The sequence below is a fragment of the Anser cygnoides genome, chromosome 12, assembly GCF_040182565.1.
Source record: "Anser cygnoides isolate HZ-2024a breed goose chromosome 12, Taihu_goose_T2T_genome, whole genome shotgun sequence".
In the NCBI taxonomy this organism is placed as follows: Eukaryota; Metazoa; Chordata; class Aves; order Anseriformes; family Anatidae; genus Anser; species Anser cygnoides.
Window position 1 is genome coordinate 17,885,745 of NC_089884.1, and position 261,756 is coordinate 18,147,500.

Consider the following 261,756-nt stretch of genomic DNA (forward strand, 5'->3'; position numbering starts at 1 on the left):
ACAAATGTTCTGCTGCTGGTCTGGAAATGAAAATAAGATGCATCTAAATGAGGAGTAAGGCCTGGATATGAAACACACTGTGAAGGTATGAAAGGAAAACAAGCAGTAATAGATTTAAGACTCATCTTAAATATTTGTTCTGCAAAGATTATCCTTGCTTTTGTTTAAATTCATTCCCCCTGAAAGGCATCCATGGCATTCATCTGGAGCAGCAATGCTAGACCTTATTTCAAGGTATCAAGGCCTGGCACTTTCCCCAGAAAATCTCTTGCCATGATTTATTACTGAGAGTCTGTAGGAGCCAGTGACCAAGATTGTGCAAGGATTTGGAACATGGGAGAAAAAATCTAGGACTGAGATCATGAGGGGTCCATGGCTTGCTCAGACTGAAGTGCAGGAAAGAACAACCTTGTCCAGCTGCCAGTTGAAGCCATACTTAAGCAAAGTCTCAGCAACAGGACACGAGAGCTGCCCCTTCTGGTTGTCTAGGTGTTCAGCATCAAGGTGAGCGTTAGCACCCTATATACCCAGATCTACTGTGGTTACATCTCAGAAACACAAAGCTGGCTTTATGGGCTGACGTTGACAAGAGAGGAAGGGAATGCACCTCTGAAGTATATGCAATAAATGAAATTCTTCAAAATCCCTTTGCTTGTGTCATTTCTTAGCGTTGCACTTTCAAGTGGGACATGCAAATCTCCCAACTGGAGTGCAGCCAGCACCCCCAGGTCCAGCATTAACCCTCCAGTTCAGAGAGCAGCTAATTTTTCTCAGCAGCTAAGAAGCTACACGTTCATCTACACCCTACTTCCAAAATATACCACATAAATAGCCTCCAACCCCTGCCCCCCTCCCCCCCCCCCCCATTTCTGTCTCTTGTAATAATTTTTTTCATATCCTAGAAATTCCTGCTTTACTACCTTGACAGTGATGGTAACGTCAGGTGCTGCATATCATGCCACACTCATGAGTCTTACATTCCTATGACATGGCAGACTTTGATACAATTACAGCTCAGCTACATATCTTAATTTATGTTACAATATTGCTGTAGTGATATCAGAGACAAATGTTTAATTCACAGAACCTCGGTTTCAAATTGCAGTCCCTGAATGCAAACAGCAGACTTCAATATTTTTTCATCAATTTCTTAGTTCATAAAAATCAATTTTTGTAGAGTTTTTACACTGCACATAAAAGACTGTGGCATCAATTAGCCTTAATACTTTTTTTTTTTTTTTTTTTTCTGTTTTGGAAACCTCTTTGTAGGAAAATCTCATATTTCAGCAATTTGCATTATCCACACAATCTGCTTTGAAGTTCTAAGTTATGGTAAGAAAAGGATCCACTTATCTGCACATAAAAAATGTTCAAAGCTTATAAATTCCCTGAAACAGATGTACATTATCATTGGATTTGCCTTTCTCTCTTTGCTGTTGCATGGCTAATAGAGTTTCATGTGCCCCCTCACATCCTCCCCATTTAGCATCTTTTCTCTACAGAAGCATGCACCCTACTGTGCCAATCCACACTTCAAAGATTTCTGTCTATCTATTAGAAACAAAGCACAAAGTGAGAACATATGGCCCCTTTTAAATTTCCCACATTTAAGTCAATATCGTTTCTTTTCTCCTTTGGCAAGAAACATAATAAGGTTTATCTTCTCCCTTCCTAAATCTGCTGGCTCTCTCAAACTGCTTGTGCCAATTCAGCAGTTACTTTGCAGCATCAGACTTGGCAGCACATATGAAAACAAAATCTCTAATTTTTTTTAATTGCTTTTATTTCTCCAGATCAAGAAGATGCATTTAAATGATGAAAAAGGACAAAATGTAACTGCACACTTTCAGATAAGTGGATTTTAAACCCATGAAAGGGCACAGCAGAGAGTCAACAGCAAAAAAGAAATTGTCATATTCAAGTTCTTTTCACAGTGACATCTTTCCAAACATTTCCTATTACTAACTAAAGGTATGGAAGAGCATTTGGGAATCTGAGGCCTTACTGCGCATGAGCATTCACTGCTCTCATGTCCCAGAGCATCCGTAGAAACCCAACATAATGGCATTTCGGGGAGTGGTTAGGCAATAACAAGACATTGCTGTCTCTTTTGAGGTAAAGGAACAATTACGTGCCTCAGAATCATATTGGGTCTTCACTTTTCTCTGCTCTGGTTACAGGCATAGTGAGTGTACCTCTTGTGTGCCTGGAAGCAGAAATTTCTGACCATTTCTTTGGAGTGACTCCATCCCGGATAACAGGAAAAGCAGGATGCAGGCTTAGCTCAAAGTGAATTCTGCTGCGTAGAGGATTTCCTCTGTTTGTGGGCATTGAAATCAGCATCTATGTGAGAAAAGGCTCTAAGTAAAATAAACATAATTAGATAGCATTAGCCACACAGGTAGTATCCTGTGAATACTACCTAATTTATGATTCAGTTATAAAGAAACAGGTTGCAGGGATAATGCTTTTGGCAGGACAAGGAACGAAAGCCTTGCCACGCTTCTGGAAACACCATGATTTACTCCTTTAATTCAACATCTCTAGCTAAGATGACTCGATGCTTCAGACTCCTAAGCTGTCAAGTTTGTGATCTTTAAATTAATTGGTTTTAGCATCCATTTATTGGACCAGGAAAATTCTTATAAAAACCTGTCCCTGATCAGTGCAAGCTGTGAGTGCCCCAGGGCCCTGATTCCAAGAAAGTGTAAATTGAAGTACCTCTGTTTACATCTGCTGATCCAGTTAAGCCGCACAAAGTTTCCATTGAAACTCATAGAAGTCACATGTGCAGAGCCATTGAGGGATATGGCCTTAACAGATGGCATAGCCAAACAGCAAGAAGTTGTGATTAAAGACATCAAAAGTAAAAAATATTCCCCGAGAAGGCTGTAAAGAGACAGGAGGAATGTGAGGCCCACAGTGCTGCCTTTTGCTTCCCTTCGTACTTCTGCACTTACTGGAAACTCCAAGTCTCTTTAATTGAGCTTTTCCTCCCCTCCACTCCTTGCAGGGTGAGGGGGTTAATTGCTGCAGACTGAAACATTACAGTTTTCGTACTCCTGCTTCCTACTGGCACACTGAGTGCACTGGAATGCCCTGGGCATGCACTGCACAGGAGTCCATACAGCACTCAGAGTAAGGATGGAATAAATAGCTCCAGCCCCCATGGCCACGGGTATCCATAAAGCACCGTATCTGCGGCTTTAAAAATCAGCACTGGCCAAGTGAGACCTTAATGCTAATTGCCATGGCATTTCACTGTTTATCTTAGCTGAACTAGCATTACCAGTCCTGGCTGTTAACAACCTCAAGTGGCACTTTATTCATCTATCAACAGTCTTATCCTGTGAACAAGCAAGGAAGAACTATAAACACCCACTCCAAAGTCACTTCGCAGGTTTAAGCCCACAGAAAAAGGCCTTTCATAGAACTCCAGTGAGAACAGACAAAACGCAAGCTCCAAAACAACATTTTAATCTACAAAGTTTTATTTGTCTTTTTAAACTTGTAAACCATAAAAAGAGCTTATCAAATATCTGAAATTAGTACAAGAAAAGATGACGACTCATATAGCAAACTGCATTTGACGGTCCAAATTCAAAGACAGGCATGGGGTTCTCCTGGCTTCCATTTGTGAATCTAGAGACAAATTTGGCCCAGTTGATGAGGTGTTTTCTTAGAAAATTCACAAAGCCTCAATGTGCTGCACTTCATGAGCAGAACAGAATGGGAACGATTAAGTGCAAGAATAAGCACTCAGCACCAGAAGGATCTGAACCCCTCATCTTCATCCACAAAGTACAGGCTCATCATGGACTAGGCACTCAAAGGAAGACACAAACCCCATTTTGTGTGTTGGAAAAAACAAACAAATAAACAACAACAACAAAACAGAACAAAACCAACCAAACAAACAAAAAGAACAGAAAGCACAGTGCACATAATTAACAGTATGCCTGACATTGTTAGGTTAATGTTTGCCCATTGCCAATTTTATAAAGCCCCTTAACATTGTCTTCAACATTCATATGAAACTTCTAGAACTTCCTACTCTCAGACCCTGAAATACCAAGCTAACGAGACAATCAGTATGGTCCAATCTGCCATTTCATGTGATATCAGAATTAGACTTTTTGTCAGTAGATTTCCAAGGTATAGTTAGCGCTTAGCATTTAGAAAACAGATAGACTTGGTCAAGTGTTGCACAAAGCTTCCAACTTATGTGTGTTTGTAATCAAAAAGAAAAGGAACTGGTGCTATTATTCAAAGCATATTCTGAATAATATTGAAAACATCTGTAGAAACACCCCAGCTTCTGAAAAAAATTCCCTTAGCTTGGGCAGAGACTCAGGAACGCAAGACATTGTTTCTTATTCTGCCACAGCCCCGGTGGTGATTATCCGCAACTTCCCTTCCTGGTGCTTCTTGCTGCACGCTGGAGATAGACCTCTTCTAGACAGTCTTTCAAGCTTTCCCCATGAAAAATGTTCTATGAACTATTGTCGCTGTTTTGTGAGTGATAAACGTACCATAAGAGATTCAAAAAAAGTAGTATGAACATAGTTTCTTCTCCATATAACATCTTCCTACCTCTTTGCTGTTTTTCCCCCTACTGGTAGACGGTTCTTCACTATCCCCACACTTCCCAACTCTTTCCATCTTTCTCTTGCCAGTCTTTTTTCACAGCTCTAAACCTCACAGTAATCCATCTGTACAGTTCTTAAATCCTGATATTTTAAAAGAAAGAAATTAGAAGATACCATCCACAGAATTTCTATCATTTTAGCTCAGTAGGATTGAATTATCTATAATTATATAGGAATACAAAAGTAAATTAAAGCATCATTGAAAACATCACTATTTAATAACTGTGATCCAAACTGCAAATAAGATGCAGTTCAATGCCTACTGAATAATTTGTATATAAAGTTATTTGCTTTTCTACATCTTTTCCTTTTAGCCCATTTTTAGCACATTTCAAATGTGTACAAGCAAAAAAAAATACCCAAAACACCCCCCTTCCAAATTAAATCAACTGAACAGCTGTCAAATATTGAAGAAAATAAGTCATTATGTGATAAATTGAAGCTGGTTTTGCTGCTAAGTACACTAGAGAAGAAATCTTCCAGAAGCTGTGTAGAAAACATATTAAGTTCCATTTTTATTTCATAGATTTTCTAACATGTTTCTGCTTGGTATATTAAAAAAAAAAAAAGTCCGACAACATGATGCTGAATATGACTTGGTTCCCACTGAAAGCATGAATAAGTCATGTTTGAAAGAGTATTTTCAGATTTTGATGAATTACATCAAGGTAGTTAAAGGTGAGACTTGATTAGCTGACACATTTCCAAACATGAACATTCTTGCCTACACTCCAGGCGAAAATTATGTTGAATGTTTTTGCAAATTTTCTAGCATGATGAATTCTCTCAAGTGTAACCTAGGCCCCAAGGGGCCTAACTTTCCTGTTAATTGGAATACAAATGAAATTTGTCACTCAATAATTGAGGTACACAATGACATGTGGAGAACAGTAAGCATTCATCATACCTATACATTTGTGTGGCAACCTGTCGACTGTTGAGCATACACAGTAGTTACCCACTAATAAGAGATCGCCTCTGTCAGAATCCATCTTGTGGCAGTCACTAACTGCCAGCAGAGGACACATTTTAGTACAAACACACACACACACACACACACATATAAATTTTCCATTAAGTTATTTCTCCAGCTATACAGTATACTCCAGCTGTTCTGTACTCATGATGACTAGGGTAGGAAGGCAGCTCTAGAGGTCAAAGATAACGTGGCTTTTAAAGCTGGTTTTGCCTTAAGGGGCTGGTCTGCCAATATGCCAGGAGAGGCTGTACTTCACCATCCATGGGCAGAACTGGGTCTTAATCCCTAGTGGTGTCTAAATGATGTGTGGATGTTTGAAAAATGTGTGGAAGTGCCTTCAGATCCTCCAATGACATGAGTATTAATTAATTCACCAGCTTGATCTCTTACAAACTTTCATTTACTATCAGCTACTACAGAACTATCACCAGTAAGATGCATTAAAATAAACACTGAAATCACTGCCTGCACGTTACATAGACTTCAAACCCATTCTCCTGGAATGAAATTATAGGCACCCAGAAGCCAGTGATAATCTGGAAGTCTTGCTAGAGATTTCACTGGGATAGAGATTTTACTTTGCTATCCTTAGCTTTGTTGACTTGGTATTAGGTGGACATGAAGCTGTGAGAAGAGCTTAGCAATCTGTATTTTCAAAAACCTGGCTTTCCCAAAATTGTAGCTGGTAGAGCTGAGCAAAATTTTTCAGTTGAAATTTTCTTCAGCAAATAGTGCAAATTTTGGGATTGGCTTCATTTTGTTGAATTGTTTTGTGTAAAAACAGAAAAAGTAGGTGAAAAGGCTGGAGTTTTTATTTGAAATGACTTTGTGCCATTCCATTTTACTTTTAAATAGCGACAATATTTATATATTTTTTCCCCTTGGAAACGAAATGTTTTGTTTGACCAGAAACTAATTTATTTTAAATTTAGATTTGGCCACAGTTTTGAGTAACCCAAAATAAATTATAATTTTTAAGGTTTTCAGAATTAATAAACTGAAAAAATCAGTTACTCAATGCAGCTCTAATAATAAGGGACAAGAAATTTAACTTTTAAACTTGACAGTTTAATTATAAAGCCAAAGCATACCCAGTCCATAACTTACAGCCTGATCCTATTCCCAAAAACGTTAATACAAGTTCTTTCATCAGTGAGATCTACAAGCACTGACAGCAATTGCAATAAGCCCCTGAAATCCACAAGAAGAAGAAGGAAATATACTTTCTGAACTAGTAAAACTTTAATTAACAGGGGGTTCTCTTGGCACAGTTTTTGCTGTTAAATAAATAAAGCATTTAGTCAAAACCATCTATATTTACTATACAAAATACTGAAAAGCAAACATTTTTAAAAGATACGGAAACTTAGGGTTCTGTGAAAAGAAACTGTGCTATATGTTATTCACACTTAATGCACATAACACAACTGCAACACAGTATTTAGATACTGTATGTTCATACACAGCTGGTGTAAAGTTTTAGTATAGGGATGCCACATTATTAGAATTTGTATGTATTTCACAGGATCTAAATAAGTTTGAATTTGCCTTTTGAATCTCCAAATATAATAAAACCAAACAAATCAACTTAAGGTTATATCCAATGGTCAGTTGTGTTGCATTTCAAAGCTCACTTGCATGGCTAGTACTGCACACTTTTCATTCAGATGGGATTTTGTTATTAGTGCTGTTATCTTTTCTAGCAAATATATCTTTGGGTGAGAGAGCATTTATGCCCCTTTGCAGCCATTTTGTAGAAAACACCACAGGTCTGAAAGCACTCTAGTTTTCCAGAACATTTTCTTGTTTTGAGCAGTGTTCTGCATTAGAAAAATGGACTAGGAAATAATTCCCACCTCCCAGTCTTTCTGGCATATGCTCTACTGAAAAGAGAACAGCTTTAATTATGTTTTCAAAACAAATAGCATGGCATCCCTTCTTAGATGGAATGTACACTTGTGTCTGCATGCGGTATAACGTAAGTCACTTGAATACATCAGACTTCGTTAACATTATAATATAAATAAGCTTATTCCTTCTACTAGACATATAAATGCCTTTTTTTTTTTTGCAGTCCATAATTATATATACATTGAAAAAGAATGATACACAAGCAGCAAAAAAGGCTTAGACTAGAACAACTCAGTGGTAACTAACCAAATTTGTGGCCTTTTCATATTTTCAATACAGAGAGTTCTGCATATAAATATTTTTGGACTTTAGGAATTTAAAAAATAAACAGAACAGTATAGTTGTCACACAGATCAAACACATTTTAAAAACATTTTGTTAGATTTAACAGAACACACTGTTGACAGCTTTAAAAAAATAAAATAAACCAGATTTTTTAGAGAGGACAATAAGCCTAAACAACTGCTGATTCAGAGAGACAAGAGATGGACCTAATTACCAAGAAGCAGTGATTCTATTCCAATTTCACAAGAAAGCAAGGCTTTCAACTTTTTCTTTAAAAGTTGATGTCTCCATGTTCTTAGAAAGGGCAACATCCCTCTAAAATTGGTCAGCAGTAAGGTAAAACTCCATTTTGGACTGATGAAAACTCTAGTCAGAAAAAATAATAATTATAAAGGTCTTAAAACAATGTGGGATAGTTACATTTTACAATATATACTATAGGCAAAATACCACAACATTTAAAATAATTAGAACGAAACGCAAATATGTTTGATAGAACAGTTATATTTTTATGATGAGTTCTCTACTTCAAAGTTCCAAAAGCAACGTAGGCATTTTTCAGTCACTTTCTACTTGCAAAGTAGTGATCTGTACAAAACCCAACTGAATGGATTATAGATCTGGGCCCCATAGAAAGTAAAACTTGAATGTACTGACCCTTTTTTCACTTTTCCAATTTGCTTTTGACCTTCAAATTTCTCAACAGCCAGTAAGGTCTTGTAAGTATGGTCTCAATCTCCTTCACGGAATGGAAGCCCTTTGATACGAAAAAAGTAGAAGAGGCCAGAATGACTGTGAACGTTATTTTTTCACATGTTGAATTGTCTCTGAAATGGCAGAAGCACAAACTGGTAGGCGCTGGGGAAATTTAAATCAGAGGCAACTAAGAAAATGCCATGGCATGTGTTTCAAAATGTCACTGTTATGGGAAAAAAAAATTATAATGTTAATAGTCAAACCACAGATTTCTAAAACACAACAAAATGTACCTGAGAGTGTGCATATTTATATATATATATTTATATTTATATTTTATATATATTTGCCAACATTTAAAGTGAGAAAGTATATTTTCCTCAATTCTTTCTCAAAAAAAAGAACTGTGGATTTAAACAAAACAAACCCCCCAAACAACCCCTCTCCTTTCCAACCCCCCATGAATTATACTTATGGCCCAAGCACTAAGTCTACTGATGGTTTTGAAAACACCATTTCACATCCTCCTCTTTTCAAATAGTTACCCCAAACAGAATGGAGAGTAAACGAGAAAAAAAAAAAAAGAAAAAAAACACTAAAATAAAGGAAGTGTATTTAAATATAACCTAGTATATAACAGGCTGTACTTGTGTCAGTGAAGAGTCTCAAAGAAAATAAAGTGTAAGTCATACAAATGTAGCTCTGTTGACAAGTATAGCTAATGTTTCTTTGCAATTAAGATAATTTGAAAGGATGTGAACACAAACAGGCTACATGAATGCAGTATATTAAAATTTCCCCTGTAGCACATTACAATCAATAAAAAGAAAATAAAATCTGAATAATACTAGAGGTAGCAGCTGTTTGTATTTTCTGTTATTCTGAGCATCTCTGGAGTCCAAACCTTCGAACATTGCTCCCCTGATAAAAGGCTTGTGTGCGATCAGCCGGCATACAGCAGACTGGTAAGCTAGATGTCTGCAAGAGTGTTTGAAGTATCTTTCCTTCTACAATGGAAGTAGTACTTGTAAAGAAGTGCGTTGACGACCTGCATTAAATCACAGCTCAAAATCTATGGCTGTTTGCTGTTTTACAAGCCACTTAAAAAAAAAATCCACAAGTTGTTTAAGTAAGCTATGCAGTTCCACAACATATAAATAGGGTAAGTTTCAAGAGTTCCGTATAACCTCTAAAAGAAATGCTAGCTGAATATTAATGGAGTAACAATAATATTAATCATAGTAATGCCTTAGTTCTGGTGTCACAAGAACGTGCTTCCTTCATATGGGATGATTCCCGGAGGTTGTTGTGGGATCTGTTTTATGTCTGGTAGAAATGATGGTAGTGGTGGTGATGCTCGTGGTGGTGGTGGTGTTCATGCCTCTGTATCATTTGTCCGACTTGGCCTTCATACAAAATGACTGTGGGCAGGTCTCTCACATGTTCCTTTTCCACAACTGTCCCTGGAGACTGGAAGGTTTTGCACATCTGGTGATTCTCTTTTGCCCTCTGCTTATGCTTCTTGTGAACCTGTTGAGACTGCAAGGGGAGGTAAGGAAGATTCTGTCCCACCCGTGCACTTGGGGAAGCCATTGGCATGGGCCCCCCTTGAAAAGGTTTGTTTCTTACTGCCCTTCCAGGATGCACAGGAGCAACATTTTTGCCCTGGGCCTTGGGAGACCTCACAAAGTGCTTGTTTGATTCCTGGTTCCGGAGCCTCTGTTGAATTTCTGCAATCTTGGCATATGAACTCTCAGCTAGATTGATGTGGCTCGGATCCACCACTTGAGATTTCCTATGGTGAGCATGGAAGGTTTCAGGTTCATGAGAACGGGATCTAGTCTGACTCACAACTCTGCTTGGTGGGTCATGTTTTTGAGCTGCTGGAGGAGATCCTAGAAAATAACAAGCTGAGTTAGTCATCTAGTATTTCAAAGTTTTAATTAGTAGCACGCAGTTGGCAGGGATAGCATTATCAGCAGAGTGAATTTTTCCTAAGGAAGTGAATGCAATTATAGCTGTCTAGTTTAATTACATTTAATCATTCTGATTAGTAAATAATACACACACATACCTACATATATAAAAATATATTTAAGTATATATCTTTAAAAGTCTTTACGTTTCGTTCTCTTACTCACCATCTATTTGAATTTCAACAAAATAACTGTGAGTGGAATAGTAAGAAGTTGACAGAGGACAGAGAAAGGGAGGAAAATCCAAATCCCCTTAATTTGGGGGACAGAAGGCAAAATTCCAGGTATAAACCCACATTCTCTGATTTTTTAGTCTGTAATGAGTACAAAAAACATGTGACAATAGATGCTGGTATCATCTCGGGAATGACCTCCGCTATCCAAAATTCAGTCCTCACCTCACCCATAGACTAAACTTACTAATTCAGATGTAAAGATTGTTCTCCTAGGCTCTCCTCCAAGTTTAGCTACACAAACAAGTACTTCAAAGCACACTTGCAGTACATTAGCCACTCCATTGTGATTCCACCATCACCAGTAATTACCTTGCAGCATACACACAATCCTATTTCTTTCAGTAAGTTACTACAAACAAATCACACAGTTTCAAAATTCGTGGAACATTCAACTGAAGAAAGAAAAGACCAAAAGCTTGCAACATAAATTACCAAATTACCTGGCCCAAACTTTGATGTGTAGTTTTCTATTCCTGCAAGATCCAAATAGTGGTTTCTCCTTTCAATGTTCTCATCAACACAATGACGGTAGCACCCACTTTGCTCTGGATTGTTCTCACTCTGGTGATATCTGTCAGCAGGAAGCAAAATTACAATTCAGCAGAACTTCTTTAAAGTTGTTATCACCATCTGCAAACCAACAACTAATAGGCCCTTTGAAGTGACAGGAGTTGCTCACAAAGAAACAACAAATGCCTGAAATTCTGGATGACCGAATTTGCTAAGTCGATAGGCCTGAACTGACTGTTCTTTCCCCTCCTATAAATTCACCCCGATGTTGCAAAGCAAAGGAGGCTTTCAAATTGCATCACACAAGCAAAAACAAATAAAAATGCTTCAAGGGTTTATTATAGTCTGTCTTAGGGCCAAATCATTCTACTGATTCCTTAATCTGGATATGCCAAAGAAAACCTGCTGTTTGAATCACGACTGTTCCCACTGCTGTCGGGAAGTGCTGGGGTGAGCCTTGTGTCAGATAAACATTCATGTGTATCTACTTCGGAAAGACAGACAACAGCACAGGTGTACTAACTAGAGAGAAGCTGAGAAGAGAAGGTGTTGGTAGGATACCTGGAGGTAACTGTTGCTTTCTGAAATACAATTAATAAGGTCAAATCAGCTGCTGGCTTCAGAATCTCAGCTCCTTTTCCTGCTCAGCTTTGCAATTTTATTTATAGCAGAACTATTTCCTGTGAATGAATATCTGAAATACCATTCATTTATGAGGCAGAAAAAAATCTGCTAGAGGTTTACAGTATTGTGACTTATAATGCCCAACAATTCAGCAATTTAAATGAATCTCTGCAGATATGAGTAATATATCTTCAATATAACAAATAGGATAAGAACCACCAGATACTTCAGCCTCTAAGACCAAACTGCTAAGCGCAAACTGCTTTCCAGGTCTAGGTTCAGACTGTTCAGGACATTACAGAACTGAGTTTCCAGTGTCTCTGTAAGATACAGGTCTACAGTTTCTTTGATAGATGTCATAAGACTTGGCCTACCTGGAAGATCATTTTTACTCTACTTTGATAGAGGTCGAGCCTCCTGAATGAAGGAGAGTCTGAAGGAAAGCAGCTAAGCTTTAAAGACTGAGTCAGCTTCGAATTCTGGAAGTGACATACGGTAATGTCAAAAAAGAGGGAATGTCCACATTTCTTTATTTTTTTTTGGATACACAGTCAACTTGGTATATTACCTGCTCAGACACACCTTTATAGATTGTTCCACTTTAGAAAGTAAACTTACAGATCTCTAGGGATAGAACCTAGCTAACTGATATTGCCAGGCATGAGTTGCCTACAGAAACCATCGGGACTTGCACATATGTGCTAAAGACAGTGCAGTTAACCCAGAAAAAATATTATTGGGTTTGATCCACCACAATTAAACAACACTGTATACTGCACTCTCTGTTGAAAACGAAGTTAACAGGGAACCTTTTTCTTTTTTGTAATAAATTCCATCTCTCATCAAGACACTGAAGAGAAGCTATGCCAATACTGCCACAGCCCTGCATTCTAATAGCTTTCTTACACGCAAGATGATGTTCAGCAATGCAAATATACATCACAAAGCAATTATACACTGATGAGTGATGTGCTCCACTGTCAGAGAACTTAAAGTACTGCTGAGAACGGAGGCATCTGGCATCCAACCCTACAATGCTCTTCTGCACGTATATAAGAATACCCAGGCATACATCAAGTATGCATCACGCGCAGGGTGTAAGAATACACATAGTTGTTACTGGTTTTTGTTTTGTTTAGTTTTAGTTTTATTTTTAAATATGAAAGGCATCTGCTTAAGTGCTTGTGGAGTGTATGAAAGCCCTTTCTAAAATTCCTGTGCTGGAGTGTCATTCTGATGGCAAGTACGCAGCAAGACAGGGGTAAAGGGAATAGAGCGATGGCAGAGTGCTGAGCACAAAAATGCAAGGACATGTCCTGAAAGCTACACTCACAGATAACCTAGAGCTTAAGGCAGCCAGGGAGAACTCACTGAAGTAGGAAAGAAAGTGAGACAGAATGTGCATCGGTGGTAAAATGAAGATGTTGTGGAGTCTGGTGTGCATCATATTTTCCCTGTTGCACTAAACTGAGCAAACTAGAATTGCAGTAGGATATCTAATCCACAAAGTTGCCTGCCAGTCCTCTTATACCACCATTTTCTACCACTCATGTCAGGCAAGATAGCTATGAATCTAGTTGCTTGATCTTGATACTTGTATTAGCCCTACAGGTGAAAACTCCTGCCTGTAGCTTCCAGCACATGAAAAATCTAACCCATTTATCTCCCACCTTCAGGATAAAAACATTCCTATCCATTTTATCTTGAATATTAATCACATCTTGGGTAGAATTCCTAAGTGACTGAATTTGTGAAATGTGTGCACTTCTCACAAGTTCTCATTGCTGCTCTCCAGGGTAAGTTTCTCTGCTAGTATCATGAGACAGTGATGCGGTTCAGGAACCTTTCCTGTTGGTTAGCAATTTGGCCAGAGTGCATGAACGTCTCTGCAACATAGACAGTGGCTCAATTGTTTGTCCTGTCCACATTTAATGAGATGCAACAAAAACTGTCAGGTGTTGATGCTGATTTGCTCAGCAAAAGATACAGTTACGTCCTGTCTAGGAAGCCTCTGAAAAAAATGATGAGAAGGACAAATGCAGCAGAGTCAAGATTCTACCCCAATATTTGATGTCTTTGTGCCTGCGGATATAAATGGAAATGGCTGCCATCCCTAAAACCACTACATTTGCAAAAACAGGATTTTAAGGTGGATGAGCGAGGGACTTCAATCCAAGAGATGATTTTTGCAATAGATTATCAAACAGAAACAGTCATTGAATTCACACAGGGCATGCCCTTGTTTTTGGGAAAGGAAATCAGAGCACCACATCTAGGCCAGCAGGCAAAAACGTGGAGTATTCTTTAGTTTACATTGAACGCTCTTTACTTTGAAAGAGATTTTGTACAGAGTTGCTAACAGATTATAAGCCATTTTCTAATCTGAAATTTGATCTTACTGGCATTCACTCAATGGGATAACTTACTAATATTTTTACTCTGTCCAGAAAAGGGAGGCATATTTTTGTTGTAATTTCTAATAAAACTGAACGCTCCTCCTCCTGATAAATTTATTAAACTCAATACCCTTATTTTGGACAAATATACCTAAATCCATGGAAAGCCAAAACTGGATTATTATTTTTTTAATTTGCAGCTGAATAAACAAATGCAATTAATAACTCAGTATCTTTACTATTGCATTGCAGTAAACATTTCCCTCTGCCTTAGCATGAAATAGAAAATCCTAAAACAAATGGAACCTATACACTGATATGACCTGTTTGGAGCAACAGATCTACATTAAAATATTGATACATTTTAATGTATCAAAATTACCTGGTTTTGTCTTGTTTTTCTATCCATTAAAATACCAAATTCGGAAAAGGAATAATACACCTACACTTAACTAAGAGAGGAACATTTTTCTTAGCTGTAACAAATTTTAATACTTGAAAAATACATTGCAAATAACTATCACATACTCTGAAGTTCAGTTCAGGTAATATCTATCAGCTAGAAAGAAGTCATGATAACAGGGTAAATATGTATTGTTGCTAGCCTTGCAAAAGGCAAGATTATACATTTTCAGAGGAAAAAGGCCTGTTCAGGACTGGCATCCAAAATAATATTGTATATTCTGTTAGGGAAGAACTAAAAACCCTTTTTTATCTAATCTATAGGTGGCTTCAAGTGTACCTGCAGCTGAAAAGAAACTACTGTGCTTGTGCTTCACTGGAAATAGGTGCATTCTGAGTTACGCGGGCAGGATTCCATTGAAAGACAACAGACATATTTTTTCAAGTGGTAAAATGTATACTGAATCTTATGAAAAAAATAAAAGATCCTAATTTTTCTTCAAGGTTGCAATAAATGCACTGTTTCTAAGCAAGCAGGCTAATTCCTACATAGGTGCTACTTAATACCTAATACTGTCAGGGAGAAGCTGTCCTAAAGCTGATGTGGAAGTGGGGAAGCAGGGTTTATGGCAAATGGGAGTCAGCAGAGTCAGCCACACTGCTAAGTCACTGTGAGATAGCATGTGAATTTACTTCCACCAACTGCACAAACACATTCTGTAAGTGGGATTGAGTCACCCTACAGCTGCTGTAACCAGAACCACCTCAGCAGAAAGGAACTTGTAGCCAGCAGTGTACTGGAAGTTCTTGCTGCTGCTTCCTCTGCAGGACATGCCCTCCGAAGACTGTTTTCTGCAAAGCTGATTTTGTCTGCCCCTCATTACAAGCCCCCTTTCTCCCTCCTTCTGCTCAGTACTGTACCCAGTGCCAGCTCAAAGGTGCTTCCTTTAGGAGGAAAGGCAGTAGGAGAAGCAGTTATGGCCTGGTGAACAGCACTGAGTTAATAAAGGTTGGAGCTAACTGAGTTGACCCATGAAAAAGATGGGTTGGAAGGAGCACAGAGACAGACAGGAGATGGCACCTATGAAGATGAAAGGATTTTAGGGCACTTTTAGCCAAAAGGCTATGCTACATTGCTTAAACTCCATTAATAAATATTGCATTTGCAGACTGCATCTAAACAGACGCTGTACCCCGAAGAGCCAACAGAATAAAACATAACATGGACCACAGTTTTCTTAAAAAATAAATTAAAAAAAAATCCTAAAATGCAATTAAAAGGTTGTTGCTGCTTTTTTTATATGAAGTATCCAACTATGGAATCTGCTGCCTGTTCCATGGAGAAAAATCTTCTAATGTCCGCTTTTTTAACATAATTTTAAATAAATAAAAATTAATCAATAGTTGAGGATTCCTCAAAGCTACACTGTGATTCTCAGGAGACAGGGCTCTTTTACCTTACCTGAGAGAAGCCCGCTGCTGCTTCTTTTCAGAGCTTCTTAATTCTTCATTGGCTTTGCTTTCGGCTCTATGCCTGGCACTCTGCAAATCTGCCAACAAGAAGTACATATTCTCACATCACTGTCCTTGCCAATCAGTATAACTAACGTGCTACATGGCAAATACGTTTTTTCTTGTCCATAGATCAAGATGTAATGTATCCTTTCATGTAACCTTCTTAAAAGTGCTTTTGTCCACAGGGCAGATTTTAGGCAGACATAACCTTGGCTCTGGAACATTAATCAGGGTTGGGCTCAAAGCCATGTGGTAGGTTAAATGGAGCCACATTCACACTGATATAGTCGTCCCTCAGGAGGGCTCGGTAGTGTGGAGCTCAGTGCGGTACTAAGGCATGACATAGCTTTCCAGCAGTGAAAATTTGCTTATGTCTGCACTTGACTGAGTGGATGTATATATTAAAAATGAGATGCCAGGGCTCTCCTTCTGGATAAGGTGCCCATATTTTCTATTGAAGTACTACATTAAATACTGTAAATATTTAATTTAGTACTACTTAACCTACTGAAAGAATTATGCTGATATAGCTATTATTAGCGTGAAAATAAAGTGAATAAGCCATCACAGTATAAGCCATTTCATAATGGCAACCTCTTCCAGTATAGAAAAATATTCAATTTGCATGCGCAGACTCATACAGTTCAGTTATGCTTAATTGTTTATTCTTATCCGCAATAGTGATAGCTATGCGCTTGCAAGAAGCATTTTTTTTACCGCTATACCTGTTTTGACACAAGCTGAGCATTGTAATATCAAAGTTAAAGTAGTACAAATAGAAAAGGCCTTAAATCTGCCTCACGATATGCAAATGCAATTGCACAACACATGGGTTCTTGCTGCTGCCAAGAGGAAAAAGTCAATCAGGAGAGGGAGCCCTAATTTGCTTAACATACATAGAAGAAAGTGTAAGTAGCTTTGCACCTGAGATCTTAAAACAGATTCATGAGGTTTACAATACCCACAAGAGTATTTGCCTTAAGTATATATTTATTTGTTTTGACAAAATACAAAGATGGATTTTTAAGAGCCCCTGAAAATTTTTCATATTTTTTTCCAACGGTTGAGTGCACATCCTTACCAGTATGATTTAACAAGATACTTTTTTTCTTCTGGCTGCCATCTGGTGCCACAGTAAGTTTCACTCGCAGGGTTTTACTGGAACTAGGAGAATGGTTTACTGATGCATCAACTACCTCATAGATGGTATGAAGCAAGCTGGTAATATCCTACAGTTGGATTGAAACACAAAAACATACAATAATGTGAAAATGAACCCAGGGATAATTATTCACACTGCGATTCACTTGGCCAAGTCAAATATGGAAAGTGAGGAAAATATTGGACTTTACATCTCCAGTAAACCTTACTACTACTATTTTCTTTTTTTTTCCTTGCATAACTAACTAGTTGATTAAATAGAAGAAAACTAGTAAGTGATGTGACAGAACTGTAAGCCTCAGGTTTGGAAATAGTCTAAATGTCACTCTACCAAATCTTTACCCTGGTCTAGCTTACTTCGCAAAATTCATACTAATTCTACACTTACATTTTTGAACAGCAGAAAGTACTCATTCCGGTCTATTTCAGAACATTCTTCACACGTCTTTGAAGTCAATGGGGCATGAACAAATGCTTACACAACTAACTGTATCAGAAAGAACACTAGCCAGTTTTTATAAGCTGATTATTTCAAACAGAAGAAACACTGCAGCTCTCCCTGTTTAGCAGCTGGTGATGCTCAGAGGTCTCTCATGTTTATCTATTCCAGCCAGGCTCAAATAGGGTACTACCTTAAATTGCCCTGATGGACAGAAGATCTCTCAGCTCAGTACCCCTCCCCAAACAAATTCCACCTAAATTTATTCTGGGCACCAGCTTAAGGACAAGGCATTCTGGTTACTGAAAGCTATAAGGATCCCATTCAATGTATAACCAAGAAGTTCTCAAGGCTGGTCTTCCTATTCCTTGATCTATCATAGTAGTGAAGCATTTTCCAGATGTCTGAAAGCACAGAAGAAATATCGAAATCATCCTTTGTTAAATATGAGGTTCTGAGGATTAAGAGTCAGGTCTATAAAAACACAAAATCTCTATGATCTTCCTTTGCTAGGGATCATTCCCAGAACATTGGCAGTTCAAAGTTCAGTTTGCCCTAATGGGTCCCAGCAGAAACGCCACTTCAGTAGCCAATATATCACACATTTCTCATTATCTAACTAGCTTTCTGCTCACACAGAATTTAGGGAAATACTGATGTTATGGCCAGGACAAATGATTTTACAGTAAATGATCTTCCAGGTCAATAGGCAGAATGAATAACTAAATCTTAGAGGGTCCAGACTTTGTCTTAACGTGTACCCTTTTCTAACTCCCCTGCACTCAGTGAAATTTCTCCAGATATGTGAATGAAGATAACATTCATAAAAAGCACAATCTGCAGTACTTTTTCTACCACTGCCACAAGAGTCTCTATAAATGTGCTGTTACTACCACACCAATAGCCACTTCCCATCCCCTTCACAAGGACCACTGTCTAAAGGCTGAATGAGGAAAAGACTGCTCAGTGACAATCTGGTAGTCACGTCACAGCTCTTTAACACATCTCACTTTTCACACTTCCACCCTAATTTGAAACTTAGCCAGACCTCTAAATAGACACAGCCATATCTGACAGTCAGCTTGAAGGGCTGTATTTTTATTTCATCTGTAAGAAAAAAAACAACCAAGCAAGAACACAAACAAACACGTGTTGTTCTATATACCCTCCATAAATTATGTTCTAGAAGCCTTGTGCTATCCTCCTACACCTCCACAAAACAAGCCTTCCCTTTTGGCAGAATACTTAGGCACCGCATTTATTCTTAACAGGGCTTCACACACTCACCACTTTAGTGAAAGGAGCCTTTCCCATACATTCCTTAACAGCTGTTGGTTACCCAACAGGGCATCTTCTTTCTGACTACTATCAACAGGTTATTATCAACTCCTTCATTCACAGTAACCTCTCCCCCTCCCCTTTTTTCAGCTAGGCCAGATGTTTGCAGAAGCTGATCATCTACTTATTTGTTTACTTCAGTAGGCAAAGACATGCAGTCATAAATCCCACTGTCCTTTTAAGTTAGGTTTTTCTAGTGATGAGGTTTAACTTGCTAACTGTCATACAATTTGTCCCTTTTGCTCTGTGAGGGTCTTTCAAGCCACTTGACTCAGCAATTTTAGAAGTACTCCAAATGCTGTCAGGGAAGGCCAGAAGCAGCACTTGTGACACATACTTGGCAAGTCAGAAATATGCGTACACACACATCATGTCAGGACAACTTGCACTCCTCAGCCAGATGGGCCTGAATTAACCCAAATTTATGTCCAGGCACCAAGAAGTTTCAGAGCTGCAAAAGGTATTCAGACACCTTATGTCCTTACGCTCTGCTGCCTCTCCATTTCATTACATGTTTAATACCCAGCTTCTTCCATGACAATCTGAGCTGCTTTGCATTTTGGCACTGAATAACCGTGGTCGTCAGACTGGATATATACCAAGATCGAGGTTAGGGATATCCTTAAGTAACCACTTAATGCTTATGTTGATCTTTTAAATACCAACAATAACATTGTTATTATAGGATTCATTTACTTGTGGTCCTAATTTGGGGTTGGAAATCCTAGTGAACTGACGGTTCTGATTTGGTCAAACAAGTCTGCTTGGGCCATTCACTTCTCTATCATCTATCAAAGTCCTGGTGGAGTAGGCACTGGCTACAAGGCAGCTTGAACCTCATGTTGCTGTCCAGTTATTGCTTCACATCCAAATTCCTTAAGGCACTGATCTGGTAGGAATGAAACTGTCTTTTCCAATGAGTTTCAAACTGTGACTAAAACTACCTTCTCGCAGCTCTTTTTGGCAGGTAACAATGGGAATGGCTTCTGGCCAAATTAGTAGCACTAGACCATTACAATATGTTACAAAAACTGTATTTTACAGCTCTGCCTATATTTACCCCCTAAAGAATTTTCATCTTCCAGTAGCCTGACAGGAGACTGGGGTGATTTATGCTCCCCTTGAAAGCTGTCCCATTGAACATTATCTGTATTTAAATTCCTTAAAGAACTGGTTGAACCCACTGACAGAGCTTTGCCTTGCACCCACCAGCTTGAGCATTTCACCATCCTCAAGAAATTCATTGTCAAGAATCAAGAACAAAAACCAGTTCAATTTTCATCTCCTGTGGTACACCAACCAGCACGTCTCAGAGATCACCTATGAAAGAATCCAACCTTTCTACACAATGTATTTCTAGTCATGTGATTCTGCAATGACTTTGCTTAAGACTGCTCGGCACTTCCCGTACAAAGTTCCATCCCACACTTCTCAAATGTCCCTCCTTTTTACATGAAAAATAAAGAAGGGATTTTTCTTAGTGCTTCCCACTTTCCTAAATATATGAGTTTTACCCTTAAATGAACTTTTAAACCATTTCTACTTAAAAATCATTGTGGATTTTTAAACTTCTATTCTGAATGGGTAAAGAGAAAAAATAGTAAGAAAATAAAGGTTTCTCTCCGTTATAGCAAGTTGATTATATTTAGTGAGGAATTCAGCTATATGAATCCAAACGAGTTCTGAAAGGTTTCTAGTGCACAGAATTTCTGCTGGGATAGCTATTTTAATCAAGTAAGAAAACTGAAACTATGATATTTTTCCACAAAGGGAAAAACAAAGGCTTTTGTTCTGTAGTGTCCAAACAGCCAGCAAATGCCATACCCAGATTTAGTTGTGTCTTGCTTATTGAATGCTACAGTTGTTTTTTCCAGGGCTGAAGTATTTAACAGGGTTAATCTTTATGTTTTTCACATCCTATTTTATCAAGCAGCCAATACAAAAAAAGCATATTACAAAGAGCAACTTTAACAGATTGCCAGAAATTCTTGCATTAGAAATATTAAAAAACGTACAGTATAAGCTACACGTGTATGTTGCACTCATGCGTTTCTTTGCAGAATTCTTTACAGATCTCGAGAGATCAGCAGGAATTTAGAACCTTCAGAGAAAGTAGCGGGTCCACAAAAAAGAACAAAAGCAAGTTACATTTAAGTAGATATCATTCCTTACATTTAGGTATTCATAATTCCTTACAGAACTCATGTTGCTGAGATAGTCCTTATTCCAGGTAGTAATTTTTTGTTTCTAATGAATATTATCCCAGTGTTAGTGTAGCTTATCATCATAGGACTAGTTAGCAAACTAGAGATTCTGGAGAGGAAACTAAGAGGCTTTTACAGCTGAATTTACAGCGCAATTTAACAGAATGGGATATTTGCACAAGGAAAAAAAAAACACTGAGAGGAACAAATCAGTTTGCTTCTTTATAACATGTCTGGGAAAGATGCCTTTGACTCAACTCAAAACCAAAAAATTAAGTAATGTCTTAACATTTCTTTCTTGTGCAAACCCACCACATCTAACGGCTTATATGACAGTCCCTCTAATACAGATAGCCATGGCTCTGTTGGTTCTGTTGGTGCTTCTTTATCATGAGTTAATGTAATAGTGACAAATGAAAAACAGCAACTTTCAAGTCAAGGGTCAGGCTGATAAATGCTAGCCCCAGAAAAGTTAGTATCCTTCTCCAAATCAAAGATTTGGTGCTGAGTTCTGAATGCAGAAATAACTTCATGCCTTTTCACTCATAAGAAGATACAAGCAAAACTAACTAAAAAAAAAAAAAAAAGATAGGAAACACAAAAGAAAAAAATGGGTATTTAATGTAAGATACAAAGAACATTTTTAGCATTAAAAATGCATGAAGAGAAACATCAATATCAGTTCATTACCTTTCCCTCAGAAAAAGAAAAGTACAAATGTCTTATCTGTACTTTCTTTGTAGTCTGATTTTTACATACAGCAGGATGTTTCTACTGCAACATCAGCTTTGTTTGATCATGTAAATTTTTGAATCATTCTTATTTGGAAACTGAAAGCAGCTTCACTCGCTATCTATTCAACAACCAGAATAGAAGAAATCCCCTCACACCATTTTTTTTATACTCCTGACAACTTTTTGTGTGCTTATTTCTATTCAGCCACTCACCGAAGAAACTAAATTTTCCAAGAAAGAACTGATTGCACAAAAATGGCTGGTGTTTATGAAGTATAATTACATTCAGAGAGCTCAATATAAAACCTCATGGATCAAAACACATTAGTTAAATTATCCAAGTTTCAAGTCTGATTACAAATATCCGTATGAAGATAATTACAGTGCAGCTGTCAGTTCTAAAAAGGCCTGCAGTACATAATGAATTGTCCTCTTATGGCCTATGAAACAAAGGGAAACATTATTAGCCAAATTTTGTAATATACATAGTAGAGCAGGAAAAGTTATCTCCTACTACACCAAAAGGAATGAAAAACAGTCATTTTATATGACAGAAAAAGCAGTATTTTAAGAAAAGACACTAATGCTAATTTTCTAATTTGCTATCCCAATACTTACGCTTTCATAATGGGTGTATCCCTTCAAGAAGCATGACTAGATCTGAATTTCTAATTATAAGAACTAGGGAATAAGTCATACAGACTCTAGGAGAAAATCAAAGCAGTATTAAGTTCTGAAGATGTTGTTAAGATCCAGAAGAAATTTCACTAAGATGGAATTTGAATGCTCTTGCAGTGATTTGTCATTGTGTAAAACCCACAGGAATTTTTATCCAGTAACTAAATCCATATCTTATTTACAATTTTCAAACATTTTAATGAATAAAGCACTTAGTCCACTTGCAAAATTGCACCCCACCTACATGCCTCTTACAAACTTGATTTTATACTGTGCATTCATTTAGAAACTCTCTAAACACGAAGTCTAACAATGAGTTTCAATCAAATGAAATGGATGTGGATGGACAAGTCACTTCCTTTTCCAGTCTCTCACTTTTCCAACATGAAAAACAAGGATGATAACGCTGACTTCTCTTTTTAAAGCACTACAAAATCTACAGATAGAAAACTGACTTAAGAAATTTCATCTCACTCATTTCATCCAGCTGTAAATCCACAACAGTCAAGTGAAATTTTCAAAGGAGGAGGAAAAGGTCCACACTAAGCTTTTCTCAACAGAATACTGGACCTTTGTTTAGACAAGCTGACCAGTTCTGAAAGCATTTCAGTTTACTGAATGCTTTTAGTAAACTTCAGTTTACTAAATGGCACTAGTACAATTCACCCCTCTTCCTTAGACTGTCCGTTCTGTCGCTGATCCAGCAATGTGCCTCACCCTTAACTCAAAGCATGTGTCCCATTCATTTTAATTGAAACTATTCACATTTTTAACATCCGCCATTGTTAAGCCCTTTGCTGGATCAGGAGCAGAACTGTTTAACAGACTACAGGACCAAGCCCACTATGTTGACTGCCAGTGTCTCAGAGCCTAATAGAATGAGAAATTCTACATCATATGAAGAGACAGAAAATCCTCTTTTGTGGCCAACATCATCTATGAGCTATCATTCATTATTCTTGCACAAACAACTCTTAAATTGCATCTGGATTCAACAAAGGAAAACCAAAAAGATGTTTTATACAAATGACATTGGAACAGCTTGCAAAAGAAGTAATGCAACTGGAAAACTCTGCAATGGTGTACACTATTATTACTATCTTTGGTCACATGTAAAGAGCTGAAAATTATCAACCTATTTGGTTCCTTGGTTAAAAGGATTTTTTTTGGCACAGGTTCAAGCCTGAATATAGCAACCTCCAGACCTCAGGGTAGTATAATTTTCAATCCCCCCACATATTTGGTTTCAGTTAAGCTGCAGTCTGCTCTTGTACCAGGGAGAAGTAGAATTTGGCTGTAACATGTTTTCTAAGTACAGTCAAATTAAGCCCTTTGGTGTACCACATAATCACAAATAATTATTGTATACACACTTAAAAGCATATTCTTGTTACGTTCACCACACAGAACTCCCGCTAATATTATTGGGAACTCCATGCCTGCATGTAAAGGACATCCATGTGTGTGGGTTTGGGTTCTGTTGTGTTTTGTTGTCTGTCCATTTCTCCCTCCCCCCATTCTTGAAAGTCAACATAATCTTGTAATGAAGACTTGGCCTTGGGTCTCAAAAGATCTGGGTTCAGTCTGCCACTGGGTTCTTGTGAGACTTCAGGCAAGTTACTTAATTTTTCTGGTGTCAGTTCCTCATATGTTAAGACTTTTTTTCTCCTCCTCCTTGCCCTCTCTCTCCAGCTTCTGTTCCCATTGGAAACTCTGGGGTTGGCCTGTAACTTTTCATCTGCCTATTGCCTTGTATGAGGGGCACAGATTTCATTTGACTATTCAAAGTCTACCAGAACAGAAACAAAAAGAAAAAGCTTAGAAATGATGCTCAAACACATGTTAAAAACATTGAACCACCATTTGGCAATTTGTTCAGAAATGTTGAAAGATATTTGCTTCAGTCTTCTAGGAGAAATGTCTGCCCTCATTTAGTGGTCTAATGTCACTACACTTTCGGTATGTACCCTACACCTTCCCATCAGTTCTTAGTAATTTCCATAGATATGAGTGTAATAGCCTACAGAGGCAGAAACTGTCAATCTTCAGCTGATTATCTGAAGGCATGGAAGCCAGTAAACATGCTTCACCAAAAATCAATGACAGCGCATTGTGGTAAATCTCAATAAGAGACACTCTTCTAGAACTTGCATTCTATCCAGATAGAAATAGTTCTGAAAATGGACTGTACACTAATGTATACATCCTGTTATTTGGCTTCTTATTTGTGCAGCAAATACAACTTGAAGACATCCCGATTAAAATAAAAATACACACAGGTGTGCTTTGACAGGCATTCACTGTGGTCCTGCAGCAAGTATCATCAAAACCATTTATACTTAGAGAGTAAAGACTAAAGAAAGCAGAGATCAGCCTAATATTCATGAAAACAACAGAACAGTATAGTTAGTCCTACATGGAAAGAATTTCAGAAAGCAACTTTGCTATTTGGTTAGCTTAACTCTGAAAAGCAGGATAGAAGCCAGAACAATATACATTTGCAGGGGTTTATTTTGACAATGTGTTTAGTTGTTCAGTTGTTTCAGATATTTTCCCCCTCAAATGCCAGTACTATTTTTTAAAAGGCTAATCCCAGATATTAACAACAACCATCTTAAAAGTGGTACAGTTCATCTGAAAACAGTAAACTACCGGTGGGATTTTTTCTAGGAGGGAAGGGTCCATGGAAACTGCTGTTTAAGTTGGCAGGACACCTCTGTTTCATAGAAGAAAAAACGTTCCTGTTATAAAACACTTCTCTAGTTAGCAAACGCTGCACACAAAAGGGCAGCTGCACTTCGCTTACCTCGCGTGTGACTCTTCCGTTGTTATCAAAGTCATACAGTGTGAAGGTCCATTCTTGCCTGTTATCTTCCTCTACAGACACATCACATTGCAATTCCTAAGAAACATGCAAAGAGCAGCTGATTACCTAAAGCAAAAGGCCTGTTTGCAGAGAAGACTCTGTAGAAGAAGGCTGCTTGCTTTCTTCCTTCCTTCCTTCCTCCCTCCCTCATGGGAGGAAGCTTCAGGATATGTCCTGGGGGGCGTCCACCCCACTGAAGATGTCTCATCACAATAACATGATAATCCTAACTCCTTTGGGCCAGGCTGCTGGGAATCTGTGAGATGTTTTCTACTTCATTGTAGAAAACACAAAAAGGTACAAGAAAACTACTCCCTGAAGCTGTTGGAATATAATAAGATTTCTCCCTTAAAAAGAGAGAAAGAAAACTCAGCTTAACTCAGGAAGAGAAAGATAACAGAAACAGGCTCACAGCGTGAGGCAGCAGACCACAGAGCCAGTAGTCACGAACACGAAATGGGCACACAGCACAAATCCCCCCTTGAGACCCGTCCTGGCTGCAGATGCTGGCTGCCCACACCACAGGTTGCTGCTTAGCGTGGCCCGACACCACGGAGCTGGCAGGGAGCAGCGACCTGGGAGCGGAGCCCTGTCCTGATTCTAACTGTGTTTCTGCTGGGGAGTGTGAGCTGGGGAAAGCCTGGAAGAAGCAATTTGTTACAGGAAAAAATCCCCAAACCAAAACCGAGCCTTCAGTCGAGAACAAAGGATGCACTTTGACTGACTCCAGTCACCTGGGTGCAAATCGTTTGCTTCTTCTCAAGACCTGTGCAGTCAGAATAATCCTGAGCCACAACAAGGTGAAACAGAAAAGTTACAGTGCAATTAAAATTAAAGCCACTGTATGTAAGTAAAATAAACAACTCCAAATAGCTTCAGCATGACAGAGATCAAAATACCTGGTTGATCTTCTGACTTGAAACCAATTCCCAACAGCAGTTCCCGGTCCCCCATGTCCCCTGCTGAGTTCAAAGGCAGTCTTCCCTCACTTGTAACAAGCCCGGCTGAAAGCTGCCAAGTGCCCCACACTCTGCTGTGGAAACACCGCTTCGGATTACACAAACATTCCCAGCACCTTTAAAAGCCGGATGGCGTTCACCTCACATTTAGACTCCTGTCTCAACACTTGCCTTTCTAATTCTTTTATACCTTTTAAACATTTACTGATCTCTTAGCCCCTACCTGCCATAGTTGGAAAACTTTCAGTTGTAGAACAAGGGGAAAAAATATCAATACTTGGTTCCTTGCCACACATTAATCCTTCCCTGTCCCACACTGCCTAACATAACATCTTTATGTGAGGATGTGCTCTGCTTAGTTAAGAGCCATGGCAATCTTCCCTGCATTAGTCATAGAGCCTGGTACCAAGTGCTAACCTTTATGGCATGCCAAGAACTACTTGGGAACAAACACAGACTCTGCCGCTGCGGTGCAGTTCCAGCTACACTGGGCACCAAACATGTTGACAGGTGTCCTCCAACATTCTAATATCAAGGCACTGTTAATTGCAATTTATCATGCCTTTCCTGTCTGCAAATCTCTGCTATTCAAGGGAGAATATAAAATGTGCCTAGAAAAAGAGTTACTGCTGTGCAAAAAAAAGGCAGGGAAAGTCACCTCCCTCCAGAAGGCACACAAGCATCTAGTGACGCCTGAACTGCCTATGGGAACAGTACCTCCTTTTAATCAGCCTTAAAACAGTAAAAAATAAATTGCACCAGACCGCTAAGCCTGCTCTAGAGAAGGAAATGAACACGCAAGCCATGCTGCAAGGTGGCTGTGTGGTCTTTTAAATAACAATTGAGGAATGCAAAGCTCATTACTGTGACAGGCTGACAGTGCTGAAAGGTAGAAGCCTGCTACATCTGCTGGAGTGCAGAGATGAAAATTCGTGCTGTTTCTTGCCAGTGCCAGAGTATCTTTCTGTTCACCAAGACAGACAACGCTCTACCTGGATGACAGCATGTTTCAGTACTCGTATTTATTAAATCACTCTCTATACAAACAAAACCTGCCAACTGTGCACAATGTTTGGCAGTTTTATGACTATTATTATTATTTTTTATTTATTTTTTAAGTATGCAAGGAAACAGACCATCCAACTTATTACCCCCCAGGATCCTTTTTCTCCTGCCATCTGATGGATTTCCACTGCAGTATATGAGGGATGTTTCACTTTGCAGGCCCAGGCACAGAAATCTGATGGCTAAGGAAGCTTTCACAAATATCTTCTACACAACCATATGAAACAGTCCACAAAAGCCAATTTAAAGATTTGATAACATAGTAGATAGCATAATAAATTATTTCTGAAAGGATAGAGGGTTACAATGAACACCTCTTCTTACTATACATTTCAGAGCCTATCAAGGAGTCATCATAATCTGATCTGCTCCAAACCTGGAAATAAAACGTACTAGTCTAAAGGAACAACACCACCAACAGTAAGACACTGACTTGTGCCACTTATACTTTACCTGTTACAATTGGAAGAAGATATAAACATGCATCAGAGGGCACTATTTGATCCACAAGTTATTCTTCTACCTTAATTATGTCAATACAGTGTAACTTCAGAATACAGAGGACTTACTTCAAATTTTAGTTGCTTCTTGGAACCTGTGCGCGTGTCATTTTCTTTTTCTGCTCTCTTTTCATCTCCACTGCAAACTCCATCTGTCTTCTCTGGAGGCAAAGCCACTGCAAAAATATATTTAAGAATAAACACTTATAAGGAAACGTCAAAGCAGTCTTATATTTGCAAATTTCTCTTCATAGATAGGGTGAAACTGATTTCAGCAAACTTGTATGAGAGGATCATTATACTTGATTTGCTTTTGTGTTCACTTCACATCTGGGATAATTTCAGCAGACAATCTACCAACAGCTTTTAGTACACAGCCTCTTCTACAAATATCACTAGAGTCACAGGAGGTTCAAACAAACTGTTATGAATATATAAGTCAGCAGTACTGTTACTGTAAATAAGTTGAATAATTTTGCAAAATATTGAAAGCATGTGACATATTGCAAAAGCATATTGCATTCACCAGCAGTGAATAGAGTAATGAAGCTGAAATGAAGTCCCCATTCTGTTCCAGCTACCCTCTTCAAATACACACAAACCTTATGAACTTCCTAAAAGGTAACACTAACCTGCCAAAATGATTAAAACTGTGTTGCTTTTTTTTTTTTTAATATGCATGAAAAAGTGTATTTCACCTAAATTTCAAGTTAAAACATTTGCACTTCCATAATTCAGTAGTACTCATAAAGGACATCAAAATACTAACATCGGACATATATCACAGCATATCATATAATAACATATCAGAAAGATATATATACTTCTTATGCAGATTAACAGAAAAATGCCCAGGAACTTAATAGCTTAGGCTCCGACAGAGGCACTCAGTACCACATTTGATGAAATCGTAACTATGAATATAGAATTATTTTCATCAGATGTATGAAAATGTACACAGATTTTTAACCCTACTCTCAGACTTTTCAGATATGTTTTTTTTTGCATCCGTATGATTCTCCCAACAATGCTATGCCCATACTTCATTAGCCATAGCAGCAATCCTGCCTTCTTCCCCCAAAATAAAAGGCATTACAAGAATTTAGGCCTAAACGTCAGCATTTTCCTCTTGTGCTGCAACATCTGCATTTACCCAAATGCTTTATTCTAATGCTATGTTTCTTGGGGATGCCTTTGTAAGTAAAATTTCATGTAAGTGCCAGTTCAGTAAACTGAAATTCCTTAAAAAAAAAAAAGAGACATGATTCCCTCCAGGTCAGAATAAGCCATTTCAAACTCAGTTTACTCTGTGGTTCAGCTGGTGTTTGGCAGTACTGAGGTACCTCCCAAGCACCCTCCCAGGAAAGCAAAGCACTAACATGCTAAAAAATAAGACATTTACATTAGATATTTTTCAATATTTTTTCACAGATAAAAATAGAACAATTAGCTACAAACAAAAAAAAAAACTCTTCACCTTCCCATAATTTTATACTCTCAGAAATTCCAAAAGCTAAGGTTTCTGCCACAGCAGTCACACTGCCACATTGCAACGTGTCACATTTTCTGGGCTCATTTCTTTGCTTAAATTTAACGCTATTGCATTACTGGTTTTGGTCTTCAAAACTGTAGCATCCTATAAAAGAACCAGTAAGGAAAGGGGGCAATGAGGTAGAAACATGAACCTTTGGAATTTCCTAACTTCAATATTTACCTGCAGCTGTGGAGTTTATACTAAATCCAGCTTCCAGACACGGACATGTAATTTGCCTTGTACAAATGCAAGTAGACATGGACTCTATCATACCCATACTCACACAGTAATAGACTTTGATCTCTACTCCAGGCTATGTTAGAATTCCCTATACCAAACCTGAGCTAAGCAGGAAGGCCAGCTGAAGAAAAAGAAAGCTCACTTCATGGCAGTTTCTTTCCTTGCCCATTTAGTGTAGTAGTACTGGATGAGCAGAGATTGTTTGGTTTTGTACAGTGCTTACCATAATGAAGACACATATTATAACAAATATTACTTATAATACAGAACTCTGAAGTATATCTGAAGAAGGCCATATGTTTTATATTCACTTTGACCATAAATACCACTCTATATTTCTGGAAATTCAAAGCCAAGGCCACACACACCCACAACCCACCATAACACAATCAATAAAAGACAACATTTGGATATCCACCTTAGGTCAGCCCTGTTGCTTCGTTCCAAAACCAAAAAGAAATGAAAAGTCCTTCATAACAACTAGTCACATTAACAACGGTTCTTCATAACTATTAAACGTGCCCTAGATTTTGAGTGGCTCCTTTGTACCAGTGACCAGTTCCTCACATTGACAAATCTAAGTAAGCTGACAGAAATATTTGTGTGAGGGACTTTTGCAATCCCTCATAGTCTGGCTCCAATGAATGTGAAATAAATGAAAGTTGGGCTGGTATGACCCTTAGCTTTGTTGGAACAGTAGACAACTATTTGAAAAAAAAATACACCTACCTTATCGCAAATGCTTTTAAAAGTATAAAGGTATATAATGTTCAAAAGACTTTTACAGTGGTCTTTTATCCATTAAGGGACAGCATCCCAAACATTGGTCTCAGGGCACTGAGGAGCAGATCTTGCACAAGGTGACTATTCCCTGCACCAAAGCTCTCTCTTTTTTCTTTTTTCTTTTCTCCTCTGTCAAAATGAAGCATCTTTTGCAGGACATACACCACTTGCTTTTGCACTGCACTGAAAGCTACTGGTGTGTGCAAGGAGCACCAGAGCTCTCCAGGCCATGAGGTGCTTCAGAGAAGAACAATGCCAATGGCACAGACCTACCTTCTGGTTTCAGGAACAGCCCTTCCACTGGCATGTTTAATAACCTTTCTGGATGTACAGTATGTGTGTTCAGATAGGAAGCTTTCACTTTAATGTATAATTTATGTAACAGAGGAAAAATGTGCTCTGACAAATTAGTCCTCTCAAAAAACAAGAGTTCAGCTATTGGGGAAGGAGGGGATACATCTTGCAGTACACTCCTTGAGAGAGTTTAAGTACTGTATGCCAGAAATTATCCTCTTTGAGCTTCGCTGACCTTTGATCTGAAGAACTCATTGGCCTCGCTGCTCCAGGGAATTACCCTTTGAAATCAGTTATTCATTTTGGAGCTCAGATGAAATGGGGAAATCTGGTGATCTCATCCTGATGTCAAGCTTCATTCAGCAAAGAAAAATGAAGTCTAAATGAGGAAAGTTTAAAGGCAAATATGGAGGTATTAAAGTAATATTTATGAGTGATCAAATAATGTGTCTGTGCATATATCCTTATGTGCCTTATCCAAAACCCAATGAGCATATATGTAGAGTGGAGTACAACTGTTTTGTCCAAGAAGCAGAAGTGTTTGGTGTCTTGTTTCTATACTTAGTTTTGACTATTAACATGCTCTCAATTTCATGAAGGATACAAACACATGCTGAACCTACTTATAAATAAAATTAGAATGTCTGCTTGGGACAGTTAAAACTGGCAGCCTGTAAACAGAGATCCACCAGTGAGCTGCATGCCAAGGTTCAGCTATATTCACGATGTGAACTTCCTTTCAGCTCTGCCAATGATACTAAACGAGACCAGACAAGATTGCTATCTCAAAGGAGTGTGGAGAATTAATAGACTGGTGTTTCCAAAGTCTAGGCCATCAAAAATAGGTCCATGTACAAAATATCATCCGTGCAAAAATACTTACTTACCTCCCCACTCAGATAACAAGTCCTGACAGAGAGAAGGCTCTACATAGATTAATACACTGAGAAACCTACCCTGTTGTTGTGGGAATCCACAACTGGAGAAAAAAAATGTATATTTATTGCTTCCCGTGGGAATAACCATATGCTCTCAAAAACAATGTTCCCTAACAGAATGTTTCATGAATTGAAATGCTGCATATGTTTTCTTTATGATGTTCTCTTTTCTTGTTCATTATTAATGGTCTTGTATTCACTTCTATAACCTTAAGACACTATAAAAATGCGTCTGGACAATATTTGAAATTGGAAAGACAATAAAGGAAAAATATTAACTTGGAAAAATTGTGAAATACCATTCTTTCATGAAAAACAAACTGACTGGCTTAAGTGTACTAGCAGATGTTTCTCTCTAAGATTGTTAATTACTACCACCCAATTGCTCATAATTGGAGGGGGGAGAAAGGCAGAATGAACACCAGTTTAAAGATAATAAGGCTCATCCCTGAAGAATCAACATTTTTCCCTCAAAGGTTGATTCATTCTTCTGAAAAGGAGTGGGTAATAATTCCAACTGTTCCTTAGGAATCTCAAAAAAAAATTTAATAAAAATAATAAAAATCCCAGAAATGAGGTAAAAGTAATTGCTGTGCTGTGCATACTGAGTACAGAATACTAGGTTTCTGACAGTGAAAGTATTCTTCACTGACCTGCACCTTACATCTGAGAATAAGGAATTAAAAAAAAAACGGAAAGCACAAACAGAGCTGCAGTCAGGTCAAAAAGTGACTGTTTAAAGTTCCACCCTCACTCAGGTGGCTTGTCATTTCAGATTTCTCAAACCCTTGTTCAAGCAAAGTACTATGATTTTTAGCAAATTATCTTCTTTGTCAAAGGACAGCTTCACTGTTTTTCAACTGTACCAAGCATTTTAGCCAAAAGGATTAAGAGGATCTCACGGCCAGATGCAAAAAAAAGATGCAACTCTGATGAGCGCTCACGTCTAAGCTAACAGCTACCGAGTCAGAATTTACACAGCAATTATGAGAACTCAGGCTAAAGATGAACTACTTCAGAGTTTATATGGGATGACAGCCATTTAGAAAGGTATTTGATAGATCACAGTGCCTTAACTCAGAACGAAGAACTATGGGAGAAGCTATGCAACTCCACAGTGACAAATTATGACTGGATGTTACCAGTGACTATTATCTTAACGTCAGGGTCATTACTATGTAATTTTTGCGAGAAAACAGAGCCAAAGGTAAAATTGGAGAATTGACAAAAATGCCACCTATGAAAGTCAGCATCTGGCATACATGAAACAAAATGCTTTGAAGTGAAATATTATTAGCCTTCCCCTCAAGTCGGATAGACTGGATTCCCAGCAATTCTTTAAAACTACTACCAGAAACAAAGGGACAGAATTATCTGTACACAGGGAAAAATAATAAACTACACACTAGAATCCGAGACTTGTGGGGGAGTAGGGTAAAAAGGAAAAAGTAAAAGTGAATAGACATATCAAGACAAGGAGATGAAGTCATAAGCGCTTCTGTAAGAGCTCAAATGGAACTTCAGTAGCAATATTTGACTGGTGGAATTGAACGTCAAAAAGCTGGTCCGAGAGAACTCAGTAGTAAAATTCCTATTGACGTCAACAGGACAAGGGTCTCACTTCCAATTTATAGATCCAGCAGACACAGCAGAACTTCAGGTCAGATACTATGAGGACCAAAGGGACAAGAAAAGAATTAATTGTGTTGTTTTTTCCTGAAGTCTCTGATGTCTAACTTATCTGGTTCTGTCAACATTTTTTTCATTGCAAATCAGGTTTGACAAACATAACTGACATTCTTTGCTGACTGCACAACCACCCGAGCAATAACAACTGCCTGATAGTTATTGAGAAGTCCTGTAATTAACAATTACATTCACATTCAAATTTCACTTTAAAGTTCTCCTGGAGGCCATGAATTAAGAAACACCACCCCCATTAAGCACACATTTTGGTTTTATTCCACAGGAGTTGACTGAAATGCATTCCTGATGGAGATAGCTTTGCTTGAGCGAAGGTCCTCTTCTCCTGTGGCTCATGCCCACATGCAGAATAGGACCAGGAAGCGAGTAACATTCCTGATCCACAGCCACCAGAACAGCAAGCACATAGAAAAACAGACTCGTGCTGGGTCAGTGCCAAAAGCATGTATTCAACTTTCTCTGGCTGAAAGCTAAAGCTGATGAATTAGACACACCCTTCAAAACAACAAAGATCAAGCTGCCTTCTCTGAAACTTACTGTAGGGAAATTAATTGTCCATTTTATGTCCAGTGGGACAAATCAAAACCAATTTAGCAAAAGCTGTATACCAGTAGTGAGGAATAGATATTTTAACCTGAAAATATGGAGAGAAGTCATTTTCTTCTATTTCCGTTTCTTGGTCACAGCACAAATTAAGGGTTCAATTACACACCACAGAGAGGGGGAAAAAAAAAAGTGTCATAAGACCTGCTGCCAGTGCCCAACCATGGGGATAGTTAAGCATAGAACATACGGGTTGTGACTCAGAACATGCGATGTCTTAAAAAAAAAAAAAAATTAAAAAAAAAAAAGAGCCCAAAATGTTTCAATCATTCAGGCATCAGATAATGATTCTAACTGACAAGTCACCACCAGGACCTTTGGGAATTGCTACACTGAAGTTCACTTGGATGTTATCATGCAGCATTTTCTCTCCTGAATAAATAACACTCAGACTCACAGGTCTGTGCGCTACCACCTCTCCCTAAAGTGTCAATTCTCATTCTCAACCCCAATAATTTCATATTTATAAATGGAAGTATTTCCAAATGCTGATGTAGAATCACAGCATGGTTCTGGTTAGGTCTGGTGTCTTGTTTTGGTTGTCAGGCTGCAGGATTTTTTTTTATTTTATTTTTTAGTTTTTATTTTGTTCTTAAAGGACATGTACTAAGGATGCACGCACAAAGGACAACACAGTCTCTCTCTGCTAACTAGCGTATAACTCATACATGCTTAAACAGTAAACCTAAATTTCTTGCACTCTCTCTGGAATGAGTTTGCTGAAGGGAGGGAGTTTGCTGAATTTTGCCAGATTATGATTCCCTTTTCCAATTAGTTCCCCAACTGGCTGTATTTCATCAACAACAACTGCCAGATTAAATGCCTTACTTGACCATCTTCACCCAATACACTTTGATGTTCAGTTCTCAAGCTTCAAAATACCTTTTGGATGAAGATCAGACAACACTAAACAGAATTACTAATTAATTAAGCAAAGTTAAATTTTAAACACTGTTTGTTGTGTTAGCCAAAAGCCCGAACAGAACAGTCTTTTTTCCCTTCCTCATCGAAGATCAAAGAAGATCATTTCTCCCTCCCCTCCCCTACTTAAAAAAGGGGAGGCTGGGGGGGAAATCGCCATAAGCTTTGGTCAGAACAGTTCAGGATGATACCTGTAGCAGCAAGACTTGTGTTTGATCGCTGGGCATATCAAAAGCCACATTAACATAACGCAATCTGCTATAACGATCTGTGTCATTTAATGTGGGTAAGTGCTTCTTAAATGAGAACTGTCACTGTCATATGGACCACTTACCACTTTCTAACGGTGTTGTGTGTCCCTGGAGCTCTGAATGGGCCCGCAAAGTGCTGGATTCTGTTGCAGAGCAGTGACAGATGGACACCAAGCGATCATTTCTAACTTAAAGCAAAGGAAGACAGACCTCTCCCCTCTAAAAATGGCTATACACTGACTTTGGTAACAATTTTGCTTTTGAAAATCCCTTCTCAGTGTAAGCTGCAGATATGTGTGTTCACATAGGATGTTGTGTCTTAAATTTTTTTTTTGTCTCCTCAGATTTTCTCCCCCGAGATACACAGGGCAAAAAAAAGAAGAAAAAAGTAACACTCTGAGACCTTTTATTCAGATGAAGACAGAATAGGTAATGCTATTAATAACGTAGGCTTTGATATCAACTCCTTCCCATCTAACTTAGATATTCAATGGGAAAATCTCGTTTCCACCACCTTGCTATGTAACAGGGCCTATAAAGGTATTTGAGCTATAAAATTCATTCCATCCGAAAAGCTTCCCGTGAGGAAGAACACCACTCTGACCCTCACAAAAATAGCTTTGGGAGCAAAAAATAGTCTTATACTGCAAAAAGTCCTATACTGCAAAAAGTCCTATACTGCAGTATTATTTTGGCTGTGCTGAATCAGTTGCACCTCTGACAACTCTCTCATAGCTAATGTTCACAGCAGGTTCAGTGTTCCCATCTGCAGAGACCGACATCTCACTGTGAGAGATGGGGGAAAATGAAGATTTATCCACAGCACATCGTACAACTAGAAAGTGACATAGCGACCAGCAGGCCAGCAAATACACGTGTATGCACAAGCACGGGTCTCTTGTACTTATCATATCCATATGTGGGTGAGGAATAGTACTGAGGTGATACATCACATACTGCAAAACATCTAGAGAAATAAAATTCCGCACTTGGATGGCGCCATCCTCTGTAAAGGCTCACAGAAATGACCAAAGGGCCCACAGTACCACACTCCAGTTCCACACACTCAAATCCTTTGGAGGGACTATAACTTTCCCCTAAATAAATCTTTTGCACACACAGCTCAGGGCTGCCTGGGCTCCCCTTGGTGCAGAGCCCCATGCCCAGCCCTGGCTGCAAGGCACAGCAAAGCTCCCCAGCTCCTCCAGAGCCCTATGAAAATTCCACGGCTAGGAGCTCTTCTACTTCTGGATACTTTCTTTTACAACTTCTATTCTTTCTCTCTCTTTTTGTTACCCGTACAGTTTTAAATCCCTTTCAGTACAAACTCGAGCACTTTATATGACATGTTTTACTGGTGAAAGGACCGGGATGGCTGGATCGGATTTCTAAAGCAAGAAAATTCTGATTATTGGTATTTTTATTTTCTTGATAGGCTGGGGGGTTGGGACTTTCCATCTAACAAGAGCAGCTGGACTCTGAGCTCTTTCAAGAGCAGAAATGTTGCTTCAGGTTCATTTCCACAGCCCCATAGTGCTGCACTTATTATTTGCTTTTACTCACAAACTAGTTGTGGTTAAAAAAAAAAAAAAAAACAACTCTTCCAAACAAATGACATTTTATCTTTTTCTCCACAGGAGAATAAGGTTGACTGCTACTTGTGCTTTGAGGTTTGGGTATGATTGAGATGAAACATCTGTTGAGAAAAAAGGTGTGGGGGGGACTTTTTTCTGCTAAAAATATCGTGTCTTTTTTTTTTCCACCAAACTTGAAACATGTGATGAAATTCAACTTTTAAAATATAACCCTGGAGCTACTTGAAACTATAAAAGTCTCCTCAGTATCTGAGGCAAGTCAGAATTTCCACTGTTCAAGCTGGGCTTTTATAAAGAGCAGACTTTAGAAAAAGCTGTAATCTGTCTAGGTAACAAAGGGCACTTGTTCTGCCTGGTGAGGTAAAACTTTGGGTTTCTGTAGCTACTGCAGCAGAAGTGGAGTATGAAGCACACAAAAGCACCCTGACTGATACACACTTTGAATTTGGAACAGCAACTGGCAAAAGCAATATGCTTTTCACTGAAATTGCCTCTATACGTCTGCATGTACACGCTTGTGTGTTTGTAAGGTTCGGCAGGATGACAGGTTGCTGTGTCTCAACTACCCAGCCCGAAGGTTCAGGCAGCTATCAAGCTTTGCAGCTACATAGCCAGCTATAAAAAAATGACGGCTCCTGACTTTGACGCCGGCTAGATGGTTTCTGCTCCTTTCTGCTTCTGAATGCATGACAGAAGTTCAAGAAATATTTAGTCCTGTCATAATCTGTGTGCTCACACGAGACACAGAGACACACTGAGATATGAAGCCCCTCCAGTTAGGAGGGCCTTACAGGAGCATGCGCATGGGAACCAAACAAAAGCCTATTGCAGAAAGGCACCAAAACCCCAGCAAAGGGAGCACTCTGAAACTGGGTTGCCTGGCCGTGTCAAGGTCAAGGCAAACACAAGAGAACGAGAAACCTCAGTAATATTTGGGAGTTGAAGCAGGACTTATTGCCTACTGAATACAGTATTGTGAATGAATTTAATGTTTTATGTAAAGGCAATGGATTTGAAACGAATATATTGTCTTCTGAAATAGCAAAGGCCAAAACGTATTTCAATTACAAGCGCAAAAACTGGAATAATTCCATGAACACCAGCATAAGAGTATTATCTGGCCCCATATCTTTGCCTAGAAATATGCTCTAGTTTCACATGGGTAAAAAAAGAGAGAGTCACGAGAGAGTCAGAGAAGAATGGCATTTTGACTCACTTTTCAAAAACATGTTTAATAAAACCTCCACAAACCGTGGTCAAAGCTACAAGAAAAATAACTGGTAATAATCATTGCTGGGAAATTAAAAGTAAAAAAGGACCTTTGTTCTTCAAGTAGAATAAATGAAACCACTGGTATTCATCATGTTTCCAGAGAGATTGTTTTCGAACTCCTAACTGACGTGTTCCCATATTTCATTCTTTGTTCTTGGTGGTGGATGTCCCGGGGCAAAGTTCAAGAACATTTTTGTACTGCTGCACACGTACAGTATCGTAGCGTTACCTCTGCCCCATGCACACCAGATCAGCTGTCTCCCACAGTCGCTGTGGAGCCCATCGGATTGCCAAGGTGTATCTGATGGCAACCTTGGCACCTGAGCCCTGCCTCCCGGATAAGTCACTGCAGCAGAGGCAGGGGAGCAGGACATGCAGACACAGCTAGCTGTAACCCCCACCTGGGGTGGCAAGATGGGTTTGCCAGACCAACCCAGGCAGGGGGCAGCCAGCGCAGAGCTGTGCACCAGCCCCCATTGCTATGTGCTCAGGACCATCACTACCCAACCTGAACGAGACGAACAGCTCACTTGGATATGCCTACACAGTGCTCCTCCTCTGAATCACGAGGCTGACAGCCTGAGCGAAACGTCAATGGCCCAGACTGATTTGGCAAGTTCTGATTGCTCAGGCCCAGAACTTTCAAGTCTCATGCAAAGAGCATGAGCCTCACATCACTGGCACCCATCTCTTGCCCCTGCCTCAGTCCTTCTACAGGGTAACTTCCCTCAGGCTTCACACACTGGTGCGAGCAACCAGCCTGCTGCCAAAGCTCTGCCTCGACAGGGATGCTGTGCTCACCTTTGGGCTGTGGAAGGCATACTCTTCCCTTTGATGAGATCTCCTAAGCTGTTTCCTTTGCCTTTTGATTCTCCTGCTTCTCACATGCACCATGCAGAGAAGCAACCCGAGAGACATCTAGACCTAGGTTTTCAACAGCTACTCCCCCAGGAGACATTTTGCCTCCTAGCAAAATAGTTCATGATTGCCCTGGAGCTGAGAAGGAATGAATACTCTTATTGTTAATTGATCCTTTTTTTAATGACAACTCAAAAACAGCATTAGCTTCTCTATGAAAGCAGAAAAAAATGCTAGTCTTAGGTACAAGGAAAAACTATGGAAAACTCTAACATGCATATAATATTATTCTAAAAGCTTTCCATGTGTAAGGTGTTCACTAAATGTCAACTTTTTGCTTCTGAGATACTTGTTTACTTCTCTTTTCATTTTCTTGGTTTTCTACTGAAATATTTGCTATACTTTACACAAAATTAATATTAACATTTGGCTTTCTTCAGCCACCATAAAGAACAGAGACCACTTGTAAGCTAGGAGTTTTGTTATGTACTATACTATGAAACCCTCTCTCCATAACGTTGTAAGGGACAGAAGAACAGGCACAGATGCAGGAAATGCAGGCTCTGTTCTCAGCTCTTCCATTGTGTCCTTGAACTTGCATGCATTCAGGAACAACAACTTTCCAGCACTTGGGAATCATCTGAATATAGAGATCAATGTGCAACTATTACTTAGAGCAGGTGGGATCTTCCCACTCTGACACAGGGGTTTAATAACCAGAACAAAATCCTCAGACTGTAGACAAAGTGCACCATCTACCAAAAGCTATTAGGCAACACCAGTAGGAGCTGGTGGGCTGCCACCTAAAGAGAGCGATTCCCTATGCACAAGGAACAAGCCCAGCACGGGCAGCAGAGCACATCCCCTCCACATGGCAGCAGCTGGCTACAAGGGGGAGGGCTGGCCCTCCGAGGTGGCAGAAGAGCCCACCTTTCACTGCTGATCTGTGGTCTGCTTGCCAGCATGGACGGGAGCTGTGACACACCGTAAAGGTCCGTTTGGGAACACCTGGAGACCACTGACTCATTGTGCACAGGCTACAGACAGCCATTGGATGGCAACAGCCTTTCATCACTACTGACCTGGCTGCACTTGAAACAGCAGCTCTAGAAGTAAAAGCTTCTGATCCAAATACCAACCCCCCTCAACTGGAACAGCTAATGTTAAGAAACACTTGCACAATTTAAAAAAAAAAATAAAAAATTAAGTGCCTTATGCCATAAGATTTTCCTCCCACTCATGGCAAACAGCCTACCTGCTTTTATAATTTCCTGGATCTGTGTATGACCACAGGAAAACTTCTGCTAATCCTACCAGTCTCATGTTCTTTGGTGACTTTTGTTCTAACTGCCAAACTAAGCAGTTTTCTTTTGGCACTTTCCACTGCTCCTTCCCCCCCCCATGTTCCTTGGTACTCCTTCCAACTCACGGTAAGCAGCTTATCAGCTTCCAGCCTAGGCAGGGACGAGCTGCGTGTCAGACACTGGTGGCTGATGCCAGTGGGGCATCCTCAAGCTGAGGGTATTTATTAGAGTTGTTTCACTTTGCTTTGAGGAAAGGGTACAGCAGAAACCTCTTGGCAGCTGAAAAAAGTACAGCCAGCAAGCAGATGATCACCAGTCTGAGGTGATCACGTAGCATATACTTATGTACAGCAAAGCTATGGTAAGTGCGAAGGATTAGCAACAAGTCATTAAAATGCAGAATTCACATAGAGCCACCACAGGCTGACCACAAAAGCACTTTTAATGTAGAATTATTTGCCCTGTTTGCAGTATCAGTGATGAATAGGTGTTTGGTTTAAGAAACGACAGAAAAGGGAAAGCCTATATCAATAGTACTAGGCGAGTAATAACAACAGTGCTCAGAGAAAGCAACTTTGCCTGTTTGCAAGATGCGATCTATGCGCTTTCTATAAATATGCTGATGTTTCATGCAAATAATATATAGGAAATTATTTCATTTATTTTCCAAAGCATAAATAACCATTATAACTGAAGACATTAACTAGAAAGGTACGTGAAGTTTGACGAAACTGCTTTTTGTTACACATTCAGACCCCAGCCTAGCAGACCACATGAAGGTGTTGCTAACACAGACTATTTCAATAGTTAGCAATATGAAGATATTACTAACAACAGACTAACAAAGCGCGGTAAAAAGTGTCTTGCACGCACATAGCATTTTCACGATACACATTTCAGAAAGTTAGCTAAGACTAGTTAAATTGTTTAAGTTTTCCTTTGCTGATGAACAATTTGGGCCCAAGTACCATACCTTGCCGCCCTTCCTCTGAGTTGATAACCCAACAGGCAGTCTTCCAATTACCAGTTTTAGAAACAGTCAGTCATATCTGCTCGGCCACAGATTCCCCGGGTGCCGGTCAGAGGGAGAAGAGACAGATGAAAGACTGACTGGACATACTAGTGACATATTTTGAGAAACACTTAGTAATACTAAGAATATAATTAATTATTATTCTGCTTTGCTAAATACAGCATGCCTCACTTGAGGGTTTAGAAATTCTATAATGTCTTGTAAATGTGTGAAAAGTGCTCCAAGTAGCTCTTTTACAGATATCCAAGACAGATTTTTTTCAGCAACAACATGTGCTTTGAACTCTGCTGGAGGGCTCTCTAATATTTATGGGCAAAAAGATGACCTGAATAATTTTGTCCTTTCTGGTACCAGAAGGGGGAATGTTTTTTATCTACAGCATGGAAGGCTGACAGCAGTTTGGATGTCTGTTTTAGGAAAAATATCAAAAAATGGGTTTATTGATTCAAGTCAAGTTCTGCCACTGCTTTCAGCAGGACCCTTGGATATCATGTTCACATAACGCACCAGGAAGGCTTGGATCATCTCCAGTCTTCTGTCAAGAGAATAATAATCAAGACATCACACGCTAGACTGACAAACGAAACAGGGCACAGATTGCTATCAGCAGAAGAGGCAGCTTGTCTGACAGGTAAAGGACTAGATTGATCTCACAGAGGTGCAAGATTTCTAGTTAGTAGAAACACTTAAGTCATCCTTTTCAGAACAGTGACATGAGAAATCATATTATCACATAACTAATTGGGGTGATGAGTTAGGTGTCTCGTGAGCTTAAGGACTTTACCTTCAACTCCAAAAGGCAGCTGACGTGGACTGATAGCTATCTCCCATCGGACTCCAGAGAACTTGTATTGCCAGAAGTAGGAAATTGCCTCTTTACTGCAACCAGTCTGTGTCAGAGCAGGATTTTCCTGCTACAGGTTTAGATGTCACAGGCAGGTAAAATCAGTCTGCCTTGAAAAGTTTCTAAATGTTCAAGTAAAAAGACTGAGGAAATCCCAGTTCACTTCATAAAGACATGGAATGGTCAAATAATAAAACTCTCCTGGTCTACACGCTTTAGCTGTGACAATTTCCCCCAAATTAAGAGGAAAACAGGTGAAAATCATTCTAGAAAACAACAACAACAACAACAAAAAACACACAAAAAAAAACAAGAACAGGTCTCTTGAATGATTCATTAAAAACCTTGTTTGTACCTTGAAGAGAAGAGAGACAACTTGGATGGCATGGCTGAACACACCAGTAGCATGTAACTTTCTGAGCCACCTGTGCAATTCCATGACGGAAGAGCGACTTGCTATTTGATGCCACATTCAATTCCTGCCTGCCATTTTGGCTTCCCTGCTGAGATAAAATGGAAAAATATCTTCCAATGTCCGTGCTAGTTTTTTGACTACTTCCAGAATCATCTCCAGTCAATTCAGTTCTGCCAAACTACTACTATTCTAACTAGTTACAAGGAAGGGAAAGTTCACACTCTTTTATCCTAGATATGAAGAGTGATGAAGTTCATGCTTCCTGTGCAGACACTGCTGGACAAGAAAATTTGTATGTTTGAGCATAAGAAGTATGTACACAGCCATGGCAGACTACACATCACATGTACTCCAAGTTTGGCAAGTGGAAGTCTCTGAAACAAAGAGGGAAAGCACTGCTGAACTTGGAAGAAAAGCTGCAAATGAATCCTCTATTAAAATTTTATCCGATTGAATTAGTTTTGAATTACTAGTGATAGAGAAAGAAGGGCAACAAAGACTGTAAAATAAGAAGAGACTAAGGTTTCCCTTGGTTTCTTTTCTGTCAAGGAGAATCACCAGCCATGTAAGAAAAATCTAAAAATTGCCAATTACAGTGACTTGCCCAAGAGCAAAATCAAAGGCAGGTGCTGAGTATAATAGACAATACCGGTCAAACTGTTTCTTTCTGCGCAGCACTCAGTAAACAGAGTCGCCGCTATTGAGTTCTAACCTCTTGTCATGCAGCAACATTGAGTCAACAATCCGCTCTCATGGCTTAATGCTTTTGATGTTTACTTTGTTCTTTCTATAGTTCAAAAGAATGCACTAATGCACCAGTCCTCTTACCAAATACAATCTTAATCCCAGAATCCCGAGCCTTTTGCTGTTGGCCAGTTAAGTCTGTTAAAACGAAAGGATTTGATCAAGCTTTACATAACAACACAGAAGTTAAATCCAGCAAAGAGAGTTCTTTTTATCTGTACTGCTCAGACGGCTAAGAGATGAAAAAAAGAGAAAAAAAAAAGGTAATGAACTTGGCTATGTAAAACAAAATAAGGAATTCAATTATTTCTCTTATTGCCACTTTGTCTTTTCAGTGAGAGCCTTCTAAAGAGCTCAGATTTATTCTCCAATAAGGTCTCTGAGTGTGAAGGCTATAACTCTTCCCTAACCCAAAAGAACTGTGACACCTGCTGTGCTTTTTTCTTTTTCTTTTCCTTTTTTTTTTCCAAATCTTAGTAATGTTTCTTTTTTTTCCATCAAGCATTTTCCTGATTAAAAAAAAAAAAAAGAAAGAAAGAAAGAAAGAAAGAAAGAAAGAAAAAGAAAAAAACCACAAAAACAAAACATTAAGCATTGTAGGTCAAAGTACCATGAGAGAAGAGGAGAACAATTTTGTACTTGGGAAACAGATGGGCAGCTCTGAGGAAAAGTAAGACCTAAATCATTTCAAGTAATTAATGCTATATATAATACTTCTAAGTCAAGATATTTTTTTTCCCCTAGTTTTTTCCATCCGTACTGTGTATTCATAAAGGTAGAACATAGGCCAGTAATTAGATGCTTGCCTGGTACTCGGTAGAGGTGTGTTCAAGTCTTTATCGTCACTCATGTCCTATGTCAGCTCAGCCCAATTAACCATTTCTCATTGTGTCATAGCTCCTGGTCTCTGAAACCGGTAACCAAAGCTTCTGGCTGATACATAAGTGTATACACATGAAACAAATGTGTTACACCCATACCTATGTAAAGACTGCAAGGTAAAAAAAATAAGGACAAAGTTATTTTAGATGGAAAGATTAATATCCTTTCTAGAATATTAATTGCATTTTCACACTAAGCATTTCTATCCAGAAAAGAGTTATGAGAGTGGTCATCTTGCATTTTAGCCGCACAGAATTAAAATTGTACACTAACAAAAGTCTCAAATCAAGTTGCAGATTCACTAGGATGCAACTTTTTGCCAATATCACAATTTTATACTAACACTATCATTCAAGAATATTACACCAGTACTAAGTACAAAGTTACACAAAAAGGGCGAAAGCATCCTACTTCAACACAAGCTTCCAGTATCATCTGCTAATCAGAAGCAGCTTTTCAATTCAAGAGGTCATTCTGGGAAGTGGCTACGGCTGCCTGGCATGGAAAGCGCAGCCTGGAGATAGGAGAGCAGCAGGGATGAGGACCAAGCAGCGTTTGCCTGAGTGCAGGGTGGGAACAGTTACCTGCCTCCCAGCTGGGCAGATGCTACAAAATAGTTCTTCCCCAGTGGCAGCACGCAAAGAAAGGACCACCTGCTGATATCTAACTTGTCTTCACTACCCAGCTACTTCATAAGAAACAAGACAGATCAGGAGTAATAATGTAAAACTGTCCTTGCCATTTAGCTGGAAAGCCTAAAAGTAAGTCTAATAAAAACAACACAGCTGCTGAATAGTTAGAAAATATTAGGTATTGTAGATTCTGTTTTCTATGCAAGACAATTCTTCACAACAAAGTAAAAAATAATTAGAGGCAAGTAAAAGGAAGAAATGAGACAGAAAAATGAAATTATTTACCATACTGGCATTTAATATCCTGTGCTAAGTATAATATTGGAAATTTAAAACCACGCTTTACTACAGTTATACCCTATTATGAGGGGAGGGGAAAACTGTGAAGTTAATACTGAAACACTTATAACAAACAGACTCCACTGTGGCAATTATTTCATGTTGTTGTTTTTAACACTAGCCTACAAGAACCTGCTCAAATTGAACTCCTATGTTACTGGCACGTACTGGGGAACCTTCTTTGTAAAGCAGATGTGATAGAAACACGGGCTCCAAGAAACATAGTCTGTTAACATACTTTACAGGTAAGGAATTGGAAGAGAGACGTTCTTAACATGAAGAGTCCTTCACAGTCTATTCCAGCATCCTGCCTGCACCTCAAAATTCACATTCTGAAGTCACATATGGGTTTCATCTGGTGTGCACAACATACTCTAAGCACATGCATACAAACACTTACTGATGCTAAGTACTGCAGCTGCAATGCAGGTGATGCAGGCACAATTCACTCACTTCACTGAAACCCATTTTTCTGTTCAATGTGAAAAGTCATTTTTGCAATGGCTCATGCTTAAAATGAGTTTTCTTCCAGCAGCTCTTTGGGCTTTTCCAGCTCAGTCTCAGCAGGTCCCAGAGAATGAGATTACACCACTATTACATCAAAAGTGCTGCTATTCTGCAGCCTTTTTTGATCACTGATAACAGATTCAGCAGTGGTAGAACAATTGTTTGAGATTTCTGTGCTACAAATCAATTGGCAGTCCTTGAATGGAATTTGATAGCAGAATCCATTATATTATGGATAAAGATGTTCCAAGAAATACTCATTTACACTTACTAGAAGAAAGCAAGAAGCAACTAATGACGCAGGCTGACCTCTCAAAGAAGAAAAGATGGAGAAGGTGTTATTAGCTTAGCTAGTATATAATAAAAATAGTAAAATAACAAAAATAAAGTCAGAGTTACAGACATCATATTTTTAGGCATTAGAAAAGCATTTGTGGTAACCACGTTCCCACCAACACAATTTCACTCATATATAAGCAACAAATGAGTACAAGGTTATCAATGAAAAAAGCTACATCACTGCCATGATTTGAACTTAAATTCACAATTGGATTTTGCCAATACACAAAAGGAGAGAACCCTACCCAACACTCAAACTTTGTAAGCATACTCAGCACAGCAAACTCTTCCCTCAAGCACTGAACAATCTGCTGCTGGTAAAAATTATGCACACAGAGTCTTCCTGACCTCTCCAAGCACTACCTCTATCCCCCTCTACTTGAAGCATTTATGGTCTAAAAAATTTAAAAAGAAAACCAATATAAAGTTGGTGTGAATTTTGTTACAACCCTTGTCATCTTTTAGTCTCTACCACCAGGAACAAACAACTGGATTATAAAAAAGACAGCACTTTCCAAGTAATGCTTGACATGGTTTGATGCTCTAAATGAGTTAAGCATATTGTTTCCACTAGCCTGTAACATAAATCTAGCACGCAGCCTCTACAACTACTTGTTATGCTAGAGAGTTTCCCAAAGAGTTTCTGAAGACTCATTTCCTCATTTGTTGAAAAGAATGACCAACAATGTACCCAAATTAGTTTTATCCATTCATCAATCCCCACTTGCGCAGCTGAAGCTCAAGGGGCCTTGGCTATGTCCTCTGGCACGCGTAACACGGGGTCCTTATTGAAGGTCCCAGAAGGCCCTGCCCACAACAGTGATCCCATCTCCATTGCAAGAGAGGCCTTAGCACAGAGGAAGATATTAGATGAACCTTGGAAACAAAAAATTACATGAAGCAATGATGATTCCATTCATATTCAAGCGAAAGATACTGTGTAGAAGTCTCCCATCTTTTAGAAATTAATGCAGGACTTTCCAAGTCTGGCTTGTGTATCACAGAAGGGTGTGTGACATAGCACAAAACCCAGTGCTAACATTTCCAATGATTATATTTACTGCTTCTACTGGAGACAGCACTATTTACCACTGCTTCCACTGCCAATGGAAGTAGCTGGACAAAAGGTTTGAGCCTATTAATGAATACATTTGGGTTCTGTAATACAACGCGATGACTTTTTGATTCTAGGAGCACGGTCATAGGAGATACAGAAATAATACCCTAATCCCATTTTATCAGTTCTGCCAGGCAAATGACACATCAGTATAGCAAGAGCTGCACTGTCATGTATACATTCCTACATTGATTTGCTCACTGACTTATTCCAATATCCCTTAACATTAACCAAGAAATTTTGTTCCTTAAATACCTTCTAGATGAAAGTGCTCATCACCAATAGCGTCTCTGTAGCCTTCCCCAGATAAATCCTGTTAAAAAGAGAGAGAGAGAGAGAGAGAGAGAGAGAGAGAGAATAAAAGTTAATGACAAATATACTATATACGAAGTATTAAGGCATTAAGAAGATATATATATATATATATATCATCAGGATTAAATAAAAACATTAACAGGAGCACAAAAGCTGTTTTCCAGGAAAGAAGTTAATCACTTTATTAGTGGTAGTTAATGCATCTGACGCTATTTTAGAATGGTCTGGACATACTTTAGAACAAAAATTTAATGGAGATTAACAGATTGTACTGGGCAATAGAAAAAAGTGTTCATATTCAAATCCTTTTTACAAAATAGATTATAATATTTAGCATTTCAACATTCTGTCAATCAAGCTAGATAAAAAAAAAAACTGTGAACGGAAACGATAAAGGAGAAATAAGCCCTTCACTACCCACAGAGGAATGTTATCACTTGGTTCCACCAACAAACAGAAAACTTTCATATGCCAGAGGTCACCCAAGAAAAGCAGATACCAGACTCTGAAGAGCTGCCTGATCCTTCAGTCCTGAAATTAATGAAATTTTGTCAGCCCCAGTATGTCTGGAGCAACACAGAAGCAGAGGCCATAGATATGCAGATGATCTTATCTCAGCCCCCCAAAAAAGTTCTCTAATGGTGCTGAAGTAGTAATAAAGGGCATCAGTACAATTTGGAGCTAATCCCACTTATAAAGAGCCTGAAGAGCATTTTTAGTCTCCTATTAGCAACAGATCTTTCCAGCTCCATCCCTCTGCCCCAGCTAAGCCATAAGCAACCACAGCTAACCTCGCATTTTGCCTTCTTCCATTAATTCCGAGCACTCCAAGCATTACCGTAACATCACCAATCTTACATTATAGTCACGCTCCTTAGATTTCCACAGACACACACTGATAAATATTTATGGTAATAAAAAAGAATATGGTCCTAAGAAGTTGACGCGCTACATTCATCGCCATTTTAACTTCACCTACAAAAATATATCATGAATACAAGGCAGAATTCTCAGCATTAACCTGGGGCTGCGAGTAGACAATAGGAAGCTTTTTGCTTGAGGTAAAAATAAGAGAAAAACCTGTGAAAATGAATATCTGGTTGTACTCATTTGCTTTATTTTTAAGCAATTTTATCATGATGAATACAGTTCATCTCTTTTTCCTGAAGAAGCTGACAGAGGTTCTTTTCTAACTTCCACATGCCTAAATGTTATTCTTTGAGATTAGTTATCAGAAAGTAACTAAGCCACAAAAGCATATCTCAGGAATTCTTCGGTATCAATTTCTGCAGCGGCATTTTAAAAATCAGATTCCACAAATACTACTGGTTAGCTAGCCCAGAGACCCTGAGAACATTGTTCTCTTCATGAGCAGATACCCTGATATAAAGTTGGAACTCTTGGGCCAAAAGGCACTGAGAAATGCTGTCAACCTGCTCCAAAATGCTGGGATTTTGCACAGCACAATGCTGCTATAAAAGCTGTCAGTCTGGATTTAGCTTTACAAATCACAAAAACTTTGTTTCTTTGAGTTCTTGTTCCAGCAGAAAAGCTCCCTTTTGAACAACTGCTGATTAATATCAAACACTGACTTTAATATACGGAAGAAACGGACATAGTGAACGAAAAGAAGCCATGAATTGTTGGCGTAACTTATATTTCTGCAGGAAGATGGCCTTTCCAGGGCCTTGCAAAAGTTGGTATACTTTCATTTGATAAAATTCCCCCATGTCATCATTTTCCAGGAAGCTGAGAGCACACCTGGCTGCTCTCACAGATAATGAGGTACCTAGAAGTGACTACCTGGCATATACAGCCCTTCAGCTCTGTCCCACAATGCCATGTATTTAATAGCTGCTTTTTACTGAAATCAGAATTCTTGCTCCTTCCCCTTTCTGCCCTCTTGGAAAAGCATTTCTGATTTTCTGACCAGTGACTATGCAATGAGTAGGTATGAGCTTAATTGTGATGTTCCTGTGAGGAGAATACTATCTAGTTGGTAGCCTTCATCTCTTAATATTTTAAGAAAGCAAGCAGTGTGTCCAGGTAGCAAATGTTGCCCCTTGAAATAGTCATTAATCTCAGCCTCTCCAAAACCACAAGTCATTATTTTTTTATGATTTTTCAAAAGATGTCACTTAAAATTTAGCATACATTTCTTGATGTAAAATGCACCATCATGTAACTCAATGGAAAGGAGAGAAGCATAGACCAGCAGAGCGAAGCATTGATATTCTATAAACCAGCTTCTTTAGTTTCTCATTGTTAATCATTACATGGTTCTTAAGTAAATATATTTTATATTCTAGTCTAGTTTCACTCCTTTTCTAGCTCCTAGTTATTTAAGTTGAAGTACTAACTTAATGCAAGGAAATTTCTAATAAGTATTTTCCCCTTAAACCATATTATTATAAATCACCACGTTCTAGAAAGTGTTTTTATGATGTTGTACCATAATATTACTGTTAAATGGCACAAATTGACAACCCATCCTGACACTGATGAGGGTATCATTTGAACATTTTGGTGACATATTTAAGCAGAATTCCTCAGCTCCCATTCAAATGTGTTCAGTGAGAGTAAGACTGTGACATGTGCTGTCTTTGAGAGACAGATGTGTATCTGAGAAAGGGGTGAGCAACTCTTAAGATTTTACAGGAAGGAAAAAAAAGAGAGAGAAACTGTATCATGGATCATATTATCAATCATTCTTCTTTTATAGTGGAAAAAAGAAAAAAAAGTAACCCAGGAGAGTTTCTAAGACACATCACAATCTAGATAACTACCAAAATGCACCTGCTTGAGAAAAGGGTTCAGGGTAGTTTATGCAAGCTCATGCTCAACAATAAAGTACAGAAGCTAAGCCAGTATCAGGGAAAACAATTTTGACTGCAGCTGGTACTGCAGCAGGATTATTCTCCCAGTCACCTGTAAAAACTGCCTTAATGCGAACAAACAGCGCACCTACGCCCAGCTAGTCCAACTCAGAAAACAGACTGGAGCAAGAACACAGGACAAGTGCATAAAGCATAACCTGAAGCTCAAGAAATTCTAGTGGGAAGAGAGGGCTACAGCCAGGTAGGAGTAGCTGACCCTAGGGAGAAATGTCTGAGCACAAAGGAAACATAGGCTCGAGGGGACAAAAACATTGGTGGTGGCTCTGCAGCAAGGGCCTCCCCCCACGCCGCCCAGCTGCAGGAGCCTGTCCCGCGGCAGGAGTGGTGCCGGGGAGAGCAAACGCAACAACATTTAGGTCATAGGTAGTTGTACATCACTGTCCTGACACGATGTTTTAAATCACAACACTGCCTTTTCAAACTGGAACACTGAGTCATGAAACAACCAAAACCAGATGTACCCTGTGAAATACTATATAAGTGAGGTCAGCAAGCACTTGAAAGAAGAAAGAGAAGAAACATTTATGTAGAAGGATTATTCCAGCATGCCACTTCTGTAGGCTTCTAAACTGGAACCCATCGAGAGTAGGTGTCTGTACCTCACCAGGAGTTTCCCAGACAAATAAGTTGGCCTGTGTTAGCCACTAACACAAATCATGCCAAACGTCTAAAATTCAGGCTCAAACATCTGCTTCAAAACTATGAACAGCTGGCTGCCCAGCCTGCGTGGAGCGGACCTGGTGTCCCACGTGCCCCATTCGGATAGGTGCTGCTGTACGCGGCTTGGACCATAGAGGGTGGGGAGAAGAGTTAATTAGCCCAACTTCCTCAGAAATGCTGCTGAGCGTACACGTACACAAGGAAGAAAAACAATCTTGAAAAGCTCCCACACCCCAGGGCTTCTATTCAGCTGGTTACAAAGTCAGGCACTCGTCACTCGCGACGCACACCTTTGCTATGCAATCAGACTCCAATGAATTCTAACTCACCGGGAATTTTATTTTTTTAACCCCAGCCCTCAGCCCTGACTGCCCTGTGCAGTTTTCTTATTGATACAAGTCTCTGGGACTTGAGGCCAGGACTCACTCTGGGGCTTCCAGCTATTGACTTGCTTTTCAGCAGCTCTCTGAAACGGCTGCCACCCAAACCCTCACCCGTCGTTCCAGCGATGTGCCGGTATCACTCACTATAGTCCTTCACTGCCTTGCTGCCCTTCTGCTTCCACATTGAGGTCAAGCTCCTTGTCTTCACCTTCCAGGCTCTGCACAGTTGTATTTGTGTTCACTTCTCCCAGCCCCCACGCCCACTGGTTTCTTTACTCTTTATCACCACCATGACAATTTCTGTCCATCCTGGCTCTGCCTTTTCATGCCACCCTCCCCGATACCCACCACATAAAGGCCCAAGCCACAGAGTGAAAATAAGGTGAATTTTAGCAGACATGTTTGGTCTAATGTGATGCTTAACACAGTTTTGCTCTTACTGTAAGTAGAGACAGCTTCATCCATAGATTTATTAGATGTATTTAAGGGTAACCTTTGATTTAGGTAGGTTATCATCACAGCAAGCACATTTTTAAATTTGGAAGGCCCTACTCCCTATATTACTGCACAGCCAATACCGTGTTAATCAACATTTTTCAAAAAGGAGGTGTTGTTCTTCTCCAGTAGAAACAAGTCACTTTACCTCTCCTTCTTCAAACATCTCATTAAAATCCTTTGATTTAGCCTTAAGATACTCAATTTTCAACATTTTTGGCAAGGAACACACACATTTTCTGCTTTAGTGAAATTCTTATCGAAGTATCATATTCACCACTTTTCCCAAGTAAAACACATGTAAAATGATAAATTGTCAACCAAGAAAACTTTACTCTCAACTTTTGCCATTCTGAAGGAAACGTATTTTGTTCTCTCTTTATTCTGATATTGATGCAATAAAGTTCCAGTACTTTTTGAGAGAGCAAAGTTGAAGAAACATGTTTCACAACAGGACTGCAAGGGATAAGACATGTGGTAACTCTTGCGGGAGTAGATTTGACAGTGGTTTTAAAGCAGCTGCCAGTGAGAATGCCATGTAACCTATACACAAACTTCCATTCTTGATGTAGACTAAAAACGATCCCAAGAAATAGAGGTTCAAGAGAATGAGGATGCCCTTCGGTCTTTCACCCAAACAACTGAAGGCTCTGTCAGCTGTAAAGTGGCAATTCTGAGCACTTCAGTCTCACCTTTGGGAAATGCCAGGTTTCCAAAATGAAGTCTGATTCTCATATAGCAAATCCTTAGCGTATTTGGAAAACCCACTCTCTCAAGGACGCTTCGGGAAACCCACCCAAACCCAAGAAAAGTGTTGTGGCTTGTGTTTGTTTGTTCAATCTTGTCCAGATGAAGAGAAAGAGGTAAGAGGTTTTTAGAAAAACAAGGGATGGGTGGAACCTAGTTCCCCCCCTGTGGGTATGTGAAATTTCCCATGGACCAGAAACATAACCATATATAACTATGGTCAGCTCAAGCCTAGTATTCACTACTAAAAACCTATTCACACCTTAAAAGAAAAATAATATATATATATAAATTTTTGAGTAATATCAGTGAAAACCAGATATCTGAATATCCAAGGTGATCATCATCTGTTCCCAATATAGTTTCATACTTAGCCTTAAAACTCTAAAATTAAAAGTAATAAATTTTAAACCACTTGTAGTCAGACATACTTGGAGATGACATGTCCCTAGGTAAGCAGCTGTCACACACAGAAACTCATGCAGTCAAATATGTATAAAATGGAAGTTTGTACACATAAACGTCTGCAATAACTCTAGTCACAGGCAAAACACGAAGTGTTTTAGGAATACATTTTGTGTATGCATTTGGCTCTCTTTCCATTTGAAGCCTTCATATTACCATCCTCTTCCAAAAATGTTTAAAGATCCCCCTCTTAAGCCTTTTCAAATATACCATATGCTTCTGTATTAGAGTTGGAAGCTGTGTAAGACGAGAGATTCCTTCCCTGTTCATAAAGTAACCTATATACATAGGGCCTTACACAGGTAAAGCACGTATTCCAAGCCTCATTATAATGAATATCAAAACCAGGCAAATGCAATGAAGAATTAAAGCACATACCACATAGAAAATACAATAGAGCAATACGCATTTATGCCTTGGTTTAAGTCCCATGTCGAACTTAAGACATATTTTACCTTTGCACTTAAGAGCAATTTTACTTTTGCTTTACCTTTGCAACTGTGAACTGCTTTCTTTCCTATTTTTTTTTTCCTGTTTGCCATTCCAGATAATTTAATAGTAAGGACAATTCACTAGGATTCAAATTCCTGTAAAGAAAATGTAAAGCAGCTCACACTTGGAGAGTCAAGGTGACTTTAACCTAGACCAACATTAAAATACACATAGCAACTGCAATAACGCAGGTTTTTAAGCAGAAGCAGCAAGCTCAACTTTTGCAACGCTTTCTCTGAAATAAGAACCTGGTGCTCTGTGATCCATTACAGCTGGATTTTTCTTCCTCCACCAAGCATGGAGGCTTCTCTCGGATAAAATTTCTTTATAATACAATCACAGCAGGTAGAGTTGTTAGAAAAACTGTTTTCTCCTCTAAGATCTCTGATAGATGATCTTGAGCGTGTTAAGCTGCTGTGGTTTGGGATTTTAGTGCCTTATCTGCCAATATGGCCTCTATGTCTCAAGTTACTGTTTTCCTAGCAGAGACGGCAGAATGCAATGGGTACAGCACATCAGCTGCTGAAATTCAACTTTTGGTACCTTAGCACAAAGCTCACACTAAGACACCAGTCAAAAAACTACGGCAGTAAAGCAGCAACTCCCAACCATAGTGATACAGTAATAGTGTTTGAAATCACAGCATCGAAACCCACCAATTTGCCAGAATTGGAGCCCCCACAGTCTCACCTCACAGAAGGTGACTGTAGGGCAGTTCCAGTTACTAGCAAAATACTGTGAAGATAAAAACAGGATGACCAAAAGAACCTCTAATCTCCAGTCACAAAGGAACATGGACTATTAGAAGCTTACGAGGCAAAAAAATATCCCCAATATCTTTATATCGTGTTACAGACCCTCAGATGGGTACGAGCAGTAGTTACCATACACTTTTAAGGATACCCCATCTGTAGGAGGAATATGAGGCTGATGAGGAAACAAAAGGATAGAGCAGCAGGACACTTATGCAAGAGCCTTCATGAAGGATGCCTGATGAAGAAAGTAAATATAAATGTGGTGCTTTTTGCTCCAGGCTGTTTGCAACATGCAGGGGGAATCTCTTTTGTCCCAATCCAATGCCTGGACCAGCTTTCCATCAGGACAAAACACATACCCTTTCTTCATTCTTCTGACACTTTTGCTTTCTAGCCTATGAAAATCAGGTAGCAGCAATGCTGAAACATGCTCTTTGCAGGTAGTTTTTCCGTCTTTGCCACAGTGGCAAGTGGGCATCCTCTTTTAGCGGCCAGCCACTGTGATGTGTATTCAACAAAAGCTACCAACCAGCCCATTTAACGTGAATTGTAAGGTTCCTGTGCTCTGTCGAAGACGTGCTAGTGAGTATATATCCTGAATACTAGATGGAAAAAATCCACAGGAGAAATAAAAAACAACAATATCTTAAAATAACGTGGATTTAATATTACTTGTAGCTGGCAAAAAAAAAAGTGCCAACAGATAAAATTATCCAGTGTGCATTAAACCCTGTAGTTAGCAAGAAGATCCACTGAGGGGGCAGTTTGGTTTAGGTTATTCCAGTTTCAGGACAGAAGATTACTGTTCTTATGATGTTTTAACCTTGGATTTCATGGCTTTTTAGAGACTCCTGCTAGCTGTTGCAAAGTGACTTCTTCCATTAACATGATTATAGGAATTCTAGAACTATTATGGCTTCTTTTCAAGGTGATAGGGCAAGAGACAGTTTTTCAAGGACTTCTGTCAAATAACAGGTTATATAATTGAAAGCAACTGTACGAATAGACCTATGGATTCAGCAGTTACTTTCCAGATGAAGGGTCCAGCCATCTCCAGCTAAAAAAGATCTTTTTTTCTGAGATAAACGGGACTGAAACAAGAAATGACTACTATCTGCAATGTTTAAATTCACGTTGAAGCTACTTCAGAAGGAAAAATGAACCCACTTTACTTTGTTCTTCTAGCTATCCTCTAACCTATTTCCTGATTGCAAAATCAATTGTCCCATTTCCCCCAAGATCTCTTCTTCAATATAGGTTATACTGATGAACAAGTCTAAGGACATGAATGAGAAAAGACAAATCTTCATCTAACTTCCAGCCTGGGAAGCACAGTAACTCCTCCAAATTGCTTATTTTGGGCTTCTTCACCACGGCAGACAGATGGGCGTAGCTATGTAATAAATCTCATTTTCTGTTCAACTCCCTTTCATGATAGATTTGGTTACCAAGAAACTCTTTAACAAACAGACTTAAGTGCACCGAGGTGATTTTACCCAGGCATATACGGAGAAACAAGCATGCAGAACATGGCTACAGAGCTCGACTACAAAATAACTTGCTCATTTAAGATGTGGTCACTGAAATCAAGGAGACTCTTTCTACTGACTTCAGTGACCATTACAGATTTAACATACCGCATTTTGAAACTTTCTGGTGATGATAGCCTGTATCTTCCTGTATGGCACAGGTTTTCATACAGCACAAGGGCTTAAAGCTCCCCTAGAATGATAATCAATGCTCCTCTATTATGTTTATGGCTTTAAGTCCTTTCCTGCTAATGGATGACGTATATTTATGCAGCTGGAGGAAACCTGGATTCAATAACTGCTCCACCACAGACTCACTGTGTGGTGTAGGGTAAGTCACTTAAATCTCTCTGTGCCTTCATTTTTCAACTGTAAAACGGAATTCTTGATGCCCACCTTTGCAGAGAGCTCCGAATCCTCAGGATGAAAACATACCCTGCTAAATAATATTACCTTGTTAGGAAGCACAGGTGTGTGACCCTGGACACGTATGCTAATGTTGATCCATAAATCTGTCAACAGGAGGTGCTGGCAAAACAGATGGTTCACATTCCTTCTTAAACCACCTCTTTGTCCCCAAAGCCCAGGTATGTCAACTAATCATTTTATAACAGGTCAAGGTTTTAATGGGCCAGGAAGTCACAGCGTAGCAGAATGCCACCAGCATTATGGCTAAAAACAGAGCAAAAAGAGCAGAAGACAGACACAGAAGTTTCTTTTACTCTTCTCCTCTGCTCCCTGGCACATAGGACAAACAACTGAGAGACTCTGCAGACAAAGATAAAAGAGAAAGCAGAACCCATCCCCACACATTCCTGTAAGCAGTGCAGCATCAGTGATCATGCCTGAATGCTGATTGATGCTGCGCGCACAGAAACAGACACATGCTTTTTAATTACAGGCAATAAAAAACCACAGACGCACACCATTTGAAAACCTGATTTAGAAGAACAGTTGCATGTTGACCCACAGGGTCAGGAGGATTACAAGCAAATAAAAAGTTCCCTTCTAAACTTTTTTTTTTTCCTTTTAAACTTACGAGTTACCTTTATTTTTAGGAATTTTGACTCCCCAGCCCAACAGCTGAAAACTGAGCACGCTGCATTGGTTAAATGGTGCTGCAGCACCGAGGGCTTCGCAGCAGGCTGGGAGCACCGGGGCAGCCAGGCAGGGCCCTGGGCAGGCCGGTGGCCGTGCGGGACCGGCTGCCACGCACATTCCCCTAAAAGGAATCCCATGGCCAGAGCACCACATCAAAGCTGCGGAGTTTAGCAGATTTCCCTTTCCCCTCCCCCTGAGTCTTTGAGACGGAGACTTCATACTCCAGAATTTAATATCTTTTTCCTCCCTCCCCCCACCAGCCCCTTTGTCTGTGGCTCTGTTCTCTAAGAGCTAACAGATGTTGATGCCATATAGTTTCAAAGAAAACTTTTGATGCCCACATAACTCATTACAACTAATATATTCCAAGAATGCTTGTAGCTCAGGAAACACTGGGGTGAAAAAACAGAGAAGAGGGGGCAAATGGCTACACTGAATAACCCTTGAGAGAAAATAAATAGTTCACTTCAAAGTCATCAGGGAATTCTTTAACAAGCTCTTTCTTCCGCAAAACACAGAACAAATTCAGCTGAGCCTAGAATTCCCAAAGGAAAAAAACTACAACCAAAGCCCACATAAATGGCAAAGCAGAGGGAAGCAGCAGAGAGGTCGCCTGGTTCGCCCAGCAACAAAGCGCAGCATTCTCGAGGTCCGGTATTCCCAAGCAACCTGTGCTGTGCCAGGGCACAAAGGCACTGCTGAAAACAGACTGTCAACAGCAACAATACAGAGAGCCCTAAAAAAAGCTCACCCTGTCCCTCCGCACTGAATGAGCACAGGCAGCGATGAGATCATGCAATTCACAGCACTGCAAGCTCAGCCTCACAAAACACGCACGAGGACGTGTCACGTATGTCACAACTGCACAGAAGCAGCTTTTGCTCATTTAGCAAAAGCAGGTGATGGGACTTTTTGGCGCGGGCAAGTCCATGCTCTTAGCCATTTTCTAGGGTTGCATCTCGGAGGCAACCCTTCATAAATTTCTTGAGCAAGTCTCCTCCCCTCCCCTGCTGCTTCGGCACACAGCTGCATCCTTCCCGTTTGGTGAGAAGCCCCCCAGGAGTCACCAGGGTTGGTAGACAGAAGGGTTGCGAAAGGGGGGAGGGCGAGAATGCGATTACATCAATTTCCACAGCAGGAGGATCAGATTGCATCATTGCACACAACTTGGGGCCCGCTCTTTTATCCCTGATGCAGGCAAATTCCCCATTGAAATCAGTAGGAGACTTGTCTGTGCAAGGACTGCAGAATCGAGCGCTCTGTGATCACAGAATTAGAAAGCAATAGGAAGCCACACCTGGCAGCACCTCTCAGTGGTGCTCTGCTCTCCGTTGGGATGGACGTAAAATCAAAACAAATGAAAACACAACAGCAGTGCTACATTCCTCCTTCTCCTCATATACAAGCTCCTAAAAATCTGCCACTGCAGTATACGTACAAAAGTCTGTATAAAGTTCCTACCAGTGAATGGGAGGCTCCCCACAAAACAAGAAACAATGGGAGTGGATTTTTATAGGAGAAAGAAGGGCAGCTGCAAAAGTGGGGATTTCTCATCTAATCAACAAAACGAAAAGGGTTTTAGACAAGTAAGTGTGTTTACTTATATTTTTCAGAGGGTTAGATGGCGGAGAGAAACCACATATGAAAGCCTCGGAGCCAGTCAGCTCAACTTCTGCAGCAGCAACAACGCAAGGTCTCTCTTCTGAACCGTTCAAATACAAACCATAACACCACAGCGCTACGTGCAGCGTTAGTGGTTCTTCACTGCTGCTCATTTCCAAGCACCACACTTTGCATCCACTTTCAGCTGCGTAAAAAGTTTCCTGGTAGCAGCTCAATAGCTTCCCCACTTCAGCTGCTGCTATCCCGGTGCACACGTTCTCTCCAGAATAATTATCCCCAAAATGCACTGGTAAACAGCTTAGGAAAAACAGAAGAAAAATCTTGTATCAGATTTGTTTGGGATAAATGTGGTTCTTGGTAAAATGCCTCCTTATTATCTCCTGCCTCATTGTTTGGGGATGGCTCATTTCCTCTAGAGAATAACGAGGAAGGCGTCCTCGAGCCTTGTAGCTTTGCAAATAAAATATCATAACCCTGAGTTCATCCACTGCATTTTGGGGTGTCAGGAAGCTCCAGCAGAGCTGCTCAGGTAACTCCAATTTATTCTGCGAACTTGGAGATCCCCACAGTGCTGGAGTGGGGCCAGAGGGAAAAGTCAGGAGAAGAGACGGGACAACACAAAAGTAGAAAACACTACTAAAAGCACGGAATCAGAAGTCTCAAATATTCCATAAATTCCCCAGATAGGAGATCTGGGTTCCAAGTTTCCCCCAAATGCCCCAATGCTTTCGGATTAGGAGGACTGTTCACCAGCTGCAGACTGCGAGCTGCCGCTGTGCAGCACGGGGCTGAACCAGAGCCTTCTGAAGAGACTGCATGTTTTGCCCATGTTTCCTACAACTTTCAAATACCGTATTCCAATGTGGGTTAATTACATGTTCCTTCTGTCTCACATACACCAGAACAGTGTGGGGGAAAAAAAAAAAAAAAAGAATTGCAAAAGCCATTATGTAGAATAATCCCTGTGACCTCTTTTTAGCTTCAGCTGGGCCCCACTTTGACTGTTTTGTCACAGGAAAATCATTTGTCCTTTAGGAAGAAAAGAGTAACAAATGGTATTTAAAAGACAAACAAACAAAACCACCACAGCAAAAACTTGGTAACTCTTACTTAGGGCGGCTACTGGCTGCAAGAGGTGAAGTTTCCCCAGCATGACCCCAAGCACAACAGCAGCAGCACCACGGCTGAGGCTTTACATTCAAAAATAACAGGACTACTATCTGAGGCTCCTCCTAAAGCTGGTGGATGCTTTGTCTTTTCCAAGTGTTTGAATAAAAACTTGCAATTCTGCACCCTAACAATACTCTTTACACCATGCTTCTGCTTTCTATACCCAAACATTAACTGTAGAGAACACGACACATCCAGCTTTTCCATAATATTGCTAGACTCTCCTTGCTGCTGATATATACTGAAAATCAGCATTCAACAGCCTAAGCCACCTTTTTCTGGAATTCAAAGAAAAAACCTCAGCTGTAGACAACCAGAGCACAAGACCTTTCCAGTGCATCTCAGCAGTAGGTGCCCAGCAGTACTAACTGCTCTCTGAAACTCAAAATTCCTTTACAATCTTAAGCAGATATTTCAAAAACAATTAACATTCTTCAGCTTTTTACCCAACTTTTTTCTTCTTTTTAACTGTCAAAGATACCAACAATGCATTTTCAGCTGTGTCCCTGTGTACTCCAGAAGTCTAGACAGCAATCTTTCAGATGTGTGTTTCCTCCTCAAAGAGGACTTCTGCTGACACACAGCAACTGTGCTACAGGGAGGGGAAAAAACCAACTTCAGTCTGCCATGATGAAGCAGGTCCTCATTTTGAAGCGATTCTCACATTCTGGGCATGCAGTACTCTACGTCTTGGGCCATTGGTATGTTTTGTCTCCTGAACTGGGCGGAGTGATACCCAGAGACATCCAAAGACCTTAGAAGAGCTTTTGCATCTATTTTTCATTAGTTCAAGGTTTTCTAGTTTGGGGAGGTGTTTGATTTTATATCGCAAGGAGAGCAGAATCTTAAAGAAAAAAAAGATTGATGTCACTAAAAGTGAAGTTTCCTCTCAAGAAACACTGATGGAAAAACAAACGCACAAATCTCAGAGAGTACCGAGGCAGTTCCTCAGCCTGAAACACCATCTTGCAGAGACAAAGCCAACCCCAGGTTTCTGAAGCACTACAGGAGCTAATACTTGAAGGACTCTCTCTCCCTCACTCTTTTTTTCCCTTATTCCACTATTTCCATTAACAAGCATGATTTATCTATTACTCTTCTGCAATCTACCCTAGCAGAGACCACTGCCAGTGGCACAGAAAACAGCTTCACAGCTAGTACAAATCGATTCAACAAAAGTGGCATCACTTGGCATCAATGGCTGCGTTTCTCTTCCCACAAAGACTGCGAGAAAGCTGAAAGGGAAGCTCAAGGTCCCATCATCAAGGACCACACCAAATATTCCAGTTTGGGAAGCGACTAGCAAGTGACACAGCCTGGAGTTTTAAGAGCCTTACCAGGTTACCATCCTGCACAACTTTCTTCTTTTAAGCTAACTTAACTCCATTTCTGTGACAAGGTTTTTGTACTCATTTGCTATCATTTATAACATCTTACTTAAATAGAAAGACCAGCTGAAATCCTTTACAATATATACATAATCTTTAATGTTTTCCATGAGAACCTGACCCATTTGGGAGAGGGGAGGACAGATGCCAGATGAATGCAGATGACATGCAGAGCAGCAGAAGTGAGTGGCCCCATGCAGCTACGAAAAAGGACAGCAGCATCTTAAAATTCACGTTCACTTGGAAAAGTTTTACCTGCTCTTCCACAAACACCTGAAAGGCATTAAAGAAGAAAGAAGACCTCAGCATTTCCAGTCAGTTTACTTTGCTCACTTGACTTCATAGGAGATTGTTTCCTTCATTTTCTCATTCACGCCTGCTGGTCCATTCAGTGTGCTCCAGTATGAAAGGTGCACAAAGAGGAGTGGTGCAAATAATTATTAAAATAAAGGAAAACGACAAGGGGGCTTTCTTACACTAAGCTACTTCATTTAGGTTTTTAAATATGAATTCTCTGTCATTACTGGCATCTCAGTTACCATTGTTATTTTAATCTCAAAGTTCTCTAATGCCTCTATTTTTTAATTGCTTGTGTTTAAAGAATGAAAGCAAATTAACACAAACAGAGCAGGTATCATCTCCCTCGCTAGGCACAACTCTTAACTTCAGTCAGAAGAGTCTGTCGGGCAGCCCAGATTGCATCAAGTTCACAAGTTCAGGACACACCAGCACCACAGTACAAGCTCAGGACACACCAGCACCACAGTACAAACACCGCTGTCCAAGCCATCTTGGCAAGAGATGCAAGCCTTGATTTTGATCCCAGTTTTACCCTAGTTTCACATTTCTGTAACTGCAGTTGAACAAAATCAGAGTGGCTGTAACCAGAATTGTGCCTTCACCTCTCTCCGGAGCATTCAGGATCAGGTCAGTTCATAGCTACAGCATCAATATCGATATCAAAGCAGATATTTTAACTTTTGTTGAAAACCCTTTGCATTTCTTCCACAAGCAAAATATTAAGAACCCTGCCCTAGAGAAAGATGAAAGGAGCCAATCTCCCCTTTAAATTACCAAGCAAGCCTGGGCCTTGACTCCCTTTTCAATGGGAAGTCAAAACGTCTGACTTCAATCAGTTTGTATAAACCAGCTTTTGTTTTTCCTTTTACCCAAATGACTCCACTCTTAAGGATTTATTGTAACTGGATTGCTTTTCTACCCAGCAGGGAGCTGTAGCACTAGCAAAGCTGTTCCACACAGTAGGTTTTCCGCTGATTGAATTTCTAGACTTTCAGCTCTTCGGAAATGTTTGCTCTTGTACAAGCTGTCAGAGGGAAATTGTGTGCACTCGATTTTGTCTCAGCTAAAGCCAAGCGGGGTTCCATATGCAGCCAGCCAATGCAGAATTGAAAGAAAAAGGATCAATCAAATTGTGAAGGAAAAAAAAAGTCTCAGTCACAAATGAAACAAACAAACAAAAAAGGGCGGGGGAAGCAGATGAGAAGGAAAACCATTTCTACAAATAAGTGCACTCAGAAGAACCAGTAACATGCAACATGCAGAAAAGCCTTTATTTAAAGACCACTACAACAAGGGTTGGGAACTATCTGAAGAAGCTGTGCTATTTAAACACACACAAAGCCAACACCATGAGGTGCTCCAAAACCAACCTGACACGCAAACCTTCATCCCTGGGAGCAGCCCGCCTTACCGGTCCTGCTGCAACTGCTAGGGCCATGGCCCTGTCACCGCGTCGTGGCTGTGGTCGCAGCACCACGTCCTGCCGCTGCGAGCACTGGAGCAGCCAGGCCTTCCACACCACCTAAATGTGCCTCTGCCTGCTTAGACACCAGGGTCATGCACTGGGAAGGTGCAGAAAGCTACTGCAAAGCACCTCGCTGCCCACAGATGGCTGAGGGTGATCTAATGAGGATTTTTCAGCCATTACGTTCTTGGTGTTTCTTACAGAAGATTACAGAGCCATTGCCACTTGCCGTGGGACACAGCCATTATCTTGCCGTGTACATGACCCAGTGGTTCAAGTTGCTGTCTGCGCTTGAGATTTTGTTATTTAGTAATCTAATAAATGATAACACCAGAAGTGCACATAGGGGCCAAGGCAACTAAAAAAAATCAGAAGAAAGCAAGCAGAGATTAAGACATCTGTATTAAAGATACCATAAAAGGATTTTAGTGTAAGCAACACTTGACCGTGGTCTGGTCTGGAATAGCTCATATTTCTAACTCAATTGCAAGGACACATTTTGGTTCTAACTGCATTACACGGAACAGAAATGCTTTTAGGACTAAGCCAATGCCTCCAAATAACGTAGTGACCCGTGAACATGGCAGCACAGGTGAATATTAGACTGGGAGTCTCTGCCCTGCCTGCTGCGGGTAGATAAGCCCTACAGTCTTTAAGTACACCATCATGCAGCCAGGAACAATCGCTCTGACAACAGGCACCCCATTTTGACTCAGTACTGAGGTTTACGTTTTGATGACCCTGTGTTAGGAAAAATCATGCCACTTGTTTTAAGAAGTAATTACAGCTTAGTGGATTTTTTTTTTTTTTTTGACACACAGCACAGAGCACAAATGTCACACAACAGAGATTTTGCTTTTAAATAACCAGACTTGACCTTGAAAGACTCTTAAGTCCTACTGCCTTGTATTATTCAGGACTTATCATTATGGGCAAGTTTAGTGAGTAGCCAGATAGTGAGAGTGGAAAACCGCTGCACTAATTGTCTGTGAGGACATTAATTCTACGTGCTGAATGTGAAATGGAGAAAAACACCCTGCAAAAAGGCTTTCATAGTGGATCCCACTGCCTGCAAGAGTGATTAGTGCAGAGTCACTAAAAGGTGTAAAAAGTGAACTTTGGGTTTACAGGGCGCTTTCCTCAGAAGAGGCTTACTGTGCAGCGAGAAAAGATGACATCCATCATGAAACAAATAATAATAATGAGGATTTTTGCCACTATTCTATTCTTCCCCAGTCAGCTGCCTTCTATTCACAGCGGTTTTCTCTCAGTTCCCACCTTAGTTCACCTGTTAAGCGTAGCTCAGTGATGTTCCTGCTGGGAGCCTGTTCAGACACGCTTTCCCAACTCAGCACACTGACAGCCTGACATTTGTGTTCCTAATCAACAGTGCACCTCTGCAAAGCCCCGATGATGAAAGGAAATATCCTGGCTCCAAAGTCTTCTAAAAGGGCCACTTGACTGATGAAGGCATTTACTCCACTATTTGCACCATATTTAATGAACCTCATTACCCAAACAGTCATCTCCTCAAGCTAGTCACTAAAAACTGAAGTTTCCTCATTTTTTTCTTTACCTCTTGGGAAGCTACAGTTCCTCTTTGACCATAAAGAAAAACATTGCAAATGAAAAAGAGAGAAGGCAGAGAGTAACAAATTCCTGATCCACAAAAAGAAAGCTCAAGGCTGCAAATGAGCTGAAACTTTGATCAATCTTTCCCACTGATGCTATTAAGATTTACTACAGCTGTCCCAGCCATTAGTGTTAGCAGTGCCCCGGCCCAGGGCTGTTACCGTGTACAACAGCTAAATAAAGTATTGCCTGAAGATAGAAATTCATTCATAAATCCCAACAAGGGTTACCGAAAGGTTACTGCACTCCAATTAAAGATACACTGCCATTTTCGGCTAAATGCAGATTTGATTTAGATGGGCATGTATATAAATTCAATACTGCAAATGCACAACCTTCAATGTTTTATGGGAAAAGGAAAACAAAGACTGGTCAATTTTCCCCACAGGGACTCAAGGAGCTTAGATTGCCTGAAACACTTCTTATCTCATTATCTATTTCAATCGTTTTACTGTGCAAAATACCTCCCTCCCTCCCTCCAAAAGTCAAACCAGAAGTCTGAATGTCTGAGTCACTCTACTCTGATGTGCATAATTATAAAACATACACATCGTGAATTTACTACTTCTCCCATTTAAATAAACTGAAGTGCCGCAATTGATTTTAATGGAAGAAATCCTTATTTCCATTGCATAGCATAAGCCATCTAGAGATTAACATCCCAGACCACATGTCATGCCTTGCAGGTCTCATTTTAGAGTGCAATTGCCTTTCATCCCAAACAAACTGCTGCTAATCTGCCTTATTTGCTTTAACAGTTACCTTACCGTACTTGTGGGAAGCTACCAACCATCTGAAGGAGCAAAGTGGTTTCACACAGAACCAGCATGGTGACAACAAACCTCAGGAAAGTTTTTGCTGGTTTTGTTTGTTTGTTTGTTTTGTTATAAATACAAAAATACCTTGAGTTCCGGCGAAATTATAAACAAGGCCTAGTGATACAAGAAGACTGGAACACAGGCACAGAAGAAATTAAAGGCACTCAGCCATGGAAACATTTGCAAATACACCAAAACTGACGCAAACGAACAGATCTTTTGGAACCAACAAGAGTGCTTAAATGCGCAAATTCCACAGTTTGCAGGATCGAACATTTAAAATGAATCCTTAAAAACAATTAAAAAAAAAAGAGGCAAGGAACCTGTAACTGAATAACAGCACATGAAATACAGCATCTGACTAATACTAATGTTAATTATACCTCATTAAAAATAAACTTCAAAGTGGGACAAAAACCTGAATGGTAATACAGGCAAGATTTAAAAGCGATGATAAAAAACAGGCTAAGGTATGTACTTGAATATGCAGCAAGAATGGAGTCGGCTGAAACAAAAACAAGGCAAAGAAGCAAGAACTACATCAGGAAAGAAAACGGGATGGGTATAGAGAAAAAACATGTCCACGGGTCTTTACCCCTTATCTGTTTAGGGCCACATCCTGCAAACATTTAACACCTGACCAAAAGACTAATGCCATGCCCATTGCCATGGATTTCAATGACTTGGGTCTAACTCCTGAAGACACGCCTTGGTTTGGAGTTGCAGAGGCTGCTTCATCTGAATGAGCACACGCAGACATGCATCTGCAGGATTTAGTCCTTTGCTCACAGCCCTTGCAGCGCTGCATTTTTCTTACAGCATGGCTCCAACAGCCGCAGCCTTCTCCAAGCAAGAATTAATTGCTGGGAGTGTGATGGGATGGGGTGCAATGCAGGGACGAATACCCAATGGGGACTGGGATTTCTGAGAAATTATGGGCAAATTCCGCTGCTTACCTGACAGAAATGAGACAGGCTGCTAGCTGACACTTCAGAAAACAGTAAGAACGCTGCCCCAGTGAGAAAACTCGCTTTAAGATGTAAATTAACTTTCCTCAGATCATGCACATGTAAAGACAAAGTTAGGTATCAACACCTAACATACACATAGAGATAGATCACTTCCTTGATAAAAATAAAAAAATATAAATCAAGAATTCAAAAGAAAACTGGGTACAAAGAACATAGCTTTGTGGATGATGGCTATAACTGAAGCCCTTCTACAACTCTACACCACTGCAAAAAGATGCAGATTAATCCCAGTACCTCACCCGCCACCAAGGTGCACTGTCTGCTACCCAAGCGAATGCTGTAAAGTGATCTTCAAAGCTGCTACATGAGCTGCTCTTACGGCAGTGTCTATAGTACAGACATCCCCCTTAGAGGTGTTACATGAGACAGACAGGGGAAACTGCCCCTAAGGACATACCTCAAAGGCAATAATCCATAGAGAGATGTTAAAAACAACAACAACAAAAAAATACGCACAAACCTGAGGAGTGGGAAAGCACATAGAGGTAGGCTAGGAAAATACATTGATGGAAGTAAAGGCCCTGGAAGTTGCACCTTGTTTATGGTAAAGCATAATGCTCAAACCTTGACTGCAAACCCCATTTGAATAGTTCTTCTGGGGTCTCCAGAGCCAAGGCAGAAGCTCCAGCAGCTTGAGCTGGAGGATGGTGTCCCCAAGAAGCCACCTGCTGCAGACTCTAAGCTCTGCAAACAAGGTGCAGAGGAGCCTGCAACACACAAAGGGAGCTGTACGCAGCTTTCTGGCCCATCTCGGGGGGGGGCCACAATGTAGATTCAAACACTGGGAAGCCTAGCAGGAGAGAGTGTCTGTGACTATGTGACAGGCTTTTGACTTCAGGAAACCTGGGCGAAACCTGGCTTAAATTATAAAACGCAATGACTTTGATAGTTTTAGCACAGCAGTTCAAAACCTGGCAGTCCCTGCCCTAGGATGGACCAAGGTGCTGCACGTAGCCCTGCAGTACATGGATTTTGCACTGGACCATGAGGTAGTCTCTTATTTGCTCACACTGTAGCATTTCCAGATATTTTTTTAACTTTCTCAGCTTTTATGGCAAATAAACAACTATGCATACCTGATATTTACCCATTGCAACACCTGTTAACAGCTTGATTTTGTGAATCTCACACAATGCCTGCAAAACACATTTTGCGGCTGCTGTGCTTGTGATGGGTTGGGTACTCCTCTGCATCCTGACTGAATCTTAAACATGCCCAGTAAAGCTGTTTGTTTTAGCTAGGGATCTTTTCATAGGCCTATTTTGATGGGCAGAGTTCCTTCTGTTCTGCTTTGGTGTCTTTTCCATTTAAGAGTAACGAACTTAGATTTTAAAATAAATAAATAAATGGAACAGGAAACTATCCTAGCTTCAAGATCTCACTTTCTGGATAGAATTTAGGACAAGAGGCACAATTTGTACCAGACTTTAAAGCCTACATGCCAAAGCCAATGATCACACACATACACAAATTCGTGCTGTGAATTCCCTTTTAAGCTTGCTGGAGATAACACACAAAAGCTTGTTTAGAGACCTCTGCTCTTTCTTTTTTTTTTTTTTCCTAGTGTATTATCATTGTATTTATTCTTGTTATGCTCCTGCACATAGATAGAGCCTTAGCTCTCTGCTTACAGTGTGGACTCCGCTCCTCTCACCGAAGCAGGACAGGAAGCGGAGAGAACACAAGTTTCCTAATTACCCCCAGAGCAAGTCAGCACGCTGAGGCTTTAGAAGCAGGTGTGCAGCCCTCTGTGATCAGGGCTGCATTAAACCCTCTAATAACAGAGCGGGTCAGGTAGGTACGTCACTGGACGTATCATACCATACCGACAGAAAACAGTAGCTCCTTTGAAGAGGGTTTGTGCACAGAGGTAACACGGCTAGCTGTGCTGTTAGGTACAGGCAGCTGTCACAAGCCCTCGAGCCAGGGATGAGCATAATGCAGACAAGGAGAGAACTTGGTTCAAAGGCCCAAGTCTGACAGCAAATACTAAAAGAAAAAGAAAAGCCAAAAAAAAAAAAAAAAGAACAAAGAAATCTTAAACTGGTTTGTCTGTTTTTAAATTTACAAAACTGTAAACAAATCCAGAGGTTTATTAATTTCTAATGTTTTTTGTGGTCATGTAACGCAACTGTGAGCTTTGATTTAAGAAATGAAATTTGGCAAGAAAGGCGTTTCAAGGCAGCCTACTCACTTTCCCATTAAGAAGATTAAAAAAGAATCCAAAATATTTAACTTTGAGTAATAAGGTCTATACTTGTGCAGCAACTAATCTTGTGCTCACGCGCATCCTGAGTCAGTACTGCACTTGCTTAAATTTAAGCATCCAAGTAATCTCACTGACTTCCTGCATGCTTCAGCACACGCTAAGTGCTTTGCTGAAATGGGGCCCATGATCAGACTTAACAGTGTCCCTTAATGAGGATTTACAAGTTGGAATAAAAAGTCTCCAGAAAAGCCACTCAGCCTGTAAAACGCTAGCCATTCACCTTAACCAGCAACTTCTTATCTAACTTTGCCTTTAAATAAAACTATCCTACACATAAGGAAGGAAATCACAGAGTTATTTTAAACAGAGCGTTTCAAGTTCAGGTAAATGTGGGGAAAAATCAGGGCCTGGACTCTCAGCCATATCCGGACTTGCTGTGCCTGTATGTAGAAGGCAGCAGCAGATAATCCCTTGGTACACCACAGCCACTTGTTCACTCAGCCTCAACTCTGAACGTGCTGCCTTTTGTAATCCAACAAGCAACATCAGTATTTTCTAGCCAAATTCTTTTCAGCTATGATCTCCAGATTTTAATCACATTACTTGTATGCAAAAGGAATTGAATGTGAACCTTTTGGCTACAATAGGCTTTAATTACATACACTGTATACTTTTAAACACTGCTCATTTTCAGGAGCAGTAGCTGAGAAATAACCTTACTTTGCCTTGAAAATTCAAAGTATAGTCAGGAAGAGAGGGAAAAGATTCTGAAGAAATACCATCGAGATGCATCCCCAGGTCAAAAAGAAGGTCAGTAATTAACACTATGAACACTTTTGTGGTTTACTTTAAAGCAGGGTTAGGTCTTTGTCCCAATTATAATTATTCTGCTACTGCTGTGTTACCCTGCATCCACAAACTGCAATGACCATCCCTTTACCTGTTTAGAGAACTTCGAGGAAAGCCACGAAAGCTGCAGCTTTTACAGCAAGAACAGACCTAAATGCCCCTGTGGGAATAGTGGAGAGCTTTGCCAGAGCTGGTGCATCTGCCACCAGCTCAGTGGGACTGTGCTGGCATTACTCCTGCTGTGCCACGGGTGGCATTGGCTTGTCTGCAAAACAAAGCTCTGCTGAACTGAAACTGGTAGCTTGATTTTAACCTGAGTTAGAGTGCAAAAAGCTGTGTAGACATTTATTTTTGTGTGGTTTGTTTTTATGTAGTTTAATCGATTCAGAATCACTTAAAGCCAAACAAAACAGGAATCCTTAATGCCCGCAATGAAGTCTTCACCATTCGGTTCAAACTAAAGTAGAAATTTATTTAAACTAAAGTTGTGCTACTCCTGTATGTGGACAAGGCCAAAGCTAATCAGGACTTGTCTCACTGCAAGCCCAGCAAGCGGAGATAATGGAAAGGTCTGCTTTGGGAGACGGAGAGGGAAGACTCCCTGCTAGACAGGGCTTTCAAATCTATTTCTGCACCAAAGAAACAATCCCCTCAACGTCCCTCCAGTGTGTTGTCGAAACTGACCTGTGTGAAATTTGAGAATGGATATAAATCAAAGGGAGAAAAAGTAATAAAAAGCTCCCGGCAGACTCGATGACATGTTGATAATGTTCTCGTCCTGGAGTCAGGGTGACACCAGCCCAAAGATGATATATAGAACTAAGCCCACATACCGACGATTTACTGGCCTAACGACAGTTTTCATTGATCAGAGGCCAACAATTACTGGATTCCTTCCCACTGCCTATTTCAGTATCAGGCTCTGGCGTACAATCAAAACACTAGCCCTGCTTCTCCACAGTTCATGTGCCAACTTTGCAGTGGATGCTCAAGCCAAGCAAGAATGATATGCAAATCTGGCAGGTGTTTGGGGCATACCAGTGCTGCTCAGAAGCCCAACCATAAAAAAGGAAACAGCAGAAAGGCTAGGGGAGTCCCGCTCCGCCGCAGAAAGGCTGCAGGCTCTGTACAGCACACAGTAAACAGGTCCCAGAAACAGGAGACATGGCTTTCAGGCAGCAACAGAAAAGCTCAATTATTTTTGCTCAGTATAAACAAAGCACATTCTTTATATCCCCTCCAGATCATCTGAAGGCCCCTCCTGCCATTGAAGCTTATTTCAAAAAGAACAAGAACTTACAAACAAATAGAGCAACTGGTCCTGGTACCAATCACACAATGTTCCTTTGGTTTTTTACATTTTGCTTTGTGTTTTAATGTAGGGAACCAGTAGAAAGAGATTTATTTCCCAAGCGTATGGAAAATGGATGTGTCAAACTGAATTAATATCTGCAATGGCACATTCAAATGGCCATAATTAAGCTGCTGGAACAAGATGAATCAATGTGGGAAAGGTGCTGGCAGAGAAATATTTTTCCAGTTTATTACTGTCTCTCACAGACAGGCAAGTGCATGTAATTTGTCTTGGTCTATCAGGATTTACCTATCTGTTCCACAGTCAGCAAAGGGAATGCTGCAAATTTCCAAAAGCTTCTATCCACCTTCTTTGGGACCCAAGGAAAAGACGGCGAAAGCTCCAAGGAAACAAACAACTGTTAAACAAAGTAATTAATAGATTCCGTATCACAAACTCATGAGAAAGATACATTTAGAAATTGCCCTGGAGCACAGCCTATACAAAGCCTGATTTATATATATTTTTATATATATATATATATATACACACACATATATGTATAAAACCCTCTTTCACAAAAGGGGAAAGGATGTAACTACAAAGGAAAAACAAGGAGGCTGAGTACCTGACAAGATGTCGCTGGCATGCGCTCTGAAAAGAAAGGGCATTTTCCTCTATTCAAGTATCCTGACAGTAACATTTAATAAAAGGATCAAGAAGGTTCAAATGCAAGTAGATTTTTATATGGAGATTATTAACTTCCATACAAACATGGCACACAAAGGCAGATCCCTGAAAGCCCAAGAGATCGATGGCCTTTATATGCTCCCCCATGTAGTACTGGCTGAACAACTCTTCCTTGCTGTCTCTATTTCAAACTTCACTTAATATGGTATTTCAGCTTCCATGTCTATTTACTCTTGAAATGTGACAGGCCAGTAACAACTATTCTCATCACAGCCGTGCCTGCATGCCCTGGTGATGAGCTGGAGCTCTCTCATACCAAGCACTGCACTACCACTTTGATGATGAGCCTGTGAACGCTGACCACACTCCTGGCTGTCCTGCAAAGGCCTCCTTGTCTTCCCAGCCGGGAAGCATTCTCCCGGGAATCACAGCACCACCCTGCCTAACTGCAACAGATTATCTCAGATGGAGCAGCTCTACATGAGGCTCTCTAGAAACAAGCCACATCCAGGGCAGAGCAAGTACTAAAACACATTTATTTTTTGACTAAATAAACGGGTTTATGGGAAGAACTTCTTTACTTTTTCCATACTAAGGGCATAAATAGAGAATGGCTGCAGAGCCTGGGGAGTTTTTTTCTTCTTAAGAAGGGGTGAGTTATTTGATGGGTCCCCAAGGGAAACAATACTTCTTTCAGCCTCTCTCCACTCCGTTGCAGTATTCATCCAGATCCTAAGCCTCTCCTGGCAACTGCTGAAGTCACCCATCTTCAGCAACAACATTGATAAAACAATATTAACTCCAGATCTCCTATTTTATTTTTAAATCCGTAGAGAGGCATCAGATCAACAACAACATTTCTGCGTGGAGGGAGAAGGCGACATTGGTAAACACTTTTTGTCAGAAACTGACACTGACACTTATTAATCTGAGCTCAGAATTTAAAGCAAAGAAATTTTGGCTCTCAGCCTCACCTGAAAGGTTGAATCTGCCCGCATCACACATCTATTGGAAGATGTGGAAATATAGGACAGCTCAGTGAGAGGAGTGCCACCTTTGTGTGATCTGTGTTTGAGTGATTTGCAGCATATTTTGACCCTCTGTACAGATACCACAAAGTTTTTCAGCACGTTTTCCCCACTCTTTCACACCACTGGCGTTTCCCTCTTTGCTAGTATTTAGAGAGTCTGGTGTTCATCAGCATGCCCTCCTGGTCAGGCATCTGTTTCAGCTTCAACCGGTCTGTGAAAAAAAAAAACACCACAACCCACTCATATGTTCAAAGAGGCCAAATTATTACCTGAAGAGGGTCCCCAGATCAGAACATCTGCAAGCAGTAAGAAGGTGTGTTTCTAAGCATCAGACTTTTGGAGGAGAGATGAAATAATTTACAAATATCAAGTACTTCAAATGCTAAGTCTACCAATCAAGGTTAAAAAGTTCCTTTTCAGAGCTAACTCTTTCCCAAAGAACCTTCTTTATCCTTAAAAGGAGTACATGACAATTGTATGCTGTTCGCTAGTTCGCTATACACTGGATGTAATTATAGCCTCAAATGACACTATATCAACATATTTCTAATGTTTCTTTTCACCAAGATTAACAGGGGAAGACCACACAATCCTATTATTCAAAAATCCACTGATAATAGTTGAATAATACACTTAGCAAACTAAATGAAGACCTACTACAGAACTGGTCCAAAACCACGTACAAGTATTTTAGATAACTTATTTAGGAAACAGCCATACAATGTGCTGGGTAGAGGGGAACAGTCCTGTTCCCCAAATCGTCTTGCTGTTTTGCCTCACTTTCATGATTTTACACTGCCTTCTTTTTGCTGTTACAGGTCATGGTGCACCTCCATCTTCAGCCTCCATCCCCCATGCCCTCCTCCCCTAGCACCAGCCTTTTCAGATCATTTCAAACCATTCATCTCTCCCTGTCACTCCAGTCATGCTCCTGCCTATGATTTTTGGAAAAAGCATGAACTGAAAATTAATTTTAGGCAATGAAAGCACCACTGTACAGAGATACCATGGTAAATAGCCAGCCGTCTCTTTCTCAGTTGCTAGAGGTGCCAGACTGCCAGGGGTGCTCTGTCTCTGGCAGTTCTTCAGGGCCTTCTGTCTCTTTTTTGCTGTGTTTGATTGATCTCAGATGAATGTGAAGTATGACAGTGTTATATTGCATTGTATGTCAGAATCTGGTCAACACTGCATTTATTTTACACTTTTAGTGACATATGAAGGATTTCCAAATTTCTCTTAAGCAGAAGACCTTTTGATGCTGTTCCAAACTGTACCGGACACTTACTGTTCACACTTCTAACACTTAAAAGCACCCTGGCAGCAACAAGAAGCTCCAGTGTTGCTTGCTGACCAAGGCAGTTTTTAAGACAGCAGATTTTTAAGACTTTACATTCAGCAGTACTCTGTTCAAATATGGAAGGTTAGGCTAAGTTTTCAGTCAGGCTTATATTAAACAAATGGATCAAAAATTCCAAAATGCTACAACCCTACCCCACCTTCCATGAAAGCTTCTTTTCATCTGATGCAAGGAAAACCTTTCAGGCTTTATTTTGGGGGATGGATTACATAGTAAACATAACTGTGTGGAGTAAAAACACTCAAAAAGCTAGTCTGCAGCCTTTGTAATTTGTTCTTGCATCTTTAATTTGGCTAGGTTCTCCCCTTTCCGCTCTTACCCAGTGTTTCTATTTCTCATTTCAGATCTTAGCCTTTACACCGGATTAGCTTCTCCTTTTTTGTATAGTTGGTGGCTTCTGTTTATATACAGAAGTCAACATATATCAAAAGCTTCCAGCCTGCCAAATCTTACAGACTTAAGACATATGCCTAAACTGAGGAACACAAGAAATAAAACTGCAGAATTAAACTTTAGGTTAAGTAATTCACTCTTTTAGTGGATGCCAGTAATTTGGCTAGAAGGGACAAACAAGACCAAAACTTGTTTCTATGTGGAATGGAAGTAAACACAAAACTGAAATGAAGGACAGCTGAAACATGGAGTTAAGGTGTACTGTGCAATTAGGATCCCTTCAGTTTCTTGTTATTTCACTGAGTGAAGGCTATGTGCAGGGCTGATCTCTGCAAGTGGCTGCAAAGAAAAAAAAATAAAAAAATAAAAAAAATAAAGCAATTTTCAAGTATCTCTGCTCTGCCCAAATAACAACTGAATAAAAGGCATTTAGAATCCTCCCTCTTGTTCACATTTTGACATCTGACAGAACAAGTTTCTCCATACCACTATACTGAAAACTTAAAATCAAAGTAATTTTCCTCTTACTAAAAGCCTATGACACCATACAGTACAACTGGGAGATCTTCCGGATCTGCTGCACCCTACCTGCCCAAATAGAATTTCTTCTCTTTATTTCTCTCTCCGGCAAGCACTGGGGCTACCTCTATATTTAGCCAGCTCATGCAGGACTGGTTCCCGCTGTCTTCAAAAGGCGTATCAGGTGCTGATGCCTATTTTTAAACAGGACATCTAAACTTCCCAAGTGTGGTGACCCATGAGTTTGGACATTCTGCTTTTAATCAAGTGAGATAATTAACTACAGGTCTCTAAAGAAAAAAAAAAAAGGCATCAAAGAGGAAGACCAGGCTACAATAAAGCAACTCAAGATCTGAGTGATAGGAGCTCTTACTCCTTCAAGCACAAACATTCAAGGAGGGATTTTTTGTTGTTGTTATTATTATTATTTTTCAATCTATGCCACTAATACACAGGCAAGTCTTCTTCCTTCCTGCAAGAAGGTGACACCATCTTTTGTTCAAGAAAGTCTCTAGCACTGGTATGGCTGACTCATGAGAGAAATGTTATTCAACATACAAAATCATGTCCCTAAATATCGTGCCACAGAGCAGATAAAGAAAACATTGAAATCCATGACTGAAAATAAGTACAAACTGCTTTACAGATATTAACAGAACTTGTAAAATAAGTTTGACAACTAGCTGTGGTAGGTGATAGGATGGTATGGTCTGCACTGGGTGTCTGTGTAAAAATGTAAAAGTTTTAAAGATATTTTCCAGACCAATAAAGCATGGCATACGGAAGTTGAAGAGCTTGAGAAGACCCAATGAAAGGACACAGGACTACTTATCTCCTATGTTGTCCTGTGCCAACAAACCTTGCAAAGCTGAGTGACAGGGTTATTATTTGTTCCTTATGTGATTTATACATATTGTGAAAAAAAAGACTCTCAATACTGTGAGCCATTATGGAAAAAAAATAGTAGTTTAAAGTTGTTCATGTAATTCCCCACCCCACCCACTTCTTCCTACTGGCAACATCTTACCACTAACATAATGGAGCCATTACTTTGACCTGTGCTGCTGGGGAAGAAGCAAGGGTTTTCTCAGTCTGTTCAATGTAAAAAGCTATAAGGAGATACGGGCTAAGTCACAAGCGCTGCACAAGACTGAGAAGTGCTGTGAATGCTTACCCAGTTCTGTGACACACAGGCAAACAATGAAGCCATACAGAACAAGATGATCAATGGACAGAAATCCTCCATCTGTAAAGGAGATGTACCCACTATTGATAGTGGGTGTCACATTCTGGTTCTGCAAAGATAAGACCCTGGGCCTCTGTTTTCTCTCTCCCTGACACATGCACACAGAAACGCACTCTCCGTTAAACACACACACTTAACAGAGTGCAATGGAGGCCAAGCTCCACAGTCAAAGGTTCCTAAATCTACCCCTTTTCAGATACGTGTGATTAATGCTTGGTGTTGCTGCCGACATTCCAATTTGCTCTTCGGCTTAATGGCCTTCCTTAAAGCAGCAATGAGTAAAGGAGAGTCAGCAGCTTTCCATTCTTTTTCTGTCATCTGCTCCTCTTTTATACATATTCCCTCTGAGATCTTTACCTCAGTGTTTCTTCTAGTAAGTTTCTACTTTCTCAGCCACTGACTGTTTTTGCTTGTTTTCCCTGAGAGGGTGGCAGTTCTGGACACAGCAGTGACTTCCAGCACATTCAGTGGACATGAGTCTGTCCACAGAAACCTGATAGATCTCCTCTGGTTAAAATAGCACGACTAACTGTAAAATTTCAAAGCAGCTAGACACTGAGCAGCTAATCCAGCCTTACTTACCCCCTGCTATACATTCAAAAATAACAACGTTCTCAATGCTATAAGGAAATTCTCACCCCCAGTCTATATATAACGGTACCACCCAGAGATAGGCCTCACAGTGACACAAGCAGCAATACAGTCATTCCTGTCCACATGGCTTACCAGAAACTCACAGGTGCTAGAAGTGACCTCACTTCAGTTCCTGTTTCTTTCCAGTGATGAAGGTAGCCTACATGACCAGCTCAGATGTCAACATCTACCTTGTAGCCATCTAAAGTTAGCTGAGGTGAACTGAGCTCAAGGCCTGACGAGCACAGAACCCTCACAGTGCCTCAGCAGCTGTGGCGAGGGCGCCAGGAAGACAACGGATAACTGTCAATGAAATGCAGACTCTACATGCACAGAATAACGTATAAAAGCCTATGCTCATTTTATATAAATGACAAAAAACATTACTAAATTAATAACGTTCTCCCTATTTGTAGAAGCTGGAAGCCTTAGAAAAAGACACCTATGGCAATTTAGCTGAGTAGGCACAGCAGGTTTTGACCCCACCTTTACCACGCTGAGCTTTTGAAACTTTATCAACATAGTTCACAAAATTCTTGGTAGCTCAAGTCATTAATACAGAAAATGATCCTGGAATCATTACGTCACATGCAGCAGATTTGTCTTTATTATTCACTGTTATAAATATTCATGCCTCCAGTACCTTGATTTTGGTCCTCTGCTGTTTTCCCCGCCTATGCTCATTCCTGACCTCATAACAGTAATTTTGCAGGCTTACCAATCACAATATTACTTTCATTATTGCTTAATGTTTATTTGCTTAAAAACAAAACAAAACAAATACTTATCATCCCCATGCAGCGTGTCCAAAGAGGTGTAATCCTCCCAGAGAGCTCTTAGTGATATCACTGTATGCTTAGCTTTAACAGTCTAGTCCTAAGGTACAAGTCCTTAACTCATTTTGGTCACCCTCATTTCAGAGCAGTCAAGTCAGCTATATAAACAATATGTTTCCTCTCCTCACCTTCAAGGTACATTACCGCACTGGAAAGCAGAGTATAGTTAGCAGCATCTGCTGTGGTTAAATTAAAGGCTGGAATCAAATTCTCTCTCAGCATTTTACAAACATTGAGCAATTTTTTGGAACTAGCAAGATGCCTCAACAATTGTTATATAATTTAGGAAGAAAAATATTTAATTAAAACAAAAAAGGCAAACCAACTCTCTCCCTTCTTTGGCTAGATGCACGCTCAGACACGACATGTTTTCTGGCACATACAGTACAATAAGAGAGTTCAGAGCCTAATTCATCACCAACTATAGAAACTAAAAACAACCAACCAAGAGTGATTTGTACATAACATCCTTCGCTCTGATTTGGATGGTCTTTTATAACTGTCACACAGAAAACGTGGTCAAAGCTAGAACTTTAAAATTAGGGTGAACTCACACACATCTGGTAGCCTGTAGAACTCTTAGTTCTACAAGCCAATTTCTTCTGACCAACAGCTCTTCTCAACACTCACGATACTTACTCTTCATGGATCTGATTTAAAGAGAACAGTTGCCTCCAGCAAATTTAGTTATAGGAAAAGGCTGTAACAGACAAATCTATGCCTCCATTCAGTAAAACATCTTCCTAAATGAAAATTCATTAAAAACAAAAAATAATAATAAATATTAATTCATTTTTAATTCATTGATCTATCAGCTTCTGAGTTCTTCTGTATTTTTGTTCGATGTTTGCTTTCATTGTGCCAATCACGCAAGCAATCAGATGTCCTTACCAAAAAATAATAAGCACAGCAATATATATGATAAAGGCAAATTCTGGAAAACACAAAGATTTTTTTTTTTAACACGTTTATAAGAAGTTGGGCACATTTGTAGACAAATATCAAGTTTAAGGAAACCTGAAGTTGCAAAGGAGCTGTTCCAAGTAGGTATAATCCTGAGACCTCAGCTCAGGTGTCAGGTAGGATATGGACTCCTGGTAGACATTACACGTCGGATAAGTCTACGGCCTTTTCTACTTGTAGTTATGATTCTCCCATGTGATATCAAATGGTATGTGTGCAGGTTTGGACAGACAACCCTAGTTAAACCTTAGGAAAGTGAGAACGGGTTTTTAAGCAAGGGCCAGATTGTATTTGTTTAGCAGGTTTTTAAAAGCATGTATGTAAAAGGATACCCTGAAAAGGAAGCAGCCCAGCTTCAACTCCCATTAACCCTTGACAGGTATGACTTAAAGCTGAAATCTCACACCTTCCCTGGTTTAGCTCTAAGTACTCAGATATGTACAGAGACAATTCTCAGATTCCCAGAGTTTACAGTTCCCAGCCCCATCTAATGAAAAAACTTCCTCACAGTGTTTATTTTTTGAGCACACTAGCAAGCCTTCCCCTCTATTAAGCTTCTGAATGCCCATTTCAGCAGGCTATCAGTTCATGTCACACTGTAATGAGCGTGAAATCTAACTATAAACCACACTCGGCCAAATTCGTATTAACAGAGACATGGGAAGTAAGACAGGCATAAGGGAAACCTAGTTCACAGCTGTGAAGATCATAACTAAGTGCTACATACATACAAGAACAAGATTACATTTCCTATCAAATTCCATAAGGATTAAATCATCAAAATCATTCTGGTACGGAGGACGGTTAATTTCATTAAATAAATCTGATATGTACAAAAGGGACTCTACTTCTAAAATGAATAGAATATGAGAGAGATTTGGGAGTATCTTTTATGACTGAGACAACAGAAATTTATGATCATAGAAACACAGCTGAATACACAACTAAGCAAACTTTGAAAATACCAGTTGTATTTTGGAAGTTTATAAAAATTGAAATAATGTTCAGACTCTAAACACAATGGTTCAACAGAAGACCCCAAATAGTGTGAAAGTCCCTCCCCATTCAACCTCCCGAATAACAACCCTAAGCAGCATACATTTACAGGAGTATGATAAAACGTTCTGTATATTTACTTTGTCATTCCTCTTGAATGCACTCATGCATAATGCCACACAGTTTTAGCATTATTCAAATAAAAGTTAAACATTTATTCTTCCCCACATCTCTATACTGGATATTTTATGCCAACAAGGAACAAAGAGGAAAGGAGACTCAGCTCTAGCAGAGGTGGTGCTGGAGCAGAGATCTCTCCTGGTAAAACTTCACTCTAGGACACAAGAAATTCTGCTGTTTCTCAGAGAGCAGAAATGTGGAAATAGATGGACATGGAGGGGAAAGAGCAGACGTGGAAGAGGAAGGAGAAAATGAATTTCACAGAGAGGCTGACTTGGAAAAAATGAGGAGAGAGAGGAAAGGGAAATACAAATTCAAAGATCTTACACAGATAAACTAAGTATTAGCCCATGACTTTAGGAGAGAAGTTCTCTTCTTAATACTAGGCTCCCAATTAAACTTTAACAAGGTATTTTCATTTTTGTGGCACATTTTTCAATGACATGCAGATAAATGTGTTGTAAGAAAGAGCTCTGCACTGACCGTAGTCAGTAATGAGCAGTCTCACAGTAACTGAGCCAATAGAGACCTGCTGCCATACTATATATACTGTGTTTTACCATAGTGAGGGAAAGGAAGGAGAGGATGGGAAGGGATGGGAAACTTGGGGAAACAGGTTCAGCTCTACTTGAAACTTTTTCCATGGAAAGGGATGGATTACCTTAGAAATGTCAGGATGGCATACGAACGTATGCCATTCCCTCATTCTGACCACAGTTATAGACATTCAAAGAATATTTTCTTTGCTAAACAGTATTCTAATTATCCACGCCACTAACAGTTTCAGGCAATCATGACAAATATTATTTATATGCAATTATTATTATTTGTAATAATCTCACCACCAAATTAATTTGAGCTTCTACTCCAACATGGACATCACGCTACTTAGGAACAATTAGTGGAGGAAGTTATGAATATAACAACCAGATTTTACATTAAAAATATAGATCTGCTGATGAATTCATTTTTTCCACCAATCCTAAAGTTTTTGACAGGAAATAGAACTGAATGATTTATTGTTTCCAATGTTTCTAAGTGTTACGGTCTCATCCCAAGGCAACATCCAATAAATACACTAATACACTATGCAAAGATCTCCTTTGTAGAAGGACCAGCAGTGTCCTTGCGTTTGGTCTCATATTTACAAAGTTCAATTGGTTGTCAAAACTTGCTCCCCCAAAAAAAACAAACAAACAAAAAAACACAACTATTTAATAGCAAAGACATAAGTAAAGAAGAGACTTATTACAGGACAAACTAAACCAATAAACAATTATCCTCTTTCTGATGCTTAACTTGGGTGAAAAGAAAAATTAATATACGGTAAAATTGCAAAAATTGTTTTTCAGTGCTGTCAATTTAGAAGAAATAAAGAACATGAAAAATCATCCCATCAGCCTGGCAGGAAAACACATTTGAGTCAAGCTACCTTCTTACAGTCTCAGAAGCAGCGACTCTTCTCCTACACATCAGAAAAGGGTTAAAAATTTGAGCAGCAACAGGAGCCTCGCAGAACCTCAGACTGCTAAATCACTGCAGTAGTTTGCCAAGCCAGATGAGGGAACAGTGTGGTTTCTCCTTGGTAAAAAGAAAACCAGAATTTGAGTAAAACATGCCACAGTCTCGACAAGTGCTGCCAGAGAAACAACATTAAGAAAGAGCTGGAATCTGGAACGCTGTTAGTGCTCAACTATGTTGTTACTCCAGGAAGAAGCAGGAAGACTGTGCCTGATGTGGATAAGAAGTTAAGAGGACAGGTCTGGGAGTCAGGGCTATGAGCAAATACTGCCCTTGAACATGACTGAAAGGCTTTCTGTGAGCTGAGTGCTGCAAGTCCCTGCTGCTTGGATAAACCAAGACTGTGGCTACAGCTTGCTGAGGGAGTACTTTCTGAAGTTCATTTGGAGTTTTGGATTAGCCCAATCCAGGAACTCCAAGCCAAACTCAACATTCAAGCAAAACTCACTTTCATCATACACACAAATGCAGCTAAACACCATCATAAAGCTATACCCAGGAAAGGTAATGGTCTGTCAGCATCTCTACAGGACAGCATCTCCGTGCAGAGGTGCTGGGTGCTGTTTGCTGCGAAGTGTTCGTGTGTGGCAAACCAGACACGCATTCCTGGCTTCCCTCGCCACTTCCCAGCTGGTAGCCAGCCTCCAGCTCATCCAGGCAGTGACCCACCACAGAGTGACCGGCAACTGCGGTCCTGGCACAGCAGTGCACACTTTGCACCGCCACCCCAGCAGCTTCTCTCTCCATAAGCAAAAAGATAACACAAAAGAAAAGTGAGGCGAGAGGGAAAAAAGGGTTGGTGAAAGGCAGTTAGGGTGAAAAAAGAATCAGGAATAAGGTATTCTACACAACCACAAGGAAGGTAAACAACTAAATTTTATTCAATTATTTTTCCTGTAGTAACAAAATGGGCCTAATCCATACCATGGGCGAAAGTCCTGTAAAATTTAATTAAAAACCCAAAGCTGATAAACAACATGACATTATGGCACCAGAAATACAACAGTTAAAGATTTGCAAGGTTTCAATGTAAGACAAGTCACAGGTGGTTCATATGTGATCCTATATACAGTGGAAGTAACTACCTACATGTCACTCAGCCCCTAAATGAATTCTGGAGGAGGAGATGAAATCATGCTCTTGGTGTCCTCTAGCTTTCACTAAACAAAACGATATTTCCACTTCCATCCTTTGGTATTTCATATACCCTTAAATTTGATGGTTAAGAGTTCTGTACTAAGTACTAAGCCAGATCATATAAAAGGTTCATGGTTTTCTCAAGGGAAATGTTGTGCTGTGATCTCACAGCTTTCCCTGATAAATTTCATTGCATTGTTTCTTTTGCTGCAGTTTTAGACCCATGTGGATGCCATAGCCAATACCAGATGTGCCTCCATGCACTTGCAAGAGAGCTCTGAACAAAGAAAATCCAGGAGAGCTGGAGTTCTGTTTAATGAGAACAGCCCTGGGACAACGCTTTAATAGTTTAACTAACATTACATTCAAAACTTAATTAGCAGACGCTCTGAACTCACAAGCCGTGGCCCATGAGCTCTAATACACTAATTAGCTAAGACACCCTTTAAAGCCAAGCATAGCTAAACCTTCTTGAAGCTGTCACGTGAATTGTCGGATCTGAGGCAACATTTGTGCCGCATATGGGAAATTCAGCCTTATTTCACTATAATGTGGTTGGATATACAATTATGGCAAGTCCCAATTATTTTGGGTAACAAACTATAAAACGTTCATAGCATATATTTCTATATATAAAGCAAGATCAAAGTAGATTTTAAACACAGACTTCCATACAATAATGTGAGCCAAAAGCCTCAGAGAGGTGGACAAGAAATAATTTTCAAAACATCAGAAAATTTACATATCTAAAGGTCTTAAGGAAGTCTTTCTTTACTTTTTTTTTTAAGTCACAAGTGTTTTTTTTTTTTTTTTTAACATCTTCCAGGGCCAAACAAAATATCCAGACATTTTTTGTGTTTATTTGCAAACAGATTTGTTTCAATTTTAATCTCCTCTACTTGCTTATTTGCTTAAATGAAATACCTGAACAAAAAGTTGCTTAAACCTGAGAAATATTCATTTCAAAAATGTAAAAAACAAATATTCCAACAACTTTAGTACAGCAGGAAAAAAAAGTAAAATGTGACAGTTTTTGAAATCAAACTTTATCAGTGTTTCTATTTTGACAAATCATATTGTCTGGGAAGTAAAATTCTCCGTGGGATTCCAGATCAGCTTTGTGTTGCCCCACTTTCTTTACTGCTAGTATTTCAGCATGATTACTAGTTCTAGCAGGAAATTTAGTTAAATCTGGACTTCAGGAAATGAATCTCTACTCCTGCTACTGCAGTACCTCATGAATGTTCCATATGGATTTTTACAGGATATTTTTGCCTTCCAGCAAACCCTGGGAACAGTTCAAAATACCTTTTTGTTATTTCAACACATACATACATGCATGTACTTTCAGCTGTTGTAGAGGTGTCGTTTGTATTGGAATTCCCACAGCACACCAGCATGGTAGCAGAGAAGTTTTCAACATGTCTGTTTCTAACACGGTGTTTCATGAATTGAAACCAGTTTAGGGCACTGTACGTACATCAGGGAACGGAAAAGAGAGAAATTTAAATCAGGGACATCGGGACAAATTGTATTAAATACGGAGTATGTCCTATGGTCTTAAAGAACACAAAAGGAAATGTTAACCTTCCATGACAGTGAAATCCACGGTGCCTAATTTATCTGCCTTTGAGGAACAAACACAACCACTGCCAGGATTTGGACCCGCAGAGCCAGGGCACTTCAGTGATTGAAATCTGATGCTTCCATACACTAGCCATTAGTTTTCCTTCTCCAAAGCCTTGCTTTTACTGCTAAAAAGGTGTGCGTCTATATTTATAAGTTATTATGAAATTAGACGTAGATTCATACCCATCAAAGGTTAGGCTATGAAACACCTTTTCAACATGAAAAAGAGCGCGACCTCCTCTTCCCCTTGACCCCCCAAAACAAACAAGTACTCAAAAAACCTGGAGATTTACTGGGTTATTTTATTTTAACAGATCTTGGTCAGTTTTTAAACATGCTTATATGGCATAGCTGTTTGTAACCACAGGGGACAACCCAGATGATCATTACACTCCTTTGCCTCATTTTTTCCAAAGCACATGAGACATCCTAGATAAAAATACAAGGCTTTTATTTTTAAACACGTGGCAAGACAGATAGTTACCCCCTGGCTGTTACTGACCTTCCATAGTCAACCCTCTGGTAAAGCCTGAGCACCCTGTCTTCGCTGTGCTCTTACCTTAAGAAAGCCACGCAACTTAGCACTCAGAATTTTAAACACAAACATTAGCAGGAATGAAGTCCCCTGTATCCTACCTGCTCACACACAGGTAACACACAGACTAGCAGCAGAGTACAGTGTGCTGTAGCAGCTGCCCCCTGCATGCAGGCTGAAAATCGGAGCCCTGGTACTGTACCTGGTCAGAGAGCACTGAGTGCAACCCACCACGCACAGCACCAGCCCCTGCGATACGGCTGCTGGGCGTTCTTTCTGCTTCCACCTACCACAGTAAAGAGTACCAGTCAAACAGCAAATATTAGACAGTGCAATAATCCTGTGACATTAAGAGCACTGTTTTACACGTGGAAATGCATAAAAATCACACTGACACAAATCCGTAGCTTATAGCTGTTAGGATAGCTACCACCATCAAGAAGTGACCTTCTTTCCAGTCTTATATAGCGCACATGAGATCCATACAGCATCAAGGGAAATCTGAACCAGGAGCGCAGAAAAACTTACTCCCAACAGGTTGAAAGTAATAACAATAAAGGAAAAAAAAAAACAGGAGTACATCAAAGTACAGTATTTAGTTCTGCTTGTATGTGTAAAGCACTAAGTCTTCCCTTGAGGATGCAGAGTTGTGATGTTTGCTCCAGCACTGTGCTGCTCCTGTTAAACCCACAGAAAGAGTTCAAGCCTCCTGATAACTTTGCGACTGCTGATCCAGTAAGCTGCTTAAAGGACTCTTGATCTCTCAAAGCAAATTTTTTGCTTCCAGTTTCAAGTTACATCCCCTATTTCAAATAACTGAAAAAAGGAAGAATTGAGGGAAAAGAAATATCAAAAATGAAGAAAAATTAAAATGAGACATGCAGGCTCTCCACAGAAATCAACCAGCAAGAATTCAACAGCACACTATTCAGATTTCTATCCATCGTGTTCAAGGTAATATGTGGGCAGCAAAATGAGGCTAATCTTCCCCCTTTCTCCTGTAAGTAAGTGTAGAAAGGAGCCTAGCAGGATCTGCAACACAGAAATGGGTTTCAGTTGCATCCACAGGACTGACTGCTGCTCTGCAGTCCTAATGAAATGTTTCATATCACACAGGCAGGAAGAGATCAAAGAAAACCCATGAGATTCATCACCCCTGCTCCCTCCCAAAACTGCTTTAGCCCAAAAAAAGATTGTATTCTCTCTAAACTTGGTTCAGATTTTCCATCCATGCTATAGCAGGACTGGTCCCAGCCAAGGGGACACTGCCACAGAGGAGCTGATGAGCCATCAGCAGCCAAAGCTGGGGCAGCATCCAGCACCCCTATGGCTACAAATTGATCCTAGCTTGGTTTATGTGAAGTATTTTCTAAAACAGAACAAAGTAGTTTACCAGAAAGGTATTTACAGTTTTTTTTCTTCTTTCCATATTCCATTTCCAATGGATTTCACACAGATGGAAAAATCTGGTTTTGTGCTCTGAACCTCCAGTTCATTTGTAGAACTGATTGGTCTGCAGACTGTGTCATGAACAACAGTCTCCAGGCTAAATGCAAAGTTAATTTATTAGTGTATTTTATTTCTCATAAACATCTAGTAAAAAAAAAATAGAGAAATATTAGAGGGTCATTAAGACGCTAGAAATGAGAATCTAAACAAGTAGGGGTTTCCCCACTGAGGGCTATTCTAACACCTCAGGAACTATTTCATGCACTTACATCATGGTTAGTGTCAGTCCAGAGCAAGCACAGTGATTGAAGGGCAAACAGCAGTTGTCATAAAAGCAAGACCTTACTCCAAAAATGCTTTAAAAATTAGATACTGTGAAATCTTGAGAATTCACTGGAATGCTACTCTTTAAAAAAGAAGTAGGAAATGTGAAGGTTTATTGGGCAGTTTCTGAATCCTCCTGATCGCCGCCTCTACCTGAATAATAACAAAACTCACTGCCATAGTGTTGATTCCAGTCTTCTGTGTGTGAGCTCTCACTGCAGCCACCCTGGATAGTGGAAGGGATCTCTGGAAACTGCCCTGACAATCCTGTTGGGTCCTAGCTGTGGTCTGCAGCCTGCTGGGGCTTTATGAACTGCTTCTGGAGGGTCTGTGCCTGCATGTCAGAGCCTTCAATTCACTATATATGATTTCAACTCCAAGCAGAAAAAAATTCTAAACAACTCAGAATGGGTAGAAAGCCACGGACATGGGGCAAAAGATGCCAGTGCACTTTCTTGCAGAAACTGGAACAGAAATTACAACTTGTCTCATTAAGAAGCTACCAAGTACCTATCAATTAATAGGGATCCCTGCTGAAATGGTAATCCTCGGGTAAAAGGCATATTTATCAGTGTCTAGAGACACTGCAACCATTAGTATCAAGTCCCTGTGGATGAGCTTGCTGCTATGGAGAGGTTCACTCCAATCACTTTCAACTGCACTGAAAAGTTAGATGGGCAATTCACTTCCCTCTCCTCCCTGATTCCATTCCCACTTATTCTCAATCACTGTAAAGCTGCCAAGGGAAATTACAAAACTGCAATACTAAACCAGGATGGTGAATAGCACATTACAAGCAGTGAAAGCACGGCTGCTTCTAGCTGAGCGCCTTACTGTGCGGACCTCCCACTGTGACCAGGAGGTTGCAGGCATCTGTAGGGTTGGCCTGGCTCTCCCATACCCCTCCCAGAAGCAAGTCACTCCTTCCTCTTGCACCTCCACGTGCATTTGAAGAGCTTGCAATACCCACCAAAAAAACTGTATTTGTGATAGTTGAGTAGAAGTTGGCTATACTGCATGTCATCCTGTGAAGCATGGCAGCTTGAATTACAGAGTAACATTGCCTCTCAAATTCAAGTACATCTTTCTGTCCCAGATGAAAGATGAATGAACTGCCATGTAACAACAGTGCCCTCAAAGCCCCTCTAGCAATTTTATTTACATAATTTACATTTCATTTTAGTAATTTTTAGTGAGAAAGAGTTGAAACAATATGGTTATTACTGTCAGCTATCTCACTCCTGCAGATTATGTGACTAACAGCACTGCTCCTGAAGAATCAGATTTGCTTTTCCATTAATGTAGTTAGACTTTGCACAACTTGAACAAGTTATATGAACAGGGATGAGACAAAAACTTCAGGCACACTGAAACAAGTATCTAATTTTCACACATTCACTGCCAAAGACAGGTGCTGTGTTGGTGTAAACATGAAAAGAATTTGGCTCATTTTCAGTTTATTTAGGCCACAGGAGATTAGAAGAGAGCATTGTTTGAGCAATCCTGTTATGCTGAAATGATGAGCATCAGGAAGACAGACTATAAATTAAATAGACAGATGATTGAAGTCAATGAGAACTGCACAGATGCATCCAAGGACTGTAATTTGCCCATAAAATAGAAAACCAGCATCAGCTGTAACCACAGCACAAACGGGTACAATTTGTCAGGTCCGAACACAAGAATGCAAATGGAAGTGACAGAGCCAGAACACTCCAACCTCAGAGGATCTGTGATAGACATCAGAACATTTTCAGAAGTTACAGAGAAAAATCATTGAAGATAAATAACTTGAGTATAAGCCTTTTAACATAATTAACTCTTCCAGTACAGGAGAGGTAAAATTGAATACAGAAGCTGGGATTTAAAAAAAAAAATTATCGCAAGTAGTATGTTTCTGCTTAAGGAATCAATCCACTTTCTAATTAATGATAACCACTGTCTGCCACCTCTTTCTTCTCCCACAAGAACATGCCCACACCAGGAACAATTTCATACTTCTCCAGGCACTAAGCCAATCATATTTGTGATGTGCACAAATCCAGCAGATTATCATGCCAGCTAGATTAACTAGCGATGCCTCCTTGATTGCACCAGCCTAACACCACATGCTTTTATGCAAAATATGACTTACAAAGCATGCAGTGTGTGGAATGAATCAATAATTGAGCAAGTCTGCTCTCTCATGAGGCAAAGAGTAAGCAGAATCCTTTGGCAGTCAGAACAATACACAGCTAAACTTCATGTAGTCAGGGTAGAATTATTTACACTGTAATGCAGGCAGAGCTTCATCTTTTCTCCTTCAAATTAGGGCTTTAAAGCAAGGCTTGCTCCTGAATTACAGTTCTGAAACAGGGATTGGTAGAAACAAGCTTATAGTTGTCTTGCTTGATGAGCTCCTGTTGGAGATAAGGACATTTCTGGAAAAAAAAAAACAGGCAGAACTAGTCTCTTCTAGGAAATGAAGACACAGGGAGTGGCCCCTTCTAGATCTCATATTACCAAGAGCCTTTCCAACACTAAAGTAGGAAGATAAATACTATTTCACTTTAGTAAGGTCTAGCAGTTCTCCTTATTTTAGGCATCATAGTATCTGTGGACACAGAATGACTGTCCACCAGTAACTGTTCATCTGTTGAACAGAAAGTCCTTGCTACTACATGCCTCTCTGCTCTAATACAGGCAGTATTTTGGCTTCAGCTCTTTTTTTAAGACGACATTCTTACAGGTATCAGGACTCTCTTTTTTATGCAAGGGATTCAGACCTGGAAAGAAAGAATTTGCTGGGATTTACATTCCCTTCCTGTTTTTCTGAAGCTTTCAGTATTTCATCTGTATCCTTCCTGTCTGATTATTTGAATATCACTGTTTTGTTCTATCATTTCCCGCACTTGTAAGAGTTTCTATTACTCCTTCTATTTAGAACTGATTATCTTTCTTATTTAAATGCAACATTTCAACTAACAAGTCATCTAAAAAGACAATCAAGACTCTCTTCCTACGTTTTCTTGTCGCTTGGTAGCCTGTAATACTCAAGGGCTTCTCTTCCAAAATCTCTTTGAATTACAGCTCATCAGTCACTTCTGGAAGGCTTACAGTTGGATTAAACTTCTTGTATTGCCTCCTGTTACAGTCTTAAAAGGACCCTTTTCTGACTTATGTTACTTGTTTTCCACGTCTCATTCTCATTTATCATTTGCATTTCAGTAGCACTTGGAGGTCCCAGTGAAACTGGAGACAACAGTCTGCACACTGGAATACAGGGACTCTGCCCCAGGAGTTAAAAATTAAAAGAAACAGGCAAAAGGAAAAACAAAAAAGATAATTGTCTTCTGTGGGAAAGATGAACACACAAAATACGGAAACAAAATTCATCCAAGCTTACAAGGTAGTCTCCTGAAGACCTAGAAAATCAGGCCAGGTCTCCTAAATCTGAAAGGTTACCTAGATCCTCTTTCTGATGTGCTATTTTCTAGGGCCTTTGTGCCTATCTGGTCTATTTAATTACGTAAGAACAACATATAAATGGCTGTCATTGCTTTTGCAGTCTCCAAAACCTGTTTTTCCAAATGCCAGCGATGGAGTTGCAGTATATCACAAGTACTCCATTTAGAAAAATGAGTGGACAAAGATAATTGGAGTGTATGATCTCCATTTCCATGCAGTAGCACCCCAAGGTACCAAACAGGCTGAAATGACAGTCCAAGAAATTTGATAGTTAATATTAAACCAAGAAAATACATGTTCTAAAGCACATAACATCATGTCTAAGCAAGGACAAGATATTATTTTCCACAAAAATACATTTACTGCTGCATGTCTTATATAAAAAAAATCTCCAAGAACCCCAGCCTGGAGCATATAGTGGTTTATGCAACAAATACTTGTGAAATGCCTACTTAAAAAGTTAAACCCCCTGGAGGGCTTGTGAATCTTTTAGTTGTAATGTACCCCTGGAGGATTTTATTTTGTATCCGCCTAGCCTAAAGTTAAAGAGTACTTTTTGAACATGTTTGCTTTACTTGAAGCTAAAATCTGGGTTACTTGGGGGAGGGCAATGGAGAGTCCAATAAATCTTACAATATACTTCTTGGCAAGAAAACTACTTACTGGTGTCACGAAGAAACAACTTAACTGCTCTCTAAAGAAATATTGGTTTCAGAAGTTACCATTGTATTCAAGACACATGGAAGCTACATTAAATCAAGTTGTGAGAAGTACAGGGGTTATATATGTGTGGTTTTTTTTTTTTTTTAAAGTTAAATACTGAAACAGGTCCTGACATTAAAAAAAAAGTTTGAGGCTTCCATAAATTCTGAAGGGAGGAAGTTTAAAACTTGGGTGTTCCACCCCTTAAGTCACATTCCACAAGGAAACAGCTTGTGGAATTTTATGTATATATTTTTACCATTCAAATTTCAGTGTTTTATTTAAACTTCTCTTTTCACAGTTGAAAATTTTCTGTGTGTGTGCATAGCTCAATGAATTCCCACAGTCTCTAGTTTTTCTAAAAGAGGGAGCACACTTGCTCTGAGAAGATCAGTTAGCGTATGTTTTCTTATTCGTATTTGGGCAAGAGTCCTAACTGTTGGCTCACAACGCTCCCAGTTACTTCCCCCCACATTAACTAGGGCCACCAGCAGAACAAATCTGCCTTACCAGTTGCCTGTGCATCTTGGTCTCCCACCACAAGCTGCCCAGAGGAAAAAACTTGGAAGCCCAGCCTCTACGTAGAATCAACTGTAATGATAATAAAGTGAATGTAGAGCCTTCAAAAGAAAGCAAATGGAGTAGTCAATTTATCCTCCAAACAAATTCAGATCACGTGAGGGCAAGGTTGTATGTTTCCATGCTTCCATTCTGTGAATTCAGAGTATATTGCCAAATTATAGTTAACAAGACCAGTTCGCTTTTTTTTTTTCCCAGAATTTGATTCTGATAATACAGAAATTACTTCTGTTGTTATAATTCATCCACTTCTAGACCAGGACTGGAACTAATTGCTCTCAATAGGTGCAGAACAATACCATGTATCAGGAACTTTTCCTCAGTGTAACTGAATTCAAAAAATAATATTTTTAACATATACATTTCACACAGCAAAGGTTCCTTAAATGGGATGAATGTTTCTCAGTTTAGCCTGTTGTTTTGCTGCACTTCCTCTCCCACCATACCTATAGCATTGTGTTCAGCAAAAAGAAGAAAAAAACACCCACCAATGCCTGCCTCTAAGTTGATCACTTTGCTCCATGTGAAGAATACTGAAGATTTTCCTCAAGTGTTGCAAAACTATCTCAATTCTGATGCATCAGAGCCGTAAACTCCCTTACCAGCTATAGTAGATTGAAATTTACAAAGTGGCATATTTTTAAAACTTCATAATCCAAAGTAAAATTTATCGGGAACAATATAATTGTCTCAACTGCAGATTAGAATGAATATTTAATGTTACAGTGTTACCATCACAAAAGGCGTACTTCTTTTGATAAAGACATTGATCTATCTCTAAGCGTCCTGGGAGGATGAGGCGGAAATATTGAAGAGAAGCTGGCTTGGATCTAGGTTTCAAAAATGACAAAAAAAATTTACCAGCCCTCAGTTCTTAACTGTCTTACATTAGTCTTCAAAGTTAAAAGGGGGATTAAAAACATAACCAAGTAAAGCAAGAAAATACCAGACATACTGAATTTCAAACACAGTCCTATTTTATCTCCTAATTATTTAAAATGCAAGCTGCCAAGTGCACCAACCATTATGACAACAAAAGTCTGATCCAACTTCGCAACAGCAACAAAAAAATGTTTATCAGAGAGGTCTAAACCACAGACTCTTTTTGTAAACTTGGAAGCTATTCCAGAGCTAGTGCCATACATCTAAAAGGAAAAGATAAACCCTGACTCGCATTTTTATGTAACAACTATAAATGGATCAGCAGTCTTCACACACACAAAAAAAAAAACAACTTGAAAGCCTTCACAGTCAAAGCCACAAGACTTCAATAATGGCTACTTCTTATCAGGGACAATTCAGGGACTTGCACCTTAAGTGCAAGTACAACTCTTGGCAGAAACCTCCTGAGCCTTGTGTGTTGAGAGAGGGGAGAGGAACCAAGCTGGATCAGGGGCTCAGAGCACACACTTGCTTCACAAAGTACAAAGGAAATCGTTTGCCTGCTTCACAAAGAGTCTTGCAGGACAAGGGTTTCAACTCCTTCTGAGTCATCTCTAGTTTCCAAGCATTTCACATGGAAATTGAAGCCAAATGGCATCAAAGAACTGAGGACTGAAATGTCTTGGCTTAAACGGTGCATGTGAGAATGAGACACAGACAAACACGTTTAAAAGACAGGGAAATTTCACGTTCTTACCCTCCACTCACATTTTTCCAAATGCTTCTGGAGAACCAGCTGGCTCAGCAGATCAGAGAGGGAAACAGAGCCTTTCAATGCAATGGGCTCCTGTTTCAAATCCAGCCCAGTCTTACAGTGACTGAAAGTTATTATCCAATAGGTGGCCAATATGAAATGAAATAGTGATTTCACTTCCAGTTTCTGTTAAGTAGGTGTCTGCAACACAACTGGCAGTTTCATCAGACAGGCCAAGCTCTGGCTCTACAAGCCATGACCGAGGCATGCTGGCAGGCCAGGACGGTGCCTTGCACCTGTTCTGTGGTGAAGAACTTCACTTACCAGTGCTATTAAACACAAACCAGGAATTAGTGTGTGTTTTTAAAATAAAGATGAAGAGCAGAATTCTACATACATGACTTTTTCCTGATTAATTCCAGCAATGGAATATAGATCTGGCATGTTTACACTATATAAGTTATTATTACATCAAATTAAACTTGATACAAAACTCAGACTTTGTTCCAAGCTATAAGCAAGGAACTGTAGGACTTTGCCATCCGATATAGCTCTGCTATCATGGCTTATATAGCAAACAACTAACAGCTAGGAAATTTTACTGGATGAACCCAAGCAAAGTGCTTTGGGCTAGTTTCTAACCATTACAAGATCTGAGAGTATGGCTACCTGGCAGGCATTCCATGATAACAGCTCATGTCAACACTCCCTTGGGGTAAATAAAGGCATAAGCTGCTTCGCATTACCTTGAATTTACCACGGGGTACAAGGGAATGCATACAGTACTCCACAGAGCAGCCGCTTGTTGATGTGGTCACAGCCTTCGCTTACCCAGAAAACACCTACCCAAGATCTGTAACCAAACTCCTATACCAGCCTTCAAGGTACTTGATGCTCAGCCATCTCCACTCTCAGCAGGCACAGATTTGCTACCCAGATGAGGGGGGTCAAGGTGGGTTTTTAACTCTGCCAGCACTTTGCCATTACATGTTTTGCCTGATATTCCCACACCCTCAGTGCAGACAACCTATTTTAAGGTTCCTCTGGCATCTGACTGTCCTATATGTTTAAAGGGAAAGGCAGCCCCCACCCAAATAAAACAGTCCCCAAGAGAAACCAAATAATTAGCAACACATTTTGGTACAACACATGGCTTCCCCTTCTAGTGCATATAAAGGAAACTTCTTAGAAAAGCAGGGAACCAGACACTTTTTTCAGCAATATTTAATCTAATTTATGTGAGATTAAAGGCTAAGACTAGACTGAATTAATTTATGCACTGAAAGAAGTACGCTATGCAAACTTGTGAAGAGGGTTTTGGGTATATCTTATCCAGTGTTTTTTCTCAAAAGTACTCAAAGCTGAGAAAGGGCAGGATGTCCTCAGGTCGCTCTACAAAAACATGTCTGCTGAGCCACAGGAGTGAGAATCAGACTCCACTATTCCCCAAGTGATGTTTCCACCTGCATGTTATCAATGCCCCAGTGACAGACCTTATATTGTCACAACTCTCTTTTGAGAGAGGCTGCAATTCCTCTTTCCCTTGTACAAGCAGTCCTATGGAGGTCAGCAATACACTACAAGAAAGCTGTCAGATAATTTAACAAACTAGTAAGCCTATGTATCTCATTCTTATTTATTTTTGTCTGTATATACATATACACATGCATATATATGTGGGTATATGTACATTCATTCATTCAGGAAAGAGGAGGTAAATTTAAAACAAGTATTTCAGTAACAAGTGAGTGTTACAAAATAATATTTTTCCTCCTAAACACGTGGATAAAGAACCTTTTGCTAGTCTCTGAATTTGGCTTTCACAGCTACATCATCAAGCAATGTCCTACCCAATAAAAATATTGCTGCAGAGTTTAATAACTACATCTATAGCACCTTGTCAGAGTCAAGTCTTGGAAATTAAAATATGGCAAGCACAGAATTTATGACAACTCTGAAGTAATGTCTGTACATACATTCCCTCTTAATGTCATGATTAATTTACTGCTAGGCCTATACTGTAACAAATTTAAAAATAAGTTACCGGTTCTGCCCAAAAACAATGCCCACCCACAAAAGACTAGCTTCTGGCCCCTGTGTCTGCTGAACATTTTTCTGCATACTGAATGACAGTAACCAGAATAAAAGTCAACAATGCTCAGATGTGTTAACAGCCACGAGCTCTTTGCAACACCCCCTATAAGCCATAACCAAATGTGATATTGCAAAATGTCTTGTCATCACCCTCTTCCTGCCCTTCCCAACACATATATTGCTCATGAAGTGATCTTTTCTCTCCAATAGCACCTCTGCTCTGGTATTTTATTTCTGCTCTGTTATAGGGAATATTGGGGGAAAATGTCTGCTGTTACACAAACAATTCTATTTATGAATTGAAAATTACTTCTAGGCTTGGCATTTCCAATATATTTATTATTTCAAGGATCATTAATCTTTATAAAGGGCAGAGCTCCGAGTTACTGCTGTCAGCATAATCTGCCAAAGCCATGCCTAAAGTAACAGCACTTCTATGTTGACTGGTATCACATACAAGATGTTCGCTAAAGGGGAGAAAAAAATCTCAAATCTTATTTTTAGTGATCTAGATGCACTTGACTATTCTGTTTTCATTAGAAGAATGGCAGTTCAATGGACACAATCTTGAAGACCCTTTTCTATCACATACTTGAGAAGTTACATATAAATGGTGCAGTTTTGACAGTTCTTAGAGAAAATGAAATCTGTACCAATTTCCAAGAAGAATTATTCCATGCTCAAACAGACCTTCATTGCCATGTCTTTACATCCAAGCTTTTTTATTTATCATGTTCTTCCTGTTGCTATTTCTAATCCTACTCCTTTACTCCAAATAACATTTTTAAAGCCTCAAATGATATAGACTACATTTGATCATTGCTTCATTACTATCTGCTGGCATGCTTACATATGGAAATGGACTGGAATGGGTATTCCAGAATAGCTGCTGCACAAACACTCTGCATCACAATATATGCCGGTGTCAGTAAGTACGAACTGCTGATAAATAAAAGCACTTTCAGTCTTTGGTTCTATAACAAGAGCTCTTCTTTTCATTTTCTATATATACACAAGAAGGAAATAATTTGCTCTTTCAGCCTTCTTAATACAATTGTCCTTTGCTCCTCAATTGATTTTGTCAAGTTTGCGCAGTATTTTTTCAATATCTTTCTCTGGGAACAAAATAATATTCTGGTGGCAGAGAACTGTACGTTACATACTGCTTGTACGATGAGATCTCTATGTTCATGCAAAACATTACCGCGCTTGGTTTGGCCTCAGCATTAAGCTGAAACACACATGTTCACCACACACAGTTTTACCCACAGATTTAACAGGTCTAACAAAGGAACACTTGCAAAGTCAACAAGGAATGAGAAACAGGGAAGATGAACAATACCGTAGCTTTCTACAAGTTTCTGGAGAAGTGATTTCCCCTGCAATGCTGCAAAAGGAGCAGCAAGTGACAATTCAGCTGGGGTCATAGCTTAAACTTATTGAAATTTCCTACCGATTTTTCAATAATGCCCTAACAAGTGGTTCAGAAAATCAGCAAAAGGAAAGAGTGTTTCTCTAAAGGTCACATTCAAATTCTTCTAAATAAGCGATTATTTTAAATTCTGACCTCTTTTGTATCAACTGGAACTTTGCCTGAGAAAATGGTTTCAGGACTCTGCCCACTGGCTTGTTTGTACAGTGGTACAGGAAATATGTAAATAGATTAAATTTATGACAAAGTGCCAAGCATGTGAACATGCCTGTACACCCATTTTGGTATATTCTTTGCCACACAATTATGACTGCCAGAGCCTAACTCTAAACAAGTCAGAACCAAAATCCCTTCTGAAAACAGACACCATGCAGAGTCTGATGGGCTTGCTCGCCATCATCTCGGGCCCATCACACACGTTCGTTCACATTATCAGCCTTTGCTCAGAGTGAAGCCAGTCCGCACGTGCTACACACCAGGCTGCAGATACAATGGGTCACAGCCCAGGAGAAAGCCTGTTCACTGCCTAGCTTACTTGTTCTGTTCACATTTGGGCAATTGTTTCTCACTGCCATTCATAAGTTATCATGTCTGGACAGATTGGAGAGCTGGGCGATCACCAACCACATGAAGTTTAACAAATGCAAGTGCCGGGTCCTGCACCTGGGACAGGGCAACCCTGGCTATACGTACAGACTGGGCAACAAGACGCTGGAGAGCAGCCCCGCAGAGAGGGATCTGGGGGTTGTGGTTGACAGCAAGTTGAATATGAGCCAGCAGTGTGCCCTGGCAGCCAGGAGGGCCAACCGTGTCCTGGGGTGCATCAAGCATGGCATTGCTAGTCGGTCAAGGGAAGTGATTGTTCCACTCTGCGCTGGTGCGGCCTCACCTCGAGTACTGTGTGCAGTTCTGAGCACCACAGTACAAAAAGGACATGAAACTGTTGGAGAGTGTCCAGAGGAGGGCGACGAAGATGGTGAGGGGCCTAGAGGGGAAGACATATGAAGAACGGCTAAGGTCACTTGGCCTGTTCAGCCTGGAGAAGAGGAGGCTGAGGTGGGGACCTCATCGCAGTCTACCACTTCCTCACAAGGGGGAGTGGAGGGGCAGGGGACCTATTCTCCATTATCACCAGTGACAGGACCCGCGGGAATGGTGTCAAGCTGAGGCAGGGGAAGTTTAGGCTGGACATCAGGAAGAGGTTCTTCACCGAGAGGGTGGTTGCACACTGGAACAGGCTCCCCAGTGAAGTAGTCACTGCACCAAGCCTGTCTGAATTTAAGAAGAGACTGGACTGTGCACTTAGTCACATGGTCTGAACTTTTGGGTGGACCTGTGCGGTGCCAGGAGTTGGACTTGATGATCCTTATGGGTCCCTTCCAACTCGGGATATTCTATGATTTTATGTCTTGAGACAAAAATTCAAATTTAGAGCCCTAACCTCCCACATACTGCCCAGTCAGACCTAGCTGAACAGATAGCTGTTACCCACAATGAGAGTTGTTCTTCCAACTGCATTTAGGCTCAAAGTAAAAACAAACAAACAAACAACTTCAGCTCAGTCCAACACTTAATTCTTAGTGTTCATCTTTAGGTGAGAAAGTTCATCTTCCTAAAACCAAGGCTAACCAAGGCTATTCACTGTTTAAACCTTTTCCCATCAATTAACTTCAACTGCACAAGCAATGAAATGTAACAAGCAATTGAAGCTGAAGCATCAGCTAACAAATAAACGCTTCCCTAAGAAGAGAACATGATGGGATATTTACTTCCTTTCTTCCCTGTTAAGAGCATAATGCTTTGCATTTTCACTTTGAGATAATTTATGACAAACATTATTTTTCATAAACAATTAGCACTTGACATTTGCAGCTGTACTAGGATAGTTAAGCTATCCTTCTCTGCCAGGGTACTCATGGTTTGTCCAGTAAAAGAAAGGATCTGACCCCAGTAGAAAGAAATATTTTCTAAAATAAAGATTCATTGAAAAAGCAAGACTTATTATGAACACAGCACAGCTCTAAAGCCACATGGGTGAATTTTAACATTTATATCCCTGCTAACTAGAGACAGACTCAAAACAAAACCACAAATATGGAGAAAGTCTGAATCTAGATCAGAATTTTATAGCTCACCCCCCAACTCTTCTCTTAACAATGGCTAGAAAATGCATTTCGAAACTCCTACAATATTTGCTCCATGCACAGGAAATGAGTTTAATAGTACATCTTTTGGTATTAGCTTTGTTTAGCTGCGCAAGCCTTTGATTCAAAGTCTGTAGATAGTATTGCTTTAGTTGTTACGCAGAAACAGACATATTTCCTGGTGGGATGCCTCCTTTGCTCAGATGGTCATTCACCTTAATCCCCGTTAACTTTATGGGATACCATACTGCACGTATCATTGGCTGTAAAGGAAGTCCTTTATCCATGTTTCTTGGCCTTCCTCTATTCACAGCATGAAACTGCTGAAGATAAATATGCTGCTGAAGCATTGGAATGGGGAAGTTGGATATAAAGCAGTACATTCTCCTTACAGGGGAATTCTCCATTTCTAGACAACATAAAGCAACTCCTGAGGATGAATTTACTGCTTTTCTGCTTGGGCATATTGCACCATATTATGATCCCACTCTCCACTGCAAGTGAGGCAGCAGCTGAGAGCTGCACTGCCCCAGCTGCCTGTGAGATGACTCTGATTCACAGAATCACAGCTCCCTTCAATTTCCCTGCTGCTGCAAGGAAGGCAACAAATACTGTTGCTGTACTGTCCTCTCCTTAAAATGGTTCTGCTCCTTCATAAGGAGCTGGGCCACGCTCCACTGGATCTCTAATCACAAATAGGCAAGTAAGGAAGTAGAAGATCTGAGGAGAAATTTCCTATGCCTGCCCCCCCCCCCCCCCCCCCCCCCCCAAAAAAAAAATGCTATGCAAATTTTTTGTTATCAAGGCATACAACAGGTATGGCACGTTTGGGCAGTATGCATGCTGCACACTTGCCTCCAATGCTGTGGTGTGCTAGCCAGTGCAAGATGCAAAAAGGATTACTTATGTCCCAGCAACGTCCCAAGTGTGCACCCTGCTAGTCAGACCAGCGTGTGGCTTTGCTTCTCCTCTAAGGGTTTAGTTTCTGAACAACATAGTATTTAAATCAAGCTAAGGCAATGGCAATAACTGTTAGAAGAGAAGTCTCTAACACACACAGCATTGAGACCTGAGGAACTGGGAGGGAAAGAGACACACAGGGCAACTGCTGTGACCGTGTGATCTGTCAGCAATAGGTGGCAAAGAACTCTAAGATTTCAGAGGGACAGGGAAAAAAACAAATGCTCAAATCTAACGCACAAACTAATGTACAATGACTCCAGCCAGATTGGCCAAACTCTCCAAACCACAGAACCACTAGATTAAGAAAAATCTTACAAGTCAGTGTTCAGAAAAGTCGTCATTAGATAGAAAATAATGGGTTCTAAGGTGCCATTAAGTCCCCTTTAGATGGGCAGAATTCATCTGGATTTTCTTCATGTTGATAAGGAGGGGGAGCTGCTGGCATAGATGTGCCTGGTTGCCAACACCTGGCTGCGGGGTGTGCTCACTGCCAACCGGACACCAACACCCTACATCTCGTGTGCTCCGTTGGCTAGGAGAGCAAATGGCATTCTCAGCAGATACTTCAGTGGCAGCAACTAAAAGGCTTGGGAGTATTCAGCACAAACCACCGGCCACTGTTTCCAAACATAACCGTGGGTGATACATCACTGCCAGCACCACAAGGAGGAGGGAAGAGGTGTTAATTAACCTGTAAACCTGCTCCACTTTGTGCTCCAAGCAGTACAAAGGCCCAGCAGAATCGGAGGCATAGTTCACCCTCATTATAAGGCTCTCCATTACAAAGCCAGTGCAAACAAAAGGCTACTGCTTTGACTCACCACTCCACTTCAGTTCACTGTAAACATTTTGACATGCATTTCACTCATGTACAAACTCTGCTGTTCCGAAGAATAATTTTTCAAGAGAGGGTAATTTCATTATTCAAGTGAACACCAAGAGAAGAAAAACTCATCTCCCTGCAAAGCCTCAAGTCTAGCTGGACTGAAGATCAATCTGAGCTGACCTTCAGTCAAATCTTTAACGTGCGTTTTCCTTCTCCCTTCAGTTATGTCTATGTAGTCCTTGTCATCTAGTAACATTAGTAAGAGTATTGCTTTCTATATTATTTACCTGTTACGGTTTATACACATGCTAGCCATAAGCTCTATCCCTACATTCCAACTGATCTTGCACAGAATCTATATGCGTTACTAAAAGTGAGGTACAGCAATAAGCAGATAGTCTACAGCCATCACCTCTTGAATGCACATGTCCTTGGACAGGGGGCCTCCACAAGCAGTGAAGATTCAGCTCATACATTAAAGGCACATCCCTTCCGCCACCTTCTAACCCTATCCAAACCCTCACTCACATGAGTGAGAAGACAGCCATCTTTTTCCTCCATATTTTAAAACTGCTTTGGTTAATTCAGCCTTTTTAAAATTAGATATCTTGGGCCACTGGGTTCTGTTGAGAGTTGGACAATTCAGAAAGGCCCCTTGCCAAAATAAGGTCAGGGAAATTACCGTAGAACAAAAGAAGAAAAATTGCATGCCCCCCCAACAAAGAGGAATTGTATAGACCCCAAAGGAAAATTTAAAATATATATTTTTTTAAATACAAAGAGCACTTTGCTCAGGAGAGTATGCAGCAAATACCTGGCTTATTCACAACAGCATAGCAATGAACAGCATAAAAGATCAATTACAGTTGGCATTGAAGCTCTTCATGAGCTTGAAATGTTTTTTTTTTGTTTGTTTGGTTGGTTTTTTTTTGGTCTATCTCAACAAACTAGTTAGGTAAAAGGATAAAACCTACCCCAAATTCCCTGGTGGGGAGGTGGGAGAAAGGGGCTAGAACAGGTAGTTTCAAAGAAGACAAATGACTAAACGAGCAGTACGTGCTTAGCTATCTTGTATCTCTGAGAAGATTTACATCTGAGTGATTTGGGAAAGGATATACAGCTAATGTTAGGGTCTAGACAGGAATACACAGCTCCTGTATCCCCTTCTAAAGCCATAATTCAGAACTTGAGACACCAGGTAGCACCACAGCAATGGTTATCCATCTCTGACCACCCACATCACAAACACCTCCCAGCTTCACATCCAGGCCCACAGACCAGTCTTCTAAGCTCAGATGACTTCAAAGCCTACCTACTTCGTGATTCAGAGTGCTTAAGAAAGCTGTACTTACCCTGTTATCCTATCTCTTTAAACACAACAGGACCAACATCCTATCCATTAAAATCCCTACCACCAAGTAAGAGACCCAAGTGGCTACACCCATCAGCCCAGTTAACAAAAGCACGCCCTGTTAACAGAGACACAAGGACTGCATGGTATGCTTGTGTCTGGACTGCTGAAAACTTCAACTTGGTAGGGATATTTCTGCCATATGTACTTATATATACACAATATGGGCCAACACCACTTGTTAATGGATAAATCTAAGAAATGCTCTAGTAGAACATGTAGCCTCTAATGGACAAGGGACCTGCTAGTAATTATTATCAAAAGAGAAAAATACAAACAAATAGTATTTTAATAGTTTGTGATGGAAGCAAAAAGGATTAAGGGCCTTTTCAGTTAGAAATTCCCAGATACCCCTTTATACCCATTCTCACCCCTTCCCCTTAACTAGGTCAAAGATTCTGTTACATCTTCTGTACACGAATTCTAGATTCATTTGTTTGACCACATCCCGTTACCAAATGAACCCTAATTTTCCCCTTTGTGTCCTTTAACAAGCCTGCATACAAAAGCTGAAGAAATGTTCCATTCTCTGCCTGCTTGCTTTGTTCAGGTACACAGGTCTTACATCTCCTCTACCCAACCCTCCCTTGTCTTTTTTAAGAGCATATTTTCACCCAGCCCAAGAGGATTGCTCTTTGCTCATTCCTGTTTGTTATATTTATTGTGACACAGGATCATATGAGATTGAAGGCCCAGAAAACCCCATGCTGTGTGCCTTGCATAAAATGTACTTTCTCTTACACTAGAAAAAGGCTTACATGACATATAGTTTTTATAAATATATATCTATGGAATTTTGAAAGTAGGTAAAAACATTATAATATCATAAGGTGGCAAGGAATACAAAAGAAGAAAAAAACCCAGTGAATAAAATCCTTTTTTTAAAAGAAGGGGAAAAAAAAAGAAAAAACTATGCTTAACACAAACTCCTTCATGAATTCTCTTTATACTTCCAGCAACAAGAATTCACCATTCTGCTGACACTATTGCTGACGCTACTGAAAAAGTCACCCAAGAAAGCTCACTTTAAAATGAAATTTTATAAGGACAGGAAATAGGGATTTGTAATGGAACATTTCCTTCTAGTTAATCGCAGTATTATTAGCATGATTGCATAAAGTCCATTTGGTCATTTTAATTGATTTAATGATAAAGACAACATTTTTAGGCTGACTGCCACAAAGAAAACCACTTAAAAGGGAAAAAATCTGAAGAAATCTGAAGTCAGTTACCCCAAAAAATCCCCCCCGAAATGATTTAATACCAACAAGACATTCTTGTATTAACTCTGTTTCTAATATTGCTATTAATTTTTAATACTACTGTCAGATTCCATTGACTCAAATCACTGAGGAACTATTAAATATTTACAATCGTCAGTCAAACAAGGAACCTTTTCAGCTCTTCACACTTACAATCATGAGGTATAAACCTTCAACTTCCATGCAGAAGATATTTTTAAAATGAAGAGTGCATTTCCCAGAATAATGATGCTCTAATACCAAACAGCAGCTCAGTTATTTTGTGTTAAGAAACCAAAGCCCTTCTTACACAATTTCAAAGCAGCAGCTGTGACTTTGAAACTAGGAATTCATCTTGGCCACCTGCTTTAAAACTAGCCAAAATAAATGTGGTGGGATGGTTCGTGTTGATAGCCATGGATTGGTACGGCAGCACAGGTTGTGGTTTTAGGTCCTAGAGATCACTGACTTCTCCAGAACCTTGTCTAGATGATAACTTTGGGATCAAGCTGCATCTGAAGTCTGGATTAATTATTAAGTGCTAGGTTGTGGTACCATTACTCAGGAGGAAACTTCATTGCACAGCTGAGATATATTGCTCACAGAATGCCACTCACAGTATGAGGTTTTATTCCCATGGCAGATAATCCTTTTCTATCACTCAGCATGCAGGAATTATCATGGTCTTACCTGTAAGGTATTTTAATTTTTTTTGCTTGTTTTTTAAACTCACAGACATTCACAGTGGTATTAGCAGTAAACTAAAAATTGGTGACTTTGAAGCCTCCAACTAGCCCGCATTTCTCACCTTAATGAAAGCAAAAATGTTGAAAAAAGATGTCCATCAATGGATCTTAGTGGAACATGAGAACTTCACATCCATAGCTAACACAGCACAATGCACCTCAGGAAATATTTTGGGGCCTAATCCTGCTCTCAGAGTTAATGGACTTCAATAGTAAAATAATTTGGCCAGTAAAAACTCAGTCACTTCTACTTCTCAACATTCAAAAATCATATTTTTACATTAATCTGAAAATAATCCCCTTGAAAACCATCTACAAAGTACTATAGAAGAAAAAGAAACCTTTAATATTTAGAAGCATAGACACATTCCTAAACATTTATTTTAATATAACATTGCTAAAAAAAAAACCACACGTAAGAGGTCGCTGGTACTTTCCACCTTCTACTCCATTATGCCTTGCTTTCCCCCCCATTTGCATGCCCCTTCTCAGAGGCACATTTCAGAGCACGTACCCTACTCCAGCACTGGTGCTGCCAGGGTGGAAACAAGCACTTCTCCTTACAGCCAGCAAAGGTCCCACAACATGAGCTTCAGAGAAAAGCCTCTGGATGGTGCAACTCAAAAGACTGCTGCAAGTTTATTTCTTGCTTTTTCTTTTCCTATAAATTACTCCCCTTTTGATGTCTATTCTTGTTCTTTAAAAAAATACACACAAAAAAAAACCCCACACGTCAGGTTAAGATGAAAACTGCCCACACGACAAGTTTGTGTTTACAAACTTAAGAGCAAGTTTCATTTGAACACAGGTCAATGCCGCTTTAAGAAAACATCACATACCAAAAAAATCACACATGGTTAGAACACATCACGAGCAGAGAGGAATTGTGGACTCAGCCTGTGAGGCACTGAGCCAGCCTGAGAAGCCCTTTGAAGTTAGAAAAACATCCTCTGGTCAGAGCACATTTGTGAAACCGTGGGACAGGCGCTTTAAACAACATTCGCTCCGAGATCACCTGTGGTGTGCCAGTGGATTGGCGCCTGTGTAACTTCAACAACGTAACCCTTTATATTCCACAAAGATCACTTGCTCCAAAAATCAGTCCTGTCAATTGCACACAGCCAAACGGCTGCGTGGCGAAACCTGTACCATTTCACCCGCTGTCAGACTTGCTGCCAGGCGGTTCCTAAAGGCATGTGAATTTTGTGTGACCCCTCTGTAAACAGAACCTGGTCAATGGGAGAAAGAAACAGTACTTTATGTGGATAAAGAGGCACTAGTAGAGAAAGAAGGCATCACCCCACAAGAAAGGACACTCCAAACCCATGCCGTGCAAACCTACATGACAGCTCAGCGCACACTGGGGTATGGCACAGAACACACCACAGTTGTTATGAGAAGAAAGGTTCTTGGCTGCTGGTGGATAATCCTGGTAACACACACCATATTTCCCCCTCATTTACAGGGGGATGGGACTAAACATCAGCCGACAACTTTTTCAGTGGAGTCACTTCCCTCCACCCAGTGCTGTCAGCCCGCTGGCCTCGGCAAGTGGTGCCAAAGCACCATAAGGCCGCATCCTAGGCCCAGCCCGTCTCTCAGACCAGCCGGCCTCTCACAAAAGGGCTTCTGTACCATTCCTGACGCCACTTGATATTGAAGCTGATACATGATAACAGCATATTTTGAAGGACCAAAAGGACCAAATCACATGTCTGTTTGGAGCGTGGAAGGAGGAAGCCTCGCCCTGTCTTTGGATATGGCTCCTGCTGATACTAGGAGAGGCTCTGACCGTCCGGCAGGGCAGGACTCTTTCCTAACTTAAAACATACCTCTAGATGCACAACATTCGCATTTTTCTTGTGTAACGATGAGCTGTCCTGTTTTTCCCCAGTGGTGCTACAATTCTCCTCTTTTGTGTGTTTATTTTATTTCTTTTCTTGCTGACCAGGATGGTTGGCATTGCCATCTGAAACACACATGAGGACAGGCAGATTACTCAGCAGAGCTAATACCTCAGTCTTTTTGTTACTTCCACAAGACATTACCTGTTGCCTGTTATCGATTTATTGGCAAATCTATGGGGCTTCTCAGTGAAGGCCTTCAATTCCAGTTTTTCCAGAACGAGGAAAATCAGAGGTGGCCACAGATTAAAGAGAAGTTGTTTTAGCAGAGGTATGTTTTGCCTTTAAACAGCACTGTCCAGTCTCTCCTGGATTAGTCCCTCTAGTCCTCCCCTCCTGCAGACGTTCAAGGACACAGAGCAACTTCAGCTTGCCTTACTTTTGACTTTCCTCACACAGTTCTCAAAAAACATCGATTTCATCGCTTTTTTTTTTCTTCTAATTACATCAAAAAAAACAACAACAACCCAACCAACAATAACCAGTTAAAGCAGCACATCTGGAAAAGAATGCCACATTAAGGCCAATTACCAAGCTGAAATCTATGTAGTATAAATGAGTACAGTATTTCCTTCCCAAATACCACAGTGGGGTTTTTTTGCACACTTCCCCTCTTGTTACATGTCACCATGCTTTAATCCAAGAACAACTGTCTTTCAAAGAAAAGCCCTGTATGATAGCTCTCATTGCTATACATTAGTCCTGAATTAAGGATTTGGTGTGCTTCCTACCAGTCACAGATTGTTAAAAACAGCCTCCGATTTAAAAGAAAAAAAAAAATGAAACTGTGGTGCAATACTGTAACAAGCCAACCTAATTAGATAAAGAATGCCTTCATACAATAAAAATGTACTGTTTTAATGGGTATTAGGCTATTTGCACAGCACTGCTTTTCTCAAAACATGCTTTCTAAACTTATCTGCAAAATTACATTGCTAATTACAAATAAGAATTTAAGTAGCAATGCAACTATGAAAACCACTTGCGAACCTATCATAAAATGACCGGCTAAACTGCATCTGCAGGGGAAAACACACTGCCATTCCACTAGCAACGTAGCTTCTACAGAAAGACATTATCAGTCGCACCACTTGAACCTTCCCTGCTCTTCCATTGATTTGGCAAAGAACACGATATAAAACCACTGAAAGCAATAAGAAATTTCCTCTCTATTACAGCAGGGCCTTCATATCAAAATGTAAGTGCCTAAAGAAATATTGTAGAAGTTTTCAAGATGATCTAAACAGGGTTACCCAACTGCAGTGAGTTAGTTGAAAATATACCTTTAAAAGTAATTTATTTATGGTATTCTGAAAAACTCCTTTTACATATGTATCCACATCAGGAACAAGACCTCGCACATAAGCTTTGCCTAAATAAAAATTGCTTTAACTGAGATAACCTGTGAAGTTTATCCTCAAAATAAAATTAAATATTCAGGATGGATAAATGAGGCACAGTTTTTCCATGGGAAAATATCAAAGTATTATTTATTTTTTCTGTAAGTACTTGTTTTGAAAAGCCTTTCCTCCCCACCTGGGCTTCGGCTAAAAGCCACAATCTACATTTAAACAGTGTGTATGCTTTAGAAAACTATCAACCATCTTTCTTTAAAGCAGAAGCATATAAAATTATTTGATCCACTTTTCATATAGAAAGTCTAGGGCTGACCATAAAGAAATAGGCAGGCTCCCAGTATAAACTTACCAGGATTACATCAAAGACCTTCCTCTAGGATCAGACGATTGATTTCTTCAATGCTTTTTAGAATTTCTTCCAGGATATTTTGGGTTATTGCCTTAGACCTTGCTCAGCTGGAATGACAGATATTCTGTTTGCTAGACTATGATGTTCTCTCTTTATAGGGGAATGAGTGTCTGTAGTTTATACACACGTACGCTATGTGAACAGAGACAGACTTGGAAAGTTCACAAGCAAAATTATTATTTATTGTTTCAAAAAGAGAGTGGTTTATTACTGAAACACTGATACAGGCTTAACCACAGCATCTTATGCAATACAGAGACTGCTTGTTATTCTGCAAGCTCAAGGCTGGGGCACTCTATGCTCAGAGAAGATTCCTGCTCCCCAAAACAGGCATTTGTTCTGTATATCCACTTAATACATATGACTTAGCTTTACAGCTAATACCTTTTTTTTTTTTTCTTTAACCTCTCTTGAAACTAACCTTCCTGGAATTATAAAAGATTTTTAAGATAGGACAACAGGAAGCAGCTTAGTCCTTATCTATCGCTATAAAATCTTTGGGGAATCAGACAGAAAACTATCTCCGAGGGCAATGTGACACACTATCCACCATTCTCCTTCCTCCCCCAAGACAAATCTATCACCTCTGTACCACTCATCATTTGCAACAGAGTATGGATCAAAAGATTCAAGGCTGCTCCCAAATCCCATTTCTCCTGCAAGACAGTACTTTGTTCTGTCACTTCCCTACTGAGTCTATCCCCTTATTTTATGCCTCACAGCATGTGTGGCTGCACCCCAAGATCAAACACCCATGCATGATTTTCTTTCACAGATCTTGAATCACAATGTTATACTTTAATAGGAACCTCAATATGCTTAATCCATTTAAAGCTGCCACAGTAATGCCCCCAAATGCATTAAATTCCACCCTAATCACAAAACACAAAGTATTTCTTTGGATGGACAGTGCACAGACTGTTCTGACCACATGCCAATCCACCTCTGAGCTGAAGTTACATACATCACTGGATTTTGTTAGTCTGAGGCCCATGGATACACGGCTGAAAAAAAATCTGTGCACATTTAGATCTTCCTACTACAAATTTTTCTTAAAACATAACTGAACTCCTCCCACATTTTAAGGGAGTTTCTCACATTCTCAGGGGATTCTCACTGGAAATGATATAAGGGACCAGTGACACCGAGCCTACATTAAATCCAAATTCCATTACAAACAAAAATGAGACTGGTAGATGGCACTTTTGAAGGAATTAGCAGGACATCCTTTCGCTATCAAATAGATGAGTTTTAGAGTTCTACTGAATTTTCAGACTGAGAAGAGATGTTAATGAATATCAAACTATCGGAGCTCTGAGAAAAAGCGGAAAAGCTACTTGCCTGATGAGTCTTAATTAAGATGTTTTATTAATCAGGAGCTTCAGATTAATCTAAGAAGCAACTCTTTTTTACATGTTCACTTGGAAGGGACCTTCGTCTGAATCAGGGAAGAGGAGGTGTTCCCTTATCCCTGCCCAGTGGCTAGTCTGGTAGGATCTTTTACGTGCATTTCTACTAGCCTCTTCCTGAGCACTGGGGAGCTCTTGGGCACAGATAGCATTTCGGTCTCCCCTAGCCACAGTATGGTCTTCAGAGGAGCGAAAGGATTTAATAGCCTAAAACAATAGGATCGTTTATTGCCCTATGATACACAATAGGCCACACCACATGAACAAGATCAGTGGTACTCAACTTCACAGCTGTCACAGGACCTCCCAAGACGACACTGCATCATTCATTTCCCCAAACAATTAGATTCTCTATGACTAAAACAGTTATTTCTCACATATGACAGGCACATCAGGTCACGTAAGAAGCACACATGTAGGTATCAGGGCTAGACACTTAGCCGCAGATATAGGCCTATCTGAATGTGAAATACCATTAAAAGCCAATGGGCCTGTCCTTATTAATCAGTGGACTTATGGTTACATGACAGTCTACTTGCAAGATGCTAACTATACAGGACAGTGTGAAGGATCACACAGGAAGGAACATAAAAAAAGGATCTCACAGATTCAGAAATATCATTTCTATTCTGTGAATTATGGGACAAAGTATATGCCATATTGCTGTGATAAAAATAAAACAAGAAGTTTACAAACGGCAAACACATCGTATGGCCATATGCCTTGCAGAGAGACCAAGACAGCTAGAGTTGAATCTATACAAGTCATTTCCCTTCTCTCTTAAGTTGCGCAGTAGTAGAAGTGTCCATGCCAGCACAGCCCTTTCACCACAGCTAACGCCACTGGCATTCCACCACTGCAAGACAAATGTCATGAGATATTCCAATACAAACATGCTTTCCTGGCTCAGAAATCAGACACAATGAAGATTTTGCATTTGGAACTTGGTTAATAATTCTTGAATGGAATACAGTCCAACTCAATCTCCCATAGCTGTACTTACTCTGCAGGAGTAAATACAAGCTTAGTTTTGCTGCCAACGTTGGCAGATATGACTAAATAAATTCACAGGGAAAGTCTATTTGACCATTTCTTCACATTAATTTTTTTGAACTAAAACTATACCTCATTTTCCATAAGAGATATTTATAGATATCACAGTCTGAAAATTCCTGTCTGACTACTCGAAGTAACTAGTATATTTAAACTGGAAGAGGGGTTCAGTTACCAAGAAATACTCCAAGTATTTTGTATATGTCGACAGCTACCATTTACTCTTGAACCTTGTTTTGATGCTGACATTCATGAGGCAAAATCCGTCCACAAGGATTTCTATAAAGGCCAACATCTGAATCAGGGGAAGCAATATTCCATTTAGATTTAAATATCACCACCAAACAATTATGTCCCCAACTTCAGAAAAAAAACTAACTCTCACAAAGTTTCAACACTCAAGAGACTTCTCTTTCCTCTGTTCCTAACCAAATTCAAAAGAAACCATAAAAGTCAACTAAGATCTCCTTCTGAAGGGTGCCTACAAATATCCACTTACTGAGCTCCTCCTGGGTCTTATTACAGATCTCACAAAACCGACAGAAAAACCTTCTGTTAATGAATGCTGCTATAAAGAACATTCCCATGTGTCAACAATCGTGCTACAAATTTCCCATTCTTGTTATAAGCAAAGTTTTAGTGTAAAGTCTGGACTAAATTACTTGCATTTAAGTCATTTAAAAATATAACATACCGTTGTTACTTTTCATCCTAATTTACAGAAGAAAACGTACTCCATAACCAAGGCCTTCTCATCCAAAAGATTTAAGGTTTTGCTAAGCCAGGAGGGACTTTCAGTAGCCCAAGAGACATAGCTTTCTCTTATCACTTAAATGAGGACTTCACCCAGCTATTAGGCAGAATAAGCTTCCTTCTTGCAAGCACCAGTCTACATAACACCATTTTAGAGAGGGTGGGAGAAAGAGTTGTTAGAGATCAAAAAAGTTGTTTTAATGAGACTATTTGCAGAAACTTCATGGGCCATTCAGCTTTCCAATCAACATCCTAAATTAAAAGTGTGCCACGTTAAATCTGAAATACCTATAAAGCAAGCCCTGATGAAATACAGACTGCCTTCCATCCACCTCCTCCATATGGCTCAAGCAAAGTCAACTTTTAATTTCATAACACAAAATATTTAATTTATGCTTTTCTTCATATGTCAATTTAACCTCCGGCACATAGCTTTGAAACCATGTAAGGATGTCTAACACTTTCCATATGGCAACTGAATTGTGGCTTTTAATTGCACCAACTGGTATCATTCAAGGATAATTCCCTTGGAATCCAGCTTTCTGCTACAGTATTGGCCAATTCACTAATCTCATCACCATGGCACTAATATGTTCAGAGACTCTTTGATTGTTAATATTCATATTACAATTTTCCCAAACCAAAGCTGTCAAGATAGACTACGTGCACTACTACTTAAATTATCTGGTTTTGTTGGCACCAAATTTCAACACAAAATAAGATTTTTCCTTTCTCTCTTCCAACATCAAGTTTGGCAATTTTATTTTAAACACCATACACATAATATTTTATATATAAAAATATTTTTTCAGTCACATGAATACACAACACTGCTGAGTCTTTTGTTTCTTTCAGTCCTCCAAGTCAACACAAATAGTTATCCCTATAATACTAACATTAATGTACTTTAAAGCAATTCAGTTTAAAAGACTACTTCAAGCCATCACACAAGATAGCACCCAAGAAAATTTTTAATTGATCTTGTTACTCTGTCAGCAAGAAGAGAGTCCTTCAAATGTCATTCTACCCATGAAATGACCCTGAAGTAGCGCTACAATTAAGTCTTCCATTTCAGTAACCTTTAAGGCATCACATACACAGGCCACTAAAGAAGTCTCTTTATTATTTTCACTTTGGATGAATACCCTATCCAGCTGTGTCTCTCATAAGGCTATGTATTTTTACATACACAGACACGTGCTATTTAGCAGTGGGGAATTGGAAAGGGCTTTTTTTTTTTTTTAATTCATGAAAGACCATGCAGGAGGAGTGGTGAAGTTGACACTGGCGTAGTCCCCTCTCAACCATGCAAGGAATGCCCATTAATGTCACTGGCAGTTACAGGCGCAGAACAAATGGAGAACAAACCCCACATCAGAAGCAGCAATGTGCCTCAGCATATCCTACTGTATTAATCCCAGACCAGATACTCAATTCTAATATCAACTAGGTTAGAACATGAGGATCACTAGCACTAGCCCTTCCAGCTGAAGTTGTAAACTAAAGACTTTCCTATTTTACCCTAAATGATTACTTCCAACTTGGCTCAATATCAGCTGGTTTGAAATTTAATTAAAAATCAGATTTTTTCCAATCCCAAACACTGATCTCAATGAGACGCACAACCAAGAAACTAGCAAAATTTCTTATGTCTTTGAAGGTAAAAGTAAATTGAACTAAGCAATGTCATATTTAATATTCCCCCTTTAGCACAGAACTACTTCTCAGTTAAATAAATACATGTATATTTGCAAACAATGTTGATCTCTAGAAATGGTTTCCAAAAGTAAACATGCTGAATACATTTCAGCTTCAGAACTATACAGAATAATCCACAGTGTCAGGAAACCTCTCCTATTCTCAGGGTACAAGTTAACTCATTTATAAAGCAGCAAAAGAAGCGTATTCACTTGCTCTAACAGATTTACAACCCCAGTGGTTTCAATTAGCTTTGAAAATAGAATATGACTCTGGACCTCATACTTTTCATAGATGCAACAGAATTCCTTTTTTCTTTAATTCTACACGATGGAGAAGGGGAAGGGTGCGGCCCAGCCCTCAGCCTCCTCAGTAATTAAAACATTTAGAACAGAGCTGCCCCTGCTGGGCGGGAGGCAATGGTTTAATGAGATCAGAGCTCTTAGCCCAGAACAGAAAGCTGTTTACACACCAGAAGTACCTATTTCAAAAACACTCCCCTTCCCTTGCTTGATGCCTTCACCCAATGATTTACTACGAGATCCTCCTCAGATGACTGATGTATTTGGCAATAGCTAGACACTAATCTGTTTTCTCCCAATTAATTGGGATGGGGGAAAATGCATCAGCTGAGAAAAGTTTGCTTCAACCAAAAAATCTCAACACTTCAGTTCAAGAAGATAATACGGGTGCTGTATGATGGAACCCTGCTAGTGTCACATGCTCCTTGACTGACCTGACACAGACTTGCCCTCCACAGCTGTTAATGGGAGTCATCTATGTAAATTTAGTCAGTCTAGAAAGGAACACAAATTACATTTTATTGCTTTCCTACATTTGTCTTTAATCCTCTTGTAAAAGGCTACATTAATGCCCCGTACTCCAGTGTCATCTCCCCTGGATAACTAATTTAAGCAAAACAATTCAGTGTCTCTCTTCTTGAGAGAAACAGCCTTTCAACTCCAACCTACACAGAATTTTTAGCTTATTCAGAGCAACATATGTCAAATTTCACTACCACATTCAACTTCCAATCCAAATGATCGAAATCCTCTAAGTTTCAGACAACTAAAGCAACTGAGTGTTTTCTTCTGCCATCAAAAGTACTTCGACATCACACCGAATTTCACCAAATAAGTGAAACATACTGATGAAAGCGCCATCAACAGAAGTCTGGTTAAGGATCAAGAGGAAAAATATTTCTAGTTTTTTGTTTGTTTGTTTAAACTTGATGTTTCTGTGGATGCAAATATTTTCATCAACGTCTGATTTAATTCTTTCTGCTGTGAATCACAAAAGGAACAATTAAGACGTATTTCGGAAAAAAAAAATATGAGAACCCAAATTTCCCAATTGTGACAATAGAACTGTACCATTTAACAACACCCTGTAAGATAATTGAACATTTTAAGAAGAGTTTTGAAGCAGTAAGAAGAGCCATTGGTTGGTTACTGGGGGAACACACAACTGTCCCACACAATCCCACGTCATTGACCATTAAGAGAAGAGACTAGCCTTTCTACATCTTGAGGTGAATGAAGAAGCAAGAGGTTAGGCTACAATCCACTTTGAACCTTGGTATAATTATATAAGTGATCAAAGAGATCTTAGAAGAGAAACAGTTGTGTAGTCTCATTTATGGAGTCAATAGCTGTGACTCCATAATCCTTGTCAAAAACTGTACATATGGCACATCTGTTTCCAATGTAGGATTAGAAATGCATCCTTCCATATTACCAAAAGTTCATATTTTAAAGGAACTTTAATGTAGCTGTCATAGCGTGCCTGTGATAGAATGACAATTCAACTAAATCAATCAGCAGGCCATATATGTGTGCAGATGCAACCAAATATATTAAGCAATAAATTGCCCATATTTTCTAACCTTCTGAAACAGCTCTATCAGGATGACAGTAAAAAGCCGTATGGGAACAGAACTTTTAAACATACTTGAACCTATTTACAGTTTTATAATGTAGTAAAAAGAATCAGTTAATTTTTAGTTAGTGGCTTGCTAATTGCTGACCTATCATGAGCACACCTTGATTAAGGTGAGAAATACTCTGTTCTACATTCCAGCTGAGCAGACCTCGTGGAACTGAAGTTTTGTGAATAGCAAAGTATTCTTGATAACAGTTCTGTTTGTTTTGTAAATCTCATAAAGCTGAAGTCAGTGATTTTGACCTTTAATTCTTGTATTTTAAACCTACATTCAATTTGGTGAGTTGAACTTTCTTTCCTAGAAAATATCTACACAAACAGTAGAACATGCATCTGAAAAGCTTAACTTACAAAAATGGATATAATGAAAGCTAATTAAAAGCACATTTTTACTCTTTGCATCTGTACCATACAGATACCATTATTAATGTGAACATCTGTCCTTTGACACATTGTCTCCAAGTAAAATACAATAATATCACTAAAACCAAAGATACCTGTACAGTAAACATGTAGCGAAGTGATTATGCTCATCATTTACCAACACTTACGTCAATATCCTAGCCCCTTCACCTTATTTTCAGTGACTCACAAATAATTTAACCTCCTCTACATAGAGTACTCATGGAACCTAAAGAGTCGCCATCAGCTTTTTCCATTCTACACATCTTCCATGCAATTCAAGACCCCACCTAAAATGAAGCATGTCTCATCTCTTCTCTACCTTGCAAGTTAATTTTTCCTTTTTCCTGAGAGGCAAGGAATCCAGGCTTCTGACAATAAAGCTGGTGGCTAACAAAGCAAAGAACCTGGTGGAGGTTTGGTGACCCTGCTCTTCTTGTGCTCTCATAGACACATTCCTTGATGAGAAGCACAGATTCCAATCTCCCCATCTCTCAGGTTACTTTTCCACTGATGCAGCTTTCAGTGCTTGATCATGAAAGCTCATGAAAGTCATGGGGAGTCTTTCAGTAAACATCAATAAGCTCTGGATCACACCCTAAAACACTTTGATAAACATATCTGAGAACAACCGCCTTTGTTTATCTCTCACCATGCCATTTGCTGAAACACACAACTTTTAAAAGAAAAACAACAATAACTCAGCTTAAACATTTCTTCCAGCCCAGCTTTACATGGGAGAAGTGGAGGAAAGAGAAAGGGTGGAAAATGACCAGTGCGTGGTAACAGCCAGAACAAGTGACATGTGCGGTAACTCTTATGGAGAAAGTCAGCCCCACATTAACAGCAAAGAGCAAATAAATAACAACATGCTCTTCGGGGACTTCTCTTTTCCTGAATTCCTCTGCCAAAATGCCAGAGACAAACTTGTGCACCAATCAGGGTTCACAAGCCTGCGCACACTGACAGGGTGCTGGGCTCTTTCCAGCATTTCTTCGTTCGTTCCTGTTTGCGAAAGGTTTTGTTCTAATCGTGCTGCTCAGACACTAGAGGACAGGTCCTCCTTTACTCCGCCGGCTTTTGTACCAGCACCAAGTTTGCCCTGCAGCTCCCAACTTCACCAAAGGACAGATGGATACCACCCACGGGCAGCCCCTTGGAGCAGCATTAGGGCAAAGAAAACCCTTCCTTTGCACAACCGGCCCTGGGGAGGGAGGGAGAGAGGGATGGAGAAAGAGCTTTTGGTTTCCCCTGTTTCAGAAAGAAGAAAGGAGGGGGCGCAGCTAGGGAGCTGACATACCCTGCCGCTGGAGAGCCTGCAAACAGCCCTGTGCTGGCAGCCTTGGAGTCCCGAGCTGCTGCCTCCGCTGCTGCTGCCGCTGCCCCCGGAGTATTTCTGCTTCACCATCCAGTCCTCCAGCCCTTTGCGAGCCAGAGAGGCGTTCACCGCAAAACTATCACCTAGAAAAGAGGAGACAATGCCGCCGCTGAGCCGCCCGCACAGCCCGCCCGGCCCCCAGCCAGCCCCGCGGCCAGCGGGGACCGGAGCGGCACCGGAGCGGGGGAAAGTTGAGGGGAGAGGGCAGGGGGCCGGGGGCAGCCGCTCGGCCCGGGGGTTTCAAAGGCGTTCAAAGTTACTGGCTGGAAGGAGCCATCCCTACCTTCCGGACTTTCTCTGGGTTTACAAACGGCAGCTAGGCAGATCCAGAGGAAAGTGTGTGGGGAAAATAATAAAGGAAGATCGTTAGACACCAGTATAAAATCACGGCAACAACACACAAGTAAAATCCGAATAAGGGGAAAGGGCTGAGGAAGTAGCAAGTGAAAGGAACTAACCATGTTTCGAGTGAAGTTTCCCCATTTCTCTGCATTGATCTGCAATTACGATTCATTTGACTGCTTTCAGTAGGGTCAGGTTCTGTTGTTGTTGTTATTTTTGTAGACGTATAAAATCCCAGCGTGCTTAAAAATCCATGCGCTCCACTTCTCCCTGCTAAAGCAAGAGCGAATTTCAGCTCCCCTCCTGCAGCCCGGTCCGGCGTCCCCTCTCCGCTCCGCTCTTCCTCCTCTCTCCTCTCTTTCCCAAAGACAGAGGCGGTTACAAAAGACCTTACTTCACCCACCGGGGAACATGATTGACACCTCATTGAGATTAGACCACTTGCAGGCAGCCTCCGCCTTCCCATTGGGCCGCGGCGGCACATGAAAGGGGCGAGAGAGCCTTTTGGAGGCTCCAAAAAAAAAAAAAAAAATAAAAAAAAGGAAGGAAAGAAAGAAAGAAAGAAAAAAAAAAAAAAAAGGAGCAGCAGCAGCCGGGGCGCGTTTCACTTGCAGCCAGGCACGGGGCGCTCCGCTCCCCGCGCAGCCCCGCGCAGCGCCCCGGCTCCGGGCCCCCGGGGTGCGAAGTGCTCCGGCCGCCGGCCGGCACCCCCCGTGCTCGGGTGCGCCCCCGAAGCCTTCGCGACCCTGCTTAGCAACATCTCGATTCCGAAGAAAGCCAGCGTGTTTGCAGGAACGGGGCTTCTACTGACTTGGTCCTGCGTGCTGCCTTCCACCGGCGTCTTTGGTCACGGAAGGGATCCTACCCATTCACCGATAATGCCAAAACACAGGTTTTAGGGGCCGATCTGGAACCCCTTCTCAGTGGTTCAAAATGTTTGCAGCACGAGGACAAAGACCAGGTTTTCTTTTTTTTCAGTCAAGTAAATGAGACTTAAAAAGAGTCTCCCCTTCTGCTCCAGTTTATGAATGATATATTTCTTATGTATAGAATAAACTAAAAGGAAACTCGCTGTTTTATAAAGAGAATTCTCACAGTCATTAAAAATTTGTTTCCTTCCTCTGGCTGGTCATTATTTTTCTCTTTATGAAAATCACATCTCTCTTGAGATCCTTGTAGTTGAACTAGGAGAGATAAAAGGGAACAAGGAGAGTGTGTAGTAGATTCAGAAGGAGAAAAAAATGCAGGCTTCTGAGAATTCTACTCAAGAAACTACTAGTCCAACTGCGTAGGGATTGACCCAGATGGGCCTGGTCCAAAAACTTCAAGGCTACATCTGTGCTTTCAAATCCATACGTTTTAAGCACAGGGAAGAAGGAGTTAGACTTGGGAGCTCATCTAAAATAAAGATTCAAAGCATATGTAGTAACACTTCTGGAGGGAATTGGGACAGGGAGAGGAGGGTCAGGCTTGGAGCGCATTTTTAGAAGAAATTCCAAAGCACATGGATGTGGTGAAGGTCTGGTATGAAATGACTGCACAGCGCAGCCAGTGGAAAGCCATTAAATGAACCATTCAATGCCAAATTGTTCTTTGGATGACTGCAAAGTCATTTCTCACATTATTTCAACTATTTATCTGTCTAGCAAAGAAAACATTTGTGTTGTGAAATGCAGCCATTGCAACAGCATCAGTTGCTTGTCAAATAACTAATAACATGCATCTTTTTTAATCTCTTTCTTTTTTATGTATTTTAATAATTTATTTGGCCCATTTTTTATGTTGTGTATTTAAAGTGACATATTTGTTCCTTTGAAGATTTTGGGGAGGAGAAAGAGGGAAAGAGATTTAGATGAAGCAGACTCCTTGGGGCATAAGCCTCACCTAGACTATGAAAACTTGTAAAAACTCTCTGATGGCTATTAAAAGACGTTTGAAATTATAATATCCATTTTTGAATTGTAATACCCTCAGCCTAGAGTTTTAAATACCCTTTTTTAACTTCATCAGCAAATGTTTTATTTGCGATATCATTTATCTTCAGTGTTTACAAGAAACAGAGGACACCTTTGTGGAAGTGCCCCCCAAACAGTAAGGATTTATTAACGTCTTTTGTGAAATGGTGCCCCCATCACCCAGCTGTTGGAAACGCAAGTTGGCCTTAGAAATGTCACAAGTTCAGGTCTGAACCAGCAACTGGGGGAAGAAGCCGTCACTTTCACAAAGGAGCACAGAGGTCCGCTTGTGTCACCATCGTGGAGACTAAGGGACTTGCATTTATTACACAGTCACTATTGTGCCATCTTGCTTTCATATATGCAGCATTTGTTAGAGCTTAAAGCAAGCCCTTTTCAATTACAACCAATAATGTATCCTGAAAAAACGAGGTTTTCAATGGAGAGAAAATCCAACCCAAAAATCCCAAATTTCGGTAGCAGTCCAGGCATCCAGTGTGCCGGTGCTTGGGCACAGACGTAACACAGACAAAGACATTAGACTGAGTAGAAATCACAACTTCAGATAGTTTTCCTCCCCACAGGAAAGTTTCAGGTACACTTGAAGGGCCAAATCTTGAGATTCTGAGCATGTTTTTGCTCAGAAAAATGCCAGTTGATTTCAGGAGGCGTTAGCATGGTATGACAACTAAAAAGAGACCTCAGGATTTGGCTCAGTAGAATTATAATGATCCTCAAAACTACAGGGACTTCGAGGCACACAAAGCCTTTTGTTTTTCCTTCCATGGAGCAAGAAGTGTGTTAAGTAGTGACGTCTAGTAAAATATCAGAGTAAAGTACACCATTCATAAAACTGTACTGATGATTAAAGGGTCTCTAATTCAACCCAGTGACCCCAGTGGAATTTTTAAAGTTTGAAAGCCATGATGTAGAGTATTATTCATTGCCCTTTCATTAGTGCTGACTATGCTCTGCTTTTTCAGAGGATGGAAAACCTTTTTGAACCTTGTTATAATACAATCTAGTTGATGATAGGAAACAAATGTATCTTACCAAGAAACAAGTGAATAAGAGCACTCTGGGAATTAATTTTCAATATCAAGGGTGTAGTGAAATTAATGACAATACTTGCAATAGCAAGAGTTTTATCATTTGTTAGGTTAAGAGGAGCTCTCTGTACCACCAAAGTTTGCTTTGATGTCCCAACAAAGAATGAGGACTCATCTAGAGTACTCATCTACATGGTGATATCAGACAAAACCACACATGTCTAGTTGGATTCTACATTTGTGTATTAGCTACAGAACAGAGGGCAAAAATAAACAGCGACCTAATGTACGGTAATTAAAGTAAGCCAGCATTGAAAAGGTTCAGATTGAACATGCACCTAAAGACAACTAAACATGGTATAAGGCTACATGAAAGCAAGCGTCCTAACAAGAGTTGTTCAGAGGCCAGGGTAGAAATGCTACACTATGCACTAACCATGTACCTGGCCTTAGACTGGTAAATTCAGTCAGAGATCACACAGGAGTCTCGCACCAAAAGCCTCAAGTGAGGCTCTGTGTGGTGCCTGGGGTGGAAGGGCAGTGATGCACCTCTCCACCACCGTGCTGCTTCTGACAAGGAGGAGCAGAGGGAGGAGGGCAAATACCCATGGCAGATGATAGAACCACACTGCTTTGCCTGAGTAATGGGGTAAGTAGTTGGGATAGTGCTTTCCAGTTCTTCATTTGTCTCCTTCCGTTTCTTCCCCTCTCCAGCCATGTTCCCATCCATCTGAAGCCTCCCCAGGTCTGAGGTGCATGCTGTTCTCTTCCACCTAGAAGTGGCATGCAGGTCATGACATCCAGCAGAAGTAAGGGATGAACTGTGTTTTTTAAAGTGGAAAAAGGTACGTAATTCTCCAAAAAATTTTGCCCACAGAGGCAGTAATGTTCAAATGGTGCTGCTCCTCCTCTTCATTAACTCATCTATGTTTATATCTTGCAGAAATGTTTTAAGAAAAGGTTGCTTAGTTGTGAAAGGAAACATATATAAATTTTGCTTCTAAAGATGTTGTTGGTGCTTTCAGTGCCATTGTCTGCAGCAACATGAAATATAACTAAGTTTGGAAGATTTGGGGGATCCAACTGATACAGAATTTTGATCCCTGTTGCTCTCAAAATAACAAAGAGAGGCACAAACCACATTCAACCTCCATTTCAACCACTTTCCAATTAATTCCCTTTTTATTTCATCAACAAAGAACTGCTCACAGCAATGATACGTCTTTAATAATTGCTTCACTTACTAACCTGCTGATGCACTTAGGGTCACAATCCTGGACTTGCAGATACAACCGATCCTTTTAATAACATCTACGTTTTGTTTTGGTGACCATATGAGTGTTTTGTTTGCTCATTCCCAAGACACACAAATGGGAGGCCTGTCAGAAGACAGTTTCAGATCTGGGGTCTTTGTCTTTGGTACCTATGGTCTTGGCAGTTTTTTCAGCACTTTTGCCTAAGGCTTTTTTGGAATCTGGCATGTCAGCACCTACTCGCTTTAGCAACTTTGCAGCCTTGGCTTATTGCCTCAAAGCTTTGGCATGAGTCTACACTGTGGCGTCCTTTCAACTCCAAACCTACTCGCTTCACAGGTTTTCTTTCTCTCTCTCTCTCTTTTTTTTTTTTTTTTTTTTTTTTTTTTCAGGATGTCAGCAACTGCCCTGACCCTGGGGAGGAAGACTGATCAGCAAGTTCAAACAGTGTCTATGCAGCAGAAAGATGTCTATCACAAATGAGCACATTCACTACATCACCTGCCAAGGAGGGAGGGATTGTGTGTAAGAGTGCCAGATATCATTGCACATGCTCAGGTACCATGAGAAAATTTTCCAGGCTTTCTTCAAGATTGTCTCTATGCTTCTTCTGAGAGCCTGTGATGATGGGATGGAGAAATCCCTGGCAAACTTCAGTCTCCAACTGTTAAAACACTATGTCTCTGTACTCCAGTGTATATAGTTTCCATCATCAACTTTTTTTTTTTTTTTTTTTTTTTTTTAAATTTCACTTCTCTTCAAAGCTGAGAAAACCCGCCAGTTAGTGAGAGCTGTTGGGTTTATGGAATGAGTCAGGGTGCCAAGTGCTGATTCAGCTGATGAGGTGCTTCCCACAACAACCAGGAGACAGCTAGATGTCCTTTGTACCACCTCCATGAAGATACTCCTTTCAGATACCATAACTTCCTTGCATTGTAGTCATGGAACTGAATCTTCAAGTGGAAGAATCCACCATGACACTGGGATATAGGCTCATGGCATGTCCATCATTCTTCTCGCTCTCTATCACTCTGAAAGACCACATCAGCTACCGAGTGCTGATGGAGCTGGAAGACCTTTCTGCTAGAAATGCCCTGTTGCTGTTAATCATCACCTGCTTCGACCTGCAACTCTTCTCTCAAAAGACATTGTACAGCTAATTCAATAATTCAGACTTTACCTCATCTGAAAAATGGAAGATGGAAAATCAAACAAACAAACAAACAAACAAACAAAAATGGATGAGATCTGAACAGAAGTGAGGCTCTTTTGTTATCAGGTCTCTTTCTAATGTTGATGAAGCTGGACTGGGGCTTTCCCAACAATTTGGAAGCTCTTTCAGTAGATTTTAGTGGGTGTTGGATCTAGAAACCCCTTTTGCCTGGAATTTGACTGCAGAGTCACCAGAAAAAAATTCAAAGATTGTATGGAATTACCAGGATTTTTTCTGTCAAGTTTCCCCAAGGAAAACACAGTTCCTTCCCAAATAAAATGGACTTGCAGTTAATGTACAAAATCTGAAACCCTGTGGGTGTCCTTAAAAAAAAAAAAAAAAAAAAAAAAGGCAAGCCTTGAGCTATTTTAAAGTGCAATTTTTCTGAGGGATTTTTCCAGTGGATATTTTTGCTGAAACGAAATTTGTTAACAACTATAACAATATGCAGAGAAAGTGGAAAAATAACTTTAGACGACATCATGTACAGTGTGCTGCACATAAAAAGAAAAGAAATAAAGTAAAAAGTAGTGCCATGACTCCAATAATCAGAACCTTTCCTTTAGCATCTAAGAAATGACAAGTGAGAAAGTTTTAATATAGGAGAGGATTTTTATTTGCATTTCTTAACAATAAGGGTGGTTTATACTCCACCTGGTGTCTTTTCTCACATCATCTTTTATGGGCTTCTCTCAGTGACAAGTACCTTTGTACAAAGGTTTCCCCCCTCCTCCCCCTTCTCTGGTTCTAACTCTCTAGCAGGCTTCAGCATACAAACACAATGGGAGCATTGAAAGGAAGACAGTGGGACACCTCCTTTGATCTTGTGTTCTAATAACTTGTGTATGTTTGTGTCCAAAAACAATGTTCCAAGGCTTTTCTCGGGAGGACTGCTGCTGCCGCCAAATGAAAAGAATACTCATCACAGGGTGGCAGAATAGTTAAACTGCATTCAGGAGAGTAAAGTACTGGCCAGTAATGTAAACAGCAGACTGTAAACTGCTAAATGCTTTGATGACTGAAGAGAGCCCCACTCCTGACAGCTGACAACACAGACAACATAGATCTGTTCAAAGCATGGCACGGAAGGTCACCATTAAATCATACAATTCCCTATTACTTTCCATCTCCATTCTGGAGGATACTCTGCCCATGGACAAAAGAAATATGTCTTGCATTAGAGTAAATGGCTACTGTCAGACAAGCCAGCTGAGCTCCTCCGCTCCACTGCTGCTTGCTGAGTGTTCTTGGGTATTTTTTAAACTACAAGAAGCTGGATTTTTGCTTTCATGTTTTCATCTTGTAACTTGCTGCTGCTTTTCCAAGAAAGGGGTCTGGAAAAATAACTGGCACAAGAACAAAATAGGGCCAGTCAGACCTTACGCACAGACAGAGGACACTGCTTGCGTATAGTCACTTCTGAGGAACTTGAGGAACCCAAAGCTACAGTGACAGAGGACTGGAGGAAAGAGAAAAAGTTGCTTGATCAGAGTCCTGTTATTTACAGCCATGGCCTGGTAAAGTCTTATACGCTTCCTTATGCTGTCACACGTGGACACAGCTGTGAACTTTGGAAAGACAATGTAAGAATCAAGATCTGCACCTACACTTTATATTTAGGTTCCATGTCTGGAACCAGCAGATTTATAACTACAGGTTTTGACAGACACCCAGGCCTGATTTTCAACATGATAGCCTTTGGAAAACTCTTTCATGAAACATGAAATGTTTAGGTTTAATGTGTATTGGTTCAGCACACCACTTCTGTGATAGTTTTGCTTGTTTTTTTAAGTAAGCATAAAGTTTGTTCAAGTTCTGTTGCTATATTAAGTAGGATTGGTGCTATGTTTATAAACAGACCAGTGTAATAAGTATTAAGAGTAATAAAAATCTGAAAAGGAGAAAAATGTTAGTAAAACTGTCTTTTAAGCTCTGTGTGAATTATAACAACTCCAAAGCGTTTTGGCAAACTCACTCATAGCCTTATTATAGTGGGGAAGAAGAATTTACTGTGAAAAATATGCCGGGGCCTCCACATCACCATACAAATCTGGTAACAGTAACTTGCAAGTATTTTGTCACTCTAAATATGAAAGAACACCCCCTTCTGAACACTAAAATATAACAAAATAAACCTTCAGGTCTATTTTAAAGCTGCTTATACATTGAATCCTTGGTTACTAGTGATTTTCCATGCTGATACTCTGTTTACATGAAGGAACGGTGTTGTTGCAAATCTTGCGAGGCAGCAAGCCCCAGTGCCCAGTGGAGGTGAGGACAGCAGCCGTTCTCCAGCTGGGCACGTGAGCTTCTGCTTTGCCCAACACAGAGTAGACTCTAGCTGCCTGTACCTTTTGGACATTCTGGGTGGTAAATTGTACATGATGGAAACAGAAGAGATTAATTGTCAACTACAGGTTCTCTGCAACTTTGAACAAGGGGCACAGAAAGCAGGGTCTGGGCCCAGTGCTCAGCACTGGTGCAGCAACCACAGCTGTTGACTCAGCGGTGGTCTCATGTCAGACGTGGACCTGCAGAGGTGGAGGCATGCAGTAGAGAGAAGTCTGTTCTCTAGATTCTTCTGTGTAAACCAATTTTGGTTTTCAAAATTCACTTAGTCTTTTCTAACAAAAAATGGAACGGTAAGACAGGCTCATACAGATAAGACACTATCTTAAATGAACTTAAAAGAAAAAACTTCACTCCTAAAAGGAAACTTCTGAAGTCCTGACAGATGGATAGATAGGAGACGACCAAGTGAGGCCTTTGAACATTTGATTTTTATTTCTCTGATTTTTTTGTTTACCACTAGCTGCCAGTGCTGCAAGACCTTGCATCTATCAAGAAACACTGCACATTGATCTAATCGGTGTGGGGTATACTTGGCCTCTTCACTGTACCTCTGCAACACTTTCTTGTGGTGTTAATGACATAATCATTGTATTCAGATAGGCCGCACTGGTTTGAATGAAGTGAAGATAACCCATGGAGATCCACTTTGCTGCTCTACTCCACACTCTGTGTCCTTTTGCATTGTGTATTATGAAATACATGACAGAAGCTACAGGAATTCCGGGATTTGCATCAAACTAACAAGCCCCCACTTCTTCTCTTGGCATTCAGTAATTTTGCCATGGTGGTTTTGAACTAGTGCCAGACCACGTCTAAACAAAGCAGCCTTTCTGCCAGCATCCTGCAAGGGCAGGATGCATCATAGCAGGCTTTCACTGTGTCTGTTCTGTCAGCAGAAGGTCAGGTAGGGGAAAGACCTCTGGCACGTTAACCACGCACCCTGCACACCTTCACAGCTTTGCTCGCTGCCCGGGCTTGTGGGAGCTTCTTGCCATGTTATGAGGGAATCTTTCCCTATGGGACTTCTCCAGTGTTTTGAGGCATTTATAGGACTATGGGCTGTATCAGTGAGGTTAATACTGCCTTCATGTAATAATAGCCCAGACTCCTATTTATGCAACCAAATTTAGATTCAAAAAAGTCTAAATAAATTCCTAGGTAGGAAAACAAGCTAGGTAGAATTCATCTCCCTCTACAGTCAATGGAGAGAAATACATGGTTCATGTGACCTATTTCATAACTCTATATATTGAGATGAATCATTTTCTAAAAGTACCTATTAGGACATGATTTGTCTCATCTTAATATAGACATTTAAAATAGGTCGGATGAAATGGCTATTCCCCTTCCTTGACTATTAAGGGAGAATGGGTGACTAGATGAAATGAAGATGTTACAGGCAGACAAAGCTGGATAACTTCCACTCCCTGTATGTGGTGCAAGACTTAAGGCTCCTATCCTTTCTGATCTTGAGGAGAGAGATCTTTTTTTTTTTTTTTTTTCTTTTTTACCCCAAAATAATACTCCTGCATGCTATGCATTGCAAAATATCTAGGAGATAGAAGGGAACAAACTGCTACTAAGCTGAACAAAGTGAGCATAAGCCTGAGAGATCAGAGCTTTGTCATCACGCAAAAGCCAGTCAATGTTTAAGTTACATATGTGTTAAGTCAACTCTTATGTGTGCACTTGTGGCTGTTGAACATTTTAAGGTGTATTTTCTGTTTCTCCAAGGAGCAACAATGTCACCATGGAAAATTTTAAGAGCATAAAAAAACACTATATCAATAAAAGCTTTTCTAACCGCTCTGATCTTAGGGTCTAATATTGCTTTAGGCAGTCCTCTTATGCAGACAGGAATGGCACCATCCAGTGACTAGGTCAACCATTCCCATCAATGTCCAGCTGACAAAATACAAGAAAGAAGAGCTATGTTACCTCTATTCCTCTGATATTCCTAAGCAACTAAACAGGGGAACACCATAGTTTACATAGGCTTCAGGAAAGATTGGGCAAACTGATGTAAGAGAAATTCACTGACAGTTTCTAAATGCATAGAAGCCATCTCAAACTCAAGAATTCCCTGAATAACTATTTGTTAGAGACTGAGATGATTGATTGGAAGTATCACAATATGTTAACCCTGTTCTTATATTCTTCCGCAGGCATCTGCTTTTGGTCACTGCTAGAGACCAGTATCCTGTATAGCCATTCTTAAACCAGCTACCAAAACAAAGTGGACCTTTAGAGCTTGAGACCAATTAAAGAAGCTCAATTCATATAGTCATCATAGTGGAGAAGAAAATTCCTGCATCAAGTTCAGCGAAGCCACTGAACTGGTCTGGGACTCCATACTGATTTGAAGAGACCCCCATGAGGTACAATTTGTTCTCTTTAGCAGCTGTACAATAAAATCCAAATTATTAAAAGAAAACCTTGTTTCATAAGATGGTTTCCTCATATGTTTTGAGCATTTCCTACTGAGAGTGGGAAGTCATTAATGAAACTGGACTTAAAATGTTACAAATAAGCATAAATCTCTGTAGAAAAAGAATGTGCTTCAGCTCTTCCTCACTGTTGGATTACTGTTGAATACCTGATGGTCCTGCACAAATTCTTTTCTGTAGCACAAACCAATGAGATAGATAATGAATTTTTTGTTTATAAGTTATATATTCTCTTCACTATAAACTTTCTTATTATTTAGAGATTATCTTTTAGACAGTTGCAAAGTACACCCAAAATTTTGGCACCCTAGCAAATTGATAAGGAGTTCAAATATTTCATTTTTAAACCCTAGGTCAAAGAGGATTAACTACCTAAAAGATAACACAGGATCATCATTCTCTTTAATGAAGATGTTAAACAGTGTTTGGCTCCCGTATTGGTCTCTGGGGCTCACCACGGGGACTGGCCTCCAGCAGGACTTCATGCTGTTGTTCACAACACTTTGAGCCCAGCAGTTCCACCAGTTCTCAGTCCTCTCATCTAGCCTGTACTCGGTCAGTTTGTCAGTGAGGATGTTATGTGACACAGTGTCAAAAGTCTTACTAAAGGCAAGACAAACAACATCCCCTGCAGCATCCACCCGTCACTGTAGAAGACTACCCTGTTGGTCAGGGATGACTTCCCCCCTCAGAAATCAACACTGACTACTCCCAATCGCCTTCTGTCCCTAGTATGTTCAGAAATGTTTTCCAGGATTATTTGCCTTATCGTCCTCCTTGTTGCCAAGGTGGAGCTGACTGGCCTGTAATTTCTCAGGTCCTCCTTTCTGCCTTCCTTAGAGAGAGAAGTGATGTTTGCTTTGTCCCAGTTCTCAGGAACCTCCCCCAGTAGCGATGATGTTTCAAACATAATTGAGAGTGGCCTTGCAGTGCCATCAGCCAGCTCTCCTGTGAGTGCATCCCATTGGCTCCCATGGACTTGCGCACATCCAGTTTTTTTAAATGTTACCTAACCTGATCCCCCGAAACTGAGGGTAATTCTTCATTGCTTCAGACTTTCTCACTGGTCTCAGGAGAATGCGGAAGGGTCTTTTCTGTACAATCTGACAGGAAAGACTGATTTGCAAGGACCACAAAATATCACAGCCATCCTAGCCTTCATTTTAGCAATAAAAACAATCCAGGTAGGATCCTCAGCTTTCATTTCAAGTAAATATTTCAAGTAGGTATAAGAGCTTAAAACTACTACCGTGGTCCAAGCTTTGTTAAGCTTACAGTTGGGGATCAGAGCTATACAGAAAATAAATTTTCTGCTTTGTAGGAAATTCCACAAATATTTTAAATTATTCTGAAATATAAAAAAACTTGAAATTTTCATATTTTTTCAATGCTGTTTTTGAATTGAAGCTGATCATTCTGACTGTTAGGCTTTTTCTATCACAAAGCACAGCTTATCTTCTTAATTCTTAAATAAAGGGACAAAAAAACACAACTTCATAATGTCAAAATGTTCCATTCCAAAAATACAAAGTTCTGTTTCAAACCTACTCAAATATCCTGCTCCAATATTTTTAATAGATAGAAAATTGTCAAAAGCAAAACATTTATAGGGATTGCCATTTGGCAATGAAAAGCTGTTCCACCATAAATTTTCTGACCAGCTCCAATTTGAAACATGAGAGAATACAGGGATTATATTTACAAGTGGGTTTTGTGTCTTCAATGACATTACTCATCCCTTTCATCTCCTAAGGGCAAAGATGACTCAGAAAATCATGATTGAAAATCCAGGCCCCAGATATAACAAGTATTATATCAATTATTTTATCACATTTTAAAGGTTTAAGATATCATCTGAAAAATAAATACTTTCCAATTCTGATTCATCTGTCTCTTTATTTACCTCATTAAGTTCACCTTCCCAGTGATTTCAGTGAGGAAATGAGGATTTTAGAAGTATTTCAGTCTCTCTATTCCAGTTTTAGTATAAAGAAAGAGCATCTTATTTTTGCCAGTTTCCTTTCCATGTTGTTAAATACTCCAGTGTGCCTCTCATTATGCTATACATTTTGGCTAGCTAAAACAGTTGGCTTTGTTTTATGTATTTTTATACTAAAGATGTTTACAGTTACTTTGTTAGAATACCAGGACTTCTTCCCCACATGAGATGCAAAAGTCAATAATACTTTGTTTGCTAATACTGAGTTAACAGTCACAATGTACAGCATCCAGACTAATCTCAAACAAGAATTCTGTCCCAATCCGATACTATAAATAATAGACATAATCCTATAGAAATATAAAATACAAGAGAAAACAAAACAAAAGGAATCTTAAGTATGTCTATTCCTCCTCCTTTGGCTTTAAAACTGTACAGTCCCTCTGAAGCCATCACATTTCATTACAGTGGAGCTTTCTGGTCCAACCTCACTTAGAGAAAAGGAGCCTGCATATCCTTGAGTTCTTTCCCTGTATTCAGCATAGATTTCAAGTCTAGGATGAGCATCTGACCTTCAAAAAAAATCTTAAATTCAGAATATATAAAATGGGCTGCTTAGCCATTCTTCTTATTTCTAAAGGAGATTAAATGCAGTTGAAGAAACTACACTGCATTCAGAAACTGGACCCTTTGGAAGAAAGGGTGACATTTTCTCAAAAAGAAAAAGTCCACAGACTGGGACTTTTCAACTGTTTCAGTATAAAGGAGCCAAATATAAAGAGCAGGAAACCATTCTGTACTTTCAGAATAATGTGAAAAAGACAACCCAAGAGAGCTTTAATACCTGAAATGCTCTTAAATCCCAAAGAAAGACTTTTTGTAATACTATATCAAAAGGGGAAAGGGAAATAGCCCGACACAGTGCTTTCCTTTTTTCAACACGATATGGATGTGGAAAGTATGTTAATTCTTGTATTCTCAAAGGAAAACAAATAGCATAAACAGACAGACAGGAGAGGAAGAGAGCAGTATGTTTAAAATAATAGAGAAACCCACCACTCATTTAAGCTGTTAGCTCTGGGAAGGCTCAGGCTGTGTGTCCAATCACAGGACCTACAGTTTATGCCAAGACTTGTTTCAGATGCATTCTGCACCAACTCCACCGAACGCAAACACAATTAGAGCATTCAGCATCAGACAGTAGGAGATCCCCTTTGATGTTGGGATAAAATGAGGATATGCATGGTTTTGTCCAAAATGACAACCATCCCAGGTTTACTAATGGGTATCTAATAGAAAAAGAGAACTTTATGATGCTCATTAATTACCAAACTGTCATGTGCTTCTGGCAGAAAGAAAGTAATCCTCTTCTCCAGATTAGACAGCCACCACAAAGGACTTCAAAGAACTTTCAGTCCCCTCCCCTGAGAGCTGCCTTGCATAAACCTCACAGCACTAACCGTGCAAATTAAAAGAAGGGAGCAGTTGACAAACCCTTCCTGATACATGCGCAGTCTATTGCTGTTGGCAGTTCAGACACGAGCCCTTATTCTGCTGGCAGATGTGCACATACTTTATACATAAAACGTGCTCTAAAATTCACACAAAACTTTACAAATTATTGGTAAACAGTGGTTTACATTCTCACTTTCAAGCCTGGAGATATTTGTGCTGAAGATTCTTTGGTGGCAACAAAAATTCCTTTTTAAAAACATGAAAACGGAGAAGAAATACAGCTGAAAGTCTAGTTCTCAGAAATTTTCCTCAGATGTTTTTCTTAATGAGGAGCAGCTAAAGTACGCCTTTTTTTCTGGCAATTTGCCATAATGGGTACAAAGGGCTACAGAGTTCATCTAACATGAGAATGGACGTGTTAGGGAGTATGAAGCACTTACAGTGATTCCCCTAGTTTTAGACGGTCAGACATTTACGGAGTTGGGATTTCTCTTTTAGCACAAATTCCTTCCCTTCCTCCTACATTTCTATAAACTCTTTATGTGTTACTTTTTTTTTTTTTTTTTTTTTTTTTTTTTTGCGCAGGGACTGAACTCTACAGACTTCAAAGTATGCAATTCACATATTTATGATCGTCACCCAAATGCATGTATTTATGGTTGTTTTCACAAAGGTCTGAAATAGTGATAAAGTCAGAATTGTCTCTCAGAAGGAGCAGGGGGGACAGGTACCTCTGATGTCTGGATGTCACACAAATTCTAGATGACAGGATTGTGTTCTTGAACATATTTGCCTTGTGGTTTTGTATTTACCCATGTAGATTCAGATCACTTTACTGACAAGGTGGAAAACAATGAGCCCCAGTATGATTTGGAATGTTCTAATTCAAAGTCCTTCCAAAGCAGCATTTGGTTAAAGTTCTAGGTCCTGGTCTTACTGGACAACAGATCAAGTTTTTGGTAGGTGCCGCGCAGATTTTAATTTTAAATAAAGGCATCAATCAATCAATGTGACACATTTTTTAGTACAAAATGATTGCAAGAAGCATACTGCTCTCCAAAATAGAACTGGCTTTACATTTGCCCAGAGTAAAGAGCCCAGGGGAAGTAGTGCAGAATGACAAATGGTACTAAGAGTTTGGGGGAAAAATAAATAATCACAGGCACCATCAAAATTGTTCCTTCACTCACAGCACTTCAGAGATAGCACCTCTTTGGTATGTCAGGCAAACATGCTGCAAATCCTAAACTGCTTGAATGATTCCCTCCTTCCCAAGTAACGTGTGTGCTGCTTGTCAGATTGATTTTTCAGTAGCAAAAAAATACCTGGGAACAAAAAGTATATATATATATATATAAACAAAAATATATATATACTAAAATATATGTACAAAAACAACAAATTCAAAAAAATATATATATATATTTTAGTGAGTAATTTAGCATCCTTGAAAACTCTCGGGTTGCATCAGAAGTGTCATGTATTCTGAACATATGACCACCCTAGTTCAGGGGTATATATGTAAAATACTAAATGAGACTGGCTGAAATTTGTTATTCAACCTTTTTTAGTGCAAATTTCCTCTTTTGGGGAGCAAAAAATCTCAAACTTTTGGACATTTTTTGTTTACAATACAAAAAGTTAATAACCTAGAAAATAATGTCTGCACAAAACTGGAAAAGATGGAATTTTGTCTGAGAATTCTTTCTCCTTCCAGTTTCCATTGATTTTATTTGAGGAACCAAAATATATTTCCCAATTCTCTCTCCAATTAAGCTCTTAATTGTCTCTTTTTCTCACTAAACACATTCCATTTTTTTTCCAAAATTAATTAATTCTAAGTGCCTCAACACTTCCAAACTGCAGTGAATAGGGCTCTAGCACCCTTATCAGTTTGTAAATAAGTACATAATCTTTGATACAACATCCTGTTAGGGACATTTATAATGGACCAAGTTACAATTGCTGAAATAAAAACTTAATATTGGATAGTCTATGCTTGGTCACAAGGATGTTACCTGCCAGTTATCAGCCCCAGCTCTAGACCACAGAAAAAATCAAGTGCCCTACACTGAGGGAGAGGCAAGCACTATTCATTGAGAAGTCAAATGAAATGGAATCATAACCCCTAAAAGATCAGTTGTATTGTGGTACAGAAACTTTCCTGATTGTATCTCTACAAATTCTTTCCTTCCCAGCATAACCTGTTAAAATATACTACAATGTGTTGTTGATGCTGCTATTTCTGACAGATTATTAAAGACAGACAGAGCACCTTGATTAGCCTGTAATTTTGCTAGGGATGATCAGACTTTGTAGGCTGAACAATGACAGGACTTTCTTATCCTTTCTTTTTTAAAGAATACGCACTGCAGCTGAAAATAAAATGCCCACCCTCACTTTGTACTTACAATTCAGCTGATGAAAAAAAGCAGGACATAATCTTTGACGCAAAATCTTCTGTTAAGAACATCCTCTTCTCCCTTCTACCCCAAACACTAAAAGACATCCAAGGAAGATGCAGTCAAGAATAAGCCACTCCAACTCCATTTCGTAGCTGTGCATTTCAGAGATAAGTCCTTTTTTGGGCAGATGAACTAAAGCGACGCATTCATTCTATTTCTACCTCTATAAAGTCACCCATAACGTTCATCACAATAAGACCAAAATCCCAGTTAATTCCTACATGGGTAAGTTTCTGCAGATGCATGCCAACATTCAGGATATATCCTGAGAAATGTGACTCCCTTCATTAGCTGTTTACTCTAGCGAACGTAAGTGGAGAATTCGTGCTTCAAAACACTCTGCTTGGTACCAAAAAAAAAATCATTTTACTGAATGTGAGCAAATTTCCATTAGTTTTCCTCTCATTTAGTCACAGCTGAAAGCAAAAAAGACCTGGAGAAAGTTGGGAATGGGCTGATCCTTGCAGGCAGAAATCGAACTAGGGTTAATTAAAGAAACGCAATGACAGGATTTTACATTGAATTTTAGCATTGCATCTTTGAGTATGTGAAAGAAGCAGTTAAAGAACAATTGAAGGCAGTAAAAAGAAGCCCAAAGTGAACAGAGAGGTGTTTGTGACATGATCTGAGAAGAGTTAAGAGTAAGAGTTTTAGAGTGGAGGGCTGGCTGGAAGAGGGCCTGGATCTCAGTCCTGTTGTTAATCCCAGCTGTGCTCAGGCAAACAGGCCCCTGTGCGTATTCTTTGTAACTAAACAGACTTGTCCCAGAGAAATACTTCAGTCCATAGTCAAGTTCTCCTCCCAACAGAAACAAGCTAAAATTGGCGAGCCCCTTAGGTCAAAAAGGGATTAGTGGTGTTAGCAATGAGATCTGAAGTATAAGCACAGAAATTTCAAGTTGCTATTCCTGCTAAACTGAAGTGCAAGCTCTGGCAGTTGTTCAGCTCAACGTCAAACTCAAATGAATGGCTCAGAAGATGGTCAGAAAGGGCAGGAGTTTTTTTAGAAGTCGGCTAGTCTGATCTAGCACCAACGATGTTGCAATTTTTTTTCTCCTCCAGAACCTGAATCATTCTGATTCAGGACCAGCCCTTGATATGCTTGAACCAGCCAGCACAGGGCATAGCTGGCCACAGCACAGCTGAGAGGTAGGAGTCAGGAGGGAAGGAAGAGACCTCACTTGAACTGGCAAAGGACTTGAGGAAACTTGTATTTTTGGCATATTCAAATTCTTATAAGGTCTTCCAGGATAAACAGGCAATGAACCAGTTTATACACACTCAGATGCATCTGGACTTGCAGATCAAGATCAGGGGGGAAAAAGAAGCAAAAGTCATTCCAAAAGGCTGTGGATTTGGCCACAGAACTTGAATGTTTCCCCTTCCCATTCAGCAGCCCACCAAACAGGAAGGCAATTGGAACTGAAAGTGATGCCAGCTGATTGCTGAGAGCTGAGGCAGTGCAGCTCAGAACCTGATCTGTATTTTGGGAAAGAGGAAGTTCTGAGGCGTTTGAGATATTTTTGTGCAATTAGCAAAATCAATCAATTCAGTCAGTAGAAAAAAAGGTAAATGGGAACTGTGAAAACATTCAATGAGGTCGTTAAACCTGGTTGCATAAAAAAATCAGCCCTAAAAGAACAGGTCAAGTCTTCAGGTAATCATAGACACACAGAACTTTGACAGCTATAGGAGGCTTAATTTGTGAGTTTGCCAGAAAATGTCATCATAGGTTGGATGAGAAAGAGAAATCCTTTCAGTGGCCAGCAAATTGTGATTTGGCAATTTTAGCGTTCATCCATCCCTTCCATACAAATATACATTCAAATGCGCACACACACGCAGACAGCTCCTTTTCCAGCCTACCCATGTTCAAAGTTTCTACAGATCGAGACCAGAGCCCAGTGACGGAGGGCAAGCAGGCAACAGAATTAAGAGTGGTGCTTACCTAGAGTCAATGTTCACATTCTGTATTCCTGTACCTGCTGGTGATGGATTTTAGATCATTGGGGCATTTCTATTTGTATTTTCATGAGAGCAAATTTTTGATCTGGACAAACCATGCGTTGCTGCCATAGCATTATAGATTTAAAACACAAGCTGGTTTACATATAAGGATGGCAATAATGCTTTGTCCATTATCACTAGGTTGAGAAATTAACAGCAAATGCTATCCCAGCCAAAACAATTGTAAGGTTAAGTCATCCAAACAAAACTCCATAAGACAAAAAACAGATGGCTCCTTGTGCATCTGTTAACTCCTGCTAATATTTAGGGTAAATATACATGAAAGAACTGGCTCATCAAAAACCATGAGTACACCCAGAATTTGTGCAACTGCAAATGTTCCTAATTCATTCCTTGGATTTGTTCTTTCAAGAACAGCCTATGGAGTACTCAAACCAAAGAGGCAATGTCACATCCAAATAATATGCCACAGTAAAGCGTCTCGGAAATGAAGCACTCCACTCCAATATGCAGTTCATCTTCAGATAATTATGTGTAATGCTTTTTCCACCACACAAGGAAATCCTGGTATTTCAAAAGGAAATAAGGTGCAGGATATGGAACTATATTATTACTGGTTACTACTGGACCTTTTAAGAGACTGAAACATTCCGGTTAAAGTTGTCACTCCTAGGGTCAGCTGAAGTTGGAAATGTGACAAACATCTACTTTGCATGTTAGTTTACATGGTACATTACTAAAGACTCTTCTAAATGACCAACAATGAATATTTCACAATATTGGAAATACAGGTAGAATGAGGTAAAAAAAGAGTGCAACAACAAATCCCAAAGCAGCCTGATTTGCACAGGTATGTTAGAGATGAACCTCTTCAGTTAAGTAAGAATTTTGCTTCATAATGAAGGTGAATGATACCACAACGGGGGAAAAAAAAAAAAAAAAAAAGTATTTTCCTCGTATTTTTCTGAGTATTACTGGTGAGAGGTACTAGAATTAATAGTGTAAGGTCACGTGAATAAACCAATTGCCAAAGCAATCTAAAGAAATACAAGAATATTACAGTCTTGACAAGGAAAAACAAACATACAAACAAACAAAACCCCAAAAACTTTTGACAAAGAGAATGTCTTGTCTGAGAAATTAAAGTAAAATTTGAAACTTTTTTCCAGTAATGTGAAATGTTATAACTATGTATGTTATTTTGGTACGTGTTCAGAATCCTTAATTTGAGACCAGATTTTGTTGAAGGTATGACCATAAAACTGAGGAAAAGACTCTTAGGAGGTCCTGATTTAAACTTGGAGAAAGTGATGAGAATTTGCCAAAATGCAAAGTGGAACCAAACCAGGTTATCAGTTGTGGAAAGAAAATGAGACAATGAATGCTACATTTATCACAATTTTATCAGAACATGCTGTGACAGGACAAAAGTGAAAATTCCTATGAAGAATACTCAAAATGCAATAAAAGTTTGCAGAAGGCACTACACACAATATTACAAAAGAATAGGAGACAATTCCAGTCTACATAGGGTTGACCCTATGAAAAAGGCTAACATGACACCTCAAGCTACCATAAAAATCTGAAGACAAAACTCTGTGGTGAATAAAAGCAGAATATATACTACTGAAACGATTTTTACTCTGTTTGTACATGTCACAAAGAAAATAATAATCATAATTCTTTCAGAGGGAGCATTCCTGACTATACTAGGGCTGCACTCATTTCAGTAACTCTCTCACTGAAAGAGGTTAAACCACAGAAAGACCAGAGTCTATGAAGAAATAAAACCAAAGACTACGGAAGAAAAAAATAAAAATAAATAAATAAATAAACAACCACAGAAATAGAAACTAACACACAGAGCACACTCCCAAAGATGAAAAACTAAAAATGGGGAAAAGAACAAAAACATTTAAAAAAAGAGAATAAGAATCAATATCTGAAGTTTGACACACGAATGTACTCAACATATCTATACCATACATCTAAAGTCTGCATAGATTACCTGTATATGCTATAAGAATATGGTAATGTGCCACAGTTTGATTTTTATGAGTGTTTTACGAGATGATGATTTTATATTGAGTCCAGAGTGTCCTAAATGGTCTCGTAGAAAGTGCTTTTACTATTGTTCTAAGAATTCTTGAAAAAGCTCGAGTCAAAGTCAGATCCCTATTTAGCATTTTTAAATTATGAAGTTGTACCTTTGAAACTAGGGAATATGACTAGATGAAAAGTTGCTCAATAGGAAGTTCACAATATAAACTTAAGCGTAAGCAGTGTATATTGCTACGGACAGTGTAAATTCCTATGAAATACCAAGAAAAATGAGCCAGAAAAAGTACTGTGAAAAAGATTCACATTAGCAAAAGTTTCCATACCTTTCAAATGGTAAAGATATATCTAAAGGCAAAAACCAGGCATTAAAGCTGGAATCTCTTTTGAAGATGTTTGCTCATACTATAACGTGATCGCTAAATGAAGATAGACCTGCAGCAAAAATAAGTTACAGTCTCCTTTCACAAAGGAGAGGGAAAACCAGATTTCAGTTCAGAATTTCCAACTTCCAAAAGAAACTGGAGTGGAAGTGCCCTGATTTGCTAGTCCCAAATCCTGAGCAAACACTTCTAGGACACCTCCTAGGACACTTAACACTTTTCTGTCTTTAACACACGCATTCACACAGCCTCAAAAAAAAAATCATAGAATGCTACAAATTTGACCCTTTATCAAGGGACCCATGGGCTAACTCCTCCCAGTATCTGCTTCCAGTCAAGTCACCCTCATTCTCTTCTCATTTTCAAAGCTTTCCCACTTAGCCATACGAAATGACAGCAGGGTTTTACAGAGTTCTGATTCTGCCTTGTTTTCACCACAGGAAAAACAAACAAAAACATGCTATGCATAACTGGGACCTAACACACCCTTTTAGCACAGCTCCATACAAAATTCATCATCCTGCCACGATGATATCTTGTCCTACCTACATTTACTATATTCCTCAACTGCAGTAACATCTGTGAGTCCCAACAAAGCCCAGATATTATTCCAAACAGCTTCAGATAGTAAAACATGGAGCAGGATCTTGTCGTGCCACAGAGCATGATGGAGAGAAAAGGCAAGCCAGTTATGGAGCTAAATGGTAAAGAACAGTTGCCTGCATTGAAGAACTGTGCTATGAGATAACCTCAATTAACTCTGTTACTATCTTATTCAGGAGGAAGGTCTATACAAGTGCCAAAGTTATATGGAAAATATTGTTAATGTTACCTGAGCCAGTTAAGAGCCTGAAGTGCATTAGGGTGAAAATATTATACTGGATTCAATTGGGTATAACATGCATAAGATGAAACAGTGAGCAGCATCACAGCAGTAACATTGGTCAGAATCCAGGTATTCACCAGAACTGCATATAACAAATGGAAAATATTAGCTAGTGATCAGATAGTGGTTACTTCTCAGACCAGAATTAGATCTGTAATTTATAAGTGGCTGGATTCCTCAAGTAGCTTACTAAATTTGTACTTGGAAATATATTATTCACACTTAACTGAAGTATTAACCATACAGAAGATTTCATAAAACCACAAAGCATCCAGTTATCGTTGCTGGACACTTACCAAGCTTGAAAGCAATTCAGCAAAATTTTGATATCCACAAAACATTAAAACTCTAGATGACTGATTCTTCAGTGTACCCAGCCAGTGGCAGTCTGTGACTGTGGGAGAATAATAACTAGTGTTGAGAGGATGGTCAGACCAGATACACTCACTGGCAGATTATATGTGATGATATAAAGACTAACAAAATTGGAAAATATCTCTGTTCACTCTGATGGCTTTTCTGAGTTTGGAGGGTGTTTGTATGATGAAAATAATTCCAATATTAATGCAGAATTGTGAGTGCATTTTCCATTCAAAAATAATCTGTGTAATAGCTCTTAAGAAAGTCTACCTGATGATCCTGTTGAGGGTCAGAACAGCTTATCAGTTCTTAGAACTGTAAAGATAATATTAAGCATGCAAAGAAGCAGCTACGGATCTACACAAAGCCACTCAGCAAATCAAAAGGCTCCCCTGCTATTTTACACTGCACACAAGCAGCTTTATCTCCTGCTCTGTATACACTTGACAGCTACTTACATGAACTTTAACACTGGGAACACAACCTTAAGATGGTATTTTTTAGAGCAGTATTTGTTCATGCTGTTGTCCCCAAGTTTCTCTGGCAACCTACTCCGGGTTTTCTAGTTTTACACATGAAAGAGGCAAAGGAAGAATCTCCAGTACTCTCTGACAATGAGATCAGAACAGTGAAAACTGAAGTCCACGCTTTGGGTTGGGGACAAGCTCAGAACTACAGTGATACAAGAAAGGCCCACCACATGGTGAGTGAGTAGAGCAAGTATAAAAGCACCTATAAAATAAGCCAACAATTTAACCTTCCTCTTGAAACCTGAAGATGAATATTACAAAAATTATTAGATATGGAGGACATACACTTCAAAGCAAAAGCTCTTCTTGTGCCTCTAATGCAAGAATATCAATGTTTCAGCTCTCTGAATGTGAACTGATAACCCAGTTAAAGAATGTTACAAGCTGCAGTTGAGCAACTGCCCAACTCCATGTTATTTTCTGACCAGCTTCTCTTTCCCTACTCTAGAGCAAACATAGTTGACACAGCCAAATATGTAGAACACTGACAAAAACAAAAAACAAACAACAACAACAAAAAAACACACAACAAAAATCCGAACAAATCAAAACAAAAATTGTGGCTCCATACCTGCAGGGGAGCCCTATCGTGTATTCTCTTGCAGCCAGACTTGGTTATGAAACAAATTCAAGTTTGGGCAAATTGCTGTAGCAGAGAGGTGCTGCATGCAGCAGCCATGGTGTTCTGTCAAGGCTGGGCTGCAAGGAGGGTGGAAGTTAATAGGGTCACTTCATTTCATTTGGGCAATGAGAGACCACAAAAAAAGGATCAAATGTTCATCTGGAAGAAAATCAGTAAGAAGGGGATCAGACAGATGTAAAAAGCTAAGACTGGTAGTATTGATCTTGTGACTTGAGGAAGCACAGATTGCAATACCTACAAACTTGCAAAATAAAAGCTTTATGAACTAAAATCTTTATGATACTACAAATTAATTTCTATAGTTTGTGAACTACAATAAGGTAGTGAGCCAGGTAAAAGAAAAATACCTCTAACATATAGACTATATTTAAATTAGATGTTCCTTTCAAGTGAATACCTATATAATATGCCTACACTGCACATGCTGGAATAATGGTGATTTTTTTTTTTAAGTACAATATTTGAGGGGTGAACAATATTTAGGAAACTAATAAGCATAAATTACTTTTGAAATATATGGGGAAATACTGAAAGTGCATGAAATATACACAACACTAGTATAACAATCTAACTGGTATAAACCACCATACAGGTTTAAGACTAAGAACAAAACACATTCCTCTTTTCTTGACTTTTTTTTTTTTTCCCCATGGAAAAATGTGTGTTTTTGTGTTTACACTTGCAGAACCTTGACTAGCTTAGGGCATCTCTATCACTGAAGCAGAGCAGAGTTCAAGCAGCTGTCCAATGAGGTAAGAATGAGTGCCGTGATAGGGGATTTGCAGGCAGGACAGGAGCCTCATCTTGGTAGTCTGGAAAGAGAAGGTCTAATGAAAGGAAAAGGAATTTAATTTCAATATTACGAAGAGATGGAGCAAGGAAACAAAGGAAAAGGTCCTAATGTCTTCCTGGTATGCTTACTAAAGTCTAATTTTGGCAAACACATTCAGTTAGAAATCTCTCAGTAGACACACTGTCATAAACAGTTATTACTCTTAAGTTACTGGAGGGAACAGAGTGGTCTCCTCAGTCAGGGAATCCCCAGCTGTGCACATCAAAACACAAGACTGAGAGTATCTGGTCCCTAGTTCTACATGAACACAAGGATGTAACTGCCATTTAAATTGCTAGACTAGAACAACAATAACAAAAGAGTAGACCTAAACCAGAAGAAGAAATTAACAGTGCATGGAAACTGAAGGTAGAAAGCTCCCTATTTTTTTATTTTTTATTTTTTATTTTTTTCCTGGCCCTAACAACTATTTTGAAGCTAAAATTTCTTAAACTTGTGAATGAGATTGAAGAGATAGAAAGGGAGGTACTTTCTGCAATAGCAGTGATTTGAACTTAGTTCCTTCTAATTTGATCATCACAGAATTATTTAATAATCTGCATTGGGAGGGACTCTGGAGGTCGTCTAGTTCAAACCCCTTCTCAAAGAAGGGCTAACTTCAAAGTCAGATCACGTTGCTGTGGGCCTTGTCCAGTTAAGTTTTGAACATCTCCAAGGACAGACATTTCACAGCATGTCTGGTAACCAGTTCCAGTGATTAACCACCCTTACTGTAATTTTTCCCCCTTATATCTGTTTGGAATTTCCCTTGGTGCACCCTATGACCACTGCCTCTCAACCTTTCAATGTGCACCTCTGGAAAGAGCCTGATAAGGATTAAGAGTGTAGGATCTGCAACCCTTTGTCAAGCTGGTGATTCAGTCGCAAGTTTCTAAGCACTAGGAAGAACAAGGCATGCACTGATCTATCTCCATCATCCTTGCTTCCAATATGTGGATGTTTAGGGACTTCTTGAGTTAGAGTCTACAACCTAGCAGTGGTGTTTAATCAGCCACAGATTTAATACTTTCTTGAATTTATTTTGATCTCCACAAAATTCTATTATGATAAGTGCTGTAGTTGAATTATAAATTATGAAAATGCTTCACTGACTTGAAGTAAAACAAACCAAGGTCTCCCAGTTTTAGCAATATTGCTTAAATACTGTCATGGAAGTGAGTGAGACTAAGATGCATGATTCTGCTAGCTGATTTATATGACTGCAGTGGCAACAGATCTTGAAGATGTTTTTAAACTTCCCAGTGCAGGGAAACTATTGAGATAGCAAATGTTAGCATCCTTTGAGAATTTCTCTGCATAATCAAATTTACCATCAGAACTATCCCAGTGAAGTTTTTCCACTAGACTTTTAGTGGTGCAATTTCCCATGTGAAGACATTCTAAAACAGGCCAGGTCACCCAGGGTTTACAGCAATTTAGCTATCATAATATGTTATAGATTAGCTGGTAAATCTATACATGCACAAGAGCATTGACTGCAAAAAGACAAAGAAAGAAGTTTGGAAATAGAGATATTTTTTTTTCCCCCTAAAAGACAACTCCCACTGTAAAGATCAAAGGCAAATTGCAAAGTTGTTTTCAAGAGAAACATAGCTGTGCCAGTCTAAAACTAAAAATTAAATACTGCGGTGTTACCACTAGTCAATTTAAAATGCTGTATGTTTTCTTCTGTATTCCTGCCCAAATCACTGCTGACCAGAACACTGAACCTTAAAATAGAAATCTCTATTTGTTAAAATTATGCTTTTAACTAATGCTGACTTTAACTACCATGGCTGCTCGCCATTCTGTCTGATGCCACCATCCCTCCATCCCTTTCTGAGAGTTGAAGCATTGTCATAATAGCCAGAGAAAGAAAAAACATCAGATTTCAGTCATAATATCATGTGTCTTACCAAATTCGCAATTTTTTCTTCTATGTTCCAGAAAAATGAGTCAATACTGACTGTTCATACCTGTGTGCTGAACTGACTCTTACCCTCTTCTTCGCTTTCTCCTCTTTTTATAGACTTTCTAATAAACACCTTAAAAACTCACTATTGTGATCCTTACCTCCACTTTTGTTTCAGTATCAAGTCATTCTATTTGTTTTACTCCCTTTGTAGTAGCAAACTGCCCTTTGTGGAAACTGAGCCTGGTTAAGAATTCCCTTTTGCTGCAAATCCGAATGGAATTCTTAGCAGTACAAGACGTCACACACCGTGCTAGACTGTTTGCTCCCATATCTCACTCAAAGGCACAGGGCTTCATTCTGATTTACACACTTCAAATAAGATCAGAATCAGGCCAACAGTTCCTGCCAAAAGAGCACACAAACTGAAAGCTACAGAAGATGAAACAGACTCACTCCAAGAGATTCAGAGAACGAAAGTAGCAAAAACCTTTTAAACTTTTTTTGTATTTGCAAGGATTGATGCTAGCTTGTGAGGGGTATTCATAGGCCCTGTGCAAGCAGGGAGATTTTCAGAGGTATTAGGAAAGCAAACAGATGCATGAATTAGTTAAAAAAATAAATTACAATTAAAATTTTTAAATATTACTCTGCTTCAAATAATATAATTCTGTTCCTATTTCATGATGCAATTGAGCCTATGTGTTTAGAAACCTCAGAACTACTCTCTGTGCAGAGAAGTTACAGTCTGAAGAAGAGCTGACCAGATAATGACTCCCTTGATTTCGTTGTCATTACTGTTACATCTGTCCTTCTGACTTGTATCTTCCCCTTGGTAATTGACCATACAAGAACTAAAGCAAGAAGCATTCAAAATTTGCAGTGCAGTCTGGTTCCAAACACAGCTGTGAGATGTGTGGAGGCAGCTAGCTCCCCTCCCAACTCGCTCTTGTAAGGATGGGGAACATTCTGCAGACAGCAAGTTGGGCTCATGCCTAGCCCTGTTGAGTCTTAAACTCAACAGCTCCCATCCTAAAGAATTCTATCCCACACCCCCAAAACCCCACCCAATAGTTTTACCGCCCTTACCCTTTGTATATTCTGTTATAGCATATGGCCACAAAGTCGGCAAAAATGCATTTTCAGGGCTTAGCCCACCCCCAGTTCATACTGCAAATCTTATGCCCATGTTAATAGTCTGTCTCAGCCAAAAGTCTGTACTTTGGGGAGGGACAGGAAAAATTAATGTCTGTGCAGGTTACACAACAGTAGTAAATCAGTTCTAAGATCATAAGCTTTGTTTGATCGTAAAATATATATATAAAAAAAAAAAGTAAAAGGCAGGCATCAGAGCAGGAAATGATGCCTATAGTCACTGAAGCATGCCTGGTATTTTAGCAAGGATTCAAGCTACCAAGTCTGGATGGACTGGGCACAAGCAAATCATACATGATACAAATTAGTCTGTCAAGAGACAACACAAGCCAACTCTTCCCAAATATATGAATGCTCTAATTCAAAATTGCAGCTGGGTTAATAGGCATTGGGAAAGTCAGCATGAGTCACAGGGTTCAGTAGGCTTTAACAACTCTACATGTCACAGTGTAGACATAATCCCAGAATCTCACTGTGCAGTTCCTGGACAGCTGGAGAAAGACTTTGGAGAGAAATACGATATGCTTTCTTTCCAAAAGCCAAGGCCCTACTCCTTTGATACATCCCTCTAGGCAATGGAAAAAATCATGATCTGATCTCGGTTCACATAGTTAGAGCTATTGTAAATAAGCTGTGCAGGACAAGCGCACTCTACAGTTGGACCAGTACACATACCTCAGTATGTACCCTGGCTGCAAACGGAGAAACAACTTAGATGCACACCATCCTAAGGAGCTGCAGGGCCTGTCTGGAATAATTGCACTACCAGAACTGAAGGGTATGGAACAGAATTCTCATGCTCCACAGCATGGCACAGATTTGGTAGATTAACTAAAAAATTATAGCTAAGTTGGTTTCGTGTGATGTTGCTTCTCACTCTGAAATCTGAAAACGAAAAGCGTCTCACTTTGCTTGTTTTCACCAAGAAATGAAAGTTGCATGTGTCTGTTGCAAAATAACAGGCCTTGATTTACTCCACGGCAGAACCACAGAGAATGTATAGATATTACTTTTTCCTATACCCCACAAATGGCTTCTTTTTCTAGATGCAAAGCACATATTGCTTTCAAAGCAACATAAATTGCATGACATAAAGCATGCCGAGCTTTAAAAAAAACTAAATGTGTTTATAAAATAAGAGATGGATGATACTCATGTATTAAAAACTGATCATTAAAGTTAGTTTCTGTTTATTTCTGGTGATTATGTTCATCCTGAAGTGTTTTTGTGGTATTTGTTGAAATTGATTGCAATGCAATACTTGCTAAGCTACAGTACATCTTTCTGTATGAACCAATTGCACATTATTTTTTCTAATTTCCACATGCAGGACAAAAGTAAAATAAATAAATAAATAAATAAAAATCTTGTCTCATAGCCTTTTGTTCAGTTTCAAAATGACTCCGAATAACACAAGTCATTGATCGATCACCTTACGGTATAACAAGGCACTGTCATTTCATGCTGTCCATATGTGGATACTGTCAGATAAGTTTAACTGCTGTTCTACTAGCAGCTTTTTAGATGATGTATTGTCCTGTAGCCCTTGGGTTTGTTTTGGTTTGGTTTTCAAACATAGGCAGTGTTCCACTGCCAGCAGCAGGCCCCCGGGTATTTTGCCCTCGGAACGTCCTCCATCAGTTAAAATTTTGATAATCCTACTTTACAGGGCTGAACTGTTGGATTTTTGCAAATGTGCCTGCAAAAAAACAGCCAAGTGTTTTGGAGAGGAATCCAGAAGCATTTTATCAGGCAAAACTTCCATTGATTTCCATGGGAGTCCTGTCGGAGTAAGAACTGAGTCAAGACTTCAAGACTTGGCACATTATCAATCCCAGCAAATGACGGGCGAGAGCTGATGTCTAACGCATGTTCTAGGGAGGAAACAACTTGGCTCAGGGACCATATTTAAAACATCACATACTGTAGTTTAAGCTCTGTAAGAAGTGAGAAGAACAAAGCTTAATTTAGTCTCTAAACACCCAAGTCAGAGTTCAAATATAGTGCAAATATTCTTTACATATCTCAGCAAGTCTAGCGGCGCTCTTACTGTAAAAAGCAAGAACAATGGACAAAAAGTAGTCAGGTCTTAATGCAAAACAAGCCTCATTTATACATAAATGCCTAGGGGAAGCATCACAATGCATTTATTTATCTATTTATTTTCATAAGCTATTGACAACTAGAGAGTCCATGTCTGCAGCATGACATTATTAGTTAAGAAACACTAACAGAATAAGAAAAGCAGTGTTTCATACAGCTTTTCTAGCTCTTCTTTTTCCTTGAATTTCTCCAAAACAGAGCCTCTTCTCTGTCTTGCCTGGCTTTGTCGGGGAGCCTGAAATTTGTCATCTCACAACCAAAGAAAAAAGTCAAAGAAGAGAGATGAAGGAGTTTACTATACAGCTATTTCTAAGTGCTAATAACCATAATTATGAATCTGTCCAGCAGATTTCATTTGCAGTGTACCAGCTTGCCTTACAAAGACAATTTTTTCAGCATATTTCATTAAAACAAATATCATTATAACAAATAAAGTAAGTTCAGGAATGGGGTTTCTAACTCAGTCACCATGTCTGCTCCATCATAGGTGACACTTTCCTAATGTGCCTGATGTTGCAGATTAGACCAAGGGCCGGTAGTTAACTGGGTGTCTGCCTGAGATGCAGCAGAATAAGAAACTGCAAAAAACCTTTGCAGAAGACATATTACGACCTCCTTCTCAAACTTCTTCATACAGGATATTGCTCTGATGAAGGAGAAGGCTATAGGCCATGAAAACTCAAGTGTTTGGAAATACATTGTCCTGGAGACTTAAATCTCCAACTCTTCTATGAGGACTTACCTTTCTTACCTTTCAGGGTGAATTCCACAAAGGGGTTATATCATATACCTTCAGGTAGTATAGGCAGAACACTAAAGCATGACAATTGTGTGCACTAACACGGAGCAGTGCTGTGCTATCACAAAGGCCTGTATGCAGAATACTGTGAAACATGTTCAGGGCATTACAGACAGAGAGAGAGGTAGAAACAGCTTTCAAAGTCTTGCTGACCAGGTGCTGGCAAATGAAAACCAGGTGTTGTCTAGAGTTGTTTCTAGGGAAACCTCAAAATCTGGGTTGCACTCAAAACAGGAAAGATTTTTGTACTTTATTGGTTTGACTGACTGACTCTTTTAGTAAGCACACTGCTTTTAGCAAAACACCTTTCTGCCTGCACAACCATTTGGTTTTTAGTTGAAACATTTTCCCTCACTCCAAAGACTTAAATGGTGACCTTTGCAACAGACTAAAATCATATACAACCCCTTTATACAAATACTTTTTGACAAGGAAATTGGTACTGTAATGAATTTCACAGTGTGTGAACTGGACAAACACCTCCAACGCATATTAAGATGCACCTTGACCATCAAATCACACTCTCTCTTAAAGCAGGGGCTTGAGTTGGTGACAAACCAAGTGTGCCAGTTGAGCCTTCTCAGAACTCCTAATGGCACACAGAATCCTCACAAATTGTCTGGCTGTAATATAAAGCCTTATAATTCATACTTGTTAAACAGTTGGTTTTCCTTCTCTTTCAGTAACTAGGTAACAGCCTATAGGAGAGGTGAGTCCATTGGATAATAAAAGAGGAAAATACTTTCTGAGCATGGCTAGTGTATATCCATTGAAGTCTAATGAGACTGCAAAAGCTTAAGCAGCTTTGATTATTACAATTCTGTTTGCATGACCTAAAGTGAGGCTTAAAAAATTCTTCATACTTGTAGATACTAATTTGAATGTGTTATCACTTCTTTTCCACTTACAAATGATGTAGTAACCTTTCTTTTTTCCTCCTCTGTAGATCTGGAACAAAAATCCATCTGTTTAAAAGAGTTTCCGTTTGCACGTGAAAATTGTTCTGCCTCTCAAAGACACTTTTCACCATATCTTTCACAGCTTCAAGCTCAGCTGCTTTCATTCCATATGGCCATACTTCTACCCTACAAGCTAAAAACCCTGTTTGTCCTGCCTCTTGTCACACTTTATAGGAGAAGGCAATGGGGGAAGAGAATTAGCTGGAGGAACGTAGGCATGGAAGAGAAGCAGGCAAACTATAATGAAAGCTGTCTGGGTTAGTGAAAGGCCTTGATAAACAGAACAGTTGGAGATAACATCTACATTGTGTATCCTGGCTTGGATGTTTGGTCAATGGTGACTTCCTTTTTAAATTAAAAAATACAGACAGCAGAGGAAAAATTATAGTAAAATCTCATGTTTCGTAAAATCACGCCATACATTTCCTGCAGCTTGTGATTTCAGAGCTCCTACAATCAGGCAGCTGGGAAGTGTACATAGGAGCCTTTAGGGACTCAGAAGACACTCAGCACTCTGGCTGGCAGCTAGCTTGAAGAAATCATGGATATACTGTAACGTACAGCAGAGTGTGTCAGCACTAATTGTGGAAAAAAAGATAATAACTATGATTTCTGCACTGTTAGGATTGCTACCTTGTTGCTACACATAATTGGTATTCATTCATATACTGAAGATGCTGACCTTGAGATCAAGATAATTCATTTGTAATGATTGAAACATTTAATTTTCCTTGATTTCAGTTGGAAATTCCAGGTTTAGCTATATTGGGATCTAAATATTTGTCTTTCTGAGCCACGCATTATAGCCATCACAATTCAGACAGTACAGATTCAAGCAGTACTGCAGAAAAATGTCTCCATTCAAACAGAGCTTTGGCTAAGTGGTAGCTCTCTATTCTTTCAACCCTTCCCTCTCTCATTAATCTTGCAAGAATGTAGCTACATCCTGCAGAGACTTACTCACATACATAGTCCTCATGTTCCAGGGAATAAATGCTCTCAAGAACATGCTCCTAGCCCTAGGAGCGCTATATGCCAACGTTGCCTTAAAAATACTTGAAATTCTCCAGTAACTAGACAGTTGAATGTCTGTGTGTCTTGAAATGATGTGAATTGCAAAGAACGAAACAAGAGTAGACCTGTCAAAAGAAGAATAAATAAAAGTGCAAACATTAAAGTTTCTACAGGCATTATTAACTCAGACTCCCTGTATATCATGTGATATGTAATTTGGAAACATGCATAAAAATAAATGCTGTTTCTTTTTATTTTATTATTAAAAATAAAGCAGCCTATTGAGTACACGGTGATAAATGTGCTACTGGAATTTTTTGTCTGTAAGGGAAAGAACTACTGTGAAATTTAAATATATCTTAAAGATATGTGCACTTTCATAATAGTTATGTTAAGGGATGTTCCACCTCCTGCTGCTGCCACCATCTTTTAAGTCCAACAACTTGTTACTGAAACTTCTCCTTCAAACTTTGCTACTTCCTTTTCTCATTCTTCAGTTAGTCCTAGAGCAGTCCAAAATAGAGAGTCTTACCCCATGTGTAGGGCCATTTATGGCCCTTACGGCCATTCTGTAGAATAGAACTCGTTCTGTGTAATAATAATTTTATTAACATTTCTGTATGAGAGGCCACAGCCACACATCTTCAATTGTAGCAGAGCAAGGCAGCCATACTTGCAGATATTAGCACACCTGCTGAAATAATGGATCTCAATCGCTGATTACAAGAAGCTAGGGGAGCGGCACAGAACACTGCGTTCTGTCCATATGCCAGCCATTAGATGTTGAGCGCTAAAACCAGATGACTGCATCTCTGCAGCAAGCAAAGGCATCAGATCCCATGCCTGCAGGCTGAGTCTTTTACTATTTTATTTTATGAGACGGGAAAAAAAAAAAGTCTTTCTCTGTCAGTAACACAATTAACAGGAAACAAGGACCAACAGTAACACAGCAATGCCAGGACTGCTGATCCTCCTCCAAATTGTGAATCCATTTAGCACGTCCTAGAAGGCCCCACACAGATGAAACTCTTTGATATGTTTTTAACCTCTCTGAGAGCTGCACAGGTGCAGCCCATTTGGAAAGCAGGCAGCTCCCATTTTTCCACCAGGGGCAATGTTACTTTGAAATCATTCCATGAAGTCATTAGACTTGAGTTTGTTGTTATTGTTTTTAAAAGACATAATTTATTCATTTTTCTGCTTTCAGTTGCTTAAGAACTGCAGTGAATTAAAAAGCCATCTCTGAAACCCATTAAGGTGATTCACCAAGATTCAGTCTGCTTTGTTAAACAAATTGACTTAAGTCACTGTATTTATTACTAAAAGCAAAATAAGATAATGCAAAACAAAAATCCCACACACTCGGCCTACATGCTCTTTTCAAATCCTATGTCTGGAGATTAATCAAACCTCTCTGTTAAGCTGACTTGAGGAAATGGGAAGTGAAATAACTCACTAGTATATAAACACATTTTAGGGCAGTTTTAAGAAATTGGAAAATCTTGACAATGTAACATCAAAAATTATTACAATTGTAGGCTCATGGTTTGTTTGAAAAAACTTCATGTGGCTGCATAATCATCAAATCTATTTTCTGACATAAGAGAAGCAGTATGTCTGTTGCCTGACAGTCATCTTTTAAATTTAGATACTGATTTTCTTCATAGATAAAACACTGAAGACAAGCATAGCTCATATAAGTATGAAATAAATAAAGCTAAATATCTCACTGTTTGTTTGTCTGCAGCTATTTTGCTGAATACATAATTCACTCACTGAATCTATAGATATTACATCCAAAATAGACTGTTATGATCATCGTATTTGATCTCCTGGGTAACCTAGGCAAAACAACCTCAACCATTTATTTTTGCATCAAAACTATCATTTTCATTTGATCTACAGAACCTCTTTTAAAAAGATACCCACTCTTGATACAAAGACTTCAAGTGATGGAGAAACCAATGTGTTCCTAGGTAGACTGTTCCTATGGTTAATTTATCCTTCCTGTTAAAAATGGTCACGTTACTTCAAGTCTGAATTTCTGTAGCTCCAGCTTCTAAACACTAGACATTGTTATATCTTTTTCTGCTTATAAAGCTAGATTAAAGATGTCAGCAGTAATTGTGTGAGTTGATCTACAATAACACATAGCCTTTGGTGCCGACACTAATCAAGGTTAGGGGACTCCAGCAACATCTAGATACACAGCAGGAGGCAAAGGTTCAGCTAATTCAGAATTCTCTTGCCTTTGTGCTTTTGATGAAATTTTAATTCAGTTTGGGTGCAGGTCTATTTCATTTATTGTTTGGTGTTTGGGAACATTAAAGTGAACACTGAAAAAGAAAAAAAAAAAGACGTTGCTAGGTTTTGGTTAATATGGTGTTATTTACTTGCATGTATTAATACAAGAAAACTCAAAGCTATCTAGGGTCTCTTAAATGTTTATAAAATAGAGCAATTACTATTGTCAAAATGTATGAGCAATAATGCTTAAAATGTAAATATACATTTTACAATCTAATAGAAAGACATGAAGACTACTCTGAACAGCTGTAGACCAAGCTGATGTTTAGTGTAAGCTGGCAAACCTTGCCTCTTTACCTCAGCAGCAATTTTTGCCTAAATAAAATTATTTTAGTGGAAAATGGAGATTCCTTCTGTTTTTTAAAGGACTTTGTTTGAATAGTCTAAGTTCCTTCTCAAACAAACTGAAAATATGAAGGATGCTTAGATTTAGTTGTGTGTTGGGAAATTTAGAGATATTTGCTTGAAGATTTAGAGATTTGGTAACAAAAGGTGACATAAAATACACGACAAATGGATAAATACTGTCTCTCTAAAAAATAGTTTATATAGATTTAAGATTTCAAGCTCCTTTGGCCTACTTTCAAATGACCCACGTCTGTTTAAAATCTGGAAATAGGAGAACTGTCTTGGAAAAAACGTTTCTTTTAGAAAAATGCAAACAGAAAAACCAAAATACCGTCACTGTATGACATATTATGTTCTCTGGACTTTTATTAAGAAGAAATCAGCAATGACTCTATAATTAATGTTGAAACATGCATTTAAACAAACAGAATTCAGTCTTGCTGAAATACATGAATGATTGTATTTAGTCTCCAAACATGACATAGTAATTCTTCACTGGACAATCTGGAATACAGCTGTAGGGAGTGTGGAGAAGTTAGGAAGCACTTGGAGGGGGCAATTTGGAGGACATCAGGACTCAGTAAAATTGAGAAGGCCCTGTCTAAAAGCAAGACTTTTTAAATGGTCTTCTAAAGGGGGGGGGAATAAATGGTTGAGGTCCCCCCCATATTTGTACTCTATGCAAAGAAAAGACAAAATAACCCAGAAATTACACACTGAGTTCTTACTCTAGCAAAGTATAAAAATTCTATTTCTCTACAGCACTTCTCACTGTTAACCTTAAGCCATGAAGAACTCTGTCCCCCATACAAAGTGGTAACTTCAGCCACATACACAAACTGTCACAGGGAAAGGAGGTATTAAACTTGTTTATCAGGACTCGTGTTAAATATGGTTACAATATTCGGCACTGTACAACTCCCTTCATTGTCCACTCTTCAACACACTTGAACTTAACCTGAACCAAAAGGCTGTCCATATATGAATCATATACTTCCAAGCTTCAATCAACTTTCCCAACAAAGCGAAAACATACATTTCTGAACACAGAGCCTCCATGTGAGTCAAGGTTTGGGTGGAGGAAGGACACATGGGAAGTAAAAATGGGCAAGGTTGAAAAGCAAAGGTACAACTTGTAACTGGGACTTCAAGAGCTGGATAAGCTTAACTACGGATTTCCTGGTTTTTCTAACACTTGTGTTGATAGTATGTGCAATTCAGAAACCTGGCCCTGGCCCTTACTTTCACAAAGCAAGGGAGAGAATGTGGAACAACAGCTGCACTTCAAACACCACATGGCTTTTAGAGTGTTTTGTTCCCCTTCACACGTTTTTACGCCAGAAGGGAACATATGGTCCACTGTTTGGAAATTTCCCAACCTAAATTTTTGTTTGATTAATTTCATCCAGCTACTCCCAGTTACAAGCCCTCGTAACGCTCCAAAGAGTTATGTTCCTTCCTTTACATTTATACACTTCAATTAGCTGTAGAAGCTTATGCACCTTCTTAATCATCATATAGCTATGCACATCTAGTTCTTTTCATCTTTTCTTGCCATCATCTTTCTGTGCTCTTTAATCATGATTGTGGATCTTTTCTGAATTCCCTCCAACTTCTTGATATTTATGTCTGATCTTAAAGTGTCCAGAGCAATACATTTTTGTGTAGGTGTAGTGTTACTTCTGTACTGAGAATCACTTTACTTCAGACTCTTATACAACACCTATCACAGCTGTATCTGAGCAGTTTCCAATGTGTTAAAGAATGTGACCAGCATTCTTATTGCCACTGTGGCCCATGCCACTGCACATCCCTGATTTTGAAACCTTATATGGCATCCTATTACCAGTTCATGCTCAATAACATGCTTTAATTTTGGGCTAGTCCTGAGGTGGTCAGGCAGCTGGACTTGATGATCTTTGTAGGTCCCTTCCAACTCAACTATTCTACTATATTCTACAATTCTACTGACTTCCTATCCATTTTTATTCTCCCAATGAAACATGTCAGGACAGGGCAGGGAGCTGCAGGAGCCTGGATGCTTTAACAAAATGCTAATGCTAGGTGCAGACCCTTGTACAAGCAATTAATCTTTGCACTGTGAAGAATTTGAAGGTGTAGTAGCTGGATGAATGCTCGTATGTGGTAGACATATAGGATATGCCTTGGACCTCAACTCATACCTGCTGTTTAAGTGAGGATCCAAGCCATGGTTTAGTTAAGCAGAAAGCCAGCTTGACCCATTCGAAACTCCAATGAACTGATGGTATGCAGTCTCCTCACGTACTGTTTGAGCATGATCTAAAATCTCATAATTTATACATTTTAAACAGTTAGTTTTTCTTCCCCCTCAGTAAATGGGTAACAGGAAACAGACAAAGCTCCTTAACTTTTCTTTAATCTTCCTCACTAGTGAAGTGAAAATCAAACGATAATTGTCTGGATGATCTCATTATTGTCAACAAAACTGAAACCTTGAAGTCCACATACACTGAAATGCTGATACATTAAACAAAAAAGGGAACTGTGCTTACATGTTGTTCAATAAATAAATAAGAGCTATAGAGAGATTCATGATGAATGAGCACCCTGGGAGGGCTTCAGCTTGTCAGAATTATACAGTGACATTAATCACAGCATAACAGGATTGCTGCAGGCTTCCAGCGCGAAGTCCTCATTATATCTTCAAAACAAGACAAAACAAAACAAAAATAAAAAAATCCCCACAACTTCCAAGTTCCTCAAAGTGGAATCTCAACTAACAGACTTGTTCAGCAGAATACAAAACTCAAAATAAACTGCTCTTCATCACATAAAGAATAGGAGAGAAAAAGCAGTGGAAAGCCATCAGTGTAGGTGCACCATCCAACCAGGCTACATTTCCACCATGACCAATGTACTTGTGTATCAGTTTGGCAAAATCTTCTTCATGGCGACTCAGCTACACTTTGTCTAATTACAGTACTATGACCTCCGCCACGCCAGTGAAATAAGTAATATTTGCAAAGCAGTCTCACTAGCCAATCTAGGTGTCATGTCAGCAATGCTCTTGGGGAATCCTACCTCTTCAGCACTCGGAAAGATGCTAACAGAAGACAAAATTCTCCAACACTGACTTGGCTCCAGAAGTAGAGGATGCTCAAACACACGAGGACCAGAAATCACTGTAGCATAGTCAACTGGTTCAAATTTGCCTGGATAACTAGTTTTAAATCTAAGAATTACATTAATATGACCTAGGAGTGCTGACTATCTTGTGAATTGTGATTAATTAAATTCACCTCCTTAAAATAATAACTACATGCTAGCTTCCTAAACAAAAGCACTTTTAATAGAACTTTCCTAAGACAGTTGCAGACAGTTTTTACTTCTGGCCAAGTCAAAAGCCTTCAGCCATTCCCTAACATGTTATTTTGTCAGTTCTAGAATAAAAATATGAGGGATAAAATCTTTGTGCTTTAAATTGTCTATTCAGGTCTATCAAAATCCCAGAAATTAGAAGACAAAAATGTAATAATATGGGTTACTAACAAAAGAACATCCTAAACTTCAAAGAGGCTTATGGTTTAAGTTTCAATAGTCTTGAGAAACAGTTTGAATCATTTCAAATTTAATATCTTTATCGATGACCTGGATGAGGGGATCGAGTGCACCCTCAGTAAGTTTGCAGATGACACCAAGTTAGGTGCGTGTGTCGATCTGCTCGAAGGAAGGAAGGCTCTGCAGGAGGATCTGGATAGGCTGGACCAATGGGCTGAGGTCAACTGCATGAAGTTCAACAAGGCCAAGTGCCGGGTCCTGCACCTGGGGCGTAACAACCCCAAGCAGCGCTACAGGCTGGGAGATGAGTGGCTGGAAAGCTGCCTGGCAGAGAAGGACCTGGGAATACTGGTTGATAGGCAGCTGAATATGAGCCAGCAGTGTGCTCAGGTGGCCAAGAAGGCCAACAGCATCCTGGCCTGTATAAGAAGCAGTGTGGCCAGCAGGTCGAGGGAAGTGATTGTCCCCCTGTACTCGGCTCTGGTGAGGCCGCACCTTGAGTACTGTGTTCAGTTTTGGGCCCCTCGCTACAGGAAAGACATGGAGATGCTTGAGAGAGTCCAGAGAAGGGCAACGAAGCTGGTGAGGGGTCTGGAGAACAAGTCTTAGGAGGAGCGGCTGAGGGAGCTGGGGTTCTTTAGCCTGGAGAAGAGGAGGCTCAGGGGTACCTTAAAGGAGGCTGTAGAGAGGTGGGGGTTGGTCTATTCTCCCACGTGCCTGGTGACAGGACGAGGGGGAATGGGCTAAAGTTGTGCCAGGGGAGGTTTAGGTTGGATGTTAGGAAGAACTTCTCTACTGAAAGGGTTGTTAGGCATTGGAATGGACTGCCCAGGGAGGTGGTTGAGTCGCCATCCCTGGAGGTCTTTAAAAGAGGTTTAGATGTAGCCCTTAGTGATATGGTTTAGTGGAGGTCTTGTTAGTGTCAGGACAGAGGTTGGACTAGATGATCTTGGAGGTCTCTTCCAACCTAGACGATTCTGTGATTCTGTGAAATTCTCTCCTGAAGTTTGCTTACTTCTAGGTGGGTGCCTACTCTGGGATTTTTGCTAATGGAATTTCCACAACAGTGACCATATTGTAGACACCATTAATTGCAGTTAGCTTAAGTTTGCAGAAGCACCACACACAGTATAAATTTTATGTGCTATTTTGGGGAATTAAGATTTTTTTTTTTTTAAATACAGAGCTATATTTCTCAAAAGGGAACTTAAGTACCCAAACAAGTGGGTGGATTTTCAGGAGTTCACAACATTTGGTGATGAGTTGTTTTTAATGGCTAGTATGTACTTAAGCATCTAGTGGGAGTTGAGTAGTATTGAAAATCTGTTCCCAGTTATGGGTGCTGAGAACATAAAAATCCTACCCCAGCACAGACAAAGCCTTAAATGTCATTGATCTTTTTCTTTCCCATTGAGCTCTAATCCTGCAACAGCAGAACAAAGAATTAGTACTGCATGGTTGAGAAGTTAAATTTTCCTCCACACCTGCAGGTCATTCCTCCTGGGCTCCCTCCATTGATAGCCAAAAAGTTATTTGCTTAAAAAGCTAATCATGTGGTGCAGCTGAGCTCCTTCATTTCCAGAAGAAAGACATCCAAAGTTAGGCCCCTGTTTCACAAAGAATTCATGTGAGAGCTGGGTTCAATCAGTGGGATCAACCTGCAGATCAGGGCCACGACTTCGTTACTGTTTGTTTAGTCTAATTAAAAACATGTATCTAAGGTAGAATTTTCTTACTTTCAAAAATCATAATACACTGCAGTTTGAAAGCTTCTGACAAAAAGTGTCACATAAATGCAAAGTATTAAGAGCCCTGTGAGAGATTTGCATTTGAGAGAGAAAAGATTCAAGAAAACATTTCTTACTAGATAGCAGTTTCTTAAAAGCCACCATTCTGAGGTAGAATGAACTGAAGAAAACTCCAGAATAGCGCTTCATGGCAAGTGCTTCAGCTGAGGACATAATGTCCTCTTAGCAAAGTCTCCTTTGCAAGGAAGGGCAAATTTATTAAACACGAAAGAAGAACATGAAGACCAGTAGGTAATGCTCACATCTCCGAGGCAAAGGAATTTGAAACATTAAATCCCTTTCTACCTTTCTGGATGTGGTCATCCATCTACCCACAGGTGTGTGCCACAATGAAATAGAAATAGGAGGGAGGGAACAAGGAGGGGACCAAAGGCCTGTCAGCACTGTGGAGGACACAGGGAATCCTCTTCCATACTCAAGAAAGCAAATGCTATAGAAGGAACACCTTGTGACTTTGAACACAATCCCTCACTTTGATTAATAAAACATAGGGAGAAGCAGGAATTGCAGGGAATTCCATAAAGCAATAAACAGCAATGTAGTGCTGATTGTATACCAGCTACTTCCCCCCTCTCAGTGTAGACTCATATTTCAGCAAAACCAGCACTGTTTCAAGTCTGTTGTTCCCTCTAGTCCCATTAAACTTTTTTGCATGCTGGGTGAGTCCTACTTGTTTGGATTTTCACATTAGATTATATGCTGCAATAACAGTGGCCTGCACTGTTTCACATGCAGTCACTCAGTTTTGTTTCTTGGCACCAAACCCATACCATAGATGTTAGAGCAATGCATCCCCGCTTCCTGTCGAAGCCATAGCTTAGTGTCATTAAAACGCGGTTTGCTAAACGTTTTTTCAGTCTTATGTAATGCTGCTAGAAAAGCATTTACTGTTAAGTACTAGTATCTCAGAAGAGGGAGAAAGCTATTTCTCTGGATATTTATGGCTCAGAATAGGAAAACTGATCACACTCAATGAGTATCAGTCATTTCTAGACCTATGTCCATAGCTAGAAAGGGCAAAAACAATCTGCAAAAGGTGTGTTTTAAGCTGACACGGGCTTGCTAAAAGGATCGGATGAGTCCTCACTTGCAGATAGAGGTGTGTTTGTTCAGATAGTATGACATGGTTTTTGACAATACTCAAGTCAACGACTGCAGGACTGTACTAAATCAGCAATTCGGGTGGGTGGCCTGCACAACCTCTGCTTCTCCACAACTGAAGTCAAATTCCAGAGGTCTCAACAACCCAGAAAGACCCAGGTCTTTATCTCAGACAAAAATAAAATAGAACACAGTACAAGGACATAAAAGCTCCTAGCTAGAGAGCGAATCTTGTGCTAAAGAGTGCCTCAGTCATAACCACCCAAGTTTTCATGTCCAGATCTGACTTCATTTCTCCTGCAGCAGGGAGAAGGCCTCTTAAGAAATTAATCTTTTCTAGAAACCACAAAACTAATCCAAGCTGTTAGCAACATAACCTCTCTCCCACCCCCACCTATACCATATCAACAGAGCTACCGCTAATCTGTTTATTCCAAGGATGCTTCTTCCAGCTCTTTTGCTGTGTGAGGAATTCATCCTTCATGTATGTGATACAGATGGTGTTAGGAAATCCATACCTTTCCCCTTCTTTTCCTTTTCAACTGATGCAACATATTAGCTTTAGCAAGTCTCCCTGGAGCAACAGACAAACTATTCTGTCCCCTTTCTTCCCTTACTGAAGCAGTTAACCAATTGAAAACATGAGTGCACCAGAGAATAAATTAGCAGATGGTATGACTTATTCCCAAAGAAAAATTAATTTGAGTTAATCTTTTCTCCAAAACCTCACAAAAATTAATTTCTTTAGTTAAAGTAAAATGAGAGCAGTCACCAAGGATTAGACCAGGTGCATCTCACCATTCACGAAAGAATAATCATACACATTTTCTGCTACATGGCATTTCAACAGCAAAACATTGACTTTCTACAATTGCAGATGCCTTAAAAAATGCACTTGAGTAAGGTATTTATTCATTAAAGATTGAAACTTCTCTTTAAATTGTTGTTTCAGTCACTCCGAGACCAAATATGTATGGAGCTACAGTTCCATCTTTAAACCAGCCCAATCCCAGCTCTCCAGGCTGGGCATGCCTCCCCGGGGAACCCAGTCTGAAGGCCTCCAGGCCCACCCCAAGCACTACTCCAGCAGTGGGGAATGGATCACACCAGTGGCTCCCAGTACACACTGGGCTACAACTCTGTACAGCCACCCCAACCCAGCTCTCTGGCAGAGTGGAATGTCAGCGGGTTTCCAGCTCTGAAGGCCATCAGTTCCCAAACCATAATCTTAATCTGCTATCCCAGAGTGAGAGACAAATACTAATCTTAAAGGTTTGGTTTATTATAAAGCTGAACTGCTCTCAGCAATCAGTTAATCATAAAACATGCTCCAGAATCAACACTGAAAAACAAAAGAGAACAAAAAGATAAAACAGAAATATTTTCTTATAGGCATCATTAAAGAAATCCCAGCTAAGGCTGATGATAGTTTACTTGAGTAAAGACTGTAAGAACAGATTTTTAAAATCGTATCAGTTAAGAAATGTTACTTCTCATCTGTTTTTGCCAAAAATCTCCTCTTTCCACATTTGTCTTGGATCAATAAGATACTTGTCAGGCTTCTCTATAGGAGTTATTTCCAGAAATAACAACCAGTCTAACTTTTTCCTGAAAGGAATAGAACAGACAATATCCAGAAACCAAATCATGCCATAACCTATTGGTAATATGTGAATAAATAGAAGAATCTGCTGCATGAACATCACTTCCCGTATTGCATACCAGTAAGGAATTTGATCACATAGAACAGAATTTTCTTTGGACAACACTGGATGAACCAATGTTGTCATATACTTTAAAAAATGAAAGTTTTTTTTTTTCCAAGAATCCAAAAGCCTGCATCATCTCCCAAATCCCTAAACCTCTCCTGGAAAAAAAAAAAAAAGTAAAAAAAAAAAGTTAAATAAATAAAAACACAGTTGGCCATACTGCTTATGTTCTCTTTCTGCTTTTTATATCATTTTTTAGTGTTCAATAAAATTAATAATAATAATCTAGATGTTATGTAGATACAAGAGAGGAGTGCAGGCTCAGCTCTTTAGCTTCTTCCCCCTCACATTCATGTATTTAAACTTCCTGCTCCAATTATCTTACAGTTACAATCATTCAAACATTCAAGTAATAAAGGTCTTGTATATAGGTGAAACTCTCTCTCTGTTAATACTAGTGTGGTTTGTATTTAAAAGCATGACAACCCCATCAATCAGAAAATGGAGATAATAAACATCTTTGAAGAGTGTTTTAGATGTTAGTGGAATATTTACAAATATAAATTTGAACTCCTGATCCTAAGGCTCTCATGTTACTCTAATTACACCATAATTGGAGCTCCCTGTGCACACAAATATGTTTAGGGGTGCATATAAATAAAATGACTTAAATGAAAATTACTTCTTTAGTCTTGCTGTCAATAAAAAACCCAACAACCTACACCTTAAAATATAACACATACTACATGGATCAGTAGTTGAAGAATATTCTGATAAATTAGCTAAACGTTGTACAAAAATAAATTTTACATTTCTTCCTTAGAGCTCTTCAACCAAACCTCTAGCAGCTATTCAGCATTGCTTAATATATTTCCATGTCTTCATTTTCCCTGTAATGCAGCCAAACCAGTGTTCAAACATACACATCTTCAAAGGGTGTCCCAGTCTTACAACTGAATATTCAAATCAGCACTCAGGCAGGTTTGGCAGTTGAGTTACTGCACAGTAGGTCAAAAAGTGGAATTTAGATGTCTTCACTAGGAGAAAAGTTGCTAAAATATGAATTCAAATTACAGAGGTCTAAGATGAACCATAGGGTTTACCAAAACAAATTTGCTCTGCCTATTGTGACAGGAGAACTGAGGTATTGTGGGCCCAAGCTGGGTACCCTGGCCTTCCAAAGGTACATGGAAAGACATACAGAAGAGGAGCAGGAATAAGTAAGCCACGCACTTAGCCAGATACACTCAGGAGAGAATCGTGGTAACTAAGGCCAGAAAGGACTTCCAAAAGGTATTTAGTGCCTTACTCCCAGAGAAGGGTCTTATTTTTTTTTTCTTGTTATTTCTGGTAGATCTAAAGTCATTCAAAATAAAGCTTCAGCACCTCTCTGTACACTAGCATTTTTTAGCTTAACTAATAGTGTTGTTTTTTTTTGTTTTGTTTTTTTAACATTTAGCTAGAAGCCATTCAACACAAGTTAAGCTCATTATTTCCCTTCTTGTGCCTCATAGATGTAAAGCATAGATTCTTCCTTTCTTCTTTTCACAGCTTTTGCACACTTGCATATTATGTTTTCTATTAGTCTTTAAGTAAAGAGCCCTATTTCTTTCAGTCTTTCCTCCTAAGCCATATTTACAACACCTCTGATCACCCTTCTTGCTTTCCTCTGGATTGTCCCCATTTTGTTCACACCTATACCACTCTCCAGCCAAGGCTATATACATGATGACTAGGGCAGAAAGACATCAATTCTTTTGTAATGTACTTTTAAGCAAAATAAAAGTATTCCTGAGTCATCTTCATCTTGTGAGCTACTACAGTCCTTAGACACTTCTGCAATAAATATTATGTCCAGTGTTAATAAATATCGTGTCCAGTTCTGGGCTTCCCAGTACAAAAAAGACAGGGATCTCCTGGAAAGAGTCCAGCGGAGGGCCACAAAGATGATACGGGGCCTGAAGCATCTTCCCTATGAAGAAAGGCTGAGAGACCTGGGTCTGTTCAGCCTGGAGAAAAGAAGACTGAGAGGGGATCTCATCAATGTGTATAAATACCTGAGGTGTGGGAGACAGAGGGATTTGGCCAACCTCTTTTCAGTGGTTTGTGGGGACAGGACAAGGGGTAATGGCCACAAGATGGAGCACAGGAAGTTCTGCACCAACATGAGAAAGAACTTCTTCACGGTGAGGCTGACGGAGCACTGGAACAGGCTGCCCAGGGAGGTTGTGGAGTCTCCTTCTCTGGAGATATTCAAGGCCCGTCTGGATGCCTACCTGGGCAGCCTGCTCTAAGGAACCTGCTTTGGCAGGGGGGTTGGACCCGATGATCTTTCGAGGTCCCTTCCAACCCCTACAATTCTGTGATTCTGTGATTATCTAGTTGATTGTCCCGGTCCATTAACTGCACAGTATTTTGCTTGAGTGTCCTAGAAGTTTATTTTTTAGTTGTGTCTTGTAGAGTTAGGTCATTTTTTGTCTGAGGAGAAACGACTTTTAAACAAGTTTTGTACTGCAATAATATTCAAAATATTTTAACAAAACTGTTATATTTAAAAAATCATTGTTACTATAAAGTGTATAACAAAACAAGCCAAAAGGAAACACCTGTCCTAGTCTCTCCATTTTTTTTTAAACTTTCCTACACCCAAACAAGGGATAATATGCATGGTTTTATTGAATCCTGTCATTAAAAGTTATATTGCTATTCTTAAGTGATGGTAGAAAGATGAAAGATGTTTGTAAAACATCAGAACCATAAGCAAAAGGAAATGAACAAAGTTTTTTTTTTTTAAACTAGGTATTTTTCCCCCCTCAACAAAATAAAATTTCCTGAAACATTGTCAATCCACTTTAGCATAAAAAAGAATAGTAGGTAAACAACAAAAGGGGACAATACTGAAATATTTAGAATGTGTTTTCCTTTGTCTAGTTTGTGTGCTCCCCTCACTCCAGGCCTTGGACCCTGGAAGTATAATGACAGATCAGACTTCCCGGAGTCTGCTGCGTTCAAGCTTGTGGTTTTCATCCAGCCTGGGTGATGTGAGGGCCAACTTAAAACTGAATTTCCTAACTGAACATGTTGTTTTTCATAATACCAAGATGCCCTCAGAGAATTCAAATTCAAATACTAGAAGTATTCATACGAGCAATTACAATGCTCAGATGAGTATTGTAAGTTGCCCTCCCCTGTCCCTCTGTCTCCTCTTTTTGAGTTTCAGAATTCCTAAAATAAAACACTAAGCACCACAGAAATCCAGGTTGGCCTTCTCTGCTTTTCTTTGAAGAGTAAAAGACAAGTGGCAAACCAGTTGATTTGAGAGATCTGAGAGATCACACATGTGAAAGGACTATTAACTGAGATAGGAATTTTTTCCTGCCAAAACTGAGTCTGCCTCTATATTTGTACTTGCTTAGCAAAACACCACCACAGTGGCCAAGTTCTGTCCCACTCAATGTGTGAGGTTTTATGTAAATTCTTTTTACATAATAGGGGAGGGAGGTCTTGGAGCCACTCAAAGCTTAGAAAGCATTGCTGAGTTAAGTCGAGGTCTGGGGTTGGGAAGTCTCTGAGGTAAATTCAAGATGGCTGACAGGGCTTCGGGTTTTCAGTAGGCCACCCCTCAGCAAAGGGTGCAGCTCTGGAGGGTTTGGGGCAGCTGTCTCAGTCCAGCACCTGGAATCAACCAGGGGCCAGGATGTACCTTGTGCTGCTCCCGCTTCTTTGTGCCTGGGTCTAACAGCAGTGTTTGCAGCCTGATGGGCAGGGGCTCCTAGGGGCTGAAAGGATGAACATCTGCTCCACCACACAAGTACAAGCAGCCTGAACGGCAGTAACAGATCACCACAAGGTCTGCCAAATAAATGAATATGTCAAATAAGATGCTCAACACCAGGCAACTTTGCAGGTCCCTAATCATACATGAGGTTGTTAAGTACTCTAATGGTAATGGAAATACGAATGCATTTCACTGGGGGATCTTGGAGAAATCCTCTTTGTTAGGAGTGCATACCTACTCCCCCTTCCATTTAAAGCTGACAAAACTCCCTGAGCTTCAGTGATCCAAAAATGCCTGCAACAAAACCATGAAAGATAATGCTTCAAAGTCCTGAAACTTCTAAGGCAAAAAGCAAGCCAAAGCAATTCTTCCTTAAATACAAGGAAAAAAAAAAAAAAAAAAAAGGACTTAGACACAAACCCTTTCCCTGCTTCTCTTTGCAGGTCCCCTTTAAACAGATTGTACCATTCCCCCTACAAAAAAAAAAAAAAAAAGCTGTTCAAACAAACAACAGATGCTGTCCAAACTAACTTCATGGTAACTGCATAGTAAAGACATATGTTGTCTTCTACCTAGCCATATGTCCTTCCCACACATGTACTCTGGTTCCAGCTTTGGTGTAGCTTTAGATAAACAGAACAAGGGTGCATGGAGAGGTTGTACTCTAGTAAGTTTTCAGAAAATCCCCTAAGATTTGTTTAATCGATGGCAGACCTAAAAAGTAAACAATACAAATAAAATGCTCCAGGAAACTGAAATTACCCGTAACAATTAAAGGGATTTGTAAGTACAGACTGTATCTCTGACTAGAGGTTGCCACATAATTGTTGCTAGTAAATTTGTTAAAGTATAACATTAGATTAAAATGACTTCTAGACTGTTGAAGGAATTTATTACAAAAGTCTCTCTTTTTAATTTATAGTGACTTGATTTGCTCACCCAGAACAACAAACTCTCAACCTTCCTTTAGAAAGTATTGAATTGTACATTGCTCTCCCTGTATTCCAAATGTAATGCTCATTCCCAGATGATACAGTTGTATGTTGTCAAACATATAGCTTAACTGTACCAGAACTATTATAGCTAGAAAATAAGGCTTGGAAAATATCAACAGTTATGCTTTGGCATGGAAAGCTGTTGCTTCTAAGCATACACTTGGAGGATTAAGGAAAGATCAAGAGGTAAAAGATCACAGATCTTGCCAGCTGTTAGCATCTGACTCCAAAACATGAATACTCCCATCCTTTACACTGACTTTAGTGGCATAGCTAGAGCAAGACTGTAAGCCAAAACAGGCTGTGGCCCAGTGTCTTTAAACATTTCCTTCTTTGCAAAGCTGAATAAATCCAGTTAACCTGAAAAATATTTTTAAAATCACCCAAGCCTAACTGCAATTTCTCTACTGTTAATTAATATCTTGAGTGACTTTGAATATTTTTCTCCTCCCCCACTCCTTTATTTATTTTTAGTCAAACCAGTAATTTACACATTGAAATTGTTTTCAGGTACTAGGTCTAGAGCATCATTAGAAATTTCATGACATCCTGATATTGCTACTTCCATGCTGTAACACGGTTACATCAGCCAGCTGAGACACTGCTCTAGGAAGCTCTGCTTCAGCAAATAGTACTTTTGTAGAAAGGATGTAAGGAGACAGTCAGCTAGGTGCAAGCTATTATTTCATATCTATATTTCACTGACAAATTTTGTCACTTATTTCCTTGATCCTTGCTCTTTTCCTCATCAACTCCTTCCCTCAGGACTAACTACCACTGGGAGATATGTAGCCTTCAAAATATAAAAGCAGATACAGCATCTTTTTATGGCTACTGTTGTTAAGTACAAACAAAACATTTTACTTCTGTAAGTACACAAACAATTTTAAATATTTGGATTCAAAGTACTTCTTTATATACAATGCTTTTAATCTACATTTAATTAATTCTGTGGAACATGTCCTACACTTTTCTGTTAATTGTGTTGGCTAGCTGTGGTGGCTCAGACTTCATCTTTGCTCCTCTTTGAAAAGTGATACAAAACCAGAACCCCCTGCTTGCAACAGACGCACGTGACTGGTTAGTCAGTCAGCCAGCCACATCTGAAAGTTATTAATTTAAATATCCTTTGAAGTCCTGTCCATATTTAACACTATGCTTTAACATATCGTTTCCATTTTCTGAAAAAGAATGTTGCTGTTACGCAGCACATAGACGTAATTACTGACAGCAAGAAGAGAAGCTTCTTTTGACAGCTGGTCAAGAAGCTTCACAGCTCTTTGCCTTCTCTCACTTGTGTAGAGATCGCTGCTTAAGGATAGGAACATGGCGCACACCTGCATTAATGTTTAATGTTTAATACACATATGCTTCAGATACTACATTTGGAAATCCCTTTTGAGTGCATTTTCCTACAGGATCCAAGTATATGCTATATATCTCCTGTAGTACTTAGAGAATATTACGTAAGTTGAAAAGTTCATTTATAGTTCACAAAACTAAGCACAGGGAATGCTTAATTCCACTCATGAGGTCCTCTTTGTTTCCAGGCCCAAGAAAAGTCAGATATTTTCCCTGTATTTTTTGCTTCTCCGTGCATTTTTTTCTCCTACACCAAGACAGTCATCAGCTATGAAGTGCTGGCCAGCCTTCTGAATGAAGACCTGCAGCAAGCGCACTACACAGCCATGTTTTCAGGCAGCAGTAGGGCTGGGCGTCTGCACTGCACTGAAGAGGTTTCTTCAGATACATTGTGTTGGTCGTTCACCAGAACAGATTCAGAAAGTGAAAATCCAGAAGAGATTTTCTTTTCTGATACAGCTGTTGCACGTTTTCCTGAAGATCTATAGGTGAGTGGGCCCAAAGCCAACCTTTAAATCCAAAATCAGCTTTTCTTCAAGAAAGTCAGAATTTAACTACATAAGGATTTCTCAGTTTCCCCTTTCAATTCTGACCCACTTTTAATTATTATGCTTATCTTCATATCTGTGTACAAGAGAATTAATTAGAAGTGCTGTGATAACACTGTTAAATCACTAGGTATAAATACATTTTTTCTATTTTCTTAGACCAGAAAAAGTGACTTCAAAAGAGTTTTTCTCATGCCCAGGATGCGCTCAGCCCTGCACAAATGTCACTTCTGATGTTTGACAGTTCCAGAAATAAGCACTGCACTTGTTCTAACCTATAAAACTGTAAATACTTTACCTGTAAATAAATAAATAAAATTTTATGGTATGATTATTAAAGTATGTGAGCCAGGTAGCTACTGTGGACAGATAGGTGAGTAGAAAAAGTTATTTTATTGTAATTTCAAGCATAAGATTTTCTATTTCCTAGGCCTGGAGGATTCAGCACTTGCTCCTAAGGAAACTGGTAGCAGAGAAATATCTTCTCAAAATCTATTGCAAAATTTTAATATATTTTCTTCTGAAAAATATAATCATTATAAATCATGTATGAAGTTAAGTTTTAAGGGCAGTGTTTTAAGGGAATTTGCATGAAAATTAATTGAAGTTTTGTGGTCACACAACTAATGCAGTCATACCAATCTCAGGCAATAAAACATGCATTCCCCCACCAGTCTGGCTTTTTCAGCATGATTAAGTAGCCAAACTAGTTTTCTGTTTCACCAGCAGCTTGTAAGTACCCAAGATCTTTGAAATTCAGTATCTTATCTCTACTAAACAACGTCTCCTAAAATAACAAAGGTTGCATCTTACATTTCTGTATAGGAAACGCTTCTCATAAACCACCTGCTTTGCCTATGCGATCCTCTCTATGCGTTCAGTTGCAGTGTGTCAACTTCCAGGTTTCCTGAAGCTCTCCTGTATGTGAGCATGAATTTAATAGGTTTCCCTGACACACCTTAGAAGGCGAATTCCCCGATGTTACACAGTCATAGTTTGTGACCAGTATAGTCACCTTGTTTAGTTCAGGGCAACCAATTATTTCTTAGTCAAAGGCACGCTTTGAATCAGTTCAAAAGCTACTTGAAAGTCTCCCACAAAAGCTGTATGTCTGGAGAATCATCATTCTTCAGCAGTTAGATCAAGAATGCATGTCAATAAATTAGCCATGTACTATCCTTTCAAGTGGATATACTTTATGGCACCTCTGATGTCAGAAGCACTGCAGTTTGCAAGTGGATGAGTATAAAGTTTACATTGGTGGTAATTCAGCATTTACTTTCAGATAAAAAGTTAGCCTAAGGAAACAAAGGTTGCCACAATACATAAGTGGAATGTGACAGAGAGATAAAAAAAAAAAAAAAAAAAGGAAAAAAAAAAAGCTTATCTAGATGAGTTTTCACAAACCTAAATCTTCGTTCAAGGTTTATAGCATCCCACTTGATAGTCACGTCTCTGGTCCCTCCCCTCCAGTCTGTTTTCCAGTCAAACATTTAACATTGCACTGGTTCATGCTAATTGGAAGTCAACATTACCTTTGGGTCTAACAACAAGACAAAACAGTATCTCCTGGGTTATCAAAAGACCTGATGTCTCATATCCTTCCACTACAAACTTCTACACCGGCTATACAGATATGCAAGAGAGGATATTATTGTTCCATTGAAATGCATGTGTAATGATTATCTCTCACTTCATTGTGAAAACCAGCAGTCTCTCTTTTAAAATACTTAAGTAGTCTTGACTTGCAGACTTCAGAATGAAGCACTCATATCTGAGCTGACAAGGTTAAGTATTCATAACCATCAAATGAAAAGTTATAATTAGTGCTGAGTTTTCAGATTTTGACTTACTGAGCAGGATCTGAGCAAACTCTCTTACTCAGTGATTAGTGGGTAAATAGAGAAGGGATCATCTATAACCTTTAAAATTTTTGCATAAATGGTTACAGAGAGAAGAAGGAAAAGAAAAACTGGATGATTAAAAAGAAAAAGAATAGCAGTAAGTTGTTCAGGAGCCTTGATTCTTCCATTAGTAATTTCATACTCTCTATTGACTGTCTCGAGTAGCTAAAAATACATATGGATTCAAGAAACCAGATGTCTCTGAAGATGAAAGCACAACAACTCAGGGTAGTTTTTGCTGTGTTCATTAGAGATCTGAAGGAGAATAGGAGGAGGAAAGCAAGCTGGTCACAATGTAGGACATCATATTAAAGTCATCCCAAATAGTGACATTACTGTAGGGAAGCATAATTCTGAACATGTTAATGCTTCCATTTGTTATTTATTCATTCTTTTTGAAACTCACACCTATGCCATCTACCTCTAGTAGATGCCAAGGTACTGAGAGCAGGTCTGCCATCTTTGTCACTTGCAGTCATTCTAGAACAGTATTATGCCTTTCAGAGTTTGGCAAAGGAAGGGGCAGCTACTGGAGTCTCAAGGAAAACCTGTGGCCTTCAGTTGTGTCATGGATAATGCCTGATTTTCAACAATGTTCAGTATATTGGATTTTATATGTGTATAAATATTTATTATTATTTTAAAACCTGTTCAAGAAGGCTTCATGGTCTCACTTTCAGGAATTAAATATTCAGAGGATTAGTAGAGAGGACATAAAATCCAGCTCCAGTTCCAAGTTTGGGCCAGATCCCATGCAAATGTAAGTAAAATCAAGAGTACCAAAGGAAAAATCTCTTTGGTTTTCATGTATTGGTTGACTTGCATCTGGCCCCTGTAAACTAGAAGCTACTAATAATCTGTGACCTTACACAAACACCAAAAACTTCATCTATCTCCTTTAAAGGCACATTATAAATAATTTTGTACACCTTTTCCATAAGGAAGTTTCCACATGGAAGTTTGCCACACGTTAGTGTGCCTGAGCAGCATTGGCTCCCACAATCATAGAATTACAGAATATATTGCATTGGAAGGGACCCACAAGAGTTATCGGCTCCAACTCCTGCCTCCACACAGGACTACCTAAAGTTAAACCCTACATCTGAGAGCATTGTCCAAATGCTCCTTGAACTCCAGCAGGCTTGCTGCTGTGACCACATCCCTGGGAAGCATGTGCCAGTGCCTGACTGTCCTCTTGGTGAAGAACAATGCCACTGATGGCTACATGACACGCTGGTAGCATAGCTGTGGATGGAAGCAAGTCATGCTGGAATGGAGCTTCCTTTGAGACCCTTAGTTAGTAACCAGTGATAGGAAAACAGATGCTATTGTTTTTATACTTATGTTAAAAAGTTCTTTCAAGTTTGCCTTCAGTAATAAACTTAAAAACAAAGAAAAACTGTTTCTTCCTGTTTTAAAAATAACACAAAAAGCTGAAATATCTTTTGAAGAGAGTAATCCAGGAATCAGAGAACTAGGGAACAAAGAGTCCAAGTTTCCATCTGAGGAAACCAAAGGAAATTTCTGCTTCCTACAGTAGCACATCAAACATTTTGTAGGGTCACTCTAGCCATCCTGGAAGCCCTTCACCCTCAACAATGTTTCTGAGCTGAATAATATGGATACTAAAACAAATATATCAGTCCTTCCTGTTGGTGGGGAAGGATGGACTTTATCAGTTAGGCCCATGCAACTTTTCTGTAAAAGGTCATAATATATTCTTGTATTTGTTCCATATACAAAGTATACAGAAAATGACATAGCAGAACAACAATTGAGGGAGATTACAATTTCTCTTAGAATAAAAACACATAATGTAGGAGACAAGCCAGATCATTTAGAAACTCTGACTTCTTTTTAGAGCACTTCATTTGTTATTTTTTACTACCAGACATTTTTTTTTTTTTAACCAATGGAATAAGAATTCTGACTTACACCACTGCCTGAACATATGTGCTCTGGGTAGCATCCATCTACCAGACCATCCCTTAAATTTCTCAGAAAATGTCCACCAGGGTGGACAGGTGCAAAGGACAGACTCTGCCACATCTTAATTTTAATATTGCAAACAATCAATATCAGTTCTTTAAGAAAGAAATATTTTTAGATGAACTGCTAAAGTTAAAGCTTTATCAACAGAATCTATTCTGGGCAGTATTTGGAGAATCAAACAACGTTATTGAGAAACCTGGTGAGAAAATTGGATGCTGTTTCTCCAGATATTTCTAGTACACCTAAGCATCAGATGGAGTATCAGGTTAATATCTAAGCCAACAAATCCAATCATTTTTACTTAGATTATTTTTTTTTTTACTACTTTTCAAGAAAGAAAAAAAAACAGATATTTTGCCTCAAATGCTAGTTGTTGTTTTTGTTTTTTTTTTCAAAAAATAAATAAATATATAAACTTTCTCTGCCTTTATAGGTTACCTTTATTGTAGGAATATCTCTCACTGAAAATTTTTTCTCAGGTTACATTTCAATCCAATTACTCTAATTGACAAATTTAATCACAAGCAACTTCACACACGTGATAAAATCATGTATATAGTAGAATAAATATGCAGGATGCATTCCAAATGTATTGGCTCTACTCCAGAAGCCAATGACTGAAGCAAATTTGGATTATCCATATGCTTTAAATTAAGCACTTGCTCAAGTGTTTGGTGAATTGAAGCCACAAATTTTTACTTTTCTCTCCATGAGGATTTTATAGTATTGTCCTGGGATATTTAAAAATAAAGAAAAGTTGAAGAGCAGTGATGGTAATGAATATTTGAACTGTTTCAACTGTAGAAATCCAATGACTCTGAAAACCTTGACTAATGAATTTGTATCCAACCATGGATCAGGTGCATTTATTTTTTCCAGGATCCTACTATAGCACAAAGACAGATGAGATGAGGAAAAAAAAAAAAAAGCCTATATTCTAGCCCTCTAACAGAATCTTGCAATATTATGTTTAATATGTTTAAACCAAGCAGAATAAAATATTCATTATTATTTGCCAAAGAATGGAGTATTTCATTATAGTCCTGCTTTTTATCCCCCCTCTTATTTTCCCCTTGTGCTTGAGGAGTTACCGGTCTGTTTACCAAAGTCTCAGATGTACAGTGAAGCACTGCATGACAGTATAGCTCTAATTAAATAAATACAAATGGCAAAACCAAATCCAAAGCCTCAATGACATCAGAACTGGGAAGAAAAATAAAATTAAAAAAAAAAAAAAGTAGATGATATACAATTCCCTAGAAAGGATAAAGCAATTCCCCAGCCACGATGCAGCAGACAAACGTTTGTTAATAAAAGTGGGCAGTGTCTGCTAATATGCAATGATTATAAGGATGTATTTTTTTATATATGGGAATATATGTGAAAAGGAGCTGGTGTCTTCCATTGTTCGCATAACTGTGCTTTTGGTGAAGTAAAAATGAGAAAAGGTGCAATTTTAACTTAGTAACTTGGCAGAATTTGAATTGGTTTAATTTCCTTTAAGAAGTTTAAGAGTTTGATATGCTCATCTGTCTTCAAATGCAGTAGAAGCAAATGCCTGAATCAGTTTATCCACACAGTCACTTTTTAAGAAATTCGTAGTTGTTCTTTATAGTTATTTAGGTAGTTGTTCTTCCTTGCTTTCCTTACATGTGGAATTTAACCTCTTCTGCACACAATGCAGAACAGCATGACTAACTGATATAATGTATAGGAAATGACTTGTGGAGCTAAAGCAAACAGTTGATGTGCTTACAAGATAAGTGTCAACTTGCGGAAATAGCAAATAACAATGACACAATTCCCTCCTCTCAAAGTATGTGCACTGTGCAAAGACCTGCTGCTAATTTTCACTCAGCAAGGGGGGATGCCATTGGCCTTTTGTTACACAGAGAAGCCGGTGATGTCATTTGGCTTTGTACTGGATATTCTGTTGCCTACCAGTCTATGCGAACATTTTTCCCAGCTAAAAGTAGCACTCTGCTGAGCAGAATTAAATAATTCCACATGAATCATTCCTCCAGGCTGCTATTTTGCTCATATGTGTTGGAATCTATGGTTGAGTGAAGTACTCTATGGAATAAAATACCATTGGCATCAAAACGTTTTTTGCACTCTTTGGACTAATTCTCTGGTTCCTTTACTAGTAAATGCCCTTATTTGGAGTGGAAAAAAGATGCCTTAGGTCTTATTTTTTTAAAGCAGTCCCAGGAATCTTGATAGTCCAATCTGGTTTATACAAGGACTTTAGATCAAAATATGCTTTGTGTCAAAATGTAAAAATGTCACTTCCAACAGAACAACAAAATTAAGCACAGACAAAATTAAAAACAACAAAAAAAAGTTTTCCTAACTTTTATTTCTCTTTTCATTTGAAAGCAATTTATTTTAACGCTTCCTGCCAGGCAGCAAAGTGCAGACTTTGTAGCAGAGTCAGGGACCTAAAAGAAAGGCAGGGCTTTTCCGGTGCTAGTTTTTTTTAAAGGAGATCAGCATGAGCTTTACTCATACTTGCTTTTTCTGTTCCTAGCCTTTCCAGTTCAGCTTTCATGGAGGTTGTCAGAGGTTCCCCATCTCCGGGGAACAACAATGAAATCCAGTAATTGAATGTGGCACTGCAGCTCGCGGAGTTTATCCTAACTTGTCAGTTCTGGCTACTGTTTCCCCTCATTAATTCCATTACAGTAGCTGGTGGCCACTGACTTGACATGCCCCTGGCAGAGCAGAAATCACTGTTCCTCACCGGGTGCCCGGTCCCTCAGCCCTTACTCACGTGGGCAGTTCTGCCACAACCAGCAGGACTCCTCACGCGTGTTGGAGCTGAAAGGAGCCACCTGAGGGCCCTTCACTAATCCAACATGAAAAAAGGGGACGTGTGGTAACTGAGCTCACGTCATTATTTTGCATTACCAGTTTCATACGGAATAACAGTAGGTGTGGAACTCCATGTGGCCAGTAAATAGCATATAACCAAAAATGATCATAAAAAGAAGAGCTGTCATGGAAAGGTGACAAGCGCAAGAGGGGCCAAGAGAAGGAAAAAATTGCTTGAAAAGTACAGCACAGCCCACGTTAATTCCTGCTGTGTTGTTGATTATTGCACAACAAATTACTTTAAAAAGTAATTTTTCAATTTGTAATTTTTTTAATTACATTGAAAATTTTACTGGAAGAGATGGAATTAGATGGCAGTTCTGAAGAAATGTAGATCAGCAGAGAATACTCAATCAGGCGTAATAATGTAGGACTATCAGATTGGAAAGACTGTCCACCTGCCCAAACACTAAAGAATGATTCCATTTCACAGACTTACACTTTTTTTTTTTTTTTAATTTTTAAAAATCAAACAAAACAGAAGTAGGATTGCCTTAATAGGTCACCTTATATACCACCCATACAGAAAAAATACCTCCTCAGGGCAGCACAGTTAGACAATTCCTAAAGAGCAATCAGCTACAGGGTGCAGTGTATTTGAACTGAATATGTTCTTGAACTTGAAACAGTATTTCACCTTCAGATCTTTATCGGCTGCATTGAGAAAACTAATATCAAGCATACGAATATTAAAAATATTTTAGTATCTGCATACAAACATGGACATGTTAAATACTGAGTAAAATAAGTAACTTTAAGTATACTATTATATGCATATTGATATTCTGTGATAAAAGAAAATATAAAATTTACTGAAAAAATATTTTCTGAAAATTCAGCTTAAAACACAGACCCAGACATTGCCTGGACATTGAAATTAAAATGATTTTTTTCTGTGAATAAGGGTGTTAAGCTATCACAATCAATTCAAATAATATTTGAGCATTTGTGGCTAATTCACAGATTCGCCTGGTTCTTTAACAATATGTTCATCTTTACTTTGCGACCTAAACTATAGCCCTGGTAACATTATTGTAATGGTTATTGTATTCTGTTCCAGGGGAAGCTGGATTTCAGTGATGGGTGAATGTGATCCCTATTAAAATGCTATGAAGCACTTAAAAAGCGAGGAGCTACAAAAAGGTTACAGATACTTGGAAACAGAAACCTGAGGAAGGAGCTTTTCACATCCCATAAACTCCTTGGCTCTATTTTCTTCAAAACCTTTCTCTGGTTTTGAACCTGTAGGAAATATTGTGTTTAAAAAACAAATTATGTTCCTTTCCTTCAGCTATATTTTATCTTTCTTTAAAACTGTCACCTGAAAAGTGTATGTAATGCCCCAATGTTAGCAGATTCCCATTCAGCTGAGATTGTCAATGATCTCCAAACAACCCTTCAATGGGAACCACAAGTCCAGGGTTATTCAGAGTAATCTGCATCTGTTGATGCCTTCCTGCCTACCTCTGGAAGGAATCCACTCCTCTGACACCCTGTGTTTTAGGGTTCTGCTATCCACTGAGGCTGCAAAAGTTCTTCAGCTCTGAAGAAAAATCTGCAAGCCATTTTCCTAACCTGGTGAACCAGGTCAGTAAGACAATAAAGGCAAAAATGAAAGAAACTAACATAAAGAGCTTTTGACATCCAGTGCCATAAAAGCAAAATACTTTAAAACTTGGCATCATATAGAAGTTGGCTAATTATACTGGCGCCATTCATGATGATATAATTAACTGTATGTCTGCATTTCTATTATAAACTCCTTTTTTCAGGGGTTTATGATACAGCTTTAAAAATTTGCTCTGGCCAGAGACTTGGCATGCCAAATCTCAGCCTGGAAGCAACTTTTTTCCCTCCAAAACTGAAGAATAAAAAACTTCTGGCCCTTTTAAAGTTTACAATAAGGTAATAAAAATAACCACACAGAAATAATGCCATTTGTGCACTCAAAGGCTTTTGGATTTAAAATAATAATATTAATAATTGCCTTATGTTGTGTGATTTCATGATAAAACCCCCTCCCATTACTCATTTCTGGAAATGCTACTGTACTGCAGAGAGCCTAGGCTAGGGACATGTCCAAAAGCTACACACTTCTAACAAGGACCTGCTGTTTGAACAACTCCTGCACTTAAAACAGCCTGACATCTTCTCGTTCCTAATGGGTGCTTCCTTTTTCTCTCCTGTCTCTCCCCTGAAAGCTGTATGGCTGCCAAAAAGCTGATCTTATGCGAGTGGAATTGAGGTCCCTTTCCTCCATTTAGCAAACTGAGAAGTGATTCCTTATGGGAACTGAAGAAACACCCTGCAATACGCAAAGGAGAAGAGACTTATCTGGAAATGGGCAGGCAAAACTAGCACGTGTACAGTGCTTTGATCTGTTTGCAGAACAGGCAGGTTTCCAAGCTGGTGGATGCCTGGCTAGTCTATCACTAGGTGGACAGATTAACTGCTCCGCAATGGTTTGGTTCCCTCTGCGACTTTAGGCTGGCCACTCGGTGACTCTTCCTATCTTCTTATCTCACTAAAATTCATCTGTTTCTATAAAACACTGAAAACTGAGCAAAACGTTGAAACTGAGCTGTTACTACAGCAGAAGTGCTATGGAGGTATACAGAAATGTTGTTTCTTACACCGTGAATAATCAGAGCTTTCCCCATAGTTGAGGGAAAAAAGACTGGTCAAATATTTCTCAGTGCCATTTGCAAAGCAGAATTATAGCCAAGGAATAAAATACTCCAAATATCTGCCCTTTTCTGTTTCATAGCACTCATTCAAAACTACATTTTTAACGCCTACTTGAAATTTAAATTGTATTTGTTTATTTATATACACTTCTAACAGAGTACTTTAGGCCAAAAATTGGGCTTGTCCCTTATTTATTTCCTAATTATCAACATTGTACTGGAAACACTTCTGTGATTTAGAGAAAGGTTCTTCCCCCTGTTCCCACTTTCGGATGTTCTGCTCCTACTACTCTGCTGCAGTCCCTGTGGCCTGGAGCAGATCCCATTTATCCCTTCAACTCTCTCAGAACCCTTTACAACAAAATGGTTAATCACTATTTTCTCTTATCCTGCTTTCCTCTCCCACAGACTGTAACCCCACTTTGGATGCAACCTTTGTCTGCATAATTGTATTACACAGCTACAAATTTCCTTCCCACCAAATACCCTTTGAATACTTTCCAGATGAAAAACTATACTGCTTCTCTCCAGGAGGCCAAACAACATTTTCGAAATGCCAGATGCACATTCTGTACGAACTCCAATGGTGGTGGTCTCACTGCTGTCTCTCTCTGCTCTGTATCTGAGGACATAAGGTCTTAGAAAAAAGACAGAGCCATCTCTATAGTATCAAAACACACAAAACACAAGAAGTCTGGAAGTAATGTCATACATATTTCATCCTTGACTAGAAAGATTAGGGAGTAAATAAAAATAATAATAATAAAAAAATCACATAACTCACTGTTTATAGTAACTATATAATAGAGTGGAAAGCATGTTCCTAAGAGCAAACCATGCTTAAACATTTGGAAATGTAGTTCTTGTGGCTACAGCCCAGGTATCTGCTGACAACATTCACGATGGAGTTGTTAGAATTCATAAACACACAACTGCGGCCAACGGCCCTGAGTACACTGGGAACTCTTGCCAAGGGGTAGACGTTTTCCTTCTCTTGCTGGTAAGGTTATGGAGGGGATATAAACTGTGCATTTACACATGAACCTTTATGATTACTAAGAATGTCAAGGAGGGCTACATCCCAGCTTATCTCACTAAGGCTACCAAGCTAGTCTCCATAGACATTAATGTGCTGGGTACAGCCTGAAATACTTGGGCAGCATCACAGGGATGCCAGGTGTCCCAGGGGACATGCTGTATGACAGTGGTCATTTGTCAAACCACCAGTGTGATTTAATCTGTGGGTGCTCTCTCAGCACAGCTTCCAGGAGCCCCAGGCAGGAAGCCCCTGGAGCAGTCAACAGCATTTTCTGGGACCAGCTGGGCTTTGAGCGGAGCCGTGGCCACGCTGGTGGCATCTGGCCGAACCCCACGCCTGGTTAAGTAGGAGAGATTTATCAAATGCAAAGGACTACAGAAATCCAGGGAAACACAGCTCTGGGTTATGTTGGGCATCGCTGCCATCCCACCGTTTGCTCTCCTTCCAGTGTAGACTAAGGTATACAGGAAGGAAGATAATGAAGGGTTAGATTCTGTTCTTAATTAAGAAATATAAATTTGGTGTTGCTCCTGCAAACTGAAGGGGGTTATACTCTTTATTTTGATGCGACTAAGATCAGAATATGGCTTTAGGAAGTTACCTGACAATTTGTAATGCAGCAAATTAAAAGACTAAATTCAGTCTTCAGCAAACATCAAGCTTCCTGGAAGGATAATTAATTCAGCCAGCGATTGACTGAATCTGAGAATTAACTGGTCATACAATATCTTTCAGGCATTAATACAAAGACATAGCAAGTAAAGAAAAAAAAAAGAAAGAAAAGAAAGAAAGAAAAAGAAAAAAGAAAAAAAAAAGCAGCCAGCAAGAGTTATCTTTCCTACAGATTTTTATCTCCTCCTTCATCACAATCTTTTTCCTTTACCATGATTTTCTCTCTGCTATCTGTTGCTACCTGTATTTTGATTTCTATGTGCGTTTGAGATCTTATTCCAAGTGCACCCAAACTACTGATAATTATATTTTAAATTGCATGCAGATTTTAAACAGAGATGACCAGGATTATTTTTTTCCACAATGCATTTTCACATGAAAATGCCAATTCATGAAAAATTCAAAAGCTCAAAAGAACTTGGTTTTAAAATAATTTCTGTTCAAACAGGGAGGGAAAACAGAAGAGAGGTTTGAAATTTAAAGAACATATTGTCAAATGAGAAAGTTCCCTTTTTCATTCAGATGTTCAAAAAGTAGTTTAAACTGAATTTATAACATTGAAAGTCTTGAAATGAAACTGGAATGTCTCAATAGACTCAGTCCAAATTACTAGATTTTACATTTGAATAATATTTAGATTGGCTTTTCATCCAAGCTCCAGGAAAAATACTAAATCTTGAAAATTCTCAGGAGTTAGGATAATCATAGTGTGCCCAGCAATATTACTAAATCTAACTGTTTGGAATATCAATGTCACCTCACTTGGCAGCACCATCAGTGGTCTGTGCCTGAACTCTTTTCCTCATACTTGAACAATTGTAGGAACATTTTGGTACAAGGTACAATGTCCTGAATAGAGTTGAATTAATAACTTATTTTTCATTTTCCTAACATTCCAGAAAAAGTAGAAGATTTATTAGAAATAGTTTCATTCAAGCTGAGATTTAATTGATTTAGCTTTTAATTTGTTAAAAAAAACTGTGATTTTTTTTAAAGTGAAAAGATACTTTGATTTTTTTGAAAATGATAGATTTTTTATTTTTTTGCAAACCTAAACCTGTAATTTAAAATATTTTAACTGAAAATACCATTAAGGTGTAGTCCTAACCTAGAATTTTCATATTTTTTTCTATATATTAAAATATTTAATAATTGCAATATTTTATTCATTATAAATGGTTTTGAATGAAAGTGTTTTTTTTTTTTTGAGTGAGATTTTCCTAAGTAACATTCAAAGCTGATATAGACACTATGAAGAAAGATTTTTATACGGTATGCTTCATTCCAAATGAGAATTTACTATGAAATATAATATCAGAATTCATATTCAATATCAGAATTCATATTTAAGTATGCAAGATACTTTGTATGGAGATATCCAAACACAGAAAATTCTTAAAATTTTCCATTCTGAGAAATTCTTTATTACTGCAAGCACTGAAAATCACTCATTTCCTATGGGATGTAAAAATAGATCTTTCTTTCCCTCGGAAAAAATCTGCATAAGGTGGCCGTTCTGCTCTGTAACTACGCTGGCTTGCCCCAGTGCTGTTAAATTCTGTGTGTGGAGCTGTCAGTGTTTGCTTCCTCAGAGAAGCCAATAATCTGTTTTTGTTGTATGTTTGTTGTTCCCCCCAAGCCTTTACTCCCATCTCCCAGAGAAAGAAATAAGGAAGTAACAAATTCCGTATTTCTTTAAAATCCAGTGCCTCAGCTGCAGCGGGCATTACCCCAAGATGCTCTCTTCTCAAGCTGTAATTCAAGAGCTACTCTATTTGGTTTCCATAATCCTCAGCCAGTATGACAACCTGAGCTCGGAGGTAGGAGCACTGCCTGCAGCTCCATGCTGGTTGGAGCCCTGCTCTCCAAGCCCGAGGATGCCCAAGTGCCTTTGCAGTCACACCCCCGGCTGCAGACAGCAGCAACTGCTCCCAGCAGAAGTTGCCTCCAGTCTGCCAAAGCGACGCCCACGCAGCGCGGGACAGGCACATGTGGCCATGACACTGGGCGAGCATGCTCACAAAGCACCCACCCGGGGCAGGGACACGTCTTCATCCTTATTTTTTTTTAGCCTTGTTCTCTCTGCAGGAAGATCTCCCCGACGGGCTTTGCTCAGGCATCATCAGGGACAGCAGCAAGCTTTTTGAGGGGAGCAGAGAAAGTGATGGGCTGTTTTGATTTATCTTACAAACAACTTTGGGGCCGCTGGTGCACACGCGTTGTGGGGGGCAGCTCTGTGAGGACCCCACTGTTCCCCACATCCTGTCCTCTGATGGGAGCAGCGCAGGGCTCCCAACATCTGCCCACAAGTGCAGCTCGCTGCTTCCTCGCCCGTGGGTGTCTGCCATGGGAAACCACCAGCTGACACTAAAAAGCTACCGGTGTCATCTGCTTAGGGCTGGTTTAGGTGGGCAGTGGCAAACACAGGTTGCAGTGGCAAATGTTAAGAGCAAAACTTTTCTACTTAGCAAAGACAGAGAGGCACACACCAAAAGCACCTAAACTGGAGTCCCAAAGCAGCATAAAGAGCAGCTGGTGTGACTCCCCATCCCGCTCGGCCCCCACGGTGCTCCCACTGGAGTGCAAGATACCCTCAGAAACAAGTGTTGGGTTGAAAAGCTGACATTACGTTACAGACACTTACTGCGCGATCAGCATTAGATACGTGCACAAGTCTGGGCCACGAGTACACAAACCGGTTTTCTTTGCTCCATTAGTTATATCAAATGCTTTAAATTTTTAACAGTGTTTTTACTGTGACATTTAATTTTATTTTTAACCCCAATTATTATAGCCCTACTCTAAATATCACACACTCCACTCTGCGAAACACCTAATGAGCTCCCAAATCAACATTTTAGCAGCTTAGAAATTAAAGCTTATTTAAGAAACATGGCTTTTAGGGTGTTACTGGGGTGCTGTTCTCACTTCATACTACTTCAGCATCACAGCTTGGCTAAAGGATCTAGTCAGTTCAGTAGAAATTTTTAACCTTAAAAGCAAAAGAGAGCCATAAACTTTAAATAATTCACTGATTCTTAAGGGACTTCAAGCAGCGTAATGATTCCAATATTAAGAAAAAGTGAACTGAACAACAGGGAATACAAGTTAGAGATAGTACATGTCAATTTTAAAATACCATCCTTTGACTTATGTGCATTCCTGCTGTGCGTGTGTGAGAAAGAGCTTCTTTAATGTATTTCTAGATCAGTTAGAAGTGTCTGCCAATACAGCTACGGGATAATGAGCGGAGGCTGCTCTGGCTCCTGTCTCACAGACAGGACCGAGTATTGCTCCACTGACTGTTACAGACTTTTGCTGGAGGATCCTCACCTCTGTGGGGACAAACAGCAAAGCAGTCACAGAAAATAGGTACTGATAGGCCTGCAGCTAACTCTGTAGTACCTTAATGGTTGTCATAGAAAATAGGAAACTGATTATTTGCCATGAAACAGGAGGGCTGACTCTCCCCAGCTGTACACGTTTCTGGCAGTGTAAACAAACTGCCTCTTGCTTTTGCTCTTTGATCACACAAGGCCAACCTGCCTCACCTCTCTCCTCATCCTCCCCTTCACTGCCCTGCCTGAGATAGGGTATATGATCAAGGGGAAACGGTACGAGTGGCTTTATCCCCTTGCTGGCTTTGGCCCACTATCATGTTCAGATAATGATGACCCCAATAACAAGAGAGTACCATGCTCATGTCTTCAATTAACAAACCACTTCTAGCACTTACAGTCCCACCAGTACTGCTGGCAGGTATATTTTCATCCTGAGAAAGTCTATAAAATGTATTCCCAATAATGCATGGATAAGCCAATACTGTTCTATAAAACTCACTCAGGTAATCCACTAATTTTAGAGGACACAATGGGAAATGTTCACTCCTTGGAACTAACCTGTAGCATTCTACAACAGGAACAATGATTTCTTTTAAATTCCCCTCAGCTTTTCCATAGGGTTTGGAATATTGTAGCTGAGTCAAAGTTTTTGCACCCCTTGTCAAGCTTACCACTGCACCACACCATTCCTTATTTACTAGAACTTTTGATGATGTTTGTCAGTATCTGACATTTAGTTCAGTCCATTACATGCCACTGAGAATCTGACAGGAGTCTCAAGTTAAAGATGCCACACAAATCTATGAATAACTAATGATAACAAAACAGACATGAGGGGAGGAACACAGATTATCTGCAGCTTTTAAAAACTGTCCTTCTTATGTATTTTAAAAAGTATTTCCCAATCAACACTCTTTCAATCATCCCTTCATCACCTAATTGCATGCTACCTAGGAGATTCCCATCACATGCACTTTTTAGGAGAATTCTGCCAATGCAGAGACCACAGCAAAGCCAGCTACCTCCTGCCTTATTGCAAGGCATGAGTGCTCCCTACTAACAGCTTTCATTAGGCATACACTTCCTGTTTTTCGGAGACAAGTGACATTAAATACTCAAACAATAAATTCTGGTTCATATGTAAGTGCTTATAAAGGGCAGAAGAAGAGAAAACAGGAGTTTAATATAATTCTACCACCAGTAATACAGACGCAAAACTGAAGCAGCTCAAGTGAAATCTGCAGAGATCTCCGGATACACTACCACGGCTGACAACAGCATTTGGCTCAGTTGCGGCTCTCATCCTTATTCAGTCCCACCAGCACTGCGAGCGGCACTTGGGAAAGGAGTGGATAACTCCTCAGTGGCACATCTGCTAGGTATAGATGGTATTCGCTTGAATAGCTTTGCCAAAGGATGACATGCCAAGTCCTTTATACTAAAAGGCTTGTGCTTGATGTTAATCATTCACCCTCTGCCAGTTAACATGTTTATCCTTCTAGGAAATACTTTGATCTATACTGGCACTTGAAATATAGCAACCAATGTTACTAGACTGGAAATGAACAAACACGATCTTGTGCGAATTGCCAAATGGCACAGCAAAATGCAGGATGCAGGGTACGGAGCGTTGCTTAGCAACTAGAAAAGGCCATGCACTCCATTTTACTATTTGGGTTTGAAATAGAAAATAAATGGCCTGATAGTTATTTGAAATACATGGAGAGCTAGAACATGATAGTGCTCTGGAGACACCTATTTATCAGGAGTGTCTGTCATGGGAGACAGCGAGCTCTGAACTCAGCATTCAGTAGGTAAGTGAAGGAGAAACTGCCTTTCAGATATTTTGCTTAAAATGTAAATGCGACAGTAGTTTAAGTTCAGTGCATGTATTCTGCTATTCAACCAGGATTTAAAACAATTGCTTATTTCTACCTTTCATCTTCCAGTCTTAGAGGGGTTTTCTTTATTGTTATTATTAAACAGAAGACTGTTAGTTCATCCTCCATTTGCATGCAAGGAAATGGAAGTTTAGAGCAGTTAGGAATTTACCCGAGCAAGTTGCCAAACTGCGAAGAGATCACAGGCATCCTGAGCCTAAGCAATGTCACAAGGCTTTTGCACAACATGGCCTCCTTCCTCCCTCTGACACAGCTCCCCGTGCTGGGCTGCAGCTCTTTAACACACAGATAAACGTACTTGCCTAGCAATACTTCATACAGGAAAAATAAAGTTCTCTGCAAATATTAATCGTGTCCCCTACCTCAAAGCTGTTACTGTTGTTATTTTCCCATTTAAGAAACTGAGGCAGAAATTAAAATGACTCTTGAAAATCACACGGGAAGGCCCCTGAGGTTTGGGTGTAGAGCAACGACATCTGACATTCACCTTCGCGGTACAGCCTTCTCCTCTTCCACCTGCATTGCTGTTTTGAAAGCATTTTAAGTGGTACGAGGAACCTCCAGCCTTCGCTCAAGCAATCTAATTCACTTGCAAAGAATTTTGCTCCCTGTCAGCTCGCACCCCAGGGCACCCCGGGGCTGAGGCTCCTGCAGCAGCCGTCGGTACCTGAGCGGGAGCCCTGCCTAACTCGGTGGGAGTTGTGGGAGCACAGCTCAGCCCGGCCAGGGCTGAGACCTTTGCAGCAGCGTGGTAACGCAGGCTGAGCCGAGCACAAAGGGCAGCTGCTGTCAGGGGATGTCAGGCCCTTAATCTATGTAACGTGTAAGCTCCAGCCAACAGCCTTCTACACAATACCGCTTGTGTCTGCTGAAAATGGTGTTTCCCATAATTGCATTGTTTGCTTAGAAGGGACCCGAGATCCGGATCAAGTTCAACAAGATCTGTGTCATTCTAGTTAGTGCTGTTTTTCAAGCACACCCCTTCAGTGAACAGAAAGCCCTCTGAATCCATGACCAGACTTTCGGGGCCAGATAACTGACTGTTTCGGTTTCTTTCAAGTTGTATCGCAGTAGACACACGCAGTATCCTGGATACTGGACAGATTTAAAAGTGGGAAGAAAAGGTTCCAGCACACTGGCTTTAAAAGGGAGAACAAAGTAAGTGAGGATCAGAGGGAGGAAGGCGATCGCTATGACACTAAGACAATTAATCACTGCCAGATGTTAAGGGTCACACAGCACTGCATGCTGGGAAGAGCAGCAGGGGTTCTTGGACAGGGAATAGAGGGAAAAAATAACCTGTCATGTCAGGGAATGAGTCAGGGGTTTAGGGTTCCTGTTGTTTAACTATTAGTGTGCTCTTAATAATAAAATGACAATGCATTGCAGAAGAAGGGGAGGAAGATAGCAGAGTTGGCAGAAAAGAGGGAGTGACAGCTTAATAATCCCTGTCTGTCAAAAGCACTAAAAATACCATCCCAAATTCAATGTTCTTACTTTTGTAATGAACGCGCCAGGGTTCCTGTTTGATTAATAGAACACTTGTTGACTGACAAGGACAAATGTGCACATGGTTTGAACACAGCGTTGTGCATAAATAATTTAAATTGTACTGTGGCCAGAGCTCAGCTTGCACTGGGGTTTCTATGATAAACCCCTATGTTTCAGCAGTTCATAACATGGCCTTAAAAGAAATGCTCAGAAGTCTTGAGCCCAAAGTTTGACAGAGAAGGCTGGCTGGTTTGCTGGAAGTATTAAAAAGAAATTGATACCCTTTGGAAATCGCAGACTTTTGTTAGGGTAGCAATGCTGGTGTGCCTGTTTGCTCAAGTTTTACCTCTCACATTAAAGCAAAAAACAGATGGCTTTACACTGAATAATGCAAACAAACTTGCATTCAGAGTTCTTCCCAATCTTCCACATTAACAGCAACAATAAGGACTGCAATATACACTCACCCCCAGAACAGGGCATTCTTCCTTTGAACTTTGGAAATCATGTTCAGAGAGAAGAGTTCACAACATTTGCAAATGGTGACTCGTTGCAAATATTTCCTGCATTCCTCTGGGAGATGATTTTAGTTTAGTTAAGCTGTTATCTCTTCAAAATGAACATTTTTTTTCACAGAAAAACAGGATTTTTATTTAAAAAAAATAATACTTTCTACTGAAACTGACCCATCTTTTTGTTCCTAAAGTAACGTTTCGGTGCTGAAATATTCATCACTTAACTGCTCCACATCTCTGGGGCCCACACGCTGGCCTAATAAAATGAAAAAACAACCAGGACATTCATAGACACACTGAGCATCTCTGATAAGACCTACCTTCAAAATTTCTATCAAACCCATACAAGCAGAATATGTCATATTCAGTCATATCAGTCAGATATGACAAATTGTTCTTGCAAATCTCCATAGGTTAGACACATCTTTACAGCAACCTTTATATTCGCAGTCAAGTTGCATAAGGAAAAAGGGGTGTATAAGGAAAAGGGATGCACAGTAGCGACTTCTGTAATTTGTTGAAATAAACACAGTCAAGAGTCATCAGTCTGCTTCCTAGCATTGCTACCAAGCAACTTCAGGCAAGATTTGGCCTGTGGTTCAGTTGCCTCCTTTGTAAACAGGATTAAGTCTTTCCCAGTGTTACTGATCACAGATTCTCCAGTATTAATGAACATCACAATAGTGCACAGAACTAGTACAGGCTGCTTCAGGAAAAAGTTATCAGTAGAGAACTTAATGTAACCAGTGACTCTCACCACATAACAGCAAGCAAATCACTCCTCGAAAAAGCTACAGAAGACATACAGTTTTAGATCTCCATCTATACAGCAATGATATCTAACTATCTAACCTCCACTGAAGATAACATAATAAATACTTTGGGTGATGTGACACATTAAAAATCTACTTACCAACATTATTTCATGGTATTAGTGCCTCCTCTATATGTTAATGCAGCAGCCATAGAGTGCGTGTGCTCCACTTTCTCTCTATTTACATAGCATAGAAACAAGTCCAGAAACTTGCTTCCTAAGTTCTCTGTCCCATAATGTAATGTCCTCCTACCTTTTCTTGTTGCAGTTCACTGATGTCAGATGTAATAGATGGTTGCTGATGCTTTGTAATGCTTCTGTTTCCAGGTGGCCCAGAACATTGTGTGTCACCATGCCCAAAGGGTAGTTTAAGGTGCACTGAAGTTTGCGGTGTTTTGAGTCATGAAGAAGACACCTGAAGTACTGATGCATGCACAGCCTGGGAAGAAAAAAAAAAAAAAAAAAAAAAAAGAAACTGGTTATACAAGTACAAAACACATTCTTACATCTTCAACAACTAATTTTACCCTGTGAAGCTGTTTGATAAAGTTACATTCAAAAGATAACTAATGTAAAAATAAATACATATTGTATTTATGCCAAACACCTTTTGGTTATCTCATTTATCCCAAGAATTTCCAGCATATAATTAAATGAGAATAATTGAAGGCCACTAGGCATACAATACATCACGTTGCTACAGCACGATGTGCTATAGCACTATGCAACCCTGTTGTAATGCTCCATCTACTTGGAGTATATTAGCAATTTCATTTCATCATCTTATGGTATCTGGCAAACGACCTATATATATTTTTTATCCATATGTTCTTATGGATATAGCAGATTGGACTAGATTAAACGTAAAAATGGTGCATTATAGAAATGCATGCAATTGTCTGCATAATTACACACTGGGCATGTTAGTAGAGCATTTGCATACATAAAGCTTCTTTTGCTTCAGAGAACTTTCACATGCACTTGAGATTGTTTCATACTTCAGATTGCTCCCCCAAATGGCATACCACGATATACAGCTAAACAATCTGCTAGATCAGTCATAGCACGACACATGTTTTTTCCACATGTGCCTACCAAAAATATCAGAGCCTCCACGTAGCTTTCTTCTTTAAAGCAAGTAGCAAGGAACAGACTGTTTTATTCCCCTCCAAAACTTCAGTCCCAGTAGGCAAAATACAACCTTAATGTTCATGAAAACTATGGACAACAAAAAAGCACCAAATATATCACAAACAAAATATATCACAAAAAAATCCAACAAGCAAAACCAGACTGGCTAATGTCCAATTTGAATAGTAGTTAAACACATCTCTCTTGCTTTTATTCACTTTGGACAATGCAAATAATTAATCAAAAGCAAACAAACTACCAGAATTTATTTTTAAGTTAAATCTTATCTTTACCAATCAAATGCTAATGTAGGCAGAATAAGTCATGACTTCAGTTTGTGATGATGAATAAGATAAGCCTGTACTCATTTTAGGAACTTCTTTCTTGTTGCTGAAGTAACACTGACTAATAATACAACATGATGCATATTAAAAACAAGCCTTTTTCCTAATGGTTGGAAAGATTTAAGAATTGCTGTTAACAAAACATACCTTTTTTCTTGCAAATTTTCTAAAGAGTATTAAAAAAAAATCAAAAACTGTACAGGTAGGCAGATGTCATTTTTACCTACAGAAGTATTAGTTCCAACTCTGCCTGCTTATTTGCAGGCTGTGTTCTTAAAACAATAGAAGTATCAATAAGTTGTTTACTCAGCTAGCAAGTGAGCTGTTTCTTTCGAGAACACTTTGTTAAACTAACGGGTTCTAGGACTGAATGAAGTGGCTTAGTTTTCCTTTGTGCAGTGTCGCAGAATATGAACCTAAAATATCAATGGAATTTAACCTACAGTTTACACTAGAGTTACATGCTTTACGGGATCAGAACTAACTTTTAAATCAAGCCAGATAGACTGTTTTCTTGACAGAGTTTCAACTGAACAAAACACATGTAGAAAATTAGCCTAGTTTTAGAAGTTGGCCAAATCCAGAGAAGAGCTGGAAATATATTCCTTAGTGTTTCTCATTAGAGCTTGACTGACTGAAAGGATTTGATAGGAGAACGGCTAGTTCACGGCTGGCCTTTCATCTCGGGGACCTGTGCATAATGTGCCCCAGATTCTGCAAGTATGAGTTAGGTGGTGTCAGCACAGCCTTAACTGGAAGTTGCTTTTCATAGCATATAAACAGCGCATAACTCATGGGGCAGCACAGCTGGCAGCCTCGGTGCGGTGCTGGGGGCCGGGGCTGCGGGGGATCGCAGTGGGAGCGAGGGACGTGCGTGCACATCGCCTGCAGTCGCTTGCCTGGTGCTTCCCTTTGCTCCTGCAGTGCCTCCTCTCCTCCTTTGCACACCTTGCATACGAAGATTGCGGCCCTCAGAAATCTGATCCGGTCTTGTTGGAGCAATTGCTAAATTGCCTGAAAATAAATGTAGTTTTGCTCTCCTGGCAAATAGAAAAAATCTAAGCCCCAACCTGATATTGTTACTTGAATTCACTGCAATTCATCTGTTTCTTGCATCATAACCTCTCCAAGTACAGCTATGCCTGCACGTTAGTGAGAGCAATTGTCCTCCCCAGCATCTGGAGGGATTTGCATTTGAAGTACAATTTGTGTGGAATTAGTGGATACCCTACACATTAACAAAAGAAGAGTTCAATGTATATAAATCACAGCATGTTCTCTAATGTTGATGTGGTAATCAGATAAAACTTAGCCATATTAACAAGCTAGTCCAAAAGAAAGCATTAAATGCACAAATACAGTACATCTATGATCTGATCTATTGATTTCATCAAACTTTTTACATAATGTCCTGAAATTTGCTATTAAATCAGTATTTCTCACACTCAAGTAAGCAACCTAGTTCCAATATCCAATTTCCCTGAAGTTTTTCTCAACCACAAGGCAGTACAATTTATGGAGAAGAATATATACTATGACACATTTTTCCAAAGGGAACGTTTTTTGGAGAATCCATCGCTTTAATATCTTTTTTTGAAAACTTGTATGATTTAAATATTTCTGTGCAAGTATTCCTATTCACATGCCTCAGAAGAGCCCATATTCCTCAGCACAAGGCACTTTCTTACAGATAAAACACCTCAGATCCCACATAAAGAACATCCAAAGTTTGAACTTTATTTTTTTTACTTATGTGCAAATTCTTCTAGAGACAATTTTCTTCTTTTTACAGTAAACTTTGGCCTTTCAAAGATGTATTCAGTAATGACTCCCGTAAAGCACCTCTGCACATGGTGTTGAAGCAGAAAAAAAAAGTGAGATGCCTACTTCTCTTCTACTCCTGTTTAATCTGATGAACCTTCTGTAGTTAGTGGTCTCACAGAAACCCGGTACTATCTTTCATTATCCTCCATGGCCACGTTTTACATCTCAAATATTAATCTGCTCAGCTACACCTAATTGCCTTTAATGTTGCCTCTTGGGGAAGGAGCAACTATGAGCCACTTGATCACTCTTCCCACTGTTGCTACACAAAGACACAATTACAGCTCTCCCAGTGCTTATTTCTTACAGTTGCAACATCTGGAGCCAGTTAATAACGCAAGAATCAGAAGAGAGGGAAAGTATCTAGCCATGCGGTTTCTGAGAAAGGTCACTCCAATACATCCTACAAGCCCACAAACCAGAAAATGAAAGTTCTAATGTTATTTATTTAAAATATCATTACTTTTCAGCACTTTCCTGTTAGCGTGATCCCAATGTACCGACTCACCTAGCAGACACATGGTGGGGTGGTTGGCCATGTGAGGAGCATTCCCCCCTGTTAGGGAGGATGCACAGAACAGGGATGCTGCTGGCATGCACGTGGCCAGGACAGCGTGGCCTTGCTGCTGTGCACCAATTTGCTGCATCGTGCTGTAGCAGGAAGAGAACAGTGCCACACCACACATGAGCAAGCAAGGCTTGAGCAGTCTGTGTTTCTCTACAGGCTCCACACAGCTTCATCCTGCTGCGGTCCACCTGCTGTTCCTATTCTCTAAGGTGCTCTTCCAAAAGATTATAGGTAGGTAGATAGATAATATATAACCATACTGAATAAATATCCACCCACAGTACCTAATACAGTATATATAGGCAATATTCATTCTGCTGTCCAAGATTCACTTGGGTATGGAATTTGCTGAAAGATAAGGTAATTACATTTTTGTAATACATGAAAAATGCCAAGTAGCACACAGCTACTTATTCATAAATCAATTTTATATTGAAATGATACTTATAGATACAGACTTAAGAGTTAAAGACATGTTAGAGAAAGCCTTCAAGAGAAAACAGGCCATTTTGGTTTATGCACAGGAAGGTAACTGATAGAAGATGAGCTTTTGGAAAGCTCCAGAAAATTTTAAAGTGAAACATTTCATTATTTTTCCCAGTTTTTGAAATCTTATACAGTTGAGTAAAATACCTGCTGCCATCTCTTCAGCTGTTTCTATCAGTTTGACAGGTTGTAGCTTTCTGAGTCTGCCTGGTCACAAAGGATTAGGCAAAACTGCCTTATGTTTTTCTTCCCCTCTTGTTCCTCCATTTCTTCTCTCCTTTTTCATCTTTCTTGTGAATTTAGTGAGATTCCCACTTCTAAACTCTCAAGCTTTCAAAGTGTGACACATGAGTTTAACACATCCTGTTAGCTTAATATCTCACAGAGAAGACTTTCTTTCTGAAATGCTCTAGGTCAGCTTTACCACAACTATGAGAAGTAATTTCTTAAGGTCCTGATTCTGCTAAGTACTGATTGCACTCAAATCTGGTATCAGGATTAGGACCTTTATGTTTTTCTACTGGAAGCTGATAAGATCAGAGGATGAATTTTTGTCCGCTGCCATCAATATGAAAAGAGTCACCAAGGAGGAGATATTCCTAAAACAGTGATGAACATGAAGAGGAAAAGGCGTGAAAGGGCTTTCAGCAATGCAATGGATGTCACTGCCCTGTGAACACACTCTGACACCTCCCAGAGAACCATCTCCCTCTCCACCCTGATAACACTTGTCCAGGAAATCATCTCTCTAGCCTGTCTGCAGCCTATACTCCTCCTTTGAACCCCATCTCCTCCCTCGAAAATGCTGCTCTCTGAGTCTCAGCTTCCTGCTTTTACCCATACACTTCTAGAGCTCTGCTGCCTTTCCTCTCCAAGCCTCCAAAGATGCTTTCAGAACTCAGTCCCCTAAAACTGCACCATTTAGGGAAGAAACAGATGAGAATTTGGCTTATATTTTTTTTTGGTGGTTAATAACTTGTTTTTCGTAAGCACAGGAAAAGTTATATCTGAAGATATCCTTGCTCCTGCCAAATTTGATGGCCCTGCTCCAAAGAACTCACACTTCTTCACATAGCTTTTCATATATTTGGAGAGAGTTGTTTTTTGTTGTTTTGTTTTTATTTAACCTATTTTCCATCATTCTTTTTCCTGTTAGACTTAGCAATTAAAAAAGCATGAGGAAAGTGCACTGCTCTTTTTTTTTTTTTCCCAGGTGAAGTAAAACCCAAAACATTTCAAAATCTGAACCACAATCACTGTTTTTTAGTGGTTTAGGACTAACAAGAGAAAGAAAGGCCATGCCATTCCACCACCCAATACAGCCTGGGGTGGGAGAAGCACTTTGTGCACTGCTCAGGGTGGCAGAATATCGTGCAGCACACTCAGACATACACGGACGTAGTACATAGGCATCAGATATTCACACTTCATGAAGCATGGTCTGAACAAAACTTGTCTTACAGCAGGCATTTTACATGGTCCTTTAAAGGTGTTCTGATGGCCTCCCATGAAATAAAAGCATTTTACAAAATTCACTTAGCTTTTAAAAACAAAACACAAAACCTTGAAAATTATTAATGAAATATCAAAGCTGAACAAATATTTAAGTTCAAAGTTTTAATCAAGTGTCCCTATTAAATATATATTTACATATTTATTTATTTATTTGACCTTCAAAGAAAAGATTTTTTTTCCTTCAGTAAGCCCTGAAAAATAGGTAGGATAATGGAACATTGAAGCTGCAGGGTAATGCAGTCAGAATTTACAAGTGTGAAAGTGAATGATGGATTTGTACTAAGATGCAGACTTTGCTAGCTTGATCACTGAACAGTATTATTTCAGCAACAGTGTACAATATAGCTTTTTTTAATTTTATTTTTTTTTTACACTTTACATGTTCTGTGGATAGAAGAACCCACTAATACCAAATGGAGAGAAAAGTTTCAGCACTAGAGCCATCTGAAGAAATTCAGAGTAAGATTTTAAAATAAACAAAACAGAAAAAGTGATTTTTCCAGAAGAATGCTTCCTCCCCATCCCCTCACTCCTGTCTCCAACAGAGCCAGCACCAGATGTTTCAGAAACCACACACTGGGCATATACACAGGATCATCTGTCCCTCCTTCCAAGAAGGTCTCCTCCAAAGGGAAAATATCCAGCCAACTTAGTTCAAAGAGCCCTCCAGTAGCAAGAAGTAGTGAGCCTTCCATTTTAAATACCTCTTGCCTCTTAAAACAAAAATTTTAATGGAATAATTTGAAAATTTCAAATAAAAAATTGCATTACAAAAGTAGAAGGGTCTAAAGGATATTTTTGTCATTAACACATTAATCTCAACAAGTTCATGAGAATGTGATCTACAAACACAATTAATGATGAAAACATTTTTCTCAGAATTAAGAGAATTACAAAACTACCACAAAAATTAAACCCTGCTGGAAAAGTAACATTTTATAGATTTAAAAAACGAGTGAAAGAATTTCACTCCAAAAATATATTTCATCCTAAAAACCAGCCAATACATGCTTTTCCAAGGTGTAAACATTTTCCAAAAATGCAAGTGTCATTTCCTCAAATACCTGTAATGATAAACACCTAATTGTGAGCGGGATTTAAAAAAATAAAACACTTATTAAAGATGAATAGTAACATTCAGTAGAATGGATCCAGACATTGAAATCAAGATGAATAATTGAAAGTGGTTTTGCTCCAAAAGAAAATTAATGTACTGGTGAAAGAGGTACTTCCTGCTATCTGTAAGTGTATGTAAGTGTAACGGGCAATACTTTTGTCTCTGACTTCGGCTGCTTTTTCAATTCTAAAAGCAGTAGCTACAAAGATGCCATTAGGATTCCTGGTGACAAGCGACAGGGTCAGAAGCTGTGCTGTGGAGCAGAGGAGAGCAATGCCCAGGATACCACTGCAGCCAGCCCAGGGCAGCAGCCCAGGTTAGCAGCCCCTGCCTCGTTAAAGCCCCGTCACTTCCAGCACCTCTCAGGTTGCTCTGAAGCGCGCAGCCAGACAGCCCTACCCCTTGCTGGACGGGGATCAAAGGATTTGGAAGGTGGCTTGGTGCCACCCCTCCCTCTGGCTCTGCTCCGCTTCACAAAGGCCAAACTCAGCACAGCTGAGAATCCACCCCAGCGTGTTAATCATACGGCCTGGGTGGAAGTGCTGTCACACGCAAGTTTTCGCTTCCTCCACCTTTTAGAGCCTGATGTTTTCAGAGGGACACAAGGAATGCTTTATCAGTGAGTAGACAACTTGATCTTGAAATGAAACAATTTGGTTGGAAAAGTCCTGTAGCTTGTAATTCTAGAAAGTAACTGAAGTTTTTAAGAAGTAAAAGCACGTTAAGTACAGAATATTCACAAGAGGAAGACAAGATCATGGCCTTGTTTCAGATGTCACGTGGCAGTGAGGCGACCGACAAGGTCCTGACCAAGCTACTGGACATGTTTTCATATCAAGAAACATATCCTGCCATTGATACTGCAGTGATTTGCCAAAAGCGCAAGAAACCAAGTTAGGTGAGCCCAGACAGGCTCCTAGGAGTACAGCCTGGCACCAGAGGCCAATTTATTTTGGTTTGTCTTTTTGTCTTCATATAAAGAGAGACAAAGGAAAAAAGAAAGTACAGCAATTCCAGTGTGATGAAACAACGTCACAAGAAGATTTGTGCGTTCACAAGGAGCAGTTGTAGACATGATATTGGCAACAATTCTTAGGGAAAAACAAGCACATTTCACCCCAGTGGAGATACAACTCTTTACTGTAGTCCAGCCACAGTGCTGAGGTCCAGATAATTAGGAATTCTTTACTGTAATTATATTTAAATGGAACGCAGAATAGGGACATACCGCAGCTCTGTTCCTCAGATTCAAAGCTCCATTTCTTCTGGAAAACCCAAGATTCAATCTTTACCAGGGAACTGACAGATATTTATAGTATCCATAATTAGTGTCAACATAGCATTATTTAATTCCAGAAGCTCGTAGAGGTTATTATAGTCAGGGGCTACTGTCTCCCGTGTATGGGATAGATTAAGATTACTCTGGCCCCTCACATTACGGCACACAAAGTTGCACATAAGGTCACAGAGACCAAGCAGACAAAAGACAACTCCCTATACAATGATAAAATATTTCAAGCTAGAAAAAGTTTCTGGATTATGGAGATGAATTCTTTCTGAATACTTTTTTCACCTCAAATCCCAGCCATCTTTAAAAGCAAGGTGACAGCTCTCATAAGAGAAATTTTTCTTCCTCTCTTCTACGATTTGATTCAGATCTCCTTTCCAGTGACAGAGAGACTGCCAGATTGTGTAAAGCCCAGAGATCTCTACAGCAGGCAGTCCGCTAATGACTCCAAGTTTGTGTAAGATACAGCGAGCGGCATATACAAAGAGACAGAGAGGGGAGACGAGAAGAGCATTAAGCGGCCATTCCCTTCTCCCACCAGGCAGGCTCCCAGCCCACAGGCTCAAGCCCCACGGACATGGCAGGGAGCTGCCTTAGCCCAGCTGGGCTCCGGGCATCCCCAGCCGGTCAGAGCAGGTGCTGCCACGCCACTGCTGCACCACTACAAATCATCTTTATTCAGAAAATACAACATACAGAGCCATAGGATTGTTTTCAGTCATTTGTTTGAATGGCTTATATTCTTGGTCTGCAAAGTTTGAAAACTTTTTCTTTTAACAGGAAGTTTCTTTCCCCCCCCCCCCCCCCCACTCCTTTCAGTATCAATTGCAAAACTGCCTAAAGTCACAGTCTCACGTCAAAATCCTGACACCTACATTTAATGATTTCTGTTTTCATCCCAACAGTCTCACCCACTTAACTTCCTCATTGCTTGGCTATTGCTCCAGCATTCACACGTCTACATCTTAGCAATGTTTCATGGCTTGCAGTAGAATAACTCCATGGTGGCACGCAAACTGTAATGCAACTACCACAATTATTGTACCAAATGGACTTCACTCCCTCAGCAGAAGCAAATAAACAGCTTTTTTTTTCCCCCTGATTATAGTTTTCCCCTTCAAAACACTTTCATGGTGTTCCCACACTACATAACTACCTCCTAGAGAAGAGCATTCAATTCAATTATACTAATAAAATGCACATCACTAATATCTTATATTCATTATTATAATTAGTGACAACATGCCAGCTTCTAGGAGCCATAACCAAGACTAGGATCCTATTGCAGTTGGTGGTTTAGAGACATCTTGGAAGAGCCAGCCTTGGCTGGCTAAGTTTGCAGAACAGAAAGACATAGCCCAATTAAATTTTATCTTCTTGCCCAGGTTCACACAGCTGAATCTCTGTAGAGCAGGCAAGAAGGGTACAGAGCAGATCCAGGGGATGTACAGAAGCATTCAATTAAGATTGCACACGGATATCCTGATTTCACAATTTCAGAAATATTTAACACAAAATATTTGTGTATATATGTATGCATGGAAGATTCTGAAATTACAGAAGGTTATGGAAATCTTAATTACTTTGGGCTAGTCTCATAGATCACACAAAATAGACAAAGCTAATGTCCAAAAAAAAAAAAAGGACAAAAACCACACACACACAAAACAACCAGGCAGAGCAGAAGTCTTTGTCTCCACTTGAAAGTTCCCAATCAAAAGCCTACAGAGAAATGTTTCATATCCCTGAAAGTACCTCAAAGGGACCTCAGGTAGGCAAACATGGAGAAGCCTGAAGAGCAAGGAGGAGACACAAATGACACCAGCTGAAGAGAGAAGAAAGAAAAAGATATTAAACCCTCACTGTACTTTTGTGGGACTGCCTTTCTTTTCACAAAAAAAAAGACGTTTCTTCACAGTGAGAGGTTTAAAGAATTCTTTCAGAAATTCCACATGGTCCTAAGGTGAGTGCTCCCTTTAAAACTCTCAAAGACTATTTTTCATTTTCCCTAAGCTATTTCCATTTTTATCATTCTACCTTCTGGCTAGAAACACATACTCAGCAGGATTTGTTATTTCTCACAAACAGAATCTTGAGACCACCTCGTCCTCTTCCATGGACAGATATACCACGGGCTGCTGAACATCCAGGAGCAGAGAGTGGTAGGAGATCTGAAGTGAAACCCCACATAATTCCAGCTAACTACAAAATATACCATGTATACCACTTCAGGAAGTAATGCTGACATATGTTTCTTGATGCCCAGTGATAATAAAGAATGTGAGAGAGAACTTCTTTATAAATGTTATGATACCTTCACATCTTTCTCTTCTCTGCCCTAGGGAGTCATGATACTGATGGCTAAAGAAAGGCAGGAAATAAAACACCAAGGTGGAAACTCCTAGCTTTAAGCTTCCTTCTGGATCCTGTCGCATTGTTTTTCCCTCTGTTATGGAGATAGAAACTGGGGCATCATTTTGGCCATGGAATTTTGGCCAAGCAAATCCAAGGGGAGGGAAAAGAAAAAAAAAAAGAGAATAAAGGATTTCTGACCTTCTTTTGCATTCAAATATTCCACATGCCACAGAGACTGTTACTTTTATAGTTGTTTTCAAAGGCTGACTTTCCCATCTTCTTAATCTATTTCACTCATTCAGCCTTCATGCTAGCTTTTAACCACTGCAATGTCTGTTAGGTCCTAGAGCCAGCAGACCCACATTGGAGAAAAAAAAGTCCTTTTAGTATCTGATCTACCCATTGAGAAGAAGAAAGGAAAGATTATAGCAGGGGTGTAGTGGAGCAGAAGAAAAGAGAACAAATTATTTTGTTTTAGCCCTTTTTTGTAGTATCTCCACAGCTGAAATTCTTCCATGCATTTGGAGTCCCAACAGTCTTCCTGATGCCCTAGAATGAAATTGAACATGCTATAGAGGAATTATGCACGACTTTGGTCTCTCGTTTCTTCTTAAATGAGAACTGAACAAAGATTTCAGTGGTAAAAGGATCTTCTACAGGCCTTGTGTGTTGTGACTGTCCATCCCACTGGGGAACTGTGCTGCAAACTTCATATGTGTCTACAGTATAAATGATACTGAGAAGTTCATGTTTAAGAAGCAACTGAATAGCATAATACTAATGTTCAGAAGTGCTCAGATTAACAATGCATTTTTCTTTTTTTCCATTGCTTTTCTTGGGATTTCTAAGTTTTAAAATATTATTTGGCAGTTCTTTTGGTTTCTTTGCATTGAAGTTCTTTTTGTACCTAACAAGAAGCATTGATCTATTTTAGCAATTAAACAAGAAATGGTGACACACTCATGGGAAAGAAAAAGCTTGGAGAAGTCTTTCTTGAGTTACTGGATATCCCTTGGAAACTTTCAGCCCTATGGAAGGCTGAAAGGAAGAAGGAAAGAGAAATGAAGAGTGATGCCTGGTTTGAAAAATGGTCTTCCCTCCAGAATTATGAGGTAGACAAGAGCTAATAAGTTGGCTGACAAGCAAATGTAGGTAAAAAATCAAGTTTTGTAGCACTCTGAAGAGTGCTACTACAGCTTTAGTATAAATTTGGAAACTGTTGGTTTTTTTTGTTTGTTTTGCTTTTTAAAAGAAGTGTTGCAAGGATCAGATGCAGATGAATGTAATACAGGATCCACTTAGATAAATTATCATTTCTATTTAATCTACAGGATAAACCAAAATAATCACATCTTTACCTCTCAGATACAGCAAATAATCTTCATGTACTCCTTTTTTTCCCCTGAGGCTGACATAAAGTCACCAGATGGGTCATAATGGAAACGGTGTCTTCCACCCCTTTGCCTCTTTGTACCTAAGCAAATGACCTCCTTTAAGATGAATTCTCCAGAAAGCAGATAACCGAATTACCTGAGTGCTTATCCACTTCAAAGGGGCTCTTTATAGGAGACATAATCAGATTCTGATGCTTTGATCAAGGGAATCTATGAACCTGCTTACTCGATCACAGACTCTACTATTTGCCATGAAGAGATAACTTGTCAATTACAGAACATACATCTGCTCTGAGTAACATTATTGATGACTTGAGAGAAGGAATGCATAATTCAAAGGGTAAACCCCTTAGGAAAGCTGGCAGTGGCTGGGGATAAAGGAATTCAAATGAGACAGAGGGTAGCCAGCCTAGAGGTAAGTTGCAAATGATTAAATAGTATCATCTGTTGTGCTCTCTCTTAAAATGGAACATAAAAGTGAAAGGGACTTGTGTTCAAATCTGGTTAGCTGGTTAAAGTCTCGTTCAAATCTGGTTAGTAATATGGTCTGTCAGCACAAATCCTGCCACCCTTACCTTTCCCAGAGCAAGACTGGTTGGCTTCATGGCAGAACCTGAATGCTTCTGCCATACCAGACTAAGGAGCTACTGGTCCAGAGAAGCTTATTCGAGGGCAGAGTTCATTCTCGCATCTTGCTTGCCATGAACAGACCTGTGTTTCCAAAGCTTGTGTCATTATTATTTTTTTTTTAAAAGAATCTTATAGGCTTTTCTCAAAGACCTATCTGAAGTGTATACATCGCTCCTTCATGACTCCAGAGCTTCCATAGTTAGTATTTTAGCTTTTCAGTGAGAAATAATAGAATGGATTTAAGTGAATAGAGAATTTTCTAGGTACACTATTTTTAGGTTATTATATTCTTTTTCTCTCTCCCTTTTTTAATTTTTATTTCTTTTTTCTTTTTTTTTTTTTTCCAAACTGACACAGGTATTTTCTCAGGTAAACTTACTTAGGACTCTGGGAAATCCTCCTGTTTTAGGGAGAAAACAGGAGGTGACCTGGAAAGCTACTTGGCTGTAATGAAGGATACTGATAAAAGATTGAGTGTTCTTGTTTTCTCCTTCTAGAATGTGCACAAAAGTGAAGTGATGTGAAAAGGAAAAGCATAAACATAAAATCGAAAGAAACATTTAACTAAAGAGTTATTAAACCCATGGAACTCACTGCAAATTGACATATTTCAGTCTGAGACATGAATGAGATTGAAAAAGGAATCAGATATTTACAAGAACATCCATTATAAAATAAGTAGATTAAATTATTTTTAAAAGGTATCCAAGTTCTCAGTCTGTTTATAAGCCAGTCATGGATAAAGAAAGGGTTACAAATATACATTTCTCTGTGGGAACAGGTTATTCTGCGAGGACTCAGCCCTGCTCCTTTAACATCAATGAGCTTTCCTATTGAGTTCAAAGAGTAGGATCATGTCACAAGACTATTTCTTGCAAAATTCTGAGCTGTCTCTGACACTAAATTTGATTTATAGCATGTCTGATTTTGTATGGCAATGTTTGTATTGTACCGTGGTACAAGCCACTCTGCTGTTGAAATCAGCCTTAGTTTCTGTCTACATAACACAACTGTTTGTAACATTTGCACAATACATGCCTATCTTGTTTTCTGTAGCACCATAAGGCTTCATACAAATACCATAAAGTGTCTGTTAGTTGTATTTTTACACAGCCTGCCTTAATTCTTTCCAAAACTACGCAAGACTTCTTATGTTGAAGACATTTTAAATGATATATTAAAAGACCAGCCTCAATATTTAAAAAATCTAGTATAACAGTTTACATGAATAATAGCACCAGACTGCACTAGACTGCAGCCATAACAAAACCCAACTGTAGTAATTACATCCATGTGCAAAGGACTCTCACTATTGCCCTGCGTGAACATCTCAGAGCATCTTTACAATTCAGGCATACAGGAAATCTGTGCCATTAAGTAAGCCTGAGAAATTCAAATCATCCTTGTTGAGCACAGTGCTTCCAAACCTTGACCAAGTCATGCACAGACCCACAGGTGCACTTCCTCCATTGGTGAGAAATGCAATTCACCAGAAAAAGGATATATATTTTTAAGCACAAAAAAACCAACCAACCAAACAAACAACAACAACAAAAAACACAACTCACAGCCCTACAAGTTCTCTTTCTTCAAATTCTAAGATAGAGATGAGGCTAAACTAGGAAAGAATTTGAGGAAGTCATACTTGCTACTTTATCTATAGTAATTCAAAGATACAAATGTTTGTTTATGCAGAACTTAATATTCTCACATATCCACTTAAAATGAAAAACTTTTCCATTAAACTCAGCTGAATTAGGTCAAACTTTAAAATTCAACTTCATTACTTTGCCTTTGTTTAATGCATCGATGGCCAGTCATGAGCTGACTTTATCTATCGCAAGTAGGACAAGGGCTGACCAGTTGGAGATGATGGCACTTACAATGCCATCTCCTCCCATTTTGGCCTTAAATCATATGCATTCACAGAACGCAGAATAATAAAGTGTCTGAGGTCTGGCCAAAATTTTGCTGAATCACTCAGGTAAGTACCTCGGCCAAATCAGAGAACCTCCTGCTGTGAAAGGCTGCAAATCTTTTGTGGAAAGTAGCCCTCACAAAGCTTGGTTACAGCAGCTTAAAGCTCAGTGGCAATAAAAACTGGCCACAGGTTTCTAAGCAATCTAGCAATGTATATACAACACTTATTCTCCTCACATTTCTTATCTATGTGTAGTTGTTTATTTTATTACCTTTTATTTCCAAGATGAAGGAAATCTATAGTCCATGACCAGAATTAACAGCCTTATAAGAAAGGGGGGAAAAAAGCACAAGGCATTTGAATTCATTTTTTTATGCAGCATGCCAAAATAGGCTGAAGTTAAAAGTGATAGCAGTGCACTGAATGAATTGTAGGATTTGTTTTTATCTTTCCTATTGAACAGATTCCTGCAGTTTACTTTTTTTGAGCATCTTACAGCATCTTTGGATCAGCCAACAAAGAAATTCCTTTTGGACACAGCATGTGGTCAAATGAAGATTCTGTTCAAAGTGACATGAAATCAGAAATATTGACTATATAACAGGTATTGTCTTTTTTTATACCTCTGTTCTTCATTGTCAGTAGTCGCCATAACCGAAGAGACACACTCACAAAGAAGTAAGAAATGTTCAAAGTGGGCAACAGATGCTTTATTAGAAGGCAAACCTTTCTCTTTTCTCTATTCATTTTATCCTAACACCAGCAGGTTTCCAAGAGGGAGAAAAAGCAGCTTTGAAGCTTTTTTTTTTCCCCCTCCAACTGATGTATTTTTTTTAAAGAGGTCCTAATTTCAAATGCTTTAGTGAAGTCTGACTTAGTGCTCTTATGCTACAAAATATTTAATGCTTTAATAGTAGGATCACTACCAGTTCCTCTTTTTATATTTGCATTTTTCCACGATTATTAATTGGGCAGACAGTCCCAGCCACTGGTACTTGCAGACTTCTCCTCCTCCAGGACCCAAACAATGCTCATCTTGGGTGGCAGGGAGCAGGGGGGACCTTTGACCTGAGCAGCCAGGGAACTGTTCCTGGGTTTGTTCCAGTGCCCTATATGAAAACACTTTTTGCCTTTACATGCATATGAAACTTGTGATGTGAACACCTTAAAAAACACCACTTTATTATAGTGATGTGTATTCAGGCTGACCTCTTAACTGAAGTCAGTTTTACTCAATCAGTAAATACTGAATGGCACCCAAAGAAAAACAACAGATACTAAGCCGGATGACTCAGCTTTGTTCCACTGAAACCTGTCTGTATCCCACCTCTGTGCTCCAACTGCCGATGCCAAGTGGTCAACAAAACAGCATCCCTGGAGCCCTACTTCACGAACAGACCATGTCACACTTTTTTTGAAACTTCGAGCTGTTCTGGTGTAATTTGCAAAAATAGCAAGACCAGTACATCCTTATATTCCACAGCAATGGACAGGGATGAATAGGTATATATTGGTCTTGATGCCTACTTATTAAACTATACAGGAGCCACAGGCACTGGATATACCTGAGCATTGTGTATATTCTGGAAGCATTGTGTTTATCCATGGAAGCACACAAACTGTCATTAAAAGGAAAGTTTCGGTTATACCCACAAAAGTTTCAAAGTAACCATGGCCCAGAGGAAAGACAAAAGATGAGAGGTTAGTAGAAGATGCAGTCAACAGGGAGAATTATTGGAATATAATTTTGTGTAGCACATCCCATTTGAGGTCCCTCTAAACCTACATTATGTATGAACATTTTAACAAATCAACACCTGGTCAAGTTATAAATTCTATTCAATTGCTAATCAACAACTCAACCTCAAATATTACTCTCTATCTGAATAGCTTCACATGGTTCAACAACATAGAAAAAGGAACAACAGAAGTAGATCAACACTCCTTAAGGGAGCCAGCAGCAATGAGAAATGAGCCTGAGAAACCAGTAAGCTGTTTAACTTTTAAGGAGGTTCGCTGATCCTGAAGACTGACTTCTGCCTTTTCCATGAACTCCTAACCTGTACGTCAAAAGGTACATCTGCTCAAAACCTCTGGGGCACCTCTCTTTTTCCTTCTTCCTTTTCATTTTTTATATGTATTCTCAGAGGAGCGGACAAAGCAACCCTCAGTGACTTTAACTGCACTCTTACCTAAAACGCAGTCATCAGGCAGTCATTTTATACTACATTATACTTACTCCCTCACCTTCCAAAAGCACAATTCTGCAGTGAAGAACTAACTAGCAGTGGTAACTGTTAAATACTTGTGCAATGGTAAGGCTCCACAACCCTGTGATCCCGTGTAAAACGATCGCCTGGTAAGCTTTCAGTTTATTTGCATTGGTCCAAGTCTTCTAGGTTTAAGAAGAAGGAGGCACTGTAATATGACAATACCTGTCCTACACAGAACTGTTTCAATATCCAAAGATGAACTTATTTTCAGCAAGGAAACTGTAAGAGTGACAATTTAAAAATCACAACATATAAAATGTACAATTAATATTTTCACCTCACCATGATTATCATTACTTTTTTTCAAGTATGTATTCATAACACTGAAGCATCCATCTCAGAGGAGCAGGAGCTATTTATTATGCCTATGAGAAAGGAGTTAAAATGTCATCATTTATTGCTGATTATTTGTGTTTTATGTATCAAGTTTTGCATGAATATATCAGAAGTAATGCAACAACAAATCTCCACCAGGTATCATGAAAGAAAACTACTTATAGGAGGCAGCATACATCTGACTATTGCAAATATATATATTGCAAGGTATCTTTATGAAGTAAATGAATGAACTCTTAAAATTGGGAAAGTGGGAGGACATGAAGAAAACAAACATGAGGAGAAGATCAAGAAAGATCAAGTGTATTACCAAAGAATAAAGCTGTTAGGTAGATGGGCTGGAATAAATTAACCTGTAACATTAAGGCTCATTCAAAATAGAAAAGTAAAAAGTGATCATTTAAGAAGCAACTGCAGACATTACCTTATAAAATAGGATACCATGGCTCATATGTAAACACGTGTGCGTGTATGAAAACACAACCCAAGATTCTGTTAAACACTGAGCTTCAAGCTTGTTTGTGTGGCTAGGGTTTGCTCAAGAGAGAGGACGAGCAGTAGGCAGAGGTGGAGGCCAGTACAATCTGATCCTGTCTTTCTGAAAGTGAAGTCCTGTGTGATTTCAAGCAATTCTGTCTTTAAAATTATAGTGATGCAAGATTTATTTAGAAAAGGTTTGTATTTGACTAGCTGAAACTGGAAAGATTTGGAAAAAAAAAAATCCATTAGGGCTAATATGTAAAATTCTAGACCTAGTAAATGGAATGGATTTATTTTTTTAAAATGACTTCATGAAGGCCAGCATTTTGCTTAGTGTTTTTATTCACAAAGAAGAAGCCACAACGTTTTTAATAAGTGGAAGTTATCAGGACTATGTTAAATTCCAACTACAAATATTCTCCTTCTTGAATTGCTATATGTTAGTATTGAGAGATTTTCCAAAAGGCATGCACAGGGCAAGAATTTACTCAGACAATAGGACTGTTCACTGAAGGATTTGACTTTCCCTAGAAATTTGCTATTTCAGGAATAGCATACTAAGTTTCTGCTCTCATCGCTAAATGCACAGGCAAAACCCACTTGCATATACAGAAAGAGAGAAGGGACACAGACTTCTGCAGATACCACGAGTGACGAAGTCCAGTCCCCAGGCAACTAATTCATACAAGTAGATGTCCCCTTAGGATTGCCCAGGGTACTACACAACCTCTGCAGTTTCATCTGAAGGCTAGGGCTTGGAGGCACCCAAGTAGTAAAGCATTAGACCTGAAATGCTAAAACATCCAGGGAAATAACATTTGAAGGAGGACAGAGGTATTTTCATCTGCTATCTACTGCTGAGAGCAAGCTTTTAGCTCAGTGCTGAGGTCTAAAATCCTGAGAAAGATAGGCCCTTGCACTTACATGATCGTCACCTATATCAAACAACTCAAACAGAAAAGAACATCTCTCATGTAAATCTGTTCAAAAAATGAATAGAAAGACCTGAAAAGGTTAAAGGCTAGAGCTTTTAAAGCTTTTATTCATACCAAGGGAAAAAAAGGATACTGTTCAAAAGCTTTATTCTTAGGCCATTTTCAATAATTCCCTTTTAAAAATTCTACTTTTAAGAGAACACTCTTACCTTATTCAGAAAGTTCACAAATAGTTTCTTTTTCTTTCCCTGTATATATGTGTGCATGTCTGAGAATGACAGTAAGAGAGTGTAAATCTTTCACTTGTTCTTTATGTACTCCCTTACAGCAAACACCATCTGAAGAGCCTGGGGGGTCAAAGTAAGTTGTTAGGTTTCAAAATTAAACCCTTCCCTGCAATCCCCTCAAGTATTAGCATAATTGTTATCAGGTACTCAACAATGCTGGCAACAGTATATGTATATATAAGCATATAAACATATATATAAACATAACAGACGTATATATTCACATAAATCCTTACAAAAAATCAAGTAGTCCAGAATTCTTTACTATACCTAAATATATATATCTAAACACACACCTATATTAGGCCATATCTTAGCTGTATCCTGAACCTTCTACACTGAGTTGCTGCTCTGAGAACATATATTTCAACAGCTTTTTTTTAAAAAAGTAACCCAGATATCTCAAGAGGAATCAAAAATACACCTTCCAAGAACACCCAAGGAGAAGTTGCTCATTTCTGTGGATTCCCCTTTTTCTGATGTTATTGCCATTTTAGAAGCCTTGCTACTACCAGGGCCCTTTGATCTCTACAACTTCACGCCACAAGATTTGCCCTCTGTATGTAGTGAGAACTTAAAAAGGATTGTTTAAGGAGGGCAGCTTCTGTGTAATTGCACATTAGCCATACTTAGAATGATTATGGCTTTCTTGACATCAGAATGATGGGTTATTAGCAGTATTTTAAGGTTTCTAGGCTGAGAAAATTGCAATTTTTCTCTGGACGGCAACAACAGCTGAAACTATAGCGAAGATGAGGAAAAGGTGGGTAACTTAAAGACTATTTCTTACAGGATTTAAGTGATGGTTGAAAGCCTGCTCCCCCTCTTCTCTATGCTACACCTTCTTTTTGTTATTGCACTCATGCAGACTCCAAGTCTTCCCTGTACTGACAACAGGAACATTTCAGAAATTACAACACAAATGCCGGCCAGGAAGTAATAATAATACTGTCATAATAAACCCTGCTATATTCCAACAAAATCTTCCCAAATATTCTGTGCGGACAAGAAGTCATCATATAGGAACATCGTAGCAATGGCAGATCATTGGTGTTTGTATTATCTGCCACACAGTTTTCAGATCCTACCTCACACAGATAGGCCAAAGGCCTAGCCAGGATGAAACCCATACTATCGGTGACTAAACTTATGTTTTACATTAACGAGACCTTTGCCAGCAAATCAGAAAACTTCAGCTGGTCAATATTTAATCTTTAGTTTTACAAAAAGGAAACTCAATTACATCTACATTTGTTCAGTCACTGGTAATTAGAAGTATACACAATCAGTACATCAGTGCCAGGCTCTTCTCTATTTACAAGTCTAAAAAACAACAGTGACTGCAATGACTTTTATTTGCTGTCAGAAAACTATGCCTGCAAAAAATCAGAGGCTGCTTCTGGAAAATAAAAGCTAATATACAAATATGCCCACATGGTCTGGCTGGCGGCCAGGTGGCAGCATTTGGCACAGAAGTCCCCACCTGTAGCCTGTCCCTCTCTTCCCCCAGGAGAAGAGACAAGGTTCCTTTCCAGCCCATGTGCTGATGGCTTGTCGCTGAGAGGACCACTCTGACCTGCTCTTCTCACCACCACCACCACGATCGCTTTGTCTCTGCTGACCTAATTAACCCCCAGTATCACAGAATCACAGAATCATCTAGGTTGGAAGAGACCTCCAAGATCACCTAGTCTAACCTCTGACCTACCACTAACAAGTCCTCCACTAAACCATATCACTAAGCTCTAAATCTCTGAAGTAACAGAAGGAATTAGCTGGTATCTAATAAGCAGCTCAATTTCTCCTCATTCACTTCAGGACCCAGGGCCAGAGACCTGCCCAAACTGCAGCAAAAAGGCCTGAAAACTACTGCTGGAGATGGAAAGCAGAACAAAAGTTTTTGCTGAGTATGTGAGGTACTGTGGAGGGAGCCGAGGGGGCAGCTGCTTACTTACAAACGGTGAAGGGGATTCCTAAACCTTAGCTCCAGCAGCAGTGGGTCAGCTGCAGCCCATGTGTTCCTGCCTGGCTCCATTTCCAGCTGCAACACCAGCAGTGACATTTTCCCTTAGGAGTTACTCTGACTCTCCCATCTGTATCTGGCCAAAATTGCTCTTTGCTGCCCCATGCTCAGGACAGGCTGCAAAGGTGCAGGGTGGCCTTCAGGGACCACTTCAGACAGTGATGTCGTGGAAGAAATTTGAATGGATCATGCTAATCAAAAATGACAAAGCTATAAAGAGGTGTGCAGGTCATCCCAAAGGAATGCCAGCAATACCTTCCTGCTTTATCGCACACACTGTGCTTTTTTTATGGATACTATACAGGCTACATTCAGAGAACAGCTTGAATATTCTTAAAAAAAAATACCAAAAAAGACTACTTTTTGTATCATGCATATCCAGGTGAATTAGTCACTAGGAATTTCACTCTATTAAGCCCTGGGAAAAATAAATAAATAAATAAATAAATAATAAAATAGTAATAGTAGGTCAACAGCTCTCTGAGTTCCTATCACATTACAGACTTGAAGGGCTATGATGTAAAAATGGAATATCTTTTCCTCTTACTTTCCTTAAATTTTGGTAATTAGCAAGCTGCCTGAAAACTTATTTCCAGAAATCTCACAATATGAGCTTGTGACCTGAAAACCACAATTCTTTGGGGCATTTTCTACAGAATATCTTGGACAACGTACCTACACCTGGATGATACATGATGTGCTATCCTGGTAACATACAACTATAAATGTTACAACTGCTATCTGTGCACAAAGATAAATGAAATAACTCAAATTATGCACAACTTCAGTCTGTAAACTACAATTTCCACAGACAATTTTAGTTTGCCATGATCTCAAAAGTCAAACAACAACAAAAACTTTAAATTTCTTTGTAGTACTGTAAATAAATATTATTCTTTTTATTCCATGGGTATTCTTCAGTCATTATTTCCATAATAGTTGAATAGGAAGGAATCGGACCTCAAAACAGATCAATATCAACTGACCGATGAGTTTGTCCCTATTCTCGAGTGTAACTTAAAGAGGAACATTTGATCACTACCAAATTTCTAAAGGGAATACCATTTCAATGTTAAGACTAATGAGACTAGTTTAATCTCATCCCTATAAACAAATAGCTTAAGCCTAATGAAATCTTATTTTTGTAAATTAATGCACAAAGGAAACAGTTCAGTGTAAACAGACTTGTAGTATACATTGTTTAGAGACTATTGACTTTCAAATTAGCCTACTTTTCAAACATTTCACGTCAAAAATATAGTCAAAATGCAAATGTAGCATAAACGGCTCTATAATAAATACTCATTCAACATTTATTCTTTCTCAAATCATCTTTTAAAGCTCTTTCATGCTAATGTCTAGAAGATGTGACATTAGAAAAATTGCTTTGACATGCTAAGGGGCTCCAAGATTAACAAAAAGAGAAAGAACAAGATAAAGCTTTCAAAAGACCTATTTCACAGGAATTATTACTTCCTTTGAAAGTCTTCCAAGGTTGCAGTGCATTTAAGCTTGTTGGCATACATGTAAATGAAGGACTACAAAAGTATTCCACTAAATACAACTTGAATTAAACCTTCAGGCTAATGTTACAGAATGAGGATAAAGGCCGGACCCTAGGCTGGCAACAACTCATCTAAAATGAGTTCTTTATTCGAGGACATTCATGAAAGAGAATTTGTATATATATGCATGCACATACAATACAAGAAATTATCAATGTAATTCCCGTACAAAATGGCTTGGACCGATGGGCCTTTCTGATTGAGCAACTGGCACTCTGAAGGGGGACATTAAAGGGGCACACTACAAGCCACACTGTAAACCAGAAACAGTCTCAATCAGTAACTTCCTCAGCCTCCTTGCATAAAAATGTACCACTTCTCCACAACAAAGTCTCAATTTCATAATAAATAAAAAGCAATGGGGATGTGGTTATCATGGGGAAAAAAAATGGGTCTTGTAAGTCTTAAGCTGTAATTTAGACCCTCCAGCCCTTTGACACCCGAAGAAACATGATGAATGCCATTCCATTTACACCCTCCTCTTCAAGCTTCATTGGGAGAACATCACAGAGAGGAGAATTCAATCAACTGCAGAGGTTTGTATTTACTCAACTGTAAAATAAAGCTAACCATCAATCCAATTCTGCCATATTTTTCCAGGCAGAACTATTTAAGAATTTAAGATAAGAAGAGTTTTTAGGACTAATGCCACAAGACCAGATCAAAAATAAAAGCAAACAAATGAACAAAAACCCTGAGGATTTTGGATATACAATACATGAACACATATGACCTAAATTCTGATCACCAAAACTCTCCCTTAGATGATGTGAAGCCCAATAGACACTAAAATCTAGAGAAATGTTACTTATAAAAAAAAATCTTAAAATATTGTGGGTGCCTAATGTTAGAGAAGGAATCAAAAATTCTAACTTATGCTCTTATCTTGTAACTTATATTCTTGATCTGCTGTAGGCTTATTACATGGCCATGATGCATCCTCCTCTCTTACCACATTAAAATAAACTTGTCAATACTACAGAAATTAGATTGAATAATTAAATTAAATAATTAATGTCTCAGAAATGTTTCGAAATATGTAAATGAATGCAGTTGCAAAGTCAAGTGAACTAGCATCAGAGCTGCTATTTAAGAACCCCAGTTTGTTACCTTCTATTTACTAGCCTCATGTTAGCTGTCAGCACAGTGGCTGCGTGATAATTTTCCAGTTACTTGTAATGATGGTTTTGCAGCTCGTTTTTTTGATACTGCCTTATGTGAAGATGCATGGTCTGAAAATAGATGAGCAGAGAGCAAAGAAAGACCAGGCAAGCAAGAATAGGATTGGTACGTTGCAAGGTTCTTGACCAAAACCTGCCTCCTAGTGAAAAGACCCACCCACGTGCTGGACTGTCATTGCAGTGAAAATCCTGCCAGATGTCTGGCATAGTACAGATGGGCCAATTCGTCCCCAGTATACTTAATTCCTCCACTAAATGATATACCACATTAACAGGTACATTTTCAGCTCCATTTCCTCTTAAACTGCAGTATATGCTATAATAATTTTTATGGCAGATCAAGTAGCACTGCCTCAAAGGAACCACATCACAGAAACAGCGGCTGTAAGAGATCATGCTGCAAGACATCCTTTCATAGGAATAGCAACTTCCTTTAAGCAGACTGCTTTGGAAAAATAGTTTATTAGCATTCTAAATTTACATGCATGTTGGTAAGAATTTTAGATCAAAAATGCATGCCAGAATATTTAGCAATGCATCTCCCAGAAAATACGATTTAAAAGAAAGAGAAACGACTAATGGAGAGCACCGTCTAAACACATTTTCTTTTTCTGAAGTATCTCAAAAATATATGTGACTTCCACATGCCAATCACCTACAAAATCCCTCCAATTAGCAGCTGCACTTTGTACAGCTATTCAGTTATAACCTCATTATATGCTTGCTATCGTGTAATCTGAGTTTGGGCAGTTTTTTGAGGGGTCTGTCTCAATATTAACAAACATAGATACATTTGTAAGTTCATTTATTACTACAGTGAGTGCTAGACTTGCAAAACTATGTTAATGCAATTTCCTATCAGTAAAATCAGAAACAGAAGTTTACATGCAGAAAGCTGAGCAGGCGTGAGGCCAGCAATCAGCTAAGTCTCCACCTAAACTTAGGATGGTAAGAGATCACAGTGCAGGTACCCAAATGCTGTCTGATTAAAAAATAATCACTAAAGAAAAATATTCTATGTCAAGTATTAAAATACAATTCAAACTTAAAAAAAAAATCTTTAAAAGTGTTGTTGTAGCTTAAAAACTGACTTATTCTTCCCTACAAAATGATGTGTTCATATTGTCTTGCAGAGACCTTAAAAACAGGCACAGTCATATACAAGAAACATAAAGAGAACAGAAAATCAGCCTTGTTTTACCCTCATGCTTTTAATTCCCCCCAGAAATATCACTTGATATAATTAGGGAATTTTAGATGCAACCCTATAGTTTCGTTTTTCTTATCTCACTTTCTCTCAAGGGAAAGGAGGAAAGGTTCCTGAGATGAATGTAAGGCTGACAGCATTTGCTTTGGTTGCACTCATATTCCACCTGAAAATGGAACCAAAATAATATATTAAAAAAAGGAAGCTCTTTGATATAGTCTTCCATTCATCTGCCTGTAAAACACAAAATCTGGAGCAAAACACCTTCTAAGCATCTAGTTTCATATACTGGTAGCTCACCTGAGACTTTGCTAAGCAGAGAACTAAGAGATCATCTCCATAAAAATCTGCTTTGGATGGTAGTTTTGATGGGACCAATAAATTTTATGATGGCAATTTTTAAGTAGCTTTCTTTTTTTCCAGAGATTTCATGCAAAGCGATAAAATTACAAGGAAGCATTTTATAATACACCACATTATGGCATTCACTCACCACACTGATGCAAAAACAACTTCTGCAGAAGTAAATAGTCCTATATCATTATGATATAAATAAAAGTGGCTGATGCACAACATGCTGAGTGGACAGGGCAAAAATCCTGTAAAGAGGCAACCAAATGCAGTACAATCAGTGCAATTAAAATGTTTAGTAATCTACCAGATGAATAACAAGTTTTCCAACAGAGTTATTGCTGTTCAGGTGTAACCCCCCACCCTGGAGTGTCAATGGTGGAAAAAAAAAAAAAGTGGTTTATTGTTTTCTCTGCCACACGACCTCTTCCCACACTGTACCAACTTTGCTAGACTGCACTCCAGAACCTGCCAGGAGCAAAGCAGTCTCTTTTCACTTGCTTAATTTGGCCCTTACATTTCCAGACCGATTCCACACATCTTTGAGGGCAGTCCTGCAATCTAACCCTGCAGCAACGTGCTGCATTAGAACCTGCAGGCTGTGGATTGCACACTCAGAGTTTGTCTGGGTCTCTTTTTTTCTGCAAATACAATAAAAAGAAGCATCAAAAGATGCAATGCAATAGGAATATTTTTATATGCTACTCACAACTTCAGCATAGTCTGCTTCTGGGCTCAGCTCTTGTGCCACAAACTCTGTCCCATGCTCTTGGGTTCCACGTATTCCTAATTATATTTTCACATGCCAATAAATTCTTGTGGCTATTATAGGCCATCAGAAGGCACTTCTACACATACAGCGTTTCTTAAAAAGCTATATGCTTTATTCTAAAAGCTTTATTCTTTTCCAAATCACAGTCCAGCAAAGACCTGGTATGGTCAGCTATCCTTAACATGCCACAGAGAAATGTCTAGGAAATCAGGACAATAGAAGAGCACCCAAATTTTAAAGATCACTACCCTTGCAGGAATACAATACCCCTTACCCTGTAATTAAACTTATCTCAAGCCAAATTAAAATGAAAGGAAACGCAACTGTTTATTTACAAACATCAAACCATTCACAGTTTATTCACAGATATCACCACTACAAAACCAGAAAGACACACTGAAGGAAAGAAAGAAAACCATGCTTAACTAAAAGGAAAGAAAGTCATGCAACAATTCAAAGAATGATTTCAGGCTATGCAAAGAAATTTCTGAAACATACACATTTTACTATACTTAGAAAAACTGAGTTACAGATCAGTGGAAAACAATATATCCTTTAATGCATTTGTCCAAAAATTCCTTGTCAGCCTTAAGAGTCATAAGAATTTCATAAATGTTAGTTGACAGAGGTGAAAAATTCCCTCACTTCTACTTTTCCATCAGATCTCATTTGCTAAGGCAACAGCCCTTTATTTAAAAAACAAACAAACAACAACAACAAAACCAACAGAACAACAAACAAACACTCCACCTCCATTAGCTTTTCTACTTCAATTTGATCATGAGGGATTTTCCATGATTTTCCCTATGCTTTGCTCCATTGGGCTAGAACTAGTCAAGGGTCAGAGACTCTTGCTGCTAGAAAGAGCCACATCAAACACTACCCTATTAATCAGCTTTTTACGGAAACACACACAGAATCAAATTCGTAAGTCAGCAGACATGTTTCCCAAACATTTATCCTGTCTGGACTGTACCATGACAAATCAAATACGGAAAAAAGATAAATCAAAGTAAGTATTATTGTTGTTTAGTTTTTGTTCAAACTTTGTTTTAGGACTGGAAAAGCCTTTGTATATAACTAAACAGATGCCTTTCTCTTTGTTTCAATTTTGCAAGAGTTGATGCATCTGTAAACGTTAACAGGTATCCTCAAACAACACTTGTAATTATCAAGCAAATTATGGTACTGCGAATTGAAAGCAATTTGACTGTAAAATACACTTACATATGTGAGCATTAAGATACAAATACTCTACAAGAATGCTTGGGGAAATCAATCTTTCAAATAGAAAGCAATTCAAATCTGCAAAAGATCTACTGTGCACTATGATTTAGAGAAGTTAGTCTTTTGTACTTCTAAATTCTAGTTCTTGGATACAGAAACAAGATCATGGGGGAACAACATCTAGATGTTTAGTACCAAGAATTCCATAATGATGATTTTATTTTTAAGACCGACATATATGCTGCTTTTATCTGTAGGTTCTATCTATTTTTCCTAATTAACAGTTTGAAAGAGAAAGCCAGAGTTTTTTAATGCAAAGGGAATGCTTTTTTCTCATCTCAGGCTGTTCCAAATGTCCTGTCGACTAGCAGGAATCTTTGAAGTTTTTCTGTCTCTATCCCTTGAATCACAATTATGTATAAATGCTGTTACTCATTCTTATATTTGGCTCCTAGTTTCTCAGCTTCCTGAAGCAGGCAGTTGTTTGTCCATTGTAAAATATTCTTTGTCCATCCTTCAAAATAGCCTTAGAAAAATTAAAAGCAAAGAACTCATTGAAAATATAATTACCCTTCCATTTATGAGTGGTTGCAACGTCCTCTCCAAATACACAGTATTTCTTATAGATTTTTCTGACACAAGCAAGTTACACGACTTAGACAAGGGAAAGATGATATTAATTGGAAGAAGGAAAGTTCTACTAAATGCACAAAGACCCCCCCTTCCAGTAGTCATCAGGTTTCAGTGGTGACTGCTCATTTAGACAGGTACATTGATCACAAAAGCTGTACACAACTGACAATCTCCAAAAATAAACCAAAAAGGAACTTAACTAAAACAGGTTTTAGAGACCTGCTTAATTTACCTCCTCTGTTGGAGTCCCTAATGAGTAGTGTCAAAAATTTACCGTTTGCCTTTGTGTCAGAAGAATTTGTAGCCTGGCAGGTATCATGAGCTCTGGTAAACACTTTCAGTGGTCCAGCCAGTAACACTGTTTAGACAGATTTCCTGTGGTTTAGCATGATAAATTTTCTGAGAACTTGTGCAGAATTCTCATTTTCTACTAAAGTTTAAATATGGCCTGTGCCTACCTCAAATATTTTTTAACTAAAACTTCTTCCTCAGGCAACTGTTATAGTTTAGTCCTATCAAAAAATATGGTTATACCCTTTGGAATTGAAATCTCCTTTACTATTTAAGGCTCAGAACTTAAAACTCTGCAGCGCACAACAGTTCAACTCTATACACTTTACAGCCCTGGCTAGAACTGTTTATACTATTTTGTGACTAAGACGGAATGAACTTGGCAGAGAAACATAAACTGCTGCAGCCGTAGAGTGGGCAGAGTTATGCATTAGTGTCCTGTTTGCATGAAATTATAATTTTGCCTTTTACAAACCATGCAGTATTATAAATCAATAATGCAAGGAACATAACACACCAGCTCCAAGAAAGCTGTGCTCAATGTTCCTCACAAGACTAAAAGTTTTATTTTAAACTATTATTGGAATCAGTTTTGCATAGTTTGTCTATGAAGAACAACAAACTAAAACCAACAAATACAGAAATTTATGAGCTATGAAAAATATCTGTGATCTCTTTTCCAAGCACACTTTTTAAAAGAAAAAAAGCAGATGGCACAGGCTTGGTCAGAAGAAAACAAGTAGTGAAAAATAGAGATAACCGAAGTTTTCACTGGCACATATTAATTTAAATTGTTGTTAGTGTAACGCTTGTAAGTCTGAGTTTAATTTCACCATCAAATTGAAATCTTGAGCGTTTTGTAATTGAAGATATTGTGTGAAAAAAACTATTTTTTTTCACCATGCAATGCCTTTTTCCACATGACATTCCCATAAAGTGAAAGATATGATGTGTAGCACATAATTCTTCGTGGAACAAGAGGACTCTGTTTGTCGAGAAACACTCGGACTTGTCACAGAGCACTACCATGCACCCTTCAGGCTTGTAAATAAACATTCTGCCCTCATTCTGTAACCACTTATGGAATAATTAAACAGCTCTTGTCTCTCATCCAAACATCCATTAAAAGACTTCAAAGAGCAAGAGGGTCAGCTGACTCTGCAAGAGTGACAAGGTGCAATAGCAGAAGGACAGAATCCTTGTCCTTATCCCTGACAACACAGAAGTTCCTAGAGAAAGTGGCATTCTGCACCTTCAGGACTAGACCATGGCTAATATTCCAGTTTGATCAACTCTGTCTTGCAACAGTAAGAAACATCTTTTCCTTTCAATGATGCTCTTAGTATAGTGGGGATACATCTACAGACCTAACAGCAACCCTGGAAGGGCAGGCTTTTCCACCCTGCTGTTCTGATGCCATTGTTGGTCCCCCAGTTCTGCATTACCATCCTGCCAGGAGTCAAGCCCCCAAGTGTTGCTCCATAGATGCTCCACAAACTGTTAAATCCCATCTTCAAGTCCCTTCTGCACTTGGAAGTACATCTCTGCAAAGACAGCCAAAGCTGCCAAGCTAAACCAGTTGCCCTGTTTCGCTCCACCTGCATCACCTCGTTCATGCTATTGCTCCACAGTAGGTTCCACACACTGACAACTGCCCAAAAACAGAGAATTACAGAATGTTAGTAGGTAATTCTAAGGGTTTGATAGCTGGACTGTAATTTTCTTCAGGTAGCAGTGATATTCCACAACATACATTGGTAAAAATTCCTATACATATAGGGTAGGACGGGAATACCGTGAGAGAGTATCTCTGTCTAGAATATTTCGTAACCAGTTTAAACAACTGCAGTGCTACCTGAACATTCCAGTTAAAAAGCACATGAAGCAAACTGAGCAAAACAGTGTGCCTATGCTTTCTGTCATATGTCGCTGGACATACTGTAAGCAAATGAATCTGATGGAACACCCCTATCTAGACAAACGCTTGCAGTTACAGACTGAAGACATTCAGAGTCCTTAAATATCACAAAAGCACAGGAAAAAAAAAAAAACAATAATTAAAAAAAAAAAGAAAACACCTCTGGCTCCCAACAGTTGTAAACACTTTGTGAAATAAGCAAATCTCTCATAAATTAAGTTCTAACAATTTTATTTTTGCATTTTCTATGTTGAAAGAAAAAAGGACAAGAACAGCATAGTTGCTACATAAACCAGTAACAGTTCTTGAAGAAATTCAGCCTCATGATATGCCTGAGACGGCACCATTATAAACTTTCTGCTCAGCTGGAATACACTGAGCTACTCTGTGGATCCATTTGAGGATCACTTGTTTTGACTGAAATGAAAGCTTTGCTTGAATCATCTACCCAATGTTATTTATCTTAGAAAGGGTAAATATCACTCCAACTTGGACATGGATCACTGCAACACTAGAATGCTTTGACTATCTGATAGTTCATGTGACAAAGGAAGACGTGGTCTCTGGGTCAACCATTTTTAGATAAAGATTTATTGGTATTTTTTCTGGCACAAAAGAAATGAAGATCTTAACTTGCAAAAGCGTGACACAAGCAAAAATATTGCCAGAAATTCAAAACAATCTGAAATACTTTACCCAAACAACAGATACTACAGTGATGAGCTATGTGAAAAACTTGTGTCTCTAAGTTTTGTGGTGGCATAGAAATCAGGGTATTTCTTCATCACCTCTGATCAAAAATAAGTACTCACTTATCCACTATGCTTGCAAATCCATTTCCCATAAAATCATGCGGTCTGGGGGGACCTTGTCTTCTTTTGTTATTTCTATGGTGCAGTTTTTTTTATCATTATGCTGTTCTATTTTTATGGGACTCCAAAGAAAATACATACTCTAAGCTTGTATGATGCATCAACAAATATTTTTTTGTTTTGTTTTATACAGAGTGGTCATTGTGGTCATTCATTTCTCATTTTAAAATCAGTTGTGGGAGCATTCCATAGAATACTTCAACCATAACGAATTTGTGGTCGTTATGCCTTATTCATTTTGATCCTTCATCCATGTTGATAAGGATTTAATGACAGGAGTAATCCCTATGGTTTATTTGAATGACCTTGCTTAACTGGGTCCTAAATTTGTTAATATCTGCATCTAGTTTTCAGTAAGGTGCCACAACATCACTTCTTCTCTCAATTTCCTCTTGAATAGTGATTTCCCTTTCAAGATGACATTACTTTTTCCTCTCTTTTTTTGTTGTTGTTGTGTTAGAGTAAAAAAAACAAAAACACTTAAAATGGCAAAAAGATGTCAAGCAAAGGAAAACAAAAACCTTGCTCACATCAGGTGATACACTGGAGAGTTCAAAAACGTCTGAACAAAACAGAGGAGGAAAAGAAGCTGCACACAATACTTTAAAGCTGAAAAATGTAATAAGCTGCTGAAAAATATAATAAGCTGCAAAAAAAATAAATGAGAGAAAAATAACAAAATAGCATTTTAATGCAAAGCTGAGCTTTATATTGTGTGTTACTGTATAACTTAAGAATGATTTGTGAATAAGTAAGGGTTGCAAGGGGTTGCTTTTTGTTGTGTACTTTTATCTGGTAGTTACCAATTACACAAAAATAAATCACAAAGAATTATTTCACTTTTCTTCAAATTCAAACAATGCACTCCGCCCATTGGGAAGAACTGAAGTACAAGGGTACTCATGATTTAAATATCGCTGGTAGTGATATTTCAGTAGATACTTCATATGAGATGTTACATCAGGTTGGTGTTGAAACAACCTTTTGCTTTTTTTAGACAGGATTGAATGAAAGCCGGACTGCACGGAATTACAACTAGAATCAAGTTAGTTAATGGAGTGACAACCAAAGATGTTGATGTAATTATGTTATCTAAATGTTAATATATAAAAAGCATTAGCTAATGGTAACGAGGGCATAGTGGTATTTCTATTCACACTACAAGATTATACACAATACTGCAAATAATAGCTGAAAAACCTCATTTAGTACAAGCTATTCAATAGCTGTAGTTTTGTATCCTAAACCTACAGCCATATGCCACTGCAAAAGGACAAAATACTTTTCCTTAGAACATTATAGTAATGAACAGCTATTCATATGTCAGTATGGAATTATGTTTATCTTATATGTGGGCACTGTATAGAGAAATAACTCATTTCCATGAGAATAAAATAGTACTAAACATATCATATCTATATCAGCAGCCATTAATCTGGATCTCTTCAATGGTCATGCTAATTCAAGCCCCAAAACACAATTCTCCTTTAACTACAGTAATTCTACGAAGCAAATAGAGAATCTTAGTAACAAAAAATGATAAAGTGATGATTATCTTTTTCACTCAAGGGAATAAGTTTAATAACTTCCCAGTCCTTACTTTTTGTGAATAAAAATAACAATCATCACTAGCTATAAGTAAAATATCCTAATTTCCTGCCATGCCTATAAGCAAAAGGATAAAATAATGAGAAAGCAAAGCAGACACTTCTGTGGTGGGAAGATATAAGACAATCTGCAATCCCATACAGTAGCAATGCTGATAAATGACTATCATACTGTAGTCCTTTGAGTAATTTTCTTTAGGATGACAAAGTACTGCTGCTGAATTCACAAAAAGGTAGTTTGTCCACTGAATGCAGATGTACTATTTAAAATGACAGAATAAGCTAAGCATAAAGGTCTGTGAATACTGTTTGCAGGGGAGCTTTGTAGAGATTTGAAATTCTGGATTCAGCAAATGAAGTGACTACAAATAATAGCAGCTTTTCTCGTGTATAGTACGTGCTTGGGTCTTTGAATTAATTGCTTTGCCTTTGTGAATGCTGGGTCACAGTAAGTGGTATAACCAAGAAAGCCAAATAATTGTTCAGTAAGGGAGGGAGGAGGCAGTCTGAAATTACTAAGTAGAAATCACTCTTACACAGTGCAGGAATAGACAGTGGGATGGCCAGTTAAGTTAAAAGGTGATGAGAAAAGCAGGTAAGGTAAGAAACGTACTGCAACATTCACGAAAGACCTGTGGGATGGGTGCACAGTGAACAGAAAGCACATAAGCAGGCATCTCCTTTGTCAGCTGAAGGCTGAGCCTACATCATTATATAGCGCTTTCTCTGTTCACACTCCATATTCATTTCCTGCCTAATATTGCTGAGAACGAGAGGTATACAAGAAGCTCAAGATTTCTAATAATATGGAGCCCTCAGCTGCTTGTTTAATTTCACTTGAATTTTGTGGCAGTCACTGTATGCACTTACCCTAAATCAAATGCTCCTGCTGTGCACAGTGCCAGTACTTACAAGATCAAAGCCTTACAATAGATGATGCAAGTTACTAAACTTCTAAAATATTAAAATTGAAATGGGATGCATTTTTACCAACCTCATAGTTTCAAAAGCAAGATTTCCAAGTCTGATCTGCATCCACAACCTCCCCCCACATTCATGCATAGGGATGCATCAGGTCTTCTATTACATTATGTTTTATCAGTGTTACTATGGCAAAAAGCTAATGGTAAAACAGACACTCTACGTTCAGGAAGACAAATGAATACTTCAGGGATTATTGTTATCCATTCCATTAAAAATGAAGATGTTCCTACACACATTGCCAGATGTATTCCAGAATATATTTGCAGGATGTGCTGCAATAGCCATGACGCTGTGTGCTTCCATTACCAAATATAAGCAAACTGAGTAAATGCAACACTCCTTTGAATTATTTTATGCTTTTCTTTAGTTTTGCTTTGCTTTATTACACTACAGGATAGGCTTATTATTAATTATGGCATCTCCAAACATGCCATAACAGAAAAGAGTTGACAAAAAAGTAGTAGCTCCTAGAGTTGTGACACAAAGGTATGCAAAGAAGGGAGAGATCACTTTTGACAGTGTTCTCTCAAAACTCTAGTGGAGAGAAAGGCTTTTCTAATGTAGAAATGTATATTAAAATAAACAAGTTATCTGTGTTGCACGACAAGAATGTAATTTTTTATTTTATATTTAAGTCCGTGAAACACACCTGAATTTTCTATTGAAAGATTTGAATAGTCTTTGATTGAAGTGTGAAAATCAATTGTGGGCATGAAGAAACACCCTTCACAGAAAGGGGAAACTAGACATTTGGTCAGTAGCTTGATTTAGTAAAAACAGCAGTAAAATAGTGGAACAGAAAGGAACTGACATAACTAATCTTTTAATCCAGTCGTCCTCTGTCTGTTTGTGTACAGAATAAAGGAAGCTGACAATAAGGAATAAAAATGCATATGTTCCCCAGCAGGGATTCCATTTTGTCCAATCTCATGCCCTACGGAATTGAGATTTTCTCATCTTTCAAACTGAAAGTGGTCAAACTCTTCTATTTATTTCAGACAAGCTGTAGTTCTCTCTCACCTTGCTCATCTTTGGTATATGAACAAAAGGTAAGGAAATTTTGAGTAGAAAATAAAGAAACAGGTGGAAAGAAAGTAGGCAGAAGCCTCTCAAACACCAACCCGCAAACGCAAAACCCAGTGCGTTGGCACCTGTGCAACGGATTGGAGAAATCACCTTGATAAATCTGAACTACTTTTAAAACCAGAGAAAAAGATTTATTGATAGATTTGTTAACAGTGAAAATTGGGTCAGTTAATCCATGAATACTGTGCAGGGTACTTTATAAATACTTTATAGAAATAGCCTTGCATACTATGGTAAAAACAAGATAGCCTCTGCAAAAATCAGGAGCCTGCACCCATTGCAGATTTCATAGTCAAATTGTTATTATTATTATTATCATCATCTCCATTACAGCATTATTGCAGAGTAATGGAGATACAGACTATGGGCCACTGATTACAGCCCTCTGAGACCTGCCACCCAGCTAGCTCTCAATCCACATCACCATCCACTCATCCAGACCACACTTCCCAAGCTTGCCTGTGAGGATATATATCATGGAGAAAGTGTCAAAAACCTTGCTTAAGTCCAGGTAGGCAACATCCACTGCTCTCCCCTCTCCAGCCAGTTGTCCCACCATAGAAGGCAATCAGGTTGGCTAAGTGTGATTTCCTTTTGGTGAATCCTCACTGACTACTTCTGGTCACCCTCTTGTCTTCCACATGCTTAGACATGGCCTCCAGGATGAGCTCTTCCACCACCTTTCCAGGGACGGAGGTGAGGCTGACTGGTCTGTAGCTCCCTGGGTCCTCATTCTCACTCTTTTTGGAAACTGGCATGACATTTACTTTCTTCCAGTCCTCAGGCACCTCTCCTGAGTGTCCTGACCTTTTATAAATGATTGAAAGTGGCCTAGCAATGATGTCTGCCAGCTCCCTCAGCACTCCTGCATCCCATCAGGGCCCAGGGACTTGTGGATGTCAATCCAGTACAACCACCACAGCAAAGTAGTTGTAGTGTTGACTTTATCTTCAGTTTTGCAGAGTTATGCAGGTGGTTCACAGAACTAATCTATAATTACTCAACCTTTTCCAGAAGTATTTCCCACCACCAAAAAAATACCAGTTCAATTATTTTGGTAGCAGCCTGTTACTTTTCATGTAGTTGTAGACGAGGTAAGACTCTAGCTTCATACTAAAATCAAACTACCTACTTTTCCTCTATTTAAATTCTTACGTTCCTTACATTAATATTTGCAGACTCAATTACATTAGTCTGTTAGGAATTCTGCTCTAAATATGCAGATCCAGTTCCCAGGAAAGTTCTTTCCCTAGAAATCCTCATATTTTTCCTTTTTCTACTATGACTGTCACAGAAGTAGCAGCAGGTTTTTGTGACAATTTGATATCCATGGAATTACTCATAGAAATATCTAGCAGCTTTCCCCAGCAAAACAGGAATCTCTTTTTATATAGAAATATATTTGTGTTAGAAATTCTTTGTTGTTGTTGTTAAGAACATAGCAGAAATGTTTTCAGTAGAATCAAATGTGATTTCAACCAATTGGCTAAAAGAGTTCTGGTCTGAAAATAGTAGTATAGATGCATAAAAAATGAAACCACCTAAAAAATTAAAATACTATTCTGCCACAGAAATTGTAATGAACTCTATGTACTTCATTTAATTCCAAGAAGTCATTTTTGCTGCGTTTTGCCCTGCAGACCCATATAGCTAATATGCAAACAGGACTCCCTTTCTATTTATGTTTCAAGCAAACAAAATTACTAATAATTTTTTTCTTTGCTATTCTACTGGATATAAAGACTTTGCACAACTGTTTCTATAAGCACAAGATGAAGACAATAATTTTGTGTAAGTATAAAAGAAAGCAACTGATGAGGACATAGTGTTAAACCTCTGCAGATGCCAGGAAGATTACTAATATGGACAGAGAGGCATTTTAGAACATACTTCCTCATATCCTCAGCTGAGGTAAAGAGGAGTACATCTGCTTATATTAGTGGAAGATTTTGTCCACTGTAGGACACCAAAATTTAATTTACAAGCAAGACAGATCTTTTGACATAGGTATTTCCAGATACTTCTAACTATATCATAGATGGAATAATTGCCATTGTTTTACAAAAAGGACTTATCAGAATTTATCACATTACACCAGAACTTCTGTTTTATTATCATGCTGTAGAAATATAATGAAGTAGTAATAAAGGTTGATAAATTATTGTATGATTTCCTAGTTTGCTTTCCAAAATTGAAAAAGACTTGTTCAGATCCTCAGTTAATCTAGGTCATGATACCTCCAATCAGTTAAAAAAAAAAAAAAAAAACTACAATGAAGTTAAAGTAACTTATATCAGCTATAGACCGGCTTCAAAAACACAGAGCTTGTGGAATGTTTTATTGCCTCAGCAACATCTGTTTCATTTCCATTTCAGTTCCCCTTAATAAATTGTTCTTGCATTCAAAAATTTATTCTCTACTCAAGATCTAGGAAAGTCATCAGTGATTTGGGTCATTCCATCATCAGACACTTTAAATGACACTCAGTCAGAAGTAGTCAGGTATGTAATGCCCACTGGCACATTTAAGAATCCCATCCCAACTCTAAAGAGCAATTTTGAGCAGCTCCAAAAGATTTACCACTGATTTAACCGCAATTTGACCTAATGTCTTAAGTAAAGGACTATATTTGCAGCACAGTTGAAAGAAAGCATATATATTCTAGACTCTCAGAGATTATCCAGAAGCCATTGGACTAGACAATCCAAGTTTTTAAACCATTAATCAAGCTAATATTATTCTGATCTCATTTGGCATGAGGAAACAGCTTACATCTACCCATAACTAGAACTGTTCAAAAGCAGAAGTCCACAGATAGACCTTTAATTATAAGTACAGAGTTCTTACTTCCTCTTTAAATATCTTCAAATATATAAACAATCAGCAAAAAGAAAAAGAATTCTTTGATACAGCAGCACAGAGGAAATGTATTCAGAAGGAAAAGGAAGGCAAGTCACTATAAGAACAGAGGAAACAATTTCAAAAGGACTGTAAAAAAAATGCTTGGTTTATGCTTTGAAATAAGTTACGATGTGTGAGACTTAGAAGACTATGATAATGAGACTAAAATAATTCATAATTAAAAAGTTTTAGCCAAATAAAGCATTTCAAACTGTTAAAAAGTAAAAATATGTAGTTTCAAAATCTATATATGCCTTGAAAAACAGATTAGAACAGAATGTTTCATGATTGTAATGTTTGGGGCAGCTGCTCATTTACAGATATTTATCAGGAAAACAAAAAAAGTTTATGAAAATGTATTACCTAGTTCTAACACTGTATACACCAATCTCTTATGCTTATTACATCAAATACTATTTAATTATGTTCATGTGCTTATATATATTCCTGTGTTTGGGTGTATACCCATACACACACTGAAATAAATACATATAAATAGAGGTAGCATTAAAAAAATCTTACATTGAGAATTTGAACAGGCATTCTTAAAAACAAAAGATCAGGCAGGTTTGTGTGTGCAACTATAATTCAAACAGCTTCTGAATATGCACATATTTTTCTGTCCTTTTCTAACTCTTCCATCTGCATCCCAGTCTATTCCTCTTGCACTGAACTGCTTTCTCCCCCTCCCTGGCCTGTGCCTAACAGATGTATTATTTACAGCACAGAAAGAAAAAAATAACAATAAAATTCTACCTTCCTCCTGCTGCCTGGATTCTGGCATTCCCACGCAGACAGCACCTGGCCCTCAGCAGCCCAGGACTGCAATTAAAAAGGCAGTGTAGATCCAGGTAACATTTGATGCAAGCCTCTGCCTGGCTTTGCAAAATGAATAAAGCTTCACGAATGCTTCTACACAGGACAGACTTTAGGGATTGTTCAGGTAGATAACAAGTAGCATACTGTTGCAAAACACCAATGATGACATCCCCACCAAGTTTTGCACCCTGAATCTGCATATTAGAGTCAGTCAATTTTTTAATGTCAGGATCATGTTTTTTTTTTTTTTATTACGCAGAAGCATCTAACTCTCTACCCTTATTCTCATAATAGCACACCCTTTTTGGCTGAAAGTTAAGGAGGAAGATGACAGCTAAAAGTAGATGCCTTGAAGGGAAATTTCAAACAGCTGTTGAATTTTGAGAGAGTCACCAGCAAAAATTAAGAATTATTTTCTATTGGGAAGTTTCAGACAAGCCGCACTACAATTAGTGCTATTAGGAGTTGGACTTCATGATCCTTGTGGGTCCCTTGAAGCTTGGATAGTTTATGATACTATTCTATGATTAGTGGTGCCTAAAGGACGTGCACATCCGCAAAATACTATTGTAAATGTCACTTCTTATTGGCTGTAGTATCAAAATGCAAACTGGGCTGAAGATTTTGGTGGGGGAGCCCAATACCAAATTTCATGCAAGCTGAAAAATTACTTAGGATAAATTTAACTGAAAAAATAGCTGAAAAATTACTTAGAATACAACCTAGATAAATCCTTAATCTTTCTTTTTCAAATGTTCAATTATCATACTTTTCAAATGAACATCAATTTCCCATCTTTACCATGTGTTCAAAACTGTCCTGTATGAATCTAAGATAACAGGTGGCAGTTTGAGAGGTCAGTAGCCAGCTGGCAAAGAGGAAAAACAAAGAATCCCTGAGTTCGCTGTGGGAAGTGCCCTGGGCACTTGGCCAGGGACCAACAAAACCAACTCCACTCCTGACACTTTTCTCCTACCTCCTACCTGAAGACAGATGAAGAATGCAGCTTAGCTTCTGTAATACAACATTAAATGAAAATTAAGAAATATAACAATGTTTTTGCTACAGGCTCACACACACTCTCTTGACAGTATGTTTCACCAAACAGCTTCCATAAAAGCAAAACAAAACAACAAAACCTCAAAATTCAACAAGCATCCTGAATCTTATTCAGGAGGACCACACCACTCACACCTGTAACAGGACGTGATTCTTGTTCCTGATAATTTGCTGCCAGGTCAGAGAATTTTATGTCTCTCAAATAATGACTGCTTTTGACTATCGCTATTTAAAGATGATAAACTTTGTAAAAACACTCACAGGACTGGAATTCACAGGACTGTAATTTTAGTATCCACATTGCCACTCCAATCCATATTTTATGGTGCATATCTTGTTGGTTTTTTTTTATTCCCCCCCCCCACCCTTTTTCCCCTGTATAGCGTCATTAATCTGCTCCCTGGCTGTGCAAAATAATATCCCACAAGAGCAGACTCCTTTTTGAATATTTTATTATCTCTCATTGTATTTCCAAACTAATATATATTTACAAATTCAACCTCCTACAGGCAGAACTATATTGTTTTCCCTCTGTTTGAGAACCAAGGCATAGATATTGAATATAAATAGAAAAATCTATCTACAGTCATTTGTGTTGAAAGAGAGAACCAATCACATATCCAGCTGTGCAAGAAAAGAAAAAAAAAAGATTTGCATACTGCAACAGACAACAGAAAGGGAGGGATGGAGGCACACAAAGGGGCTATGCTCCTGTTGGAAGACATCTTTTGATTCTGCTGAAGGACAGCTCCCTTTTCAGCATGCCCCTCTCATATCTGAACAGATCAGATACAAGGGGAAGTGTGCTGAAAGGGCTTGGCTGAGTATTTATTCTTCACAGTCCTTACTCTCATTTCAACAAAGATTTTGCCTTTTTTGACACAGAAATAATTTCTTTCCTAACTTTTACCTGAAGCACTTTGGCTGTAAGAAGACTGAAGGTACCTTCCCCTGTTTGCTTCCCCTTCACCTCAACATAAGGAGCCAGTGCTGGTCCTGACATTGAATTCCCAATGGTTCCTCCACAGCAAGAAGCTCTGGTAAGATCATGGAGCACGGATGGTTCTTTTCTAGTTTCTGAACAAGGCAAATCTGAGTATGCAGTTGCCGCAGTGTAGGAGAATGCACATGAATGTCTACATGGTGTCAATCAGTCAATGCAGGAAGAGTGAAAATCCCCCTTACAAAGGAAAGAGGAGGTATTCCTGTAGGAAAGGCATGAGGTTTTGGGAGCACTTTCACCATTCTGCCACAAAGCCCCATGTGCCTTTGTCAATGAGGTCTCCCTGTGTCTCCATTCCCTCCACAAAAGACTGCTCACCATACATATCTCTCATACAGCTATAAAGATGATAAACATAGGAGCAAGGGACTGGGATCTCTCTAAGAAGATAAGGGGAGAGCAGATCCATCTGATTCACGGACTGTTCACATTTACCAATCAGCCCAGTTATGCAAAAGCTGAAAAAGGTGGAGACAGTGCAAGTATTCTTTGCCCATCGGAAAATAAACAAACAAAACAAAACAATTTAATAGTTTTGAAGGTCCAAAATCCAGTTTTCTAGGCATGAATTTTTGACTTTAATTTAAATAATAGAAATACTATAAATAAAGAACACAAAAATACTCTATGAAAATGCTAAAAACAAATACTAAATGCACAATATTTGTAAAACCTTTTCAAAGAACTTTGTTACCATTCTTAGGTCTAAAAACAAAAATCTAACTGCATAAGAGTGCCCCAAGACTGTTATCTAAACTACGGAACTAGTACGTGCCAAAAACAGGTTGTGTGATATTTAGAGGGACGTCTTACTCTATATGTGGAACATATTCTAGATATTAGATTTTTTTTTTTTAATATATACATACAAGGTCAGAAGCTGGTTTTAACTATCTACTGTTTTCTGTTATAAGTATTGACCATTTGGTTGCTACTTGAAATATCACTCGTTATCCTTCAATAAGAAAACGTAGGAATGTGAAATTGATACATGGTCAGACTGTTAGACCAAAAATTTGATGCATCTTTACTTAGAGTGTTTCACAGCAGCTATGTTTTTTAAAGTAGAGAAAAAATATAAAAATATTTCAGGTGTTATTTTCCGTAGTCAAATTAAATAATATGACAGCTACTCAGCACCCATGCTCTAAAAATTACACACAATTTATATGAGTAAAGAATTTTACAGAGTAGTAGGGAAGAGCTGACGACTGTTATACAAACAGCTAATATTCAGTGAAGAGTCTCTCTTATTATGGAAAAATATTTCACAATATTCTTTTACATAAATATTAGGTTTTGTTATTTCAGTTCCCTGTCAGCTGTTTCCTAAGCAAGCTTGAAATAAAAGAAACAATATTTTCTTTAGTTTCTTCATTTTTTTTAACCTAGTCTTATTTTTCTACCTGTCTGTAACATTATTCAGAATGAACAAGTGTGCTTGTTTCTCCCTTTGCTTAGCCTTTATTATTATTATCATTATTAGATTCTATGCAAGGGCAAGTTACCTGACTGTTTTTTCACTTGTACTTTACTGTCGATGAACCTGATTTACAGGAGACTTCGAGATCTCTGGAAATCTCATTGTTGACTTAAATAGATTTTGGAGCACATTAATTCCATCATTACCTCACGAATACTATTATAAGAAATACACACTCACCGTAACTAGTTCACTTTTCTGAAAGAATTTTCTAATCTTAGTATTTATGAGTTGAAATCACACCTTTTGTAGCTCCATTCTTGGAAGATAATACAACAAATCCTTTCTTGTTTTTCCACAAGTGTAATCACTTTTAGTACTACGCAGTTCATGCATGGCACATTTTCTCAAATAATCTGCTTCCCGTTTCACTGTCCAAAGCTCACAAAAAAATAATAATAATAATAATGCTTTGTAACAGATAAGGAGCTAGGAATTGAAAACTATTAAAAGAACTGAAGTAGCACATTATTTTTGGTAAGCTGGAGAGTTCTTTTAAAATTATTTATGAATCCAGACCAACACTTTCCACTCACCAATAATTTAAAAAGCCTAAAAATAATCAATTCAACTCCATCTCAGAAAGTCATATTAAGATATCATTTTAGAAGTGCATTTCTATTTCAAACCCAATACCAAGTCTTAATCTTTTTCTGGGGTGGAGAACAAAATCAACTACCTGAGCAAAAACCGGCAAGTAATTTCAATTAACTCTCTCCACATAAAGGCAGACCTGTGTGCTTAACTGTTTGAAATTATCTACTTGGTTTGAAGTCACATTATATATTTTTTGAGGGGAAAGAGTCTTTAGAGGCTTTTCGTTCAGGCTGTATTTTTCCAATAATCTTTTATCTGTATAGTTTCTAGTCCTGAGTTAGTAACTGCACCTAGCTGACAGGAACCAGAGACTTCTCGTGACTTCTCGAAACAGGCTACCTACCCTGACCTTTTCCCCCAGTTCCATTTGCTGAAGAATATCTTTAAAGGGATAACATTTTTTTTTTTTTCTTTTTGCAAAAGGGTTATAATTTACTACAGACAACCTGCGCAATTCTACATTGGCTAGTTTTACATACAACCAAAATTTGCATATTAAAATTGTGACAAATATTTTTCTAACACACTTTTCTTTAAATTTTCTTTAAATCTACTTTTCTCGATATATCTAGAAAACATCACTTGCAATTACATGGTTACTAAGAAGTCACTAACCTTTTTTAGAGATTGGGAACCAGTGTGTTAATGCAGGTGACTTGTCAAAGATCACCCAAAAGCATCACAGCAGAGCTAGGAACTAATTCTCTGAATATCAGATGTCTTAAACCATGACTGATTCTATCATAATTAAGACAGATATTGCATGCCTCTTATGTCAATTAGAAAAAAGCAAATAATTATGTCATTAGTAATTAACAATAATATTGTGATGTCTTGCTTTCCTCACCAGGAAAGCTCATACACAAGTTAGCTGGGGCATCCTTCCAGATACAGGTGCAAATATAAGACGACCACATTTTTCTCAGTAACCAAAGAGTCTCTGGACATTTTCTGGAACGCAGAAGCATGCAAATTGATAAGGATGTAGGGCATGTAAGTACTGACAGCTTTTGGTTCTCATAATCATTTCTTTCACCTCCACTAGGTGAAACGTAGGAAAGGTCATAAATAAAATCCAAACGCAAATGGCAGCTGCTGCAGAGATAGCAAAACCAAAAGACATTGTTTGCATGAAAGTCCCTGAGTCAGCATTCCAATGAAGTCATTTTCTTAGATTAAATAACAAATGCTTTACTTCTTTTTCTTTTCAGATAAAGGAACTACTTCACTTCAATATCTAGTTCATCCAAAGTTATATGAAAACTGAAAAAGCAGAATAATTTACTTTTGTCATTTAACATAAAACTACCAGTTTGGAATGGGAGCATGAGATCTACCAGTTCAAGAACCCTAAAGGACCTAGAAACAAAAAAGTAATCAGGTCACTTCACAGCCTACAGGTAGCTTTTTTTTATTATTATTTAGTTAAATATTTTGGCCTTTGATGCAAAAAGTCTTGACAAACTTTTTTTCCAACACATCCCCAGAACTCAAGCTAATGCTTGTTATTTAAAAAAAATAAAAATCCCTTTAAATTATATCCTCTTTTCTACCAAAATAGTATTTGACTGAATAATAAGCATATACATTTTAATTTAGTTAAAAGGCTTACTTCCCTATTTTCTAATGTAATAAAATAGGGAGTCTAGTCTAAGTATATATTAATCTAGTTAAAGGTTTAATTTCATATACAACAACAACATGATTTTATCAACTGGTTTATCAACCAGTATTTATTTCAGGAACCAGCTAAAAACCATAAATATAAAACAACATTATAATAAATTATTTTAATCAATTTTTTATATTTGCTGAATTAATAGTGCAGTTCTTACATTTTTATTTAAATTTCTCATAAGTGTGTGGATTACTTAAAAATGTGGTCTTTGTTGGCAATGTAAATCCTCAATTTAGTTCTCTGAGAAGGGTTTAATAAAAAGTAGTATGCATAACACCAGCTCAGTGACATTGAATAAGAATTAAACAAGAAATGCTTATCAAAAAATGCAAGAATAACATTCTACACTTTTGTGCCTTGTCCACACAGGCTATTCTTGCTCATTTACTGAATATATACAGTATTTTAAGTGGTCTGTCCATCCAACGCAAAATGAGTATGATTAATGGCTAATAGCTCTTTCTTGTTTGCTATCCTTTGCATGCTATGATATCAGAGTTCCACAAGGGCAACTGTAGTGGGCTGGCCAAAAAGCCTGGAGGGGAAAATTAAATCCCCTTCTTAAGTAGCAGACTAGCAGTCTCCTCCAACAAAGGCTTTCCTTCCCTTGGTGGTAATGTGATTCATTTTCCTATAAAGAAGAGGGCTGGTATTTCAATGCGTAAAGACAGCCATTACTGTGACATTTAACAAGCCTGAAACCTCTGGCTTTCTTGCTAACCTAGATCTGCCTTAAGGCTATCAGAGACAAAAGAGGCCTTCTCCTCCAGCAAGCATCAAAGACCTAATAAAAAGCCAAGAACGAGTAGGCAGTCAGCTTCTGGTGTCAGAAATGCAAAATAATAATATAATATATGCAAATTTGAGGCATGCAAAAAAAAATCATGGAATATTACTTGTGTGTACAGTTGTACTCATAAAACCTGTAATGCACTTTTTGAATTATTCAGCAAGAAGCGGCTGAAAAGCAGCAAAGAAGCTTATTATGTTTGCTTTGCTTCATAGACTATTAGGTGGACAAAAAGAAAAAGGAATTTAGTTACGCTTGCTTATCTCCTAACCTTATAAACTTGGGATTAACAGATCAAAGGAGGATTTGGTTCAGTTGATAGAAAATTGAGCTCTTTTATAGCTGTTTGGTCTCCCTGTCCCTTACGATCAAATGAGCTTAAGCAATTGATAAAATAAATGGGGTTTTGAATTCATGTGTTTTAGTATATACATTTAATATTTGTTGTATTCCATTGTACATCGGTATGCAAAATTAAATAACAAGTAAAAGAGGATTAAACATTACGCATCAGATTTTTTTGTATTATTCTACATATGGCCTAATAGTGGAAGCCAAAAGTGCAAACACAAGGTACTGTACTGATATAATTTAATTCTCTTCATGATTTTATGAGGCATGTGGTGCATCCCATACAATACATGTATAAAATATTTCCGATGCTTCATTCTCTGATCTTGCCATCAGCCTGAAAATGAACCCATACCCTACCTCCACCTTGTGGTGCTGTACAGAGCTGGGACGTGGGGAAGGAAACTCCTCACATCTCAGTGGTCCAGGCACACTTCAGCACTGACGTTAGGCGGCTGCCCACAGGTCACCAGAGATGACGGGGCGTACTGCTGTCTGCTTTCTTTCCAACATTTAAAATGACAATTGCAATACACAAAAAACGGCCTTGTGATGGCAAAGATGCTGCTGCTCTTTTATTCTTTCACCAACATCTCTGTCATTTTGCACTTGACTGGAGATGGCTGTATTTTTGTTGAGATCTGGATGACTCAGAAACAGTTTAACCTTTTAGAAGACTGTACATATTCATTGTGGATCAAAATTAATTTACACAGACCTTTGAAAGCTGAGGAGAACCTATTTGGCTATGAATTACTGGAAGATATACATCATTTCATTAAAGAAATTATCATCCCATCCACATGTAAAATTCTTTTTCATTGTCAATTATGCAGTTTTTAGTTACAAAGTATTTTCTTTCCAATAAAGATGAATTAAGTAACTTGCCTTTCTTCCTTTTTCAGTAACAGGCACACATTGGAAATGCATGTTTTGTCTGCAACTTCAGCATGAAGTTAAAGCTCTGTTACCCCAAATTGGCTTACAGGATATCTGAATGTAAATTCCATAAACTTTGCTTGTGTAGTTAATGTAAAATCTCATGGGACTTTCCAATAGCAAATTAAGGATCATTAATAACAGTTAAACAGCTATAAAATATGGAATATCAATGTATTATTTATTCCTCAAGACCTCAGTATCACTTAATGTTTTTGGGTGTTTCTACTGTATGATACTTTTGTTCAGAGACATTTTAGCCAAGCCAGAACCACCTCAAAACTAGTAGATTTTAGAAAATGAAATTTATTCTGGCATAAAGTTTCTTAAAGGAGTTTACCAATGCCATTTAATAACATATAAGGGAAAAAAAACAGATGAAGCTCATTTCTACTTTGGAAAATCAGTGAAGTATCAAGAAGAGATAAAGCAGAAATTCTTTGATTGGCCTTTCTTTGGTTAGCTCTTCATAACTAATGGAGTAGTTCTCATTAGGGATGAGTTAGTTGTTGACTTCGATAGAGTTTGATAGAGTTTTAACCTAGGAGCTTTGTCCCAGGTAACATCTAAATCAGCAACTGAAGAGAGAATGGTCACAGTGCTGTAACTGTGCCAGAGACAGATACATGAAATCAGAGTGGTGCGACCTTATGGAGCTAAAAGATACAAATGGTAAGGTCTCAGACACTGAGATAGAGGAATGAAACCTTTTCTAGGTCCTTTATATATTTATACATATATATACACAAAATACACTTCCCCCCCTTTTTTTCCCCTGAATCTTAGTCCAAGTTTCAAAATTAGGAGGAAAAATTTAAAACTTTTGCAATACAAATCTGCCAGCACCAGCAGATCCAAAATCTGCAGATCTGATGCAATCTGTATCAGATTTATTTTTCCTGTGGTGGACTTTAATCTGCACATATTAGACTTATTGTTTATGCAAGATAATTTTGCAATGTGCGTTTGCTGGCACCATTCACTTGAGATCAAAGGACAGAAAGACAGGAAAAAGAAAGAAAAGGAGGGGGAAGAGAAATGAAGAAAGTTTAGTAATGCATGGGAAAAGGCAGCAACTACTATGTAAATATGAGAATCAAAAAGCCAAGAACGCTTTTCATAGCTACAGAAGTATCATAAATAAAAGGATAAAAGGTTACATCCTAAAACACACAATTTTTCAGAAACTGTATATTCCTTATCCATTTAGGTCTAACATTACAAAGAGCAAATAAACAATATGAGTTGGCTACAGAATGTCATTTCATTCAAATGACAGAATATAATTTGTTTTTGTTGGAAATATAACAAACAACAGCCAAACAATACAATGTTCTTTGGCTACACTATAGAACTATGTACAACTTCACTAAACAAATTAAATAGCCATTGGGGGAGAAGACACTATGTTTGCGTATTATATTACAAAGGTAAATGTTAACACTTGCAAATTTGTTTGGCTCAAAAAGATGTACCGAGTGCAATTGCAAAAATATCTTCAGGATAACTGGTCTCAAAGTATCCTATAAAAATTTGTTATTTGGGATCTGAGACTGAAAATTTTGTTTTAACAATATTTGGCAATGCCTAAACATAACAGATTAATAGAGGACTAGATTTCACTTTCTGATTAGCTTTAAAGCAATAGAATAGATAAGGCTATTGCTAGTTTTTGTACCATGTCACAGTGTCTCTAAACTCAAGTTGTTTTTATCAATCACCACAAACTTTTTCATGTTCTTGAATTCATCTTATTATTTAATTCATATTAAAAAAAAGGCACTATAAGAAACAAATGCTGAACAAGTTGAAGAAATGTCGACCCATGACTACACAATACCTTGCATTTCTTATAATAATTTCATGTTGTAGTTGCAATGTTGTAGCAGTGCCATTAATTTTGGCAAAATTAATGAGGAGAGGTAATATATGTTACTAATCTGAAGTGATATGAGAAAAAAAAAAAAGGGAAAAAAAAAGATCTTACGGACAGAACCTCCTCTCCTCAGAATTTTTCTATTGAACCACTTCCAAAAGCAAATAATCTGCCGTCTGTGGGAAAGCGCACCAAATTCAAACTAATCCATATCATATACTTCTGTAAAGCATACCTGAACGGGTAAAATAGATAAATACCCTAGACCACTTGTACCGTGAGCTGTCATACAAGGCTTATATTGATCTAAGTACAGAAGCGACAAAAACAAAACCAGTCGCTGCATGTTTTAGTAATATGCTTGAAAAATATCAATCCTTTTGAATAATTTATACTTCAACTGGAATTCCTATTGTTCTTTGGGTACATAAAAACCCATCCTCTGTAGAAAGGTAACACTGTTCAAGCACCATTTGAACAACAACAACTGAACAACAGAACAACACTGTTCAAAAACTTTTTAAAAATACATTTCTATATTCTGTATGCTCTCAGGCGCCACTGTTGCCTGATGTTGGCTTCATTAAGAGAAAAGAATTCTACCAGTAATGCTGCTTGTTATTTGTTCTTGGTGAAAACTACTGGGTTTTCATTACATGCCATATATTTTTATGTAACACTAAAGGAAAATCCATGATTGACTCTTGTATCATTCTGTCTTTCACCTAGAGTTGCCTGTACAGTAATTCATTTAACACGTCATTGCTGCCATTTAGCCCTCCCAACTACAGGCAGGGGCACCTAATACAGAACCTCACTGCATTGCCAGTGAGGTATCAATGCCCTGCTCTCTCTCTCCATCACAGTGTCTTGTCTTGAAATACTGTACATAATGTACAGTAATGTAATATAGTAATGTAATAATGACTGCTAGTTATCCAGAAGTCTGAAGCAGAGAGCTTGGGGAGGTAAAACCAAACACTGAAGTCACATGTGGTATGAAGTCCTGTTGTTAGTTGTGATGTAGGGTCTTAGATTGAAAATACATGCACTTAGAAAGTGGCAAATTTTGCTGCTTTATAATTACCATGAAATTATAATTACCATGAAATTCTGTAGGTACATTATTAGTTACTTTTCTTAGAATCCAAAAGTTGTAATTACAGCTTCTGTAAAGTGACATCTTTTTCCCTCTGCTCTCCATTTCATATGGATTTGGTTTCTTTGCTAAGTGCATTTCCCTTTGTCCGAGAAAGCCTGCCATAAACCTAGGACCACATCCCTGTGATGTAGGTATTACTATCACTATTTTACAGACCGGTAAGTGCATTCAAAGGAGCTATATGATGAATCCACAGACAACGAAAAGGTGCATCTAAAGAAGAAACATCCCCTTATTCACTTTTGAACCTGTGTAAACAACACTAATTTTAAATACTAGATCAAGCCATACTGTGCTATATTTAAAGTTTGTCCAATAAGCATACATATACATAGTTATACTACAAAAGTATTTTCTGCAGTAGCACTAACTTACTTGGTTGGTACTCCAAAGATGACAGTTCTGTACCGTAAAGCATTCAGTATCAATATGCAACTAAAAAGCATTATAGGAAGTTTCAACTATATTTTGGTAAACACTCTTTGAATGATTATGCAACAGCTATTTTTTTCATAACAGAACTTTCATAACAAAACTTACAACATTTCTCTACAATGAAAGAACTGCAAACCCATAGTGAAAAACAACAGGCCCATACATAGAATAAATGATATCTATTTTCTTAATATCTGGTTTTCACTCTAAAGTGATTGCCAAGAATAGACATACACCACATATTTTATACCCTTACAGTTAAAGTTCTTAGAAGTATTATTAGTTGCTTTCTTTGGCAATGCAACAAAATATACCTCCAACATTCAGGTAACTGGATACGGTATTAGTCAAAGCAATTTGCTGAACACAGGCTTTTGTGCTCAAAATATGTTAGAGAACTCCACTGTATCACGAATACATACTACAGCTAAAAGTCATTAGAGAAAGAAAGTATATACATGTGCGAGAGTAAGTAAAAGAGAAAAACTGGTTTTATTTTTAAATGTTTCATGTGCAGAAAAATCTCCACTTCAGGAATTTCAATCAGAAAAAAAATTGCTTTCATTAAGAAAAACCTGTTACTTGTATAAAGATTCCTTATAAAGACTCCTCTGTGAGCTCCTTCAGGAAAGACTGTGAATATCATTCCGTTGTGAATAGTTTAACTTGCATACAAAGTAAGGCAGGAAACAATAACAAGGAGGAAGGAAAATTGAGCAAGACTACTTTACAGCTTGTTACTAGAATGTAGTGTAAAAGGATTGCAAGACTAAGAGGATCTTGAGAATTAAGTTATTTGAATGGATTCCCATAAAATTCCATGGCAGAGAGGACACTTACGCAGGTAGAGCTCCATGGAATTTAGGCTTTGCCAGGTCCCTGCCAGGTCCCCACCAGATCTGCTCTCACTGAGTTCATCTGCTTTTGCTTAAGATACTCAGTTCTCTCGTTGCAGACTGGAGAAGTGTACTGCATTAGTAGCAGAGTTGTCTGGATTTTCTCTAGCTCTCTGTGGACAACCTTAATCTTTCGTTAAAGATGCACTATATTGGGAATTAATTAGTCACCTAAATGACCCATTGACAAAAGGGTCAAAATGTTATGTTTTCTACCTTTCAAAGAACAACATCAAGGTAGTAAGCTATAGAGATAGAAGGACACCCACATACTGCAGCTGTCATTTTCTGTAAGGAATAAGAAAAACATTATTGGCAGCATATCAGTGCAGTTGGAGAAGATGCTGGAAATAAGAGGTGCTCCTTTTGTGACAACTAAGATGTGGGCAGCAATATTATGTGAAAAATCTAGTAGGGCATCAATGTTCAAAGAATAAATGGCAGACAAACAAAAGGATTCGAGGAAAGTGTTTGCAATTGGAGGATCATTCTGTACTGCTGATTACTAATTTACCCATAATAGCTTTGCCTATGACCAGATTCAGGTTCCTCTGACAGAGTCCACATTGTTTCAACCAAGTGGTCTTTATCCACAACAAAGACTAAAATTCCTGAGGGCTACAGCTGCACTGCTGAACTAATAAAGACTAAATGAGCTGCATGGAGCTAAATGAGACATGGAGCTGCAGACCTAAGCTGCTGTAGAAGTACTGTGACCAAAAACTAATTATCGTCAATACCATATCAGTCTAAAGATTACCATGAAGTTTAGCTTCTACTTAGTTCTTCTGATTATTTTCAAGTGACTTGCGAGATAGGAAAAAAAAAGTACTAAAATGTACTAAGACAAAAATTATAGAAAATGCAAGCCAGAAAGCTGAGCAAGCACTTTGGAAAGCAAGACTAGAAATTAAATTGATAAAGTGAATGTCTAGTCGACAACCTCAAGTGCAACAGAGTTGACATCAAAGTATATATGGAAGAGATGGAAAAGAACTGCTATGTGGAAAATAGCTACCAGCATAGTACAGGAGAGAAGAACCTAGGTAACAGCTGATGACTAAACGTAATATCCTGAAAAAAAAAAAAAAAAAAGCTAAATTCTTTTACCTCACAAGCACGTAGGTCCTTTTCTAATTTTGCCAGAATGTCTGAATTTACACAAAAAAATGTTCTGAATTTGGAAAAATTAAATATCTTTGTTACCTACAAGTATATTAAAACAGAAGCTCATAGACAAGTCCTCGGGCTTGCTCCTGTGGAAAAAGGGATGGATTCCCAAACAGCCATGTATATAGGCTCAACTGAGAAGCTGGAGGGAGTGGATTTGAAGTAGTGATGGCAAGGAACTTATACACATCTATACACTTCTGAGCACTCCGACTATGCATGAGAGCCCAATCAGTTCATGCATGAGCCTCCAACTACTTCATGCATGAGCACATGATTAATTTATGCATGAGCACCCAATTTGTACACACACAAATACCCAGTATGCACACGAGTGCCCAATTAGCTCACACGAGAGCTTTGTTATGCATGAATTACAGAGTCTAAGTTAGCTAGGGCTGGCTGCACTGGTGACATGCTGGAGAAGTCCATGAACTGCCATGTGCTGATCACAGTGGATTCAGCCAGCTCTAAAACCATAGAAACAAGCCATCGTGAGCCCAGACTTCAGGCTGTTGGAGAACTGGATGCCTCTGCTCAAACATTTATGGAAGAGTGGCAGCTGTGAGGAGAGGATGAACATGAAGAGACATGCAGGGAGACAAATGGAGAGATGCTCGAGGAGAGAGATGGAGGAAGAAACTGCTGAAGATGCATTCTTGGGAGGAGGCGCTCCATACCAAAGTGACCCAAGAGTGACCCACACAGGGGCAAGGACGATGCTGAGGGACTGAGGACCACAGGTGACCTACGTCAGAGCAGGGACAGCCCAAGGGACTGTTGGTCCATGGGCAGTACACACCAGAACAGGTACACTGAGAAGCACGGAAGAGCAGAGGAAAATAATAAAAATAAAAATAAATCAGTAAAAGGCTCAGAGGATCAGCAGACAAAAACCTTTACTCACATGACCCCAACCTCCACTGGTCAGGCTCTCACCTTTCAACACCAAAAGAATTGAAATTGACTGAGTATAAACCTTAAAAATAAGGGAAGTTCAGACTAGAAAGCGGGGAAGATAAGCTGTTTGGTTTAATTTGAGCCTGGGGAAGGGAGAAGAAAGATGTTCCCTTCCTTAAGTGTTTATTTATAATTGCATATGTTGCGTTTTTCTTAATATCCAAATCAGTGATTAAATCTTTCTGTTAATTTGCAATAAATTAAATCACATGGAAACCTTCTCACTCAAGACTTGTTTTACCCATGACATTCTGGCACCTCCAACCCTATTCATTTGTATTGTAAATGCATTGGACATGTGAGGCATTTACACAGTGGAAAATGGAGAGCAAGGACTAGCATCTCATACAGACTTGACTGATATCCCCTTAGGATCAAAAAAGATCTTTACATTGGTATGCCAGAAGAACAGATCTTTGCCCATATTTCCTGGATTCTCATTGGCATATGATTTGCCACCACAAAGCCAGCTTATTCATGAGAAGACCATAGTCCCTCCTGACCAGTGCACAAACACAGCAAAGTAAGAAAGAGAGGAAAGGTTTCTGCTGTCCATTTGCTATGGGACCGGAATTAGTTTTTTGACCTTTACTTCAGGGCTGACAATTTTGATTTGGGATATTTAATCTTTTTGAACATTCACTCTACCCAAGAGATGGCAGCTACAATGGTGCAACATGGTAACATTCGCACACACTCAACATAGATGGCCAACTGAGGGACCACAGCTCCAAGCAGAAAGAGGAGGCATGGAAAGCCAGACAGTCCACAGATAAGCATTTTGAGGTACAGATTTGAACTCTGCTATGCTCTGTACCCTCTCCAACAATAGATCATGAGATCTTTTGTTGCTTTGAAAGTTCAACGAGAATTTCAGGTATTACAACATGAGTGCCAAAATCTCTCCGTGGGCTCTAAGACATATAGTACAAATAAGTGTTCTGGTTCCCAAAAGAGGGAGTTACATGCAGCTATGCTTACAACAAGCTATACTTACAAATGAAAAACCTGCAAGGAGGAAATAGAATGGGAATTTTTTTACTATATTTCATTTCTCTACTCTCCATCCATTCCATGACAGATGGATGTAGGAGTGGCCTGCCTGCCGTTATTGTGAGGATTCATTCTCACAGCTGAAAATAACGGCTGGTATGTTCCGTTCAACACTAATCTACAAAATTTGAAGACTTTTTAAAAAAATAGAGATAAATAAAAACACACAAAACACCTGTTCATCAATGCTCCAAAAGAAGAAGACTGCGTCCTGATTGAATAACTGAACCTGTATCACGAACACTTCAACTAGGTACCTGGTACCCTTCCATGGCAGCTTGATATTTTCTAACCACTCCAATTCAATAATAAACTGTCATACAAATTAGGATACATTTATTTAGTTGTTACACCATCCTGATGCTGAAACCTGACAGTGAATTACTGCAAAACTAGCAATTGCAAAAAAGGCAATTATTACAATGAATCAAAATAATAAGTAAGTAGGCCTGGAACACAGAGTATGAATTGGCGAACTATGTATGCAGTAACAACAACAACAACTGGGTCCTTTTTCTAAATATTGTTAAACAAAATTTTACTTCTTGGTTTAGGCAATTAATTGACAGTTTAATGAAAAGACCTATGAGTAAATGATGACACAGAGCAAATACACTCTAAATGGAAGTGTACTTGACAAGAATTGAACTGGCTGATTGCATTGAAACAATGTGGGACATTAATTCTGCTGTGGTATAAACAGAGGTTTACTACACACGTTTATTTTATATCACATTCTACCCTCAAACATAAATGAAGTATATTCATTTAAGCCAGAAACTAGAAGAACAAAATGTAAGCCTGTAACTAAAATTCTTATATATCGTATATATATTATATATAATATATGTACACACATTAGAATCTAGGCTGAGAAGAAAATGAAAACAAATCATATAAAGAAAGATGATTTTTATTTTAAAAAATATGGCTTAGAAAATTTTGGAGACCACAAACATGTCACTTATAAAGTAGAAATGAGTTTTATAACTTATTTATAGAGATATTCCTAATCTTTGCATCTGGACACATGCACAATCATAGAAAACAACAACTGCTGCTTATATCCAGTGAGTTGATATTCTGAACTCTTCTAAACCCCTTGACAATCAGGTGGCTCTGCCCCATACTTTCAGTGGTACTACTTTGATTGCTGCTACTTGAAATGGTGTTGTTTTCTAGTACATAGAATTAGAAAATAAGTTCTATTGCTGATTCTGAAAAACTGTCAAAGATTTATATAAGGAACCACTCAAAGCAAATGGTAAATTAGTCTGTGATTTGTACTTAATGTAGTAAAATGATCAAAGTCAGATACACATTCTGAAATGTGCAGGGAACCAGAAGATGTACCAGACCCTACTAATATATGGAATTATCAAAGACCTCCCAAATGACTTAAGTTAATTCAAGCCCCTTGTTCACAATTAGGCCGTTATCATGCAATCTGCCATTTGGTTCCTTACTATTACATCTATGCAGAGAAAGTAGCACACACTGGAAAAGAGTTAGATTACTAAACCCTTACATCTTTTCTCTCCCTTAAAAAAAAAATAAAAAAAAAATCTGTTTAAAGAAATGTATTTTCTTTCATGTGAACTTGATGCTGTCTAATCTAATTCTTGATGTTTCTTCCATTGTAAGGCGATGTGTCCTTTGAGGAAGAAAAACAGCTTGTGTTTTGATAACAAACAAAAAAAATAGTTGCATCTCTGTTTTCAAAGAGACAAGCTGTTTTTATTTCCTCTGAAGAAGCTCATTACAGTATGATGGACAAAATGTCAGAAATAATTAAGTGCAAGAAGTGATATATATTTGGGAGTGGGGGGAGGAGATCAACCACTGGAAATAATGTTGCTTTTCTGCAGGCCTCTCCTCTCCTTCCCCCCCAAATTCTTGGTCACACAAATTTATTATCAAGTGAATTAAAAACAAAAGAAAAGTAAGGAGAAAAAGTAACACATCATATAAAAATACCATTAATATGCTTTCTCCTAGTGAAAAGAAAGTTAAAAGAGCTTGCTCTTCGAATAGAGACTGTTGCAAAACAGTGTTTACAGGCACACAAAAATCAAGCTGTTTGCACTTCATAGAAGGAGCAAAGCTCTCTGTGAAGCTCAAAAGCCTTTGGACTTTTCTCATTTCTTATTGAAGAGGTCGTACCTCCCCCCACCCCAGGGTCAGCATTGTAAACATCAGCCCATCAAGATAAGAAAGTTAAGGCAGATGATATTAATTACCTGTCCTTTCAAGTCATCCCTGTCTCACATCTGGTTTCCTCTTTGTAGCATTCATCCAGGCCAATAAAAGCAGTGGAGGGGGAAGAGCAATAAATAAATAAATAAATAAATGATGTTTTTAAAAAAAGAAACCACTCCAGCAGCTTTCTTCTTTCCTGGGTTGCTAATGGCACACGAGTGCTTCATTTGCTGCGTACACACACTTACACATGCACAGTACATTAAGCAATCTCTAGTGCAAAACAGTTAGTTGGTATCCTGCAAACCAAAATCTGATTTTTTTTAGCTTAACTTTAGCTATACCATGATATTGGTTGAAATATAGAATGCATCTTTTACTTCTTTTCATAGAAATTGTCAGTAGCAATTGGACTTCTCAGGTACACTGTGTTTCCTGAAGCCTGGCACCAAGGCTTTTAAATAGATAAATATTGCAGCTTTAGCAATTCAACAGTCTTAACAGACCTCACTGTTTGGACATCTTCCTTGCTTAGTTTTTATTTCAATAGTTAACATGTCATTCAGACCACACAGATGGTCACTACCAGCACCTGTCACTTCTGCACTGGATAAAAGAATAGCTGTTCTTTAATAACTTTTGAAAGTCATAACCTATAAAAACCGAACAGTTTAGCTAAACTGTATAAGCTTATTTTTTTCCTTTTTTCCCCCTAAATGACATCACAGCCATTTTTGCTGCTGTCTAATCTTAGCCTTTACCATAGTAATTTTGAACAGGAATGCTGTCAGTTCAAAATTTTCTCTCCAGTTGCTTCACAAAACCAACACAGAGTTAAGAATCGAGGGTAACAAGGTAACTTCTACTTTATTTTTTTTAATGGAAGGCATTTTCAAATCTTCCAGTGATACTGGGGAGCCAAAAAACAAAACAAAACAAAACAAACCACCACCACAAACAAACAAAACAACAACCCGCACACTTAAAACAGACATGCTGGTGAAGAATCGAGTATGGCTGGAAATGCTACAAGTAGGGAGAAGTAAGAACAACTAGAAGAAATGTTAATCCACCTCTGCTGGAGCTCATTAAAAAGTTGAGCGTTACCTCTTGTTTAATCTAGAACACTTAGATTTTATTTAAGTTAAAAAGCAAAAAGCATCAGTTTCCTTGAAACTTTACCCATGTCAGGATCTCATTGATACCGCCACTGCCAGCAAATTTACGCTGCATATTCAGCCTTATTAAGAGAAGGCAATCTGCCTCCATAAATTGTCATTATCATAACATCTGGCTCAATGACCCTCCCAAACTACCTGACCACAAAACTCATCAGCCTCTGTGGGACTGGTATGGTACAGGAATTTGACAGCAGGTCTCTGATGGCATGTCAAAAGATAAGTTACTTCCAGCACCAGAAGGAAAGAGAAGAATTCTAGAACTGACTCCAAGTCATCTATCTGCCCTGATGTCCTGGATTAAAAATTTGCCTGTGGAGAAACAGCGCCAAAAGCACTGCCTAGTATTTCCTATGGTATCTGTGAGAAGAAAAGGTTCCGTTCACTCCAATATCATCCAATATCATCTATGGGATTTGGCTTCCATATTAAAGTGTAGATTAATTTTCCCAAAGTAGAAATCATTATCAGTGTTCTCTACCTAGGAGTTGATTTTTTTTACATCTTTCCAATCTCTCCTCTCTATTTAGCATCACTACAATTTGTACTGAGTATCAATTCCTATACACACCTAGAATGATCAGATGCCTCTACAGCATGGAAATCAGAATTGATAGTTGGATTTTAATGTGTGATTCTATCTGAGACTGAGACCAACTTAGACTCCATATCATGTTTCCTTTACTGATGTATTTTCCCTTCGTTTTCCATCAGTACCGATTCTTGCCAGCTACATTGCAATTGCAATGAAGCCAATCCTCCTTACTTGAAAGTACACTGATACCATCCTGTCTCTTTGTTAGGAAGTTCAGACAGAAAATGATCATTTACTAGACAGTGAGACTCTCAGTAATGTAGCCAGACTACATTAGCTTCAGGTCATAATTTGGAGTGAAAAGCACTATGTCCGATTTCTGTTCCCTAACCCATCCTGTCTATGCATTTCTATTTGCTTTCAAAGTGTCAAATTGCTATTCTGTGCAACGTGTTTCCTGCAGAAGGCCTGTTAATTTTGCAACCACAAAGCTACTTTCACATATGTAATGTAATCAAATATAAGGATCCATGAGCTATACCACAGGTACCTGTAAATATGCTAAAGAGTTGTATGTCTGTACTAAATAAATTATATATATACACAAGATTTTATTTACTAAATGAAAGGAATTGTAATTCTGAACTTTCCTTTCATAACGCTGCCAAGCATAGATCAGATAAATACTGTGTTGAGATCTGTTTATTGATTAATTTAATTATAGTTATTATTGATAAAGAATGCTATATGAGAGTAATTCAAAGTCAGATAGACAGATACACAAACATTGTTAATTTCAGCATTGTTTAAATTCAGTCATTTTGTGCATATCAATTTTCATGCTTTATTTAATTACATGCCCACATTTGTGCTTTTTCCACAGGAACACTGCCTCGTTTCATTTTTTAAAACAGAACTATTTTATTAAAGCCTATTTTATACTGCAAGTATTTTATCGGTTAATATATTACAATATGCTTATTTCCCCGGTAATGCCTGAACATTATTTCTAATGTTCACTATAGTATGAATAAAAAAAAAAAAAAATAAGAACAAAAAACCACACCTCGGTTAATCTTCACAGAACATGCCATGATATTATGGGGGAAATTATGCTCTGAGTCACACCTGCACCAACAAATGGATCCCAGCAACAAGAGAGTAATTACACTCCCATTAGTACAAGACAATCATATACAAAAATAAAGCATATGAGGCTATATGGAACATGCATTTGCAGTGAGACAGCCCACAGTAACAGAACTTGAGCCACCCATTAGCTGTACCCATGTTTAACAGCACAGTGCTATTAACTACAGAGTAACTACAGCAGATTTAATGCGTTAACCTTCAGGCTGCCTCATTCAGGTAGGTTGGGGGGGCTGAACTGGCCCATTTAGAGCTAGCCCAGGTATCTCCAGGCTCATGGCAATCCATGCAGTGGACATGCCCTTTGCCCCAAATTTCTAATGCAGCCTTTGGCAAAATAATGATGTTGTTCTTTTCCTGTCAGTAAACCTGGGGCAATAATATTTATCTTCCCCTAGTATTGAAGAATCTGACGTGGAAATTAACTAGTTTTCAAAGCAATGAAGTACGTAGACTATTTTATGAGAAAGCAACTGCAATTATGGTTTTATGCCCCTGATCTAGGCCAGTTAAGGGACTGAAATATTCAGAGCAGGAATGTTCCAAAGATTCTCATTTAACAATGCAATAACTTGTGAGCCACAACCAAACCAACTCGTGACATCACTACACTGCATGGTAATTCTCAACTGTCAGGACATATGTGATAATTAAGCTAACAGATACTTAGGAAGTAACACCATAAAATGCTAACTAGTCAGGCAATTCTTATCTTGTCCCCCGATTCAAAGAAAGTACATAGCAAAAGCTGAATGTGAACATTCAGTTATATCTCACATGTGGTAATGAGGTTTTACAGTAGTGGTCTATCATCCTTAAACAATAAATTTGATATTGTTCTACCACTCATATATTGCCTACTGATGTTTAACTGGATAAAAGAGTGTGACAGTCACTTTTCTCTTTTCTGAAAGTACGCAAAAATTATGATTTATAATTCAAGTCTTTAATCGTAAAGAATTCTCACATTATCCTTACAGCCAAATTCATCACATTTCAGCCAAAGCTCTTTAAAAACAGTCCATTTTAACAGACTGTGTATGTAGGTAGGTGAATTTTGATCTGATGCTGGTTTTCAATTTCCTGATCTGATTTCAGCATATTTGTTGTGTAAGTACTCTTCTGAAAAAATATTAGGCTAAACTCAAAAAAACTGAGATAAGCAATTTTAGGAACCAGCATTTAAGTTTCAACATTTTTTTTTTTTTAAATAACAGGGAAATTTGGCTGATGTCAAGTCCTACTTTCATGAAAGAACAAGAAGGTACAAAAGTTAAAGCAATGGATTAACATTTAAGGAATGTTTCTCTCCGGGACATTGCTTACACGTGCTGGACTCCTTGTGTTTATAATGACGGATGTGGGTTAGCCCTTTATCTACAGCAAATCATCCAGTGAGAGATGGCATTGCATCTGTAGTATGCCTTTAAATGTCTAGATAGCAAATGTCACAACCATTTGATCTGGTTTCATAAAATGAACTTTCAAGACTTTGAAAGATAGTTTACACTTTGAAAAAGCAATTGAAAACTTCTGTGCTGGTCTGAAATAATAGAAAGAGAGCATTCACATGCTTTGGGGAAAGGAGGGGCAGCGCACTATGAACATATAGAACTAAGCAAGCAGTCTAATACTTTCTGGCTGTGTTTTCCACACAAATTTAAGACAGACACGGGCAACTTACATCCTGCTTAACATCTCTTTCTTAGCAACATGAGAAGTATGATAATGTACAGGACATTTAACACTAAGAGCTATGCACCTGGACTGGCACAAAATTGAGCAAGGGATAAAAAGCAGTGTCTGCATGATCTCTTACTATGAGAGCATAATGAAATTGCTTAAGTGATTAAGACTCCTAAGCATGATGAAAAAATTATGTAGGCTGAGCTTTCAATGTGATTTCAGAAGTTACATGCATAAACCTTTTCTGAAAAGAGATTTTTGTCATATTAATTCAAACATATCTGTTTTTGTCTTTCAGTCCCCCACACCAACATCCTCACTGAAAGATTATTCTTGGATGAATTGTACTAGAGTAGCTACCAGCATACATCCAGTCATACTGTGAAGTACTCTTTCTGAGGGCAGCAGTAGTAATAGGATGTCAGCAGTAGGAACCAGCACTGGTGACAAGGTTGGAAGTGTAAGCAATTAATGAAAGAAGTAATCTAGAAGTTGGGGTTTATTTTTCAGTTGAGTAGTTTCCACCCTAGCTAAGCTGCTGAAGTACATGCAACTTTCAAACTTGTCAAATAACTGTATCTCACCTGTAAGCAACAGTAAAACTTTCAGCTTTCCAGTCCCCTACCACCAGCAACTTATCTTGACAAATTCAAGCTTAATAACAGAAGGTGAAAATACAGAAAAGAGAGCCTGCAGTCACTCTTATTTGTTAAGGCCCAAGTTTACTTGCTCAAAACATTCTATAATATTGATAAGCTGAGCCAGAAAGGTAACAGCATTGCCTTTCAGGTCTGCTGCTGTTAGTACTCATAGCCACAGTGGCCATGAATAAGACTTCTCATAGCACAGTATCGGAGCTGGTTTTGAAATGGAGAGTAAATACTCGTGTTACTGAACATTCCTGAAGGATAAGACATACATGCTCTTTCCCTTTCATTTTAAATGATAGCAAAAAATAATAAGAACCAGATGATTTACATCAGCATCTATTCTTAGATCAAAGATGCAAGACAACAGATTTTGGCCTGTAGATATCACATTTGGAAAAACCACATACCAAATGTCTGGGGACAAATGACGTAACTTCTTTATTTTACTGACATCAGTAAAATTGTGTCGATTTACATAAAGTAATAATTTGGGCCTACTATTACAAAGTGACTCATGTAACTAAAGACTTTAAACATCTGCAGGCAGAGACAACACACTTGGAGAAATTTCCTAGAAATCAAAGGAAAGATTGGGAATTCTCTAGATCTAGAAATTCCTAGAAGGCAGAGGGAATTCCTGGAAAGCAACAATAGTTTCTTGGGAAGAATATGGATTTCCTAGAAAGCAAATAGGAAAATTCCTAGAAGGCAATGATAATGTCATAGAAAGGAAGGCAAAATACTAGAAAGAACCTTTCTAAAACTTTTCCCTGTGTTAGATTAATGAATTCCTGGACAGCACGCAATAATCCCTGGAAGGATTTTCAATCATGGAATTCCTGGAAAGCACTCAAATTTCTAGAAAGCTCTTAAATTCCTAGAAAGTGCTCAAAGGTTTCTAGAAGTGTTCTAGAGTCAGGAATCCTGGAAAGCATTTGAAGTTTCCTGGAAAGCACTCAAAAATTCCTGGAAATGTACTGGAGGTAGTGATTCCTAGAAAGAACCAAGAAAAAAAAATATATAAAAATCCTGGATACAAGGAAATTCCTAGAAAGATCACAAAACTCCTAGGGTATTGACACTCAGATTCTTAGAGATAACTCAGAAATTTCTAGAAAGCTTATATATCCAGAAACTTCTAGGTTGCACTGGAAAATTCCTATGCCTCATCACAGGACATATGAAAAGGGCCAGGGATATTGCTGGTGCTGGTCTCCGAATGGCAGAAGAGTGCATTCCATCAATGTTGCATAAGAAACAAGAGCCAGTATCCACCGCTTCAAATAAGACAACCAAGAGGGCTCTCTGGTTAGGTTAATACCTGTGAAGCTTGACAAACTTTCATGAATAACTGTAGCCATAACCAGGGGAGCACAAATTAATAGGAAAGTGCTGTTTCTAGCTCATTGTTTTCTGTGCAAATGAAATTCTGGAATAATGTGTCTGATTGGGAGTATAATAAGAAAAAAAATACTTTCACAGCTAGCGTTTACATTATCTTTGCAATGAAGTGATGCAATTTTACAACCACAGGAAAATATACTTTCAAAAACACACCAGTGAATGAAAAATGCAAAACGATCCAAAACAAAAGGTAATAGAAGCCATGTGTTCACATGCATCCATTGAAGCACTATAAATTAAATTTACTAGATATAATTCTACAAACAGACTGCCATACCTGCAACCAGAAATTCCTAGAATATTTTCATCATATATAGCACACATGGAGAAAAAAGGTTCCGCTTTCATCCTTATAATAGGATATACCTTTAAAAGGATTTTTAAAAAGTTATTATTTTATTCTCTTTGGAGAAACACGTAGTCTACAAGTACTCTTAAAACAATGTTGTAATTGTATCATCAGCATACAACACAAAACTCGTGGTCCGGTTCCAAACTTTATCCCCTTCTTTCTGTATGATCATGAAGAAAGTAACTAATGCCCATATTTCACTTTTCGTTTTAGAATTATGTACTGTATTCCACTGTAAGTATGTCACTAGTATATAGTATATATCTGGATTCCTGTCTCTCCTTTTCACTCAGTTTTGTGGGTCAAATCAAGCTCAATATGTAGCAACACAGAACAAGGACTCCTGCAGCCACAGTAAGTTATTAATAATTCCAATATTAAGGTGCACTGATACTGTAACATCAGCCGTACAAGAACCCAGACACAGAAAACATGATGTGGGGAAAAAATAATAAATAAATAAATCAAAAGCCACAAAATCTGTCAGAGCTAAACTGAAAAACAGGTAGGTCTGTTCTTATTGCAAACAGCCTTTAGTGTTGCTAAATATGCTCTGTTACAAGGGCCACTGAATAAGAACGGAAAATGAGCTGTTAGAGTACGTTACATGTTGCAAATGAGAGCACTGATAAGAGGGGACAAGAATGCTAATGACTACTAATAATTAATATTTAGCATTTCTAAAGCCTTTTAATCTGTAGACTTAAAGTCCTTCTTAAAAGTACACAACTGTTACTTTCTCCATTTAATGGATGAAGGAGGCAATGAGTCTCTCCAATTTATTTGTATTAAAAAAGCATACACTGATGGTACTTAGGGACCTGCCAAGTCCAAGTCCTGCCTGTACTTCCAGGTTCTGCAGCAAAAGCTTGTAATAGAACAACTGCTGCCTCGAAATTTACAGCTGATATGACAATGAAAGGATGGGGAGAGAGGTTTAATGCAAACATAGCATTAAACATACAGCCCTTTATGTGAGCTTTTTTGGGGGGGAGGAAGGAAAGAGGATTGTAGGAGGAGCTAAAAGAAATGATCAAAAAGAGACACTTGAAGGAAGTGAATTCTGGACTAGATAAGAGTCCAGATACTTAATAGATCTACTGTGTGGAAACATGGGATGTGAGCAGGATTAACTGAGGGAAGGAAAGCTGGTAAATCATAAGGCAGAGGAAGTTCACCAAAATGGACACCTCCTTGCTGTTACCACATGAACTGAAGTACCTCAGGCATGTGTTGTCTGCTACTAGCCCAACTGATGTGGCTTTTTTGCTGACTCCTCTCTGCACATACTTTCTCCAAGCCACATGATAACAAACACCCTGGTGACTCCAGAAGAGGACCGATCCAGCAACGATGACCATCACCTCCACTCAGCATACCAGGGTAACATTTGCTAAACTGTGCGTTCAGCTAGGGAAACTAATTTGCTGGAGCAATTAGGAAGTAAATTAGACTAGACAGAGAAATATTTCCGTTCCTTTGTACATCCATTTGTGTGCATGACTGCTCCCGAGTATAGGGGTCCTTTGATTCTCCAAACTAGCTGATGTCACACTAACCTGAAAGCTCATGAGGGCCTACTCAACCAGAAGAGGACAGTTTGATTAGGCAAAACCTAAGCCCGAAGGGCTGTAGCAACAGACAAATGCCAAGAAGGAAAACATACAAAATATCTGGGACATAAAGGATAATCTTAAAATTGTCCACAATACAGCAGTTTATAAAATGTCCCATACCAGGAGGCACTTTACAGTTACACGTTGTGAAACAGGCCTGGCTTGAAGAGTTTGTCATCCAAACAGGTACGAAAGACAAAGGCAAGAAACAAAAAAAGGATAGAGCAGGCCAGCAACTTGCTTGAGTCACCTGACAAGCTGATGGTCAAGAGCTAGAAATAAAACTTAAGGTGACAGTATGCAGTCAGACAGCTGGAAGCAATTAAATTAGAAAAGTTTAAGAAGCTATTATCTGCTACTGAGACATAAGCTTTAGGCCATGTGAGCAATCCTGGTGTATTTCTGTCCGGAACAAGACAAGTCAACTTAAACTATAACTGAAAATGAGAAAGTGAAAATACATCCTAAAGTAACTGTGATGTCAAACCACTGCTAGAAATCCAATACGCTGGTCAAACACTGTGCATGTGAGACAATACAGACTGTCTGAAAAGACTTCAGAAACATCAATCAGCATTTTTACATAGTGACTCCAGCCTGCTTAAACAGTAGTGCAACAAAAAACTGTACCAGCTACATAAAATTCTCTGAAATAAATCCAAAATGACATCGTTAACTATTGCATTCATTTCACAAAAACACACTTCTTTTTCTTCCTTTTCTGTTCAACAACTCAAAAAACAACAACAAAAAACACAACCACACCCACAATACTCCTGCCATCAATGCTGAAAATAAAATTGCATATTTAGAACATAATATAAATTAGACTGATAGTCACCTGATAGTGAACTACTATTGAAAACAGATGATGAGTTTCTGAGATTGATAGAATGGGAATAAATGAATAAATGCTTTTTTTTTTTTCTTTTTTTTTTTTTTACACCTTTAGTTCAACATTGCTAGAAGCTGCTGAAATACTGTCTGATGCTAATATCTACAGCACAGATAAGTTACAGACAGCTTGGAGAAGAAAGCAATTAATAAAATGGTGACTCATTGGGAAATCATTGTGGAACTCAAACTACCTGGGCTAACACAGAAGATAAGATGTAACCTGGGTTACATTCTGTGATGACCTAATGGGAAACATATGTTTGATAGTAGGTTCTTTAGCACAGCAGACAAAGACATTGCAAAAAGAAAGGGTGGGAAGTTGGAGCTAGGTAAATTCAAATCACAATTTTGTTACCAGGAGGGCTGAGGCCACTAAAAGATCTAAATAGTCCCACTATCTAAGGTATAAGATATAATCTCCAAAGCTGCATATGTAGAAATGAAGATATAGGTTTATCTAGAGGATAAGCTTCAGCTCAGAGAAGAATTCAGTAAGATTATCTGGTTTACGAGTACACATTACATTGAGAACAGGAAAATGTTCAAGCTTTATAAGCCACATACCTATGTGGTTTTTTGTTTGTTTTTGTTTTTTATGCCTAAGAATCACAAGATGTATATCATTATTTTTGAAGAACAACAGAGAGTGATTTGGTCTTTGTGAGCATCAGCTTTAGCAATCTCAGTTTACAGATGAGGATTTGGGTTATCCATTCACTTCTCACATGGTCACTTGCCACAGTCCTAACATATGAACAGTCCCCTGAAACTATTCGCCAGTCACACGTAGTTCAAGACCCCCAAGGTAGATGCTCCTACATGGATAGTCATTGTGGCCCTTTCTAGTTTTATAACCTGTGATTCTAATAAACAAATTATTGAAGTTTGCAGCTATTTGGATCGAATGAATTCTAATCTGAGTCATTAAACCCTTAAATTCAAAACTCCACCAAAAAAAAAAAAATAATAATAACTTCTGGAACAGACAGTATCACTACTAATCTTTTTAAGCAAGGTCGCCAAACACAGTTTTACCATAGAGCGAGGATCCCTTCATCAAGATACCTACATTCTCTTTAACTACATGAGGAATCGTGCCTTAATTCAACAGACCATTTACTCATATGTAACCATAAGCACCTGTTTTCACCCCATCCCATTTCATGGCAATGCTTTTTGTGATTAAAGGTAAGCACATGTTTAAGTGCTTGGCTAAAAGAAAATTTCACCTAATATGACCGTATGTAACAGGATATTAGATGGAGCAAGGTGGGAAGTCCCCACCTGAGACTGGTTCATCATTACCTTGCTCTTCAATCTTAGACATATAAATGAATTTCTATTTATCATTGTTAAACTCTTAGCTAGATACAGTAACCATAAAACTAGGAATGAAGATGTGAGGCTTGACCAGCTACTGTTGTAGAATTCCATATCTGTACAAAATCTTCTGCATTTTGATGGTAAAACAAAAAAAAAAAAAATTCATGCTTAGACTCTAACGTGGGCTCTTGCAGAGATCATTTATATTCCTACCATTCAAACGTGTTTAACATAGTTTAGCATTTTTCTTCTTATGAGGCCAAATTTTCAAAGCTGTGAGTGGGAGGTACATGCATAAATCCTGTTACTTGTTAACAGTGTTTCTGCACATACCTTCCACACTCCCCTTTGGAAATTCAACCTATAATCTCCACTTGTGTAATGTGTCTGGAGTAGGTGTAGACATGACTGACGTAAAAACATTACTTCCCAGCTCTTCAATTATGCCAAGTAGTTTTTTTTTGTTGTTTTTTTTTGTTTGTTTGTTTTTTTAATAATGAGAGTATTATGATCAGGTCTGTATAGGAGTTCTGCTTATAAAGATACAAGCAGATCCTTCTACACTCTATGCTCTGTTTTCCAAGGCTGTGTAGGTAGAAGAGTGCTTGGGACAGAGGAAACAATAATTTTTCCGTTCTTTTACTCACACTAAGGTTACTGTATAATGATGCCTGCTTAACCACAACAATGACAAAAATCCACTTCATATCATGTTTTATTACTCTTGAAATACACAGCTTTTCAATCAAAAGGAGGCATTGGGAATTAAAAATGAGAGCAGCTTCCTCTTCTTTGTGCATAATGCACATATTAAGAGATGGACAAAAATAGATTAAAAACTTGGAGAAACAAAAATAGCAAACCTAGCAAAGCCACATAACTGGATTAATTCAATTGCCATGACATACAGGAAAAGGCTCTCTGTTTTCAATGAATTGCAACAAGAAGTTGTGGCAGGAACCATTCCTCATGTTATAATGCTTAGCAGAAGTAGAAGCTTAAGAGCTGTAAAGTTTCAGTTGTTGAATTCCTTTACCTTTTTCTTTTCCCTTCTTATAGTAAATGCATTTTAGCTGTCATTTAGCAGCTAGATTCAGCTGCCTCAAGAGACACCCCTGAAAAAAGTCAGAGATCAGCTTACCAGTATATAAATGTTCCAAAATACAAACAGAATGTAATGATGTATTATTTAATAATAGTTGTCACATCTTTGCTTAGAAAAATAGCTGTGCAAACTGAATATTCAAAACATGTCAGAGCTAGAGCTGGCTGAAAAGTTTGTAGTGAAATATTTTTATTCCATTGCAAACTGACTGTTTTTCAAAACTGTACTGTTGTGGAAATAACAATATATGATCAAGGGAGGTTTTTTAGTTCTACAACGGAATTTCTGACAAAAATCTGTATCCCCTCATTCTTTATGCTGGGTCATTCCAAGATTTTTACCAGTTGGCTACATCATGTAGGAAAGAATCTGTATCACAGATTTGTGGGAGAAGAACTGAAGGTCTATCAACATTCAAAGTATATTTATGGCCATATTCCAGCCCAGTTCTCATACCGTTCAGATTTCAAACCATAACATAGACTGCTCAAGACAGGACAGAGTCACAGCACAAGCAACCACTTATTTTAAGAGCTTTTCATGACATGAAGAACAGTAGAAAAAAATATTTATACGAACAAAGGCTACAAATACAGGATAGTTATGGCCTTAGATCTGAAAGCTCATAACAGCAGAGATTTACCAGGTTTGTGTATATCAGTCAATCAAATAATCCAACCTATAAGTAGACAATGATGACATCCAACATTACTGTAGTGTTTTTCTGAACTTCATTAAAAAATAAAGTTTCAAACCACTTTTGTGAAATTATAATATCTTCCTTTTCACAGATGAATGTTTGTCTGGGGCAAAATCTGTGTGTTTGTATTTTAAAGAGAACTTCGTCACTGGTCTCTTTCAAATCAAGTACATCTCATCACATATCCTATGATTATCTCGTATAAAAACAACATATAAGCACTGAGTAGACAATATGTGAAGACACTTTATAACTTGTTCATTTTAATCCTTAATCTTTAGAAGTAAACAATACACTTTAGGTAGCAAATATAGTGCCATATGGACAGAGAGAGATAAAAGACTGTCAGGAATATTGCCAAGATTAGTGTTTCTCTACAGAGGATATAGTATCTACAGTGTTGCCAAAATAAAACAGCGACAACTGAGGACAGAAAACCATCTGGGCAGATTGCAGCAAAAAAAAAAAAAAAAAACAAAAATAAAATCTATACTGAGCTAAAATAACAGAGAGAAAGTAATGTATCCAATAATCACAATCTAATAAATTTTGTATTATTAACTTTTATATCTGAAAAATATTATTCAATATCCAAAACTGCTTTAAAAGTATTACTTTTGGTTTTATACTGCCAACCATTTCTATAATGAAATCAAGAAAAAATGTTTTTCTGCCAATGTGCAGTCCTTTCAAGCTATGGAGAATGGCAATTGCATTCCTACATTCAGATTGACTTCAGGAACATTGTTAGTCTCGAGGGATAAATGGTCATGCTCACTACAGTTAGTATGATTTGCATCTCAGTGTATATTTCTGATTACTTACAGTGGATCTCTTTGGTAGAATGACTTAAAATTCTATTCTATTCTATTCTGAAATGACTCAACTAAATAACCAAAAATAGCTAGCTCAATCAAATAAGGACCACAATCCACGAAAGAAAGACTGTTTTTGAGTCTGTGCTATTATTAGCCAACAACTGGACAGGGATATGAGTACAAATGGATGTATGGTTCATAGGCTCCTTATAGCTCTTGGTAACATCTAGTAGCTGTAATAGGGAAATGTAATAGGGAAAGACCTCCCTCCCATCTGTAATTGAAATCACTGTTGTTGTGTGGCTATTAACAATGAGGAGCGATAAACTCAGATTTGCACTATCATGTCCCGTTGGGTTTGCCAATATATGCATGACAAGAGTTGAAAAATGGATGTTTATAATTGGATTTTAGTAACCCACATCTAGATTTCCAAATAAGCTTCTAGAAACATATCTGTCAAGGGCTGCTATGTCTTACCTGTTTGTACAAATCATTCAGAGGAAAAAACACATTCTTCAGGTCTCTAATTATGCCCTCTCTGAGGTATTGAATGCCTCCTTGAAACTGCTGAGCACTGTCAGCTTGAAAACTGGGGACACACAGCACCTTCCATGATGCATAGCAAGTCTGTCTGCAATGCCAGACAATTTGCAAAGGGCTCTTACTAAGATGCTACTGATCCCAGCTTCTTAGCACATCTCTGCCTGGAGGATTAGACATGCATGCCCTCTTCACCTACTTTAGTAAGTCAACTTAGCTTTAACCACTCAGGAAGATAATTTAGCTAAGTTGGCTGCCTTTATGCTGAAACAGATGATGACCACACACATTCTGTTCCACCTGCAGGAATTCTAGGGCAGAAACCTCCAGCAGAGAAGCAGCTGGAGGGAAAGCATGGGGAAGGAAGCAGGGGGAGGGAAAAATGACAGTAACATGTTCAACTACTTCAGCTAGGAGGAGGCATCATCTGTCTATGCCTTTATGTCCTCAGAAAAAAATAAATAAATAAAATAAAAAATGTCAGTTGTTGCACAAGACAGAATGAATCTTAGCACTTAATAGTTCAAATGTTAATGGAAAAAATGAGTGATTCCAAGTCTTTCTTAATATAGCTCAAAAAAAAATAAATGCAATCAAACAATTGTATTTCCTATTCTTATTGATTTAGTGTTGAACTTAGAAAATGCTGCCTTAAAAATAGAGGTCAGATTAATTAAACTCACTGTTGTGGTCAGTTGCTGTTTCATAAATATTTGTTTAAAGTGCATTTTCTTTATTTACTTCTACAAGCATAAAGCTCTGCTTATAACTCTCCGTGAAATATCAAAATATCTTTGTCTTAAGAATCTGCTAGAGTTGAGCGTTTGGGTTCTAAGCATTTCCAGCATTATCAGGTTAGAACAGAACAAACAGACTAAAGTCTGACATCAGCACTCTTCCCAGCAGGATACACTACTTTTTTCATTAGAATCTTTGAGCTTGAGATCAGACACAGGGAAAGATTAAAACAAATATGAATTTAATCAAGGGATTCTACTTTCCTGGTGTGGGAACAGGAACATGCTGACATAAATAGAGGACGAAGCACTAGGGCGTCTGAACCAAATCAAAGACGGCTTGCTTACCACTAACTGCTCAGATGATCCATATCATAACAACAAAAAGAAAAACAATTATTTATTCTTTTTGATGTTGCTGCTCAGAAGTAACTTCCTTTTTGAAGAGAGCAGGGTCAAAGCCAAGTTATTGTTTTTGCTTGAAACTTTGTCAGTGAGGGACTAAAAGTTATTAGGTATGACTTACTTTGGGGATTTATGTGGGAAAGTTAGGGATGTTCATTTCTTGTGGGTAATAACTTCAGGGGAAAAAAAGAAGGCTAATTGTAAAGTGAACTGAAATTGTGTTGTTATGGAAAATCAGATCATTAAAGAAAATAATAAAGTAGATATTGCATTGAAGCTTCCTAGAATAAATGGTACACAGCCAGCTCTCAGCCTGAGCTAATGGCCAAAATCGTCTAGATACCACATAATGCTGAGAAGATCCTGCAGTTAGAGATAAGTATGCTCAAGATTTGCAAATGAGTGGGTGCACAGAAAACTCAGAGCTTTTTCCTTGAGCACTGTAGATTTAACAAATGGTCATCAAAGTCTCTTTTGACCTAATAATCAATGCAACTAATAAAACTGATTAGAAGGACAAAGGCAAATGGGATAGGCAAAATATCGGACAGACAAAATAAAGTATCTGCAAAAAGACATTTGGTGATTTGAAAGAATTTTGTTCTACTGTTTAAGATTCATTAAGACTCTGTCCTCAGTCTTATAAAAGACACAAAGACAAACCGTGCCCAGAGGAGTTTGTGTATTAAATTTGTATTCAGAAATAAATTGAAGAGTTTACATTTGCATAAAATTCAAACATTAATGTTCACAACATGACTTTCAAGTACACAAACTTACTGTCCCCATTTTACAGATGAGGAAAGTGATGTTAATGTTGTAAGTAGGAATAGAATCCACAGAGTGCTTGGATCCCAGCTAGAGATCCTTACAACAGCAAACCTGTATGGCTCTGATTTTCAAGAGAAACTCAAAACATGAACCCCAAACTAAATCAACAGAACTACAGGTTCTTAGCACTTAGCTTTACATAACTTCAGATTGTCACAATAATCCAGCCTTTTCCCCAATCACTGTAGAAGGAGACTGAGCAGATTCAGCACTGTTATATATTTACTTTATTGTAAAGGGAGGATTGAGTAAAAATGTATTAGATTAAAACCTGGTTGCATTTACTAAGCTGCAAACTCAATGTTATGGGGATTTCACACAAACTGGAAATTCAGTTTTACAGCTTAAGACAGAACAAAGCCACAAACCCCGTTGGGTACACTAACCCTAAATTCAGACATTTTCAAAAACAGATCACAGCTTTTCTGTGTGGGCAATAGTGGAGATGAGGCTAAAAGCCAAACAAGAGCTATCATCAGTGATACAGTGAAGATGGCATACTTTGAGAATGAGAATGTTACTCATTCTGCATAAAAAATAAAATACAAAATCTAAGTTCATTTCAATCAGGAGAAGCTGGTTTCAGTGTGACACACAATACCTGATGGCAATCTCAAACCAGCATGCTCCGTAGCAAATACATAAACAAAACGCATCCTTGGGAGGGCAGAATCTAGCGTTTCTCCTCTTCCTAATAAGTGCACTAATCCTTATACAGCATTTCCCGACTAATTAATTCATGAACCTATAAATATTAAACAAGGCAATTTTACAACTCCAAAGCAAAACATCAAAAATGGTATCTTAGAAAACATTAAAGATTTTTTTTTTTTGAGATAAAAAGATTTGAGAAACAAAAGAAGCACAAAGCTGACAAGAATACTGCAAGGTCTTGGAGACAGACCTGGTGAGAGAAAGAAGGTGCATCTGAAGAAAATTTCTAGACCAATTTCACATTAGTTTGGTTTTCATGAGGAGAAAGAGAGGAAAGACCTCTAAATACAGAGGGACAGAGAAAAGCAAAAACAAAAACTGAAGAAATTCTCTAAAGTCATAATAAATATGGTCAATTTATGTCTCAGACATCAAGGGAATGGGGTATCAACAGCATTTAAGAGGCGAGAGGACCAGACATGAACAGAAAAAGAAAAAAAAAAAACAACAACATGCAAATAACTGTAGCTGGAAGCATTTTTATCAGTTAGAGAAAAGATTGGTTGAAGCACAGTCAGTATATGTTTTAGAGAGGCCACGTCTAGGTACATCCTGATGGTAACAGGTGCAACATAGGCCTTCTTTTTCTGTTTAAAAGTTGGAAAGCCAGATGTCTGTGCATCCTCCATTCCAAATAAAGCATCTCCTGTGTTCCCTGCACCTGAGTTTTCTTTTTTCTCCAGCAGGAGGGATACTGCACTGATGAAGGCACAAGCCAGAACACAGAGCAGCTAAATCAGAAAACAACCTAGAGATATCTGATGGGGAATATAGTAGGGGAAAAAAAGACGAAAGATCAATATTCATCCCAAAGAAGCTACATGTTAGCAAAGCAGAACAGAACAATATTCAAAAAACAGAGTTAAAAGAGACAGTGAGGAAGGGACAAGAAACAGGGTGATGCAGCTGACTTAGTTCTAAGTAGAAATACAGAAGTAAATCAAATGCTTATTTTTAAGAAGAGACTTTCTAAAAATCACCCTCACATTCAATGTCTAAAACACAGGCATCATGGCCCTCTTCAGCAAAAATTTTAGAAAAAGTTGGCCTAAGTCTAGAAAGCTGTCATACAACCCCGAACACTATACCACGTTTAGCACTACTGACAAAGAAACAATCCCTCAGTTGTTCCACAGATGTGATTTAGGAGAATTAACATATTACACAATCAAATTGACAAAATAGTTGAGTTTTTGACATATCAAATGCCATTGAGAATGTTACAGACTGCAGCAGAGTCTGTAAGTGTTTCTGAATTAATATCTACATTGTATAAGGAAAACGGGGGTCCATATTCAGCTGACTGACAGATCAACAGCTGGACTCCGTAGATTCAATTTCACCTCCACAAAGAATGGGAGGAAATTAAAATGAAAAACAGCAAATATCTGAATAACACGAACTGGTCATTAAAGACGTATGTAGATATACATCTACAATACTATCAGTGCCTGAATCAAGATGCCTGGGAAGACTGTAAAGGACACAATCAACAAAAGCATAGTCTTCTGGGTGTAATAGATGTCATCCACAACTACAGTTAATCTCAACGACCTTAGACATCACATACCATACCTGCGTGTGCTCTGGAACAGAGTGCACCAGAGATGCTTTGAGGTAGGACTGCCTGGGGTTGGTACGCCCACATGGTGCAGCACAGTGCTGTACAAAGATGCCTAGCCTGATTCCCCAAACTGTTGTGTTGTTGACACAGAATAATGATTGAACCAACACAACTCACTGCTTAGTAAGGCTAATTCACTTTGACTTCTCTCACCCAAATATGGCTGTAATTGCTTCTGGCTATACAACTAGCACAGCTGGAGCTCTCTTTGGGATTTCTGCATTGTCCTCTGCAGTTCACCACAGACATTACGGTAGTTTTGTCCAAGCTTCACCTCCCAAATGATTATCACAATTTAGAGCTTAGATTACAGTCTGCAGTCACTGGTGAGTCAAAGAATTCAAATTTTGATATCTGTTCTTCAGCTGAAATGCTTCTGAGCACAATCCAGCACTTCTGTAAAAGCAAGATCAGATTTCTCATTTAGAGATAGAGAGCCAAAAATCATCCTGAGAAAAAGTTTTATGCTGTTATTTTTATCTCCAGCTTCTGTTGAGACCTAGGATCTTCCCCAGGCTCCTCATTTAAGTCTTAATACTTGGGAATATATTCATTTCCATCACATCAAAAGTAGAGAATACAAGGTCCAGAACACTCCTGCTTTTGGACTCTGACTAAGGAGAGTGTTTGCCTTTTTTCGAGATCCTAAGTGACTTGTGGTATTTATATGGTGCAATCAGGTACAAACATATTAGCTTAGATTCCCAAAACAACATAGCTGTCTTAGCTGGATCCTGCAGCCTGAACGTAACACTGTGCTAATGCAGTCTTGGTACCAAAGACCACTGCTCCCTTCTGTATTGTAGGTAGCCATTTTAAAGGAAGAGCCACATGAATTCAGAATGTGAAGTATTACACTTGCTGACATAGGAGGCTGTGAATGAACTGTAGGAAAAGTGAACTGAACGAGGCAAGGCAATATTAGAGAGGATCTTTCCAAGGCGAAGGCTCCTAGGAGGTAATAGCTTCTCCTGGCCCACCTCCACACTGCTCTGTCAGCTGCTTTATGCGTAGTATGTGAAGAACATGCACTCATGACATAGGAGGGCAAACAGAAGCCACAAGCACATACTTAAGAATAAACAAACAACCACAGAGTACAAATCTGATGAGAAAAGTCATTTCTGTCTAGTAAGAGCAAGGAAGATCTGAGCTGGCTATTGCTATGAAGAACAAAATTTGAGGAATTGCACAGCTAGCAGGCAATATAACCCACTCAACCCCACATGCATTCCACTGCAAGCTGCAAGAATATTCCCAGCTGGGACATGTGCCTGTACGGGAGAAAGCCCACCCTTACTGGAACTATAACCAGCCAGGAGCCTATGCAAATTTCTCCACCTTTTCAAATGGGTTTCCATGCTGTAGAATCTAAATACATTTTTGGTGTTTTTATTTCAGGTAAGAAAAAGCTTCTGTAGTAATTATCCACTTCTATAACTGTATAAGCAATTAACACAAAATTGCCCTACTGCAAATAAAACCTTTACAATTCTTTTGAAATGTCATGTGAAAATTTTGATTGCTTTATTTGTTTTTTTTTTACAAAATCTTTGTAATCTCTTCCTACTGACTTTTGAGAGAGGTAGATATTTTCTAGTCTTTGTTTAAAGAAAACAACTAAAAAGATGAATGCAGAAATCTTAGTAAAAAAAAAAATAGGTTAAATGCTTACAAATTTAATAAATTATAGGGGCGATTAGATTATAATGGTATAAATTATACATATGATAACTATACTATTTTATAATGATTTCTACGCCCTCAGGATATTTTCATCATTATCAGAGTACAGCTCAGCTCCTTCTACAGAATCCACAGCCCAAATACTGCACTGCAGGATATCCACTTAGTACCATTTCAGCATTTCACTGCAATGCAGTAAAGTACTGCCTTATATTTGTGACATTCTAGAAGAATCACCTTATTATCTTACATATGCACTTTAAAAGTATTCATAAATGCGCTAAATACATATATGTATATATAAATAAAATGTAAAACAAATACAGTCTTACATCTAATAGCTATCTTTAGCTACATGATTGGCTTCCTCGGAACTCTAACAGAAGGTTATAGTAAGGTTTATTAAATGCAGCTGGCCTAAAATGGGTGAAACGCTTAGATTAACTTAACAGTTATATACATGCGAATCGCACTCTTCTCTAAGGATTTATATTTCTGTATCTACATTAAGTACTAAACACCTACTGTAAAGGATTGCAGAAGTCAAACATTCACACATAGAAAATACCAACAGAAAAGATGCTTATGTAATCAATCTACTATGCTTTATGGTACAGTGTTCAATTACATGATTAAATATCCTGAGGATCCCTGGCTATCTTTCAGTGTGCATTATGGAAGTTGTTGCCTTACTTAAAAGAATTAAAACATTATTGATCATATAGTTCCAGACCTTCTTGAGCATTGCCATCTAACTCTTCACGACAGAGTGAATATTCATTGCCTCAGGGAAAATTTTTGTGTGTGTGTCTGATGCTCATTACCATAGTAATTGTTTCACAAACATAAATTAATTATGTCTTCCTAATACTACATTAAGACATAACATGGGGGTAGCAGAAAACCCTCAGAGTCTGTGGGTTCTTAAAACTGACAGGCCAATCTCAAGTAAGTCAATAACTGAGGTAAAATTAAGACTCAAAAAGATGTAGGAAAATCATGATAAACAATCAAAGAGTCATCTTAAAAACTTACTGACTGAAAGATTTCTCCAGAAGTTGTTGTTTCCTCAGTTTCTTAGGCCATCCTCCTACCATGATAGCATATTTTTGTATCTTGACTGGCTCGACTGAAGTCCATGATAAGAGAAATATAGACATCAGTCTAAAATCATCTAAG

The 261,756-nt window shown here is 38.8% G+C and overlaps 1 protein-coding gene and 1 long non-coding RNA gene across 4 annotated transcripts; one reads left to right on the top strand and one right to left on the bottom strand.

Annotated features, from left to right (window-relative positions):
• Positions 1-3,469: 3,469 nt before the first annotated feature.
• On the bottom strand, positions 3,470-185,025 carry NKD1 (NKD inhibitor of WNT signaling pathway 1). Of its 3 annotated transcripts, XM_048075372.2 has the most exons (12): positions 184,906-185,025; positions 132,272-132,358; positions 116,314-116,470; positions 116,139-116,171; positions 115,778-115,938; positions 47,528-47,585; positions 28,193-28,299; positions 25,540-25,635; positions 17,261-17,408; positions 16,127-16,214; positions 11,173-11,303; positions 3,470-10,415 (listed from the first exon to the last, which is right to left on the bottom strand). In XM_048075372.2, exons 3-12 carry the CDS (start codon positions 116,336-116,338, stop codon positions 9,841-9,843), a joined length of 1,422 nt encoding a protein of 473 aa, XP_047931329.1. In that variant the 5' UTR covers positions 116,339-116,470; positions 132,272-132,358; positions 184,906-185,025; the 3' UTR covers positions 3,470-9,840. The 3 variants fall into 3 exon arrangements, with proteins under 3 accessions (XP_047931329.1, XP_066860561.1, XP_047931330.1); XM_067004460.1 differs by lacking the exons at positions 132,272-132,358; positions 184,906-185,025 and adding an exon at positions 116,601-116,619; XM_048075373.2 differs by lacking the exons at positions 25,540-25,635; positions 132,272-132,358; positions 184,906-185,025 and having other exon boundaries at positions 116,314-116,587.
• On the top strand, positions 181,048-185,127 carry LOC136791801 (uncharacterized). Its single transcript, XR_010834595.1, has 2 exons — positions 181,048-181,745; positions 184,980-185,127. It is a non-coding gene; the product is annotated as an uncharacterized lncRNA (long non-coding RNA).
• The last annotated feature ends 76,629 nt before the right edge of the window (positions 185,128-261,756 follow it).

What these genes read in the sequence shown, in the direction of transcription:
- NKD1 (XM_048075372.2), bottom strand. Translation starts at nt 116,338, where the DNA reads ATGGGGAAACTTCACTCGAAACATG. An exon ending in TATCTTGTTAAATCATACTG is followed by an intron (nt 16,215 to 17,260) that starts GTAAGGATGTGC and finishes TCTTGTTGGCAG; the next exon opens with ATTTGCAGAGTGCCAGGCAT. An exon ending in CACATCAAAGTTTGGGCCAG is followed by an intron (nt 10,416 to 11,172) that starts GTAATTTGGTAA and finishes GTTATTTTCTAG; the next exon opens with GATCTCCTCCAGCAGCTCAA.